This window comes from Tympanuchus pallidicinctus, unplaced genomic scaffold (assembly GCF_026119805.1).
Source record: "Tympanuchus pallidicinctus isolate F22 unplaced genomic scaffold, pur_lepc_1.0 scaffold14, whole genome shotgun sequence".
Classification (NCBI taxonomy): Eukaryota; Metazoa; Chordata; class Aves; order Galliformes; family Phasianidae; genus Tympanuchus; species Tympanuchus pallidicinctus.
This window is the reverse complement of record NW_026294659.1, coordinates 1,514,287-1,759,290: the sequence shown is the minus strand read 5'-3', so window position 1 is coordinate 1,759,290 and position 245,004 is coordinate 1,514,287. Positions and strand designations below refer to the sequence as shown.

The following is a 245,004-nucleotide window of genomic DNA, read 5'->3' as shown; positions in this document are numbered from 1 at the left end:
CAATGGAATCCAGCTCTTGAAGGTTTGACTCATGCTCCAAAAGCACTGGCAGTTTTCCTCTTTCAGCATGTCAGTATCTTACATCTGAAAGATGCCTACAATTCACACGTACACATATAAATGTGCATTTTGTACATTCCCTAGCTATGCTAAGACCAATGTGTGCCAGTCACACACTAGCGCTGAGAAATTGCTTGGTGCATGTGCTTAGATCCCAGACATCTAAATTTGTGTGTGTTGCTCTCATTTACCTGTCTGTCACTCTGACTCTGGGAGAAACACAAAATCACCATGTGAAGCTGTGCTTCCCTCACACATAGGCACCTTCCATTCCGGCCTGCCCTTCAAGGATGTGTGTACACACCACTGCTGGGCCAGGCTTGTCCAGCTCCAGGAGGTCTCTGTGTGTGCTTGGTGCCTTCTGGGAGCTCCTGGAGACACTGCTCTGATGTACTCAGAAGCAGATTCATTGCCCATGAGCTCTGACAAAAGAAAGCTACGAGCAGAAAGTGCAAGCCTGTGTAAGAAGTTGGCATGTTGATCTTCAGATGGTACAGTTGTGATTATACCTGTCAACCAAGCAAAGCAAAGAACAGACTGGAGCACTGGCCTCCAGCCATCTACGCTGCTTAATTCCTAGTAAATTTCTGGTGAGAGTGGGGTGTAGGCCAGCTCCATGCAGCTGGGAAGGATGCATGTCATTCCCAGTTGTTGGTGAACAACCTCTACTCTGCTTCATTCCCCCTGCTACCATCACTTATGTCCTTATGCACCCCTGGAAGTGCAAGCAAAAGCATTTTGATGCTGCAGGTTGGCCTTTGTGTTATTTCAGACAAAATCAAAGAAGAAAGTGTAGCAAAATATCAGAGGGCCACAGATATGCACAGAAATGTTTTAGGGTCAATGGGAAATGAGCGGGACCTGAAATAGAATGTGTAGCCTGAAGACATGCTCAGGCTATCCCTGCTTTTGATTTACATAGCAGCATGGTGTAGTCAGATTATCCTACTTTGGTCTTATTGCACCAGGCACACTTTCATTCTATTATCAAAACCAATGCCAGGCTAAATTTCACACATTAAAAAAAAAAAAAAAAAAAAAGCAAATGTTGTTCTTTCTGGTGCTGTGTTGTGTACTGACTTTAAAATATTTTCTGTGTTCTATACCTGGAAGTATTTGTCTGACTGCTAGGAAAGAACTACATGATTCATTTAGTAAAGCTATCTGTAGTGGAGGTGTTGCCATTTAAGGTTATTAAAAAGAAGCATTATCGACAGCCTTAGACCCGGAGGGTCTGGAGTGCATGATGTTTATACAGAGGCTTCAGTTTTAAAGCTCTCTGACTCATCTTGTGAACGAGTTTGACTTTCTTTTCAATGATTTTTGTTCTGACTGAGCTTGTCTTGATTTGAATAATTTCCAGTGCCTTTGTTTTCACAAGCTCGTTGCATTTTAACAATTAGCTCAAAAGGTGCACGCTTTGACAAGGGTACAGCTGCTCAGTCATTCACCGCTGATCAGAGATGGGCTAGAGTCAACAACGTGTAACTAGAGAGAGTACCAAAGGACAGGGAGACTAATTGTGTTACCCGTTGATTTTGTTTCTTGGTTTTTCGACACAGTTTTGCACAAAGGCTGCCCTGGTGTTCTGTAGGGAGGGAATTTTATAACTGGGGAGTTGCTAGCTTTGAGGCTATCCCTTTGAATGCTATTTCTGAATATCACTCCTGAGCTATTGCATGAAACCAAGACCAATGGCAGGACAGTCTGCTGACTCCTGCTGCACTGAGAGGAGTGCTGAAAATGAGCATAAGACCTCTGAACTGAAAATCAGAGCTGCCCCAACCTTTGGAAAATACCCCCAGAGAGCAGCAGCTCTATCTGCCTAGGATAAGACTCTTAAATTACTGCTGTGCCTCATGGCACTGGGAAGGGGGTGCCGTACAATGTGGGGTGGCAGCAGGGAGTGTGATGCTTCAGGGCCAACCTGTTGAATGAGGCTTGTTTAGGTGAGATTTCATTATAAGAGCATGTGGAGGGAATACAAGAGAGATTGAGTCAGCCTTGTGTCAGCCTATCAAGGTAGGACCAAGTCCATCTCTGTGATCACTGGAGGGGGCCATGGTAAGATGTCTACTAGAATAATAGAATCATAGAATTGCTCAGGTTGGAAAAGACCTTAAAGATCATCAAGTCCAACCACACCCTAACCATCCTACCCTAACTAACATCCCTCCACTAAATCATGTCCCTGAGCACCACATCCAAACGGTTTTTGAACACATCCAGGGATGGTGACTCAACCACCTCCCTCGTTGGGAGCCTATTCCACTGCTTAACAACCCTTTCTGTAAAAAAGTGTTTCCTGATATCCAACCTAAACTTATCCTGGAGAACTTGAGGCCATTTCCCCTCGTCCTGTTACCTGTCACCAGTGAGAAAAGACCAACCCCGCTCTTGCTGTAAGCACCTTTCAGGTATTGGAAGAGAGCAATAAGGTCTCCCCTCAGCCTCCTTTTCTTCTGACTAAACAGCCCCAATTCCTTCAGTCTCTCCTCATAGGGCATATTCTCCAAGCCCTTCACAAGCCTTGTTGCCCTCCTTGTTGGACCTGCTCCAGCACCTCCATCTCCTTTCTGTACTGAGGTGCCCAAAACCAAACACAGTGCTTGAGGTGAGGCCTCACCAGTGCCGAGTACAGGGCCAGGATGACTTCCCTAGTGCTGCTCACCACACCACTCCTGATACAAGCCAGGATGCCATTGGCCTTCTTGGCCACCTGGGCACACTGCTGGCTCATATTCAGCCGACTGCCCATCAGTACACCAAGGTCCCTTTCCATCAGGCAGCTTTCCAGCCACTCCTCCCCAAGCCTGGGGTTGCGTAGGGTTGTTGTGACCAAAGTGCAAGACCCGACACTTGGCCCTATTGAAACTCATGCAGTTAACTTGGCCCATCGATCCAGTCTATCCAGGTTCCTCTGTAGTGCCTTTTTCCCCTCAGGCAGATCAGCACTCCCTCCCAACTTGGTGTCATCTGCGAACTTACTGAGGGTGCACGCAATCCCCTCGTCAAGATCATTAATAAAGATGTTAAATAGAAGCTGCCCCAGCACCGAGCCCTGGGGGGCACAGCTCGCGACCGGCTGCCAACTAGATTTAAGTCCACTGACTACAACACTTTGGGCCCAGTCATCCTGACAGTGTTTCACCCAGCGGAGCGTACGCCCATCCAATCTGTGGGTAGCCATGAGAATGTTGTGGGGGACAGTGTCAAAGGCTTTGCTGAAGTCCAGGTAGACCACTTAACAGCCTTACCTTCATCCACTAAGCCGGTCACCTTGTCAGAGAATGAAATCAGGTTTGTCAAACAGGGTCTACCATTCGTAAACCCATGCTGACTAGGCCTGATCCCCTGGTTGACCTTTAACTGGTCCATGATGGCTCCCAAGATTACCCATTCCATAACCTTCCCTGGCACCAAGGTGAGACTGATAGCTAGAGGATTGGCTTTCCTTTGGATAAATGACCTAAAAAAAATGGCGTGCTCAAGTCTGGGTGTAGACAACTGCAGGCCTCAGCTCATCTCTGCCATGCACCTATGGATTCACTGATGCTTCCCAGTGTCTTGGGGCTATGATAACCCTCATAGCACGATGCTCAGACTGTCCATGTCACATGTCCTGATGTGGCCAGGATGCATCATACAAACAGAATCATTTGAGTTGGAAGAGTCCATTAAAGGTCACCTGGTCACATTCCCCTGCAATGGACAGGGACACCTACAGCTCAATCAGGGTGCTCACAGCCACGTCCAGTCTGACCTTGAATGTCTCCAGGAAATTACAATACAGAGATGCTGGATCTGGCATCCCATGGTGGGGCATCCACAGTCTTTAGGTTTCCAAAGGTAGGCAAGGCAGATCCCACCAAAATATCAGCATCCTTCTTTGTACAGATTTTTCTGAATGGATACAGACCAGGATCTTCATGCACCCACAGCCCACGTGAGTTGTGCTGTGATTTAATCTACTCCCTGCACATGCAATCAGAGATCTTCTGAAACAAAGGAAGCTGCTTCTGAAGCAATAGCTGTCAAAAGCCCCCATTAAAAATTCATTGCTAATTGCACATAATTAACAGAGGTTGGAGAAACAGGAGCAATATTCGCTGGAATCACCAGCAATCTGCTGTAATCTTGAGTCTTTCAGTCACTTTTAAACCTAATTTATAGCTGTCTTTCATGCTGGGTTGACAGCACCATGTAAAGATAGGACATGATAGGTAGAACTGTTAGCAAAGGGAAGTTTATTTTTTTGTTTGTTTGTTTCAAACTTTTATATTTCTGCAAGTAAAAAACAAAAATGCTCTATTTCAGTTTGATCTAGTAATTGCAGTTTTCAGCCCCTTGCAATTAGGTGACTGAAGAGCAGTAAGGCCAGGGAAGATTCCTACACACAGCAATTATTAGGACAGGCATCAGTGATGCAGAGGTAAATAACTGAGGTGGAAGATAATTAATGCATATTACATACAATAGGCAATATGCACTGCATAAAACGGTCTATGATTTGTAAGCATTAGGCACATCCTCTGCCTTTGTATGATGGCTAAATGTGGTTTCTAGTTAGGCGTGTCCTTGTTGGTTCACAGAATCACAGAATCATTAAGACTGGAAGAGACCTCCAAGATTATCTAGAACAACCATCCACCTACTGCCAGTACTGCCCACTAACCCTAAATACCACATCCATAAATGTCTGAATACAGTCATAGTGCCGCACAGTGCCACAGTGCTTCCTACCTTTTAGCTACGCCACATGGAGTTTGACAGTAGTAACTGTGCAGTTACTCCTTGCAGAAGCTCCTTGATAAAATCCCAAGAATGGTGGAGCATAATGTGCTTAGGTGAAGCTTAAGCTAATCTCATGCCTTCCCACAAAGCTGACCAGCAGGCTAAGGAGTTATTTCTGAAAGGGGAAGGAAAAGATGCGGTTCAAGATGGGGAACGTCCTGCTGTCTCTTCTTTTCTGGTACAAAGGTATGCACTTTGCCTCTAGAGATGTGCTTTCAGATGTCCCCCTTTGTATACATTCTTGTTTCATACAAACTCCTTTGGGCTGTGGGGTACTGAGGGAGCTCTTTATGGAAGCAAAACAATCAGGGAAAAATTGTGCAGGAGATGTGTAATTTACGCATGTGAGGGAGCAGCGTTCTTACAGCTCTATGAATATTCAATAGTGCAACTCTGTTTTGCAAAGTAATTGCAGTGAAAAAAGATTGGCATGTAATTTGTCAAAATATGAATTTACACAGAAAATTGTAATGCAGCTGAGCCAGTGAGTAAATAATAATGCTGATTTGAAAAATGAGGTACAGTAGAATATGAGAGACCGGTTCTTCATTAATCAAAACTCTTGGTTAATCAAAAGCCACTAATTTTCTTTAGCAGCAAGACATTGCTGGTAGAGATCTGCTTTTCTTAAAGGCTCTTTCAGATATTTTGTCCTGGGGAAGAATTTCAAAGGCACTCTAAGAATAAAAATCATAAGTAAAAAAAAAAAAAAAAAAGGGGAGGAGGGAGTGTGGGAGTGTTTATCAATTCCATTTTAATTAACCTCACTGTGGCAGAAAGAGATTGCTTTCAGGTTGTGTTTGAACTTCTGACTTTTTCACAGCTGACAGGAAAGCTCTGAATGTCTCAAGGCTGGGGTTGTTCTTGCTGGGTGCTGTGCAGTATCTACCACCATTAGCATGTGGCTGCAGTATGGTGTGTCCATTTGGGACAAAAGTATTGGGCAGATCAGCTTTTCCCCCGCAGGTGTTGAATTCTCCATTTTTACTTTTTTTCTATGTTCTTAAGTCTAGGACTTAAAAGTCCTCCTCTGTGTCTGTCAGTTACTTTGCTTCCTCACGCATATCCAACTCACAGCCTGCAACTCCGTTTTCAGTTGACATAAATAAATGACTGCATATTTTCAAATGGAGTGTGCAGAGTTGCAATCAGACTCAAAAATCTAACCGTGTCTCTTTATTTTTATGAGACTTCTCTTACCAGAGAAAAACATTCCTTGCTTCACAGTCACGCCTTATTCATGTCATCGCTTTTTGGCACTGCCTCCATTTGTGAGCAGCTGTTTTCAAGGATGAAGTACAGGAGGAATAACATTTCATCAAAAGCCTCTGAGGAACCCCATGAGAAGTCACCTAGAATGGCAGCCACTGCCATTGAACCAGGCTGATGCATTAGTTTCATAGAGACAGGGCTGTATATCCCACTAGTTTTGTGGTTTTGTTGTGTTCTTTTCTTGTTTTAATTAAAAATATTGTAGATTAAAATAAGTTTTGTTACTCGTATACATTAACTACATTATCTATTTTATGAGGGCTGCTCCAAAAGTAATTCCTTCCATTTTATGATGTCAGCCCATAACATCGGGGCGGATGGTGGTGGTATGGCAGTAGAGGTTGAACCTTCCCACCAACATCCCATTACATTTTGCTGCTGTGTGACAGATGGCAGCAGAGGGGCACTCTGACATAGGAGTGCGGATGAAGCAGAAGTCTAATTGAATTTCTCCATGCAGAAACAAATGGCACCCATTGACATTTATTAATACTTGCTGAATGTTTGTGGAGAAAACCGGTGGATGTGAGCACAGTGAGGCAGTGGGTGGTGCGTTTCAGTGGTGGTGACAGCCACAGTGGATCATCTCCACTGGAGCAGATTGCTGTGAGTGCAGCACGCAGGCTCTCGTTCACCACTGGTAAAAATGCAGAGCTAATGGCAGTGGCTGTGTTGAAAAAGAGTATTTTGTAGTTGAGATTTTGCTCTACCAGTGTTATTGTGCTCTTTGTATCACTGTAGTTTCCATGGAAATAAATTGGGGGTGTTACTTTAGGAGCAAGCTTTGTGCATGTGGCCCAAGACAATTCCTCTCCAGGCAGTGTGGTACAGGCAAGCCAAAAGGCTGGACGCCCAAGGCCTGCTGAATGTCATGGGTAGGAAGGTGTTCCTCAAGTGGCCATGCCTCTGTTTCATCTTGGTATGCTCAGCTGTACTCTGCACTAATTCATAGGTCTTCCTTTTGATCCGCCAGCAAATACCTGTGCACTGCCTTCGTACCTGAGCTCTGTGCTGCCCTTCATTTGGCCCCTGAGCTTCTTGGAAGGCTGTTTTTACCCAAACTGCCCATTTTTCCCGATGGGTGGTATAACTGCAATTAGCCCTTGGAACAAGCTCACACCTTGCTCTGAAGCCGTGGCACAGCTTGCTGTTAATAGACACCCACACACCAGGATATTTTCAGAGAGCCTGCAGTAAAAAAATCACTTGCAGGATCACTTTCCAGGCATCGCTATTTTGGTGTTTATTTATTTATTTCTTCTTTTACTGCTTTTTTTTAAAACCTACTTGTGTTTTCCATGGCCCAAGCATCCTCTTCTGCCTGCTCAGTGTGCAGCAGCCCTTTGCCCAGGTCCGCTCGGGCCCCCTCCTCTTCCACCATGGGGAAGCACTGGTGGGTCAGCCTTGAGCCGGCTGCTCTGATGACAGCGTAAGCTCCTTAGTGATTCTCTCCTGCAGAGCCACAGCTTAGGGGAGCACCCTGCCCCTGGGCTCTGCTGGGATTTTGCTTGCTGGGAACCCCACAGAGCAGCAGCAACAGCAGCAGCAGATGTGCATCTCAATCCTGCACCAGCCCACAGATCTGGGGGCTGTCACAAACACACAGCACATGGATGTGACGTCCCAGCACCACATCGCTCCATCCCTGCTTGTCATGCATCAGATAAGAAGCACGTCTCAACAGTTAGAAGGAGGGGAGTTTTTTTCCCTCTCTATTTTTTGCAGCTTTGGAGAAAAAAAAAACCCAACACCCAACAACTAAAGGCCCAACCCCGCCTTCAGATCACAGTAAATAACATCTTTAGTGCCACTCTTTGGCACAAGAGGTACATCTAACAAAATCACTAAAATTACTGTGCAGGCAATGTACTGCAGAGCTCCGAGTGGGAAGGAACAAATGTGTCAGTAAGATCAGAAAAGGCCAAAAATTCTCAAGGGAACACTTTAGAAAAAAATATAATTGTTGTTCTCAAGAAAAGAAGAGAGGCAAAGGTTGATTTTTCTTCATTTTTCTTTTTTTTTTTTTCCAAGTATTTTCAAAACATAAAAGATTTGTAGAAGCACTGAGGAGGCAACAGGCATAAAAGAGAAAGGAATTTGGATTAAATAGGTATAATTGTCATTATTTCAATACGGCTTTCATCAATTCCAGGTAAATACTGGCACGTAGTAAGTGGAACACAAAACAGATGAACAAAAAGAGAAGCCAGATTAAACATCATTGAAATAAAGGTGCAATACAAAAGAAAAGTGCCCCCACCAAGGACTCGTCATGCCCCTTTCCGGGCTTCGTTTGTCATCCTAGAAGGAGGCTTCCCACTCTCTGGAAATCAAGGTGCTCATTGCACTGGACGGTTACATGTCTTGGCCCCATGTTTCTTACATACCTCCCACCTAACTGCTCCTCTGTGCTGGGGTGCCCATGGCAAACAGGGAGCTGAAATGCACAGCCTTTCAAAAAAATGTGATAAAGCCATTCATTGCCTTCTCCTTTCTCCTTCCTGAGATGGTTCTTCCAGGGCTACAGTCAAATCTCTCCCTGTTTTAAAATGTTTTCTTTCCTCTTGTGCAATGCCACACTCGTTGCATGGAAGCAGCCACGCTGGGGACATGCAGGCAGTGCTCTGCACTAGGAGAAGCAAAGGGAAAGCAATACTGCTCCTCTCTCTGAGCCCTGTTAAATGCAGAGGCCGCTTGCACAAACAAGAGCTGATGTTTTTTTCCAGCTGAAGATCTAGGCCACCTGAATTGTAAAGTCAATGAACAGTCAATAACGTTTTCCATGACCAGGAAACTTACCAGCTTACTCTGGTAAATCAAGTGACTGATGTTTATTCTGTACTTTAATTCTCCATTTTGCCTTACAGCGTGCCTTCTCATGCTCACACACACACTGTTAATTCTAGCCACTCTAAACACGATGGCTTGCCATTGTGGCTCAGTGGTCAGGATGTCCAACACGATGTCTCAGAGGTGACCTGAAATCCCTCAGCTTTGTCATTGTTCCTTCTGGCTGCACTTCCCTTCCTCCTTTCTTTCTCGTGTTCAGGCACATTCTCCATAAGCAGAGATTTTCTGACACCTGCAGTTATCTGCTCCTGTTGCTAAATACCAGTATTCCATTGCATGGTGCCTCGTTGTGCTCCTGCCTGCCCTTTCTGATGCTTCATGTTTATTGTTTCCAGCCTCAGCTCAGCTCAGAGAAAAGCTTGATTCCAAAAATCCATGGGATGAAGGAGAGCCAAAGAAACCTTGCCCACCCTTTGCAGTGCCCATTGCCCCCCAGCTGAACTTCCTTGCTGTTGCTTGTCCCCTCCTCCATTCTTCACCCACCAGAACCTCATGTAGTTGCTGTTTTGCCCCACCTGCAGCCCAGGGCTGCTACCTCCTCCCCATTCCACTGTCACCATCCCCACATCCAGTGCTGAGAAAAAGCATTCGTGCCCAGCCACGTGTTGGAGGTCTCTCACGGCCTGGTGAATTGGGGGACAGGGAAGAGGCAAGACAAAACACCCTGTCCCTCACAAATACACACAAGTAATGCTTTACTTCAGTGAACTGATGGCTTGCTCAATGTCCTGGGGCACTGCAGGAGCTGTAAATAAGACTCTTTCTGTTTTAATGTTGTTTTTTTTTTCAGTCCTGTACTTTTAAAACAGCCTGCGGCAGTGGTGCAGACTCACGACTCTTCCATGAACTGCAGCAATTCGTTCTGTCTGACCTACAATTACCAATTATCTTTGTAACCTTCCTTGAAGGCAAACATGCTCACTATAAAAGCATGCCGGCCATCACATTTTGAAACTATTGGCAGCTAGCTTTCCTCTTCATTTCCTTTGTAGGACAGGGCCCATCACGGCTGTAAACACACCAATATATCAATTGCTGCTTTTTCCAGCCAACTGCAGACAAGGGCATTGCTTTCTCTCCTTTCTTTCCCAACATCAGGGGACATCAGGAGGATGCTATGGGATGCTTGGTCTGTTCATAGCCACCACTGCCCAAAGCCCAGCACCCCAATGGCCAAGCTACTTGCAGAGTGCTGCCTTTCGCAGCCACTTTAACCCACTTTGGCTCAGAATTGCAAAGTTTGTGCCATACTCTGGATTGGTTGAATAGCTCCCAGCATTCACCCTGAAAATGACTCCTTTTGTTGTTTCACTCACAGCTGCTGGGTTTCCAGCTGTAACCATCAATGAGGGGACAGAGTTTGGTCTTGGCTCTCAAATCAGGGACTCTGAAGGGTCTTCTTAAGGGCTCGTTGCCTACCAGAAGCAACAGCCCTGCAGCAGCCAGTGCCATTAAACAGAGCACCAAGCAGGCAGGAAATGTGCTTCATTGCTGTTACAGGAATGGTCCTAGCCTCTACCATATCAATCTGATGATGAGGAACATTAACTGCTACAACTTTTCATCAGACACTGATGTTAGCTTTTTCAGCCAGGGCAGATGCCTTGGGTTAGCATGGAATATCCCAGAAACCAGAAATGCTTGTTTGGGAACCTGAAGTGAGGGAGACCATCTCTGTGTTCGCAAAACGTTTTTATTTCTTTACCGTTTCATTCCTTGCTGTGGTCTTTCTTTTGGATTCTTGATACATTCAGGCTCACTGTCAAAGCTTAGGAGAAGCTGCATTTCAGTAATAACCAGATCTTTGTGTACAGTTTATATTTCAGCTGATTATAATTGCACAGCATTTGTGAATCTTTTGAGATGAAACTTGCTGTGTAAATGCAAGATGTAAATTGCCAGCATTAGTTGGACCTTCCTAGGCTCAGCAAAGTTAGTGTGTGAATGAATAAATCATAACTAGATTTCAGTGAATAATTCAGAGCCTAATTCATTTGATAGAAAATAAAAAATAATAAAAAAAAATCCTCTTTTCCTGTTAACAACATCACTGTTTGCAGATTGCTGTTTTCTTGTGGTTTCTGTGTGCAAGATTTTACTTGCTCCATACCTCAGCCCTTAATTGGCCACGTTCGTTGTATCTGTTGGAAACGTGAGGGCTGACGTTTGGCTTGTATTGATGATTTATCAACAGTCATGGGAACTTTTGAAAGTATTTTATTTTCATAGTTGTCTGGGCACTATTCTACTTGTCTTAAGTGCTATTAAAACAGCCTGCTCTGGGCTTTGCAGGGAGTTAGGAGAGCTCTTTCAGTAAGGGTAGGGCTTGTAAAATATCATTACTCAGGGACAGGCAGAAGATAAACCAGGTCAGGTGTTACAAAAATAGCAGTGCTTCCTCTTCAGCCACAGTACTTTTTCTTAAAAAAAAAAAAAAAAGAAGAAGGAAAGGGTGTTTTGCATATAAGATTGATTGGGAAGATCCATTTACATTTTGTTTATCCTCCATGTCTCTCAGAGGAAGATTCTCACGAGAGCCACCTCGAGGGGTGCTGTATCTCCTCTGAAGCCACCAGTGATCTGCAATGGCTGTAGGCTGCAATTTCACCTGTCATCAGCTCTTATTTTTACAAGCAAAATGGGAAAGGAAAACTGTAGGGCAGGAAGATGGCAAAAATGAATGGAGGCAACGTCAGTTGGAAAGCAGAGACTGAAACTGACATGAGCTTCTCCTCAGGATGTTTCAGGCATCTCTGATTGGAAAAAGCAAACATCAAAGCCATCACAAAGAAAGCCCAGTGGCAGAGTAGCAATGATATGGGCATATCAGCATCCTGCTCCGGCCCACAGCTGATGCCCATGTCCTCTTGCTTTCCCCCTGGCAATCAGGGGAGATGCTACCTTTCTCCCTTTATTTGAATCAGGCTCAGGAGTAAATACCCATTGCATTTCCTGATATTATCATGTCTGAAATCTCTCTCTTCTTCTTCCCTCCATGCCCGCTACCTGCAGCTGTGCTGGCCCTGTCCCCTGGTGAGGTGAGTCCATACAGCTGGCTGGGATCCTGCAGACAGGAGGAGAAACACAAAGTGCCTAACACCTCTGGGAGTGGGTGGAGGAATGTGGTATGGATGGGAGACCATTCCTGCCATGAGTTTGTTACCAGTTTCAGAGAGCTGGTCTCCTTAGCAGAAGCAACTTTTAAGTCTTTGTATTTTGAAATTCCCCCTATGCCTTCCTCATGCACCAAAAGAGTGAATCTGCATGTGTATCCATGAAAGTCATCTGAGTGTCACAGGCAGAGCACTTAGGAGCAGCCTTTGCACTGGGGACTCTGCCTCACTCCAACAACAGCTTTCATTCAGCACTCATCACATGATATCCTTCTGGGGGGATCCTGGTATGGCAACTCCTCCTGACACAGGAGCATGAGAACATAACACCCTGTGGCATTTCAGCAGTCCCAGCAGGGCTGTAGGACAGCCATGTCTTGTGCAAAAGAAATAGGCTGCACGGTGCAGCCTTCAGCCCTGTGTGCAGGAGGACCAGGCTGCATCCAGCGTGGCTGAGCCAGGAGGTGACCCCTGATACTCGCTGGCGTGGCATGGCCTCAGGGCTGTGGGCTCTGCAGTGACACCATGGTTCAAGAGCAGCCAAGAGGGCTGCAAGATTTAGATGCAGACACCTTTCATTTCTCTGTGGATGTCACTCTATTAGATCGCACTTGTGTTTAGGCTTCTGGACTGGCACTTAGCTTTGTGTCACTATCATCGATTACTAAGTTGATTTTTTTCATTTTTAATTTTCCCTTTAGGATGAGAGATTGGAGCTGTGGCACAGCAAAGCTTGCAAATGCAATTGCCAGGGAGGACCTAATTCGGTGTGGTCCAGTGGAACTAACAGCTTGGAGTGCATGCCAGGTAATGGGTTGCTCTCTTCTAGCAGTGTCTGTGCTATGGTCCTCAGCATCTCCCCTCATTGCACCCTGCACTGCAGCGAGGTGTTGCAGTGGTGCCTGCCCCAAACACTGGGCTGGTGGAGCTGTGCCCATGGGAGGTTCAGGGTGAAAGATAACAGCACCCCTGGCCTGGTGAGGGCGGTTCAGGCTGGCTGATGCCTCTTTCCAGCTCAATAGAAAGCAAACAAAAACATATGCATATGTTGTTGCAAGAGATGACATGGTTAGCAGAGCATGTACAAATGAGAGGGGCAGAAAACAGAAGTTCTGTTCCACAGTAGTGTTGGATGTGAAGGACTCCTGCCTGAGGATGACTCAGCAGGTAAGAACAGAGGCTTCTCAGCCATCCACACCTGGCCCTTTGCTTCCCCTGAGCTCTCCAATAAAACCATTTGAATGCATCCAAAGGAGGGCTAAAAGATATTGAAGGCTCTGCAAAGCAAGACGTATGAGGAGCAGCTGAGCCCCTGTGTTTGCTCAGCGCAGAGCAGAGGAGCTGAGGGGAGGCCTGACGGCGGCTGCAGCTCCTCCCAGGGAGCGGAGGGGCAGCGCTGAGCTCTGCTCTGTGTGACAGCGACAGGGCCCGAGGGAACGGCGTGGAGCTGCGTCAGGGGAGGGCGGCTGGGGGTCAGGGAAAGGGGCTGCACCACAGCGCGGTGGGCGGGGAGTGGCCCTGCGTACCAGAAGGTGACCTGGTAATTTCATTATACTCGTGTGATCTATGGATTAGTGATACTAAAATAAAACTACGCTGCCTTTGAGATAAGCCTGCCGAGTAGTGAACGTGTGGGGCCACCTCAGCTGCTCTGCAGAAGCGGTTTCTTATGCAAAGGGAGACACTTAGGCAGGTCAGGGCCCCAGCCACAAGAAGGACATGGAGTGGGTCCAGAGGAGCAGCTCTCCTATGGAGAGGGGCTGAGGGAGTGTGGACTGTTCCAGCTGGAGAAGGGAAAGCTGCAGGGAGACCCCATTGCCTTTCAGCTCTTAAAGTAGCCCATAGGAGATCCAGAGAGGGATTCTTCATCAGGGAGTGCAGTGACAGGACAAGGGTGATGGCTTTAAACTGGAAGAGGGTTTGGTTTAGGTTTACTGTGGAGAAAATGCTGTTGGTGGTGTGCTGAACCTGCACTAAGAAGGCAGATAGCTATAAACACCAGATGGTTTTACCCCTGCTACCGCATCCCATTCAGCCCTTGTGAAAGCTAATCTCTGTTTCCTTCTGATCTTTTCTTTAGTGTCGTATAAATGCATATAAAGTGTGTGCTGTGGGTGCAGGGGTTTCAAGCAGCTGCTATTGGTTGTTGTTATTGGACTTGATGTTTCCATGCCTGGAGGAAGGCAGGGCAACAGCCGCGTGTTTTTTGGGGGAAAATGCATTAACGTAGCACTGCCTGAACAAGATATCTTAATGAGATATTGACGTGTAAGATACTGACTTGGTGGAATTTGCTGGTGAGACATTGACCATCCCACTGGTGTGCTCAGGCATGGCACAAACCAAAGGGCAACGGCTGGAGAAGGCAGAGGCCACACCGTGCTCTGGGTGCACTCTGGCTCCCTGCACATAGAGCTTATTTGTAATCACAATGCATTGTAGTGGTCTATCAGACATATTTAAGGCCCGGAAATGAAAGATATATACCACTTCACTCACTTGTTTATTGCCCATGAAACAAAGCATGCTAAGATGTAAAACTTGGTAGAGTTCCTCTTTGGGGCACGCACATGCAATGGGAATATCCCTCTCCATAGGCTGCAAAATCACAAAATGCTGTAGGCAAGTATTTGCCCAAGCAGCTCCCACATGAAGCTTGTGAGCATCTTCTTTATCTGCATCTAAATACCTAGCGATAAGCTGCTTGTGTAAAAGATTATCGTAACAAAAAATGCTTGGTCCAAGGAGTGTTCAGCTACTCTGCATGTTGGCAGCCACTGGGAGTCTTGGTGAGCCTCTCAGTGTTGCAGAAAGCTGTTGTGCAATCAGGTTTGGTAACCTGGAGATTGGAAGGCAAAACTCAAATATCTCTAAGCCTTCAGGAAGGCCAGGTAATTGCACCTCGCTCGTGCATAAGTACCTGCACATTTTTCCATAAGGGAAGACTATCTGCAAGCACATTTACAACTCCCAGAGCAGAACACACAGATCTGGTTGGAGAGGCTCAGCAATTCTGCTGTGTAGGCACAGCTGTAAATCGTGATAGTACATGAGGAGGAGCTGAAGGAGATGAGGCAAAAAAAGTGGTGCCAGACATTTCCCAAGGACAGCCTGGAGGCAGGATCCAGGACCATGGATCCAGCTTGGATCTATTTGCTTCTGCTTGCTAGAAAGGGGAGACTGGGAGACTACAACATGCACAAATAAAACCTTTTCCCCCAAAACATCATGAGCAGCAATGATTTAGGAATAACTGTATGTAAGAATAAGAAATTTAGATGCCACGTTCCCTGGACAGCAAATAACTGCAGGGGTTGTGGTCAGGGCTTAAGAGCATCCCCACCATCCTGCACAGAGAGGATAGGGCACAAGGAAACCACAGAGGTTGTTGACAAAAGATTAGGACAAAGGCAACCAGAAGGCAGAGCAGCTCGTGTCACTAATGGTGCCATGTTTTTATCTTGCCCTGCAGAGTGCCCCTACCACAAACCCCTCGGCTTTGAGTCTGGCGCTGTCACCCCTGACCAGATCAGCTGCTCCAACCCCGAGCAGTACACAGGCTGGTACTCCTCATGGACAGCCAATAAGGCCCGCCTCAACGGCCAAGGTTTTGGGTGAGTCGGAAGACCCTGTGGGAAGGCATGAGGTAGATACGAGGGGCGTGGATTAATGAGCACAGTGCTGATGGTTGGTGGTTGGACTAGATGATCTTAAATGTATTTTCCAACCTTAACGATTCTAGAATTCTGTAATTCTATGGAGGCCAAGCCCCCTGGCAGTGTGGGGCAGCAGGGTGGCCTGGGCGGCAGTTTAGGCCGCAGCGGGGCCGACGGTGTACCCCTAGGTGTGCCTGGCTCTCCAAGTACCAGGACAACGGGCAGTGGCTGCAGATCGACCTGAAGGAGGTGAAGGTGATCTCGGGGATCCTCACACAAGGGCGCTGTGATGCTGATGAGTGGATGACCAAATACAGCGTGCAGTACCGCACCGATGACAACCTCAACTGGGTTTACTACAAGGACCAGACCGGAAACAACCGGGTGGGTGGACCTTGTGCTTTGTCTTACAGCGGTGGTTGCAGGGGTGCATTTGATGACGTTGAAGTCTTGGGGGAGGCAGCCTAAGGGAGGGGGGCCTGTATGAAAAGCAGGTGGATGGCGCCTGGTGCTTACCCATGGCACACAGGGGTCCAGCCCCATGGCCATCACGCTGCCATGGTGACAGCGAGTGCAACGCTGATCAGCCCCTGAACTGTGTCTGCCTCTGCCTCTCTTGGCAGGTTTTCTATGGCAACTCGGACCGGTCATCCTCAGTGCAGAACCTGCTGCGGCCGCCCATCGTGGCCCGCTACATCCGCCTCATCCCGCTGGGCTGGCACGTGCGCATTGCCATCCGCATGGAGCTCCTCGAGTGCCTGGGCAAATGTGGCTGAGTGCCCACTGGGTAGAGGTGTGCAGGTGTGTGCCTGTATGGCCGTCCCATCTCACTGCTGATGTGTGCTGCGGCCACGATCCTGCCGACCCTGCAAACAGAAGGGCTTTCTTGAATAAAACACTGCTTTACATGACACCTGGTGATACGGCTGAACCCTATTCCAACAGCTCACTGTTTTTCAGGGGGCACACGCCAGCAAAGCTGGGGTGGTTTGTTACCATGGCTTCAGTCCCGTGAGATACAGTGTTTCTGATTGTGGGAACTAGACATGGGACGCAGTCCTGATCCTGGGTGCTAGATATCATCATGGCACGCTGTGTGCATGGGAGGTAGAGTTGTGCTCCAGTTTCCATGACTGCCTCACCCTCCATGGCCTAGTCCCCAGTGGGTGCTCTGTAGGTGCCGGTGTGGGCTCAATCTTCAGCAGAGGGGGCCCGAGGGCTGGGGCAGGAGCCACGGTGTTTTTGGGGTGAACAGAAGTTCTGCCTTTGCCCTGGCTGGAGTTTTTCCCAGTTCTCTAGGATTTTCCTTTCCTGCAACAGAGGCAAAGCAAATCCACACCAGCAGTGCAAGGTTGGGCTTTCTGGCCATCCATCGCTTCACTCTTTTGACATATTGCTCAGGTAGATTTTGAGAGTAACCAACATCTCGCAAGGAATTTGGGGCATGTGGCATTCTGAAAACTTGTGCTACACTGTCCTAACTAGGAGGTCTGTGAGACCCTATCTACTGAAATTATTATGTCACTGTTGCACTCATGCTTTCATCCACAAAATGAGTTTTGTCTATCCATAAATGAGTTGAGGGGCACATTTTCTTAATAAGAGTGCTCCTGAATAATTTGTTTGAGCTTTCAAGCTTCATCCACAGCCTAAGTGGATGGACCACATGCCCTTATATACCAAGATAATTTATTTAGCATCTCATGACTGATACTATATTTAGATAGACTCAGAGGAAGGAAAGACTGCCCAGGCAGCAAGGGTTTGTGCCATCACTCTCCCTGCTCACAGCTTTGAACAGGATGCTAGATTCCTTTTCCAGGCTGAAGTGTACAGTGATAAATAGGTGGAACTAATTGGCAGACACTAAATTTCACGGTTCGTTTGTGTCCTGCCTCACCCTGTCCTTTGCCTGCACCTCACCTCTCAGCCCGGATGGGGAAGAGCCCTGCTGCCAGCTTTTCCCTTTTATTTTTAATGCTCTAAAGCAGACATTTCTGCTCACATCCAAGCTGTGCCGCTCGCCTGCTAATCGACCTTTGGAAATTCACTTAACCTCTGCCTCTTATCTAAAAAGCGGGGTGCTGAGAGGCTTAATTAATTAAGTGGTCCTAAAATGCTTTTAGAAGTGCGCTTGACTTCCACTTCTGCATAAACACAGCATATTGAAGAAGGGTGCAATTGAGGGCATTATGAAAGCCGTCGAAACACAATTACAAAACTGCAAAGCTTTTCCTCATGAAGTCAAACTTTTCCTTTTTGGGCACAGATAACTCCAATTACCATTATCCAAATGAGAAGCAGTGCCTGAGTCATCAGGAAATGGTACAAAACAGTGCTAAAAAGGCAGTATGTTCTAGGAGGGAAAAATCCTACAGATATTTTACCTGTGGAAGTATGTGCACAGCCCTGCAACTTGTAAAATGCAACAGTTTCGAATTGGGAAGCAGGACTGAGAGCCGCATTCAGCCTCATGACATGAATGAATGCAGTGCTTACAGAGTGCTGAGCTTTGCCTAATCCAAGCGGTGTGACAAGAGACTGCCTCAGGCCCTCCAGTCCTGATCCATCATTTCTAAGTCTGCAGCCCCATTCCCTTAATTATTTCCCACAGAAATAACCCCTGAGCAGCTGTCAGAGTGAGATACCCACACAAACTCTGCTCTCTCTCCCAAGGACGACCAGTGCTGACCACACTGTGGCTACCACAGCGAGGTGAGCCGTGCCCACAGCCCTGTGCATCCCGTTCCCTGTGTGAGGAACTCTCATTCCTCACACACCTTCAACTCCAGTATCTTCGTAGCCCTCCTTTGGACACACTCCAATTGCTTGATGTCCTTCTGACATTGTGGTGCCCAAATCCACACCCAGTGCTGGAGGTAAGCCGCACAGTGCAGAGCACAGCAGGACAACCCCAGCCCTGTCCCACTGGCAGTGCTGGGCCTGGTGCAGCCCAGGTTACAGTTGGCCTTTTTGTCTACCAGGGCACTCTGAAATGCTGAACCATTGATGGGTGGAAGTTAAAGGCATTAGCTTGGGCCAGACCAGTTTTCCTTGTTTGCGATTCAATGCTCAGTGAAGGCAGCAGCAGCAGCAGCATGGTCTCACAGCAGCCGTGGCTGCAGCATAAGCCACGTGGTGGCCATTTCAGAAGGACTTCGGCAAGTAGGGCATGGAGCTCCCTGCTCCTCAGTTTGTTTCCAGTCACCCCAAGGAGTGAGGGACTGGCAGCCAAATATTTGAAGTTTTTTGAAGCTGCACACAGTAATAAACTAAGTCATAACCAGGACACATTAAAGGTGAACCCAACAATATCACTGACACCCTAAACATCTGTCCAGAAGAGTGTCAGTTTGTGTGGGAATGACAAAGTCCCAACAGGTTACTCAGACACAAATCACGGGCTGGAAAGTTGTAGGGCCCATTAATTTCTGGTTAATGATTGATGAGTGCATGAGGGGGGTGATGCTGTTCAAAAGATAAAAAGCAGAGGGAGGAAGGGAGGAAGAGAGAGGGAGGGAGGGAGGGAGGAAGGCAGGAAGGCAGGAAGGAAGGCAGGAAGGCAGGAAGGAGAGAGGGGGATAGGGGGAGAAGGAAGAAAAAGTTCCAGTGTTTGCAGTGAAAGGAATGGTTGGAAATGGAGTGCTTCAGAGCTATCTTGTCTGTGATCCGCAACCTGCTGTAGGGTACCTGCTTTAGCAGGGGGTTGGACTAAATGATCTCCAGAGGTCCCTTCCAGACCCTACAGTTCTATGATTTTGTGATGCTGTGAAAACATCTGCCTTGCAAACAGACACATGCTGGCTTCTCAAACAGGGAGTGCATCAGGACCTGGGCAGAGCAGCTCTGTCACAGCTCTGCCCCATCCAGGGGCACCAGGAGGGCTCTGTAAGCAGCGTGGCACAAATAAGAGCAGCCATCAAGCAGTGCCAATTTTCTAGTGCAAAATCTGCATTTTTATTAAAGACATATTTTGGAAGGCCCATTCAAAAATACATTGTGCTCAGTAAAAATTAACCATTTCCATGCTGATAATTAAGGTTACCACAGGATTTTTTTTTTTCTCTTTTAGAATATTTACAGCAACAATATAAATATTACAGAAGTTAAGAATGGAATACATGCCCAAAAAAAAATTTGGTAAGGTGTACCAACAACATGATACAAAGCGTTGTATACAAACATTTTACAAATGGTTTATTAACTTGCATGAAGTCATCCTTAAATATTCAGCACAATTTAAAATCGATTTGTATTTCCAGGATTAAAAAGATTAACACCACAGCACATTCCTTCCACAACAGAAAGCATGGCAGATCTAAAAATCTGTGCGCTTCGGATTTCTAATAGCTGTTAAAAGTATTGGGGAATCATAACCATAAATGTAGGAAGTTTTGAAAGCCACCTCCCCAGTCGGATATTTCTGGAACAGTGATTGTGAAAAAAGACCCCATTCTTCCTAACTTAGTTTTTCCTTCTTTCTGCCAAATGAAACGAATTCAGAATTCAGTATTTCACAGTGGAGATCTAAGCAGTCCTGGAAGTCCTTATCAGGTTCACCAGATTTAAAAACACCTGCATAGAATTTCCAACAAATTACGTTTTTGTGGAAGATTTCACTCATTGTTCCTTGTAGACCACATACATATGGATGTTACTCTTTTTGATTAGACATATTCTTCAGTAGTCTAAGATGTGCACTAGCTGGAGAAAAAAAAAGTCAGAAAAGGGAAGCCAAGACAGTTCACACACCTAAAGTTTTGCCTTACTAAACAGTTAAAAGCTCTGCCATTGGATTTACAAGTCAAGAATTTACACCAAGAGGTTCATAAGCTACAGGAAACTTGAATAACGTCTTCCATCTTGCGCTATGAACATGCTGTAAGTTTGCTAATGGAAAGCTCTACGAAAGCAGTTACTTCACAAAGCATTTATACGCCTATACAATTAAGATGCCACCTTGCATTTCTCAGAATGGACCCAGAGAAACAGTGCTCTGTGAAAACAGAGACCTGGTGGAACAGAAAGCCTGGAAGGCAGTCTGTTTTGGTGGGGCACAATGAGGTAAGGTATCTCACCCAGATGGAATGGAAAATAAAAGTGAAGAAACTCCTGAGCAAGTCTAAGGATAGCTGTTCGAATAAAACAGCAAACAGGGTGGAGTAGTAGATAAGGCCTCTAACTCCCTGATAAACTGCACTAGAGAAACAACAAAGAACAAGGCAACTGCAATATTTGAGAACCACATGGGGAAGAGCAAGGGAAGACTGCAAAGCAGTGCAAAGGATGGTGTCAGGATTCCAGGAGAGCTGAGATGGCTTGGAGGTTTTAGAAGTGTATTGGATGAAGGCCCATCAAAATTTTATTACTTGGTTGCTAACAGTACCTAGAGGAAGAATCTTTTCATACATTTATTCGAAATTTAGAGTCAGTAATAAACTCAGAATAAACAAACAAAACCTCAACCACATTCTGCAAGAGAGAAGAGGTAGATTGACTTGTAGAGAAGACAAGAGATGCGTAGAGTCACTCTTAGCCTTAGTCCACATTCCAAGTTCAGATTCTTGAGCCACGTTTTAAGAGTCACATTCACAGGTTACATTCTAAAAAGAGCCTGAGAAATGATTTGACTTGCTGGAACAACAGCATCGATGTACAGAGGGCTCTTTCTCTCACACTTCTGTGCATCTTCCGCTTAGGCTGGCAAGAAAGCCAATGTCTGCTCCAAGCAGTTGGCTGCATACGATACTCCTGCTAGCAAGTGAGCATCCCAGCATAACTTGGAGCAAAATTAACTTGACATGTAACCTATCCTGTCTCATGCAGTAGCTGTAACGAAAGACTGCTGAGACAACGGATGATCTATGACAGGATTTACCTTCAAATTAAAAGAGGATCTCCTATAAAATCTGCTTTGCTTAACTACCGTTAACTTTGCTTCATGATTGCAGAGTGAGAGAACAACTGTTTCAGTACAACATCTGAACCCAGTGGTGTGTACAAGCCTTCACCAGCCAAGGGAGCCTGAAGCAACGATGGTGCTGTCTGGCTCAGAAATGAGCCAACAGCTAGAACTACCAAGCTGTGTTGTAGTAAAAGGGTTTACTCAAATTGTTCCCTTTTTAACAAAGGCCAGAAAGTTAAATGGCTTTTCTCCTGATTTACTACAAACCCCATTAATGAATGGTTAATATCATGACACCATTGGGGAAAGCGGTGTGGGGAAAGGCACCTGTTCTTAAATAGTGTCCTGATCTAAAGGTCGTTTAAAAACAGTTTAATAGGGCACATCACCTTTCCAAGCATCTTCTGTGACACTCCTAATCCTATTTCAAATGGTGGGCCTACGTACGTGAACAACAGCCCAAACGTGTGGTTTGTGATATAATCCCATTAATAACCATATTGCGCATGACAGCTGGAATGGATAAAAGAAGCATTCATTGCCACCCCACAATTTGCAGTATATTATATATGGCTATCCTTGTAATACCTTTTGTGTGACTGAGATTCAAATATTCTCCCAGTTCTACTCTGACAGTTTTCAGCACGTACAAAAGTAATTGCATGCAGATATTCTTGAGGCATGTTGCACTACCAAAATGCTTTAAGACAACAACAACAAAAAAACCCCAAAACACGAACAAAAAACCTTCAGTGCTTCTAACACAAAGCTCCCCTCAAAAGTGCCTGTTTTTTGTCTTAGCTAAGTAGATGTTAGCACTGCTTTCAGAGTTCCCTTTATTACAGGGAATCACAGCACTGAACTGTGAAGAACATACAGCTTGTTCTGGGTGAACAGAGGTTGGTATGTGGCTTTTTACACTGTTAAGATTCATCTTTTAGGAGACCTGACTGCAGTACCAAGCACTGGCTGAAGGCCTATCGCAGGACCCTACTGTTGACAGAGCTCTCAGCTTGGCTCCCAGACACGAGCTAGTATAGCAAAAAGGCAACAAGCCTGGAGATGATGTGAAAGTGTATTCTAAGTTTGGAAGTTTGTGGCCTGCTTTAAGACTGGTCTAAGAGAACCATTACCTGTACACAGAGTGGCATCAGGATCCACCCATTTAAGTGGGTCTGGCTTGGTATCAGAAGTGAAGGCTTGGTGTCAGTCCCAAGCCCTGTGGGATGGAGAACGTTTCAGAAAGACTGGACCAGATCTGGAACTACTGACATCCTGACATGAACTTGGCCTGGTGCCTGCTGCTGGAGGCCTCTCAGAGGAGCAATGGATCTTGGACTGTGCTAACAGAGCAAAAAGCATTCGACAGCCCTACGGGACTGCTCTCTGTGGCCAGGTCTGTTAACAACACGTGTTGCTTTAGGTTAATGCATTTTCATGGCAGTTTAAAGGGACGGCTTATTCACATCGTTCCGCACAGTTTCAATTAAGATGAGCTTAAGGTGCTTCATGTCAGTTAACAAGAGCTATAGTAAAACATTATGGACAAGTTTAGGCAGCTTGAGTTCTGCAAAATGACTGTAATTCCTTTCTGAAACTTAGTTTCTTTACTGTTCACATCATTAATGATGCCATAATAAGGCAAAGCAGTTTGCCAAGGAATAAAACGCGGTTTAACTAATATTATCTATAGTCAGTGAATCTATAGAACATGTAACACAAGACCAGTGAAGAGGAAAGCTCACGCTTATAAAACTGTTTGCTCTGTAATTCTCTTCTCCTTTATTGAGGCAGCAAATCTTAGCCATATAATAAGACTCCCTTGGAAGCTTCAGCAGAATTACAGCAGAATTAGTGATATTCTGAATATTTGGAAGTGAGACCAGATTACAAATACAGTTTACCTCAGCGCCAGCTGGTTCATTCATCTGCTGTAAGGTCTTTCTAACAGAACAGAGAAAATACTACGTACATCCAACACAATTTGGTATTAAATCTGTTGTGGTTTGTTGAGAAGAAAAAGCAGTACGAAAGTAGACACAGGATTTTGTAAATATGGGCCACCAAACACTTGAACATTCTTTAGGTCACTCTTGAAGCTTTGCTAACTACTTTAAACAGCTCTATGTACAGTCAAGAGATTATCCTGATTCAACTCAATGGGAACTAAGGGGAAAAAGAAAAAAAGAACCAACCAACCCTTGGGAAATATTTTTCCTTGACAGAAATCAGAATAGCCATGTACAGCCCAGTACAATTATCTCTGGCACAAAGCTCTTACTATCAATATAAAATTCTTGTAGAGGCAAAAGGAAATGTATCCATAAGGTACAGAAGAGCTTGGTATGAATGCTCACTCGGAGGCATTCACATTGTACTGCTTAGAGCCCCACTCTTAGGCAACGCTCTCATGAAGGATTTCAGTGGCATCAGCTCATTTCAAAGCAGGCAACAGGAGCAAACTGCTTGTAATGAACCAGGGAATCCAAGAGACTTCTAAAACACAATGCTATTCCCTTGATTATAAAGACTAGTAAATACCACAATGTCTTTCCTGGATGCCCACTGAACTTATCAGAATCTGAGTATCCTTTCATATCTACTGTATTTATATATGATACATAAATATATTATTTATATACTACAGCATATATAAATATAGTATATACCATAAATATCTATACAAAATCACACACACATTTCTTGCAGGCAATTGACAAAGAATTCTTATTATTTTGTAGTCTTTCTAACTTGCTAGACTTGCTTCTTGCCCTGGACAAACCTGATGTACCATCCGCTCATACTGTACTCTGTACAAAAGATTTTAAAGTGGTGGTGCCAAATTAGTTACTGTTAGAGCTTTGGTATGATTCAAAAGGTACCGAACGTCACGTCCAATTTGCATTGCATCAAAGTAGGAAGTTCAGCTCTTACTGTCTAGCTACTTCTGTTAACATTTATGGCTAAATCATCAAGTTTACATTCAGGTTAATCTCTTTTTGGAACAGACAACATATCTGCAGGTACACGTGTCTTATGAGGACACAATATAGATAAGGAACTATGCTGCAGAGTAACGAGGGAGTTGAATGAATGAGTTTAAAAAGGAAAGATTGTATTGTTCTGACACTACAGGCCTGACTCTCCTCTTATTGCACAAAAGTTTAGACCAGCATAATTCTTTTAACTCCTAATGACTCAACTCTGGTTTATTTTGCCAGTAGCAACAGAGGAATCAGGTTATATATTTGCTACACTTGATGTTCACCAACGTAAAGGCAGTTTTGACAAAGCTGTATAGGAAACTGGAACCCAAGATCTAGTATTTTGCTGAGACTGGTCACTGAACTGAGTATGGGAATATCGGGACAGTAAGATCTAAGGAGAAATTAAGCTGCACGGCAACCTTCTCCCTCAACATCCAAATATCAGATGTGTAGCTTTAAATACATCCTGAAATATAATAAAAAGTGCAAGAGTACTTTTAATTTAAATACAGTGTTTATCTTAGTAGTTAATAGATTGCTAACAAGATGTAAAATACACATATGCATAAAAGCTCATACCATGATCCGCAGTGCCATGCTATGCATTAAATGTGAAAGTGTGGCATTTCACTTGCAATTCATGCTATGTTTCTTTGGTTTTCACCCCTACTATTAAGTGGAGAAGCACCTGCTTTAGCTTGTGATCCTGGGGCACTTTATCTCTTTAGAGAGAAAAAAAAAAAGCAACTACCAACACAAGTCGTTCTGGGGCTCTGGTCTCTTGATGCAGATGCAGAAATCTCATTAGTATTATTAGGAAAGCTAGGGATACAGGGGAGAACATACCACATTTAGATTATTGTACAGTTCTGCAGTCTCTTACATTTAGCCAATACTTCCAACAAAACAGCCCGTAATAATGCCTGGAATTGAATGATGTCTTTTGTTTGTTACCAGTAATTCCTATGATACTGGGCTCTCGTAGCTGAGCAAGATTCATACTGTTACAGTCACATTTATATCGACATTCAACTTCCTTTTATTAGAAGTATAATACTGCACTTTATATCACAAATGTATAAAAATATGGCAGATAGTGTCATAACAATACTTTTTCTTTTAAATGAGTATATTTAAAAAACAGACAGTTATTTCCCATTTATATATATATATTTATATATAGAATAAAATACTCCCGATGCAATATATAAATGTTACTGTTAGTTTTTTTTATAGAAACTACTGTAGCTGTTGCACTGCTTCACAATGTTTCAAACAGCTCAAAATAACTTTACATTATAACATAAAAGATATGATTGTAACAGTACGATATTAGGTCATCATAAATAAATATTACAAATCCTATCAAATATGGAAGTTTAAAAAACAAATTTAAGACACACAATTTAACTTTAAACCCTTAACGGGGATACACTTTTATCACATAAAACCCACTGTTTTAACTAGGCAGCAAAAAATGTGGTAAGGGCACAGGTCTGCACATGAATGTTTTCACCCTTGCAAGTGCCAACACATACCAGAAATCTCCCAGCTTTCCAACAGAGATGTGCTCTAAGCTGGAATGTAACTGAGAGAAAATGGCAATGCATTTTTCTCCCCGAATGGCACACTCTGCCTCTCGTCCAGTGACATTTCTGATGACGAGTGATTCCCAATTCGACTCATTTTACTGTAGAATCCCTGACTCTCAATGTGGTGCCAAACAGCATAGCTCCACATGTACATATTGCACACCTTTATAAAGCTGAAAGTACAGTCTTACCATCACCAGAACTACCACCGCTCCCCCACGTTGACCTCCACGTGAACTGGCCGATTTCCTGGAGCAATTACAAGGCCGTCTCTTTCAGATCATTCAGATTTGGCATTCGTGACCGGTTTGTTCGGTTATACGTGTGCCCGTTCTGTCCACTCTTGGAAGGCTGCTCAGAGTAGGGGGGCCCATCGCTGGCGCTCCTGTTGACGGGGGAGACGTGCCAGGTGGGCTCCAGCTGGCTCGGGATCTGCAGCGTCGGCCGGCTCTTTGGCTGCGGCTCTTGCCGTGCGTTGCTGCTGCCACTGCTGGAGCTTTGACTCATGGGGTGAATTCGCACTTCAGAAAAAGCAGGTTTGGCCGGCTGACTCGGTAAGGGCTGGAAGCGAGGCTCAGCAGGGACAGAATGATTTGAAGAGAGGTGTAACAGCTTTCGCAGGGATTTTAATGGCTGGCTCTGAAAGACACGGGGAAAGCGCTTGACCTTCTGCTTTCTTGTTATGGTATCTATCAGACTTCCCATAACAAAGCCGTCATCTCCTTAAATAAAGCATCTGGAACTTCACAGGACTTCCTCACTTCTAATTGCATTCACATGGAATATTTCCTTCCAAGCTGAGAAAATACACTCAAAAATATTTTCTCATTGTGGTTCAAACCCGAGTAACTATCTGCACTGAAAGACTGGCAGAAATCAGCAGTCTGATATTTTGTTAGCCAGCAGCTCTTAACCCTCATAGCTTCTTTAGCTGATGAGCAGGTGGAAGGAAAAGGGACACGTGGGGCTACTGAAATGGGTAACAAGTGCCAGGGTAAGCCTGAGTACACAAAATGGCAGGATAACGACTCCATTAAATTCCTCAGCTCTCAGAAAACTGTGCTTCTTCAAACACAGCGGCTGCAATGAATCCTCTTTTTCAGTTTTCAGTGTCATAATGGCACAGAAGCTGCCTCCCAACCTCTGCCCCTCAAGCTGGTTTTAGAGATGGAGAAAATAAAGTGGCATTTGTGCAGCGACGCTCCAGCGATCCGGCCGGCGCAGCCAGCAGCCCGTGCCAGCTTAGGCACAGAGGTGTGCTCACAGGCACTGCTGGGGTGCACCACACCTTGCAGAGATCACATACGGGCCTCTCCAAAGCACTGCAGTGTCTGCTGTGGATGTGCACTGAAAGGCTGTCTGCATCTAACACTTAACCAATATCTCTAAAGGCCCAAAGACTGACGTGGGGACACTTAGTCTCTCTTCTTTTCCCTGTCATCTACGTCCAGATTTTCAAAGAAATACGTAAGACTACAGGTACATGTTTTACATTTAGAGAACAGGGACTGGGGGGGATGGGAAATAATGTCAAATGCAATTTTTCTATTCACCAGAGAAAAAGTTCTCCAGGTACCTCAGATGTTCGAATACGGGGAAGTGATAATGCCACTTACATGGGGCTGGATTTCTGTCATCTTCTCAGGATGCCAATCCTTCTGCCTGTTGCTCTGGTGATTAGAAGAATGAATGGCTTTCTGTAACGCCAGGAGATCCTGACCATCAGTGCCAGGCATCTGCAACAAAACGTTAGATAGTGTTGTCTCTCAATATACTCCTCAGAATATCTGCAAATCCTTTTTCCCCAGTTAATTACATTATGCAAGTAAAGCTGATTACTACAGCAGAATTGCAATGTCCTTTCAATATTTTCCCCGTAGGAAGAATAAGAGGCTGCACAGGTCATGCAGATTTGCTATACCCTTAGCCCATAAAGCATTCACATGCTGTTAGTGTTATTTGTTGTAAGAGAGAGCAGTTAAATAAGGCTTCCAAAAAAATCAACCAAAAAAAATTGTGGAGCCTCATCTTCATTTAAAAGCATTCCATACTGCAGTTAAGACCATGGATCAGTTCTATAAATTTGTTCCTGATTGAGGCAGATCAAAATTGTGTCTGAAGTGATGTCTGTCTGATTTTGCCATCACAAAACAAGAGCTTTTCCTTTCCCCATCTTTCTGCTGCTCCACAGATATCCCAAGCCAAAGTACAAATTGAAAAACTCAACAACCCTAAAAAACAAAATGCAAACTCAAGAGAATTTATGGCTTACACAGAGACTTCAAGAGTTTTAAGCAAAAAAAGGACAAAAAGAACAATTCAATTGGACATATTTTGGAATGGAAGCTGTCTTTTTAACATGAACAATCAGGACAAACAAAAATACAGTAAAAACATGAGCTAAAATTGGTGTTTCAGATAATCTGTTACTATTGATGTTAATATTTAATTAAATTCATGTAGAAAGGAGCAGTTGACACAGAAAATGCACTACCAATATAGCTATAAACCAAACCCAGTTAATTTTTTTCCTGATTGAAATGGACAGAATATTTTTAGTTTTAGACACAGGCATTTTCATTTTCTCTGGAACTACATATATACACTGCATTTTCAGTATATCAGATAGTCAAAAACCATTTGTCTTCAGACACAGTCTACTTCAACAGAACTGCCAATTTTACTTCAATTTATCGAACTGGCCCAAGATACTTAACTGGCATGAAGAGAAAGAAAGTGACCCCAGGAAAATAAAACACATGCTGCTGTAGTCAGTAAAACAAGTTTACTGGAGCGTTTTACAGAGCTACTGTACTTAAAAATTAATACCATGGGTAGAGTGACTACAGGAAGCTTTTTCAAAGAAGAACTATGCTTTAAATTATTCTTTGAATTAAAAAGAGGAAAGAGGGATTTCTTGATGCTTGGATTCTCCCCGTTGGTTGAGTCTGTCTGTAATATAAGATACAAAATCTAAATGCATAGCATTTCAACTCAAGAGATCTGTCCTTACCACATTAATTCATTACTTTATTTTTGTAGTTCCAACAGTACATAGTATCAGTCCTACGTATAATCTGCTGCAGGAAAATATAATGATTGAATAAAGAAAAGTGCGTGGAATAAATTCAAGGAGCTCAGTGCATACAAAGCACGGAAAAAGAGATCAGTACGCCCATTCTTATACCCATTTCCCATTAGGAATGCAGAGTGCATTTCAAAGCCTTTTGAAAACTGTAGGTATGTCTTGTTGACATTACTGAGTTTTGGAACAATTCTTCTGTTACCTAAGATAAGGATCTACAATTATATGACATTTCTTATTGTTATATAGGTGAAATATCAAAGATATACTAATAATATTAGCAATCCGTTTTAGCATGAGCAGTTTATATGAGTTTTTATGAGTTTATAATTACCTCTGGAAGAAATACAAGTGTTCTACTTTTAGCTTTTAAAAAAAGCTAGAGCTCCAAGATGAATTATTTCAGTTCTGACCAAAATACCACTTCAACAACTTGATGTACAACTGCAAGAGCACTGTTTAATTTTTACTTCCCTAATACAGTCAAAGAGCATAGCAGTGGATGAAATTAATAATAATAATAATAATAAAATAAACGATCAAGAATTAAAATTATGAACAAGATTTGTCCCCAGCTGAGGTACAAACAAGCATTATTTTGCTTGCTCTACAAGGCAGACTAATGATCTTATGACTAAATAGAACAATGGGTGCATCACCAGAAGAGAAGGGTTTCAAACAACCTTCCCATCTTCTAGGTTCTATGCAAGTTAACAAAAGACAAAGACACTAAATGGCATAGCTTCTTTAGAAACTCTATGGTCAGAAGAATTTCCTGTTTGCAGTACAGTTAATTAGAAAAGAATCAAAGCATCAGTAGAAGAAATGTTCATTTGCATCTGTTTGTTTCCAAAGGATGTAATTTCTTCAGTTCCATTGCTTGCAGCATGTGACAAAGTCTGATTTTGCCTAAAGATAGGGCATGTTGACAACATTGAGAACATTCATTAAAATGCTTGGTAAAAAAAACCCTGAGATTGTAGCAATCTTCAGAACTTTTTGCTACGTTACTGAATGACTCTCAGCAAGATAAAAGGAGAATGATTAAGAGCAGGTCTGCAGAAATAACATTGCAAAGAATTCCCATGGCAGACAATAATGATTATTATCCCATGAAGAACTGCACCTGGAGAACTCTAGGGAGAATGATTAATGGGAACAACTCTGCACCAGGAAGTGTCAGAAAATCCTATCAGTTCTGAGCTATCAGGAATTTTGAGAATGGCATTATTAAGAAGATATCTTCAATTCAATTTCAGTCATCTTTGTGACTCTTATGCTAATCACCAGCAAAATGAGACTTTCCAAAGAATATTAGAAGTAAATAATACTAGTGAATGTGATATTAGCACCCTCTTAGACTCTATAGCATGCTTCTCATTATGTCTATACTCTGTCTAGTTCGTTATTTGCTGCAGAAAATTTTTATCGGAGTACATAGGTAGAATTACATACTTCTAGGAATCTGTAAGAATGATAAACTTCAGAATCAAAACCCCAAAAACTTGCATAGTCACCAGTTCTATGTTAGATTTGTTAACACAAATTCATAGAAAGCATTCACATGGTTGCCAAGAGCTATTACTACAGGTGTAGAAGGTTCTTCTAATGAAGTCAAACTTGGTGTTGAACTGAAGGTATTAATTTTCATTTGCACTGGAAGATCCTAATGAATATCGCAATGTTTGTTAGATAGACTTCCTCAACTAACAGTGTCTGAGGCAGACACTTGTGCATATGGTGGCACGCACAGTCTGCCCCTAGAATCTGTCTTGTAATCAACTGTGAGTAGAAATGAGAATAAGTTTTTTGGATCAAGTTGATGTCAGCAAGTTTGTAGATGAGATGCAGGAGTTTATCACTCTCTCAATTCAGGAATTTTATCTATCTTCCTGTGACATACTAGTTCTAACTAGACACTGCAATTTCCCCTCATGACATAAATCTTCTATCTCTCCCTGTCTCTTTCTTTCCTCATCCTTAAGGATGAGAAGAAGTAGGAGTAAGGATATGTATAAATCAGCCTTGGCTTGTAACCAGGGATGTTTTCAGTAGCTGCAGATCAGGGTTTTGGAAAGTGCTGTATTTTGAGTTGCAAAACAACTCAACTTGGTCTCTCCTTCATTCACATAGCTTAATCTTGCAGTATTTGCTACTTAACATATTTAAAAGCTAGGCTTTTAAAGCGCTCCCTACCACCAAGTCTGAATGGCTGAAATCCAAAAAAGATCAAATTTAACATCACTGGAACAAGTGGTTTCAGGTGTGCTAGCCTTTCCTGGGCATTCTGATATCACATAATCCCAGAGTCTTAATCTAAATATTTTGTTCCATTGTGTAATGTAAATGGTTGTATCTGAACTGAGTACAAATCTCAAGGAGAACAAGTTCAGAAGGAGGAAAAGCCTGGCCAGCAGGAAGACAAGGTGCATCTCGTGTGCCAATTAATACACGCATGCACACGTTTCATGCAGTTCAAAGAAAATTAAACAAACAAAAGTAGATGAACACTCCACTCCCCCAACTTTCAACAGATCTGCCCTCCACCAAAACCCAGATCACACCACCTCAGTCTGACAGAAGATACTTAAATACAGTCACTGCCCTTCACCCTGCAGTACCATTAACATCTTCCAGAGCCTATTTTAACTAGAGTGAGTAAGCATGACTTACTTCATTTCAAGAACCTTCAAAACTGTAACTGCAATTTCACTTACAGAAATACTGCAACTTAATTTTCAGTGTCACTGAGATCTTAAGCAAACCGAAAGCTGAAATGTGGGGAATTCAAGTAAGCTTCTCTGAAAATCACAGCATATCTTACTGCTGGTGATGATGATCTCAATACTAGGTAAAATGATTTGATTTTCAGAATACAAGTAAAGTCTGAAATTTATCCTCTATTTTTACACTGAGAACACCAATATCAGAAAGCTTTGTCATTAACAAATTGAGTCATTTTATCTTAAAAAACATTTTATCCCATTTTATCTTAAAAAAAATAGCAGAATTCTTCATTTTCCTACCCAGAACTCGTTGCGCAGGGAAATGAAAGTGTGAAGTACACCAAAAAGAATAGGCAACAAAGAGACCAAGGTTTTTTTTATGACACTATTTTGTACATGAAATTTAGCAACATACTGCTACACTAATAAAAGTCAGTTATCCTTCTGGTGGCCTGGTTGAGAATTACAAGGCCGCAGTTTCTAGATAAAGTACCTGCAGTTTAATTTACTTTTTTTTTTTTTTTTTTTTGGACTTAATGCAAAGGTAATTTTAAGTGTTTCATTGTTTCCAGAACAGTCATCCAAGAATGAGGTAAGACGATGTTTAGGTTTATTTCATAGGGGTTTTCATTATAAAATTTTGTGAAATGCTAACTCGCTCTGATAAAGTTCTTCTTCCCTTCCAAAACCTAGATGTAAATACGGAAAAGATAAGAGACTTACAGCAGTGACAAAAGCCACAGTCACCAAAAACCATAAAGCATTCGCAATAGTTAAGATGCATCTCCCTTATTCCAGTCACAGGGTACAGCAACACAGAAGCTGTCATCAAGAGAGTGCCATGAAAAAGATCTTAAAGAAATCTCTTTTAAAGCAGTTTGATCACCTAATGGGAGTCTGACATTTTTCAAGCTCAGAGGACAATAATGCATTTCTACTCTTCGAATGGAGTCACCATATGCTGCGAAAGAATTTGCTGCGATACCTGCTTAAAACTTGCATCTAAATTGGATGATGAAGTATCTGAATGAATACAGAGACATATACAGCACGTGGATCTGACTGTATCTGACAGAAAATAAAATAACAACAAATAGATACAGGCAGGTATGACCACAAATAATAGAAACATACTGTACTAGTCTAGCATACTAAAATAGTGCCATTTAAAATTGACAACTACATTTTCTTTTACAAATAATTGTATACTTACGGTTTGAGATTTCTTCTTTTTCTTTTTTATTGCCCTGAAAAAACCTTGCTTTTCTTTCTCCTTAAGCTGTTCAGAGTGACTGTTAAGATTTTCAGGACTTTTCCTAAACATGAGATAAGGTATTGTAAGATAGATTTTATTTTGACACTATGCACATTCTGCAAAATAATGAGGCCCTATGCCAAAGAATGAAAATTAATGATTAAAGCACTAAGATTCTTAGTATTTTAGCATTCATTGGTTCAAAGGTTACTATACAAATAACGGATAAATTACCTTATTAAATGGAGTAGGAAGAACACAGTGTTAGGGTAAAATGATTAGCTCAAACCACTGAATAGTTATTTAGGGGAAAGACAAGCATGCATTTCTATTTTATTTTCTTTTAAGCCAGAATTTAATATTCCAACCAAAGTATTTACACCAAAGGCCTTTTAGAAAAATTAAAATCATAACTTGGAGAACATACAAATGATGAGGAAGTATAAAAGCACCGGTCCAGTTTATCCACTGCTTGGTGGAGAGCCAGGAGTTGCAAAGTTTGCCACACAGAACCAATTTCAACCAAAATTCCTGACCTTTGCTGACATGGTTCCAAACTTATCATCAAGGAAGTCTGGGGATCTATTGCGGTCCATCTCAACTTAAATGCTTCAGTTATTTTGTTACGCACAGGTGAGACAGCGCTGGCAAAAAAAGATGACCCCGGAGTGGAACTTGCCTGAAGTTGGAATTTTATTTATTTCCACCTTAGATCTTGCTTACAGCTGAATTATCCACAGCTGATAAATGGCATGCTACTTACTTAAAGCATATGCAGCAAACTATGTATGTCAAGTCCTGATATAGAGTAGAAAGATGGCTTATGTAGGACAGTGGTGAGTCAGAGCTGAATGCAGTTCTAGTGCCCTTTAAGGTATTATGAAAACTGGAAATGGCGAAGGGAAGTTTCACAGAGGTAGAAAGAACAGCCTGCATTAAAAGAGCCAGAGATTTCCAAGTCTTTAGTATGTTAAAAAACACAAACCCCAGCATTTCTAGTTTCCTTGGTTGCGGTGTGCAGGTACTTATCCAGGAAGAAATTACAGGGTACTCGATGGATCTTTAAAGCAGAGGGCAAAGACATAACAAGTAGATACACGATGAGGCCACAGAAACCATACTGTAAATAAGGCACTGATTTTAATAATTAACTACCAGAAGTAACTCTTTAGTGAAGTAGATTGGCATCTTTTTGATAGTTTTTGAAATCTGACATTTCCAATCAGGACTGCATAAACTCCTGCTGGGTACACTACTGGGCTTCAACCCCAGAGAAACGATGCCATTTAATGGCAACTAACGCAATGGAGGCCATACTTGGTGCCCTAATAGCCCTTTTTAGCCTTGAGGTGTATGGAAACAAAAATGAAATGATTCTGCTGTCTTGCTGCAAAACCTGATGGACAACCACAGGTTCTCAGGGCTCTGGATGACAAGAAAAAGCAGCTTTTCTTGAAGCAACTGTAACGTAGCAATACTTTGCTGTCTGCTATAGTTATCCTTGGATTCTAAATCTGGCTTAAAGCACTACGCTGCAAGCTGGTGATTCAGCTGCTACTACGTGCCAAGCTGACATTATTTTCCAAGCAAATGGGAAACACATAATTGGAGTGGGAATGACTAGAGAAGCCTCTCTAATTGATAAGAGTATCTTCACTCTCAAACAGTGTTTGATCAGTTCCTCGAATTCTTCCCAAAACAGTCAAAATGTAACCTGGTTCTATGGGAATGCACACAGTGTTTAAACACTGTAATAAAGTGCAATTATTGAGTAAGATAAATGTGCGTAGGGGAAAGATTTATAGGCAGAGGAAATTATGGGAATTTTCCTAATTTAGATTTTTGTGACTTAAATCTAGATCCAAAAAACATTCAAGCATTCAATGTGATAGACAAGATGTGAAAATCTGAACTGTGAAAGTTGATGTGGGAAAAGTCTCTACTTCAGTATATAATTATTAGGTTTCTATGACATGTTATAAAGATCCTGCATTGCTCAAGATTCTTGTTTATGTCGTGTTCTTTTATGTCATGTTCCTGGATTTGGTATCATTGCATAACAGCACTAAGTTTTGTATTATTCATCTAAAGCATCAAGGAGAAAGCCCAAAAGTAAACACTACTGAAAGCTTCACAGAATCTGTCAGCTCTCAAGAATGACGTTGCACAGGGAAAATAACTACTGAATTATTTACTAAATGATATTTATTTTGGGGAGTTTCATCTTCTTTAATCTATTAGGAAACCTAGAGGAAACCAAATGCCCCAGATATCTTGCTTATACTCTGAAAGTCATGTGAATGGGGCTGAGAATTGCTCACACCTTTCCCTGAAGGAGCTATTGCACACTGATGTGTGCAGACAGCCCATACCATGGCCCCAGTGAAAATTACCAACCTAGAGACTATGCTGCCTATTGAAGGACCAATATCAGATTTTAAGCCCCAGTGTGGTTACTCAGCATTGTTCTTTAAAATGTCAGTGCCTTGCTATGGCTATTCTGCTCCAACATCCAACCTTCAGTGGAAACACTGTATTTTTAAAGGTGAATTTAGTCTTCAGAATAAAACTTGGGACAACTTTTGCCATGATTTCAGACAGATTCAGTCAAATGTAATTCTTCTATTTGGTCCAATGGTCCTGGACATGAAAAGTGCTCCCAACAGTAGATGAATAGATAGAAGTGAAACTCTGTGCCATAATTCCCTCATTATGACTCCAGTGACCAGGCTGGAGAAAAGTAAGGGGCTGAGAACTCTGCTCATTTTCAATTGCTGCTTACCCAAAAGGCAGTGGGTTTACACCAACGGGTTTATGTCATTAACTCCTATGACTCATATTGCAGTACAGTCGTCTGAAAAAGCACTGACCTTGAAAAGCAACTGCTTCAAAACACATGCTCATTATATCAAGAGAGCGAACATATATAGCATTACAGCAGGAAGTTTCAACACCAGGATTCTGTAAGGAGTAAAAATAGAGCAGAACGTCTGGATCGATGGGATAAAACACTGGGGTATTTTAGGCATCCCAAAAGATGGTTTTCAGACAATGGACAGTACAGGAAAAAAAAGAAAAAGGCTATCAGAAAAAAAATCTCTGGTATAATCACACCGCAGATCTTACAGTGTAACTGCCAAGTCTTGGTATTCTGCATAAAGCTTCAGGTCTGGAGAGCAAGCGGTTTTACCACAGCCTGTCACACAGTGCCTCTTTTACTAGCCAGTAAGACCAGCCCTAGAGAAAAGTCCTCACTGACACAACTTGCCCTCAATCAGAAATTAAAAGCAAAATGGGCTCTTCTCTATTATTTACTCTTTTTTTTGTATGCATCTTTTGCATGCTTAGGACATATAGCATAGATCACAGTGGTTCTTCTGGTCAAAGATACTTGGAAAAAGACATAGAAACAAGAGAAATTCTATGACTATTACTAGTGTTTATCACCCTTTGGGCAGGAATGGCATCCAACCTTGTGCAGGTACATCAAGGTGTAGCAGCAAACATGTAAGGGGCAGGCAAGCTGCTGTGCTTTAATATAAACTTCAAAAAGAAAAGAAAAAAAAAAACAAGAAAAGAAGCGTGCTGCATTCATGCTGCCACAGATACACCCATACCGCACACAGCTCTTTTCTGAAAGCAATCCATCATGCTTCAGCTTAAGTTATTCCTCATTAACCTTAATCTCAGCAGGGAGCTGGGTCAGAATAGTGTCACAGTACTGTTCTCTGGAGAGAACTGCACACAATTACATGAGTAAGATTTGGGTCTAATGGAGGAGTTATTGAAATGTCTGAAGTTTTTGTCAAAATGAATGAACAAAATAAAAAACTGCTGGTAGTTATACAGTAACCATAAACAAAAGCAAGATAATGTCAGAGACCTCAGAAGCACCTTGGATACATAGTTTACAAAGATATCAATCCCGCAACTTGAAGCCCATAGTAGCTTTTAGACTTATTGGTCTAAAAGCCTGGCACTGAAAGCTTGAAAAGCAACGTTCAGATTTGATCTCTGATAAGAGTCTTTTTTTTTTTTTCATGAAAAAGTAGGGTTTATTAGTTAGAATAAAACCCTGATCTACCATCTTATATACAGAATTCAAAGCAGAAGCCACTACTAGGATCCCCATGTTATGGCTTTACAAAAAAATCATACATACTTTGTATGTATATATACATCCTTTACATGTATTTATACACATAGACATCTTATACTCCTCCCATAGCAACCCCTCAACATCAGTAAGAAAAAAATGTGGAAATACTTGGTTTCATAAACTTGTAGTTCATCAGGCTTATTTCTCAGACAGAATATCGATGACTACAAATTGTGGAAGGCTTCCTTGCAAATAACATTACATTTCATTACCCAGTTTTAGTACAAAACAAAACCCACTGATGACCAGGGAAAGGACAGGGAAGAGGCACTGTTCAGTAGAAGAAAGCCTACATGCACTGGCAGGGAGGCTGAGGTGCAGCCAAACGGCTGAAAAAAGCAAACATAGCAGATGACAACGCACGTGCCATAATCTTGGAAAGGAAATGTCAGAAGGAAAGTGACACTGTTTGGAAGGTGAACATCTTCAGGCTATGCTGGGCAGATTCCTAAAGCCTCCACCCACACCAGTGTAACACACTACTGATTTTTAAACTTGCAAACTACAAATTCAGAATTTTTTTCTCTATTTTTAGATGAATTCTAAGGATCTTTAAACGAACTGGAGTGAATTTGCAATGCATGAATATTCATACTGCAGACAGTCAAACTCAGCTGCCTTGTTCAGGTGTTGGTAACCTTCTAGTTTCAGGGAACTCAGTGTGACTGTATTTTCACATTGACACTGAAACAGCAATACTAAAGCCAGCTGGGTCACATCTGTAACATATATATTGTTTTGGAGTCCTGACAACTAACGACAGGTAAGAGTAAGCCGCTGACACTCCTAAGAATAGGATGTTCTTCTCTTTGTTCTTGAGTCACAGAGTGTTTGTGTGCTTATTTGTTTGTACACATCTAGAAAATAATTATATGCATTCCTCATTTTTATTTTCTGCAGGCAGATACGACATATTCTAGCTGTCACAGAACAAATAAGCTTTAATGGACAAAAAAGATCTATGCAAGAAAGCTTTCCAAAAGTTTCCAAATATCTTGCAAGCAATCAAGCATTTCCAGTATGATGTGTGATACTGCACATAGAGTTTATTCCAAAGAGATATTTAGAATGATAATAATGCAAAGCTAAGGGTAACACACGTCAGCATTTTGGTACACTAGCAGAACAAGGTTAAGTATCTTGCCTACTACCTACTAGTTTTGCTCAGCTCAAGATGAAACTTGCACAACTATGTACCACAAAAGGGAATTAGACATCTAAGCTTGTTTCTAAAGATGGAATACTAAGCAAGCTTAAGGTCATTCAGGGGAAACTAAACTCAAGCAAAAAAGATTTTCTAGAAAGATGTAAAATACACCTTTTTCCCCCAAATCAGATTCTCAAAAGTTGCAAAATAGTAATATAATAGTGAAATAGTAATTTAATAGTAAAACCTGATCACAGAAGTAGAGTTTATAACATCTTTATTTTAAAGAGGCAGGATAGCGGGGACAGAGTGAAGAAATGCACACAAAGACAAGGGAACATTTGTGACAATTCAGTCTAGCAAACATTCACAAAATCCTTGACAGAAGAAAGGTAACACAGAGCAATAGTAGGAGAGGAGCAATATTTTACAGCAGTGGCAAGTCTGAGTGGAATACATGTCACTCGTAATCTGAGATGAATCGTCACGTACCAGTTATGCATGTCTTTCAGACATCAAATGTTTACTTCATCATAAAATTGATGTAAGCAAAAATCACAATCCATTAGAGCTTTCAACATTTTCATAAGCATCTGCACAACTTCTATACAGAAAATTAAGTAGAGGAACACAGACTCTACATCACTCAGGAATCTGCATTTACGGCACAAAACAATTCTGCAACAACATTAGACCATTGCCAGGACAGCTTGCACAGAGCAACAGGTAGAGCTGGGCAGGAAACATTTCAGGAAAATTGGGAGTAGGGAAAGGAAAGAGAGAGAGGAATGCATCCCAAAGTTAACTGACTGTTGAGGGCATTGCATTCTTTCCATTTCACAAGACTAAATGATTATTCTGTGGGTTTTTCTCTCAAAGGAGCTGTTCCACTTTGTGGAAATATTTGAGTATATTAAACAAAGCAGGGACTTAAATCTAACTCTCTCAAAGTTAACTCAGGGTCTTTTTCACTAGGCTATACTCTGCATCTCTGTGGCCCTTTTGTTATTTCAACAAGATGAAATTTCCAAAGGAGAACATATTCAGGATAAAAAGAGAATGTGCTTTAACTTCTGTTTCGGGGCATTCACTCGTTAGATCCAAGATCTCGGTTCAAGTCTCTGGTTTAAATAACAAAGAACAAAGACCTTGCACTTGAGTTCTTCACATGCCAAAAAATAACGCTGACCTTACAGTACTCATTATTTTTAGTATTTCTCTGGTTTTGACTGGAAATTAAATCCTGGAACTGAAGGCTCTTTCCAAAAATTTTTAGTTGGTATTAGTCTGTTCCTTTGAAAAGTTTTCATTTTGGTAATTTGTAATTGTAAGGAAAATAAATACTTGGTCAAAAAATTCCCAACCAGCTCTAATAACATACCTTATTATTTCAGTTCAGAGTTGGAATAACATTACATGTTCCTTTGCAATAACCACATAATAAAAGGTAATATATTACTGAATGACACAGAAAGGAAAACAAGATTCCAGTTGTCTTGTTGCATGCAAGGTAAGAAGATTCAAATATGAAGGACAAGAAAAGATGTAAAAAGCTTCAACAGTGAAAACAAAGACCTTATTTAGCAACATAAATTACAACAATGGTACCACCTTCTTACATAAACGACCAGATCCCCAAATTTACTTTCAAACAAAACTGATGTAGGTGGAGCTACTGAAGGACAGGAAGCAGATTCTAGAGAATCAGAGCAGGTGACAAGTGTTCTGGAGTAAACGTCTTCCATTGCTGACATGGGTACAGAACCCGAACAAAAGCTGAGATACCATTTGTTCGTGTCCCTCCTCCTTTCTTTTTTAAGCAGATAATTCACGGATTGTTCACATGAAAATACAGTATGTTAACAAACCACTGAAACAGTTTTTTAGCTAGCATAATTTTATCACACTTTCAGAGAGCAGAGTTTCAGAGAATGGTACAAAGTACACTTTAGACATGAGAATGCATACGGTCCCTCCCAACAATCCTTTGAAACCGTTTGCTTATTTTCATTCACTGTGCTTGATTGTGATTGAACGAAGTAGAACATGGAGACTATTTTAGAACTATATAGCTCTCACAGTAAGAAAATTAAGATGTTTCCCTTTAAGCCCTGCAAAGCTACACATATGCCGCCATTCTATTAGAATAATTAGAGTTAACTGCTCTATGTTATACAATAGCATCATGTGATACTTCCAAATCTTTTAAAACCAATATACACCACTCAGATGTTGCTTTAGCCAATTTCTCATAGAATGTGCTCAATTCCTTCTGTGATGCATAAGCAAAGAAAGCAGCAGTCCCCACTGCAGGGTGAACACTGTATTCTTCATTAACGAAGTCCTATTCTATATATGGAAACATGCATTTTTATATATATGGTTTTTACATTTGTAAATTTGACAATTCATGCTTTTAGAATCCACAGATGAAGCAATGGGTTTGCTATATCAAGCACTTTGTATTATTGTTAACCAAAGGCTGATAATGGAAAAAAACAAGAAAGAGCAGACAAAAGAGCACCCTTTCTCATGCATTCAATGCGATGAAGTATTTCTTGTTGCTCAAAAGGGCACAGCAAACATGCAATGTCATGTCAGTACAGTCAGAGGGAGCACTAAAGAAAGCATGAATATACAATAGCAAATTTTGAAAAGAAATCTTGTAGGCTTTTTTTTTTTCTCCTCTTAAAAATCCTTTTCTTTCCCCCTGCCATTCTCTACACATCTGCGTAAATAACAACTCACCAGGTATCAAAGGTGGTTTGTCTCTTTGAGTGGTTTGCCACCGTGCTGCTGTCTGCTGGTAGTACAGAAGCTCTGTTTGACACATTGTTTTCTATGTACGTGCTGTCCGGACGTGGAGATGGAACTGAACAGAGAAAGAGCAAAAACTGTATACTGAGCTCTGCCAAAAATCACATCTTTGAGTTGTATGATTTCTTTCTACCTCTTCTACAAAAAACAAATGAAGCACAGAAAAGTACTTCTTAACTTTTACAGTTTGGAAAGCCATTGTTTTATAATAATTGCAAGGTAATATTGTAAAATGATGGCATCACTAGAACTTGGTAAGATATTCTAAACATCATCTGCAAGTGTGACTGATAGTTAAAAACAGGAAATAGAATAAAAGGCTGGATTACTGGTATTAAAGACACAAAACACTACAGCTCACCCTTTGTTTTAACACAAGCCTAAGGTACAAAACAAAACATTAGTCTTAAAAAAACATCAGATTTAACATAACTAGGAGTAAGAGATTACTTATAAAAAATGAAGGGATAAAATCAAATATGTTTTTTAAACAAAAATTCTGTACTTTCGAAAACATTCTATACATACCTAAAGTACAAATTTGATATCAGAATTACAAATAACATCAGAAATATATGCAGTGGATTAAAACTGATCAGACACCAGTTGCAGCACTACTGTACTATCAAAGCTGAATTGTTAATTTTTGATTAATTTCTAGTACAAAGACACATGCCAGTAACCTCTATTTGAAGTCAATACTTAATCATTGAGTCAATAGGAAGTCATGGTGTTCCACAGTAAGTTTTTCTTTCAGTAACTTTTACATATACTTTGAATACATGTATACTTTGAATATAATACCACTTCTCCAGTGAAGCAGTTAAGTCTGTGCATTAAAATAAGGTTGTTTGCTATATGTAGTTAAATAATTGCAATGGGACACTGACAAGGATTGGCAGAACTGAACATGGCTAAAGCAGGTCATCTGCCAATTGATCAACCTGAAGAGGATCAGAGAGAGACTGGTAACTCTACTTAAGGTTATTAGGTGACTCATAATCGAATTTTAGCTGATCGTGCCTACTTAAGGTTCAGGGGAGCCCCACAAGCCTCCTAATATTCATAGGACAGTAATTAGCTTGTCATCCTTGTTCTTCTCAAAGGGATTACCCAGGTTTAGCTATGAGACAGCTGCTCACAAATCACTGTTCTTATTGTACCATACCAGAACAGTATCTATTCATGTATGCACATACATGCACATGCACCCACATGTATATATACAGGTACTTATGTACATTAACATGCTCCTGTTTTATTGTTTATTCTCAATTGGGCTTACATAACCACGCTTTTACTTGTTGAAACACTGAATTTTAGTAAACCTGCACAAAAGATACAAATGTAAGTTTCAACGAATGAATGAATAGCACTGGAAGATCCATATACCATATTACCTAAGACAAATCAGCATGTCAGTGTGTCACAAGTAGAAAGGTGTTCAGATTTAATATTAGTAAGAATTAAAAGTACGAATTGATATTTAAAAAAATAAGGAGTTCACTCTAGCAATTTTCATTTATTTTGTTCAACTTTCCCTAATAAATTATCTTCTGGTTTACAAAGAACTACATTGAATATGCTTTTAAATATGCAAAAATACTTCATGCACAAATTGAATACTAATACAATGACTACATACAACTGAGTAGGTCAGTCTAGTATCTGAAAGCGTGGTAACAATTCTTTCTCCAATTGTTTTTTTTTAAATTGTTCACCTTAGTTCTCTGCACCAACTTCCACTACTTCATTTATATTCCATGTTAAAATTCTTGTTTAATTTTTAAAGATGCACCATAAAATTACCTCTGTAAAAACTGCCAACTCTTCTGGGAACAGCTTCATTATACAGAATTCTATTTTCCTTAGTAGATGCTCCATCTTCTGTGTGTGGATCATGATATGCTCCACCCTATAGAAAAGAACAGTCAGCTATTTAAAATGAAATGCTGTGTTTTTAACTAACATAACAAGGAATAAACTCTGAATTTTACTACAGACAGTTTTCATTTCATGCTATGAAAAACTGCCAGTCTCAAACCACATACCCCATAATCAATAATTATTTGGTTTTGTTGTTCCATTCACTTTTTCCAAAATGGCATTAACAAAATTTTGCCTCTTAATTGTAATTTTAAGGACTTTAGCATGATTCAGACCTCAGATTTTCGCCGTGAATGAAATGCAGCTGTAACATCTCTGGAGGAATCTTTTACTGGAGGTCTTGTTAAATTTGTTTCTGATGGAATCTGGTCACTCTGCTAATGGCAAATTTTAAAAAAATAAACAAGAAATGCATGTAATTTGTGATTATTGCAACACCAAAGCACTATCTCTTAACAGCTGTTACAAAGTAGTACCTACAGGAGCCAGCAGTCACAAAATCTACTATTCACAAACTAAGAGGTATCCCGAAACTAAGAAATATATAAGCTGAATAGGTAGGTCAGACAGGATAGCAAAAGCACATCACCAGGATAGCAAAAGTACATCACCATCTCTAATTAATCTATGTTTCTGAATAAAAACTTCCTGGAAGGTACGTCAAATAAAAACTTAAGTACTCCCTCAGAAACGACCATATATGCGTGGAATTGGCCACCAAATATGACTTAATTCCTTTCTTAAATGAACCAGAAGCTGTGACTCTTTCTGCAGTAAGGACCAGATAAAATTCAATACTCTAAGACCTCCCAGGAAACCCGGAAACATTTCCAAAATTTGTTTTGTCTTTCATTAATAAAGATCTGAACTCACTACCATCAATAATATAACTCCTAAAACTGTGCCCAGATGATAAATGCAACTAAAACAATGGTTTAAATCACAGATTGCTTCAGCAAAATTTGAGTTTGATAAATTTGATTAAATTATGACTTAAGGCACTTTTTGTTGGTTAGCATTTAAGTCATAAATACGAGACAATAGTAGCAACTTGTACTTGAATTTATTCTGCCTACCCCTTTGTGTACGTTTAACTTAAAAAGAGCCCTTAAGAAAACACTGTTGAAACTGAGACTTGGAAAGTTTAATGCACCGAATGCAAGTAAGATTTAAACCTAGCGAACAAAGAATGATTTTCTTTAAAATGAATTGTTAGTGGCTTAATGGAATCTACAAACAGGGAACTAAGGACATTTCACAAAATATGAGCCCAGAGAGACAACAGTAGCAGAGAAAACCAGTAGAACTGAATGGAAAAATTTACTAGGAAAATAATACAGATTCTTTGACAACCTTTATATTTTTCCTGAAGTTTTGAGTTCACTATGGCTGAAGAAAGTGAAGTTTTCTCATTTGTAATACAGCATGTGGCAAGAAAAAGGGATAGGAAAGGATTCCTATCTGAAATTCCTATCAGAGTCATACAAATATTGTAATTTTAATTCCGATTTGTGATCGAAAATAGTGAAAAAGAAGGAAAACAGACAAAAACGCTTTGCGAACGTACAGACTTGCCATATATTTCAAAAGAGTATTTTTCCCTTCAGGCTTCTGCTGGTTGAAATATGGCCTCAAAACAATGAATTGAAGACTTAAGTTTAAAAACCACTGACCAAAAAAGATAAAGGTGAATTCTTTACAAATGATTAGACATTCCAAAGCAAACCACAATGAACAAAACTATAAGCATTAGGATGTATAACAATTTTTCTGATTGAAATAAAGTTTTTCAAGTAGCTGTCAAAAGACAAAGAATGATCTGATAATAGGAATTAAAATTAGAATTAATTATCAATTTAATATCTGCTAAATAATTTAGAAAAAGATCCAAATATTAAAGAATACAAGGCAGCGTCAGCTTTTATTATCAAAATGTCAAATGTTGCTATTACTGCCTTTCTACAGTAATACTGTGAAGAAAAGTAACATTTAATTCGACTGAAATGAGAGAGAGAAAAAAATGACTAAGCACAAGAAATAAAATCTTATTTTAAAGTAGAGCTTCTGTAATTCCTTCTAAGTAGCCATTTTTCTTTAAATTCTCTTCTTTTATGAGATTTTTTTCTTCTTATAACAAATAATTCACATAATTCTGAACGGAAGAGACATACTAAATACAAAAATAATGTATTAGTAAAAACGTGCTTTTAAATATATAAAAATGCCTTATCTATGCTTTCTTCTGTTGAAGAGCCATCCAGTATGTGAAAACTCTTTTTTTATGATTGCATACAAGTCTACTATGTGTATTTATTATGTAAACTGAAGAGGCTGAGGTTTTTAGTCTTTTTCACTATCCTTTTATAGACATTCAATAATATATGTAGATCTGACCTTCTGCAGTTTGTCAACAAAACTGAACAAGAATTTTGAAGTCACTTTATGACATAAACGTGTATTAAAAAAACCAAATGCTAATTTTATTTACATTTATGTTTTGGATCAATGGCACAGCAATCTAAGGATATGGGGACATTCATCTTATGCAAAACCTTAAAAAATTCACAACTATGGTATTATGAAAGTAAATCAACACTGAAACTGGCCCTTTCTCCACACTGATGAAGTAATACTCATAACAAAATATCGTAAGATAAGTAATGACAGTCACTATAGCACTGCTAAGGCTTCAGTTCACTGGTGGCTTCTCCCAGAAAAAATCTCTACCCTGTTCCAGTTATTTATCATACTAATCAAGAGGAATAGTGCAGTTTTTATATCCCTCTAGCAAATCACGACATTTCATCAATAATGTCATGCTATGAACAAGTGAAAAAGCTCACTTCAAAATTTAAGATTGCTATTCAAAACAGAAAGGCATACTAGTGAAGTTAAATAAAACACAAATGAGAAGGTTAATTAAGGAAAACCAATACAATAAAAATGACATTAGAAAACATAACAGACTAGGAACTACAAATTAAATGTTAACTTCACAGACATTTTTTCTGTTCTCACATTTCAGTACATTATAAAAATAGCTGTCATAGTTCAATCATTATTAGCTTTAACGTGGTCTCATTTTGCACTCCAACTACTTAGCATCTTTTTGTTTTTTGGTCTCACATTCCTTGCCTTACAGCACCATAGAAGAATAACTAAGCAAACAAAGAAACAGAAGAGAGAAAGCAGGACACTGTCCCCACATGAAATAAGGAGAGGAAGGTAAGTCTTCCGTAACAGGTGATATTTTGAACTAACCCTATTAGTATCTTCTGTACAGTCTTCTCGTGAAGAGCCAACAGACCTTGTGAGTGACTTATGCTGCACCTGTGGAGATAACAGTTGCAGGCTGTTTGCTCTGGCTGCCATCCCTTGCCCTACGCTTAAGCCACCCTCTGAGCCCTTTGACCTCACTCTGTCCCGGCTCACATACATAGAGTGTCTATGAGGGCGCTGTTGTGAAGAGAAAGGACTGGTATAACCTAGGCCATAGGAAAAAGATTCGTGCGGAGCAGAGAGCGAGTGGGAATGGCTTCCATCCATGTGATCTGGCAGTTTCAACTCCTCCATTGTTTTGGAGTGCCTGGTTGAAGGTCTTCGGGTGTCCAGAGTGCCCTCGCTGCGGTTATTCCTCCCAGAAGGGCTGAGCAAAGTTCTGTTATCGCTATGGCGGGGAGCGGTCGGACTGGTAGGAGAGTTCAAGTCCATGCAGCTGGATGGAAAATAGCGACTGCTGTTTGGTTCTGCAGCTTGAGCCCTAGCCTCAGATAGGTTGCCCACGGATTTCGAGTCTGTCAGAACCCCATGGCTCTTTGACTTTGTCCGATACGAAGGACTCTTAGAAGACTGTGGAATGGTATCAATGTAGCTGTGGCGACTATGCTTATCGCCGGGCTGCAGCGTCCCAGTTTTGCTCTGAGACGTTTCCATAAATGAGTGCCGGTTCTGCTGAGATCTGGTGTTAGACTTCAGGTACTTTGTGCCTGGACCTTCAGAACTTTTTGGGTCCACGTTAAAATCAAATTCTGTTTTTGCCTTTGTCTCCTTTGGACTAAGAAGATGTGGCATGTTATTGTTGGCTAGATCTTTATTGCCAGATCCAGGCTGGTTGCTTGATTTCTTCGCGTGCATTGGGCTATGTGCAGCTGCAGAAAGGTTTCCATTTAAAAAGCTTTCATTTGCTGGAAGACCTTCTTCTCTTGGCCCGCCAACCCCTAGTGTCTGTATGTCCTTGCTGTTTGATCTGTGGTGTGACTGCAAAGCAGAACTTTTGCTGGCTTGATTTCTACATTAAAATGCATAAAGAAGCATTAATATACCAGATTACATATTCATGTATTAGTAACTTCAACAAAAGTGCACTCACTTTAAATGGGAGTTGCCACTTTATAACACAAAATTAGTAGTAAGATCAAAAACTTCTGCTCATTGCAGAAACTGTGAACTAGGAACCAGAAGCTCCACTACAATAACAGATTTTCAAGTGTCAGTATATTGTTTTTCATTGGTCATATCCTAAGGGACCAACTCCATTTTAGTTAAAGGATCCTGCTAGTGGAAAAAAAAGAAATATATAGAATCCAATCATAAAAATTCCAACTTTCCAATATATGTATTTAAATATTTACCAATTTGTACTACATTTGTAATCACTGCTCTAAGCACTATTATGAAAATTAGCTGTAGATCCACTGAAGGAATTGTTAAACACATCCAGCATATCAAAGTTAAAGTGGAACAATCAAATATGTCAATGCTGCCAAAAAGCCCCGTACAATCAATGCTGCAAGCTACATAATGTATGTCTGAGGCGAGTGGAGGCAGAAGAGAGAGAACAGAAGCTATTGTGCTGGTCAAAGCCATTTGGATGGACTGATTCCAAGGTCTTTGCAGCCTGGTGAGCTCTGTAACACCAAGTCAGGAATACCACAGGAACACCGACTTCTGCAGAACTCAGATTCTACAGCATAAAAGCAGATCTGCTCATGGGCCTATCTTGGCCCTGAAACAGTGCAGCTGCAACTGAGCAGTGCTGTGGCTATGCTTATTAGCTTTGATGGACATAAGCTGGCTTAAAGCTGAGTAAATGTACTTATTTTTAAATCAGTTCTATCATCATCTAACTCAGATATATTACTGAGGTATAAACTAAGAGCTGACAGGACTGATGAATTTGTACATTTGTGGATCTTATTAGAAACTATTACCGGATAATGCTAGTTATTTCCATATTAAGGATTTCTGTACTACCTACTTCCAGTGATCTAATGATACGCTCAATTACAATTTCAAGAAATTAAGAAATACCAGCACCAGTAAGTATGTATAGCAGCAGCCAAAACATTTCAGAAAACATGCAGGATACAGACGTCACGTTCCCAAATTTTGAAGTGAGGAATGCTGTTTTTTAAATCTCACTGGAAGAACTAAAGAAAAACCTGGCTAGGATTAAAAGACACTGTAGTTCTGCATACTTCAGAGGATGGCCTTTAGGAAAGCTTTTGTCAAAGGAATGCAATGAGTCTCTTTCTACTAAAGTATTTTATCCACCAGAAAACCTGGTTTGTTGATGTACTGAGATCAGGTGGCTTCTCTCAAGCTATGTGGGTCCAACAAAGGAGTTAGTGAGCAAATACATCCTGTTTTAAGTTCAAGCAGACTAGACTCAGCTCATAACCACAAATGCAGACAAAATTCTGTCTATCCTTACTGTGGAGCATGATCAATGCATTTTTGTTTTCTGTAGCAACACCTCCAAACCACAGAATTCTTGCTATTGTTCAGAAAAGAAGCTAACTTTTTTAAGATGAGTAACCCAAATTATTTTCTTATCGTCATGTGAGAAAAAGCTTTTACTTTTTTTTCTTTTTTTAAATCCCAAGATGCATTCAGCCTGATGAATATAGCTAACAAAAAATTTCAGCTTCAATAACTGTAATAATAAAACTACGTCTGCCTTCATTGTTCAGTGAAGCAGCACGAAACAGCATATACATTGCAATGTACTTAAACTACAAAATAACTAATTTTCTTGAAGATAATATTCTGTGTAAGCACTGTTGCAACTTACTCATTAACACAGAAAATATCAGTGTTTAAGGGTCAAACGACTACGTTTACCTGTTAGATAATGTGTTGCTGTCGACGTGGTAAGGCTTTCTTTTAGCTGACCGTGAAGGTGAGCTTCCACAGCGATCCAAGAGTCTTTGTGTTTGAAATGAAGGATGGTTCAAACATTGTTCTGTCAAGTATCTGTCTGCTGGATCTAACTTCAGTAAGTTCTTTGGAAAATAAATCCGAAAGTTTAAATGTTACTATCCATATTTGTGTCAACAACAATAAAGTAAAATAAAGAACGTTAATGGAATAGCTTTTTAATCTCCAGATCGTCTGTGATTACATGCAGGTACCAGAATAATTTCATACTGCATTTAAATACACATGATACAAAATGAAGACTTTCAGAAGTATTATATTCTAAGGAACATACGGGAACATACACGGTTATAGATTTGCGTTTAACATGTTTAAAACAAAAAAAGATGTAAATGGAAAACTATACATGTACCTATATATATATAGATGTTAAAAATATGTGATTTTAAAGATACTTTTCAGGACATGCTGTAAAACATTATTAAAACAAAGAGTATTGAATTACCATTACTATATTACTGCCAACGAAACAGGCTTAACAAAAAGAACATGCATATACAAGCAGTATTAAATGTTCAAAAATTCCTTCACAGTTTATAATTTTTTAAAAACATATACAAATGTGAGTTGGTTTTTATTTCAGTAAAGGTTCAAGTTCATTCATGTTTTTAAACATGAAACTAAACATCTAAACTGTTTACAATGTACTCAGAATAACATGTGCCTTATGATTCCATTAGATCAGCTGTGATTCTGAACATACTGACTTTTCTGACACACAGAGAACACCTAATCACAAAATCAAAAAACAATTTGCTGATTTTGATAACTTTTAATGTTTCCTTGCAGAAATGGGACCACATGTAACACATCTTGGATGCGTGACCGTCAGCAAGGATGAAAGTTTGAATGGCCATTGAATAAAAAGAACAGCTCTTTTTTAAGGGCTGTATTGCTTGAATAGAGAATAACTCTGTGTGCACACACGCGCAATGGCTATCTAAATGCTATCTAGTATATGCACTAATATAATATTCATCCACTTGACCACAAGCTAGTTTTCCCTGCACAGGATCCTGCACACCAAAGTGTTTGGCATTCCTGTGCAGTTCAGTCATACAGTATGCAGTATCTGCCTTTCTCAAGTGACAAGCTGTGTACTGAACGATTCATTTTTTCTTTCCTTACTTCTTTGTGGCACTCATCCCTACTGCGATACAAGTGGCCCATTTATGGATGATCATAGGCTTACTTCAAGTGCCTTGTAAACTAACTTGCAGAAGCTGGAGCACAAGCAAGGAAAACTAAAGCCCATAGGCAGTCATAGGGCTCAGAAACTGACTGGAATCACAGAGAAGTGGTGGCGAACAAGGCTGATGGCTGGGTCATGGTCACTTATGGGTGTGGCTGGCATCAGAAGCTAGGAGGTAGTGAAGAAGAGGAGTGGCACTGCAACTAAACTGGTTCCTAATTTGTACCGAGTGACAGCACGAGACTAAAGGTATACCCACTCAGAATCTGGGTCAGTGTTAGAAGTGAAAACCAATATTTGTGGTGTTACAGCAGGGATTTGCTATCACCTACACATCTAAGATAAAGAGGATCACTCCTCCTACAACAAGAAGCAGAATATAGCTCCTCATCCTCACAGCAGACTTCAACTACTCAGGAGACTTCCAGACTACGTTGGCAGCATTTTCTAATTTAACTGCTGGAGAGGCAAACCAAACAAGAGTTAGTTGGCCTTCACTGTACTTGACTTGCTGTTCACTGACAGTAAAGTACTGGAGGCTAATCTGATCACAGAAGACAGTCTGAGATGTAACAACCCTGAGGGGTTTATCATTAGGATTCAAATGAAGGGTGAGACAGTTAAGCATCAGTGATAGAACCCACAACTTTCAAGATTGCAGACTTTGACTTCTGTAGGGGGATTCCAAGACAATCTCCTGAAAAAGTGCCATCTGAAGACAGCTGTCCAAGAAAACTTCCTGAGTGCAGGAACAAAGCATCTCATTGCAAAATGTCAAGCATGCTCAGCTTGACAAAATAGGGAGTTTTTTAATGAAGAAAAACTCAAAATAGGCGATGTGTAAGAAATTAAGCCAAGGACAACACAGAAAGAGCATAAACACACTGCGTCGGTATAATGGATGACATAAGGAAGGCTGAAGACCAACTACAGTTAAAGCAAGCGTGAAACATATATGCATTATTCAGGTATTCTAGCAGAAAATGGAAGCCCAGAGAGAAAAAAAAAAAGGTCTGCTGATGAACAAAGGAGATAACTGAATGACAGATTATATGAATAAGCATAAAATATTCAACTTCTTTTTCTCCCAAGTCATCATATTCAAATTTCCAAGTGCATGCTTGCAAGAGAACATGATTTGTGAAGAGAGGAGCAGCAAAGCAACAGCAGCAAATGAATGACTCTTCATTAATCTAGTCCAGAAATGCTCTCTAAATGTTGATATATACAGATCTAGAGATACATATGTCAGTGCTAGCTGACATAAATTGGGGCATGGATTATTCAGTAATCTAGTAGTCAGAACTGAGCTCCTTGGGAATGCAGATAACAAGGAACATAGCAACTGTGAATAATTGCCAGACTGTCCAGTGTCTGGGGAAGAGAAAAGCACACAGCAAAAAATGTAGAGCATCTGCAGCATGCAACTTAACCACAGGTGCTTTCTGTGCTTTTATTCTAAGTCTTCTGCTCATTCTTTAACAATGTTTCAACTTCTCAACTGTGTAATGTAGATCAAACAAAATAGCCCCTCTACAGGATCCCTGACCTTTTCTCACCTTATACAGAGTAATTCGGACAAAAAAGTTTAAAAGAATTTCATGAATTTAAAAAAAAAAAAAAAAAAAAAAAAAAGGGATTATTTAGAAATCTGTTTCCTTAACATTTGATGCTTCATTTTGCAATTTCAACTTTTATATCACATCAGAAGAACCCAAAAGACATTGCTATATAACATATAAAATTAGTGTAAAATGAAAAAAAAAAAAAAAAAAAGCAATCCCCAGCATGTGTTATGTTATGAGAAACCATCTTGAAATGGCAGTTGAGCAATATGTGCTACTACAGCTTGAGTTACAGTTAATTATAGTGCTGAGGGGAAAAAAAAAGTTTATGTGAACTAGAAAATATAATACATTTATTCTAAACATAATTTTTGTCACTGTGAATCTCCTTCAGTTTCCTGTGGCTGAAAAAACAGAAGGATTGTACTACAGCTCACCATAGTGAAATTTTGACATTGTTCAGCCATTCTGAGGAAAGCAGGCTTTTCCTGGACCACTGCAAGAAACTCAGAACTATATCCTAGCCTGGCCACGGGGAACTAGCTGGTATGTTTCAAAACAGGACTGAAGAACAACTTAAATAATGTGCTTTGTAGAGGTGAGTGGTAACAACTACATTAAGACCTCAGACAGGCAAAAAGTTTACTGTGCATCTACTGTCCATATCCTCATGCTTATCCAGTAATGAACAATAATAACTCAGGTTAATCTAATCTTCATTCACTGTGGATTTATCTAGATTTATCACAGGTTGAGAGTTCATCCTCCTGCATTAGTAAGGTGACCTGTGCATCTGAATGGTTGTCGGTATGCATGCTGACACAAACGACGGCAGTTCTTTTCTCTGGAATATACATTGCTTTTCAAACCAGACAAGTTTGGACAGATTCTCCTGGCATTTGCAGGGGATATTTTCCTAAGAAGTATCAAGCCTGACTATAGATGGTGGTGATATCAAAACATCTCAAAAGGAAATTCACAAGTACTTCTAAAATGCACTCTGTTAAGGAAGTGACATCTTTCCCTTTATATTACAGAGATAAAATAAATATATTTGTTTACCTTCATAAGATCAAGCAAAACACCACTTAAAATTCCCAAGTATCTTCTCTCTAAAGATTGTGGATGATTGACTGCAGGAAACTGTCAAAGTAATACACCATAAAAATATATTGAGAATGCAAATGAGGTATAGATTAATACATTAATAAAATATAAACTATACAGTGAATAAAGGCATGTAACCTAATTGAAAACAGTTCATAATTTCTGAAACATTACAAAACATGATGAAAGAAATAACTGCTGGTGTATGACACGAATCTAGACAACCAAAGAAAGTATTTTTGATTAGTAGAGCAGCCAAGGAACCTCTCTCAATTGACAAGTCATTAACTTAGATCTATAAATGTATTTGTGGGACTATGATTGACATGAGGTGGGTGCTTTAAGATAGATTCAGAAATAACATAGGTAACATCTACCCAAGAAAAGAATTTAGAAATGGTTATTAGATAATTTTGCTTTTGCGTGAATGTAGTAATAATTAAATACCAAAGATTGAGTGACAATTCCAAAATCTTTGTAAGTGAAAAAACCTCACAAAAATGGAATAACAACTATGCAGAAAGGTTTGGGATTACTCCTGCGATCACGTTGCAGTAGGAATGAATTGGCAACGTCATGAAGTGTGCTCTGCTCAGGGACAGTTTTGGTCAACTACAGACTTGACAAAACCAGGCAGTACTTGAAGCCAGTCCTAAACGTCTAGAAAGAAAAGCAGGAAGAAAAGATTCAAGGAAGAAAAAAAAAAAAAAAAAAAAAAAAAAATACAATGCACAGGATTTTTTTTTTGTTTTGTGCTGTTTGCTTTGTAAACAAGGTCAAATGAAACGAAAACAGCCTTTCTTTTTTTAATCAAATGAAAGAAAATCTACTCAGTATATCTACATTGTAAAATAACATCAAATACGATGAGCTAGAATAAACAGGCATCAGAGATCCAATTCCAGATTATGACATGCATGGAACTGACATCAAACAAACAGGTAAACTGATTTCGGTGAGGTAACTTCAAATTTAACAGCTAAACACAAATATTCCAGTATTTTCAGAATTAGAAATTAAGGCAGGATTTCCAAGATGAGCACCAAAAAAAAAAAACCAAAAACCTTCATTTTTGCAACTTTTGCTGTTTTTAGAGAAAACTGCACATTTGAATGCCAGGGAAACTTCAGGAAAAACTAAGCCAAACAACAGCGAGGCAGCTGATTGGTATTAATTACAGTTCATCCAAAACAATGCAGCTGAGATCCAGATACTTCATTTGCAGTTCCTGCAGTTGTGGTATTTGCCCAATAGTATTCAAGTGCTTCAGTTGCAGCCTGGCTTGATCCCATCCACATCTTAACTATGAGTTTTCTAAAAAGCCCTCTTCAGTTTACACATCAAAGCTAGAGTACTGACAACAGGGAATATGCACTGGCAATCCTATACCCGATACATAAAAAGCCATTGCTTAATGTCCAAATGGACTCAAGTCATACATAAAACATACCCACATAAAATATTGAGGTATATCTACAATCGCTGAAAATGTAAGATAACCACAAAATCTGGGTCAGTGATTAAGACAACAGAAACAACAACAGAAAAACCCCAACAAATATGAAGACTGAAAAAATGTTCTATACAGAAATTTGCCACAGTACAAAAACATACAGCAGCTATACATTTGGTCTGAACTATCAACGAGCAAGAAGTCTTAAACATTTTTATTCCTTTACACCCATTTCTGCATGTTTAAAGGATCCTTACAGCCAGGTGCATATATTTACAGGTACACCTTCCTCAGAGTATGACTTCAAATCCCTTCTTTGAAGAGTAATCCAGCATTACATGTATCCACTTCCAAAAATGTATTTTGTTTGGAAGCAGAATGCATTGTACACGCACTGCAAGTATGTAAATGTTAGACCACTATGAAGTGCAATCCTTTGTTTGTACTGGCATTACTTTTCATAAATTATACTATGTGAGCTTTGAAGGAAAATGAAAGAACATTAGTTTGAATGTGCTTGTTCCTAAACAGGCTCTGTATTTTTCTTTTTACTTTACTTTCTTTTAAAGTGGTTTCTTAATTACAGAAAAGTTTATTTTAATTATTTACTTTTAAGTTCAAGTCTGCCTTGTTGATCTTAGATAGCAGCCTAGGTGAACCAAGCCTTCCATTCTTCCTCCCCTAGTTTACATAAAGAAAATAGATTTTCAGGAGGCACTAACTTGTTTTAAGGCACTATTTTATTTTAAGTGCAGTATTCTTCTAAGTAAAACAAACCCTGTTCTTCAGTCTATCCATATGGGCAAAATATTTCTGTACTCGCATAGAATGAATGTTATAAATCAGATTTTACTTCTGGAATGAACAGAGAAACGTGAAAATGTGCCAAAGACATGCAATGTGTGATTGCCATTCACTGGGTTTGTTCATGTCCTCCATCATATTTGTAACTAACTCGTAGAATAATACTACAGCTCCACATTACCACTCACATTTCCATAAACATATGAGCCTGTAAATTCTTTCCAGTACAAGATTATTTTCTTGGGTCTTCAACATAGCATGGATGTTTGCTTCCTCAAACGGACTGAAGAGATATAACTAACTACTACCTAATCCTCAGAAGTGATGAAAACAGTGTGTATATGCACGACTGGAGGAAATAAGCAGGAAGATGAAGTATGCAAATGTGGCATCTTTACACCTGTGCATGCAGAGCTGGAGTATTTGAGTAAGAATTTTTTAAATCATGTGCTACAATATGGCAGTACTTACAGTTATGAGAGAGATTCATAAAGCTGATAGATAATCACGTGGACAAACATTTCCATTGAAGGACTAGTTTTCATCATGCAAACACCCAGTGCCAGCTTGTAAATAATAATCTGCATGATCACAGCATTGCTTCTATTCGCTACAACTGAGTATCTTCCACTATTAAGTGCTATTATTAAAAAAAAAACTCGTCTGTACTTGAAATGTTGCCTTAAAACATGGAATATTTTTTTCAATTAAGTAACAAAAATCATATTCTGAATCAACTTTTTTGTAGTATTTTTCATATTGAAGTCATTATTCAGACTTCAGTATTCCAAAAGTACTCTTTTAGAAGGCGTACCGTCGCTTCACTGTTGTTATCATTAGGTTACCCTGACTTTGGAGATGGGAATGAAAAGGCAGCGATATGTCTGAGGCCAAGTAATAAAACATTAATCCAGGATATGAACAGACACTCATGACACTCAACCCTGAGCTAATCACATTAGGTCCATGCTGTCTTCTTGAATTACCTTACTATAAAGCTACATAACAAAGATACTTCATTTTCATCCTAAGACATTGCACAGCGTTTAGGCAAGTAAGATTACACTGTACAACTAGAATTCTTATAAAATAATGCTGAAAAGAGAATATTTTATTTAGCTTGCAGCTTGTGAAGCACTGCTTTAGAAGATATAATTTTTTAAAAACAAAATCCTTTACAGCCCTTTTCTAAGCAGGATCAAAAACATACATTACCTTGGCAACAGTTGTGTTACTGTTTTATAAAATCCTGTGATGAAGAGTGTGCAGGCTTCATCAAAGAATCTTAGGAATTAACTATTGTTTTAGCTAAAATAACTCACCAAAAACCTTAATCCAACTATTTGTTTTGCTATTATCACCAGCTAATCATATTAATCATAATTTATGGCAAACTTTAATGCATTATAAGATAGCTAGGTGCACCTCTTTGTCGTTCTCTGTTTTTTCTTTTATGGAGTAAAACTTCAATCTCCAATCTTTACCACAGATCAGGTCTCCTAAGACATTGTTATGTCTCTTTATTGGATTTTATATTAACAATTTCATATAATTCATCAAGATCATAACATTCTGTAAGCAGCATTTGTTAAAGGAAAAAAAAAAAAAGACAAAGAAGAGATAACCAAAATGGAACAAGACAACACAAATACAATCATTGACCAGGCATTGTTAAAGACAACTGAGTTTTTTTGTTTATTTTGTTATTTTTAAGTATACATATTCTGTCTGGCATTTTGCCACTTTAAACAACTTCTCCACACTAGCGAGCTTCTGTTTAATTCATGGCATTGTCAAACTCCTGAAATGGGAACAAGCAACTTTCTTACTTATATGGCTTACATTAATTCTTCAGGAATTCAAGTAAAAAGGCAAAAAGCTCCCCTATCATCATAACAGCATCCGAGGCTCAGGTTTTGCCATCACAGCAGACTTAAGAGAGCTGGCACAAATTTTCCACACTTCAAACATACAAATGTGCCACTAAACTTCACAGTGCACAGTAACTTCAGGCTTGACACATTCGCTAACATTCAAGACAAGAAAAGTTAAAGAAATAGATCTGTTTAAAATCAGCTTTTAACAGCAAAATGAACTTACTTATGCCTCCCAGTACTGGTATAATTAGAATTTAACTTTGAATTATGAACACTCCATGATCTAAATATCCTGTGGTTGCACAAAAATACATGCAACAGAAAACATGGCACACACTCTAAATGAAAATAACCTTTATGACAACAACAGTGTAAATATCGTGTGAGTAAATTAATAAAAAGAAAAGAACAAAGCTATCTCTTACCCTCAGTCCATGGAAGCGTGGGTTGCTGTAGAAGAGCTTCATCTGCTCAGCTGGCAGTGGGCCTAGCACCTTCTGAATGGTAAAGAGCTGGTCAATCTCGCTCTCCCCTGGGAACAAGGGCTGTCCATCACTCAGCTCACCCAGAATGCAGCCCACAGACCACATATCCACAGCCTTCCCATATGGGGCTCTAAAAAGTGAACATAAATTGTTTTTCACTCACTGATACCATCTTCTTACCAAGCTGTTTTAATTTACTGGCTGTTTTCCACGGCCTGCTTCCTTACAGCTCAGAAAAAATAAAACCTGACATTAAAGAAGCAATCTCAAATACCAAGTTCTCTGTTTCTGCACTGGATTGGTTGACATATTGCTGCTTGAAAAGGCAGGACAAGAATTCTTAGGTATCCCCAAGGATTCAGTTACCTTTTTTTAAAACAACAACAACAACAACAGCATACATACAAGAATAACCTTTTTAATAAAGATGTAGTTATGAAAGTTAAACTAGTACTAACTTCTTTTAATCTCCAGAGGTTAATGACTGTGTTGTATTTCTGCACTACATTGCTTTATTCCATTGTTTTTATTAGATTGATAGACACACTGGATCTGGCCTATGAGGGGATAGAAATACAAGCAATCTTTGTTTCACCCTTCCTACAGTGAAGTTTTGATTAGAGAGAAAACAGAAGCCCCTGAAGCTATTCCTGAAACTATTCATGAGTTAAGAAACACAGGTGAAGACAACGAAAACATCACAAAGCAAGGATTTCCTGTTCTGAAGCAAAGCTACATGGATCTGGAGAAAAAAATTCAGGCAGGTGGTCTCTTTGCATGCAGCCAGTGTTGTGTGGTGGGATCAGAAGAAATGATGGGCTTGCAGATGGTTTGTAAGATATACATACACACACATACAGGGTAGAAAATCATAATACAGAGAATAGATGTTTGTGTGAGGAGTAGAGGGTAGTGAACTACTGCAATTTTCAATCAAAGGCATGGATGCTGAAGAAACAGAACCTGAGGCTCCTCAAAGTGAGTCAATTTAGGATATTCTGTGAATAGTCACCTATTTCTTTCCACTTTGAAACTTGAGGTTTATTAAAAAACCAAAAGCATCCCTGTGATACATTTTAAAACTTAAAAAATTAGAAGTATGTTTGATAACAGATAAATGCTTAATAATCTTGGGGACTCTGAAGTATTACATACAGTTATAAAGATTTGGTAAAAAGTAGGGGAAGGAGATTTCCCTCTTTCCCTAAGATGACTGTGAAATAAGAGCAGAATTGCCAAGAAACAGACATCAAGTTGTGCCAGAAAAACTTGGCATTAAAAACACACACAAGCAAAGTTAAAGTCATACTCATGAAATACACGTACCCCTCCCCTTCCTCTGTAAACTAATCAAATCTAGTCCGTTACACACAGAAATGATTCCTGCTACATTTCCTCTGTTAATGAAACAGCTCTGAAAACTGCAGGCCAGACAAATGCCATGTCTGCCAAGCTCTTCATGTCTTTCCTCTAAAACACTAATTTCTAATACAGACAAAGTGTAAAATGCTGCAACAACGTAAAGGCCATGACTGATGTTTCCTTTCCAACTAGTAAGTGTGTGTGTACACATATGTTAGACACACGTTTTGCTGTAAATTTAATCATTCAGTTTTCTGCAAAATATAGAAAACTGAGCCTTGCATTTTCTTTTATTGGCAACTTTAACATACCATTCTGCATATAACAAAACTACATCTCAATTTGATTAAGATTAACACAGCTCTGGGAATAGTTGTAGGACTTCCTTGACAGAATAGTTATTATTCAGTGCCTTACCTATTCAATAAATGTCTATTCCCTGGTTCAGAGTTAATCTAGGGTTCAAACAAAGACTTGTTTCGCAGCAGCACCAAACATTTTGCTTGAAGACTCTTAGTGACTCCTAGCAATCCTTTTCTGATTCCTCCTGTGGCTGCCAATTCCTTACTTATAGGATACGCGTATATAAATACATATATGCTATACATACAAGAATTGTATTTTACTGGAACGCTCACGTATTTAGAAAAAGACGCTGTAAAACTTGACAGTAATGGAAAGATCGCAAACCCTACATTCCAGGTACTTTCGTCTCCTCTTCTACACTTCTGCACCCTGTGAATTTGTTCATGCAGTTCAACCGTGTGAAGTAGTAAAACGCTAATTTTACAGATTAATAAAAGAGTGAAATTAAATTGCTCCTCATGCAACTACTTCTCCAGTAGGCAATGTCACACTAACTTCTGAGTACTTTATTAAAATTGCTCAAAGAGCCTCCTTCAACAAATTCTTCCTGACCAGTTACAGAAACACAGAATATCACGAGGTGGAATCTACCCAATAGGGATCATGGAGTCCAACCCCTGACTCCACTCAGCACTACCCAAAATCAAACTCAATGTCTGAGAGTGCTGAACTCCAGCACTCGGGGCCGTGCCCACCGCCCTGTGGTGCAGACCCTTTCCCTGACCCCCAGCCGCCCCTCCCCTGATGCAGCTCCATGCTGTTCCGTCGGCATTTGTGATAATTCAGTTTTCTCTTAGTCAATTAAATACTGTTCAGCTGAAGATAGATGAATACATATTACTGATTTATGCTGACTTAATAGGAACGAATGAGCAAGTATAAATGAAGATCTAGAATTCTCTTGAAATCTTCCCTTTAAATCAACTACAGTTCTCCATTGACAAATTTTACAAAAAGTGCTTGAGAAAATGCGTAGAATCAAGATTTCTCATGGCTGTTTCACAAACTATACTTACCCAAGCAAGAGTTCAGGTGAGCGGTACCACCTGGTTGCCACATATTCTGTATAATTAGCATTGCTTCCTTCAGAAAGATTACGGGCAAAGCCTGTCAAAGGAACAGTGGGAAAGATTATATTCCATTTTAAATAAAATGTGCATATCATCACTGATTTTGGCGGTAAGAAGTCATACCTACTTAAACAGAAGTAAATTGTTTACAAACCCCAGTGCAGAATGTCTGCAAGGACTGCTCATTTACTGAAATGTAACCTTTCATAGATACAACAGTGAAAGTCAGAACGTCTGCAGTAATGACTACTTCACTTGTATACTGTCCTCAGAAATCTATGGTGTTTTACCATTATCCTTGCTACTTCACCATAATAGAACAGACTAAAGAAAGTACTTGCCAGTATGCCATACAAGCTATTGAACAACTGCCACTAAATTTCACTATGAAAAGCTATTTGCAGAAGAGGATTCATAACAACAGAAACTTAACACACGCATGGAGAGTAGACACTTTAGTCACTGATCTTAACTACTACAGTCTCACTGAATTCCATTTTTTCCAGTTGGTATTATTCTCATGGAAGGACACTCCCTCCCTGACTCAACAAGGAATGGGGCCATCTCTCTAAACTTATAAAAGGCAGCACTCCACCAAAGACCAGCAAAATTGTTATATATATGCATTTGTGGATATAGTCTACTAAGACTTTATTAAAGCCTTTGACACTGCCTACCACAGCATTCTCTTAGAGAAGCTGTTCACAAGTTATGTTCCCCAGTGGTCATTACTGGGGCCAGTCCTGTTTAATATCTTTATTAACTGGACAAGTCAATTGAGTGCACCCCCATTAAGTTTGTAGATGATACCAAGCTAGGAGGAAGTGTCAACCTGCTTGAAGGTAGGAAGGCTTTATACAGGGATATAGATAGGTTGAATTGATGGACCGAGGCTAGTTGTATGACATTCAACAAGACCTATTGCTAGCTCCTGCACTTCAGCCACAACAATCCCATGCAAGCTACAGCCTCAGGGCAGAATGGCTGGAAAGCTGTGAGGAACAAAAGAATCTGGAGGTGTTAGTTGATAGCTGTCTGAACATGAGCACCCAGGTGACCAAGAAGGTCAATGGCATCCTGGCTTGTATCAGGAATAGCGTATTCAGCAGGACTAGGAAAGTGATCATCTTCCTGTACTCAGACCTGGTGAGGCCGCACCTCAAGTACTGTGTTCAGTTCTGGGCCCCTCACTACAAGAAAGACATTGAAGTGTGGGAGTATCTTCAGTGAGGGGCAACAAAGCTGGTAAAGCATCCAGAGCGCAAGTCTTACGAGGAGCAGCTGAGGGAACTGGGATTATTTAGTCTGGAGAACAGGAGATTCAGGGGAGACCTTACCACTATCTACAACTGTCTGAAAGGAAGTTGTAGTGAGGTGGGGTCAGTCTCTTCTTCCAAGTAACAAGCAACCAGATAGGAGTTTATTGCCTCAAACTGCGCTAAGGGAGCTTCAGGTTGGATATTAGGAAAAATTTCTTCCCAGAAAGAGCAGTGAGGCATAGGCTGCTCAGGGAGGTGGTACAGTCACCATCCCTGGAGATGTTCAAGAAACGTGTAGATGTGACACGTAGGGATAGTTTAGCAGGCATGGTGCTGATGGGCTGATAGCTGGACTAGATGACCTTAAGAGACCTTTTCCAGCTTTAATGATTCTATGATTTAAGTCACTCCACAAGTATCAGCTTCCCACCTGTTTTAGCATCATATTCATAACAAACTCCCAGTGAATTAGGATCAGAAAACAAGTCCAAATTAACCTCCTCCACATAATTTTCTTAAGAATCAAAAAACTGCTGAGTTATTTGCAGTTACACCAAAACTTCTGTCTTAAGGAAGGACAATTAGTAAGACCAACAGAGAGAAGAATGCATATACTAGAAAACACAGAAGTAGGAATGCACTGTATTTTGATTTCATTTTTCTCCATTTATCAAAAGCTAACACCAAAGTAACGATACTACTAGATTCTTCATCTAGTTCTTCTAGTACACTAGGGCAGCTGCTAACACCGTTTCAGCAAAGTATCAAGCACCTAACTATCAAATACATAGAGACTGAGGTCCGACAGCTTTCAGCAGCAAGACTCTGCTATAGACCTAGAGCTCAAACTAAGACAAATTTATGGGACTGAAAAGCAGAAGCAACATTTTTCAAAATGCTTCTTTAATTGGAATGTGCCACTAAAAATCAATAGAAAATTCACTTCGGTGAAATCACCAGGAATCTTTCCACTATTGCATGAGCAATGAAGAAAGAATAAAAAGCTCAAGATCTTTCACAGATACAAGGGATGATTTCACTTCCAAAATAAGTGCTACATAAATGCTATATTATTTCTTCTTTATTTTTGAGCTCTCATGCAGAAGCTGCCAAAAAATTATTTTCTCACACAGCTATGCTTGTAAAACTGTCATTTATTTATTGATTTATTTGCAGTATTCCTAAAGTGTCTCACTTGGCAGCATTGGTATGAAAGATCCTAGAGCTCTGTGGTTACACTAATTAACAAAAACTTGCAATAAATGTCTGGGTGCAGAGACCGCTTTTTCAACCTACCAGTGTAATGATAAAGCTGTTACTGATACAGGTTACAGCTGTTACTTCTTTTAATACACCTCTCCCTTTTAAAAGTTAGTAAAACAGAAAGGCATATACAGTGAAGAAGAGATATTTCAAATTTATCCCAAAACATTTTTCATCTGTTCCCATAGTTTTGCCAAAAGTTACGAATGCCACTAAAAAACTTGAAATTATTATTTTTTAATTTACTTAAAGAGGACATTGGGATTGGATACATTTCTAAATATTACTATATTTAGAACTGCTTAGGCAGCCCTGTTTCTGTTTGAAATTATGACATTATTTCATTAATCTTGTCAGTGGAAATTCTCTCATTCGTGATTTTAAACACGAGAAGAAAATCAGGAGCCATCGTGAAGAAATGGGACAGCTAGAACAAACAATGGGAAAGCCCATCCTGAAAGAGAGGAGAAAGATACAAAAGCCACATGATACAAATGATCACATCACACAGTTCATTTGCTAATGTACAGCACAAGTCCACCAGCCCAGGTACACTAAAGGAACCAAGTCAAGGATAGAGCTTTCCTCCAGCCCACTCCATTGGAACCTGGCCACAGTCAGCAGCTGCTGTGTACAGGGAATCAACAGCAGCTAACGTAATCTGAAAAAAAGAATCAGTAGGCCTCAACTTTGATAGATTAAGCGTAGAATGGAGTTATGTCAAGACATAAAAGGAAAAACCACAGGCTTCAGTTGCACCTACATACTGTCATGTGATGTAGGAAACCATTTTATACATACACTACTGCTCTGATTCTGTTATCATGTTGAGAGACGGTAGGTGGAATTGGTAATTCAAGAAAGCATAATGCTTTCTAACAGCAGAATTGCTCATCCTGTGGCCTAGCTAGTACATTGATCCAACCCCCAAATTGTGCTAATTGGAACAATTTTTGACACAAAAATAAGAGAAAGTAATTAGGGAGAAGACTTGACCAAACTTATCAGAGAGAAGGAACAGAGTAGAACGTGAAGATGGAAAGTAACTTGAGTGAGAGCAACAATGAAAGCAACAGAACTTGCAAAATTATTTCAACACAAGAAGGACAAATAAGCAAAAGATGACATTTCACAAAAGGACTTCAAACAACTCAGAAGGGGAGGACAGATTACAAGTCTGAAGGTGTGAGGGGAAAAAGCAGTTCATAAGATTGCCTGTTTCTTATAGAGAAGATAAACTTAATCAGACAACGTAAAGCATTCTAACATTAACAGAATGGTTCAGTTAAAAGGGACCTTCAAAGATCATTTAGTCCAACTAGCCAATGACATGCAAGGTCTGAACTAGGTGTCTAAAGACTGAGATTACTGAGATCGTAAGAGTAAGTTAAGCAAATGCCTGTCAAGAATGACACAGACATACTTAATCATTTCTCTGAGTGGGTGGAAGAACTAGAGAATTTCTTGAGGTCTTTTCCAGTCGCATTTCATGATTTTTATGCTTATGCATCATAGAGAGATAAAGAAATTTTTAAAAGAAGTAATTTTGAAGTCCTGGTTTTGAAAAAGCAAGCACACTAGTCAGAACGCTTAACAATTTCCAACAATTCAGATGCATCTGTTATAACTGGCCTTTTGTGCTGTTCTCTTTTCCCATTTCTATTGGTAGAAATCACGCCCACACAACATGTGTCCAGGCAAGCACCACACAACCTCATTTTTTCTAGTACGATATGTACAGAACATGGCACAAGGATTATGAAGAACTATCTTGTTAAAAACTTACCAAATTTTTCTGTTCAAAATGTTTTGTCCACTGGGATATTCCAAAACACACAATTACTTCAAATCTGCATTGGGATGGATGTATGTATTTTTTATTTGTTGTTGTTGTTATCATGAGGAACGTGGCACTGTAAGCAATTAGTATTTGTGCTCCAAAAAATGAAGCAAGCTAGGTAGGCAGGTAGCATGTTATGTCATATTAAAAGACAAATTTTTCCATCCTCATCTATACACGTGCAAGAAACTCCTGTGGCAAACATATTTTTACAGTAATGACTTAAGCTACTAACTACTAATAATGTCAGTTAGCAGTAAGGCTAAAAGGTAAAATGGATCCCAAGTATTAAGGGTTGCTTTGCATTTTAAATTCAGCTAAGTCTGAAACTATAAGCAAAATTCAAACAAAACCACATGAACAGCAAAACCAGGATGCCTGTGCAGTTGTATTTCTTTTCCAACAGCAGAAATACAATCTGGCTTGAAGATGCGACGTGAGCAAGCCTATGGACTATGCACATCATCTCTACTGGCAGAACTCTATCTTTGGCAAGAACAAACATGATTGTATGGCTTTCAATTTTTCTTTAGAATTCCTGCTGACAGGAGTTCAGGAGCACAAAGGGTTGCTCACAAATGTCAACTCTGCTGGTGAGCCTTACCCTCAGGAGGACAAAGGAGGAAGGGAGCATGCCTATAAGGCGTTCCTATTCATGGCACTGTTAGTCCTGACCAGAGCACATGTTGGTCATGGGGCAGTGCTGTTTGCTGACTGTTTGTTAAGATTTCTGAGAGGCAGAGATGCCCAATGCACACGCTGCCAGCCAGAGCCTGGGACTATGGGGAATGCTGAGAGGAGAGAGTAGTCAGGGGAGGGCAGCCACAGCAGGGCTAGCTGTAGGCTCCTGGCGGGAGATAGGGCCAAGGAGCCACAGGCTCTGGACACCAGCACCGTTATGCACTGTCAGATCTATGCACTTCCTGGGGCTGCAAAATAAATCGCCCTTGATTCAAAGAACTCACATGGACTGGATATTCCAAGGCTTTTCCTGGAATGCTTGCTGGTTCTGAACGTTTAAACAAAAATGCCTTCAGAGGATTGAAAGCAGCACTTTCAGAACAAATGTTTGTTCTGTTTTTCCAAAAACCTACTGCAATTTATTTATTTGTTTTTTGAATGGTTCCTCTTTTCGTTCAAAATTGCAGGGGTATGAAATGACAGCTTTCAAAGTGACCTTGGGCAGCTGTGTGTGGAACTGGAATCCAAACTGTAAGCTACTTAGAGTGTTTTATTCTGTTTCTATGTAGCATATAGAAGAAAAATAGAGATTGTTGGAACAGTATATATGCCACCCTGCTGTCTTCTGGGGATTACTCACATAGGCAATTTTGTCTTGTTCTTGGGTGCTGCTTGTTCGAAGTCTTAAAGCCGACATTAAACACTATTTGATAAGGCATGAAATACCAAAGTTAACAGCACACGTACAGCTCTGACTCTACCCCTTCAACTATTCAGTCACTAATCGTATGTTGACACAATCTTTGATTAGTACAACAGAGGATGATCTATAACTATACACCTAACAATGTAAGAAGTATGTTAACATATAAGAATGGTAAATGCCTTAATGAAACTGGAATCTTTTCTTAAATACGTAAGCTAGATAAATACGCAGTTCTGCCAGCTTTCTAACCAGCTCATCACCTGTGCTGTGCTCACGTGAGAGCCAATAACAGTACTAGTAAATCCTCACACAACACAAGACAACAAATGCAGAATTTCTCTTAATTTAGTAAGATGGTATTTCACAAAGTACACACATTAAGAGCATAGATATTTCAAATTAAAGTGCTAGCCATAAGCCTAAATAAGTAATCAGTTCTGACCATGAGAAAGAGTCTTCAACAGCACGCAACGTAGAAGTTTCATGAGAATGAGGTAATGCTCCATTCCAAGAGATTTTCTTTAAAAAGGCAAGAAGTCTATCTACTGAACTTACCAAAGTCACACAACTTGAGAACATCATTGTGGCTTATTAAGAGATTCTCTGGTTTGATATCTAAAGTATCAAATAACAAAGAAAGAAAAGACAGCTGTTAACTTCTCTATTTAATTTTGAGCTCTGTCAACAATATTATTTCATAGCAATACCTTTAGATACATTCATACAACCATAAGTAAAGCACTACAGGACCAATTGCTCAATAGGCTTCCAGCAGTTCTACTTGTGGATATGCAGAATTTATTTCCTGCCATATGAAGTGTTTCTCAACAAAACATGAAAAGATAAAAGGTATTTAGAGACATACCTAAAGAGCAAAAGAAAACACAGAATAGTGCATGCTGCATGATCATACAATAACCTGTCATTTAATTACCCAGTTAACTGGTAAAATGCGTTGTGCTTTCTTGTCGTTTCTACATAAAGAGTGTGTTTTCTAGTTCTAAGCCTGTTTCTTATTCCTATATGGATACTGTGGTATCTGTGTATGGAATACTTTTTCAAACTGCTTTACAAAATACGTCAGACTCTTGCCTATGTTTTGATCGGTCTCTACTAACATAGCATATTGTAGGAGAATTCTAATTTATTGGGAACATTAGAAATGTTACTTCTGCAAAGCCATAAAGCAAAACACAATTTTATTAAATAAGGATAAAATACATAAAACCAGATAAAAATCAAACAAAGCAAGTACTGTAATTGCTTAAAATTTAGAGGGAGCTGAACTCACAGAAGTTGGGAAGATATGCCTTCAGCAGAAGTAAAACAAAAAAACAAGTTTGTTCTGGGTTATTTTTCTGCTAATATTTTATCAGATTCAGAAGTGAAATAATTGAGTTCTCAGAAATGTTTAAGAATTCCTTTTCCTTTGGCAATGTTTGTACTCCAGTTTTACTTCACTGTGCTTTTAACACAATCTTTACTTGTACGCCAAAGACAGTGGGCAGCAAGTTTATACGTAGATGAATCTAGTTCTACAGAAATTTGAAGTCATGTTGCAGGCTTAATACTCAGCTAAATTTACAGATTGTTTAGTTGTTGACAAAGAGTAATTGCTTATATTTATGTTAAATGCAAATTCCTTCTAGCTGTAACATCTTTCCCTGTAGAAAGTAAACTCTTTCCAGAGCTTATCCCCATGTGCAGAACTACGCACTCACCTCTATGAACGATATCATTCTTATGACACCAATGAATTGCTTTAATTAGCTGGTAGATATAACTTTTCACTTTTTCTGGTGGAACTCCATTTGGCATTTCTTCTAGCAATTCAAGCATATTCTAAATGTTCAAAAGACATTATTTAAAAGTTATATTTTAGTAGCTTGAACATAACCCATTTTCAGCCTTCTGAAGCAACAGAGTTACACCACCAAGTCTGGCTATGAAAAAAAAAAAAAGCTTAACATTTAGGGAGTGTATTTTAATCATAAACATAGTACTAGCTAATTTCATTCTAAAAAAACATTTGTGAAAACAATTACCACAATTCCTTAAAAGGCTGTCATCATTTCCACTTAAAAATTCTAAACAGTCATTTCCATACAAAAAGTTGGTCCAGAAAGTTGCTCCAGCAGTTTACTGGGGTTGTGTGAAAAACTAATTAAATACAACATTTTGTAAATGTCCTACTACACCTTAACATACTGTTTTCTTAATGGTTAAGCTAGTTCTATGTCTTTCACATACTGGGCTGTGACTAATCACAGCCCATGTCTATACATGAATGGGTATACCTAAAGCAACACATTAGTGCTAATGAGGTAACAGGTAAAAATGCCTCATGGGGACATAAATAGTAATCTATGGAATATCCTACAGATACACATCTGCTGTATAAACCTTAGATTATCTTAGTTACTGTAGTTCTATGTCCACATTAACTTTTTATGGATGTACTTAGCTAAAAATTAAATGGATTGTTTTAACTGGTGATGAACAGGAAAAACTGAAAGGATATTTAGATTTCCATTATCTCTGATTTTTTCACACTTGCAAGTAGAATGGAGTTTGTACTCTTAATTGAATGAATAATGGGCAGCAGCAGCCAACTTGAAAACAAAAGGAATCTTATTTACTGAATACTGAAATGGAAATAAGTATTTTGGCTATATCATCTTCCACAACTCATTGTATTAAGAATTTAAGCATTTGAACAGATTTTTTCATCTAAAATAAATTTATCTCTGACAAATGTTTTCTTCAGCCGTGTAATAACATTTGAGATTTTTCTTGGAAGATATTTTAATGAACATAAGTATAAGACAAAACAAGAGGAGACTTTGAAAATATTTGGAAGTATTTCTGAGTTTTGCAATCTATGAATAAATACTGGAACTGATGTGCTTCCAAGCAAGTTTCCTTAGAAATGCAGCTCAGATCTCAGAAAAGAAATTTTCTGTTAAGGAACTGTACTGATTTTAGTTATATTCTCATCTACACAGTGGCCTGTAGTTCTGGATAAATCAATCAAGAAGTCAGTGTTATAAATATGAACGAAAACAGTAGCATCACCACAGTGAGACCCTACATGAAAACACTAAGGGAAATAGATAAAGAAGATTAGACTAAATGTGAATTTCAGTAATCTGGAACTGAGCATTGCAGGGCTAAGGTTCTGTAAATAATACATTTTTTATCACCAGTTAAAACAAAAATAGGCCTATTGTACCAGATTTTATTTAATTTATCTACTCTTGCTCATTTGAAAATACAGAAATCATCCTGGTCCTTAGATTTGAACAACATACATTTAGGAGTGCCTGTGGAAATTACCTGACACATCTGAAAATGCAAAACATTCATGGACCTCAAAGTTGATATGAAAGATCACCTTTATAATGTGGAAAAGGCAGTATAACAGAAATGACGTTAGGCACATGATGTCCGTCTTTATCATTATATTCCTTTACTCCAATTTGATAATGTCAGATATTGCAGCCTGGTGTATCTACCTCTATTAACATTTTTTGAAATATGCTCTTATTATGCATTTAGGTGTCTTTTATTGTTGTGTTCTTTCAATCCACTAGTAGTGTGAGCCTAGTTAATTCAACTACAGCACCAAATTAAATATATATCCTAGTTGGTGAGTGATCAAACACATGCCACGTATCTGGATCACAAGGAATATGGATGAAACAAATCACACTTTGGATGTCATGGCTAAATAAGATTTACCATGTCATGAGTTGCTAATCTGGTGAAACACAAAACTGTCTTCTGCCTGGCTGTGGCCTAAAACAAGTCATCTCACATTACACGATGAAGTTATACCACATAGTAAATTGTAAAGTATTTACAGGAAGGAACCATTTACACAAGACTGAAATGAACTGATTGAAAAGGAATAGCACTCAGCTATACTACAGAATCACACTGGCAGGATATTAAATGAAAATCTGGATCAAGGGAATGATACCTCCTGAAAGCTACATAAATACTTACATTTAAGCCTGTGTTTACTTTTACTTTGTGTATCTAAATATACCATCAAATTATTTCCTTGATAGTTAAGATAGAAGGGTAAGGTCTATCACCATTGCAAAGCTTGCAAAACTAATGTAAGACCAATCTGTTCTAGGTTGTTTCTCCCTAGAAACAGACCAGGATGCTTGGCAATAGTAGGCCAACCCAAGAACATTTTGGGATCATTTCAAATGAGGTCAGGATTGGAAATAATTACAACGATCTTTGCCAAATCCCTCTAAGCAACTATTGATAGTGGACTCGTTACAGAAATATACAAACAGAAATTGTATTTTTAACAGGCAGAGATGGAGAAAGTTGCCACAGATTCCAAGGTCAAAATCCTATGATCTTGTTTTGAAAGACGATGTCTGAATTCATTACCCAACATAACACATGACAGTGAATCAACTTAACAATTAAAATGAAGTATTTGGATGAAACATTTTCTTCACATAAATAACTAAAATTTGGTATTCCAGCTTACACAATTTGTTCATGTTTCTGTTCATACGTGGAATAACTTTTTGTTCTGAAGACTAACAAATGATGTAAAAACAATAATAAAGTTATCAGTACTGTATTGTCACTGTGAATGCCTAATTACAACAATTCAGATTGGATCAGTTTTTCTGCTGTTCCACTCTACAGATGACAACAGTTTCATATTTAAAACTATAGCTGTTTTAAAGACTTTTCCATTAAGCTGATGATTTAATTGTGGTAAAGACAGTACAAACTCAACTCACTTTTTCCACATATTCAAAAACTAAGTATAATTTTCCTCTTCTTCTGAAGGCTTCCTTCAGCTCCACTATGTTCTCCTGTTTTAAAGTGCGAAGCATTTTAAGCTCTCGTAAAGTGGTTTCTTTGACTTCTTCATTTTCTAGAGTGCAAAAGTGAGAAAATTTATTTAAAAAAAAAAAAAGAGTAATAAAACGTTATATTTCTTCTGATTAAAATCTCTGTATCTGGGTAGTATGAAGACTTTTTTTCCCCCCTAAACACTGCAGGCTCTTTGTGTTGCCTGAATGTTTCTGCACCCCAGAAGAGAGGTACCTGATAACTGTTCAGTCATTATATAACCTTCATAGTAACTGCTTCATAACCACTGTGGTTTCAAATGGAAGAAAAAGCTTTTTAATAAGAAGCAATAATTTGCATTTCTCTCTTTTCAAAGAGCACAATGTACACTCAAAAACATGCATGTATAAGTACAGGCGTATCTTCCACCTCATGTATACCTATCACGTGCATGAAGCCCTGGCAAGGTTATGCTTTCAGCAGAAACACTGGAATGATCATTTCTGAACAGCCTTGACTAGATCTGTTTGATTCCTAAGTGATTTTATTCTCTAAAATCGATGAGAAATTAAGACAGAATAATAATTTTAAATGTCTGAACAAAGCTTTTAATGGAAATTCAGTAATGCAGACCACTTTGGTAACCACAGAGGGCAGGCAGTAGAGAAAACACAGATACAATTAATCTATGCATCTTTGATTCGGAGTCAAGAAACTGAACTATTACTCTGATAATTTAGCTGCTAAAAAGTGTTTTACTAAAGCTTTGTGGAGTGCTTATCATGTTTATCATTGAGGATAGCACCAACAAAACGTGAAATATAATAGAATGTATTAGCTTTTGTTCTTCATTTAGTCAAGTGACATCCATTAATGCAATTGCCCATGCACACTTAGAAGCCAAGTTTTTAATCTCTGTGCTGTTATCCACAACAGAAGAATATTAAATGGGATATGATTGCATAAATTCAGAACTAAATCCCACCTGCATGTCACATACTTTAAAGACAGAGAAGTAAGAAACAAGGAAGAGAAATTGCTCTTCCAAAAAGCAAAAGGCAAAAACGGTTTTGCAAAGGATAATATAACACAGGTCATTTCAATGCATACAATCATAATCAGAAAACAGAAAAAATCATGAATTGTAGCAAGTGGAGAGAAGGAAGTAAAACACTATCACCACAAATGTTTTTAGTAAAAATATGTATAATTTAGAGTCATCTGAATCATTTCATTTTAAAACTGAGTGTTCAGTGCTGGCTGGCATCAGCCTGATTGTATTATTTCTTCTATAACCATGCACTTTCTAGAGCATTTAGCATGCATATGTCAAACAGCAGTAATTCAGTGGAAAAAAAAAAAAAGGCAATAGAAATAATTACTGTATATTCAGATTTGTAATGAACTACCATATTAGCAAGACAGATGCGAAATGGGCTGAATTTAATCCATCAAAGGAAGTTCTGTCACATTTCCAGAAACTCGTAAACATCTACAACTCTGAAAAGCAGTCATCAATCACACAAACCAATAGAAAGCAAAAGCTAATGGCAATGTTGCATTTTTTGTTTTCATTTGTATACTGTCTTATCCTGTTTGGGGCTTAATGCTGGAGACTCGTTGCCTTTGATATGTATTGAGTAGACATACTGAGGTCCAGCATGTGATTCCGAAGTACCTTCATGATCTGATCAAGACCACAACAACTAAATACTTATCAACATCTTTTAATAGGGATTTAAAACAGATTTCTGAACAGCAAGGCTAAAAGATCAGCTATATCCTCCAAGCATCTAGCAAAATGACTGCAATGAAAAACTAAAATACAGAGAAATCTGTAAAATACAGATAATCTGAAAATCTGAATTTGCTGTGTCTGACTCCAAAAATTACATTATAATTTTGTAACCAACAACAGCACCAGGGCCTTCCCCAATTCTATAATAATACCAAAAAAAGTGTAGTTCGCTAAAATGAAGTTGCTGCTACTTCTTTAAACATAAACATAATTAGACTGCTCAGCTTTCAGCTACAGCCTCAGTATACGGCAGATCACAGCTACATCATCACCTCAGACCTGGATTACTCTTCTATTAGTTCATACTTGGCCTCTCCTGCTGTTTGTCTCTCACGCGCCTGCAAGGAATTCAGGCTGTTGTGTGCAAGGCAGAGAGTACACACAGGCTGCTGTGAAAGTGGAAAAGAAGCAAGTTCCCTTGTAGAAAGTGAAGCCTACTGAAGGGAGAGCAGAACTGCTGCCTCCTCACTTAGCCAGTTGGCTGAGTTGGTCCCCAACAGCTCCCCAGCTCCTCCACGCAACACAGAGCTTTTAAGTGACCTCTCTCTGTCTCCTTCATTTACCCCTTCAAGACCACTAACATTTCCTTTCACCTAAATCAGGAGTGATAAAGCTCAAGAACTCCACAGCTAGTGCTGCAAGAGAAGTTTTTGCTGTCATCTGATCACATCTAGTCTCCAAGTGAAAGGTCATACCACCATGAACGGCACCACAATTCAAGCAATATCAAGTGGGAAGAACCAAGGAGAAAAGATAGGTCTTCAGTTTGAATGCATAATGCAGTTCCTAAGCAGGTACGTAGTACCTTGAACATTTAGAGAGCTAATAAATCATAACCATTTTAAAACCATGTATTAATATATGAGCCTTCTTATTTTAACTGGAAAGATATTAGCATAGCAGTTGTTGACATGAAAGGCTGTGAGCAGAAAAGGTTACCTTCACTGTCTTTGAATTTCTTGATAGCCACAATTTCATGTGTCTCCTGTAAAACAAAAGAGAAGAAAGTGAAATTAGCAAGATCTGGTTAATCTTTTTTTCCTTCTGGTTTCCCTCTGCTCCCCAAGCATAAGAGGGAAAAAAGAAAAAAAAAAAAAAAGAAGAAAAAAAAAGCATCCTGGGAAACGTGACAATGGAAACCTTCGTTGATTTGGTAAATATCTCAGTGATCAAGCCAAATGCAATGCAAAATTCCATGCAGCAGACATGCTACACTTAGGAATTCCAGTACAAAAAAGAAAAAAAAGAAGTTAGATGTTAGAAATTCATCTTCAAATACCTTGTAGCAGGTATGAATTACATTTTCAAGAGGTGCTCCTGTGACTTTTGTCACTTAGTTATTCTGAAAGCTGAACAATTTTTATCTGTTCAAAGTACGAATGTGAGTGCCCATCCCTGTGAACTGAGTGCATCTATCAGTGGGCCAAAATGATTGTCTGTTCAAATGATCATGCAGCACCTGAATTTTAGTAATATGATGGAGAAGCTTTAAGGTCACAGAGTATGCGAATGTGAAAAGAGAGGCAGTAGACTGCTTCAGCTATTTGATAAGTCAGATCTACATTACACATCTTTTCCAACTTATATCCCACTATTAACAGCATACAGAGGCTGTACTGAAGACAAGCAGTGAAAAAGTTAAGCCCTTTCAGAATGTCTGATGACACACATGGTGAACAAAATAAACATCTATTTCATTTCTAATTTCAAGTTGTCACAACATATGAACCTGTAAAATACCAGATCTCATTTAAAATAACACCTGGAAAAACTATTGTAATTACCAGAGCATCTAGATGAAAATTAATACTAATCCACATTTAAACATCTTGGGGAAAAAAATGGGATTTACCCCTCTCTTAGCCTCAAATGAAAAGTACACTGATAGGAGGTGATCAGATCTCAGAGCTCTTCTGTTCTGCACCCAGAGATCTGGGTTTCCACACAGTGTTGTACTGCCTGATATTTCCTGCTACCAGAAACAAGCTAGAAGAATTCCCTGATTTAGAAGCATTTTGTTTTACTTTATTTATAGGATACACATTCCTATTTTTCCATGGTGTCTACAAAATAAAGAAGACATGACATTGCTTTTCCAAAACAGTAAAGTGATGCATCTTTACTATCTTCTAGAAAATCACTGATGTTAACAGTGGGAGTATTCAAGCCAAAAGATGCTGCTCAACATAACTGGACATCAGAACGAAAAACAGGCTTCTCTGGAAAAAGAAACATCCTACCTAACTACATGCTATTCTTGAAATATGACAGAAAAGAGTCTCCTAACAAGAAAAGTGTTTGTGTCTAATTTATCTCAAAGGTTTTTGTGACTGATTTTTTTTTTCTTTTGTATATCAAGGAAAATTCTGACACAAAGCACAGTTACAAAAAAAGACCACTGAAAAACAGATAAGGTAACGTCCTTCAGAAAGTGACACCACTCAGCTATAATTCTATAACCTCACCCTTCACTGAAAGTATCAATTAGAATCAATGAACGTGAGAATAGACAGTGATAAACTGACTGCATGCTCTGGAGTAGCAGTAAGTTACTGCTATTCCTCAACCAGTGCTGCAAGTGCATCGTATCAGGGCTTTATGCTGACATACCAAAGCAAATGGTGATGCGGCGTGTTCTGTGATTGACTTATGGTTTCAGTCTGCACAGATATGAGGCTCCAAGGCTAAAGTTTTGCTAGAAGAAGTGAAGTCAATCACATTCTCTTCTCATGAATACTGTTTACATTTTGTAAAAACAATTGAGAAGCAAAAAACCCTGTGAACTGATTGGTGAACTGTCACCCAGTCATGACAACATTCAGTGTTACATAATCTTGTATACACCTAAAATACATTGGGAATTTCCCTCAAGAAGCACTGATCAGTTTTTATCTTTCTGCCATTCAACAAGACCTGGACAGGGTGGAAAGCTAGGCAGAGAGAAAAAACCTTATGAGGTTCAACAAGGGCAAGTGCAGAGTCCTACATCTGGAGAGGAATAACTGCACGTATCAGTACAGCTTAAGGGCTGAGCTGCTGGAAAGAAGCACTGCAGAGAAAGACCTGGGTGTCCCTGTAGACAGCAGGGTGACCATGAACCAGCAGTGTGGCCTTGTGGTCAAGAAGGCCAATGGTATCCTGGGGCACATTAAAAAGAATGCGGCCAGCAGAGGTTGAGGGAGGTGATCCTCCTGCTGTACTCTGCTGCCATGAAGTGACATGTGTAGTGCTGTGTCCAGTTCTGGGCTCCTCAGTTCAAGACAGAACTTCTGGAGACAGCGCAGTAGAGGGCCACAGAGATGATGAGGGGCCTGGAGCATCTCCTGTATGAGGAAAGGCTGAGAGACCTGGGGCTGTTCAGTCTGAGGATGAGAAGGTTGAAAGATATTATCAATGCTTATAAATACTGAAAGGGTGGGAGCCAAGCAGACAGGGCCAGGCTCTTGCCTGTGGAGCCCAATGACAGAACAAGGAGCAGTGGACACAAACTGGAATAAATGACATTCCATTTGAACACAAGGAAGAACTTCTTTACTGTGAGGGTGACAGTGCCCAGAGAGGTGGTGGAGTCTCCTTGTCTGGTGACATCCAAAACCCACCTGGATGTTTTCCTGTAACTTACTGTAGGGAACCAACATTATTAGACTCAATGACTTTCAGAGATTCTTTCCAACCACTGGGGCTCCTCCTTGAGAAAATGTCTTTCTCCAATTTTTCAGTTTAAAAGGAAATTACATCCTAATCCAAAAGTATTTTTAGGAAGAGACAGAACTCTTGGTAAATAATGACAGAACAGTCTGTCTGAGCTTTCATAATACCTTTACTGAAAAATTGATTAGAATTTCTCCAACAGATACATGAGAGTTTACTTGATAAGAAACACCTAGAATGACCACAAATCCATTTCATATCTTCTGAAAGCAAAGTATTATTTACTAACCAACTTAGTGCAGAAGAAGACTCTTAACAGAACAAGAATTTATATTAACATGCCCCTTTTGAAGAAAACGGCCACAATGACTCCAAAGTAGAAAAGAGGAAAGTGAGGAATAGAGGATACTTAAACCAGCCTGGATCCACTAGAAAACTTCAAAGTAGAGACAGTTACAAAAGCTCAGCTATTCCATTAAGGGAGCAAGCATAGAAAGAAAGACTGAAGCCTTTAGCTAGCAGTTTGTCAGAAAACAGTCTTAAATATGCACAAGGGTGGAAAGAGACTTCCTATTTCCTTAAATGCAAGCATATTGAAACAGTTTCTTTTGATTTCTGTATCTATGTTTTTCATAAGCAGTTACAAGAACAGTGTTCTCAGATTGGATATTATGAGTAAACGCTTGTGTTGCATTTAAGGAAATAATAAACAGCAACTATTTCTTACCCAAGAATAAGACAAATGTGTAAACTGAACGAGCAGCCCATATATAACCCATAGGCTTGTGGATCCCCTTGACCTGTCTCATACCTCTGAGGAATGCTGACAGATTTTATATTTTGCACTAGGTTGCGTTTTTATATTTTTTAAAATGTTGAAATCTTCTGATTTATGCTTTTTCCCTTTACTTCCCACAAAAGCCAGGACTAATCTCAGCCTTGCAGGCTCAGCAGAGGTGCATGAAGCCATTCAGATTAAAGATGCAGGCACAAATGAAGGAAGCCTGGGGAGTGGAGCTCTATCAACTGATGCCAGCCCTGTGCAAATTCTCCCCGCATTCTGCTGAATACTAGGATTTCATAAACATTAGGAATTAGCAGTTTCTTTAACCCAAGGTTATCATGTTAGAATGTTAAGAGTCCCACAGCCCTAAAATACTGCTTTGAAAATAACACTTGAAGGAAGTGTTTTCTGCTGACTACTAAACTGATGATAATGGTTAGCACTGAAACTTTCATTCTTCCAAATGGTTTTGGTATGGTTTTTCCAAACAAGAAAGTACATATTCATCCCCCCTCCCCCCCCCAAAAAATTGTACAAGAATGTAATGAAACGGATGTGAAAGACAGAACAGCCTTTAAATATTGTAAATACAATATTTAAATATTGTAAATAAAGCTATTTTGGCTTTTCATGGAAAACCAGCATTACCGCCTGTGTTTTTGTTTTAAATAATCTGGGCTTCATTTCATCCTATTGTACTACTATAGTAACATTATAGTAACACAGTAAAATCAATCCCTATTATTTTAGAATTTGACACCAAAGTTTAATTTAAACCACAGATATAAAATGGAACTAAAAACATCATGAAGTAGCTATAATATTTTCTGATACTGAAAAATCAGTACTCTTTTCAGTTTCAGATCACAATCCTCTTCCAATTCTATATCACTTATTTTCCTTACTTTCATTTAAACCTGAAAATTAGGAAAGAAAAATAAAGCTATTTAATAAATGGTACAATAGTGCATTGGACAGCTACCAGCATGCTTAGTTACTTTTTACAACTTAATTTGGATGCCTGAAATACAAGTGACAATGAAGTAGAAAAAAACAGGAAGACAACTTGTGCATTATGATACTGATGGTCCTTTTTTATGAGATTGCTGCTGCCATAGATGCAGAGACTAACAAGATGCACGCAGCTCAACTATTTTCCTAATTGTTTGTATTAATAATGTAATGCTCCTTCCCTGGGTACCCAAGATAGCTAAAGCTTATTGGGAAGTACTTCTGTGTTTTAAACACGCATCAATATTACAGCCTTATCTGACTCTTCCATTTTTTAATTTCAATTCTGAGCATCAAAACAGCATGATTTGCTAAACTTCAGAAAGCACAATCCAAACTTGAACTCAGAAATCTCAACTTTCGCAGCTGATACAATCTATTTTCTTCTCCCAGAAACCTTTAGCACTTTTTTTTTCCCCCCTAATCTGGCACTTTGACAATTTGTTTTTGGCTAGACCTTGTTGTGACTATTCTTATCAACAGACAGGTGCTTTTTTTCTATCGTGTAAGAAAAAAAGAAGAATTAATCATAAAGTCCCTTCCCAAGTTGGACGGGATGCACAAGGATCATGGAGTCCAACCCCTGGCTCCACACAGCACCACCCAAAACCAAACCCAGTGTCTGAGAGTGTTGAACTCTGGCACTTGGGGCAGTGCCCACTGCCCTGGCAGCCTTCTGGGTTGCCCCTCATGGGGTTCCCCGCCCACCGCGCTGTGGTGCAGCCCCTTTCCCTGACCCCCAGCCGCCCTCCCCTGACGCAGCTCCACGCCGTTCCCTCGGGCCCTGTCGCTGTCACACAGAGCAGAGCTCAGCGCTGCCCCTCCGCTCCCTGTGAGGAGCTGCAGCCGCCGTCAGGCCTCCCCTCAGCTCCTCTGCTCTGCGCTGAGCGAACCTCAGCTCCTCCTCCTATGTGTTGACCTCTAAAAAATAAGCCCCACTTTAAACCTGGACAGACTTGTCAAGCAGGTTTCTTCGACCGAAACTCTTCAGTTGGAACTTGGTTTCAGATTAATACATCTAAATTCAGATATCTGCACGTGAGTTAGGAATTCCAGCTACTATTACAGTCAACAGAGCTGGAGATTCCTGAGCTACCATTAGCTCCAGGAATTACTGTGTTCCCCTAACAACAACATTTAAGATCCCCTAGATATCTGCAGCGCTCCCATGGTGTCTGCAGAAATGGCAGAGGATTTATAGAGATGCATACAGAAAGCAGAGCTACGGCACACTACCCCAGGTATCACCAGTAGCAGTAGAAGCTCACGTTTAGGCAACTCAAGTGCACCTTTCACCCCCCACATGAATATTAAACATCAGCATCAGAGCGTCCCTTCTTTTTTTCTTCCTTTCTTTCCTTTTAAATTGTCTTTATCTCAGCCCATAAGATGCATGGATATCACATCTTGATTTTCCAGTCATGAGCAAAAACAGATTTTTAGAAACATTTTTGTGCTGTTGTTTTTGTTTTTAAACTAATTAAAAAAAACTAATTCACAATTGTCTCCATTTATTACTGTTATTCAAGTTTCAAATTGAAATCTGCTTCTTCCCATTCTGGGCACGCAAAGTAGTGTAACACTGTCTTGTTCATGCAATTTAATATGTAAAAAGTAAACGTTTTGCTTGGTAAGCTGGCCACAATTCACTGTATTTTTGGCTATGCAACAACTTGCCTATAGTAACTTTGAGTTTCCCATTCCAAGTCCTTCTCTTTTTTCCCCCAAGTAGCAATGAGGCTCAGAAATACGATTTTCATTTTTCAGAATTCTAGTAACAGTATTTAGACTGTTCCCAAGGGAAGGGATGATTGAACAGGAAACAGCACAACACTTGCATTTCATAGCCTCAGTTGCTTGGTTACTTTTTTAATTAAGATAACTATAATATGGAAGAGGGGGGAGGGGGGGAAGGGGGGCAATAATTCCCCCCCAACAATGTATTTTTGTTAATGCTGTAACATTTTTGCTCTTTCACGTTTTCCTTCCTTCCCTCAGACACATTTTTGCTGACAACCCTGTGCTCACAAAGCCACGTTCTAGGCTAACATTATAACAGGGAAGTTCTCTATAGGTGCCAGTTGCTTCTCTTTTTTTGTCATCAATTTTTAATTAGTTTTAGCATCTAATTTAGCATCTAATAGAGAAGAATTATTTTCCCAACTTGCCACCAACCACTTCTCACTGCTGACGCTACCAAACTGATGGATGTTCTACATAAATCAACACTCTTTCCTTCTTCCCTTTTGATTTAGTTGATTTTTTCTTATCTTAATGTTTGTTTCAGTCTACATATTGAAATAGGTTTTACTGGGCACCTTTACTTCTTCTCAAATTTTCTGCATTCAGGTTTGTAAAGAAAGGCAGACTTTTCTTCTTCAGGATCAGACAGACAGCACGTCCTTTAGCCAACAAATTCTTGTTTCTTAACAATACTGACATTTTGCTCTGCCAAGCATTTAAAACTGCATTCCTTTTAGAGACCGTCTCTTCGTTACAGAACAGTATCAAGGATTAAAATCCAGTTCAAACTTCTTCTGGTGAGATTCAAACCTCAAATATACGCTGTTCTGTTCACTGTTGCAAAAGTTGGAGGAACAGCAGAACTGCCTCTAAACAAGTTGTATGGTCATTTCATAGAATCACAGAATCACCAAGGTTGGAAAGGACCTAAAAGATGATCCAGTCCAACCGTTCACCTATTCCCAATAGCTCCCACTAAACCATGTCCCTCAACACAACATCCAGCCTTTCCTTGAACACCCCCAGGGTTGGTGACTCCACCACCTCCCTGGGCAGTCCATTCCAGTGCCTGACCACCCATTTAAATGTACATGAGGAAATAAAGGAAACTGCACCCAATGAAGACTTCTGTTACTACCAAAGAAATGAAGAAGAAAGTGCTATTTTTGTGAAGATGCGTGGGTAAAATGCATTTCTACCTCTGTGTTACATATCTGAAATTTCAGCTTTGGACCTAAATTGAGAAAACGTTGCAGAAATTACCTGAAATAAGTCCACAAACATCTGAGGACTCACAACTAGATCAGCACGTGTGTTTTCTCAAAAAGGGGAAAAAAAAGTTTATCCATCACATGTGCTCCAAGAACATTCAACAAAAACAGCTGTTCTTAGAAAAGTTACTCATACTGATAAGAGTATCTCATACATCCCTCCTTTAGGTCTCACACAAACACACATTTACTTCTGAGTCAGGGAAAAAAAAGTATAATGTAGACTTAATGTTCACCATGAAAGTTTGCCCAAATTCAACGAAATAACTCTTAGAATCACAGGATCACAAGGTTGGAAACGACCTATAAGATCATCCAGTCCAACCATCTCCTCATCACCATTGCGACCACTAGCTCTAAACCATATCACGCAGCTCCTCATCCAGAGATGCCTCTTGAATACTGCTAGAGGTGGCGACTCCACCACCTCCCTGGGCAGCCATTCCAGTGCCTGACCACTCTCTGAGAGAAGAAGTTCTTCTTTATGTCCAACCTGAACCTCCTCTGATACAACTTGCGGCCATTGCCCCGTGTCCTGCTCATTGCCTGCGAGAAGAGGCCAAATCCCTCTTCACCACAACCTCCCTTCAGGAGGTTGTAGAGTGCAATGAGGTCTCCCCTGAGCCTCCTCTTCTCTGAACAATCCCAGCTCCCTCAGCCGCTCCTCATAAGACTTGTAAAAAGGGAAAGAAATACTGTTGGCATAAGGGAAAGCATCTTGGTCTCTTTATTGCCCCAAAGACTGGAAACAACAGGTGGAGAAAAAAGGGAGGAGAAAAGTAAAGAATTAAGTACTGAGAATCAGAGAATATAGCAACTTAAGAGACTAGGAAGAGAAGGAAGAAAAAATTTAAAACATTAAAAGACAGCACTGGGAAAAGGAAACAGGATTCAGAAATTAGCGTTAAGAACAGCGTAACAAATAAGAAAATGAATCTGTGAATACCTACAGCTTTAGTGGAACCCAACGCTACTGAAAGCAAAGGAATGATGAGAACTTAAGAATAGCTGCAAACTCACTGAAACTATCTATTGAGTCTCATTCCACAGAGCCCTGATATGCACAGCAAATGAAGGCAACAGGCTACCAGCTACACCATATCAAATACTAAAAGCTGACAGCTGTGTGACAATTGCGTGGGTACCCATATGGTGTTAGATGATGAATTTTGTATTTGAGAAATCTAAAAAATTACGTGCAAAAAAAGCCTTATCACAGTAAGCAAGGAAGAATCTGAGGGGAAAGGTAATGTTCTTTTATTAGAACTACCGGTTTAAGAAAAAAAAAATAAAGAAAAAGAACAGCCAAAAACCTGAAGCCTTTCTTCAGGTCCAAAATAGAAGGTGCAATCTCCAAAACTAAATTTAAACTGAGAACATGTGTGTTCTGTATTTAAAGAGACTAAATACATCTAGAGCAAACCTCAAACAATTCCTAAGGTAGAGCTGGTCTTGTTTAGCTTCAGGCAGATAAGAGTTATATATCCAATATGCATTGTCAAAGCTTTCCCCAGAGCTACTAAAAGAGGGAGAGCCAGAAAGATACCAACTTAACCCATTTTCATACAGTATGTGGTGCTTTTTGGAGGTTCATTTGTACAAACTGAAGAGTTGAGTTATGCAAGACTCACACGCTGAAACAATGGGTAGGATTAATTCCACTCAAGTAGAATTTGGATGTCTTTGTCACTTTGTCTTTGGATGCTTTATTTTCCCACACACGCACAAACCGGCATACAAACCAGTTTTTCAAAGATATATTTTAGAAATAAAGAAACAGTGACCAACATTAGGAACCTCAGATATATTACCACCTCCGTGTCAGCATTCTTTGAGTTTCACCACTATGTTGGTAGCATCATAGTCCAACTGGACTGCATTAGCAACACACAAGCAAGATACAAGTATTCCCAACTGTGCTACTGAAGTAAGAACAACTCCATTGCCAATGTAACTGTGCAGCATCAATTCTCACTTCCCACAAAACAATCTGGCACAGCTAGCAGCAAGACTGGGATTTCTGAAGCTCACCCATCTTCTTTAACTTGCACATTTGACAACAAAGTACATGTTCTCCAATGAGTGTATGCATAAAGCTATAAATACCTCCAGCAGAAGCTTTGCATTTCCTTTTCCCACCATAATTGAAGGTACCTGAGATCAATAAAGCCTTAAATAACATTCAGAAAAGGCTCTGTTAGAAGCAGCTGCTTTTCTTATGTTAAGCTGCCAGGAGGATGTTTCAGATAAGATACTTGAATAAAACCTTTAAGATTTATGTGAAACGTTGTCTAAAAAATAAATAAGGATTGAGAATGTATATTATATATTGATGGCCTAGATCTATATTTCTCTGAATACCAAAGCACTTGAATTATTCTAAATGGACAAGAAAGAATAAAGCATAATTGAAAAGCTTTTAGATTCTTCATGGAATAAAATTTTCCAATCTATTACTTAACGAAATTATCTGTTAATATTTAAAAGCAATGCTGATGCTTTAGTTTGAATATGGAGAAACAAATATTGAAAAAAACCAAACATGAGCTGTAAGAAACAAAAAAGTTTGGAGCTTCATTGCAGTACTGGGTCTAACCTGGACACGTAAAACAAAGCTTCTTCACATAAATGTTGCCTTCTGTCCTTTGTACGCTGATATAGTAGCAAGCATTCTGCTGGTACAGAGCACAGGCAACAATCCCAGCAGCAGTTTGCTGACTGCCATTCATGCCAATACTAACTCTGATTTGACTTCATTATACTACAATTCCAGATGTGAGATTTTTATGAAGTTAAAACGACACTACAACAAAAAATTGTAAAAATTTCCAAAGCTCCAGGCATAGTAAATAATATAACAGAACATTATCAACCAACAGAATCACTGCCATTCGTATCTCATTCTGAGACACAGGTGCTTATAGCTGTGAGAATAAAAAGGATCAGCATAACTAACTAGTGCATATAAAAATCTATTCAGGGAGCAACAGAAAGAATGGGTTGGCAATGGTTTCTAAAACTGACCAGAAGAAACTGCTTGCTGTAGCTCATTAACTGAACTGAAATGTGCATGTGTGTGTACGTGCACTTGCATATGGCTCTGTACATGTACATGTGAAACTGAAGGGATGTTGGTTCAGCAACAAAAGAATCTTTGTCAACATAGAAGAAACTCTGCCAACATGAACACGTCAATTTCACTAACATCCACGACAACGCAAAGTAAGAAATATAGGCAGTCCGGTCTCCCCTCATTGATTCTGTGATACTGGATTCACCTGGGACACTTGGTGATCTGAGGGACCGGGATGAAGGATGTTAAGGGATGCTACATCCCAGAATTTCCAAATAGAAATATGGATTTTTATGTAGTTATTTTAAGCCTACTAGAGTCCATGGAATAGATTTTGTTTGGCATCCCTTGAGCCTTCATAACTAGCAAAGCTTCCGCTGATTCTTCCTTACAACGGCAACATTTGTAACACCAGAAACATGACAGACTTAGAAAGTTAGAGCAGGTTCAGAACCCAGGTTGCAGTTCCACTAGATACTATCTTGTGTACATTCCTTAACACCATTCTCCACTAGCTGATGCCTTGAGGAAAAAAAAAAGTACGCATCATTCAGCTGAATCCTTCACACAGTCACAGGAAATTTGATCCTGTAGAAGCCAGTCAGTTGTGCTCTGCAGATGGCACTGCCTGTAACATATTCCTGAGCACAATCATGGCACTGCTCCATCTCTGTTGGAAATGTTAATTGATTTCAATAAGATAGCTTGCCTCTGGATCAAGAAGTATACTGTCAGAAAAGGAGGTGGGTGTATAAGCAAACAACCAAGTTTTTCTTTGATCCTAGAATTTCGCCTTTCTCTATCTCTGCTCATGACCACATTTACAAATCCTCAGTTATATTGGAAAGCTTTACAATTTAAAAAAAAAAAGTCTTTTTACATCCAAAAACTAAGTTGATAATGCCAGTTAACATTGTTCAGTCAAAGTTAAGTACAAAGAAACTGCTTCACAATTTTCAGTACACTGGTATTCACGGTAATCTGTTATTGGAAACGTATACAACAATATCCTTAATGTGTCTTATAAAGAGTATTTGTTGTCTGGAAGACCAGTAGGTACAGAAACATGCAAATGAAGTTTTCTCTCTCAACGCATTTTATGGTCAACTGATTTTATGAACAACTTAGTTCTTCAATAAAGGCAGCACAAGTTCGTGCTTTGAAAATGAGACACCTAAGACAATGACACAAACTAATATTCACATGGAAGAAGAAATGGAAGCTGCTTTATCAGAATTTTTAAGGTACAGGCAACCATAAAACAAGAGCAGTGTTGCTATCTGTTTCCAAGCAAAAGTAACCTGTGCTATTTGGAAACAATTATTCACTTTGCTATACATCTTGACACAATTAAAACAGAACTCCAAAATATAAAAGACATTTCATCAAGTGCGAAGTTAAGCCACCACGTTCTGAGTTATTAAAATACCTTTGTATGAAGATGAGTTTCACTTAGCAGTGCAAGCTACAAGTAATTCAGGACTAATATAATGAAAATACAAAGTCTATAAATCAAAACGTAGTTTTTTTTTTTGTTTTCTTCTCTTATACTAAAAAGAAGCTTCAATATTCACCCTTTAAAACAGAGGAAGCTGGCTTTCGATAAAGAATAGTCCAACTGTATGCAAGAAGCAGAGGCACTGAGCTTTATCATCCACATACAGCTAAACACAATTCACTTTTTGAATGAGAAATTAACAGTGCTGTACCTTAAAAGCATTTCTAGCCAAAGAAAATAATTTTTAGCCAAAAAGAAATGAAAATTTTCTGTAGATTTCAGAAGGGTGTTCCACCAATTAGGAGTTACACAAAACTGAGTAATTATGTAGAACTACTTTAACCAGGACATGCAAAAGGACAGCTTACTATTTAAAAATATACTGTAATCCTTTCTGATGAAAAATAGATGTGCCAAGAAAAGCCTGTAGCAAGATAAAGTGAAATACTAGGCAAGCTTCTGTTTCTGTTAATGTTTTACCTTCACTACCAGGTGTCCCTTTTCCCGGACTCCTAGTCTAAAAAGGAAGCTTTAGATTCACAGGAACAATTAAGAAAACAAGTTAACATAATTGGAATATTCAAGACACTCATTTAGTACTGTGACATTTTAGGTCAACTTGGTTTCCACAAGTGATTTTGAAAGCCAGCTAGATGATCCAAATCCATTCACTTTCACCATGGTACATTTAATAATGATCATCTCAAAAACTGAACTGTGCTCTTATCAGACTTTAAAGTACAGAGACCAGTGATTAACCTAGCATTCGTACAGCTGCTCATACGCACCACAGGATTTTATTTGTAAGTCTGTAAGAGTCCTTCATAAACAAAACAATTGACCTAAAATTTAAACATTCCATTTTCTTTCCAAGAGTTGAGGTATGCAGTACTTTGCAATTTGATGACAAGAATAAAATGTAATCTCATATTCAGGCAATTTCACAGTACTACAGATGTAGCTCTAGAATTAGCCATGTTATTCCTTCTCCTACATATTAATTTTCATTATCAATAAATTACCTAGCCTACAGCACTTGCTTCCTAATAATCCAAGACCCTAAATCAAGTCTGAAATCCACACCAGTTTCAATTTCATATGTAGCTTTGAAGAAATATTTATCAGATTCTTTAGTTTTCAGTGCAACATCTTCAGTTTTTTGCAAAAAAGAATAACTTGCCTTGATAATTTTGCTTTGTGCATTTCATCACATGTACTTAAAATCAAGTTTTTACTTACAAGTGCTTTAAAACTAGATATAATGCTACAAGCTGTTTGCAATGAAAACTACAAGGGAAAGCCACAGAATGCACTGCTGCAGGTCTGAATACAATTCCTGTACTAATGGAAGTGTAACTATATCAACCATTTGCAAATGTGAGTACGCTCTACCAGAAGCTGGTCTATTTATTGGCAATTTTCCAAGGAAAATTGTCACCTGTGGCATCAGTGGTAATTTTTCACTTAAAAAACAGCACCCATAGGAGGAATTCATGCAGCCCATTATACACAAGTCCACCAGAAAGGTGTGCGGCTTCGTTAAAAGAAAAACAGAAGAAAATTCAGAGATGTCAGGTTAATTAATAACCACTAAGATGACAAAAAAGCTGGAACTGAAATAAATAAATAAAACTTCTCTTTTTCATTGTAACAAATCATTTTTCTTTGACTTAAGAGTTACCAGTAACACATTCCATGTACCCTTCCCAAGGTACGATGTACTGTTCATCCTATTTTTAACTCTCGTTTATATGCCACTCGCCCTTCAGTTCTCTGCATAATTAGAGGATGATCACATTCGCTTCCTCCTCTTCCTTCTTGTTTTGATAGTCTTCAGTAGCATCCAATTCCTCTGCACTCAGATTTGCACTTTATGAATGCCACTACCCAGTGTTATCATGTCCAAGCCCACTGAAGCCATCCCAACTTGTGGCACTGATGGCAACACTCTCTCACTGTATTGCTTTCAATTCAACACTCCTGAATAAAAAATAAAAAAAAGAGGGAAAAAAAAAAAAAAGAATCCTAATATCTCCTCCTACACCATGTTAGTATCTCTTCTCCAAAAGCTCTCATCTTTCCCCCACACCTCCCCATGTCTAAATTAGGCTTTGGGGAGGAAAAAAAAATAAAAATAAAAAAAAAAAAAAAGAGAGGGAATGCCAATTGTGAATACTGCCTACTGCCCAACATCTGAGCAGGGCTCAGAACACGACAAGTACAAAGGTGGCAGTAAAGGAATAGAGTATCGTACAAGGGACCTTTCATATGGCAGCCTGGGCTGACTTACAGACACAGAGGAAGAAATTCTTTACTGTGAGGGTGGTGAGACACTGGAACAGGTTGCCTGGTGAGGTTGTGGATGCCCCCTCTCTGGAAGCATTCAAGGCCAGGCTGGATGGCACTTCAAGCAACCTGGTCTAGATGGAGGTGTCCCTGCCTATAGTAGGGGGGTTGGAACTAGATGATCTTAAAGGTCCCTTCCAACCCAAACCATTCTATGATTCTGTCTGAAGGCAGCACCTTCTCATAGGAAAGTCTACAGCCCTTCTCCAGGCTGACCAACAAGCAGTGTGCTGCACTGCTAACATACTCTGCTAACATACTTATCACCCACGGGTGCCACTTCTGCATTCTTTTCCATGCCTGACAGCTGCCTTTTCAAACCAGGGAATCTCAGCAATTTCTACTCTCCGTTCTGAACAGCTGATATCTGTAGTGACAGTATCTACACAAATCTTTCACTTAGTTAAAAAAAAAAAAAAAAAAAGTACCAGTTCATAGCATCAACATTTAAAGTCTACCATATGCTGTTATTTGTTTGTTCTCCCCTGCCACAGAAAACTGACAGGACTATGCAAAAAGCTGAGGTTCACGTATAGATAATGCCACAATGCATCAATTTTCATTACCACATTTACATCCAATTAGCACAGCAAGCAGTTAAAAAAGTGTGCTGTATAACATTCATCTACCAGTACAGGAAATTAATAACTGAAATGAATTAGTGCTTATCAAGCTTGCCTTTCGCTGCATTCACGTGAATGCCTTGGAAGCTGAGAATGGAAGTCCTCAAAAGAAATACTACATGATTAATATTTCAAGACAGAATTCTATATAGGAATTAGGAAGGTTTCTATAGGAATTCTCTATATTCTATAGGAATTCAGAAGGTTTTTCTTACCTAATATTGAAGCTGAAGCAAAGAGATGATATGATTTGCAGCAGTACAGCTTGTCTAATAGTTCTATTTTCCTCACATAGAACTTGAAACAACAGATTTCAACTCTGGCTACTAGCAACAATTACAACAGGCACACACCATTTACTTCAGAAGGCTGATGTTTTCACATTTGCTATGTGTGTTGCAAGCAATTCCCACAAAGAACATCTGATTATGCTCTAGCCTAAGGAACAATATTAAGTGCAATAATCCTCCTCATGCACACTGCCATTACTGAAAGAAACGATACAGTGTACAGAGATTTCTGCTTTACCACAACTGAAACCAATCAGCTTGCTACAGAACCAAAACACATTCGATTAGCAGTGAAAATTAGCAGCGTTCCTTTTAAAGACACAAAAAAAATCAAAGACAAAGATCAGTGTAATTTTTGAGGATTTTACAGAGGCAGAACAAAATATCACATTCTCCCAGTGTTACTGCTGCTACCTCAGACCTAAATCAGTAGGATTTGGCACTGCTCTTTTCACTTGTTGGTAGGTGAAGGACAGCTGTTTGTAAATTGATGGCATGTAAAAAAAGTGTAAGGACAAAATGCTTTATACAGCATTCCAAAATAACAGTTGATATTTTAAACAATACGCATGGTCAAATAGAGGACTTAAACAACAAGTAGGATTTAGGCAAGGGATAAGGCAATGAGAAAATAACACTGCTGGCATAAGCTGTGCTAGAGTATTCCAATAATGACTTCCCAATAGCACGGTACAAATTAAGGCTGTGCATACTGTGGGAGTTATCACAGTACACCTGTCCTGTTCTTATATTCTTCCCCTCAGTATCTGTTGTTTACCTGTAACAAAGTCACTTTTAAAGAAGCTGAGCCAGCGAACACATCCAATTCAAAATGAAAATTCGTGTGCAGATAAGGGTAACGGGTAAGAAAATGCTATGCATTAGTCTGCTTCCAGCTTTACTCTGAAAGAGTAAAACATGTTCAAAAATGCTCCTGACTTAATTCAGACTTTGCTGAAAACATTTTAATTTTGAAAGTCAATTATATACGAAGAAATATTTAAAATGTGCTTTGAATTGATTCATAATTATTAACACATAATGCTAAATGCCCTACAAGGTTAGCTTTTGTTACTTACTACTTCAGTGTGTTTTTCATAATTTTTTAACAGTGGTAATTTCACATTTACCTTCAAATCATTCATAAAAACACTGAATAGCCATTTTTTCCCTGGTATTTTTCTATATCAAAACCAGATATAAATACCTCTCCTTAGCTCACTTACAGTTGCTTTGAAGTCTGTTGATCGGTCAGATCTCAAATCCACGCAACTTAAGAAACCAGAATTCACCCAGAAACTTTGATTAGAGTCTGGTACAGTTCTCACTCACATAAGCAGACTGTCACTACACAATTCCCCCCAACTCTACTTCAATTCAGTATTTTGAAGGAAGAAATCTGGTTCGTCTGACAAGACCCATTTCCCACCATTATACATATGGCTTTTTGTTCTCAACTTGTAAGCAACTTTTCCACAGCTAAGCACTGGAGTGGTATGAACTTGGTATCTGCTGTCTAGATATACTTTCTGAACATGGGTACAGCCTCTTAGAATTATCACAGTATTACAAAATTATGGTGAAATAAGAACACCAAGGACCAGAAGCTTTTTAAATCAGCACAGTTAATATGCTGGAGTTAGAATACCAGACAGCAGTAGAACCTTCTCTAGCTGAGTAGCCGAAACCTGAGCCTTGAAAGATAGATCTAAAGCAAGACAGTCAGTAACATCAACATACTCAAGATAAATGCAGCTTTCCTTCATGAACGCTTATCTTTTAATTCTGACACAAAAAGGGAAACTCATCAACACAAGAACAGTCAGCTGACTTCCAGTAAGAAGAAAGAAAGTTAAAAACATCAGCAGACACATGAATTAGAAAAGGGATTCTAGTACCTAGTTCAGAATGTGACGGTTTATTATAAACATCAGATTGACCCCAACTTTCCTATGAGCAGGAAGCACTCTCTTTCTCTCTGTGAAAATCATCAGATCTCATACCTGCACACAAATGTCAAGGGAAACAAACAGGAGGAACTCCTGTCAACTCCAGTTTCTACCAACTGCGCCCTATCTGAACTGCTAGCCCAGTACCATTACCCTACTGACATCACTCATTAAGATTTCACATTGTGGCAGAACAGCCTGCATAACTGAAATGGTGCCATGAACAGGTACACAGACAACTTCATGAAGGACAACCTTAAAAAGCAAGGAGGTTCTTGGAAAGGAGAGGCTTGAAAGCACAGACATTTGCTTTGAAATGGATAACAAGGAAGCCTAAAGTTTTTGCCTGAGGGCTGGAGGACAGAGCACCAGTGCCATTAGGGTGGACATCTGCTTCAAAACACTCACTCAAAGCAGAACAGACAAAACTTTTTAAAGGAAACCTTACAAAAAAAAAAAAAACTCCAGTTTTCACAGAAGGCAGAGTACTGCAGCATCTGCTGAAAGGGCAAAATATCCTGACAACCAGGAGATTGCTGGAAGATGCAGAAAACAATTTCCTGACATCTGCTCAATGAGCCAATACAAATGTGAAGGCTGATGACAGCTTGAGAAACAGCGACAACATGCAGTCATTCGGCTCAAAGACCACCACACACTGAGGGAACTGGGGATCTGTGTCACAGTTAACCTGAGTGGGTCCATGTCTGTGCTGAGCTGTGTATAACAGGTGCAGCCCAATCTTAAGATCTGTTTATTTGCATAAATTCCATGGTTGAAGGATAAACTCAGCCAGATCTCTGTACCAAAGAAACCTGCAGCTCCAACTCAGTATTACTGACTACAAAATTTGTATGGCTTTGCCTTTACGTAAAAGCACAGCAAGAAGTTGTCACACAGATATCAGTTCTGTTTGACAGTAGAAATTAACAGAGTTGTTTTCTTCTAAGAAAATCCTATAGTAGCTCAAGTTGTGACAATGGCATAACCCCTTCTGTGGGCACAGCGTGCTGCACCCCGATCAGAGGCTCATTGGATGTTGCTGCATTTATACAGTTTGCCTTTCTCACTGAGATTATAATGGATCAGCATCTCTTGATACAAAACCCCATGATCTGAGATGATGAAGAACTAAACAAAACAAACAGTAGAATTACAATCCTGATCCTCCAAAAGAACACATTTACCCTCTGCTTAAAGCCAGCATTAAGGAGCAAAGGAACCTACGAGAGCTGGCTGTTCTTCAAGGAAGGCTTTCTTGTAGTACTGGACCAGCCCATTTCCATGCAAAATGCTGGGAAAATGGTCTGAGTTGGTGGTGTGGTTTAACTCGGCAGGCAGCACTGGTAAGCAGGAAATTAATTCCTGATGGAGCTCAAACACAAAGCAGCAGCACACATAGCATGGAAGTAGAAAGTGGCTACCTGACGAAAAACAAAGAAACTGCTTCACCATGCAGGAGTTATATTTCAAAAGCCAAAGCTCACATCACTTGAAAAACTGTAAATGTAAATGGCAAAGTAAAGGGCTTTATAGTTACACAACAGCAAAAGGGAAAACCAAGGAAACCGTGGCTCTGCTGTTCAGCAGTGGTAAAAGATGTGGAAAAGGTTGAGGTGCTCAAGTGAAATGTAGTGGTTAAAGAAAAAAAACCAACAGCCATGTTTATATGACATAATGAGAATACTGCACTTTTCTTGAAAAGATCTGTGAATATTTCTTTCAGGTACTCAGACACGAAATTTATCTTAAGACAATGAAAGAGTATCAGTGAGGGCTCAAAAAGGACAAAATTAAATATCAGGTTAAGAGGAAAATGCCTTCAAGTATTCAACCTACTGAGAAGGTTATTCATTGTTCTTCATTGCACTGAAGCCAGCTTCATCACATTGAAGTAGCCACATTATTCTATAAACTAAGGTTTCTTTTGTTTTTAAATACAGAAATTCAGTGATGGTTATCTTTAAGAAAAAAATGTCTAAAAATATCTCAAGTACACTAAAGAACACCAAAACCAGGTGTAACGAAGGACCAGGAAAACATCTTATCAGACAGGAGATGTTGTGCATACAAGAACTGGCATAACATTGCTAAATCATTAAACTACATCCCCTCCGGCTCCATAGACTCTGGTAACACAGCACGGGGGAAGAGCATGAACAAACCTGGGAGACTTGATGAAATCTCACTATTATGCTTTCAGAGAAGTCACATCATCTAAAAGCTACATCCAAATGCACAGGGGAATGCAACTTCCCCTTCACATTCTTCCAGCAATTTTTTTCCCCCATTTCTGCAAGCTCCAAAGTAGAAGACCATCAGCAACCATAATTTCTTATTTATATAATGATCAGTTTTAGGTATCTCAGTCATCAAATATTCAAGTGCATATTAATAAAACCTTGGTTAGATAAAACAAAACAGTAGGTATGTTCTGCAGATGGGATGTAAAGCAGAGATGAGAATCAATACCTTCAAACCAGACACACCATATTAATAAAACATCTATGATTTGACTACCTACTACCTACAATTTTGAATCCTTCTTCTCCAGTCTGATCCCGTGGCAAGCTGCCTCATTAATGAAGACCAGTGTTCCCATCCTGTCTATCTAGACTTGTTTCTATTCTTTCCAGCTGTACAGTGATGCATTAACCTCATTTCTACAGATTCCTCCTCACTTGCAGCTCCAGTTTTCAACTTTTCTCCCTACACAGTGCATCTTGCAGTGCATCTACACATTCACTTTTCACACCAACATCTCAATTGTTTTTTTCCCCTTGCTCTCCATTTCTCAGCATGCTCATCTTTGGACACCCCATCGCTGCAAGACTAAGTTGTGAAGTAAATATTTGTTCCATTATTTGCCCATTAAATGAAACCATCTTAAACATGAACCAAGTCTCTTTCTTTTAGCTTTGATCTCTAACATAGCTGAACTGCTAAAATTGCTTTTCTTCTCAGGAAAGACAAGATCTAGCAAATTAGCCAAGACAGCCCACTTTATTATGTCTTGTGAAAATAAAATGTATTTCCAGTGTTTTCAAAAGCAACACCAGTGTACTTCTTTATGAAATAGCCTCTAATGAAAAAAAGCTTCTCAGAACTTCAGATCTCTGCTTTATTCTTAACATTTATATTAGTTTCACATTGAAAAAAAACCAGCAGAAAAACAAGTTAACTTCACAAAGAAGCAGCAGTAAAGAATTTGCAACAGAAATATGCTATATAATAACATAAATGTAGTCATTCTAGAGGAGGTACTCTTGTTTTCCTGACAACATTCTGCTAGCAAAGAAAAAAAATATCATGAAATAATGACAAGGTATTTACCCCTTAGCACATTCCCTCCAATTTAAATCCATATACAAACACCACTGAAATGCACTGGTACAAAAAGCTACCTATTTATTGAAGCACTACTGGATTATACATCACAAAATGTTTCAATTAAGGACCCACTCCTCTTTTGATGCAAATTTTACTTTCTCTCTAATACAGTGGAAATCAGTTGACTTAAAAATCACTGAGAATTTGGTTCTTGCACTTTATCACTGTTTGTAAAGATGAATATAAACAATTTTGAATCGTTACACAGAATTGTTAGCTTTGTGCAAAAAGAAAAGCAGTGCATGCTGAGGGAACATGACCGAAGGTGGCTTGTTTACTGCAGCACCCTCTAGTTTTTACACCATTTCTGGACCTCCCCTGTGGAGCACAAAAAAACACTGCACAATGCACTCAAAGTTCAACTGCACTACATGCAGACATCTAACATGGAAGAATCATTTACTAAAACTCAATATTTCTAGGTACAGCCAGTCAGCCATCAGACAGTGGACACAAAAACCACAGCCTTGCATTTGCAGATAGTTCTGCTAAGGCTGCATGAAAGTCAAAGAAATTCAGTGTCCTTTCACCAGCTGTAGGAAAAAGCACCTTCCACTGCTGAAGGAAAGCCATCCCTCTCCTGTCATTTGTTACACTGCAAGGTATTCTTACAGGAACTCAGACAACTCGGATAAGCCTGCCGTTGCATTACAATCTTAGAGTACCAAGCTCTTTCAGATTAGGACACTGCCAATGGCACAAAGAGCTGGAAATTCACTCACCAGTGCAGCAGATCCTAGAATCTTCCTGTGTCCACTTTCCATAAAGAAGGGGCCTGCCCAGCATAGACTGCATCGTCACCACCCAGATCTTTTACAATACACATCCAGTGTTATTACTCTAATTATCTCAAAATATAAAGTTTAACAAAGCCATTCTTGAAAGGGATCAAGTCTCCCCCAAGGCAGACAGTGCTTCATCCTAGCATAGAATCTCCCCAGATTCTATGCTTTTCCTTTTTTAAGGGGAATCTACATGTGTCTGACCAGTGTTTAACATACTGCAAGAGTAAGAGATAACAAGTAACACGAAATCCAGGAGAGAAAATAATAATGTAGGGAACTACTAACTAGCTTTGTTATAATGCATGTGCACAATATCTCCAAGAGGATGTGCGCTACAGACTCATTTGTATCTTGAAACAATGCATCCAGAGCTAAGGTTTGCAAAAATAAAATACACTATTTAATGTTTTTATCAGTCTTATTTGCCTCACTAGTCCTCATTTTCACCACCCTTTCATTTGTCAAAACAATGCATATTTACCTGCACAGATCATGTGACAAGTTAGAATATATGCAAGAAAGTAAACCAGAGGTTTTTCTGTTGAAATTATTTGAAGTATCATACAGCCGTTTTTCATACTTATTTTCAAGTCACCTGTATCACATCCAAAAGTGAGGGCAACATTTACCATTCAGTTTTATCATGTGTTCGTATTATTTTTGATAACTACATTTAACATATAGCCAGGAAAGAAAGTAACAAGAGATCTACTCTGGTCTTACTAGAGGGTGAGAGATGACTATCTTATGTGGTATTCTGAAAATTTCAGATATTTGTGTTAAAAAACCAAAGCTACAATTACCTCCAAAAAACTGTTCCAACAGTGCTAAATAACAAGGCTTACCTACAAAGTGCAAGCTCCAAATTCTCAGTACAACAGTGTAAGTCATTCCAAATACAGCTATGTGTCCTGTGCAAAAGGACTTCTGTGTATTTGCTAAAAGCCACAACAGGAGCATAAGGTCTTCTTCAGAGCATTGCTATTTGCTAGAACAAGGTATGAACTACATAAAAATAACTTTTACGTATTCTCCAGTCACTACATTCTATGATTCTGAAATGCCTTACTTTCCTGAAATAAAAGATACTTTCTTGAGACTCTATTACAGCTCTGAAAACAGCACGTTAGATCTGTGCTGATGAGTAGAAAGTACAGACATAACCACCCTTCATAACACCATCATGTCCATTAAAAAAAAAAAAAAAAAAGAAAAAGGGAAGTTTGTTTGGTTTTCAGAGGGTTTTCAGGGCAAGGGGTGTTACTTCTTCTCTTCAAGATGGAAAACAATAAGCATAAAGTTAGTGCTTTCTTACTGTATTTTATTTGTCCACCACCACAAGTGGTGGGAATTCCACAAGCATACCTCTTCTTCCCCAAGAAAGATAAATACTTATATAGAGGTATTGGGCAATTCATTTGATATACAAATTGAGACTGATGGAGAGTAAACTGCACTCCAAATTAGCTTATTTATTTTCAAAAAAGGCTTTCTTAGTGGAAATTAGTGAAGAGTTGTTAATACTTCATATTTCAGACAGATATCAAACACTACAAAAAACCCTTGTGTTTTTGCACTAGATGTAGCTGCTTCCTTTGACAGTACTGCAATTAAGCCCGAATAACTGATTGCAAGGAAAAGCCCTGCTCAATTACAACATATCTAAAACATAACAGCTCAGTTGTCAAGATAAGTCATTGTATTACCCAAATACCAACACTTCTCTCTAATTTAAAGCAATTTACTCACCTTGTGTCTGCATTTAAGTACAACACCATAGGCTCCTGAAACAAATCAGAAAGAAAGCATCAAGATAAGAGTACTCCGTTATCTCCAGGTTGCAGAATATTGTTCCCTGTATCATCCTCCACTTGCACATACAGCACCTTACTGAATTTCTGTGCAGTGAAAACTAAAAAGACTTCAAAGTAAACGGGTTTTAAAACACTGAAGTTGTTTTTAAATATACAAACAGAAGTTTGACAGTTGGCATCTATCCTGTATCATTTAAGAAATTAATACAGCCAATTTCAGCAAAACTGGTCCCTCCTTTTCTTACCTCCCCTCCTACCCCTGCCATTTCCTGAATGTTTCCTTTCATCAAAGATTGTGATTGGAAGGAATTAAGGAACAGCAATTTATTCTCTGCAAGATGTGATACAAGCAGCATTCTGTAAATGAAAACTTTTTACCATCAAGAAGACTAAGTAAAATCTAATAAATAAATAAACAGATTATATAAAGTATACTACTTACCTTCACCTACAACCCCAAGGATCTCAAATTTATTCATCACATTACCAATGTTAGGAATCTTCATCAAGACAAATTCTTCCTACAGAGAAAGCCACAAAACATGGCACAACGGGGAGCGTCCGGAGAGCCTGCAAAAGGCAGATGTGGAAAGGCTCTCAGAAAAAAGTTTCTGCCTTGATCAACTGGACTTCTCACGCCCTTCCTAATTCCTAGGCAGTCAGTGGCTTCCTGAGGAGAAAAAGGAGGAAATAGCATAATTAGCAACTTGTTTTATTTTGGTGAAAATAAAAAAGCACAGCAGTTGATATACACACCACGCCAGTATTGTACAACATAATGATAGCAGTCAATGTGCTTCTACTTTTCTCACTCAATACAACCCAGGGCCATGTATATGGATTGAATGTACACCTGAGTACAGCTGCCCTTGTAATCCCATACTGTGTCTATTAATAACTAATGCACATTGCACGCATTTCTACAAGACAGAAGCAAACAAAACATTGATAGGAACTACTTCAGTGAGCAACAATACACCTTTAATTACAGATATTCTCGCTTCAGTTTATGTTGACAGCTCTGTATAAAAACAAGTTGTATTTAGCCACTTTATTATTTGTTCTCTGCAAAAGCAAAAGGATAATGCACAAAGGACCCCACACAGTAAGCATTCTGCAATTACTTCCTACAAGCATTTAAAAAATAAAAAAGGAAAATTGTTAGACTGACTAGTGATCAGCCTTAGAAAACTGTTACTTTTATCAGCTTATTTAATAGAGATGTAATAAATGAAAAACTTTTTCAAAGGTTTCTTTGCCCACACTTTTAAACATGGTAGAAGTAATCTGTTAAACCAAGCAAAATATATACTGGAAAAAGAAAGTTTTTGCTGCCTCCATGTTAGACTCCAACCCCTTTTCCTGTATAACCCCAGAACACTAACACAACTTCTAGGTTTGGTTTTAATAATTCAGACTGCTTTCCCTCTCCTTTATAGTTAAGGCATGCATCCTATGCTCTAAATTAGGGAAAAAAAGCTAAAATAGTTTCACCGTGAAAAGAGAAAATGAGATTTCCGCAGTCCAGTGATCTGAGAACAGGAGTACTCATGTGACGGCACAATAGAGGCAAATTCATCTAATTAACTTACGTGTAATGGGCAAGCATGAACTAATGACACTGGGTTTGGCTCACCCAAACAGGATGTCTCATTGTTATGTTAGCATAAGCTAAGGGTGCTGGCTAGAAGCCCTGCACTAAGTCAATTATAATAAAGGAAGGACAACTCGAGAGCGGAGGGAAATCAGCACTGCTAACCTCAGCAAGTCACAGGGAGATGGTTTTGAAGTTGCTTTTGAAATAATTAAGATCCCCAGAGTTAGCCAAGCCCTAGTACTTTGGGAACAAACTCTGAAAGTAAAGCAGTGACTTCTTAGAGCAAAAGGGACAGCTGTTTGTTTTTAAAAGAAGTTACCCAGTCCTTAATGGATTATTTCAGTGTTTGATTTACCACTTCAATTTTTCTTCTCTTGCATATTCTATAAAAGATCCTTTCCTCTTTAGATGCAAGTTTTCTCCTTCCTCACTCATGATTTCAAAAATGTTCATCAACCACATAAAGCTACAGAAGCCTATAACTTGCGAGCCACATGATTACTTTCTTTTTGAAAATGCTTCAGTAGGGATGCTAGGTTTTGTTTCTTGGGAATAGAGGTTAGATGCACCAGCACCAGCCAGCCTTTCATTCCCAAGCTCAGCAATGCATAACCCTCTTTCCCCACTGATTTCCTCCCAGTCAGTTTCCCCTCAGGGAGAAGCACGGCCCCCTGGAATTAGGCTGCTTCTTACAAGTGCTCCTGGCTTCAGGTCACCTGGGGCACTGTCATGCAGGCCCCTAAAGGTGAGAGCTTGCCAATTTGCTTATCAATGCTCACATGCCATTAATGATGCACTTGGACTGTCCCAGATAAACACACAATCTGGTTTCTCAAATCACACGTCATGACAGACAGCAAAGATGACAAAAATGTACATGGAGGGTAACTCCCAAAAGAAAACCGTGCAGCTCCAGAGGCAGCCCTGTGCACACCTCTGCTGGGAGTGCCTGACCAAAGCCTCATCCTGAGTGACCAGGACAGCCAATGAAAACATGAGACCCAGCAGCAGTGCAAATTCACACCCTAACACCTGATGCCACAGCTTTGTCCCACCTCACCTGAGCACCATTTCTCCTACCTTTCTCCCTCATGGCAGCAGTAGATCCAGACTGGCTGGGCCCACCTGGTCCCAAGTTTGTTCTACAGACCAAAGGCCAGAGCCCACCCGCCATACTCGGCCCATTTTCTCTCACAGAAAGAACTCCAGCTGCTTCGAGACAAGGCTTACACACACTGACTTGCTGGAGATCTTTGTCACCAAAAGCTCTTCAAACACTGAAAAAATAACTGCATCACCCACACTGAATTAAAAGAGCATCTTAGGGAGAGGTGGTCTCAGTGCTACCACAGCATTCTGCAAAACCCAGAGCCAAGTCAGCAAAGCCAAACACTTTGAAATGAATGAGCACAAACCAGTTTTATGTAATGCAGAACTAAATTAAAGCATTAGAAAAAAAAAAAAACAAAACGAGCTCTTCAGTATCTTTTCTCTTCATGACTACTGAAGAATCACGGCAAAGTATTCAGTTTAACCACTCATCTCAGGGCCTCAATTCTAAGAAATGCTACTCATTTCATAATCATCAATAACTAGAAGGAAAAAATGCATTTCAAACAGCTTGATCCTTATAAACTTTGCGAGAAATAAAATCTCTTCAAGAAATACATGGTTAGATTCTCAAGTATTCTTAATATCCTGTACCTAGACCAAAAAGCAGAATTTTCACTTAGTTGAGTCAGATACCTCTAACATCAGATACCTCTAACAGACATCAAGGCCATCCATGAGCTTTTCACAAGCTTCTTGCCAACATGCAAATGCCTCTCTTGCTCTCTTAAAACAAAAAGTAAACTTCATCTTAGTATTTGCTATTTTTACCCACTACGAAGATACAACAAGATTCACCAGCAAAACAAGGGCAGAACAACCCAGAGCAGGGAAGTATCTGCCTCTGACAGTCATGCATTCATCCACACCCTGGCACGTCTTCTGTCAGACTGCGTGCGCACACGAAAGGAAGCACTACCTGCCTCTGTCAGTCACACTGCATCGCTGCCACACCAGCTCTTCCCTCTCCTCCCCATTATAGGTGTAAGTCTATCTTAGGATTTTCAGGAAAATTAAAGTTATAAGCATCGTAACAAGTGGTACAGCAGAATATACAAGGTATGCACTATAGAAAACTCAGCAAAGAGAAACTTTTCTGGAGTTATTAATATAGAATAATGCGTCAGGAGTGCTATAATATATCCACCACAGATTATAAAGAATAAATTCAGCTTAAAAGAAAAAAAAACTGAAGAAGAGATTAAAAGCAACAAGATCCTGTAATTAAGCAAGTGAGATATTCTTAATGCTTTAAGTTTCAACCTATCCTCCTCTGCATGGAAAAGAACAGCTGGTAAAAATAAATGCAAAATTAAGAAGACTGTCAAAGACAGAACAAATTATGTAAAAGCAAAATGCCAGAAGTTGCTTGCACCAGCTTAGAAGTTTCAAAGTTCACCTCCAAGCAAGCTTTTATTGACACTGCTACCACTGTAAGAACTTGACTTCACTGGTGGTGGTTTTAAATGGTTGTTGATATACTGAAAACTACCAACACATCAATGGAAATCATCCTCACATAACTGGCCAGAAAGGCAAACTCTTGACCTCTGTGGCCTTTGACTCAGTCCCCCATAAGATCCTTCTTTCCAAGTTGGAAAGATAAGGATTTGAAGGGTGGACTGTTCAATGGATGAGGAACTGCTCGTGAGATTGTATCCAGAGCGTGATGGTCAATGGCTTTATGTTCAGGAGATTAGTGATAAGTGATGTCCCTCAGGGATCAGTACTGGGACCACTGCTCTTTAACATCCTCACCAGTAACACTGCCAGTGGGGTTGAGTGTACCCTCAGCAAGTTTGCTGAGGGCACCAAGCTGTGGGGTGCAGTCAACACACCTGAGGGATGGGATGTCATCCAGATATACCTAGACAGGCTGAAGCAGTGGGCCCAGGTGAACCTCATGAGGTTAAACACAGCCAAGTGAAAGGTCTTGCACCTGGGTTGCAGCAACCCCAACTATCAATGCAAGCTGCAGGACAATAGGATTGAGCACAGCACTGTCTAAACAGACCTGGGGGAAACTGGAGGAGGGCAATCTGGATACAAGTTGGCAGTGTGCCCTCACAGCCCAGAAAGCCAACTGTATTCTAGAGTGAATCAAAAGAAGTGTGGCCACCCCAGCAGGGCGAGGGAAGTGATCCCTCTACTCTACACTGCTGAGACCTCACCTGGTGTAGTGCATCCAGATGTAGGGTCCTCAGTATAGGACAGACAAAGACCTGTTGGAATGTGTCCAGGGGAGGGCCACAAAAATGATCCAAAGGATGGAATACCTTCCTTATAAGAACAGGCTGAGAGAGCTGGGGCTGCTCAGCCTGGAGAAGTGAAGGCTCCAGGGAGCCTTTTCAGTGTCTAAAAGGGGTCTCTAAGAAAGGAGACAGACTATTCAGGAGGATCTGTTGTGACAAGACAAGGAGAAACAGTTCCACTTACAGGAGAAGAGATTTAGATTGGAGATAAGGAAGAAGTTTCTTGGTGTTGTTTTTTTTTTGTTGTTGTTGTTATTGTTAAATAGTAACAGTGGTGAAGCACTGGCACAGATTGCCCAGAGAGGCTGTGGGTGCCCCATCCCTGGAGACACTCAAGTTCGAGCAGTATGGGGCTCTGAGCACCCATGTAGATGTCCCTGTTCATTGTAGGGGGTTTGGACTAGATGGCCTTCCAACTCAAACCATTCTATGATTCTAAGGCAGAAATTTGGTGAAGATAAATAGTGGGAACCTGGTCACAGTTACCATCCTATAGAAAGCGCTAAACTGGAAAAGAGGTTGAATCTGCTCCAGGCTATTGAAGAGTTGGTTAACTTCCTAAAAGAAAATGGGTTAGAGACCATAGAATACCAATTCTGACAACTGTTTCATCTTGTTCTTCCTTCTGTATGCAAGTACAGATCCAAATACTAGCTCAGCTCATCCTGAGTACGAGTAGAATTCAATTCTGAGTTAAAAATGCAAGATTTACACACTTCTATGGCTAACTTGAAAACAGTGGGTTCTTCACAGAATGCTTCTAGGACTACAGTGACAAACAGAGCAATTGTAAGAGTATTGATCTGAACAGCAGATCCCAAGAATTGTAACAGAAGCATAGGAAAGGATTTGCTTCCACTTTAGGACTCTTACGAGTGGGGAAGAAGTCTAACAAAGACGTATGCTGCGGGTGTGACAACTTTTTACATGTTTTGTTACCTGTCCTTACACATACTGGGCACTTTTCACTCTATCTGTACCATCTCTGAATAGGAAAGACCTGTGTTCAGGTGGTAATGCTCAACAGAAGCTGCTGCAGCTGAAGTCTTCGCTGTTCCATTTGGCACAAGATGTCCAACATGTAAGCATTCACTTCAAACAGAAACATGCAACATTTAGGCAGGGAGCATGGGGAGGTAGGGACAATAAACGTATTTAACAAAGATCTCAGAATATGCTTCTTTGGAAGAAGTTAAAGCTTCTTAATCTAGCACAGTATTTGTAAGTGGTCTCATTCAAAGCTGGGTCTTATATTTTCATCTTTCCTCCTCTCAGCACTCCAGTCTCCAGTAATATTCTACACTCATTCATCACGTTCCTCACTACTCAGCTCTGTAATATCTTTGATGATCTGCCATGGACTTCAAATCCCCAGGCTATAAAACAATATTACTGGCATCACTTTTTCCATCTTTTATAATTACCCAGAAAAGCTACTATTTTTGAAGCGCTACTTCTTAGGACTCACTTTCTGACTCTATTCCTATATTTGCATTTGAAGCTCACGTTTAGGAAAAAAAAAAAAAGAAACAAGTACTGAGTGTAAAAGCCTCACTCCTTTACAAGCATAAAAAAAATTGAGCACCTTCAGACAAAATCTTGAGCAAAGTGAGCTCCTCCCCAAGTACAATATATTACCTTTAAGGAAACATGTTAGAAGCACTGAGCAGCCATTCCACTGAAGAACTGATCTAAAGTTTGAGTTCAGCAGCATATCTGTGGGAGGAAAGGGCCCTGAGCTCTTCCACCACACTGCCTGGTCCCTCGATTCCCTGATAGCCTACTGGTAAGAAGTGCAGTGCCCTACAGGTTCCTCTCTCTGATGGCAGCAATCACCAATCCTGCACCAGCAGTACTACAGCACCATGCTGTCATTAGACAGAAACACCAGATGTAAAAGACCAGGCCACTCCAATTACATCCCCCCAACTTACTGCTGACTGAATCAGCCACCAGATCTCCTACATGCACACGCAGAGCATGCCAGTGATTTAAAGTGGCAGCCTCCTAACATGACAAAACTGAAATTCTTTCAACCTTACCAAATTCCTCCTCCTAACAGCTCCTAATAGCCTGAAGTTTTGTCTTCATTGTTCTCCAAATAACTCCTGCTCACACTCAAAAATGAGATGTTTCCCTCTGTAATGGTTTGGGCTGCGATGGATTTTTTTCCTAAGAGAACAGAAAAGTAAAGGTAGATGTAAAAACACTTACAAATACCAAATGGGTGCTGAAACTAAATTCTGTGGGTTTTCTGATGCAGATCAAAATAACCACCATGACTATACCTCCTTGTAAGTTTCAAAATATATCATTAAACACAAATTACTGGTTCACTATCTAAAGTAAGAAGAAAAACCTTAAGAAGTCATTTTTTCATTGAAAAAGGGATGCCAAGCATATGGAACAAAGAAAGGAATGAGGGGGGAAGCCCCCCAGAATTTCCATTTTGAATTAATAAGAAAAAACCATATAGGCTAAAGAACTGAATTACCCTGTAACTACTGCAAAATCATTCATCATTTCTTCTTAATGTGTTTTCCAGGCAAGTCGGAGGCATTTTATTTAAATAATACTGATCCAACTTTTACAATACTAACCATGCAAAGAATGCCATCAGAAGTTTTCAAGAGGGAACAAAAGGAAGCCACACAATGATTAAGTGTCTAGCACCTACATTCAGGTCACACTGTTAATAAAGTCACATTAGCACCTAGGCACACATGCATGAAACAACTCAAAGGCTTTTCACTATGAATTCTTTTTTAGAAAAGTCATTGTAATGGGTTAAGCTAGCAGTGGGGAAACTATAAAGTGTTTGCTGGTGGTGGTTTGTATCATTGGTTGGTTTTTTGTTGCTGTTTTTTTTTTTCCTCACTCCTCCAAGAAGAAATTTCTGACTGTATCAACCTGAAATGATTTGTTTCAAAGCGGAAAAATCTCAACCAACAACAGAAACGTTTGTCAGAAACTGCACTGAATTTAAAGATATTGCTGCTAATTCAGTACATTTGAAAGGCCATTACAATACATTTGCTCCAAATCTGCAGATTTCAGAGAGAAGAGTACAATATGGGCAAGATTTTATTGTTAGTTTTAACATGAGAGAATTTCTATTACGATGTCTGTTCTCACAGCATAGACCACACTTCCAAAAGAAGAATGAGTCATGTGCCACTCTGAGTTGGAAAATAAGTGCCTGTTAAGTATACGCAGCTGAATAAATCAATTAAGTGAAACCCAAGTCAAGAAAGCTTTACAAAGTGGTTCAGACTGCATTAAGACCTTATGACCAGAGTAACTGCAGAAAATGAAGAAGAAAAAAAAAAACCTCTGTACTCCAGACAAAGTAGAACGCTCCAAATTCCTCTCATAAGCTTCTTTCAGGAAGATAAAAACTTCGGCTCTTCTGGAATACAGCTTCTGAAGGATGTCAAAGAAGCAGAAATGCACCAGATACAAAGGGCAGTTCTAGCTAGGACATCGAGTTTCATCAAACTGAAAACTCAAATAAGCATCCAGCACACATCTACTGCAGAAAATGTACAGTGCCAAACAGCCCAGAGGGCCATTCTGAGAGATGCCTTCATGCTGAGCCACACCAAACACACTCAGGGTCAGGGGATTTTGTTCTGCTCCACAATATTACTGACAGCTGCCCAGAAAACAGATGGTGACCAAGTCAGTTTGCAAAAAAGTACAAACGGCTTTCCAGTGGAACAGAAATACAGATCCAAAACCAAGCTAAATTATGTGATCTCATCTAAAAAGCAGCAAAAAGCAGCTTGGAAATAGGGTAGACAAAAGCATTGAAAACTGTAATATTGCCATGGGCTGCCAACAGAGGTGGTGGAGTCACTGTCCTTGGAGGTGTCCAAAAAATGCATGGATGTGGCACTGAGGGATGTGGTCAGTGGGCACGGAGTGATGGGCTGGTGGTTAGAAAAGATCTCTGAGATCATCTAGTCCCACATTACTGGTTCTGTAATTAACTTGCAGACAAAAATCAAATTCAAAGATCTCCACTGCTCTTACCTGCTATAACTATCCATTAGTTAATGGAGAGTAATGAAGACACATGTACACACATGACAATGTACACACACAAGTTAGTCCTCCTAAGAGGAAGCGAGCAGAAGAACTGCATTGAGTAAAGATGAAAGGCAACTGAGGAACTAGGACCTCAGCACTCAGTACAATTACAAAGGCTGACTGACTGCTGTCCTGGGTGACTTAGAGTTTGAGATGGACCTCATCAAAGCTGAATGCAAACCCAGCAACCAAGCTTGGAGTGCTGGAGGGACTGGCTCCCTTAAGAAAATCATACAAATTCACAGAATACTTCATGCATATGCCTCCTGGGTATTTGAGCTACAGGAGAAAAATTGCTTGCCCTTTCTAATCTCAATACCTCTAATCCTACACCAGCACAAGAAAGATTTTGATTATTATTTTATTTCTCAAACTTAAAGCACTCCAAAACCCCTATTATGAAAATGCGATTACAAGCTTTTGCATTAGAAAGTTCACCTTTCCTCTCCTGTTCTTTTCAGCTCTTAGATGAATTCTTGGATCTTGTCTTTAATTAGATGTTAAGCTCAGATATGTAATTTTTTTTTGGCTACATTGAAGGCCCCTGGGTATTGTTATAAAATAAGTTATAAGAACACCATCTTTGAAACCACACTGCAATATCAGTTCCTTGCATGTAGAGAGCTACTGTGGGAAAATAGGAGCCTTGTGGTAAATGCAATTCTCACCAGATGACTCAGGAAAACTTCTAAAACATTAGGAAGCAATTTGATTCATCTCTAGAAATAGGATGTGGTCATTTTTCTTCTCTTAAGTAATAAACAACACTATTTTGACATCAGCCTACATAATCACTTAAAAAATAATATCAAGTAGTAGCCTTTCTGTAACTTTCAAGTTCAGCATATTGGCTGCCATTTAATAGTTATCATGTAATCTGAGACTTGAAATAACTTTTCATTCTTTTAACTGCTCTCGTAATAAAAGGTAAGAATGTTCACAGAAACTTCCTTAACACAAGTGTAGCTTGCACTTACTCTCCATACCCAACCAGCAGCATCAAAATACTGGCAAAATACATTACTCAAAAGCTGTGCTTGACTAATGTTTTTGTGAAAAAGTCAGGTATTTATAATACAGACCTCATGTAAGAATGGCACAGCCCTAGCTGTTCTGGCTGAAATGTCTCTAAACTACATGCAGGATTTTTCCACTGAAAGTCACAGAATCACAGAACGGCCTGGGTTGAAAAGGACCACAATGATCATCCAGTTTCAACCCTGCTCCTACGTACAGGGTCTCCAACCACCAGACCAGGCTGCCCAGAGCCACATCCAGCCTGGATGAGCTCTTGAGCTACTTCACCACAAAAAAAATGGAAGATTACTATTTACAGATTAGTTACAATAGCTTTTTCAAGTGAAGAATCATCTAGATCAGAAGGTTAAGCATTGATGGAAGACAAAATTTAAACATTATCAGGAAACCGCAGGTGCATGGCCTGTCTCCCAAGCAGGCTGCTTCACACAATGCAACGGAACTTCTCCCTGGTATGCCGATGGCTTCTCGTGTTGGGGATCTCCATGACAGCAAAAACATGTGTGGATATGCTGCTGACCCAAAAGAGCAGCTGCATCTAAACGGTAAGTTGGCAGGCCTACCAAAGGAGAAAAAATAAAATAAAAGCTCATAGTCCTTATTTTCATCCTTGATGCATCTGTCTTTGAGTCTTCCAAGTTTAATTACAGATGAAGGATGGAAGGAAAAAAAAAAAAAAAAAAAAGAGGGAACGTGATGCCTGCAGCAAAGAGCAGGAATGGTGGGTGAAGGAAGGAGGGAAGGGAAACTACTCCAGAGAGTCATGGAAGGCAACAGCAAAAGGCTGCCATACCAGGAAGTTCCTGGATGAAAGAAAAAAAACAAACAAACAAACAAATCAATCTAAGGAAAAGATGCTTCAGGTGTGACCAGAGAGTTCATAATGAGATTTGCATGATCATCCTATAAGAAAAAGTAGACTTTCAGCACCCAAAGTCACTATTTGCATAACTGACTTTTCTGTTTCTTGTGTATCTAGCTTTTGTACAGTTTTGCAACATTAAGGGAAATAGACAAATAATCTCAGAGATCTGGACACAACAATCTACTCTCTGAAAGTCACTGTTATTTATTTTCAGTGAAAGGAAGGGCAAATAAAAAAAGGTAAGAAAACCAAAGTTGAAAATAGTGCAAGGCATGCTGTTTGTCTCAGAGGATTAGGAGGACCTTCCCAAAGCCCAATATGACTCAATGCAGAGTGTTGCAGCTGAGCTTTTGTGGTGCAAGACAACACAACGGCTATTACTTGTGTACAGCAAGCAGCAGGCTGTCAGAGCCAAGGACTATAGTCACCATAACATACGTTGAAAAATTGGTCATCAGGAAACTAAAACTGACTGGTAGTGTATCAGTGTACCTCATTAATTGTTATCGGCAATAATCACAGTGTGCCAGAATGCTGACCCATACATAATGCACAGAACCAAAAAACCACTCCCCGCCAAGTGAGAAAACACAGCACCACAGTGGAAAGAAGTAATATGGCACAGTTAGAACTGTCATTCTCTTTGTGCCTTTCTAACATTGCAAGAGCAACCTCTGGTTTCCCCTGTCGCCCAAACAGACTGTGGGACGTGATATCTACTTGGACAAAAGAATCAGAAATAAGTCTTGTGATGTTGTTTGAATTGTATCACCTGGTGGCTGAAACTGCATACCAACCCTATCAAAATGCATGTTCAACGTCTATGGCTCTTGTGGTGTTGGACACTCATTTCCTATTCCCATCCACTTGCACCTCTAACAAACACACAGACCCCACCAAACGCCAGTTTATGGAGCTCAGCACCTTCTGCTCAATAGATACTTCTCTAATGCACCGGAGATTTTTCCCACACATACACACCAGTGAACAGAACTGAAAGACAATGAAGTAATATAAGAATCTCCACTTCAGCCAGAATTTCAAACGCTGATATTTCAACATTGAGCATTTTATACTCACCTCCATTTTCCAACTGATCAAAGTAAGCAGTTTAGAACAACTCCATCTCCCTGCTCATATGCTCAGATTTGTTAAAAGGCAAAACACACTCAAGCATTTGCACAAGTGTTTTGCAACACACTGTAGCTGAAGCATTTTTTTCACTGCTAGATATTTACTAGACCACAGCAACTCTCTTAGCACTTTTAAAGCTTCAAACACACCTTCTGTTGAACGCTATGAGTCAGTTTTAATGACAGTGTTATGTTCTGCTGCTTTGCAGCTTATGCAAGAGAATGAATTTGCATTAAGTACCCAACTTTAGAAGCCACCCTCTCTTCTCCATTGTTAGTGCTGAATAATAGTAAAAAATAGGCTATATTCCCTGCATGCTTTCTTATTGTTTTACAAGAATAAATCTAACTAGCTGCCTGTGATGCAGGTTGTATATAAAATTTGTTATTGCCACCTTATAGATACATATTAATCTGTTTTTTTTTCCTTCAGAAAGACAGGATGCAGTAAAATATAAATTCATTTTTTATACTTCATAAAATCTCAAAATTGTTAGCTGTTACCTGATGGGTGCTACCCTTCTCCCTCATCCCTTTCACAACAGAATTACAGTTAATTAACACTTAACTACACAAAGGGTGAAATGGTTGAACACATTAATTCAAGGAGAAGAAAAAAAGGAGTAAAAATGACCAGCTAATTTATAGATTAACTTTTGAAGAGACCATCACTGCTCTCATTGGAGGAGTATGTAACTGCGTTGTCTTTCTCAAGACATTCAGCAAGAAAATCCTCATCACAGAATGCCCTGGGTTGAAAAAGACCACTAGGATCACCTAATTTCAACGCCCCTCCTATGTGCAGGGTTGCCAACCACCAGACCAGGCTGCCCAGAGCCACATCCAGCCTGGCCTTGAATGCCATAAAATGTTATGATGTAACAGTTCTTGCCGTCACGAGTCCTACAGTCCAAACAACCGGCCATTCCAAATACACCGTTGTTTCATTTCCTTTAACCCATCATTAAAAACACCAAGTCCCTACCACTCAAGAACAGGGAATTACATTTGTATTAAGGAACCTTCCTGACTGAAAACATGGTTACACTTAGCTCAGCCTGACAGAACAACGTGTTGGCCAGTTTGTTCCTAGAAACACACAACCAGCAGGTTTCATAACTGGTCCGCATGCAAACCATGCCCAAAAGTTCTTACGCAGACAGTCATCAGAAGCTACAAAGACATACAAAGTTAATGGTTGTTTTTTTTCTTTCCCTCTAATTTTTGCATGTACAGACACACACAGTGATACGTGTATGTTAGAACGTCAGGCCTTCAGCTAAACGGTCATCTTTATTTTCTTCTTGGAAATTAGTGTGAATAAATTGGACTCCTTTATTCCCTCCACCTTCTGGGAATGAACACCTAAGCCTCCTCAAATAACAAAACCTTGTTCTATTTTTAATGGTTTTAGTCAGATCCCAAGTTGTTCCAACATTCAGTTCATACGAAGCTGAAAGGAGAAAGGATCTGACGAACTTCTCCATGGCTAGAGCACCTGATATAAAAGGTCAGAGTACATGTTACATGTTCATTGCAGAAAACACATCAAAGCAAAAGCGCAGAGACAACTGGAGGACTGATACAACTACTCTTGAGAGCTGTACATACAAGCCCTGGTAAAACAAAGCAGTGCTCAGACTGAAGGAACTCAAGTGTTTAAAACCTATACCTTCAGCCAACAAAGCAACAAAGGAAATACACCCGCATGAGGGCAGGAGAGGTATGTGGTCATACCACTGTCTGCTAGAACCGGAGTAGCAGGTAGAAGATGCGTACAACTTATCTGAGAACAATATTCACTTTAATGAAGACTAAAGAAAAGTCATGCATCTCTAGAGCTGTAAGAGGCAATTTCTCAAAATACGAAGTCTGTCATTATTGCCTTGAGATGTGAAAGCAGACTACCTTGCCATTTTAATTAATTTGCAATTAAAAACTGACTTTTCAGATGCAAAATCTAATACTGCTCTCATCTTGCTTGGGGGTGTGAGGAGGAGGTATCGGCATTTTTTCTTTCCTTATGTAAAAGCAAGCCTTCTCCTGTCTTGTTCTTCCCTTACAAGAACTTCTCCTTATAGTACTTGAATCTACTCCAATAATAAGATCTTAATTCATTCCAGAAATATAATCTAGTTCTTGAAACTCTATTAATGAGAAGGAAGGCAGAGGTCAGAAATCCGTCAGCACACTTTCCAACTATTAGAGGCTTGTTTCTTTGCCAAGTAAGAACGTAAATAAAATAACTTTGTACCCTTAGCTCCAGTGGAGGTAAAATGCAAGGAGCTTATTTCTAACTCAGCCCAAAAGCGAGCAGCAGATAAGTACTGCTAGAAACAGAGCACGAGCCATGGTTTGTTTCAGCACTCTGAAAGATTCCCATAGCATACATTAACACATACATCACACAAGAAAAAGGTTAGCAAAGCATTTAATCCAAGATTCACAGTACACTGCAGACTAAAGCAAGTATTGCAAGTCTATGGAAAGAAGCATCCTTTTACGTAAGGATATGTTAAGTCACATTCAGTAAGCAGTTTCATTAGTAATGCGAAATATGAAATATCATTATGAGGAAGACAAGTATTTGTACCCAAATCCCAAAGCAATGGGACCTTGAAATGCTCAATTCCAGAAGCATTTGGGAAGTATTTCTCTGCTTCACTCATCACTTTCTACACGTGCTGTGCCATCAAAAACAGTTTGCATCTTTTCCTTCTGTAGAAGACAAAGGAAATCCCCTCCCCAAACACATTACATGCAGGCAATTGTTCAGAAATTTTTCTTTCCTTCCTCAAACATACTGAAATAATATCTACTAAGAACATTTTTAAAAGAGCAGTAGTACATGATTCTGTCTCAGGCATTCAATTACAGCAGCAAACTTGCAAACTTCCAGAATTTGAGACAAATTTTAAATATAATAGAAAGACTATTTTAGTTATTAGAAAAGATACTGTCAAGTGCCCATTAAGCCAATGTAATTCCTACAAAATCCCTGAGCTAATTTAATTGATGCCCTTTTGGCAGCTCTTTGCCCGATTTAAATGTATCCAGCCTAGTTATGTAAACTATTTGATAGTTTTGAAAACAGAGCACGTCAGTTTGAATTTGGAAAGGAAAACATGCTTCTCACATATAAACGCTGATCATTTTCATTTACACTAAACTAAAATGAAGATCTTCCCCCAAAAACATTTATATAATATTTGGTCTGAAGAAGGACAATCTCCTACTAAAAGTCAATTCTGCCCAGTACTGAAAACACTTTCCAGGAAGATTATGTAAACTATGTAGGAGAAGCCCATAAACCAAAGGCACCACAGGCACAGCAGCAGCCAGTGGTGAGCCCTTTCACTTCCAGGCACACAGCTCCAGCATTTCCTACACTCTACAGTGGGCTCCTCGCTGCCATGAACAGGACCCCCCAGCCACACACCCCAGGTCATGCTCATCTCCAGGCACCTTTACTCCTCACTCACAATAAAAGCTCTCAACATGACCTGTTTTTCTTTTGGATTTAACCCATCATTTGGAGGCATAATAAATGCATTTCATTCTCAGAAAGTACCTTCCTGTGAAGCGTGCAATACAAGCTGCATAAGTCACCAGACTGCTGAGAAGGGAAGAACAAGCACAGCCGTGTCACTGGAGACTTGAGCAACTACCAAACACCCCACAGAAATGAAGGCAGAGCCTTGACAAGCCTCAATTAAAACAACCAATTAACTTTGAGAGAAAACTCAAAGCAACAGGAAATAAAGGCACAAGGCTCCAGTCCTCTCCACTGCCTTTCCCCAGGGTTTCAGTGCCAAGCTCCTACTGGAGATCTAACCTCCTTATCAAAAAGATCTGTTACCATGTGGAGAAACAGCTTCAGAAGCCTTGCTCAAGGGTACCATACAATTGCAACTTTTTTGTGTGTGTGTGTGTTTTGCAAAGCTAGACAGTACCTAGGCACTGCTCAGAAAAGGCCATCTTTTTTCCTTCACATGAATATTAACATAGCCCTTTTCAGCTCACAGGTATAAGCACCACACCACTGCCCTGCACAGATGCAGCGTGGAGAATATCTGCATCCAGCCTTGGCACAGATGACAGCAGGCAAAATTCCAGCAAGAGCCTGAGCTTTCAAGACACTGCACAATCTAATCATGTCATCACATGATAGCAATCAGCATTGCAGTAGCACTACAACAAGCATTCTCCCCAACAGTGAACCAGGAACGCCTTTCTGGTTCTGTGTGTATGTAGACACAAGACAAGGTAAACCAACAGTGAGATCACACCAGAGAGACACACAGCAGAGCTCCAACAGGGAGCCTGACCTGAAAATGGGACAGCTATGAATTTTTACATCTGGAAGGAAGGAATCAAAGTTTTCTGGAAGCCAAACCTTTAGCAGAGCTACACCTACGCAGAGCTTTTCTTTCAATGAGTAACTTGGAACAGAGTACTTCTCAACACTCAATTTTTTTGGCCTTGGATTGTAAGCCAGCTACACCCAAACATACAACCTTAATTCAAAATTATCCTGTTTATAGCATATAATTTAATTCATGGTAGAAGCACTCACCAATTTCCTCACCGCCTATAACTGAAGCTGCAAGTATCAACTTCCACGAAATGAACTCTTGACACCACCAAGAGTCTACTGTCAGACAGTAGAAGCAAAAAAGCAAGGAGCTCTACATAGAAACACCACTTGTCTCACATATACATCATGTGTTTACATACATACCCGTGGTATAGCATACACTGTTATTGGAATAATAACCAAAGAAAAAGTACAGAACCATTTGTCTTTGAGAGCATGTGAATGACATACTAACAACCAACATACTAACAACTGGGAAAACAAACCAGTTTCTAGAAACGAGCCACAGAGCTATGAAGACTGGGCTCACTGAATGACCCAGGTTGCAAGGGGCCTAAGGAGATACTTGGTTCCCTTTTGCTCCAAGTACGACAAAGACATTTAACCAGGCTGCTCAGAGCTTTGCTCACGATCAGGACTGCAGAGTACTTCTGTCAAGCAAGACAAGCTGGAACAACCCAATCACAAGGTGCTGTGACTGCACTGTCTCAAGCAGAACAACAACCCTGTGGCACCTTTTAGTGCTAAATGCGTAACAAAAGCAACAACAAAAAAAATCCACACAAAAAACCCAAAATGCATCAACAAATTTAAGAGGGCAAGCAGAAACAGGCAAATTATTTAAGTCTCAAGGGAGACCGTAATGCACACACCAAAGTTTGTGGGTTTTTGCTAGTTTGGGTTTTGCGTGCCTCTTTTTTAATCACTGGAGCGGTCTCCCAGTATAACACAGGCTTATTACAGAATGCCTACGGTAAGTAAACTGAAGTCTAACAAACTACTGCTAAGTTTCATTCCATCTCCTCCTTTTAAAGGATTCTCAAAGGGCATCCAATTACTCTCCAAATATCTCTAGTGGCAAATAAAGGTTTCTTTCTCTGCAGAGGAGTCAAATGGAATCCCATTTATTTCCTCCGGTGTCCTACTGGCTGCTCAGCTTCCTTTTTGCTCTTGGGTAAGAATTCACTGATAGAGCAGGAAACCTTCCAAGCCTGCAAACCAGAATGCAGGAAGGAAAGGCCCTTGACAATCCTCCAAAGCATTGTTTTAAAAACTCTATGCTTACTCGGTTTCTCCTGTTTAAGTGAGTTCCATACCTAAACAGAAGGAGATGCTAGCACCTAGACAAGTTGAGTAATCATAGCTGACCAAATGAGACTGATGAGAATACCTGAGGAAGTCCCTCACATTGCTAGCAAGCTTTCCACAGATGGCTCAGCTCGATCTGTCTGAATAAGCCACAACAGGGAAGGACTACTGGCAATTCTGCAGTCAAGTTTTTAAAGCCCGTGGTTTCTCCAGGTCCAAGAGAAATAACTGCTATTACTATTTTCACATCGTTCACACCAGGAAAACCATTTAAGGTAAAAACATTTGGTCTACTTAAAAAGAAAACTAAGAAATGTGCTCCCAACTAACTTCCTCAGCAGCTGAAGCGATGACTATGAGGAGTGAACACCGCCAGCAAGATTTGATTGGTTTTGCAATAAAGCTACTATAGGGGCTCCAAGTTCCTGTATTTTTATTTTTGTAATCCATGTGATCTTACACAGTGAAGTCAAACAACAGGCTCTCCCTCTCCCCTAATGAAGTATTCCTCCCCTTTAGGCTACCGCCACAGAAGGTCAAGGAAATATTCAGGAATAGCTTCGCCATCTGGATCCCACAGTGCCAGATTAATAATGCTCTTTCCCACAGTGACTCTCATTCAGACAGACCAAAGACTCAGGGAACTCTGCCACCACTTTCTAGTGACAGACGACAGTCTCACCCTCACGTCACCAATGACAACTCACAGATCAAGATACCCAGAACACAAGGGTATTCTCACACATTCCCTTAATCTGAGCTGCATTAGCATTTAGTATTTCAACACCACCAATTTTTACTCAACTTTTCTAACTCTGCAACTAATGGAAGTAACTCCAAGGTTTTACAAGGCTATATGGAGCAGTACCATGACAACTGAAACAGTAAGAACAATACTACTTTGCCATTAAAAAGAAAATAATTAAGAACTGAATGTTTGTGTGACCATACAATATCGATTAGCTTGAACAAAGACCAAGAAAGTCATAAGTACTTCTGAAAAGCAGTAGCTGAGCTACAACGCATGTGCTGGCCATGGCACATACTTAAAGCTGGGTGAATCACACTGTTTAATTGAACGCCTACAGATACCAAACATAGATCATTCAGGTACAGTGATAAGGTAACTGGAGCAAGCAACAAGAAGCCTAACAATTAATCAGCACGCCAGAAAATCTATACAAGAATAGATGTCTAAAATGGATCTATTGTGAAGAGTCTGTATCCACTCTTCCCTTCCTCACATAAGGGAGGACACTTCTCTTGTACAGGAGGCAGAATATTCTTAAGTTCAACATTAAAAGCTTGCTTGAGGATATAAATACACTGAAGCACTGTGATTCACCCAGAGGAAATAGGTACACTTTGTTTTCTTAAAAAGCCTACAGAAGTCAAAAAGTGGAAGCTTATCTTTTCAGCATCCATGGTGAGTCACTCAAGAAGCTGCATTGTGACTCCCACCAATGCACAATTAAAAATAACACTAATAATAATACAAACAAGCTATTAAAGGGGAGCCAAATTTCCTGAAAATCAGCTAAGAAAAACTGGATTGTATTCACCGCCCATTAGTTATCCATCTTCTCTAGTGAACAAACATCACAAATAAGCCAGTTCCACAGCTAGAAAGTTTCTGGAACTGCACCAAGTGCTGACAGTACACAGCCATCCAGACATTGAGTCCATAAGAAAGTGAAGAACTTCAATTTCCAGACAGTGTTTGAATATACCATCAATACCCTGTCTTTACTATTTTCTTCACTCTGCACAACAAGTAGTTATTCAATATTTCATTTTTATTAATTACTGTTGAGGTCAGGTCTATGACAATACCATTACTGAAAAGCAAATAAAGACAACTGCAGATAAAAAAAAGACTACAAACACCTTTTTAGTTTTTCCCCCTCAAATAAATACTCCATTTTCCTACTCTTGTAAGTATATAAGCAGTTTATCTATCCATATCATAGAACCCCCAAGGTTGGAAAAGACCTCCAAGAGAATCTTGTCCAAACATCCACCTCCCTCTACTTCCCCACTAGATCATGTCCCTCAGTACATCTAAACACTTCTTGAACACCTCCAGGGACTCCACCACCCCAATGGGCAGCCTGTTCCAGTGCCACTGCATCACCACTCTTTCCAAGAAGTTGTTTTTCCCAATACTCAGATAGATTCTCCCTCAGTGCAATCTGAAGTCATTCCCTCTCATCCTATGCTGTTACTTGGGAGAAAAGGCCAACCTCCACCTCACCACAACCTCCCTTCAGGCAGTTGTAGAGAGCAGTAAGGTCTCCCCTGAGCCTCCTTTTCTCCAGACAAACAATCCCAGTTCCCTCATCTGTACCCCATAGGACTTGTGCTTCAGATCCCTCACAGCTTCAGTGCCCTTCTCTGGACACGTTCCAGCGTCTCAACATCTTTCTTGCAGTGAGGAGCCCAATACTGAACACAGCACTTGAGGTGCAGCCCCATCAGAGCTGAGTACAAAGGGACAAGCACCTCCGTGCTCCTGCTGGCAACACCAATTCTTATACAAACTATACGCATACTTCCACATAGGTTCCACAGATTGTGGCACAAACTCGAACAGCAGATCTAACCATTTTGCATCATGCCTGCATATACAGTTCAAAGGCAAGTCAAAATCTCAGATTGCACCAGACATCCTCACCATTCATGTAACTATTGCTCCCACTGAAAAGCGAGCTCTAACAAGAAGCTTGTCAGTGGTGCTCTGTACCAGGACAAAAGCCAACTGTGCGAACTGGAACAGAAGGAGACTCCCTCTGAACACCAGGCAGCACTTTGTGAGGATGACAGAACATTGGCCCAGGTTGTCCAGAGGCTGCGGAGTCTCCTCTCTGGAGATGTCCAATAGCTGCTTGGATGTGGCCCGGCACCGTACTCTCTGGGTGTGCTGACCTAATGGACACAGAGGTGCCTGGCAGCCTCAGCCATCCAGAAGTCCTGCAAAGAAAAGGCACTAAAAAAGGAGAAAACAGACTTTGGCGCTGGCTGAACTTCATAGCTGGGGGAGTCTGAACAGCTTCCCTTCTAAATCTGTCATTCCAGACTCCAATGACTACCCTTTTCTCCCAACTTTCTTCTCTTCTATACTGTTCCCAACAATCTGTCTACTTTTTTGTCATCAAATTTCTTCTCCTACCATCCTCACACAGTCATCCTACACCTTGAGCCATCTCCAAATCACGTTACAGCAGTATTCTACTCTCCTCTGGCTTTTTTCTTCCCTGGATTCAGACAACTGCTGAATTCCCAGCAGCAATAAGCACATCCAAACTGACAGGTGTTTTATATTATTTTTTTTTCTTACGAAGAATATATGAAACTTGGTCAGATTTTTAACTATATTTGTGAAAATGAATAAGTGCAGAATCACGAGGTGATCCTTCCATTCCACAGTAAATACTGTAAAAGCACTAAAAGTATTTAAAAGAAACTTGTTAATTTTTTTCTCATGAAGCAGCTTCTTTCTCAGCTCACTGCTTTGGCTTGAATAAAATAAAGGAGCCAGAACTAAACCACATTCAATGTCATAAAATAATCAGGCTGGGGCAGTCATCCAGGGGGGTGGAAGGGAAAACCAAAGAAGTCAGCCAAACACATTTGGCAGAATTTAACAATTTAAAAACTGAGTCTTGAGGGGAAAGCATATCAAACCTTGATTACAGACAGTAGCTACAGACCATTCCACTTACTTCAAAAACAAATGCACAGAACTGGTAAGACTACAACTTTCAGTGCCTTCTTTCATGTTTTTGGCAAAGAAATATCTTTTTTTTTTTTTTTATAAACACTGTTAGAAACTTCCATACATCTTAACACGTATTCTAAAGTAATGAAGCTTTTATTTCATCTGCAGAGCAGTATACAACATGTCACAGGCTATCAGTAGTGTTACCATATCCATTCACCACATCCACAAATCTTACATTGACAAGCATAATACCCATGAAGGCTTTGTTCCATTAACAGCAGAGATCTGAGACAAAGGAAAATGAACAGACTCTGCAAAATGTGCAGTTTGGAACCGGTGGCTCCCTTCCTCCTACAGCATGAGTTTTATTTGTCACTAAGATACAAAGAGAATGCTTTACAGAGTTACAGAATGGCCAGGATTGGAATGGACCTCAAGGATCATGAATCTCCAACCCCCCTGCCACATGCAGGGCCACCAACCTCCACATTTAATGCTAGACCAGGCTGCCCAGGGCCCATCCAATCTGGCCTTGAACACCTCCAGGGACGGGGCATCCACAACCTCTCTGGGCAGCCTGTTCCAGCACCTCTCCACTCCCTCTGTAAAGAACTTCCCCCTGACATCCAACCTAAATCTTCCCTCCCCCAAGTTAAAACCATTTCCCCTCATCCTGCTGTTATCTACCCTTTCAAAGAGTTGATTCCTCTCCTCTTTGTAGGCTTCCTTTAGGTACTGAAAGGCTGCAATGAGGTCACCCTGCAGCCTTCTTTTGTCCAGGCTGAACAAGCCCAGCTCCCTCAGCCTGTGTTCACAGGGGTGTGCTCCGGCCCCTGATCATCTTTGTGGCTCTCCTCTAGATATGCTTTGATCTTTAAAATAAAAGTGCCTTCAGCATGATCACGAGGCCTGCAAATCACAAACATAGTAGCAAGTGGACTTTAAAAAAACACACATCTCTGCACACAGGTTGAAATAGAATGTGTTTGTTTCAGGGGGGTTGCTTTTTAAATTCCTGAAACTGTCTTCTATACTGCCTTAAAACGACATCAGGGAGTATGAGTTACCCACTGCATTTCCTTCCTGCATAACAATGCTTCTGAAGAAGATTGTTAGAGAGATGCATCAAAAGAGGTCAAATCAAGAGAACAGTTGGTACAGCATCATGGCTACATCAGCTTCTGCCAAATCTCATGAAGGAAAAAGACCTGCAGTCAGAAGCAGATGAGTTGCTGCTGGTGCACCAGAAGAGACTAAAATCAAGGAGAATGGGAACAAAACAAGAGCTCAACACAAAAAAAAAAAAAGCAGGGAAGAGGATAACAAATCTTCCATACACGCATACTCTGGCTACTGAAGTAAATGCAATTAAATTATCCAAGGGAAGCATTTCAGATCACACTTACAGGGTGGAGGAACCACTCCCTTCTGAAGTGCCGCAATTTATTACTGCATGGGTATAATTTATTTTTTTAAGACAACCACAAAACTTAGATTGGCAAACTGATACAGACTTCTAATAGATGCAGATGTAATTTAAGTTAAACGCTGCCAGTTACTTACATGCACACAGTAGTACATTCTCAGGACTACATAGGGTGACTACAAGTTTCATTAGTGAAAGCAGCATTTTCTACATTAGTACCCAGCAGAGAAAGCCCCCCAACCCTTGCCTTTTGCATCAGTTTTTATCACAGTTTCTTATTAACTGAGCTCTCTGACAAGGTTCACATGAATGCCTTTTTCCACTACAGGAAGAAGAAAACTTTCTCCTCGGTCTGAAGAGTTGTATAAGGTTCCAATACTGTTTTTATTAATTGGACACTCAGCACAATCTTACCAGAGCCATCAAAACTCATTTCTGGGTGACGCTAAGCTGTCATCTCAATACCACGGACAGCATTAACAAATTTTGCTTCTTGAATTAATCAACTCAAGATTAATAAAAGCTTGACATGAGCCAGCAGTGTGCACTTGCAGCCCAGAAGGCCAACTGCATCCTAGGCTGCATCAGGAGAAAAGCAGCCAGCAGGGAGAGAGGTGACAGCTCCTCTCTGCTCTGCCCTCATGAGGTCCCATCTGAAGTACTATGTCTAGGCCTGGGGCGCCTGGTATAGGAAGAACACAGAGTTGATGTGGTGGGTCCAGAGGAGGGCCACAAAGATGCTCCGAGGGCTGGTGCACCTCGCTTGTGAAGAAAGGCTGAGAGAGCTGTGCTTGTTCTGCTCAGGGACACCTTGCTGTAGCCTCTCAGCCTCTCACTACTCTAAGGGAGCTTATAAACAGGAAGGAGGCTGACTTTTTTACACAGAGACAGAACAAGGAGGAATTATTTTAGTTTAAAAGGTTGGATGGGGCCCTGGGCAGCTGAGCTGGCGGGGGGCAGCCCTGCCCACGGCAGGGGTTGGGCTGGGCGGGCCAAGCTGTCTTATCATTCTATGAATACTGATAATCTGATTTATATATCTGCCAACAAAAATCTGGTTCACTGTCCATTTACCAGATTTATTTCTAATAAGGCTTAACATCAGTCACTGTTTCTACATCAACAGTATGGATCATCCAATAATATTATAGTAAACAATATATTATAATATAGTAAGGTAGTAAATAAATGTATTACAAGAAAAAAAACACATTGTTGTACAAATGATTTCTTAATAACATTTCTAACTTGTGTTTTCAAAATTTGAAATTATCAAATTCAATTTTGGAACTACTTTTGTGTTCTTGTGATTAGGGAAACGTTACACAACCAATTAAAGAATAGTATTTGAGACTAGCAACCTCAGCAGTTTATTTATAGATCATGGAACCTGTTCTGTTGTGCTATAGAACTGCAGGAACAAATGGAAGCCTTGGAGAAAAGGAAAAGATATTTGATGATATACACAGATTAATTAGCAGCAAAACCATTTTTCATACAAATTTCACATAAAATCTCGAGTTTCATCCATATCACAAATGGTACTGCAGTGCATATCTATCAGTTCTCATCTCCTTGGGTCCCTACAGTTTGGTAGGCAAATCATGAGACAGAGCACGCTGAGCCTGCCTTCCACCCAGTTATTTGTTAGCAGAAGACTGCAGCAATCATATATTTCCATATACTGCTTTGCCCCATAAAGCAAAATTAAGAACCACAAACAAAAAACCCACACCAACCAGGGATCCCAATAACCCACTGATGGTTGACAAAAAGAATGCTCAGACATCCTCCTCAGTCATTCATAGCGCTTTCACAAGCACAACAAATAGGGCTCACCTCTCAAGACTGAGATCAGAATTTGTCTCTTATAAATCCGAAAGCCAAAAGAAATGTGACAACCAGTTCAGTGACATCTAGATGCAGATAATTTCAAGGTTATTTGATGAGAGCTATGAGAATTTATGAAATATTAGCATGCTATTTTCACAGATACGATTAAATGAATCTTGAACATCCACTTTTGAAAAGCTCTTCTTCGTAAATACCCATAAACATTCATGAAGTTTTTTAAAAAACACAAAATTGTTCCAAGAAGCCAAAACTGAATCAAAACCCAGAGAAGCAGTAGAAACTGCAGTGCTGTATCACTGTATTGGTACTTGAGGAATGCCAGCTTTCATACAGGTTTCACACACCAACAGGCCTTGCTACCCCCCATATATCCTACATCAGGGTACCAGCAAACCTGGTCACATAAGTTCATGTTAGCCCTTTCTATAGTGTCTCAGTCCATGGTTAACTCCTACATTTTAGCTTCTCCATACTTCCTTCTCCTTCACTCCTGTCCGCACTTGTTTGAGACAGCTGGCAGCTCCCTACAGTTGGCCACTGCCCCTCCTGTCTTGTCTCAGTCAAGAGGGTTCTTAAACACAGCACTGCTTGTCTCATCTCAGACAGCCAAAGGTGAATTAGCTGTTTTTCAATGTAAACATTCTCCAGAATTATCATGTGATGTTTTCAAAGGTAAAAATAAACCACCACCACCACACAACTTTCCTTCTTTACTCCTCACTTCTCCTATATTAAAGAAAACAATTTATGTTGTGCAACACAGAGCAGTTGTTACTGCTGTGCATGCTACAGCAAAAAGTTCTTTTCACAACCTTCACAAATGGCTGGGAATTTCAGGGCTGGAACAGCAATGACAGTTTTTGTCTTGTTCCATCAAAATTCCACAACCAAAATGCTAAGACAACAAAACTTAACAGATTACTCATTTACTGATCATTATTAAAGGAATGGAATCATTTGACTGGGCTAACTTTCTGCACTGGTAGAAGAAACAGGAGCTACACCATCTTCTTTTAGGACTGTTAAAAAAAAAAAAAAAAAAAAAGAGAGATACAAGATGAACTTAGAACAACTGGGGGGGGGGGGGGGGGGGGGGGGAATCTCCAAGATCATCTTGCACAACCATCCACCTCCCCCTACTATTCTACTATTCCCCCACTGACCACGTCCCTCAGTGCCACATTTCCGTGCTTCTTAAACACCTCCAGGGACAGTGACTCCTCCGCCTCCCTGGGCAGCCTGTGCCACTGCCACAACCACCCTTTCCAAGAAGTTGTTCTTCATAATATCCAATCTCAACCTCCCTTGGTGCAACCTGAAGTCATTCCCTCTCCTATCATCCTATCACTGTTACCAATCACTGGGAGAAGAAGCCAGCCCCCCACCTCACCACAACCTCCTTTCAGGAACTGTAGAGAGCAATAAGGTCACCCCTGAGCCTCCCCTTCTGCAGACTCAACAATTCCAGTTCCCTCAGCTGCTCCCCATAAGGCCTGTGTCCCAAGCCCCTCACAGCTTTGTTGCCCTTATCTGGACACACTTCAGGGCCTAGATGTTTTTCTTGCAGTGAGGGGCCCAAAACTGAATGCAGCACTTGAGGTGCAGCCCCATCAGAGCTGAGAACAAAGGGACGAGCACCTCCGTGCTCCTGCTGGCAACGCTATTTCTTATACAAACCATCCTTTTCAACCCAAGCCATTCTATGATTCTATGGAAAAAGCCATGAGAAAACAATATGGAGAAGTCAGAGAACACTGTACCATCATCACCGCAGATGTAACCCATTAGAACAGATTAAAGCAAGACCTCTTTATCTCAGAGTTCCTCAAGTTTAAGTAGCCTCAACCTTTTCCATCTTGCTCACAATAGAATACAATCTACTTATGGCATCAACTGAGCGCTGATGAAAGGATTCTTAAAGAAGTGAAGAAGTGCACAGGTTCTACAGTCCTCTGCCAATAGAAAAACCATGCTAAGGCAGATGCTGTTCCACCAGTAAGAGTATCCACACAAGATCACCTGCCCATAGTTTATTAGTTGTCCAAACCACGTTAGTACTGAAGGTCAATGTAGTATGCAGTATTCTCACAATGCAGCATGTGAGAAACCTCCCATGAGCTAAGCAATTTCAGTTGTGAATCCTTATCTAGAATTGCTCTTTTTTGAAGGCAGATGCAGTACAGGTTAGAGAATAAAGATGACTTTTGCTCAATTTTGAGTTTGTTGCCCTTGCACAGAAGTTGCTGGGTGATACTTTAAAAACTATGAGATTAAGGCTGTCGATTATAGAAGCTACTGCAGGATTTAAGAGCTATTAGCCTAAGCCTGTGGTTAAAAAAAAAAGTATAACTTCATGGAATGTAAGCTAAAAGCCACACTGCCTTAGCTAACCAGTAGTCACAACAGCTAACTCAAAACGATTGAATAACAATTACATGCTCAAAATACCTCTTTCTTAAAATATTGAATTCATTGTCCAGATGCCACAAAACACATTGGCTGTTTCAAGAACCCACAGAGAATTTCACTCTGATGTCAAGAGAAAAGGCCAGGACTCCTAAGAAGGCAGCAAAGAGCTGCAGGATCCCTCACCTGCAGCAGCTTGTGTGAAGCACAGAACTACTGGAGCACTCTGGAGCAACCCAGTTTCAGATTGCTTCCACTGAACACTGAAAATTCTTTCAAGCACTGTCTGCAAGAACACAGGGACCTAGAAATTTCACAAGTTATTAAATTACAGCTATAGTCGTAGTTAATCTGTGTTCTCCTGGCTGCATGGAGTCGTGACTGATTATTCTCATATTACCACAGTCAGCGCTGTTAAGTGCAGCAATTCAGCCACACTGATGAATTAGAACTTTTGCTCCAAAAATGAAGCTGAGCAAGAAGGGTGGAAAGGGAAAACAGCATATTTATCACAATTTATGAACAGAACTCACGTTCTTACTCTCAATTATTCCAAAATTCAACAGATTTCAATGCTGCGAAGCTCTCTGATTTAGGTTTTGTAACAGAAAACTGAACATTCCTCATCCATGTAAGCCTTCAGAGAACCCTTCAGCCACTTCAGTTTTGTTAGATTTATAATATGGACTCAGCACTCTCTTGACCTTTGCCCTGTGAAATAAATTGTTATGCTGATTCTTTAATGTATTTCCATCAGTTATTGCAGGGGCATCACATCTGCAATAGAACTCAACATTCACCACCAAGTAACCTATCCACACCTTGTAAAAAGGACTGATCTGAAATAATGCACACATTTTCCTTGCTCTGCCTTGTATCTGAACAGGTATTAGACAGACCCAGTTGTACCACAGCACTGATAAGAGTAAAATACTGAAGGCAGAAGGCACTGCCATGTGATCTTACGCTGTAAGGCAGACCCTATAAGTAATAACTGAAGTTTTATTCTCAGGTCAGTGACAGACACCAGGAGTTCACACATACCATATCTTAAAGAACTTGCACATTGTAAAAGATTTCTTCTTTTAAGAACGTTGGCTTGCCTTTATAAAACACACAGTATCTTTGTAAGCAGATTCTGTCAGAAAGTGAGCCTCTAACTCAATACTGACTATTACAAAAATTCAGTGCAATTCTATTTATTAAAGGCAGCCATTCAACCTCACATGAAAACAGACAGATTAGATCAGTTTTACTCATGTAATTGTTTGCCCTCCTGACAAAGAATGTACGTACAGCACAGAGCGCCCACCTGGCACCTAAGAATGAAGTTCTTACATTTTATTGCTATAACAAACACAGAAGTGTTGAGTATGAAATTTCAGCTGGATTCTTCCAACTAAAACATTTTCCTCCTGCTTAACTGACCATAACTTTTGCAGAAGTCACAGACGACTGTAAGCTTCTATGGTTTCAAGGAACAGAATAACCCATACTGGAAAATTCGAGACCTAAAGTAAAGCTGTCTGCATAACGGTATAAAGGCAGATCTCACTACAGATCTATTTTCCACTGATGAAAAAGCAAATTAGCTTGCCGTTCCCAATTACAGTATTTGTAGGGCTTTTCATAGATGTATTACAGCACAAGAACTCCCTCCTCTCACCCCCATTCTCATAAGCAATGTTTCCCTCTTGCTGCTTCCACACTGAATTACCTCATTAGTTAATTATTGCTTAAACTCAAACATACACTACCTGCATATGTTATAATGGAGACTTTGTTTTACTTTCCCCATACACAAGAATGCAACTAAACTATAAAGCCAGAAAGATAAAATTTATGCAACTATGACTTAATTAATATCAGGCCCTTAGCCTTCAGGAGAAGTACATCATCAAGAACATAGGAGGTTTTTCTGTGTCCTAATTAGAACAGCACTATTAAATGTATGACAAACAAACGCATCGGGAAGCAGAACAACTCCTACAAGATAACTGACTTTCCTTCTACTTGTACACACCATGGGAAGGACAGCTCAGACTCTGAGGTGCTTACAACAGTCCAAAGCAACACCTTGCTTCTCACAGGAAGAGATGGTGAGCAACTGCTACACATCTGCACGCTGACAAAAGACACGCTCAGCATTCTCACAACATTGCACTGTTGTAACCTAACGTCTGGATGAACATAAAAGCTCCTGACCACTGCATGGACTCAGGATACCAACTGTAATTCAGGGTGCTGTTGGGGCTACTCTTTTGCAAACCAGGAGAATCCAGGTGATAAGTCACCTAATCCTCTCTGCATACAGTGAGCTTTCAAAGTTAAATATTCATCAATACACGTCATAATGTCAAGGGTAAAGTCTTAACAACAACAACAAAAATCTCACATTAAAATTGTTGTTGAAAGATAAATCAACCCCCCATACACTTAGCAGAATCACAGAATGGCCTAGGTTGAAAAGGACCACAATGATCATCCAGTTTCAACCCCCCTGCTATGTGCAGGGTCACCAACCACCAGAGCAGGCTGCCCAGAGCCACATCCAGCCTGGCCTTGAATGCCTCCAGGGCCGGGGCACCCACAACCTCCTTGGGCAACCTGTTCCAGTGCATCACCACCCTCTGTGTGAAAAACTTCCTCCTCACACCTAACTTAAACCTCCCCTGTCTCAGTTTAAAACCATTCCCCCTTGTTGTATCGCTATCCAACCTTGTAATCACCCGTTCCCTCTCCTGTTGCTATGTTCCTTTCAAGTATTGAAAGACCACAATGAGGTCTCCCTGGAGCCTTCTCTTCTCCAAGCTAAACAATCCCAATTCCCTCAACCTTTCCTCATAGGAGAGGTGCTCCAGCCCTCTGATCATCTTAGTGGCCCTCCTCTGGACCCACTAAAAGAGCTCCACATCTTTCTTCTGCTGGGAGCCCCAGGCCTGGATGCAGTACTGCAGATGGGGCCCCACAAGAGCAGAGTAGAGAGGGACAATCAACACTTCCTAGATTTATACAGTTCAACAATTTCCCTGCAATGAAGGAATCCTAAACTAGAATGACACAGAAAAGGGCCAGTTCTACCACTGATTTCCATCACACTCCTGGTGGTTCACCATAAGGCCCACCAAGGTCCTACAAGTACGTACAGTTGCTCCAAGTAAGTCTCAGCATAAAGCAGCAATCTTCATTAAAACCCATCAGTAAGCAACTTGCCATTCATTTGAGCAACATTTTCCAACAAGAAATGAGACCCTGCAAGATCCCACAAAATTGCAAGAGTGAGCAAAAATACAGAACAGCTTCAGAAGTACACTACTCACAGACAAAAACTCTGAAGCACCATCCTAACCTTCCTAACCTTAGATACAAGCAGACAAAACACACTGAAGGGAAATTATGGAAACTTGTAAGGAGAAATGACAACTATCACTGAAAAGTGATCCCAGCAAACTTCAGAAGCTCATCTTAAAAGCAATGTACAATGCAAGGAGCCCTTCTTGCCTTCTGGTTTCTATTCAGTCATCTCAAATGCTCTGAGTCAAGGACTTGACAATCTCTGTAATTTCATTTAAAAATTAGAAGGTAGTTCCAAACAACTTCCCACACACAGAGATGGCAACAAAGACTCTCCTGGGTCTCCTCAGAATACCCAACCTCAGGCCAATGACAAAGCTGCAAAATTTACCTAAAATGCCTTCCCAGTATCATCCACCAGCAAAACTTAAATTTTACTTGAGCTTTACTTTCAGGTTTCTTAAGTAGAATGGGAAAGACTTCTGCTGGTAGCATCTTCCAGCTCTGACTGAGACATTATGTTGTACCTCAACTCCAAGGAACACAGTGCAGGGACAGCTTATAGCATTACCATATAATAAGAGGTATGTGAATCACAGCTGTTTAATTTGCAGAGGAACCACTCTATCACCTAAAATAATCATTACAAGGAAATGTCAAAGAACACCTTGACCATTCTTCCACCTTAAACCGTATAAACAGCAGCATAAGAATAGTGTGCATGAAAGAACAAAGGCAGCACTCTGGCTGTGGTAGAACAGAAGCACCACAAAAGCACGAGGGCAATTTACAAATACATACTATAATCATTCTGCATATAATTTTGGTAGAACTAGTTTTAAACAAAAAGCTCAAACTTCTTGTTTGTAAAAATAGGCTCTCAACAGTGCTGATATAAGAACTTTCATCAGATGGCAAATGCAGTGAACCATTTCCTTACTTTCTTGGCGATTTAACCAACCTGGTTCATGCTATTCAAGGACCAAGTTCTTGACTCTAATCCTTCAGCTCTAAGGCGACTTTCTGGGCCAGAAGGATGTATGGAACAACGCTCTGATTTTACTTCAAGTATAACATGTTGACAGTATTTCATAAGCTCAGCATAAGGCTTAGTCAATGGCTGCACAGTGTCTTACTCTGCTGGAGATTCGTCCAGTTGTTACCTGGGCTCATATTCCACTCTCCTAACACTGCACTCACAGCTGTACCCTCCATCACACCAGCACCGGTGCAGGCACAGCTCACTCTCAGCTCACTGCTCACAGCCTATCTTGAAATCAATTTGCAAATTTATTTTGTGTTTCCCCTTCTGGAGAATGACATTTCTTTCAGCTGCTGTCATGTAATCACACCACACCAACTTCAGTCTTTTCTTCCCCCCAGTGATTTGTTTTAGCTGTTAATGAAACAGCAGCTATTTTTCTCAGGTGGAATTATTATTAACTCATTAAGATGCTTTGTAACAACTGCAAAGCTGACAAGCCCAACATGGATCATTTTGCTCCATACTGTTAAGGAAGAATGTTTGAAAAAGAATATTCACTTCATTTAATTTCATATAGAGGAAGATGACTTACAAAAGACTTACTTCTAACTAACTTCTTCACCTTTCTATATGGTATTGATCTTACTGCAGCAGAAAGCATTCCCCAAAGTGATTTTAAAAGTCTCCTTTCATGCTGTAACATTCCACGCACCATTTAGATCTTTTTTCCCCACTTCATGCATTTTGTTTAAAGAGCAAAAACATCCATAAGATAACGCTTCTGTTGAAAAGCGCTTTCACTTCCCCAGAAAACAACTGAAAGAAAATGAGCTGTTTCCATGATACCTTCATTTCCGTTTCTTAAACATTCCATATGGAAGGCAGAAAAGATTTATTCTTGTATTAAAATTACCCAGCATTTTCCAGCATTAATTCTGGAGACAGTAGCAAAACAATCCTAAAATTGCCTAACTGGATTAAGCATTGTAATTCAATGAGACTACCTCTATATTCCTTTTTAACTAAAGGCCATTTTAATTCATGTTAAGACTACAGTATATTTTCAACTCTGATATTCCATGTTAAAGCAGGCATTAGAGGAAATTCTCAAGCCCAGAACTCTTATTTGCCCAGCACTGTTTGCAGTTCTGCCGTTAGCATCACAGAATGTAAACATTATCACATTCTGCACTAACAGTGAGATTATTTCTGCTTTCATTTGCAAAGTACACCTAGGCGAAAGCATTTGCATGCAACTGATGTTATAGATTAAAATAAATTTTAGCTTTTGACATTTTTCTTCTGGATTTAGCTTCTATGTTAAAGCATATTACGATGCCTCTTCTGCTGTAGCATCACAATGAAAATCTGTTCCACACAACTACAAGGCACTGGCAGACATTAAGCAATTCACATCACATTCAAATGTTGTTTTTTTGTTTGTTTTTGGTTTGGGGTTTTTTTTGGCAAAGAATCTTTACCGTTGATCTGCCATACAATAATATGAAAGCCTTCAGTTTCTTTTAATCTGTCCTGCCATTCCCCAGTAAAACAGTACAGTCTATCAGACAAGGAAAAGCAAGTTAGAAAAAATTCACTATCCATCTCAGACGAATAATTGACTCCAGAGGTCCATTTTCATGTTCATCTATCATTTTGCCTTAAATAAAATCCAATTACTTCAGCTTCACAGGTGGACTGGAAAGGATAAAGAGAGCCCATAAATTAACACCGCCCAAATATATGCGCTACATACAGAGCCGTCAAGTCCCACACGTTGAACACTAAATCCAATCTGCAGCTCCCTAGTTAAAACCTTTATCATGACGCATCCTCTCACGCACTGGCAGAGTGGCACAGGTACTGCTGAGCACCACAGAATCCAATACGTGGGCCTTGCAGCAAGCTGAGGCAGCTTCACGTCCAGCAAGAAGAGACCCGTGCTCAGCGGCAACCACAGCTGTGTGCTGGACTATGTGGCTGAGGAGCCCTGAGCACGAGGCATGGGCTCTTCCATAGAATCCAGTGCACAGTGCTCACACATCAGGACTCCAGAGCTGACGAGACACCTGTAAGCACAGCCAGCAAGAAGAGGCCATTTTTGTCCCTGCTTCCATTCCACCCCTGCAATACAGCCCCCACTATCCAAGGCTCAGCAGCAAATTTTGAACTTTAAAGTCAGGAAAAATACCATTTTTTCTTTTACTGGTTACACTCATAAATCTTCTATTGCTTATATTTGGTAATTTACACATACAGCATGAACACAAATTTGTACAGCTACCTCCACAGGCACCAATTAGGATGCGAGTCCCATTACACTACCTCTACCCTGATGGTTTTACAGTACAAACCTACATTCATTATTTGCAAGCATTACACGCCCTACACCATCCACCTTTATCATGCAAGTCATTCTCCACATCTGGTGATCTCTGTAGTTGTAGAGTGGGTGATAACGGTGTACAGGGCACAACAAAACTGTGCTTTTTAGAGGGGGCTTCTTCTGAAACTATGCTGTCCTTCACAAGGCAGGGAGAGTTCACCAATCAATCAAATGATCAGAACCAGGAAGCAAGCAAAAAGTGCTATTAAATCTCAAGCGCCATCAGACAAACTCTTAAAAAAAACAGGCTGATAGTCACTAAGTGAAAACTGTTCTCATAGTTCTGCAAAAAATTGGAACATTTCAAAGTCTTTGTAAGAACTGCCATTTTAAAAATTACACAGTTGTTGATGTTAAAGTTGGAAAATATGTTCAGAGAAATCATTTATTCATATTTTTTTGGAGTTGAACCATCTTTTTCCACTAGCTTTGGAGCTCCATGTAGTCCAATTATTTAAAAGGACAGCGTGGTTCCTTTTTGCTAATTTCTTTGAAGAGCAAGTTAAGGAGCCTGGTCTGCCATTTCATTTTCATTGAAAACATCCAACAATAGCTCAAACGTTATTTTAAGTGAATATAACTGGAACAGTCACACAAAAGGTCACCCATTTTACTGGTGTGGAAAAATACAGGATAGCCTTCCCAGTCTCCCAGGGTTGTTCAGTTCTTTGTACAATCAGAGTCGAGTAGACTTTGGCCTTAATACAAATACTTTCCTATCTCCCCTCACCCAGACATGTTTGCGACACAATTTTAGTCACTGTTATTTTAGAATGAGTTGTATAACTGAATTTTATTTACTCCACAAGAAAAACAACAACGATACCAAACATCTCTCAGTCTCTGAACTTATAGATAAAGCAATCCTGAATTTCAAATACATTAATTACAAGTATACATGCAGGGTTTTTTTTCCCCCCCTGCGAGTCACAATTTGAGCCAGCAGAAGCAACTAAAAACCAACTATGTTGACAGAAGTAAAGGAAGTAAGGTCATGTTTCTCAAACATGCTTTTCATTCACAGAGCTTCAGGCAATTAAAACATCAATACGTACAGAATTAGTGAAACATTTAATGAGCTCCCAACAATAGGAACAGCTATTTGGTTAGGAAAAGTAAAGCCAAGGTTCGCCTTCTGAAAATACTGCTTTGTTATTATTACTGTGTGCATTCCATGCTGGCATCTTCACACTGAAATTTATTTTTATTTATAACTGTGTTAAAAAATATTTTCTAAAGAAAGTCGAGCAACCAATTTGGTGTCTGTACCACGTCAGCCCTCCAGGTTTTTCAAGGAATAGTTCAGTGATTCCAACTTACGTTGCTGTGCTGTAGGACCTCTCTTACTCACCCCTGTTCTACATATGAGGTTCTAAGTTTGAAGTTCCTCGTGCTTGGCTGCCACTCTTCTACTTGCATCAAGTTCATACCCTACAAAACCAGGGACAGAAATATAACCTCTTACCCACGTACATCACATGACGTTCCACCTACAGTTCTCTCCTTACTCCTTCATGGTAGATTTGAACTAAGCACCCTTCCTACAGTTCCTTTAAACATTAGAAATTCTTTACAGACTTACATTACACTCCTGCATAAGCTACATCAGCGATGTCAAACAGATCTTCCACAGCTTTTAGTCCCACATCCACCCATGAGTATACTCTTGCTTCCCACAATAACATCCCCAAACTATTATCAGCTTCACATCGTTTTCGCTTTCCTTACTACCTTCACCTTGCCCAGCAGTGATCCCCACTTCTTGTCCCATCTCTAACCACCTGCCTCTTCCCATCAGAGCTGCATAGCTCAGCAGAGATGGAGAACACTGCCCCTCTCCCAAAAACTGACCAAGCAGTTCAGAAGCTACGGGCAGGGTGGGAGGATGAGCTGGTGGACAGATGGATGGACAGATGGAGAGATTGTATAAGATGCTCCTCTCAAACCAAATTAAAACTTCCAAGTCCTACCTGTTCCACCGAGCTCTCCATCAACACTGGCCGCTTCCCTCTTCAGGGTTTTCCATTTTATAAAAGGCAATATCCCATAAATTAGTAGCTTCAGTCTATAGGCTTGCCAGATCAATGCTGCACTGAGTGTACATCACGATGTACAGTTATCGTGCTCCATAAATAACTGCCTTGGAACACAAGCTGTACCCAAACAAGATTTCACAGTTAAGTAGAAAAATAATGTCTGCTTAAAAACATTATAGTGGCATGTAATTTAAAACATCCTTTGTACTAATAATGCCAGCAGTAAAAGAGAAAGGAAAAAACCTCAAATCCTGTGTTGTATAAAATACAGAAAACGTACAGTAGAAAGACTACTACCCATTAAAGGAACTGCAAAGGCGGTTTGCATTTCAGCAGCACAGGACTGTGTGAAGAGATGGAGGAGAAGCTATGCTAGATAAGCAGATGGATCAGGAACGTGTGAAAAGGTCCATAAGGTAGGCTCAAGTTTTTAACGTATGAAACTTCTCAAGTGAGCATAGACTCAGAGTAGGTGTTTTCATACTAGGATTAGTTCTGGTGACAGGCTTGTTCAGTGGTGCTTTTTTCTTTTGCAGCTTTTCTCTTTTTTTTAAAGCTTAAAGATGTAGGTAGATAACAGCATTCTGGAACAGGGAATACAGCATGGAATGGTTTGAGCTAGAAGGGACCCTTAAAGACCATCTGGTCCAACTCCCCCGCAATGAACAGGGACACCTACAGTCATATCAGGTGCTCACAGCCCCATCCCGCCGGACCTTGCATGTTCCCAGGGACGGGGCACCCACCACCACCTCTCTGGGCAACCTGTGCCAGTGCTTCACCACCTTTATCACAAAAAAACCTTCTTCCTTACATCAAGTCTACATTTCCCCCCCTTTTAGTTTGGAACTATTTCTCCTTGTTCTATCGCAAGGGGCTCTGCTAAAGCAACTGTCAGTTCCAGGCTCATCTTCCAAGAAGGCCAGAAATACGTTTGCAGAGGTTAAGTAAACAAGCAGTGACAATCTTGTGAATGCTACAGATTAACAGCATGGGAGAAAACAATAGGAGACTGGAATCCAACTCGCCAAGAAAGAAAGATAAAATGCTCGCACCCAATGCCATTGGCTTATTTTGGGCTGAAATTCTCCCTCCAAGCCTCTAAAGCCTGCCTGCCTCCCTCCCTCCCTCTAAACAAGACAGTGCAGCAGTGCCATTAAAGCAAGGAGAGTGGGGTGAAAGAAAAAGTGTCATAAAGAGAAAAGAAAATCCAAATTTTACACCACTTCATCCTAGTGATATCTCAGGAATATATATAGATACATATACATACACACATTTTTATTCATTATTTTTTTTAAAGAGAAAACACCTCTTTGAGCAGGCCTAACTGGACAGCTCTCCGAGTTCCCTTCCAAAGGGAACTCTTTGTGCAGGCACAGTTAGAGACATCTTGAAGGAGAAGCATCTTGCAGCACAGAAGGTATTGCCAAAGAACAGAGTAAGCCACCAGGACTGCCATTCTCTTAACCAACAACAGCTGAAAAAGCATGAAATTGGCTTCTTACAACTTGATGTCAATTCTCACCTCAAAACACACAAAGCAATCAGATTTAAAATGGTTGCAAATGGTTGGGGAGAGGTTTAATTCAATTTTTGTTGTTGATTTTTTTTTTGTTTTATTCAGTTTTTCTCTTAGAGAAGAGAAGGCTCTGGGGAGACCTCATTGTGGCCTTTCAATACTTGAAGGGAGCTTATAAACAGGAGGGGGAATGGCTGTTTACATGGGTGGATAGTGATAGGACAAGGAGGAATAGTTTTAAACTGAGACAGGAGAGGTTTAGGTCAGATATTAGGAGGAAGTTTTACACTCAGAGGGTGGTGATGCACTGGAACAGGTTGCCCAAGGAGGCTGTGGATGCCCCATCCCTGGAGGCATTCAAGGCCAGGCTGGATGTGGCTCTGGCAGCCTGGTCTGGTGGTTGGCGACCCTGCACATAGCAGAGGGTTGAAACTGGATGATCATTGTGGTCCTTTTCAACCCAGGCCATTCTGTGATTCTATGAATATTTGCTAGAGGATGCACTATCACTTCAGTCAACACCCATCCTGCAATCAAGAAGGATAACACTAAAAACAAGTCTACATTCTCAGATTCACATCTCACTGTTACTGCCTACTCTGACTGCTATGACAATTGCTTACTTCTCGATTAATAAACATTTTAACTTTGGAATGAGGAGTATTATACATAAATTAAACTTACTATTATTGCAGTTGATAACTAACATAAAAAGCAAATGTGTACCATCCCCTATATTCACAGAGTATATTCTAACAATACACAACATACTTGAGAGTTGCCAAACACATCTGCCAATTGGTATGAAAAACATGAATTTGAAATATCAATTAATATGCAAGATTAAAAACATCTACCTGCTATATGAGATGTTGTGCATTTTGACAGGCCCAAGATCTCTTCACCTCTAACTGGAGTCACACAGCTGCCCCAACCCTGCGTGCACTTCCACATAAGCAATATCAGTGAAGCTGACCATATGCTTAACCTATGACACGTGCACAAATATTCAGAGAAAGGGCTCAAGTAACTGACAGGAATCAACAAAATGCTGCCAAGTATTAACAACAAAAAACAGAAGAGGAAACTTGCCTTGGAATTTCAGCTACCATCTAGTTTCTACTGAGTGCAGCAGGCTAGCAGGAATTTAAGATGAGCGTAATAGTTCTGACAAGGGCTTCAAAGAAGAGTCAACTTCGTCAAATCCTCATCTTCCAGGCAGTCTGACTTTGCTATTACATTTTCAGATAACAGCCAAGAACATAGCGTATAAAAAATCCCACAGTCTCTATAGAACAATCAGACTTTGGAAGATGCTGAACACACTACATTACATTTACTCGGGGAAGATCGCTGTGATGAACTTGCAATTAACGTGACATGCTACACTACTCTAAATATTCTCACCAGACACGTTGGTTGTAAGAGCTGGCACAGAGCAGTATTCAAATTCCTTCACCAAGCTGCTGAAACTTACCCACTCCAGGACTCACACCAGCACACTGCTTCTTTTTTACCAACATCTTGGAAAAATCCACAAGAAAAGGGAGAGGAGAAAAAAAAAGAACGCACATGCTGGGAGTCTGCAACGTTCAGGGCCTAGCAGGCATTCTGCTGCACTGACACCAGCATAGGGCTGAGGTGCACATGGGCAAATGCAGCGAGTTTGTGAGTTGTCATTCTCATGGAGAATAAAGCTCTTTTTGAGGTTAGGAAATGCAGCAATAAACAGGGAACTTACAAGCAGGAGCATCTCATGTTTAACTCAAAATTTTGTTCCAAAGATAAAGTATTGGAGTATAAAGTTCCACTTGCAAATACCAGGCTTACAAAGCTCCTGGTTAGCAGCTACCTTTGCGGCTTTTAACTGGGTTGCCTCTAAGAAGGTGAAGTGTTGCCCAGCCTACCACAGCCAGGCCAAACAGAACCAACCAGCCCTCCTGAGGTCATTGAAGGGTGAGGCCACGAAGCAGTGCAGCAAGGTGCACTCCAGCAATGATTTCCTACTCCACACATAAGGAACCCCACAGCTGAGTAGCTGCTGTCCTCATAAGCTCACTCCAAGTGAACCAAGTGCTCCGCAGAAGTGCAGGTGATCCTGTGCCAAATGGTTATCCAAGGTAATTACCAGTCTGCTAGCAACTTAGGGGGGGAAAAAAATAATAAATCAATTTCAAGATCACAGAAACTTCCGTGAGTTTGAAAGCCAAACATTCTCACTCAAAAATAAGGGCTGTTGGATGGGGAAATGAAAGAAAACAGTTCAAATGAACCAAGCTGAATAAGAATTCTCTACTATAAAAAAAAACACATTGCCATCAGCTTATCTGAATTCTCTAGGAATGCAGAGTGCCTACAATGCCGCAGGGCATCCAAACACTGACATCCACTTATGAAGAAGAGAAGTGGAAAAAAAATTGTTCATATTCAAGCTCCAAGAAGTTTTTTTGTATTTTGGCTATCTGAACTGATATTTGGTTCCAATGAACCTTACGGCCACATCCTCCCCTTTCCTTCAGCTGCTTGAAGCAGGGTGTTACCATTCACATCTGTATTGCTGTAGTCATCTGTGAGAGAAGATTAACAGAGACAGCAATACAACTCACCAGAATAATGGAGCTTTGTGTGGCTGGCACAACCACGTTCAGCTCAGAACTGATTCACATTCTGTTTTTTCAGAGGGTAAGTTTGGTGGGGTTTTCATTCGTTTATTTTAAATGTTGCCAAGCAACTATTTTTTATGAATGCCATCCTTTTTTTCCCTGAAATGAACATTAGCATAAAGCTATGCTACAGTTGAAAACACACTGGCTGAAGGGTTACATTTCAAGAAGGCTCAGGTAGCTCATGCTTGAAGTCCAAGTCTGAAGCCAAGCTAGAACACACCAACATCTCTTCTGAGGGAATGTTAGAAAAATAAATCTAATTGCAATAATTCTAGAAAGAAATCTTCTGAAAACCTAAAGTCTTCAGGGCCACAAATAAGCACTGCAGAAAATCACATTCCATACACAGTTTCTTTGTTTTAAGAAGAAATGAAAGACTGAAGCAACAGGCTATTTTAACTCCACAGCAACAACACAACTTAAGCATCAGTCCCTGCACGAACACAGAAAGCACAGGAGCACAGCTCTAACTTGAAAGCCCTGATGGATAAGTTGTTTTTTCAGAGTTACTTTGCCCAAAGGCAACAGGCAAGGAAGTTCTCCACAGGCTTATTCCTACAGGACCCTCGTGGTTGTGTCAGAAAATGCACAAAAAACATCTATGTGCTAAATGTACACTGTGTGTGTGTGCGTATGTGTATTCACATACATACACTAAATGTGTATGTGATGTTCCTGTAACACTAAACATTCAACCTTTTCATTTTTTCCATCTTTCACAGTAACATCAAGATATTTAACAATCATTTCTGCTATGCTAAAATATTTTATTTAATACAGTGACAAAGAGATGTATTAATATTGCATTCTAAACAAGCGATTTTAGCTTTACAAGATGGACATACCAGCACTGAACATTCATGAGTTCCATCAAGATTTAATATTATGAAACTGGACAGATTTGGCATGAAGGCTGATGTTCCAACAATGATTTCCTCCTTCATTTGTATCAGGAAATTCTTACTGCTTCTGATGCAGAAGGCTGATCCAACTACTCACAAGGAAACCTCTTTCCACCTCGACACTGAGGAACAACTCCTCAACTGCCTGATAAAACAAACAACTAAGTGTGGAAAAAAGAAGTGGCCTTCTAGTTAGAATACAGAATTTGGAAATGGGGATTAAACTCCTTTCCTCTTCACATCGCCTACATTCCTTAGTGATAGCAAATCACTGATCGTTCTCATGCGTTGATTTCTTGATGTGAATAATAAGTTAAATATTTGAGTCGCTAGGTTTAGCTCATGGGCAGCGCTAAGATTCTTTTCAATTCTCAAATAGCAGCTCTGAGAAATGCACGCCATCCCAGTGCTGCTCACATGGAGAGCACGCAGCTCACAACATCTTTGCTCATCTTCCATGTCAACACACTGCAAGAGCAGACCCACGTTTGTGCTCTGCTCAGAGTAAGCGCGATGCTCAAACAAATGCTCATCCAGAAGAACTTGCAGCATGTCCAGTTCAATATCTAGGAAGACTGTAGGTTTTTTCCATCTTTCTTCCACGGAAGAGTGCTGTGGTTCCAGAAAGAACGTTAATTTTTACACACCAACAGCCTGCGAGCGTGTCCATATATAGTCAGCATTATAAATAGCTGCTTTTATCGTGGAAGTGAACTGGCTTTTTATTATGTATTCGGAGAAAAAGTGTTTTCTACATATAGAAATTATTCCTTTGTTCTACCCTGCACTTACAGCCTTCACTCATCCCCTACTCGCCCATCCTGCCCCACATCACAGGAACAGACACTGCTGGTGTCAGATCTCGCTAATGCTACCAATGAACTACAACTGAGCTCCAATAGGTTTGCAACAGACAAGCTCACATTTTGTATAAATATGCAAAAGATTGCACGGTCCTCAGCAGCCGTGCAATTTCAAATGCTTTCCTGCAGCTATTTCACTAATAAAAAAGACTTATGAAATACTCCAGGGCTTTGTTAGGAATAGAGCTACAGTAAACATTTCTACATTCGAATCTCAAAGTGCATTTTCTCTCCAATGTTCTTAAACTAAACTGGAAAGACCTACGAGGTCGTTAAAATGGAACTGTGATTTCTTTGTTTAAACACTTCAAGGTTTGAAAACCAAGTCACTGACAACATGGTTGACAACAGGGTTAACAACAGGTTTGTTACAACTCTTGGCATGAAGTCAGGCAAAATGAATCAAACCAAATCACTTGGACACTGAAACAACTGAAAAAAAAAATCTGGATCATATCTCAGAGTCACTGAGGCTGTCAACATTCAATAATATCTGAAAATAGATGTAACACTGTGTTTTTGGATGTTGGGGTTTTTTTTTTATGTGTATTTTTATGCTGCTAGCTGCAGGTCTCAGCACTAGCTGACATTAATCGGAAGCTCCAGGTCCAACTCACTGGTGTAGCACTTGTGCCCTGCAGCACTCGATGGCCACTGCTTTACATTCTCTCTTCCTCGCTGCTCTTTCCAGCCACTGTCACACATAACACTGCTTTGCTGCATATCAGAAAGATCTCAAGGGCTAAATATGGCAATGAGCTCTCCCATGCAGTTGTGATTTAACCCCCCCCAAATGCTGCAGCTTCAGGTAAATGCTGACAAATAAGGCTGAGCCACTCCATGCAAAAGCATAGAACAGCAGAATCTCACCGCAAGCACAAAGAGGAGATCGCCAAATGAGCAAAATGAGAGAAATCCTGAACACCCACACAACTCGAGGTAGCGCTTAAGTCCATACAATGAAAAAAGCTCATACTCCTATCACCCAGCCCACCTGTTAAAATGGCGCTTTGTGCTCCTACTCCAGGCAGGTAGATCTTATTAAACGCTTGTCTTTTTCTTTTTCTTTTTTTTTTTTTTTTTTTTTTTTCCTTCAAACTGCAGCTCAGCAAGAAAACGCACGCACCAAGAACACTGTCGTTGTTTTAGGCAAACACAGAAAACTACGCGAAAGGATAAATTCGACGCCCTTAGGCTGAAACGCGATGAGGGAAAAATGATAGTTCCACACCCTCGCGGAGGGCAAAACGCTGTGGGGAGCGGGAATCGCGCTCGCCAAAGCAGCGCCGTCAGGCGGGGCGGCGTGCAGCCGGTGACAGCGGGAGCCGAGGGCGCTCAGCATCCCTCGGCAGCGCGGCGCGGCGACCAACAGGGCACCGCTCACAACTTCCCTCCCGCAGCACCGCAGCACCTCAAGACCGCTCGCGATAACCTCTCCGCACACCAATGGGTTTCCCAACCCTCCTCGGCTTCGCGTCCTCCCACAGCCGAAGCGACAAGTCGTGCGGCTCTGCCCGCGCGCCTCCCCCCGCCCCATGCACAGAGGCAGCGCACGGAGGCGGCCCCCAGCCGCAGCCCCCAGCCGCAGCCCCGCCGCCCCCCCCTCACGCGGCGCCACTCCGGGGTGCCGCCTGCCGCAGCGACGGCGGCGGGGAGCCCTCGCGCCCAGAGGCGGCCTTCCCGGGGTCTGCCCTCTCCGCTCCCCGCCCACCTACCTGAGGGCAGTCGGCATCCGTCCGCGCGGCGGCGCGCAGCCGGGGGCACCGCGCGCAGCCTGCCTGCCGCCCTCCCTCGGACGAGGATCCCCGCAGGACCTCCTCAGACGAAAGCGCAGCCCCAGCCCGGCCGCTACCGCGAGGGACCGCGCCCACGGCCGGAGCCCGACGGCCACGAAGAGTGAGAAGTGAGCGCCCGGCGACAGGTGAGGACGGCCCCCGCGCCGCTCCCTACCTCGCGCCGCTCTCCTCACAGCTGGTGGCGCGCTTACCCTCGACCGCCGCCGCCCCCTTGCTCCGTTCCCCCGCCCTAACGCGGCGCTCTACGCGGCCCCGCTAGCCGTGAGGCCTCGCCCCCCACCCCGCACTGACGGCTCTCTCCTCCAATAGCGAAGAAGACAGCAATCCTCGAGCTCCGCCCTTACCCTCTTCCACCAATAGGAGCTATCCGTGGTGCTGCCCCTCCGCCTTCCCGGCAGGCTCGGTTGGCTCGCAGCTGCCGAGCAACGGGCGCGGGGCTGCGGGTGGGGCCGCTGAGGGCGGTGGCCGGGAGAGGCCGCGCTGCGGGCCGGGTTTAGTGCTGCGGGATTGTGCCCGGGGCTCCTCGTTCGGGATTTTTCACCTCACAGATGGGCGGTTTTTGTTCCCCTCCCCTTTTTCCCTCTCGGCTCAGCCATCGGGAGGATGGAAATGTCTCCCGCACTCACAAAGCGGTAATCTCGACTTGCAGATTGTGCTGCTGGAGCCTGCGGGGCTGTGCTTCCTGCTCTGCTCACGGGAATTAAAAATGTGGGTAAAAAATAAAGCTGCTTTCGGATGCACTGAGTGTCAAATGCATCGCAGCACGGTGCAGCTCTACCATAATGGATGCTCCCATTTTCCGGGGATGCTACAACGGTTGTTTAAATGAGAAAACCCTGTGAAGTCTGCTGGATGCAGTGTGCCATTGGTTGCAAATGGCCAGCCCAGCACTTCGCATAGCATCTCTAGGAGGATACAAACCTCAAAAACATCCACACTGGCTTGGCCACCAAGTTTAGGGCACTGTGGTCCTTAAAGAGCAGGTTCTTCATCTGCCACCTCACACAGAGCTCATCCCCAGAATTGAGTGGTGAGGTGAATGCCATCACCTCTGCTCTCAGAGCATCAACCCACAGCATGGAGTGCTGGAGGGCATGAAGGACGTGGGCATGGTGGTGATGGACTGATGGTTGGATGAGATGATTTTAGAGGTCTTTTCAAACCTTAATGATTCTATGGTTCTATGGCATCCCCTTCAGGTGCAGCTCCATGAGCAGAAGTGTTCAGGAGTGCACCTGATGCCTGCCAGCCAGATGGGTGCTCAGTGGAACCCAACGAGGACAAGTCCAGTGACAGGAATCCCTGAGATGTGATCAACTGGGACATCAGACCCATGGACCATCTAGTGGGTTTTCCAAATCTCCCAACAGGCCTCCTTGTCAAAGCCTCAGAGATTTGTTATTCAGGAGAAGCCCTGCTGTAGCCTCCTAAAGAGATGATTCGTGGTTCATGGCAGGCAGTCAAACCGATCGTCTGAAACACATGCTCACAAGTCTGCCAAAATTCCCAGTTTATGGTTAGATCTTCCCACGGTACTGTGTCAGGAGTGTATCACGTCATCCTTAGCTGGAAGAATAACTTGAAGGGAATTTAAGTAGAGACGTGATGCTGTAGTCCGAAGAGTGGTAAATGTGCCACCAGTGTTTGTACTCCACATACCGTCAATGGCTTTTGCAGTCCTCAGTTGGTCCCTTCTGCCTGTACTGATTCAAAGACAATAGAATCACAGAATCAGAATCATTAAGATTGGAAAAGCCCTCTAAGATCACCTCGTCAAAGCACCAACCCATCACACCACTGACCACGTCCCTCAGTACCACATCCACACATTCCTTGAGCACCTCCAAGGACAGTGACTCCACCACCTCCCTGGGCAGCCTGTGCCACTGCCTCATCACTCTTTCTGAGAAGAAATATTTTCTGATATCCAACATGAACTCTCCCTGGTGGAGTGGCATGATCAGTTAAAAATTAATATAAATGACTGGATAATGCTTAAATGCTTAAAAATAACAAAATGAATATCCGGTAACATATGCTTGCAATTAAAATGATTTTTTTCCTATCAGCATCTCTTGTCATTTTAATATGAGGCCAGATTGTAAATGATGTAGTACATCACTTGAATTCCTGTGAGAACACATAGATAGAAACATTACTGTGACAAAATCTGAGCAGAGCACTGGGGATTTTTGTTATAATTTCACAAAAAATGTTCTTTTCCTACAGTGTTTCTCACAAGTAACCACAGTTTCACACACTAACATGATGCAGTTACTATTTTTACCGAGATCTGCCTTGTTTTGGACGTTTCTCATAATACACAATGTGACAGAGAAAAGAGAACATTTTATAATAAAATTTAATCTTGAGGCTTGGTTTAATAAGGACAGCAGTGCAGAATCTTACCTATCTGATATCAAATATCATAGCCCACTTATCTTCTGGGTTTCTTCAATATTCACAGTAATACTGTTCTCCTTATCTTGTGGTTATAACAGAAATGTCAAAGTACAACAGATCTTTGTTTATTGTCTTCAAAAGTTTAAGGCAAATACCATTCAGCTAAAAAGATGGAATTTTCCAAGATTAACCCTTGGAAAACAGGCATGGTTGTGGAAGCCAACGCCCTCTTCGCCAACACAGGCATCATGTCTAAAACAGAGATTTTGTTCTGGGAAAATAGGCTAGGCTCCACCAAGTCTAAATCTTTAGATTTGCTATTTATATTGGTCTGGTCTTTAGATTAGATGTTGGGGGAAAATTTTCATTCAGAGGTTGGTGAGGCGCTGGCACAGCTGCCCAGAGAAGCTGTGGTGCCCCATCTCTGGAGGCCTCAAGGCCAGGTTGGATGGGGCCCTGGGCAGCTGAGCTGATGGGGGGGAAGCCTGCCCACGGCAGGGGTTGGGGCTGGATAGGCTTTGAGGTCCCTCCCAGTCCAAGCCGTTCTCTGATTCTATGATTCTGAGTAAATAAATTAGGAAAAAGTATGTTTTATCAGATAAGATGAGCATATGTGAGTCTGAATACAAGTAAGAATTCAATCTCATTCAAAACAAGATACCATTTCAGGCCTTTTTCCCATAAAAAGGAATAGCAAATTCCCAGTTTGGGGCCATCTAAGTGTTATTTTTTCAGGGAATCTGAATGGGGTTGTGAAGTGATCCAGGCCAGAGAGAAACACGTGAAGAAGGCAGCCAGATTGTCTTGGCTTCCTTTTTTGGTACCCCAGGCACTAGCTGGCTCTGTGTCAGGTTGGCCCTCCCGTGCAGATGGGAGAAGTCTGATCTGTTCTGCTGGAAACGGCATGAAGTGCCAAGTCTGACATGTGCCTCCTCTAGGAGCCGCATGAGTCAGTCCCAATACAGGCATAGCAGCAGCTACAGGGCTGATGGCTGACCAACGTAACGCAGTCTTGGGAATAACGAGTTGCTCAACCACTGCATCCCTGTAGTGCCACTACAACCAGGTTGGAAAAAATGTGGTGTAAGCATCAGTGGATGTGGAGGGAGCAGCACAAGAATACTGAACATGCACCATTCTCAGCACAGCTTAAATGGGTATAAGTATAAATACACGGAGCAAGATCCTAGCACAGCACTTTAGAAAAGCCTTTAAACAGACAACCATCAATGGGAGTTTCTCCTGGCTGAAAGGTGCAAAAATTAGCACACAGATAGGAGCAGATATTACATTATTCTTGCTTGCAGTGACATTTCATTACATGCAGAAGAAACAAAAACCATGAAGAAGGGAATAGATATTTTTTTCATTCCTAGGGTCTTAAGAGAAAAAAATGCAACAAAAGGGAATGCTGCTGCCTTTGTTATTACTCTCTACAAACCAGCTGTTGCTTTCCCATGCTCTCAGCTGAGCAAGCAGTAACTTAAAAAGAATTTTACCACACATTTTCTATATGGCATTGCATATTTAATATGTGCAATAATAGGCTGACAGCCACAATTCTCAGGTGGCAGAGTTTGGTATAACTGCACTGACATCCTTTCACAAAGATTTCCTTAAAATATATATTTTAAACTGTGTAATTTGCAAGTGCTGCCCTTGAATGGGATAGCATTCATTTTTTAACGTTGGGCTCATGAACAAAGAGCAACAGCTTTATTCCTCTCCGCACAGCCATTGCCATCCAAGTGCTGCACACTAACTGTTTACTCCTCCATTTAGTGGGTGCTGCAGCCATCCTCCATCAGTGTGGCAGGTGGTACACTGCCTGGGATTTGCTTTGGGATTCAGCAGGGATGCTGCCCAGAACTTCCCAGCCAAGCAGAGCCCTTCCAGAAGGCATAAAGTAACACAAGCAATGGTGCTTATCTATAAGAAATAGTTCTAGTGTCTTATTTAACAAGACTTGTTTAGGCTAATGAAAAGTATCAGTGATCTGGAACTTACCTAATCTGCCTTATCGTTTATAAATAGGTTTACAGTGCTGCTCAGCCACCTGCTGTACACTCCTCCTATGCATTACCACTGCCCTTTCTCCTAAGTATATGTGGGTAGATACAGAAGCGAGCTTCTGCTTTTACAGAGACAGGGCTCAGCGTAACTATAACCCACAAGATCAGGATGTGACTGTTTTGACTTGCAGAAGCAAAGAGGAATAAATGTGTTGTTGACATTTAATTTGTTTAGATATTCTGAACTCAGTCCACTTTTTCACTGTGATTTATTGAGTTTATGAAAATTCTGATACCTGATGAAATCCTGTGTTTGCAAACCATCGTCTGCACTGAATTTGCTGATGAAATAAGGTGACCTTTAACGAAGACACTTCCGTTGTTCTTTTCTGATCCTGAAGTCTGTGTATTTTTATAACTTCTCAGTGACAGCAAAATAGTACACAGAATGAAGTTAAATAATATTTCTTTCCAGACTACTGTAATTTAGACAATGTGACATTTCAAAGAACCATGCATATTTATTTCAATAGTAATGACCAGTTACAGTTAATGGGTTCCATTCACCCTATTATGCCTTACTGTGTGTAATAGGCACCTTCAGAATGCATGCAGGTAGCTTTGCCTTTAAGGTGCTTCCTGCCTGAGCATAATGCATAGTTTTATATCAGCATTTGGTTGAAACAGGAAAGGGGAGAGATGGACTGATTGCAGGGTGGCTTTCCCTTGCAGTAGTCTGCGCTTTGAGTTCCGAGGGCAATTTCTGGAAGTCCAGACCCATCGATGGTGCAACTCTTGGCTCATCTTCCAGTAATGGCACACACATACATTATTGCAGCCTCACAAACCACATTATCTTCCCCAGGGCTCTGGTGTCTCTACTGTTGAAAGACTCTTTGCTAGATTAGGTATCATGTAAGGCCAAAATAAGATGGTCGCAGCCCCCAGGCCTTGTACTTAAAGAGGTGCACAGTACCAGAAAAAGACGAGGTAATTCACTTACTAATCTTATCTAGATCTATGGCATGATGGCAGAGGTGAATTTCAAACAGAGATTTTTAAGGAAAATACCACATTTTTAAGGAAAATACTGCAATGGTTTTCTTGATGTTTAAGAGAAACTCAGCAAGAGCACTTGAGTGCAGCATTTAGATAGATAACTTGTGTATGTCTACGTGAAAATTTAATAAGCAGACAAGAGAGGATGTGATGGGGATAGGTCACAAACGGAGTTGAAAAAGAAATCTTCATTTGCGTACTACTGATTCTATGATGACAGGAGGAGACAAAAGAAAGGGCTGTTAGAGGGAGATTTAGAACTTGGGATATCTCTGAATGATAATGCATTATTATTAACGCATTGCATGGCAAGGGTAAAGAAACAGATGTTGCAGTAGTCAGTGTTTGGCTTAATTAAAATTTGGATTTTAGTATGTAGATGAATTCAAAAAACACTTCTCCTAGAAATGTTAATCTTGTTAAGATTATAGTGTGGTTTCGCTATGAGAAAAAAGAAGGAGGTGGAAGGTGCAGATAAGTGGCAGGCCAGATATGATTTGTCACAGTGACTGCAAAGAAGATGCAACCAAAGATGTTGTTTTAAATATGCTCTTCTTAGGGTGATGTCCTGGAAGAGCAAATCTGAGCCAATTTATTTGAGACTTTCATTTGAATAAAAACAGGCAGATCTGGGGTGAGGAGATGAATATTCAAAATAATAACTAAATCATCAGTGGTAAATCATCACAAATGCTGGAGGCAGAACTTGAAAGACCTCCAAATAGTCTGCAGCGGTAATGGACAGATGCACAGGGAAAGAAACAACAACAACAACAACAAAGAAAAGAAAATACAGTCACAGAAACCTAATAAATACGAATGTTCAAAACTGAATTTTTATTTTTGAACTTTTGTTCAGTTCAAAACTGATGAGAGACACAGGTCAGAGCAAATTATGTTGTGTCTAGGAGGAGATGTCTAGTTTATAGTTGTTGATTGAAAGTGGAGATGTAGTAAACTTAGTGAACTTGGATATGAAAATGAGGAGCAGAGCTCCTCCTTTCTCAGTATGTGAGAAAAGGGGATCAGAAAAATAATTTTGGGGCTCTTTTTCTGGGAGCATGAGAACTGAAGGAGAAGTGAAGGGCAGCGTGTTCAGGGTTGAAGAACTGAGGCAAATGGAAGAGTTGGAAATGAGAAAGTCTTAATACATAGAAGGAAAGGACATACAGGAAGGGAAGTGATGGAAAACAGATATTTTCATGTTCAAGACATCAGTTGAGATCCCAACTGGAGAGCAAAGAAGTTGCAGAAGCAGGAGAAGAGGGAGGATGATTCAGGGTAGCAAAAAACCTTCTTGAGATGACAGATGTTCTCAAACTGGAGAATGGGAATTAAGAAACTGAAATAACCAAAGATGGATAAAAAACGTGTGGTGGGGGATATCTTATCTCAGAACTAGCTGTTTTGGAGTAGAAGAGAGGTAAAAGGATAGGGTGAAGCATGAAGAAGGCTGAAAGTGAGCAACAATCCTTGAGATAGAAAGAGACGGGAGAGAAGAAATGCAGGGAACAAAGAGAGACAAATAAATACTCATGGTATGGAAGTTATCAAAAGACTGAGTGACAAAGAGCAAGGAGAAAAAGGCCGTAAGTATGCAGCTGAAAGATATAGGAATGTTTTTAAGAAGGAGGAATACAGAAAACAGAGATCTGAAAATATAGCTGGTGAAATCAGTGCAAGCCAGTAAGCTTTGGTATAGGGTGAGCTGAAGGAAGAAAGCAGCCAGGACACAGATGGGAGACTTGGAGCAATTCAACAAAGGAACTGGATGAATCTACAAAGAGATACGAGGAATATGGTGAAAACAAAAGAATGTTCTGAGCTGAAATCAAAGAACAAGGCTGAAGAGGGTACTGCATGAAGCATGAAAATTATAGGGAGAAATGGAAAAGGGTCATATGTAATGTTGCTGAAAATGGAAGTAGAGGATTTAGGCAGGAGCACAAGCAGAGAGAGAGAAAATGTGTGACCACCGTGAAATGAAGTTGGGGAGAGAAGTGTGTGGAAAAGAGTAACCTCTGAAAGAGAGAGAAGAGAGACAAAAGGATCCAGGCCCTGCTGAGGCTGAAGAAGGCATAGGAAGAAGTCATGGATGACAGGGTAGTTTTACAGAGACAAAGAGAGTGGGAGGAAAGAAGGGTGTGGGTGTGAACCTTGAAGCTATGAAACAAGTCACAGGTAGAGACAGCAAGAAGAGAATGTGTAACATAAGGCATGAACATTTTTCCAACTTAGATGGTAAAAATAATGGTCCTAAATTCTGTTTATCCACCTCAGTAGAATGTGGCTTCTTAGAACAGTCCTTCAAAACATTTTTTTTCTCTTTTCTTTCCAGAGGTCATCTGCAAATAGTTGCTTGGATGTGTGGGCTTTCCTCTGTGGAGGGTGGGGGAAATGAACTGATTCCTGCTTCAGAGTGCTCATTAGGCAGTCAGAGAGGCTGAAAGAAATAATGTTTAATAAAGAGGTAGGTGATTGATTTAGCTGAGGGAAGGCATAGCTGTTAACAATGTCATTCCTGAGCAAAATTAAATCTCCGTTTCATCATGCTAAGCAGATATGGTTGGCTGGTGTATCTACTAATGCTCAACATGGATTTGAACTCAAATGAAACGTGAATGGCTGAGGTGAGGTTTATTTCAGCAGTTTGCACAGAAAGGCTTTGACATTCCATGAGAGTGTTGGTTTCTGTCCCAGGGATTTCCTTCAGCTTCTTCTGCAAAGAGGTAGCAGCTGTGATAACTTGTTTCAGCATGAGCTTTGCTTGGAGTCGGATACCTTTTCCTTCTGGATATTGGCCTTGCCACTTCTCCGTGTCCAACGCTTCTGTCCAACGTGGGGTTTGGGTATCTGTAGAGAACATGGCACAAACCTGTTCCCAGAGCTCAGAAAGAAGCTTCCCCAGGTGCAAGTCCAACACCCACTGGTCCCTTCCTGCCTTCCTGACAGGCAGCCTTGGTCTCTGCATAATTCAAGGCATTTGCTTCTACTCTCACGGCAAGGCTTTGAAAGGGGATCTGTCTCTCTTGGCTGCATCTCTTGCTCCTTGTGTTTAGTTTGCGACCCAGGCACCGCAGATGAGGGCCTTCTCCTACCTTCTATGCCAGAGGAAAGCCCATAGATAGATCCCAGCCACAGTGCTTCTGGCAGGCATCATCTCCATCGTTATCACCACACCAGAGCCTGAGGCCTTGCAGCCTGCATCCAGTATCAACTTTCCCCTTCCTGTTTTTGGGAAAGGGTTTGGCTGTTTGGCTACAGGAGTCCTGAAAGGCCATGGTTCTGGTTTGTTTTCTAGGAATGAGTGAGGGGAGGGCTTTTGTGCCTCCACCTGTGCTCTGGTGCCTCTGCTAGCAGCCATGCCTCTTGCTGAAGGCATGCTTTTCATCCTGTAAAACCCTCCTTGATTTCCCATATTGCTTCTCCTACACATTCTATTATTTTCACTGTTAGGCTTCAGTCCTTCTTTGTCTGACGTACAGCCATTTCCAGGAATATGTCTAAAATGGTAATTTTCAACTCAGTAAACATTTTACTTTCACATTTCTTCATTGTTAGCTAACATCTGAATATTCCTTCTTTTACGCAAAACCCCTACACCCTGCTTAAAAACAGCATTTACTTTTGCTATATGAGCGGACAAGCCATCTTAAAAGAAAAGAGATTGCATCACAAAAATTAAAAGCTAATGTGGCAAACATTTTCCTTTTATGTTAGAGCCAAAAATGCAGAAAGAAGAGTTCAAGTCTTGCTGAGAACGCTTCATGCACAGAGTTGAGGACTTGATGGGAGACTGCAAGAGAAAGAAGGCAATCATTTGGGTCCACCGAAGCAAGACAAATGCGGTGCATATGAATTGGTTTTGATTTAGAATGATGATTGTCCCAGGTTGTCTTTCCTGATATGAATTCAACTGCAAACAGTTTCACATCTTTGGTCCCAGTCAGGAAACAATGGATTTATTTTATTTTATTTTATTTTATTTTATTTTATTTTATTTTATTTCATTTCATTTCATTTCATTTCATTTCATTTCATTTTATGAGAACTGATACTTAGTGCTGCTGAAAATGTGAAGGCGTAAGGCCTCAGTTCTCCATAGCAGACCACTCCCTAGCAAAGCTGGTTATTATCCTTTTCCTCAACTGTGCTAGCGTGTAGCAGGGTATTATCCTATGCTGCAGTGACACCTGCTGAAGGAAAGCATAAAACGCTTCCAGAAAGGAAGTGCTGGCCTTACCGGAGCAGTGCAATCATCAAATCCTGAATGTGTTTTTAAATACGAAGGGGTTCCATCTTTTTCCCCTTCAATACCTCAGTGCTGTTACTAAGTTTGTTACTCCACACCCTCCATTAAAATGTTTCTGGACATTAAGCAAATGCATATGCAACTAATGCATTCTGAGGCTTGTTTTGCATGCAGATATTTAATTCCTGAGAGACTGTGGTTAGGTTTAATTTGCTCTCTATTTGAAAATGGAAGTAAAGGGATTTTCCTTACTGAAGGAGTAGAGAGACTGGTAACTGCACAAGGGGTTTGGGTGGTGCTGGCTTGGCCTTGGCAGGATGGGAAGAGTTGGGAAAGGCAAGCAGCCTTGTCTTCTCTTTTACTGAGATGAACTGCTTGTATTTGTATTATGTAGGCCAGTTTGTCCTCTTCATGCCAGCAAGCACTGTTCTAGACCAGAAATGAAATGAGCACAGTTTTTTGGCCAATGTCTTAGTTTTGCACTTAGCTGTTCATAGAGGAATGTCTGTCTTATTTGCTGGTGACGGTCTATGGCCTGCTCAATCTTGATGCTTTCATCCTTTCTTGCAGGAGATCATATCAAAAAGGAAGGGAACAGACTTTTGGAGGGTCTGTTGCAATAGGACAAAGGGAAATTGTTTCAAACTAAAAGAGAGGAAATTTAGGCTGGATATAAGGAAGAAGCTTTTTACAATAAAGGAGGTGAAGCACTGGCACAGGTTGCCCAGAGAAGTGATGGATGCCCTGTGGAGACATGCAAGATCAGGCTGGATGGGGCTCTGAGCACTGTGATGTAGCTGTAGTGTCCCTGTTCACTGCAGGGGAGTTGGCCTAGATGGCCTTTAAGGGTCCCTTCCAGTTCAAACCATTATTTTTCTATTATGGGCTGTAATCTTTCTGCTACCAGCAGCAGCGGGGACAGGTCTTCGAATCAGGACAGGAGCTGCGATGCCCACATGCAAAGAGCAGCACCTCACAGAAAGAATCCTGCCAGCACATACATGTCCCAAGCAAGCAGGGGGCTAGGAAAAGCATCGTGGTTACTAATCTGAGAATGTTACTGTTTGAAAAAGACTTGAAATACTGATAGAAGGGTTTTATTATTCTGCTCTCTTTGGCTCTTTTTTTCCTTGCCTCCCAGAATGCCACGCTTACAACCTATAATTAAACCAGCTTGCTGCTATTTGCATTTTCATGAAAGGAGCCTCTCTAACGTACCACTCTTAAATCTCCAATTTGATATCTAGTGAAATTTAATTTCAAGGCTTTCCTCTTTGTGGATCATTTAACTCCTAATGGGTTTTAAGCCTAAATCTATCTCTGCTTCTGTCTGAGCCGTCTTTCTCTCTCCCTAGCTCTCTGTCTCTCCTTCTCATTACCGGTTCACCTTTAAGCCATTCCAAAGCTATTGGAAAGACAGATTGCAAAGACAGAAGCCTGAATTTTGCTATTATGCTCAACAATTCTGGCAGGTGTCTCTACACATTCCTATTAAAATAATATGCCTGTAGCTGAAAACCCAGTGAGAGAAAAACGGGCTTTGGGCTGTTAATTAGTTAAATAGTTCTATATAGCACTATCTGCACATGGGAGTCACATTTATAGATTCAGTTAAACAGTGGAAAAACAGTGCTTGGTGCTATATTCTTGGAAGAGCTGAATTTGTGGACAAATATAAATTAAAATGCTGTGCATATGCTAAGTGCTGAGTACTTCGTGCAATACAACCAAGCAAGGGATCTCTTAGCTAAGTACTAGCTATCAGCAAAGGATGTCTAGCAAGTGGAATTTTCTGTTGATTCTCTCATCCCCTTTCCCATCATTCCTATTCCTGACAGAAACAGATGGACTTTTATTTTCTCACAATTGCTATGAACTAACAGCTCCTAAATTGGCAGTGAGGAGGTGGAAAGAGGTGAAAAGAAGTAAAAACATGCGAACTAGCTCCAACAGTCTGAACAGAACAGGAGAATGTCGAAATAAACCCCGTCATATAAAATAGCCGTGACGGCAATGTTTCCTATGGATTCTTTTATTTATATAATGATCCATAAACTCTTCAAATAATGTGTGTATGCTAAACAATAAAACAGTGCAGTGAAGCTTCTATTAGTGGCCAGAACTCTCAAACTATCGTAAGACAGAGCAGTACTATCACGTTATTTATCGAATCTTGAAATATACAAAGTTTTTTGGCTTTGAAATTGTTGAAGCATGATCTGTACATTCGAGTCATCACTTTTTGGCACTTCCTACATTTGTGAACAACTGTTTTCAAGGATGAAAAAACATTTCATCAAAAGCCTCTGAGGAACCCCTTGAGAGCTCACTGAGAATGGCAGCCACTGCCATTGAACCAGGTTGATGCATTAGTTTCATAGAGACAGTGTTGCGTATCCTACTAGTTTTGTGGTTTTGTTGCTCTACATTTTTATCTTTTTTTTTTTTTTTAACGACAGAAATAGTTTTCTCACTTATGTACATTAACTATATTACATATTTTATGAAGGCTACTCTGAAAGTAATGCCTCCTACTTTATGCTGTCAGCCTACAATGTCAGAGGTGGTTGTTGGTAGTATGGCAGTAGAGGTTGAACCTTCCCATCAATATCCCATTACATTTTGTTGCTGTGTGACAGATGGCAGCAGAGAGGCAGTCTGACACAATGACATATGACATGAAAGTATGTCTGAAGCAAAGGTTTATCACTGAATTCCTCCATGTTGAAAAAATGGCACTCACTGACACTCGTCAGCACTTGTGAATGATTTTGGAGACCAACCCATGAATGCGATCACAGTGAGGAGTAGCTGGTGTGTTTCAGCAGTGGTGACAGCACCAATGGGTCACCTCCAATGATGCAGATTGTTATGAGCACAGCATGCAGCCTCTTGTTCACCACTGGCAAAAATGCAGAGTTCATGGTAACGACTGTGTTGAAAAATAGTGTTTCGTAACTGAGAATTTGCTCTACCAAAAGGTGTTCTTGTGCTCTTTGGATCTGTTGTCATTTATGTGGAAATAAATAGTAGCCATTACTTTTTGAACAACCTCTCTATATATGGCCCAAGACTATTGTTATTCAGTTCACGTGGCCCAGGCAAGATAAAAGGTTGAGCACCCATGAACTAGTGTGTGGATGTCAGAGAAGGAAGGCTTGACTTTCTTATAAATAAGTTCTGATGCTAATCTGGATGTGATTGACTGACAAGGAGTCATGAAGATTTTCCCTGCCACACTTATCCCTAGAAAGAAGACTTTTTAAGCTGAATCTGTTAACTCATGTCCTATGCAGGCTATATGGAAAGATGCCCCTCAGCACCACCTCTTTACTGTACTACAACTGAGGAAATGATGTATTCCTACATCAGATAAGCGTGGGGCTAGAGTTGGTGCTTGATCCTACCAGTGGATTGCAGAGCGTGCTGCACTGCAAGAGTGAGCAACAACTGTAATTCAAGAGCCTATGGCAAAGCCTGTGGTTCCACAGTAACCTTGGGGTATTGGAGTGTTACCCAAGTGAAGGCAGTTTTCCCTTGTTCTGTTTGTCCATCTTTTTAGAGGTCTTATTGAAAATAGACTGAGAAAATAGACTCCCTTTTCTTTTGAGATAATTTCAAATTACAGTCACTATGAGCAAACCTACAAACGATTTAAGGCTTGTGTTATAAAACCTGTAGAGATATATTAAAGGAACTATTCTCATAAGTACATTTTCTATTGCTCATATTAGCAGTAATAGAATTTTAAGAGTTTTTCTTCATAAAACTTACAGTCCGGCCCCCAACACTCTTCTTGATATATTCGGAGAACTCACACCAGCTTGAAATTTTCCATGCTATTTCAGTGAACTAAAATATTTAAAACAAAGGAAAAGAGAGTGAAAGGGAAGAACATTTCCTATTTAATATCTCATGAGCCACATAGATCTAACTCAAGGGTCAGAAACATTCAGCCTATTCTTCTGCCAAAGTTTGTTGAAGTCAGCAGAAAGAGCCATACTACATAAAGAGTGTTGGAATATTGAGGTAACTGAACAAGTTTTAAAGTACAAGAAAAGCCTGTAGAACAGTAGCTGGTTGTACTGATTGAAACTGTGTTTAGAATTGATTAGCAATGCCAGGTAATAAGGACTGTTGCCTCTGGTCCAACATACATATTCCTTCCCCTTTGCATCCACACACGAATGATTCTGGCTCTGTCAGCTAGATTAGCCTGCAGTGTAACGTGGTCAGCGATTCCTTCTTCTTACTGAGGAAGATGAAATATGGAGGCTGCTGAAGGTTACACACCTTAAGCTTAAGCAGAGAAGCTTTCTGGGAAGGTGTCTGTGAAGCATGGGATAAGAGATCTTGAGAATACTAAAAATATTCACCGAAGTATTTTATGCCAAGAAGACCCTAAAAGTTCTGGGAGAAATGCCAGAGTGATGCTTGTAGATTGCTTCAGAGCCATCTTGTCCTTGACTGCAGGAAAACAGAAGTCTTGTTGAATCAGGCTATACTTCTAAGGCTAATTTCTCTTTGTTTTGTTTTCTTCCATACTAACAGCCCAATTCACATTACTTACACTGCATCCCCATTCAGTCTGCCTTATTACATACAGATGAAGAATGTTTGGGCCAAGCTATTCTGAAACCTTCCCAAGCACTTGCTCGCATGTATCTGCACTGTATTTTGGACTTTTGCACCTGTGCCAAGAGGCAGTGGCTATTGACATTTCTGCCCTTTTTGCAGAATGGTTCCCTAAAATATAGCTTATTTTATTCTCACAGTTACTGTTCTTTGCCTAAAAAATTAAAAATTACTGCCAAGGTTGTGTTATGGTTTGAATTACAATCTTTGCTCTTGGTAATTTGGATGAAGTAGGAATGTTTCTAGCACTGTACGTTTCTGTTATTACTGCAATTATTATTACAGTGCTAAAGCTTTTTTTTTTTTTTTTTTTTTTTTCTGTTCAGCACAGCCAGGGAAATTTTTATTTTATGCCTGCCTTTTTTTAATTTCGTTCATTGTAACAGGAAGATATCGTGCTGTTGTACTTCGATGTCTTCCACTGACAGATGTTTCTGAGGCTCTTTCATATTTTTAATAATCATAGCTACAAATTCAGTGGGGCTCTCATTTCACATTAGTTTCTTGTGCTCCAGAAAGATATTACAATAATGTGGAAAAATAGTCCCAGTCTTCAAAGAAAGTTTGTCCAAAATAAAAGTGTTTGAGATCATTTTTAAATTTTTTTTTCTGATTTTTAACCCCTGTGAGAACTGAAGTAGCCAAATCAAGGACATGTGAAAACATGAAGTATTTTTATTTTGTAATATAAGCAGTTTTTTTTAATGGATTTGTTTATACTAAGACTGATGCTAAACCAAAGGTGGGGTCATCATGGTCTGTATGTCAAGGCTGATATTACATGGAAGTTCTTTAGGGGAAGGTAATTCAAATGCAGTGTTATTGGAGGCCATGTTACCATGGTCTTGAGAGTGATAAAAAATTGGGTTTGGATCCTATTTTATTCCTATATCTTTGCTGGAATATATGCATCTTTTTATGAAGTTTAGGAGCTGATGTTCAGTGCAAGCTTGGTTAAGTTTAAATAAAAAAAAAAAAGAAAGAAATTTAAGATGTGCAAGGTTAGAATGGTTGCTTCCCAAATCTACAACATAGAAACTTCTACAACATGGAAGCTTCTTCTGCTTCCATTCAGTGTGCTGTTTTCTTCTTTCTGGAACTGCATCGTCCCACAAAAGCATGCAGCCTAGCCTTAATGCAAAGTGCATACATTCCCATTTCTTCTATACCTACTGTAGCTTTTTAAAGAAAGGCATTTAATATGCTCCTGCTGTATTATTTCTAGATCGTTTCCTTAAGCTACTGAAGCACTGAAAACATGCACAAAAGGGTTTTTGATTATTTTAAAGGGAAGTACACAAATGCCAGTACTCATATAACTAAAAGAAGAGAAACACTGTCATTTTTTTTGTGCTATCCCTACGCAGTTCTCATTTCTCCAAATGCCTTGAGCATCCTTGGACATCGGTTTATTAAACATGGCTCAGCCAAGAATTCTAAGGCTCTACTTTGCAAAGCATGTTTTATTGCAGACTTGAAATCAACAGATATTGAAAATAAAGGTTCCTGACTTTGTATATGAAAATAAACTAAGTTTACAATCTCTTTGGCAGTGAAAACTTAGAAAATTTCATCTCTATTCAAAAGAAATTTCCTGTGATCAGGAGAGGACAGAGTAGTGACATTTGGATGGGGATAATGCAAATATGTGATTATTTCCATCTCATGACCTCAAAACCACTATCCCCAGTGCTGCAGCTCTCTGTGCTTCAAGGTACCTCCTTAAGATACCTCCACTGTATCAAAGGAGAAGTCAACCAGATAAATTCTAGCCATCTGCTGTCCTGTGGTTGGCTAGTTCAATCTGGAATCATAAAACATCCTCCAATGTGGGTTCATGCCCACACAGAAAGAAATCCATTACAGTCTACATGATTTCTACGGGTTTATCTCCTGGTACACTCCCTTTGCATGTTGGACTTTACATACGTATCTAAAAGGCAGCTTTCAGCTAGACATTATGAATTAAGAGGTTACTCTAACAGCTGCTGCTATCACTGCATCGCCAAAATTAGCTGGTCATGACTAGAAGAGCAGCAAACAACATGAATATAGCAGTGGTGCCATGACACACAATGTTCAATGTGAACGCAAGCTGAGGCAGAGAAGGAAACACATGGAAATATGACAGTTTCTAGATGGATGCAAAACGGTTTCTATTTATCTCCAAATGATTTAGGTGGCCGTACACATTCAGTTGTTATCACAGAGCTGATGGCAGGGATTGAGGGGGAGTGGAGCGTTTTGTGGTATCTTTTGAAAATCCAAATTAACAAAATTTTTCATTTTGACAAAGTAGTTGTGAGTAAGACATTAGTAATTTGCTGTTTGTTCACAAGAGCAGTCTTGTAGAAAGCTAATTTTTAGCCTGACAGAGTGAGCCAAAAAACATAAAGTCTGTCAGTGCAATGGTATTGCACTAAGCCATCCGTGTCTTGTCAGTGTGTTACCACAACTTGTTCATCACTTGTCACAGTCAGTAGAAAAGATCTTTGTCTCGTGCAAATAAAAAGACATTTGAGTACCTCTAAGTACAGCTTTGAAAGAAAAAAATATTTGCTTGAGACAAACAACTGCTTTGTGACAGAACTATTGCAGGTAAAAAGAATGTAAGAATCTAAGCAATGTGTCTCTGGTATATAAATAAATGCCCTGTAATTGTCTGCTAAAAGTGGAGGTAATGGTGTTGAAACAATAGACTCCGTTGAAAAATGAAATCCTGTAAAGTGATAAATGTGGAAGGTCAGCTGAACTATTTAAAGGTAAATCATTTTTCTTTCCTTAGCTTGTGGCACCTCTAATCTGAGAAAGACGACTTTCAGGAATTAACTCCATGTGTCCCACAGAGGTAGGAAAAGACCCATATCAGGTATAGGATCACACCTTCCACTTCTTTTAGGAGGAACCCCTTCACTATGCTGTCTCTTTGGGGGATTAGACAATTCCTAGCACAAAAACGCCCAAGCTGTGCTCAGACACGCTCAGCTCCGGCTAAGATGGTTTCAAGCAGATGGCTGGCAAGACTGATGAGATTGACACATTTCTGACCAGCCTGCTGCCATGGGGCTAATACTTCACATTCCTTTCAAGAGGTGGGGGTCCTTTAAACAAATAAGCAAAAATCCTCCCCCATACACAAAGAAATGCTGGACAGGTGGGCCCAAATCCCAGCTGGAGCTTGGGATTGCAGAGGGATGACCAGTAGACAGTACATTTTACTTTCCAGCCATTCCCAGCTCTCCCAATTCTCTGTATACTTTACATATATAGCACATTATTTACATTATACAGTATATACATATATCTAATACATACATGTCTACATGCTACTGTTTCAATCCCAGGCAGCAGCAGTTTCTTGGTGAAAGGAGTTCCCCACCTCAAACACATCACTCAGTAGAGGTGCTCAGGATCCCTGCTGCATGTACAGAAATGCTCTGCTTGCGATAGGATCACCAACTCCTGGTTATTAACCAGGTGTGTTTCATTTGAGAAGGGTTTGGCTCAGTCTCTGTGTTCATGGTCTCTTTCACTTGGAAAGCAGGAGAATTTCTCCAATAAAGCTTCATTTGCAAAGTTATTTTCAGAATAACTTCACATGCAACTGTACATGATGTAACATAAGAATAAAAACATAGACAGCAAAAGAATAAAGATGAGGCTGTTAATGCCAAGCATGTCAAGAACTTGTACTCACAAAAAAAAAAGAACAACTAGGAAGAAAAATGTTATGTTTGGATAATTCAGATATTTGATCTCTTATTTTTCATACAACTCATTTTCTTTACTTCGTGGGCTTTTCCTTTAGAAATAGGGCTCTTCATCACTGTCTCCTGTTCAGATGGCATTTTGGTCGTGACAGTGTTTCATCTTCAAGGAACAAGGGAATTTTTGTACTTTACAAGATCAGAGGCTGCTGCAGTCCCACAACTTTTCTCTGACAATGCTAACCCAAATGATTGTTAAAAAAGTGCAAGCAATTGTTGTAGGCAAATAAAAAGAATTTTCCTTCCTCCCTTTAGCAGCTCTCAACTTCAAAAGAAAAACCTGAGGGATGCTCCCTAATTAAAATAATCTCTATTATTATCAGTGTAAGATGCTTAGGCCTATTCCTCTGTGATATCCTCTTAACTCTTGATAGCAATGTTATGTTGTGGTAAGGAGTTTCAAGAATGATTCTATTTTAACTCTTCAAATTTTCTGCTATTCAAGTTCAATCCATGGTTTATGTTTGCATTCTCTGTGTTTCTTTCTTGTTGTTATTGTATTTATATGTTGCTTCTCACTCATATTAAATAGTCCCATGTATAAGATCTTGTCTTGCACAGAAGTCTGTAGAGAATTTCTATATGTTTCATTGTCTGTTTTTGAAATAATTTTCTTTGCACTGTTTTGAGATGGAGAGAATAAAACTAACCAGAACGGAGAATATACTTCTGACTTATATAGTGATTGTGTATCGTTGGTGGCTTTTTTTAATGCATATTTGGTAAGGATCATTTTACTCAGGTATTTTCAAACTGTCACAGAATTTGCCTTAGGGACCACCTAGGGACCATATTTGATCCTTTGTAGGTAAATGTTTTAAGAAAAAACCTTAGGCAGAGAAACTTTTGCTAAAAAGTTTCTGTGAATTCTCTCTTTGCATTGTCTAAGAGTAAATAGACATTATTTCAGCAGTTTCACCATTTCTTTCAAAACCCTCTAAGTATAGCCCCAAGGATTTGTCCTTTGCTTCATCCTGCTGTTTTCAGCATCTCTTCTTTCAACACTTCAGTCTTCTTCACTACTTGAGGAAGAACAAAAGCTGTGTAGGGTTGATCTAATCATTACTTACTCTTTCTACCCTCCCTCACAATTAAGTTTCACTGTTATTCTCTTATTTTTAACAAAGAAAATTTACATTATCTGTTTTATAAAAACGTTTTATTTGATACCAGGAAAAATCTTGTGAAAATTCAAAGCTGGTTAAAGTAGTTGAAATCAGTACTGCATTTTCTTCAGCCAACCACTGAAGAAAATTGAAGGTAAGGAGATATATGTATAAGAATAAAAAAGGCTGTTACTGTTGCTTTTGTAAGAGTACTTGCACTGCAGTAGTTTCATTTCTTATGAGCTAACAAACTAAACATTTTGTCAAAGTAACTAACAGGAATGTTTTGACACTGGTTGGATATCAGGAAAAATTTCTTCTCAAAATGAGTGGTGAGGCAGTGGCACAGGCTGCCCAGGGAGGTGGTGGAGTGGCTGTCCCTGGAGGTGTTCAAGAACTGTGTGGATGTGGCACTGAGGGATGTCGTTAGTGGGCACGGTGTGATAGGCTGCTGGTTGGACTACATGATCTTATTATTTCTTTTTAACCTTAATGATTCTGTGGTTCTATGAAAAGAAAGACCCATTTCCTCTAGGTATTACTGGTCTGAGGTTGTCTATTGTATATGCTAGCAGTTGCTTTGGGAAAAGTAACTGGCTGTTGGCAGGGAGCTGTGCCTGGCACTGACACACATGCTGCCACTCTGGGCACATGTCTATTTCTGGGAAAGCTGGACGAATGCATCACGGGAATGAATAAATGACTGAGATGCTGCAAACATGAAACATCACCTTCCAAGTTCAACACAAGCTATTCTGTTTACAAAGAACAGCCTTTTCGAGAAGCAGAAGGCACTTGCCTTTCTGAGCTACTAGCAATTTGCCTCTGTCATCACTGCAAAACACAGTACTGACAGATCTCTGACTTGATGGTAGCACCACACAGGATGGCCACTTTAGCATCTCAAGTTTCATTGGGCTGACATGGCAATAAGTGCTGTTCACACAAAGCATGGCATTTTACACAAAGCGTAACATTTGTCTCAGTCTCTGTGCCTGCAGCAGCCTCTCAGAACATATGCAGTCTTGCGCATCACACCAAGCTGCATGTGGTTTAAACCAAGCTCTGCAGGTGTTACTACCAGCTAAATCTTTGGGTCTTGATGTACTAATTGAAACATACAGCAATTCAGCACAAACGCCTGCCAGAGAAGCAGAGTTTGGGGTGTATTCCTACAGAAAACATTCTTAAATCTGAGTTTGGGTCAAGTGCATTACTAAAATATTTCTTAGAATCACAGAATCATTAAGGTTGGAAAAAACCCCTAAGATCACCCAGTCCAACCACCAAACCCATCACACCGTGCCCACTGACCACGTCCCTCAGTGCCACATCCACATGGTTCTTGAACACCTCCAGGGACAGTGACTGCACCACCTCCCTGGGCAGCCTGTGCCACTGCCTCACTGCTCTTTTGGAGCTGCTGCACAGGGACTGTTACGTTAGGGCTAGGTAACTGCAACATTTGCATTTGGCTTCCTTACACAAACCACTAATCTCGAGTACTATGGTCCACATGTAAAAGTTGTGTTTCTTGTGCCATTGCTTTGTTTCAAACCGTATATTTACATCCACTCAGTAAAATGGCTTCTCCCATTTTATTCATGTGTTTCAGACTGATTAAATATGCCTTTGTACAGTGAAATTGTCTTTAGTAAAGAGATGGTATTGCTGCTTTTCCTAGATCCAAATAAACAAAAAACAAACAGAAAAAATGGTGATAAGTGGATATATTATTTCTCAAAAGATTCACAAAGTTTCAATTCAAACACGACATAATTTCTATAAAAACATCAAAGAAAGAGAGTCAAAAAGGATACTTAGAACCAGTGAGCCAAACCATTTCCACGTACTGAAATCATTATACTACAGTTTTTCAGTGTCAATCAGGACTGAAGAACAACCTGAAACACAGAAAACTCTTAGGGAAGGAAAAACAATTTTCTGCCTTGCCCTACATAGTGTTTATATCACTGAGAGGTAGCCTGAAGCTCCAGAGGACCTGAGAGATATCAGAAAAAAGAGCCCTTCATCACCTTAAATTTTATCTTTTTCAGTACTACAAACCTATTACAGGTTTTTGCCCCCATCATTTTTGGAGTAGAGCTATTTTGTTTTTTGATGTTGTTGTTGTTTGTTTGTTTTTCTTTCTCTTTGTCTATGTGTGCTAAGCAAGCACCTAATGTAATACATAACCAAAGAAAGCAAATTTGTTTTCCCTTGCTGGAGCAAATTTACTCCCTATCCTTTTGCTGATAAAAGCTCAAGTCTATCTTATCTGAAATCAGTTCTTCACTGCTTATCCCTCTACAAAGCAAATTCTAATTAATATAACAAAAGATTTCTAAAAGCATGATGGCCAAGGTCTTGTTCTCATTTACTTCTGAAAGCTTTTTGCATCTCAGGAAAGTTATTTTCAGGTTTGTAGCCACACAAATGAAAATAACACAGCTCCTTTTCTTTCAGGTAACCAGCTCCCACATGCATATGTAAACACCTAAGCTAAACATCTAAACTGCTTTAGAAGGCTTGAATTTTTTTTACTTATTATAATCATAGTGAGTGTTCTTTACACTTGTCATCTGTAATTATTCCTGTTCTTAATCTACCCCATTTAAATATTGTGAAGGAGGTGATGGCATTTCCTACACGCAAGCAGAAAAGCAAAAACAAAAAAAGATGTTATTAAAAGAATGTGTCATTGTCACACTTGAAAGACTTTTGAAGCAGTTCAGAAAAAGGTAAACTTCAATCTCAGGAAAGAGCAAAACGTTACCGTCCCCTCAGAAAAGCTATCAATAATTTATGCTGAATTCACATAAGCAAGAGAAGAAACCAGACCCGTTTATGTCTAAATGATGGCTTTCTTTAGGCAGGAAAACTGTGCAACCTTTCAAATATCTGTAATACACCTTACAAAGGGCAACCACCCTGTGCCAGCTTGGAGGAGGGAGGACTCAGAAAGCATGAAGACAGTTTCCGATGGATAGAATCACAGATTTGGCTTGGGTTGGACGGGACCTCAACCAACATCCAGTGCTCAGCCCCCTACTGTGGGCAGGGTTGCCAACCACTAAAATTCGCCTTCAAATCTTTGCTTTGGGAAGCACTCTTAAATACTTGTCTTATGTTCTTATCTGTATCTGTAAAGCTGTTTGTGCTATTTTCCCATCTACCTCTTCTCCCCACTGCATAGTGTTGATTTAAGAATCTCCTCGTAGTGCATACTCTATAGTTATCCATTCATCCAAATTGCTCCTTTCTCTCTCTTCTCTGCATACTTTCTGCAGACCATCAGACCACTGCTACCAAGCTTCTCCACAGCTGAGTAGAGACAGCTACTTCATTTGGAGTCTCTTATTCTGTTCTCACATCCTTTTAAGTGGTATGACATTCTCACTGTGGCACTTTGATATTGTCACCTTGTGTACAGTCTGACTGTGACTCATATAACCACAGACTGTTCTCTTCTTCTCTTTTGCACATAATCGCACATCTGTGTTTTTTTTTGTTTGTTTGTTTTGTTTTTGTTTTTGTTTTTTCCCTGCAGAGCACCTCACATTTCTCTGTTTCCTATGTGTTCCTATCTGCCTCTGTGTTACCACCCACCTCAGTGCAGCAGTACCGAATGGCACATTCCTTTTTTCATACCTTTTCCCCAAAGTGTGGAAATCCTGCTATCCCCCATCACAGCATGCCCACTAACCACATTCCTCAATGCCACATCCAAACATTTCTTGAACACCTCCGGGGATGGTGACTCTACCACCTCCCTGGGCAGCCTGTGCCACTGCCTCACCACTCCTTCTGAGAAGAAACGTTACCTAATATCCAACCTGAACCTTCCCTGTGCAGCTTGAAGCCATCACCTCTCACCCTATTGCTGGTTACCTTCACAACTGGTCTGTAGTGTTGTAGTTTTGCAGTTATTCAACCTAACTGCTCCATTCTGCTTGCTTCCCTCCTGCCTGCACTCCTGGAATTGCTCGTGATAGCTAGGCTAGTCTTGTACTACACTCCTTCTCTTTTCTGTGTGGACAGGTAGTTCATTCACAATCTTAAAGCAGTTTCTTTGAGTAACTGCCAGGTTTCAAACATTTTTTTCATCCGTGTCAGCCTTCTGGGACATCATATTGAATAGTTGTAGGGGTTCATTGTAGTCTATCTTCATGAGATATTTTTATTTTGACATCATTGATTCTTTTGAAAATGATGTAATTTCCCTGCATGTATGCAAAGTCATGCATACTGTATGTATGTATCTATATACATATAAAGTATGTATGAAAGCATAAATATAGCGTATATATAAAAACATGTATGCATGCATGCATACGTACTATATACATACATACTGTAGTATAACATACTTAACTCTCTGTTTCTAAAGAATAATGAGAATTTAAATATTTCCTGGCTTTAATGACCAATTAATTCAGATTAAGACCCATAGAAGTACACAAAGGATGATGGGTGCGCCACCAGCAAACAAGCTCATCACATTGCTGGCAAATGGAAGCAGGCATGACTCCTTACTCCTTTTTCTAATAATCATGTGCAGAAATTGTTGGCTTTGCATCCATTGCCGCTAGTTAGGTGAAAGTGCAATGGATCCCTTTAGCTGCCAAATTACAAGAGAGCTTTCAAAGTTTTGTTTTTTTCCACTGTTTTTACTGGTGACAGAGGGTGATCTTCCAGACATTCATTCTCAAGTCTGTTTATTAGCTACTGATATGCCCACATTGCCAAGAAAGCCAGTGGCATCCTGGCTTATATCAGAAATAGTGCAGCCAACAGGAACAGGGAGGTGATCTCTGTGCTCAGCTCTGATGAGTGCACCTCAAGTGCTGAGTTCAGTTTTGAGCCCCTCACTACAAGAAAGACATCGAGGCCCTGGAATGTGTCCAGAGAAGGGTGACAAAGCTATGAGGGGTCTGGAGCACAAGTCTTATGGGGAGCAGCTGAGGGGACTGGGATTGTTCGGTCTGGAGGAGGCTCAGGGGAGACCTCATTGATCTCTACAACTGATTTAATGATTCAGTTAAGTATTGCTCATTTCTGTCACACTGTCTAAGCACTAAGCATTAAAATGGTGAAGAGTCATCTTCCTTGTTTCTGAAGAACCAACTGACTGGTCTGAGGGCGTTACTTTAAGTGCAGTAGCGATGTGCAATGCATGCAGGACACTAGCACTGGCTAGCTGAATTCGACTTCCACACTGAAGAAGTTGGTGCTTTATTTGGTATACATTTGGATTTCTTTTCTTTCCTTCTTCCCTTTCTTTTCCCTTCCCTTCCCCATCAGCATACCCCGAACCCCCAACCATCCTCCCGCAGCCGGCTCCCCGCAGGTAGGGGCGAGGCCAGGCTGAGGAGGGGCGGTGGGGCCGGGCCGGGCCGGGCATGCGCGTTGCCCCCGCAACATGGCGGCGGCGTGAAGCGGCCGGCGGCGGGAGCCGCTCGAGGGAGGCGGGGGTGCCTCTGCCCCCGGCCCGGTGAGTGGGGACGGGCAGGGCCGCGGGGCGGGAGCGGCGGGGCGTGGAGCCGAGCGGGAGCGGCCACGTCCCTGTCACGGTGGCGGCGGCGGCAAGGGTCGGATGACGCCCGTGCCCGGTGTCTGGCCTCCGGGGCGGGCGGTCATTGACAGCGGGGAGCGAGCGGAGGAAGGGAGCGGCTCCCGGGGAGCGGTCCTCAGCGCGGTGGGAACCTGAGCGCGGGCTGAGCTGCGAGGAGCGCTGAGGGGCCGGCCACGAGGGCCGGCTGCGGGACTGAAGAGTTACAGTGGTGTCCGAGCGAGATCTTACACAAGCAGGTACTCCTCGAGAGATGTAAGGACGCTTCACGTGTTTTAGCAAGTGTTTTAAGTAGTGCTTAGTGATGGACGGGGCTGTGAGCATCCCCATGTGGCTGTCCGTGTCCCTGGTCACTGCGGAGGAGTTGGACCAGGTGGTCTGCAAGGGTTCTTTCCAACTCAAAGTGCCGTATGGTTCTGTGCCGTGTAGATACGGCACGAGTCTGACTCGTGAAGAACTCTTCAGTGCAAACTAGGGTATGTTTTTATTATTGTTATTATTAATGTTATTGTTATTCAAAGAACTGCCTTAAATCTTTGGGTGTTTAAAGCTGTTGTGCTGCATCTTGCTCTTTGGAAGCAGCAAGGGAAAGCAGTGTATGGGACAGTGGGTGTTAGACCAGCGGCAGCACTCGGGCAGGTGACAGAGTGACAGCAGGAAGGCATCCAGTGGCAGCTGTATTGCAAGGCAGCAGGTTAGCATTGGGACATAACCGGGAGGTGAACGCCCTGCAGATTGCTATCAGCTCAGGGGCCTGGCAGTGTGTGGGGGAACTGCTGCCTGCCTGGGGCAGGGTGAGCCCTAAGGTCCCCTTAGGGCATAATAAAACCTAAGTGCTGCTTCAGGCTGATGGCACTTGGATTGGTGTAAAGAGGAACTGAGTTAAAGATCTAGTATCATAGAATGGCCTGAGTTGAAAAGGACCACTATGATCATCTAGATTCAAACCCCCTGCTATGTGCTGGGTAACCAACCACCAGACCAGGCTGCCCAGAGCCACATCCAGCCTGGTCTTGAATGCCTCCAGGGATGGGGCATCCACAACCTCCTTGGGCAATCTGTTCCAGTTTGGTTGGTACTTCGTTTACAGGAAATTTCATGGTAATGCAATCAGAAAGTGTATAAAGTTGAAGCTGAAATCTAGGTGTTGAAGTATTTGTAGGGCTGTTAAGTGTAACGAGGTCTGGTTCTGAGTATTGAAGTAATGCTCACCGACTGTGTTTGAGACGTAGCTGAAAAGGTTGATGGCTCAAGTTCTCTCACTGCTGTAAGTAATGCAGTAATGCTTGTGCAGTATCTGCCAGGTTGCTTGGTATTAAATATTTTATTGGAATGTTCAGGTTCTGCAAAGAAATACATGACTCCATGTGATACACTCCTTTCACACTACTTAGAAGTGGCCTAGGTACATAAATGCAGCTCTAGTGAGGCCATTCTTAAAGTTGGGCACTATTGTAAGTGTCAATCTTATTGCAAAGAGGATTGAACAAGAAGCAGCGACAGTATCCTAGAAGGTATTTCCTCAAACTCTGTGTGATGCTGCTTTGAATGCACAGGTGCCTGCTTTCTTTCCACTGGCAGAGTCACTGCTGCTGCCCTTGCTGCCTGCAGTATACTGCTCTGGTAAGGCAGAGAGAGATACTGTATTGCTTTCTGGAGTGCCTGCCTGAGTTCAGAGGAGGCATCAGAGAGGGTTTCCATTATACAACCAAGTGTAATTTATTTTTCACTAGTGTGAAATTTGCAGTACTGAGAATGCATTTGTATCCAATATCTGCCTAAAACTTGCCTATATGAATTGCCAACTCTGCTTTACTTGAGAGAGCATGGAATAGGCTGAAGCAAATGTAGGTAGCAACTTCAGCCCTTTGCATGTGGGTTTCCTTTTCTCACAATTTTGCCTTGTTGCTTTCTTAATATTCAAATTGGATTGTAAGCTGTGAGTGAGCCATGTTTGCTTCCTTTATTGTTGAAGTCTGTATGTGATGGAGTGGAAGTCTGAGGAGAAATGGAGTCTGCAGTAGTTACTGCTTGATATTAAACAGCATCACTGATGGGAAGCGCCCATTGTCATTAGCTGTCCAGGACACTGCAGCTGGCTGTCTGGCTTGTCAGGCTGCCTCAAGCAGGGATGGGCAAAGTGCACGGTTCTTCTTGCACGTGTTCACATAATCTCTGACAGTAACTCAGTGTACTGTCATATTTTCCAAGTGTAACTAAAACAAATGGCAGGTGGGGATGGGGATAGTGCTTCAGCAAGTCTGCACAAGTGAGGCTGTTGACCAACTCATTGACCTCTGCATCTGCTGGGAATGTGAGATTCTGTTTGTTCCCATTTGACAGAAGTAGCCTTGGGCGCATGGTCTTAGTGCTGATTGCTTCTTCCAGAGATTAAAATCTTAAATGTAAAGGATGATGCTGTCACTGTTTTTCAAAATGTAAGACGTGCCGTGTAAGTGTCCCAGGACTCTTGAGACTTCTGGCATGTTGGAAGTGCCAGGAAATCCTCTGTAAAGTTGTTGAGGCTTAATAGAACCATTTGCAATAGTGGAGCAACAGAAATGTTAAAGGTAAAGTTGTTAGTACTTGAACATTACAAGTGCTTTCATTGCATGTCATGATTTTGTTTTTTTTTTTTTGCAAGTATCTTAATTTTAATTTGGCTCTATGTAATTTGAAGTTCCAGAATGTTTGTTAATATTCCAATACAATTTGATGAATGTTTGTTTTTGTACACACGCTGCTGCCGCTTGACTCTCCCTTTGTAGGCCACTGCTGTGGAGCAGTAAGAGATAGGTTGGTGACTGACAGGCTCAGCTTGTTCCTTGCACTGCCCTATGCTTGTGTCCTATCTGCAGTCTCTTCAGGTTGTTTTGCAGAATGAGCGAGGGGCCTTGTGCCTGCTACCACTAGGGCCTGATGCTGCAGTCTTGTCCTGTGGCATCTGCTTGGGGTGTCCCAGCCAGCAGCAGGCATGCTGCCCTGTTATTTGCAGCAGATTTACAAGCAGCAACCAGGGCATGAGCACTGGTGAGGAACCTTGGAGATGCTTGTATCTCTTCCCTGTTAGTCTTTCTGCTTGGTTAGTGAGGAAATGGCCTGGATGGATGGATGGGGCCCTGGGCAGCCTAATTTAGTGGTTCGCAACCCTGCCCATGACAGGGGATTGGAACTGGGTGGGCTTTAATGTCCCTTGCAACCCAAGCCATTTTAAGAATCATTAATTCTATGAAATAAATTCGGAGGAAAGTCAGGAGCTGCATTCACACCGTGGAGCAAGCAGGAAATATCTTTACAAGGCTTCTTATCTCTTTTGGATAGGCTTACTCTGATCCTTTCTCTTGTATGTGGTGGATATGGGGCATGGGTACATGCAATGGTATTGGTTGTTGTGGAGGGGATATGCTGCCTCCTGTACTATCGCAGGGTTGCTGCCACTGAAAGTGATACCTTTACTTTCTATGTCCTAGAATCATAGAATATCAAACGCAGTATTAGCTTAGATATGAATGAAGAAATATGCAGTTCTTTGATGTGGTAGCGTGTGCGTCTCTTATCAGCCCTCTGTGTTTAAGACTGTTTTATGGGTAATATTTGATCGTTTTTGATCCAAATTGGTGAATCACACACTGGAAGTGTGCTTACTGTAGTTCTCCTGTTTGCTCTTTTCCTGCCTTTCTGAATTATTTGCAGGGCCACAAATATCAAATTCTTTATGAAAGAACTAAAGCCTTTAAAGTAACTTTGGTGCTCTTCCATGTGTTCTAGTAAGCCATAGTCTTTCTGCTCTACAGGTGCCTAGATATCTTATGTCCAGACTAATCTCCAAGTACACTTTCTTTGTTAGAATTTGTTAGAATAAAGCTGTGAGCAGCTCAGGTATGAGCAGTGTTTTTGGACTGATTTTTTTTCCCCCTTTATTTTTCCGGTGTATTTTCTACTCAGCTCCACGTTTGGTATGTTGTCATCTAACAACAAGTAAGATGTTACAATGAAGGTAGATATTCTGGTTTAGATCATTTAATTCTATGCTTTGAGCTTTGCAAATCAGATCAATTTCTATTTTAACATACCGAGGAAATCTGGTCCTTTCATGAAAGGGATGAACTCCTTTGATGGCAATCCAAGTTTGTTGTCTTCTCAAAGTAATATGATATACCTTTTTGTACAGGGCAAAGCTGAGGTTGAGCCTTTGGTCATCTGTAGCATGCATTAGTTCAGGGAGTGTCTGAAGTTTATAGAACATAGAAGAGAGTAGCACCATTTTAATGGGGTGCATACATGGAATGAAGCACGCACCATTATTTATGTACTGTATGGAATCTACCGGAGATTAAGGCAGGAAGGTTCAGTGCAAGGAGTGCAATTCCTGGGGCATGTTTAAAAGGCCTCTTGGAAAGAACAGCTCATAAAAGTGAGTCTTGTACATGGAGGAATGTGAAAGGGTATCAGAGAATTTGGTGGAGCTCTTTACTGTCGCTATCATCCTTCTGGGCTCAGATTAAAAGGACTGTGATGTCTGTGGTGGTGTTTGTAGGACCATATCTCTCCTGTCTGTGCCCACTCTGAAAAGGTAGGCAGTGCAGGCACACCTGCCTGGTGGGGCATTGTGTTGTTCGGGTTCTCAAGGAGGGAGGGGGGGACGAGTGTGACCTTGCATAGATTTCTGCATCAAACTAAAGGTGACTGTGCTCTCTAGTTACTCTGCTGGATGAGCACAATTCTGGACCACAGAGATCGTTTTGTAACTCCACGATACATATGGGGTGCTCTTCAGTCCCATCTGCACTGAGCTTCTACGGTCTCTCTAGGTAGCATTTGCAAGCAATGTCGCTGAGAGGAAGCCAGGGCTATCTAAGAGGTTGTAAGGCCCTTTTCTAGCAGCCCTCTGCTTGTCTTTCCACCTCCTGTCTTCCTGTGTACACACATTCTCCCAATGCTGCTTTTGAAACCGCTGCTATTGCTTTCTGTTGAGAGGAGTGCAGAAAGCCATGCAGGGATCTCTGGCATCCCATTGTCCCCTGATCAGGCATCTTTGCTGTGTTTGCAATAGCAATTTCTTTTCTCCTTTTACCTGCTGTGTTTGCTCGGTGCCTCAGAGAGCAAATAGAGCTCTGTGCTGCCTAGGGGCAGGCTGAGCTGGAGGCAGAGGAGGTGCATCTGGGTGTCCTGAGAATTTCATGCAGCTGCTGAGCTCTTTGCCACTGTTGGTCATGTGCGATGCTTAGGTTTTTTTGATGCGTCGTTTAATGAGTTTGCTCCATGAAAGCAATTCGAGTTAGGAATTCAGACAGAGCCAGGTCAAAGAATGAAGATGAATGTTTGCAGGAACAGTACCCCAGGAAATCGGAAGCAGCACAGAAGCTTTAGTGAGTTGAATCCACCAAAATGTTGGTGCTACTGCAAATATGTACCAGCAAACCACTAAAACTGACAGTCTGACTTAGATAGAAATGTAAGCGCTGCAGCTGTATTTTTGATTTATTTGTATATAACATTAGAATGGCCTTTCATGTGGGAAGACGGGCGTTTTAAGAATATTTGAAGCTGTTAATGGGCAGTCAGCCGCTGTGCTGAACTGCTGACTTCACACATACCATTTCCTTTTTCAGGTTTTTACAGCCCCACATCGTCTGACTTTTAAAGCAGGACGGGGGCGAGCGGAGAGAAGGTATTTTTATTTTCCATCAGTAGCCATGGAGTGGCTCTTAACTTTAATACCAATGTCAAATTAGTAAATGTTGAATGTCTGTGATGTGAGATGTTTCTGTTTTCGCTTGATGCTAACTATGTTATTTACCCCTGAGACTTAACTTTTCTGCTGTTCACACTGATAAGTATATATTTCTCATTTCAGGAATTCTGGGGACAAATTTGTGGTCTAAACCTTGTTAACATCGCTTTTTAAGATGTACAATGCCTGATTCTGTGTGCAATAATATATACCTCGTACAGACTGAGAGTTCATGATTTTGTTGTCTTGAAATGCATAATTACAATTGCTCACATCCAAAGCAGATCGTAAACTTACCTGCAAGGAGGCCAGAACGGTTACAAACAATATTTTATTGCTGACAGCTTAGAAGTTTGGTAATGTGATCACTTCATAAATAGTGAGCGGTACGCTGTCGGTCAATTTCCAAGCAGTTTTCGAATCGCAGTAAATTTCTTCTTGATGTTGTTACAAAATGATATTTGTAAAGCAGTAGTACTTACTCCCTTCCTTCACCAGCTTAAGAAATATTCACTCAGTTGTATATGCGGCTGGCTAACATTGGCTCTTTTGGAAGCCTGTGATTTTTTCCAAAGGATGGGTTCTCTGAGCTATGCTAAGAGAGGGTTTCTGGTCTCTCCATTTCTTTAGAAGTTCTGCCATAGGAAAATGTGGAAGTTTAATTTCCTTTCCTGGAAAAATCCTCACTTTTTATTTATTTATTATTGCAGAAAATGTGAAAGAAAGGGGATTCTGAGTTGGATCATGTTTCTTGTCAGAGCACCAACCGGTTATAGATGTGTGTGCATAAATGAAAGGAAACCTCAGCTCTAGGTTTTGTGTTGAACTCTGAAATGTGTGATGCCAAGTCTCACTGATTTACAGCTGCAGAGCTTGTGTTTTGTAATCGTGTGGCTCATTTGTGCCATTGTAAGGTTGTTTTTTCTTTTGTCTTATGAGATGTTGTTTTTCTATAATGGTGCCACAGTGTGTGTTCCTGGAAGTGTTTGTGGATGGCTCCCGTTGCAGAAATGCAGAGGTGTACGCTGTTGAGTCTTGAGGTGTGCGTGAGGCTGTGCACTGGGCAACTTGCCTGGAAGGAGATCTTCCAGGAGATTTGGAAGTATCGAATGTTACAGCAGTATACTTTGTAGCCTTATTCTGTATATTTGACTGTTTGCAGGCCTCTGGGACTTGTGCACATGGTGTGAAGCAGTGCTTGTGTTTAAGAGATGACAGGTGAATAGAGGAGTAGGTGAAATAAAATATTCCCTGTTCAGAAACAATAATTGTGAAGGAGTTTAGCTCCTTGTGAGGAGCCAGAACTGCAGTCCTGCTTTGCCCTTGCATAGTCCTGCTGCTTGGACTCTGCACGCCTCAGAGATCACTGTCTCTGTCTTATCTCCAGGCCGAGCAGCGCGGTCCCTGACACAAGCACCGTAACTCGTTTGGTGATGCTAAGCTCGCTATCCACTGGGCGCTCAGGCTGCTTTCAAATGTTCCCTTTATCTCCGTAATCCCACACTGTGTGCTTTTTATGAGCAGACGTGCTGTCAAGATAAACCTGTGCTAGGAAGCCCTAAATATGCATGACTTCTTTTTTTTCAGGACATTCAGCTCGCTCGAATGCCTGGAAAGATAATGGAGATGTGGTCGGGAGAAAACAGAACAATTTGATGTCTTCTATAAAATACCGGCTTCTTAGAAATGCAGCAATGTGTGTCCTTAGAGTAATTCTTTCAAAATTAGAAGAGCAATGTGAGACACAAAAATGTTTCCCAGCAAACAGGATGACCCCTAGCGCTGTGCAGCAGCAATGTACGGAGGTGAAGGCTGAGATTCATCTGACAGTGCGTCCCACTGACAAAGGGCTGGCGCAGGGGAACTGGCTGCTGGGAGAGACACGGCTATTAGCATAAACACTGCAGTAAGGAATTAAAGGGAGGTGAATGCTTTCCACCTGTTCGTGTTGGTTTGGTTTCCATTTTTTGCTTGCTTGGTTGTTTTTTTTTAAAGTAGCTGATGCTAGGGAAGTTTAATCAGAGAAAGAATAAAACTCAGCTTACAGGATGAATTGAGAAGTAAATGGTGTAAGTGATACAGTTGATCAATATAAATATGGAGATCTTCTCTATATTTTTATGATGAATTTAGTGTTCATGCTTTTTTTTCTTTTTTTTTCTTCTTGAAGCTACTTGATTAATTTCTTAAGCTCAGCTTTCCATTAAGTTTGAAAAAGACCTCTAAGACCATCTAGTCCAACCACCAGCCCACCACACCATGCCCACTGTGCTGGTGAGGGCTGAGGCCCACCTTGGGCAGCAGAGGAGGTGACTGCTAGCTGTTGGCTGCATTATCACTCAAGGTAGTGTCAGGATGCCCCTCAGACTGCCCCGGTGAAGAAGCTCATCCTTCTTTTCAGACTGACCCTACTGTTTTGGAGGTAGCTGGTTTCTTTTGGCTACTGTTCAGCAGTTGTCAGAGACTCAGAAACATCGTGGTCGAATGTCTTCTGCGACCACTGTCTCTGCCTACCAGTTACTGTAGTAGAGACTGCAAGTTGAATGCTGTAGGTGTGATCAGGCTTTAAGCAGCACCTATTCCACACAGCAATACCCCGTATACCCATAGTTCAGCCCACGCTCTCAAAGCTTTCTGTAGCCTTGTATTTTTAACAGGCTGGTGGGCATGCTGTAAAAACGCCTATCTGCTGGAGCAGGGGCTAATGAAACGCTGGAATCCTTTTTATGTCCTGACAGACACTCCGGTTGTGCTAAACTTGATGACTATCACTGCAGGCTTGGAATCTTTATTACTGCACCAAGTGCAATCTGGTGCTTGGAACAAAAAGATAAAAACCATGCGCTGTTTTAAAGTAATCTGTAAAAACAGTTACTTTGACTCCGTATCACCTTTCGCAATTTATTACTCACGGCGGAAAAGCTTTGAATTTTTGGGGGAGTCTATGAAAGCATCAAGTATTTCAAATTTATTTGATGTCTTAAAAGGATTTCTGTTCTTAATCCTGATGATCGCTTATGCCGTGAGTGCCATTGTGTAGCAAAACCAGCTTACTTTATGTCGGTGCTCGGTTTTATTTATAACTGCTTTCAAGTCTCAGTTCCTTGAGTTTTCGTAATGAATATCCAGCACGTTTGTGTACTGCCAACACATGAAACACGTTCTTCAGTCATTGGACTTTCAGAAATCATACTTATTTTTAGCAACACAACCTGCCCTGTGTGAAGTTTTCATCATAGAGTCTACCACCATAGTGTACAAGTTCCTCAGAATTTCACTGAAATTTCACTGTTTCCAGGAATATAATTGTCTGTATAACACGCCTCTTACTGTATGCAGTATTGGTGTCTTTCTTTTTTCGGTAAGTAGATATCTTGCTTTTCAACTATTGTTGTTGTTGTTTTTAATGACACTAGAAAGATATGGTTTCTAAAAATGTGACTTCTGGCAAAATTCATCTTTGAAAAAGTACTGACTTACTTAAATTAAAAAAAAAAAATAATAATCATGAGCTGTTGATGATATAAACTCTGAGCTCATGGAATTTCCTTGAAAGGAAGTGATCAAAGAAGGGAGTTCACAAATGTGAATGTACAAGGTCTGCTGTGAAAGAATGCCTCATGTTTTATGATGTCGGCCTGTGACATCGGAGGTGGATGTTGGTGGTACAGCAGTGCAGTTTAAACCTTCCCGCCAATGCGCCGATGGATGTTGTTGCTGTGTGACAGATGGCGGCAGAGACAAAATGGCGTCTGACATGGAAGTACGTATGGAGCACAGGTGTGTAACTGAATTCCTCCATGCAGAAAAAATGGCACCTATTCACATTTGTGGACGCTTGCTGAACGCTGATGGAGACCGACCAGTGGATGTGAGCACAGTGAGGCAGTGGGTGGTGTGTTCCAGCAGGCCACCTCCACTGGTGCAGATTTTTATGAGCGCAGCACGCAGGCTCTTGTTCATCACTGGTGACAATGGGGGGAACCATTGCAAAAGAGTATTTTGTAGCTGAGAATTTGTTCTATCAAATAGTGTTGTTGTGCTCTTTGTATCAGTTGTAGTTGTCATGGAGATAAATAGGAAGCATTACTTTCAGAGTGATCTACATGTTTTTATGCGCTGTTATTTTGAATAATGTCAAGTGAACTTGCTGATTTTGTTGCTTTAGGGATAAAAAGCTTCAAATGAGTTTGTCTTGGATTGAATGCAGTCAGAATTCCCAAAACTACATTCTGGAGTAGAAGTAACACACACAAATGTTTTTGCTGTGTTAAAATGGTTTCACTGAGTTGTCCCTTGTAGTTTCCAAGAACTGCAAGAGTGTGTGAATCTGCAGTTAGCTTCCTCTAATGGCTTCTCCCAGCTCTGCTGTAAGTGGTTACGACCAGCAAGCAGATGCAGCGAGCAATTGTGCCTTTGTGTAGATTTCTTACATCTATGTTTTGTTCCTCCTTCCCCTGTAGCTCAGAAAGAGCATTTTTTTATCCAGGGCTTTTTAAAGTGGTGGTTGTTAAACTCTCTGCACGTAAGTGGGTGATGCATTAAAGTCTTTCTTCCTGTTTGCAGTAATGTTTGTTGGGGAAAACAGGAAAAAAAAGAATGTTTTATGTCTTTCTTTGTATTAGAAACTCGCTGCGAATGCAAATCATTATACAACAAACCTCCTAAACCAATGAAATAGAAGTTTAGGTTCTTACCTACCCTTGCTGCTTTGACACATCCATTGTTTACATGCTGTTCTTCTACAAATAGCTTGTTAAACTTTTGCAACCTTAAACCGGCAAGATAATTGTAAAACAACACACACACACAAAATCCTTCTTTCCAGAACAAGAAGACCCAAACTCTAACAACCTCCCCCTAACTTGTTGTATTATTACTCCACAGGAAACTGTTGTACTGAAAGGAAGAATTAACTGGTCTTTCAACTTCAGCCTTTTTATTGTGAGAGGGAAGATCACACAAGTGTTACCATGGGGAGAACCACGACTAAAGGTGAGGCCTGATAACTTTTATCCGAGAGGAAACAGGGAACTTCTAAGGTGACGAGTTATTATTTGTCAATTAATATACTGTGAAGTTAAAAAGGAGAGATACTGAACACAGGTAGGTTTAAACTTTACATTTTTTTAGAGTACGTATGCTGAATTCAAGTTATCCTGGAGTTCTGTACTGTTCAACCGAGAGAATTTTGACCTGTGACAGTCTTGAAGTCACTATACTGCTCTAAAATTGAAGAACATGCCTAGATGTGATATTAAGTGAAATGTAGTGCTGTATTCTGTATCTGCACAAAATTAGGAGAGGAACAACTGAGTAGTGCAAGGAATAAATTTTAACTGCAGTTAACAGTGTTAGCTGCTGTTTTCTGCAGGCTTTTGAAGATAAAATGGGCACTTTTAAAATAAATCTGCCCATGATGTGGGCACTGTATTATGAAGGTGTGATTTGTGCTGTATCGTGTCTGCAGAAGTTACTGTGAGTTGAGTGCTAAAATGTGCGAGTGCTAAGAAGTGTGTTTGGGTTGGTGAAGCAAAAAGAATGTAAAGCAAGAAGGCCCACTTGAAACCATGTTGCTGCTGTTTTCCAAACCTTTCAGATGGGTAGCTTTCCGTTATAAAAGATCCCCAACACTTATGAACTTATCTTGAGCTGTCCACCTTCTGCCCAAGCTGCTTTCAGTGCTCATGTGCTCCCTTGGTAAATAATTGTCTTTTGCTAAATAGATTTTCTGTAATGACAGCAGTCATCTCTTTAATTGTTGCACCAAGAGTTTATGGAGGAAGTCTGCCCCCTTCTCTTGTAGCTTTTCTGCATGGCTGTTTTCTAAATGTACTGAAAGAAACACTCTGTTCTGGGCAGATAAGAATCCCAGTGGGAAAGCACAAAAGGAAAAGGAAGGAGGCATATTAGATTTACTCTTTCTTGATAACCTTAGCTGTGTGCACTGAGGTTTGGTGAAGGGTAGGTAAAATATGCTCACATCCCTATATGTTGGGGACTGAAAGCAACTTGCTGATCTGTGGTAAATCCTGGGCTTTTTTTTTTTTTAGCGAACTTCATATAAAGGTGAGCAACTGCTTGGCATAGGCAGAGTAAATGTTTCTGTAACTGTGGGGTGTTTCATGTCCATCTGAAAGAGAAGAAGGATTTTATGTTTTTTAGAAAAGTAGCCTCCTGGTATGTTTTGAACACAAGCTAGAGTTGAAGACTTTAAGATGGCTAAGAAATAGCCGTGCGTATCTTGAAAGCATGACTGTGAACTTTTTTCACCACGTTGGACAGCAAGCAAATATGAGGTCTTAGATGACAAACGCATGCTTCCTCGTGTAGCATGCAACAGTGAAACATAAATGCTAGCAAAAAAGATGATGCTTGCTGGTGTACAGACGAAAAATCATCTTGTTTGCTGAAAGGTTAACTCTTCCCAGAAATAAGTGTTTCGGATTTGTTAAGTATATCAAAGAGGAAGCTAGTGTTCAGCACAGGATTTTGTAAGAGGAAGTGTAAATTGGCCACCAGAGTCATCTTTCCCAGACTTTATATTCTGCAGATACCTTTTCTGATTGTTATTTGTTTGGGTTTTTTTTTTGCCCACATTTACAAGCCAGTAAAGATAACTTTGTCTGATTTCTTCTTTGTCTCTATTTTTTTGCATGATAGATGTGGTTACTCTTGCCTGTCTTTTGTTGAATAATCTTATCAGCAGAAGAATTCTGTGGTTACTGATAGGGTGTAGTAATGTAAACACAGAGTTTTGAATCAGTAAGCAGAAAGCACTATTTTAAATAATTTATTACAAACTTGTTGCATATGTACTGCTGTAGTTTATGATGTGTGCTGTCAAAAAGCTTTTATTTCAGTGAATAACAGAATGTACTTCTTTTTAATTTTAGTAAATGCTACCAAGATGAAAACATTCTTTTGCAAGGTTTTGAAAATTCCTGTTTAGCCTTTATGTATTATAGGCTACCCATATATACGTTGTGAATTATGTATACGGATGTATTATATGCTACCTGTTTGCATAGTGAATGTAACAACTCTCTGTGTTTATATATATATAAATAATAGCATATAAATATACTATTATTATATTATATAAATAGTATATTTATATTTGTATTTATATATTTATATATATAATATATATTTATATTTGTATATATTATGTACTATTTATATAATAGTATATAAAATATACTACGGGGTGTTTAACACTTTGGTTGAAAGTGGTATTTCATTCTTTTCTTTTCTCTTTTTTTTTTTTTTTTTTTTGGAAAACTGAATAGCATATAATTAAATCCACAGTAGCAGCATTTCATTTTTGTTTATTTTTTGACAAAATGATCTGAAATATGCTATAAGACTAAAGTAAACTCAAATAAACTGGAAAAGATAAAAACAAGCTTGTCCTTTGAAAATGGACTTTCTGGACAGAGAAGATAGATAATGAATTAAACTTGCTTTGTTCACCGTGACCTTCAAGACTGTAGAACTAATAAGTCTCTGCTGTCTCTAACATACAAAAAAAGTTCCCATTTTCAAGTACACTTTCCTGCCTTGAAGGGAATAAATCACTGAATGTAGTTAGCTGAAGGAGATGAAAAGAAAATACTCTTTGTGTCTATAGAAATATTAGGGACCTTTGCAACCTCATTTTTGAGGATTGACCTGAAAGTTTTCCCAAACTGAGGCTCATAATGCTGAAGGAATCATATTCCTCAATCCAGGTATTTGACATAATAGTCTTCCATGTCTTAATTTTGTTTTCAATGATCTTTTGAAATTGAATTTTCTAGAATTTGGGTGTCCAAATGATGTATGTACATTGGCACATTTAAAGGCATTTATTTCATAGTTATACATTTAGATTTTAATAGATCTTATATTCCTTAATATTCCTTATAAAAATAGGCCATAAATTCTTATCTGCTCTGGCTAATGACATTGGAAGAGGCACACCAGACCACAGCATCTTAGCATCGGTAAAGCATAGTCTAAGGAAATCCTTTCTGAGTGGGAGGTGGTAGCAGATTCCAGGTATCTCAAGCAAAAACAGGCTAGCAATTCCTTCAGTTAATGGTATTTCATCTGCTTAGATAAAATAGCTCCAACTTTGTAGTGATCTTCTCACCATTAAAAGCTGGGATGCATAAAAGCAAGGGGAGCCTAGAAAAACAATTTTGGTTTTAGTCAGATTTTTTTTTTGGATGCTTCTGCATGTACTAGGTATGTTTTGCCTGAGTGTTTTAAAGAACAGCTTTCTGCCCATCAAAACCAAGTGATAACGATGGTACCTTGAGTTTATTATAAATTAAGATGCTTCTAGCTTGGATTAAAGAGATATTTAAGGAATCCATTTCTTTTCGTTAACATCTTAATCTTGGTTTGTTCTTATAGTTTTTTTTTAATGGCTGATTTTAAGAAGAATGTGTCACTGACAGAGTTCCATTTCAGTGTTCCTATTTGAGATAGGCAGTGACTCAAACTGATACAGGAAATAAATAATTTGTGTGGTAGTTGTCAGTGAAAACTCATCTGGTGTCCAGGCCATGGTTTTTCACATTCTTTCACCTGTTGTTGATTTCTCTTTTCATGAAAGGCTGTCATCTTGTTTGAAATCTGGCGCTGTAGGGGAGATGTTCTTTCATGACTGTCCTTTCAAGTTTTGGTCTTTGCAGGATGCAGTTATTGGTTCTATTCTTCAGTACTCTCATGTGGGACTCCATTGAATTTCCCCTTCAGAAATAAGTGCATCGGGAAGCTTTCTCTTCTGTAAGCTGTCAGCCTGATGTCTCTGACAGTCCCATGATTTTTTGTATTCTTATTTTTTGAAAGCCTGAGTACCAGAAGTTGTAAAACATGGCAAAAAGCTTTTCTAGTGATTACTACCACCCAGTAGAAAACTGGCTGGATTCAGTTCAGTCTCAAAAAGACTGGATAGAATATATATTGAACTGTAGGAAGAAGGCAGTGATGATGTCTTCTTGTAAGTGGTGTGAGTCCCTTCTTGCTTTCTCACTGGTAGCTGTCAGGACATAGAGTGTCCACTGCTGAACAAGAACCTAGGTTAGAGCTCCGTGGGCACCATCCACAGGTACTGCAGCTGGTCCAGCCCTCCGTAAGGATTTTTCTTTGGGACCCTGTCAGGTACTTTTATCCATTTTATATCTGTGAAGTGTCTCACCCCTGAGTGCACTTCAGGGCCCTGACCAACCTCACCTAGGTCCTCTTCCCCACCAGCACACGCCCTGACATCACCCTGGTACTGCCAGCCCCTTCCCCAGCAAGGCCACAGCAGCAGGCTCTGGTGCCCTGCAGCTCTGCCGTGCCATGGTCAATGGCCCTCTGCTGGGCCCGTGGCCCAACTGAGCCTGACTCTGTCCCCAGGGAGGTTTTCATTGCTGGGACTGCCCTGGTGCCTGCTCTGTGCTGGGGTGGTTACGACAAGCCCTGACTGCCACTCCTTCCCTGGGAGTCCATGGACTGTGCTGTGACCTGGCAGGAGAATGCCATGTCCTGTCCTGCATAGAGCCCAGGGCCTAACTTGTCTCCTCACTGAGCTGTGGTGGAGGATTTGTGGACTGATGAAAGAAGACTATTCTTATTCTACTCCTCCTATATCTATATCTTTTCATGCTGTACTTTTCAGTATATTTTGAAAGAAAAATAATGTGGTCACTAAATTTGTATTACAAATACCTTTTTATTATCCCCTGAAATAGATAAAACAAAGTCTTTGGAATGACAGATTCTCTATTGTTTGAAAGTATTCTGTGTTATGATGGATGTTATTATGATGAGAGTATTACGTTTATGAAGTAATGAAATCTTGTCTTTTAGATTCAAAGGAAATTAAAAAAGAGAAAGATGGAAAGAATCAGCAGGCAAACAACCCGTCTTTAAAAAGTGGTAGGTATTGCAGCTGTCAGGTTATTAGTTAAGGTACCTAAAAGGAAAAGTATATTTGGAACGTCTGTCTCTTGAGACTGTTTTTTTCCTTCAGTCTCTTTGGCTGTAACTGATGACTCGTTAAAAACATACAATTGCTTTTGTCTCACTGTTAGCAAAGTATGTTCTGGTGTAGCAAATGACTGTTGAAACTGCTTGGCTTGAATCTGACGATTTTATTAGCTCAGACAAGTACTCATGATATATGTAATCAAAAACTGTGTAAATATAAACACTTTTTAAAGATCATTTACTGATTTCCTTGTTCTTCTGATGATGTATGCTCCTGTTGAATGCCTCTTTTGCCTCAGTTACCTTCTCTTTCATTAATGCTTGCTCTTACCAAAAAAGTTGAATTTCAGTTTTAATAGTTTGAGATCTTAATGTTGCTAACTGGATTAAATTGCCTGAGTTTCTAATTTTACTTTAAATAAATTCTGTTTTCAAATCAACAGTTTATTGATGATGAACTGAAGAAAGCTACACAGTTGTCAAAAACAAGCCAACTTCTTGTAAACTTGTACAATCTCTGTTGTCCTCAGTAGGTGCCATAGGCTGACATATACGTCGGGCTGTTGGGAAATATGTGGAAATGTTGGCAATTTCACTTTTGTGAAGTGCAGTAGGAAGCAGCATCCTTATATGCTCTTCATGCATGTGCTTTGGTTGAGTTTGAGGCAGTGAGAAATGTCATGAGTACTGTTGACTGAAGTAGAATATCTGTTTAAGAATCCTTAGTTGTTAGGAAAATATCACTGGGTTACTTAAACTTTCGCTCTTCTTACATTTCCATACCATCTGACTCCTAGTGGATGGTCTGGGTCGGAGGTTTTACTTCATGCCACCTGAGAAGTTGTGTTATTGACTATGTCAGGAACTATATCTTTGAACATGGTGAGAGACTAACAACATAACTGGGTAGTTGAGGCGATGTCTTTTTGCATAAAGATGTGATATCCTGGTTCTGGAAGCCGTAGTAATGCTTTCTGCAGTTACATTTGTCAGACTTCTTTCTTCCATTTCTTGGGAGCATATCAGTGGTAGTTTCTTCTCTCTTATGAATGCCCTTCTTTGCATGACTTAAAGTGTCTCTCTTCCCCTCTCCAGTTGTGTAAGAGGAGTTTACACAGGAGGACTCGAATGGCATGTCTGTATTTTAAAAAATGTTGTCTGACATGACAGATGGAGCCCCGTGAGACAGCCCCCACCAGCAAAGTGCTGTTCTTGTATGACTAAGATAACTGTATTTCTGAGTCACTATAAAACTTCCTTGTCTTTTTCTGCACTAGAGAACAGTATGTTGAAAAACTTTGGGTAGGAATAGTGCTAAGCAGGCAAGCCTTGTTCTGTTCTCTGAGTTCTTCCACTCGAGACTATGCTTTTCATCTGAGCAGTGAATTTGCTTATGAAATCTGGACTCAACTCTGACAAACACCTACAGAGGAGTGCCTTGCTTAGGATCTCTGATTAGCTATAGATTAGATGATAGTTTTTATCCTGTGTTATTTGTTGTTGGTGGCCAGAAAGAAGAGACCTCTTCTGGCCAGTGAAAAGGATGCATTGGTGTGGGAAGAGAGAAAAAAAAGAAAAAAAAAAAAAAAAAGACTGCAGTTGGTAGGGAAAGGCAAGAGTAGAAAAACTGGCTGAATGATCCCAACATAAGAAAAGAATACAAAGTACAAAGAAGGATATGAAGTACCTTACAGTTACCTGCCAGGTTTGCAGTAGTGTATAAAACAATTAAAAGGAAACTTCATCTTTGTCAAAGAGGGGTGGTGGGAAGAAGAATAGAAAATATGCACATTCGGATCAGAATTCTCAGATACATACTAGGGGAACATAGGGATGAAATGAGAAGGCACAAGGTGCTTCATCTGTTTAAACAGGATTTAGACTGTGATAATACTATATTAAACTAAAAAAAAATAACGCTTGAACTGTACTTATTTACAAGTTACACTTGAGTCTTCAATTTAAAATTTGTCAAACTTTGATGCAAACTAAACTAAAGTAGTGTGTGCAGTAGAAGAAGATACAATTAGGGTACACTCCAAAAAACGGCATTCACACACGTTCATGGGACCAGATGGGATGCCACTGGGGTGCTGCCAGCCTGCAGGCAGAGCATGAACCAGCAGTGTGCTCTTGTGGTTGTAAAATGAACTGCATGCGTGGTCGTGTTAGCAGAGATGTGGGCTGCAGGCTGACAGAAGTTGGCTCCTTTTGGGTGTCTGTGAGACTGTGTCTGGAGAACCCTGTTCAGTTTTGAGCTCCCCAGTGTGAAGAAGACGTTGACATGCTCGATGCCACCAACAGCATGAAAGTGCTGAAGCACAAGATGTAAACAGAAGACTGATGATTTGCACAGCTGAAAGAAGAGGAAGCTTACAGGAGATCACCTTGCTAATTTCAACTGCCTGACAGCTGACTGTGAAGAAAATCTGGCCAGATGCAATTCTGAGACACAATGGAAGGTCATCTTGTCTTCACTCATGGGAACGTGAGACATTCCTGCTTCCTGTGAGGAAAGAAACCTTTGCGTGAAGGATGATCAAACCCAAGAAGAGGAGCCCAGAGAGGTTTCCCTGAGATACTCAGAGCTCAGCAAGCCTTGCTGTGATGGGACCTGCTCTGAGGAGCCAAACTGGAGGCATCCTAGGGTCCCTTCTAGTAGCTTAAGTTAGTTTGTAATGGGCAAAGCCTCTCCAGAAGTGGTAGGGATTTGGCGCAGAATTGAAAAAATAGCAAGACAGCAAGTACTGTTAACCCACAGAGCACTGACTGTAAACCAGTGCTATTGTAGGCAACTGTGGCATAAACTTATTTTCTTTTGTTTTGTTTTTTTTTGTTGTTTGTTAGTTTGTTTGTTTAAATAATGAGGCTGTTTGGGCATGCTGATGGTCTTGGATCACTGTTTAGAATCCCACTCCTGTGCTGGCTATAAACTACCTAATTTTTTTTTACAAAATGTCCTGATTACCTTCAGGCTTTTTTTTGTTTTGTTTTTTGTTTTTTTCTATTTTTTTTTCTTTTCCTCATTCCCAATATATGCTGATTTGTTCTTCAGCATGAAAATTCCTTTTTCTCTCTCATTTTCACTTTGCTCGTGGGTTGCAAGAGTTGTCTGTGTTGTTGCATGACAGTTTTTCTTAAGCTGTTTAATTCAGCCTACAGGTTGAGTGGGAAGGAGAATGCATGTTAAATCATTCAGTGTGAACTAATTTTCTCTTCAATTTCTCAGAAGTTGTGTGTTTTCAGGGGCTTTAGAATTAGAAATATGTAGAAAACAACTCTTTCTTTACTTTTTAGGTAGAGATTTTTGGATAGAGATTTTTTTTTTTCCATGTTACTGTCTTCCTAAGTAACCATCTTACACGTTGAGATATTCTTTCATTTCTCTTTTCTATGACTGCAGCAATTAAATGATAAGTAGCTCTGTATCCGAGACACTTGCTTTTCTGTAGCATATCTTCACAGTTGGAGTGGTCCTAATGTAAACTAGGTCATTTATGCTTGAGGAAAGGGTTTCTAATATCCTGCACTTAAAGCAAGGAGCAAGGCAATATTGTTTTCCTTACGGTTTTAGGTGCAGCTGGCTGTTGTGTTACCTTGTATGGCTTTCTAGCAAATACTCCCTGAAAAGCAAACCCATTTGTTTTCCTCTGTACTTTCTGGACATCCCACCAAATTTAAAGTCCTGTTATAACAACTAAAATCATTTTGGGAAATGCAGCTATGGAGATACAGTATTTTCAGAGGATGTAAATGCTGTCCCTCCTCTTCGAACGTGCTCTCTGAAGTATCTACATTGCCTGGTCCTACCACAACAGCGCTGTGGTTCGTAATTACAATATTGTATCAAGTTAGAGCTGGAATAGCTGGAACATAATTAACATTTTGGTAGGGTTCACAGAATCACAGAATGGCCTGGGTTGAAAAGGACCACAACGATCATCCAGTTTCAACCCCCTGCTGTGTGCAGGGTCACCAACCACCAGACCAGGCTGCCCAGAGCCACATCCAGCCTGGTCTTGAATGCCTCCAGGGATGGGGCATCCACAGCCTCCTTGGGCAACCTGTTCCAGTGCATCACCACCCCCTGTGTGAAATTAACCTCTGGGTTAATTTTATTGAACCGAGTACATTAAAGTTTACTTTGAAAAATAATTTTTTAATCACAAGTCAATCGATAGTGGCAATTTTATTTTTAGATTCAAAGGCTATTTTTATAAGGTGAGGCTTAGAAAGCAGTTAATTATTACTTTTGGTATTTGTGTCCTCCATGGCTTTTCAAAGAAAGGAGCAATGGATCTGGAGGCAGGTTTCTTAGGAATAGTCTGAAGGACCATTTCCAGAACATACCCTCCTAAACATACCCTCCTAAAAGTGTCTTAATGCATTTTTAAAGTTAATACCTTTTGTGAATAATACAAAATCAGTGCAAGTGTATAAATGTGTAAATAAGGTTTTTATGACAAAATATACAGGCTTCCAAGGTGCCCTATGAAAATATCTTTGTTACCAGCCTAACTGCAGTTCAGTTTGCTGAATTATCAAGTTTTGAATTATTTTTTTACTTGTTACTTAGTTAACAACTGCATGCCCTCTGCAGAGTCAAGGACCAATCCTTCATAACCTTTTGAGGCTGCTGTGCCAAAAACTGAAGATCTTAGTGGATCAAGAGGATGGTTCTCTTCTGCTTGAGGCACTGTGTTTGTCCAGTAGTGCTTTTACTGGCAGGCACAATGCAGTTTCTCCACCGCTGTGAAGATTTTGCTCTGTGAAGTTATCGCTGATTGAACCACTGGGTGGCAGCGTTGCACTATTTTGGGGTTCATTTATGATCTGCTTTACAGGAACATCAGATAGATTCCAGCTGCCCAAACAGAAAATAAGCAAAGGAGGTCATCTGGATGATTTACGGACAAAAACATTAGCTGTGCTATGGTAGTTTTTATCTTGTAGTATTCACCTTACAAAGAGGAACCTTTATCAAACTTCTCATGAAAAGAAACAAAGGTGCTGTTGGAACGTAATGCTGATTCTTTTGATTATAGTGGACTGGGGATACTGATTCTCAACGTATATTTCAGTAGATGCTAAGTGTCTGTGGTTTTTACTGTGTATTGTTAAACCAGTCCTTTGAAGTTACTGTAGCAGTGCTGCTGTTCCTCCCACTGCTCAAGTGATGGGGAGCTAAGATGCAAAAGCACTGAAGTGATTTTTACAGGAATGTGCTGAGAATTGAATCTAGGTATCCTGACTTGTATCTGTAAATGTGGGGCACAAAAAGAAGAACTTGTAGATATGCATATTTTCCTGTTGTGTGATTCCCCTGTTGACTCTTAAAGCTACTTCAAAAGCTGTGTAGTTTATTAAGTTTTCATTTTATTGTAATGCTGTTCTTGGGGTAACAAAAATATTCTACAGATATTTGGCTGGGTTTTTTGCTCTCCATTTTCCCAGCTCACCTCTTAATTTATGTTCCCTTTCAAAACTGTCCTTTTTTTTTGGTCTTTATATCTTTCAGAACAGTTTAGTTGGGATGATTATCTGAAGGAGACTGAATCAATAGCTGCCCCTCTACATTGTTTCAAACAGGTATGCCAAATACTATTTTGCAAGTCTGTGTGTGTATGTTTACTCGTTGTGGGGTGATTACATGTCAAGTTTTACATTTGGACTGCTTGCAGACTTTGACTTCTTTTGATCTCTGTTTATCAGTATCTTAAACTTTTGGTAGATACCAGCAACTGAAATTTTCCGTTTTTGGTTTCTGCCTCAAGCCAGATTTTGAGGGTTTCATTAAAGCTGTATCTTTGGACTCACTTTTTCTTTAAAAGAGAACAAAATAGAACCGTCTCATTGGAGTTAAAAAAAATTTCTGGTTGTTTTTTTTTTTATTTTTTTTATTTTTTTTATTTTTTTAGTAATATTAGAGGATTACTGTGGAAATTAAAATTTAGCTGATAATGAAAGGAGCCTTCCACCAATCTGTAACTGTAGGAGTACTTTCAATTCTGGCTAGGTATTAGATGTACAAAATGTATGTATATATACTTTTGTGCATGCTGGAAAAGTTATTTACCACTTATTTTTTGAATCTCCCAAATACTCAAATCATACGGATTGGACTGGAAGGGATTCCAAGGATCATCAAGTTCCAACCCCCCCCCAACCCCTCCCCCCCAAAGGCAGAGTGGGTAGTCAGTAGATCATGTGCTAGATCATCAGGTTGCCCAGGGCCCCATCCAACCTGACCTTGAATGCATCCAGGGGTGGGGTACCCACAACCTCTCTGGGCAGTCTGTACCAGCACCTCACCACCTCTCAGTGAAAAATCATTCTGTGGTTCCATGGAGTATGTTGTGTTTTAACTCTTTCAGATCAGGATGATTCTTACCAAGGTGTAATCATAGAATTGTTTGAGTTGGAAAGGTTCCTTAAGGGTCATCTGGTCCAACTCTCCTGCAGAGAACAGGAACACCTACAGCTAGATCAGTGTGCTCAGAGCCCCATCCAGCTTGACTTTGAATGTCTCCAGGGACAGGGCATCTACCTGCTGTTTGGGCATCCTGTTCCAGAGCTTCAATACCTTTATCATAAAAAAATAACAAAACAAAACTTTCTTCCTTATGCCCAATCTGAATCTCCTGTTTCAGCTTGAAACTGCTTCCCCTTGTTTTGTCACAGCAAACCTTGCTAAAAAGTCTGTCCCCTTCTTGCAGTCCCCCGTTAGATATTGAAAGGCTGCCATCAGGTCACCTCAGAGCCTTCTCTTCTCCAGACCGAACAGGCCCCCTCTCTCTCAGTGTCTCTCTGGACACTCAAACAGGTCCACCTCTCTCCTGTACTGAGGGCTCTACATCAGGATGCAGTACTCCAAGTGAGGTCTCGCCAGCCCAGAATCACCTCCCTCACCCTGCTGGCCACACCTCTTTTGATGCAGCCCAGGATATGGGTGGCTTTCTGGTCTACAAGGGCACATTGCAGGCTCATGTCCAGCTTGCCATCCCTTAGTATCCTCAGGTCCTTTTTGGCAGGGCTATGCTCCATCCTTTTGTCCTTCAGCTTTTATTGGTAGTGGGGGTTGATGTGATCCAGTTGAAAGACCTAGCACTTGGATTTATTGAACCTTATGAGGTTCTCCAGGGCCCACTGCTTGAGCCCAGCTAGGCTCAGCTAGATTGGAAAGGAGTGCAAGAAAGAACAAAATGGCTTCTACATGTGGATCAACCAGAAAAACTCCTGAACAGCTAGTAGTCATTGATGGCCATGCCTACCAGATTTCAGTGATGGCAACTGCATTATGGTTTTCTGGTAGCATGGTGGCTTCAAAAATAGATAGTGATAACAGGTACTGGAGTTTAAAGAATACATTAAAAAATTTATAGGACAGACTTTTTACCAGAACTTGTAGTGGCAGGAGGGACAATGGTTTTAAACTAAAAGACAGTGGATTTAAACTGAATATAAGGAGGAAACACTTCCTTGTGAGGGTGGTGAGACACTGGAATAGGCTGCCCAAAGGAGGTGTGGATGCCCCATTGCTGGAAGAGTTGAGGGTCATGCTGCATGGGGGTTTCGGCAGTCTATTTTAGTGGCATGTGTCTGTGTCCTTGGCAGGAGAGCTGGAACTGGGTGATCTTTAAGGTTTCTTCAACTGAAATCATTCTGTGGTAGAATATAAAGGAAATATTGGATCTATAATAAGGAAAACAATTTGTCCCTGAACTTAGTGTACTTCTGCTGTCAAAAGATGGAGGGTGACTAAAGTTAAGCGTTTCAAATGTAAGAATTAAAAAGATGAGGTCACTGAAGAGTATGCATGTGTAACTACAGTCTCAAGTTACTAGAATTCAGTATTAGTTGTCATTCAGTGAGAGATATTAAGGAGTTTGTACAAAGGGTATTTAGTGTGCTGCTTTACGTTGTGCTCTACAAGTTTCATTTCCCCCTGCGTGATGGTTTTATATGTATTTACTGATGCAGTTTAATTCTACCATCTTGTATGAGCTAATGATCTTCATTTATTCAGCTCTTTGGAGAATGAATCAATCTCTGAAGGCGTTTTTCTTTCTGTAGGAGCAGCTGGGATCCAGTATGCTCCGAAGTTGGATTGTCTGACTTAGCTGTGAAAAATTATGTAGGATGAGTTTCAGTAGGTGCACCTTCCATGAATTGAGTAGATAGGTGCTGAAGGAATTGGGTAGTTCAGGTTGGTAGAACTATAATTTATGTGAGAAGCAGTGTATACATGGTTTACTGGGTTGGAGTGTCCAGAAAGATAACTTCTAGGGTTTGTTGGCAGTCTCGTAGTACTGTGATAGTGGCTTCCAGTGGAGACCAAGCAAAAAGCAACAAAGGAATAATCTGAAGACCTGGACTAATAATATGAGGAGAGGATTCATCATACTGGTTACCTGAAGTAATTTGCAGGAATGGAGAACAGAGAAAAATGAAAGCAGATGGTAGCATTTCTTCATATTATGTCTTGAATTTCAACTTTCGCTTCAGGAGGTGAGGATAAAGGACAAAATACTCTCTTGTGCTGCTTTCAATGAGAGAGGGCTAAGAATAGCAAAGTCTATGGCTATTTTTGGATGACTCACCTATAATTTATCATTCTCAGTATGTGTTTTTTGTGGTAGATACCAGCTCAAGGCGGAGACCCCAAGCCCTGCTTGGGTAGGAATAGGGCAGTGGTCTATTTCTTGGTCATTCTAAGTTAGTGCTGTATTCATACCTTGTAGACCACGATGACCAGAGCATACACTCTTGAGATATGTAGCTGTAGCAGAAAGCTGCTCGGAAGCCTTTCCTTGTCTCTTTTGTGTGTTGACTTCTTTGCAAATGATGCTTGGGAAGCCTTAACCGTACAACAAAACAACATCCCAAATAAAGGTGTTTAAATAACATGGGCTAAGATAGATGTATCTGAGTGACTTGGATTTACTTTACGAGTGTGTGGGTTGGAAAGAAGAGCCTTCACGTCTGTGCATAGCTAATTTCCAAACAATTTGCATATTCAAACTACACTTGTAGGATTTGACCTTTAAGTAGGAAGTAATATGCAGTGTTAATTATTGCAGAGCCAGCTCTTCTTGCTAATTAATGTTTGAGGATTTTAGAAACTAAAGTGCTTGAGCTTCATGTAGGACTAATTTGACTACTGCTGGGTTACACATGAATTGTACATGTTGTTGTCACTCTGTGTAATGAAAGGAAGACACTGCTGTGGCCAGCCAAAAAACAAGCAGAGAGCTTTATTTGACTGTTATATCCAGAAATTGTCACTTGTGGGAATATTACATGTTATAGTAATTAAAAATGACCTGGGGAGCAATAGATTGAAGTCTCTACCATAAGTTAAAGTACAGGCATAGACTGCTAATAGGAATTGATTAAAGTATTTATCTTAATTTAGAATTTTTTTGTCACTCTTCGTTATTTTTAATGACTCCCTGAAATTCTGAAGCATTCTACATCTCATTCTCTTACCCCTAAACTTTTCTTTTCAAGCAGCTGAAAATTTTAAATATTAACAGCTCAGCCCCTTTGGGTTAGGATAGAAGCTTCAAAGAAAGCTCTTAAATAGCTGGTTTTATTATTTTACTACATGATAAGAACTGGTATGGAGGAGTTACCTTTTAGAACTGTGCCTTGAGTTGTTGTTATTTAAACAGGCTCACTTTTCCTTCAAAAAAAACCAAACTCCCTAATTTTTCAATTTCAGTTGTCTTTCATGGTTGTAGAAAATAACAGCTGGACAAGCAATGTCCTGAAATTGAATTGCCCTTTAAATTTAATATGCTCAGTCTCCCCTTTCAGACAGCCTGCTGTCTAAATGCAGCTCTGGCAGATGCTGCCCTCAGTGCTCACTGAGTATTGCTTGTCTCCTTGGTTTTTGAGTTCTGGCTCCTCCAGGGCTCCTGCTGTTGATCTGGGATCTGCTTGGAACACTGCACCTGCACGCCATCGAAAAGACAGAGCAAGATACGTTTTTAATTATTAAGTGCTGTGGAGGCAAAATATCACCAATACTTGTTTAGGTAGCAGAATTCCTCAGCCCTTTTCTGTGTACCCAGGCATACAGGTGCACCCTGCATACTTAGTATAGTTCCCTACCAGACCTGACCAGACAGGTGTGGCAAGGGATGTGTGAATCTTGTGAATGTGAATGCCCATGTTTGTGAGCCCTCTGCCTGCCTCCTGTGTTTCAGGTTGTGTTAGCTGCAGGGGTAAAATGGCAAGTGGAAGGCTGCCATTTTTGGCATCTGCTTTTGGGAGCAGCTTTGACCTAGATGAGGTATAGAGGCAGGCTTCCAGGAGAAGTCTTCCTCTCCTACGAGAAACCTCAGTGTTTGGCTTGTTTAACTTGAGGAAGGATTGATCAGAAGGGATCAGGTTGCTACATGGAAATGCACTGCAGATTTTTTTCGTGTTTTCAAAGATGTAGAGAGAACTGGAAGTACAGTATTGGTAAAAGTTTCTACAAATAAATTCGGGCTGAAAGTGAGGAGATATCTTTCTACTTCCCTTGAGATTGTTCTAGAATCTCACTAGAGCCAAGGTGAGTCATATAATACCAGTTAGTCTTGATACAAGATTGTGATTGTTGTAAGGTAATGTTGTTGCCTACAGGGTTCCATTAGGCAAGCATTTGGACTGTAATCCAGCTGATCTCTGCCTGTGTTTGTTGTTATGTGAACTTCTCTGTGTTCCTCATAATAGCTCACTAAAGAATATTCTCCTTTTTTAACTTTTAATTTGTAACAAAAAAATTCAGCTGAAAGACCAAATTGCATTCATCATCTCTTCCTTGTGCTGGCATCTTTTTTTCCAAGAATCTGATGCCTGTTAATTAAATTGGCATTTCAAGCGTGTGTGTGTGTGTGTGTGTGTGTGTGTGTGTGTGTGTGAATGTACTCAGTTCGCTGTGAATAAGCTCAAGCTGCAGTTCCTGTCTTTGCACAGTTTTATGTGACTGTAGACTGTTTCCTTTCTTTAAAATGCATTTAACATTAATTCCTTTTTCTGTTTCTTTCTTTGTACTGTAAGCTTTTTTTGGTAAAGAAACATTCTTGCCTGAAACCTTCATTGTGCCTAGCACAAGAGCATCCAAGTTTTGTTTTAATTTGCAAAATATTATTGTGTTTCTTGTGAGTTAAAAACTAATAAATATTGTTTGCTCTGGTATTTATTTCTTTATCTATTTTTAAGAGTTGTCATGTTTCCTGATATTCTTGTTTTTGTTTCCCATTCGCTTCGAGTATTATTCATTCCTCCTCCATCTTTGTATTCATATTTTTGCAATATTTCCGTCTTACCCATCCTGGCTCTGCCTATGTTTTAAAAAATCAGTTGTGTTTATGCAGCAGAAGCATCAAATATTTGAAATTATACTGCTGGGAGGTTGTCCAATCTCCTTTTCTGATTTACTGCTAAACGCTGGAAGTTCAAAGGCTTCTTTATATTTACCCACTTCTATGAAATATCTGGATGAATGAAAGCTGTATATTGAACTGGCTGGCAATTTAGCAATGCAAACAACAACAAAAAGTCTTTTATCTCTTACTGTAGTCCAGAATTCCACCTACAAATGATTTCAAAGTTGGCATGAAACTGGAAGCCCGTGATCCTCGCAACGTTACCTCGGTTTGCATAGCTACGATAATTGGAATCACTGGGGCCAGGCTAAGGTTGCGACTCGATGGAAGTGACAACAAAAATGATTTTTGGAGGCTGGTGGACTCCTCAGACATACAGCCCATCGGGACCTGTGAGAAGAAGGGGGGCATGCTGCAGCCTCCACTTGGTAAGAAACAAAGCTTCTGAACTAATGTCTATGGAGCAGAGCTGGTGTTTTTGTCTTGGCAAATTCAGTGGTACTAACATGTCACCAAAGAATTATTTGACTCTAAAGGAGAGGTAAGTGAACTAATTTCGGGTAAGTGGATTGTGACTTTTTCCTTCTTTTTTGATCAGGTTAGTCTTTTGAAATAAGAATGAGCAGAATAATTGCTTTTTGGCTTTAGTTACTTAATTAAGTCTCTTAGTATTAAATTGTAGTGCCTGTCAGTTTTTGTAATACTGAGATACTGTCATGTGCCCATTCTGAAACTGTTCACTGATATACACACCCTACCTTATGAGTGTGTATGGATACAATATTTTATTGCTTGTTGTTGTTGTCCATGTCCCTTTTAGTGGAACTTAATAAGGACTAAATTTTGGGTAAGGCAAAATATCCTTTTTTCCTCTTCAGTAAGGTGGAGTGGCCCAGTAGAAGACACTTGCTATTAAGCCAAGTGTGCAGTGCTCAGCTGGACTGCATGAAGTGTGTACAGTTCAGGACAACCTGAATCAAGCACTCCATTTTCTTGAGTGCTCCAAACAAACTGCAATCTGGGAAAGCGAACAACAATATTGCATCAGGAAAGGGGCGCTCCAGGGCTGTAGCAAACTGCGTGTGTTTCTCATTTCTTCAAGCTGACACAAGAGGGGGATGTTTGATCAATTTGTTGTGAGTGGTTTGCGAGCACGACAAATGCTCATGAGCAAGGATTCAGATGTCCTACGCTGAGAAATAGTCTGCAGATTCATTTTTTTTTTGCCTTCCATGAGCAGTATGAGCCACAACAGTATGCCTCCCCAAACTGAGAAGTAGTGCTTGAGCTTAGTGAAAACTAATTGAGGAAGTTTATTAAACAGGGAGCTATACAAAGGAATTCCTTGCTACACAATGAATACTCAAAATTAATTTTGACCAACTACTGTGAGTAATATAACTGTGGCATCATTTTTCTCTGCTGTGATTAATCTGTATATTTAGATCTACATTTTTCTACTGTGTTTCGTAGAGCTTACACTTCTGGGTACAGAAATCTTTAAATAAAATGATGTTTCTTATTAGTTTGAAAATAGTTCTGCTTTTCAAAAACGGGAAAAATAATGACCAACTTTCATCTTAATTAATCAAAGATCACCTAGTCCTGTCATCAACCTATAACCACCATACCACCAAACCATGTCACTTAGTGTATCAGATACCCTTTTTTTCCACCACCTGCCCTGGGCAGCCTGTGCCACTGCCTCACCGCTCTTTCAGAGAAGAAATTTTTCCAACTTCTTCTGATGGAATTATGGAATCACTGAGGTTGGGAAGGTGGTTGTGCTTTCTCTTACTGACCTGAGGAAACTCTTCTGTTAATAGATTTCAGATCTTCTGTTAGAAAAGTAAAGTGGAAAGTGTAATTTCATTGCAGTGCAAAACTTGATTAGCTTGGAGACAGGCAAACTGATACAGCGGGAGTTCACTTAAGCAGTAAGTTGCTTCATGTAGATTGTGAGGGTAGATATTTTTGTGCTGTTGTGCTGCTTTAGAGAAACGTAAGATAATGCAGCTAGAATACCAGTCCACCAAAGGTATTATTTGAGATAGATACAGTCTCAGCTCAAAAAGGCTTTTTCTTGTGAATGTAGAGGGCTTGAATGAAAACATTGGCATTTCTTGACACTGAAGGGAAAAGATTCTGATTTATTTTTATTTTGTTTTTGAGAAATGACTGTTTAGCCTCTCTGAAGGTTCTTCGTAGAACCTTCTAGAATGAATGCAGCCATACCAACATGAACAAGGGCTGTAAAAGAAAAGAGCGTATCTACTCTTTCAGCTGTATGTATGTGTGACGTATAGCTTTTCTTCAAGAAAAGCTTGTCCTTGAGAGCAGCTCGGCAGAGAAGGACCTGGGGGTCCTGATGGACGAGAGACTGAACATGAGCCAGCAGTGCGCTCTGGCAGCTCGAAATGCAAATGGGATCCTGGGCTCCATCAGGAGAGGGGTGGTCAGCAGGGACAGGGAGGTGATTGTCCCTCTCTACTCGGCTCTTGTGAGGCCCCATCTGGAGTACTGTGTCCAGGTGTGGAGCCCTCAGTACAAGAAAGACATAGAGATCTTGTAAAGGGTCCAGAGGAGGGCGACTAAGATGATCAGGGGGCTGGAACACCTCCCCTATGAGGACAGGCTGAGGGAGTTGGGCTTGTTCAGCCTGGAGAAGAGAAGGCTGCGGGGTGACCTCATTGCAGCCTATCAATACCTGAAGGGAACCTACACCCAGGAGGGGAGTAAACTCTTCAGAAGGGCTGACAACAGCAGGACTAGGGGAAATGGATCCAAGTTGAAGGAGGAAAGATTTAGGTTGGATGTTAGGGGGAAGTTCTTTACAAGGAGAGTGGTTAGGGCCTGGAACGGGCTGCCCAGGGAGGTTGTGGATGCCCCGTCCTTGGACGTGTTCAAGGCCAGGTTGGACGGGGTCCTGGGCAACCTGATCTGAATGTGTACGTTTGGTGGCCCTGCTAGGCAGGGGGGTTGGAACTACGTGATCCTTGAGGTCCCTTCCAACCCGGGTGATTCGGTGATTCTGTGAAGATCGCAGTGCTTTTTTTTTTTTTTTTTTTTTTTTTTAGAAATGTGTTTCTAAACTGGCCCTGATGAATTAAGCAACTCTGGATTCTGAGTAATGAAGAAAGTTGAGCCATTAAGAAGAGAAACTTTCTGAGATCAGTAGTTGAAGGGTTGATGCCTTTTCTTTGGATACTGTTTTTTACTCTGTTGGCGCAGGCTACTTTTAGAGCAGCCCCAAACAAGCAGATGTTTCCCTACATCCAGGAATGTAAGTTTACCTGCCCTCAGAACAATTGCAGTTATTCAGAAAAGAATGCAAATGCCATTATTTTTCCCTCCTGTCTTAGATTTTTCTGGAGATAGGCTGAACTCCAGCGATGAAGCATTCTGGCATACCTAGATAAATTTTTGAAAAAGCCTTCTTGGCAGCTTTACAGCATCCTGTTCCTGGGCAAAGCTGGGAGCTAATTGGGTGTATAATTACCTCCTGTTAGACATTTAAGCAACTGATTTTATTTTATTTTTTTCCTGAGTGGTAGAGAACCTTCTGGATACTAATGTTCTATTTCTCTCATAATAACAAGTTAAAATACTCCCTCCTACCTCATCTTTGCATAGCTTTAATTATGTATGTTACATAAGGTTTTTTAGAAAATGATTAATGTAGGAAAGGGTTCCTGTTTTGTCTTCTGTTTTACATAGGTGATCTTTTATGGTTTTGAGAACTTAATGTTCTCAGCAAATTCTGATAAAGGTAATATTTACTGTGTTTTTACCAGCACAATTCATAGGCCAAGTGAAGTTGATTGAAACTGTTTAGTTTTCATTCCTCTTTCTTTGTGTACGTGTCTTTTCTGTGCTAGCTGGTTAGGAATATTGTATTTCAGTAATCACATGTCTTTAGACTGTGTAAAGACTCTGGTATGAAACCAAGAATGATTATCAGCTCAGTAGTCTTCAAATTATGACACCATTTCTCAGTTGTGAGCTTTTTATTAATTTAGGTGTTGTGTAGGTAGTTCCAGTGCATAAACTTTTATTCGGCTAAAGATAGCTGAAAGCTGTAATTTGAAGAGCAATTACAAAATATAATCCACGTAATTTAATTGTAGATTACTTAATGATTTAACTGATCAAGAATTGTGAATACATTCCACCTTTCTAGTGGCATTCTTCCAAGAGGCTCTTCATGGTTCAGTTGTGAGGGAGCTCATCAGTTCCTGGCAGATTCTGGTAGTAACTGCTTAATGGAGAGATTTCCAATTCTCTCTATGTCTATTTGCCTGTAAAACTGTGCCCAGCATGTACCTGTAAAAGATGGAGTAAAACAGTGTAAAGGGGATATTTTTGGTTTTGGTTTATGCTTTTTTTTTTTTTTTAATTGGAAAGTAGTTGATTCTGAAGGAAGATTATCTGGAATGAGAATATTTTCAGCCAAACATCTGTTCTGCTTGTATCAAGTAGTTCAGCTGAACAAATCTGATTACTGTTTATACTTTTTATTCACTTGTTTAATGAAGGATGCTAGAGTAGAAACATCTAGTTTGTGTTTTTCAATATGATATACACATCTATTGCAGCCATTATATGTTTCTGCTTCACTATTATATGTTCTTTGTTAAGAATATTTATTTATTTTTATGGTTGGGGGAGAAGAAACCAATTGGTCATCATCTTTTCTGATCTGATGAAAGATTTAAAACAGCCTTGAAAATAAGAGTCTCTCTTCAGTAAATGAAGGAATCTGGAGCTGAGGAAGTCATTTGAGAATGAGAAGTGGCCTTGTAAAGTAAGCTGAGTTATTTCTGGTTTCATTCTGCTTGGGAAGTTCCAGTGAGGCAGGGACTGTGGGATGACCTGGTCATCTCCTGTGCTAGAAATCATATGTTGGACAGTCTTAAATGTTTATCTATCAAATCACAAACTAACAGTGACTGATTCTGTAAGCAAACCACTCAAAGTGGGCATGCAGTGCGCAGATTTCTGTACCAACAGCTGCTCTATTTGGGCCTTCTTGGTTACTTCTGTTTTGTCTCTCCAAGTCCAAAATAGAGGGAGTCAGGCAGTAGTAAAGCCAATTTTACATCTTTTTCCTCCCGTATTTTACAAACTGAATGTAGGGATGTTATACACAAGTAATTTATTTGTTACTTAGGATTCCAGATGAATGCATCTTCTTGGCCAATGTTTCTCTTAAGAACTCTAAATGGAGCTGAAATGGCGCCTGCGGCGTTCTTTAAGAAGGTAAGGAGAAAAGGTCTGCTAGTATACGTGCTTATATCCATTGATCTCTGGTTGCATTTTTTAGTGAAAATGCCCAGATATTGCCTATTGGCTGCAGCACAAGAAGGCAACTGTTATTTAAAACTGCTTTGAAATGGATTGGCAAGGTACAAAACTAGAGAAGAAGTGGTCTGCTTCCAGTCCATTGGATGGGTATCTCCTTTTCTGAGTCGAGACTTTTAAAGTTTGCTGTGTTATTTAGAAAAATGTTAGCATGCTTTTTGTGTCATGGATTGAAGACATGATGCCTTGTCTCACATTTCTTAAAAGCATCATACTCGTGTTGTGATTATGCACAAGAGTAAATTTTTTTTTCTTAGAAAAGGAATCGTTGGAATAAAATAGTGCTTGGAAACATTTTGTTAAATGTTTTAATTGGGTGCATTACTCATCATTTGAAATCTAATGAGAAAGTTGTTGACAGTAGAAAAAGCTGTTCTGCCTGTTTTTGTTTTTTTTAAACTATTAAGTAAACTGCACTGAAACACGAAAAAGTACATATAGAACAATAGTAATATTAAAATGACATCTTCATTTTTTTTTGTTACGGTGCTGCCAAAGAGAATGGCTTCATTTCTGATACTGGGAATGACATATAAATGTATGTCAGTAAGAGAGAGTTCATTTCCTGACCTGCCATGTTACTTACGTGATTAACTTTATGTAGTTTTCTGAGGTGTGTTGAACCAAACTTCCCTGTGGTAGCCTATCAGCATGACTGAGATGATTGTTTTTTGGAGGCTGAGGTTCCTAAGGTTGAGGTGGTAGTGCAGGCTCCCTTATGTCACCACCTCTGCACTGTAGGTACATTTTTGCTTGTTATTTTTCTTGTTGACTTGATTTTTGTTTCTCTTTTGTCCACTTGGAATTGGTTTGAGTCAGGCTTGGTTAATAGAGGCCTATAAATAATGTCCAATGCTAATGAATTTTTCATGGACTAATTGAGAGATGAAGCCTTTTACCAGACATTTATCAGCCCCAGAAATACCCATTCCCTGCAAATCTTCTCTTCTTTATTAGCATGTGATAATTTCACGTTAGTGCCTTTGCTGTCCTGCTGCCCAGGCATAATGTATTGGGTGCAACCTATTGCTTATGTAAATACTTTCTGCACAGCCTTGCTGTCATCAGGAATTTTGCTAATTATCCCAACTGTGTTTGTGGGAACAGAATCTAGATTTTTATGAAGCACGAGAGGAAAAGCAAATGTGACACACCAGTGAGTTTCTTTGAATATCCACTGTAACTTTTTGATAGTACTCAGAAATAAGAATGTTGAAGAAAAAATAGAGGTTTTCTGACTTCTGTTTTTAAGGGATCATACGAACACAAATATTCTACCAATCTTACTTTTGTAGGAACCACCCAAACCTGCCACAAACTGCTTTAAAGTTGGAATGAAGCTTGAAGCCATAGACAGAAAGAACCCATACTTGATTTGCCCAGCAACCATTGGAGATGTTAAAGGAGATGAAGTTTTTGTTACTTTTGATGGCTGGAGAGGAGCATTTGACTATTGGTGCAGATGTGATTCTCGTGATATTTTCCCAGTTGGATGGTGTAGCTTGACAGGAGATGCATTACAACCACCAGGGAACAATGGTAAGATGGTTAATAATATTGCTTAATTGTTTTTCCCTCAATTACAGCAGAATTTTAAAAACCAGCTGGCTGTATGCAGATAAGAACGGAGATTTGATTTGTGAGTAGCTGAGCAGGGCGAAATATTGTTAAATTTTCTTTATGTAGTTTAAAGCAAATAGGATAGTTTCTGGGAAGCAAGTTTCTGTGTTTGTAGCAACTCTGGAAATATTTTAGTTAGTATTTTACTGTGAGAAGGGCTTCTGGTAATCTTGTTTGGGTTTTTTTTGTGCACTTGTGAAGAATGTTGGACTTAAGCTAGGTTTGCTGTTGGTTTTACAATAGTTAAATGATCATTTTTAATGACAACAATATATCCTCTCAGCAGCACTTTGTATTAAGCTAACTGCTAAGACTGTTGGTTTAAACTGTGTTTTAGAAGGTTTTTGCTTCATACTCTCGAATTCTGCCTTGAAGCTGCCTGTTCTGAATGTATCATCCTCATTTTTTAATTTATGGTTATGAATATGTTTGGTAATAGAGACCATTTAAATTGTGGCAACCTTGCTTTGTAACATTCAGCCACCTACCCTGGAAAAATGGGAGATTAAACAAAGAGGAATATCCTGAAGGTAATTCCTCTTCTACTCTTGTCTTTCTGTAATGCAAGATTTTTCTGTCAAACTGTTTGGGCTCTGCTACCTTTTCTCTCTTCACATTTGACAGAAATTAAGATTTTTATAGAGAGGGCCATATTTTAGCTCAGTGCTTCAATAGGGTTCATCAGAAAAAGTTGTTCTAATGGCAAACATTTTCACAGCTGGTGTTAGGTAAGGACCAAGCAGACTGGTTCCAGCTCCCACTGAAGTACAAAAGGAATAGAAGCAACGAGACAAGAAATCAGTCATTTCCTCCTACTTTTTCCTCTGTTATTTTTCTCAATCCTTTGCCAATGGATCAAGAGTGTATGGAATATCTAGGTGATAAAGAGTTCCTTTCTTAGCTGCTTGTTTCCTCTGAGACTTTGCCCTCACCTGCCTGTCCATAATTGCTGTCTGCAGTCATGGCCAATAGGTCACAGTAACTGTAATTTAGTTTAGCCCACGCTCCAGATTTCAGCCAGGGAGCAATGATGTATGTAGCAGTGCTGGCAGATCAAAGATGTGCAGGTACAGATCTGTGGTGAGGAGGGAGGGGGAAGTGAGGAGGAAGACAGTATACATTTGATCAAAATAGTGCAGAGTCCCAAAGTGATTACAGCCTCAATGTATCTCTGTTCCCAGTCTGCAAAGTGCATGCCTCAGCTTCTTCAGAAGGCAGGCTTTGTCTTGAGGAGTCATGAATAAAGTCTGTTTTTATGATAAGTTAGTTTGTGTCAACTGAGAGAAATAAAAGGGATATATACAAAAAGGGATGCACAAAAGAGATTGTGTAAATAGGTGATGTACTCTCTTTTTTTTTTTTTTTTTTAAGATACTTTTTTGTGACCATTTAAATTGCTGACTCCAATTGCATCTTCTGAAAAGAAGCATTATGAAATTGTTTAGTCTACTCCAGTTTCAGTGCTGAAAAATGAACAGTGTTTTGAGACAATATGTACAGCACTTCTCTTGCCTGATTAGTGTTTGATAGACATCAAAGAATAGTGTAATAATAAGTTTGATTAAATATTCCAATCGTTCAGATACTAACGTGAACACAATTCTTGAGTATGCTGGACTTTGGTGAAAGGTGAAGGACCTACCCAAGGAACTCTGGATTCTGTTGCTTTTTTTATGAAGAACAGTAATGCTTTAGGCACTGATAAAACCCAAGGTGAGGTTGTTGCAGATGTTTAGTTAAAACTGTAGAATTTTGGAGACATGGTAGAAATGTGTGGCAGGGAGGTGAAGGCTAGGAATTTGGTTCTTTGCAGTCTTAAAAGTGTGTCCAAGGCTGCAGTTGTGTTCCTTTTTTTCCCTGTTTGGAGCAGGAAGTTTGTTCTTTAAATTTTAAATTTTGCTGCATGAGAACGTTGTCTGCGTTTGTCGAATTTGCATCGCTAGGTGTAATATCTTTTGCTCTCTGGTTGTTTTTCAGAGTTATTTGATTGCTTTTGAGCCATTAAAGAACTGTAATAATAGGCCTTTATTAAAATGTAAATAGTAGCTTCAAGGAGATTGTAATCAGGTCATTTCAATTCAGAAATATGATGAAGTTGTCAGGATTCTTCATTAAGTCATATTAACATTGACTACTTCTGTTAAGGAAGAAAGCATGGCAGATAACATATTGTAGGAATTCACTTGAAATGTTACAGTATCGTTCTGGCCCTGACTTTTTTCCTGCTGATTGTTTTAGTGTTTCTGTGTTCAATTACCACAAAAGAAAGTGAAAATAATTGACTGAATGTGGCTTAGATTTCAGAATGGATATAATGGAAAGTATTTTTGTTTATTTTATAATTGTTTTTTCTTTTTTTTTTTCCTAGGAGGCATGTAAACATGATAGATCACAAAAAGAACTGAAAACAAAACAAATTTTAATTATCAAGCAAAAGCAACATTCTGTAATCTGAGTATGAAGGTGATAAGTTAAGCTTTAAGTTTCGTCCATACGTATGACAACAGCTTCCTGCCATGAGTCTTATATTTTTAATGTATGAGAGAGAAAGTGCAATAATGGAGATGATCTGAAAATTAGGGAGCATTTTAATGCAGTTAACTCTCTTAGCCACTTAGGATGCTCTGAGAGAATGTAGGACTTCTGTCATGGGTGGTTTTTAGGAACAGTTTTAACACAGACTTCTTAGGTATGAATTAATTTATTTAAAACTAGATATGTGGTGTATTTAATCTTTTTAGCGTTTTATTCTACTAATTTTCATTGGTATTAGAAAAATAATCTTAGGAGCCTAGACACAATTAATAGAAGGTAAAATGGGGAAGATAAGTAAGAAGTTGTTCTGGATAACTCTTTGCGACATTCAGTCCGTAATCTTCTTGTTGATGTTTTGTCTTTGTCCTTTTCATCAAATGTGATGGAGGAGATGTAGCTTGATGTCAGTGTATGTGCATAGTGGTATGAAATGTAGTTGTTTAGTATTTCTACTAGTAGAAGCTGTACATAGCTAGTATTGTAGTTGGCTATCTAGATCAGTAGTAATTTATCTAATATGTGGTTTGACAGCATTGCTTGATGTCAAGTTGTCCTGCTGGCCCAAGGTTAATATTTTAAGGATGCAGCAACTTGTTTTACTCCATGTTTCTTGGTCAGATAAGTGTTTTTACAATGACCTTTTGCACAGGAACATGAGTGTGAACTGTGGCATGATAGTGTCTGCTGGATGAATGTGAAGGATCTCCTGCTCTCCTGCTTTTTCAGTGGTGGCTCAAAGCAGGCAGTTGAAGAAAAGTTTAAGCACAAAAGCAGGAGAGAGGTTTTCAGATGTGTTCTTAGTATCTGGCAGTCTAGAACTCACTAGGACCCATACCCCAGATAATGCCTTTGTGCTGCGTACCTCTAGGCAGAGTTTGATCATTTTGTTCAGGTGTGTTTTGGAGCCATCTGAACTTTTAGCATCTACTGCATCCTGTAGAAGGGTGTTTCCTGCAAGAGGAGATGACCTTTGCCTTGCTGATAGTCCGGTAGTTTCACTTTTATGTCTTTTAGTTCTTGTACTGGAACAGCTTCTTGTACTTTTAGTTCTTTTACAGGGAAAATCAGTAAATACTCATTCCCTAACTTCTATATAGCCGTCATATTGGGTTTTTTTTGTGTGTTTTTTTTTTTTTTTTCCTGTGTTCCCCCAAAGTGTTTCTACTGCAAACTTATAATATCCTGTTCTGTTTTCTTATACCTTGCTCTAGGATGAATTTAATTCTTCTGGTCACCTTTGTTCTGTACTGTTTCCATTTCAGCTATGCCATTTTGAGCTTCTAGAACCAGAAGTGCACAGGATGTCTAAGACTTAAAGGCACTGTTTCTGTTTTGTTTTCTGTTCCTTTTACGGTTATTCATGAAGTTGCATTTGGGATTCTGGAGCGCTACTGAGCGATGAATTAATACTGCCATAGAAATAATTGTTTTAATTCCAAGATGTTTCTTTTGTAATGCTTTGTAATGCATTTGCAGAAGCTGAATTATTTTTAATTGCTTGAAACTGAATTTCATCTTTTACTTCCACACCTGCTGGGCATCAGCTCAGTTTTGCAAGATCTTTACTCAAAGAACTATTTTACATTTGTTGCCATTTCATGCTTTTCTCTTGCTGTAGATCATATATGGATAAAATGCACAAGTCCAAGTGGGGATCTCATCAGGATTTCTCTAGAAACCTTTTGACTTTGGATATGTCCTTTTGTTCCTGATCACTGCTTAATATTTTCCTTTAAATTCTTTAGAAAGAGCCATGAGGGCCTTCTCTTCTACCCATTGTTAGTTAAGTTTGTTAGTTAAGAGACTGTGGTGTGAGATCTTGTCAAATGCAAATCCACAGACTGCATCAACTGACTTTCAATCATCTGATTGCCTACTGATTACTTAATAATAATAATATTCTAATGGATTTACAATGATGTGACTTTACAAAAGCTGTGTTCGCTTCTCCTTTAACACATTGTGTTTATATTTGTGTTCACTACCTCTGTTCCTGTACAGTAGTTTTTAACAACTTGTCCAGTACACACATCAGGAGGATTGGCATCATGTTAGGTACCTTTATGCCTCTGGACCTGAGGCGATTTTGAAGACAAACTTCACAGCACTATCAGTAGGTTGGACATACTGCTTCTTATCCTTAAACTTCAATGGGCTGCCTGCCCAGCCAGCTCTGCTCTTTGTTTCGTCTCTGATTCCTGACCTCTGCTACTGATACTTCGTGTCATGAGTTTCTTTGAAATCTTGGTAAAGAAGGGTTCTAGTAAAGGAACTGATGTGAGCTTCCTTGGGGTGAACACAAAAGCAAAAAGAACAGCTGATCTTGTTGCACTAGTGTTACCTTCTGCATTTTTTCTGAAATTTGATCATCCATGTAACTTCTCCTTTTTATATACTTTGAAAAGACTTGCAAAAAATATCTTTTGCAAGTTTTTCTACCTACTGTTTTTCTGGGCCAAGCATGTTATGCTTGTATACTTAACTGCTATAGATTGTTATTTATATTCTACTCAGTTGGATAATAGAGAACTATAGAGTTACTATGCCTAAGAAGTAGCTGTTTTTATCTAATGCTTATGATAGACATAGAAGACAGGTGACTGGAGACTGTCTGAGCAGTTTTGGTTTGCTGTTTCTGTATAAATTCATTTTGTTATGTAGTCATTATATATAAATGCCAGTTACTTAGCTAACTTGTCTTCTTATAAGCAAAAACACTTCCATGAAAGAATGAAGAGGAGTATGTGGGCAAAACCATGTGAGAGATAAGCAGGTTTACCTGAGAAGATTGATTTCATAGTAAAGAACTGTGTATTATTTAGATGTGAAATGCATCTGCAGAAAGATCATTTCCCATAGTTTCCTGATCCTCCTCTCTTCTTCCAGTCTTATGAAGTTTGATCTCTGGCAGATCGAGATGTTGCAAGGATCTGCTCACTGCGTCTTGCAGGAGAGAGTTCAGGTGAACAAGGAAAGATGATGCTGTAATCAGGGGAAAAAAACCCAAGCTTTTATCCTTGCTCTCTGTCTCTCCTCCTCCACACAGTGTGCCACCTCATTTCTTTTCTCCCTGTTTTGTGCTTTTATTGTCAGCGAGAGCAATCTTTTTTCCTTACGCTAATCAGGCTATGATTAGTATCTCCTATAGCTGTCTACAGCAATAAGAGAAGGACAGGCCCAAGTGAAAGTAAAGGAATATCTTGTTTGTCTGTGTAATGATTTCTTGGTTTTTGATTTACTTAAATTTCAGACGTGATCTCAATAGTTTGTGCAGATTTTTTCCAAGCTAGCTGCCAGAAATACATCTCTCTGCTGATAATGAAATGACGTCAAGATTACTGTGCTGGGTTTTCAGCTGAGTTGTACACAATTGTGCAACATCATTGTAAACTTCAGTACTGCTCTACAAAGAAAGCATTGAAATGACTTCGAAGAGAGCTACAGTAAGATCTTTGAAAGGACTGCGTTGTTTAAAGTAGCAAAAAAAAATCAGATAAGCACAATAATCCTTAAGTTTCATTATAGATAGAAACATGCTGAATTTGCACAGTCTCATATTGCTGGAGATTTCATTTTACTCTCAGTGCAGCCGACTTCCTTCTCTGAGCAGGACACAGTAGTTAGGCATACAGTAAGCATATATATGCTGTCTTCAGAACTGTGGATAAAGAACTCCTCAGTGCTTCAGGCTAAAATCTGATTTGCCACATTCTCTCGCTTGTTAAGCTTTTTTTTTATTTGGTATTAATGTTTCTTGGCATCATGCAACAGGGCCTGGATGGTGCTGCTACAGGGCAGAAATCACTTACTTAAAAATAAAGGTTTTACCTCTCCCAAAGGTGTGACCTTATTGTAAGGCTGGTTTTGTCACCATCTTAACACGCTTATGAGGTAACTGTAATTCTCTTTCAAACTGCAAGTGCTCCAGGCACATATATTTTTTTCCTGTTACGTGGAATTTTTTTTATTTGCTCTTAGAATAGAACACTTAAGCTGGAAGGAACCTTCAAAGACTACCATGTCCAACTCCTGACCATCTCAGGGCTAACCAGAAGTTAGAGCATGTTACTGAGGGCTTTGTACGAATACCCCATAAACACTGCCAGGCACAGGGCATCAGCTGCTTCTCTAGGAAGCCTCTTCCAGTGTTTAACCACCCTCATGGTAAAGAAAACTTTCCTAATGTCCAGTCCCACCCTTCCATGGCAGCTCTGTGCCATTCCCCTGCTGCTGTCAGCTCCTGGGAGCAGAACCTGGCACCTTCCTCTGCTTCCCTTCATCAGGGCACTGCAGAAAGCACTGAGATGCCTCTCAGCCTTTGATCTCCTTGTGATTAACCTGTGTTGACTATGCCTAATAATGGCTTTTTTCTTTAAATGCCTTTCAGTATCTCCCAGGACAATGTTCTCCATAACTTTTTCAGGTACTGAGGTTAGAATGAGAGGTCTCTAGTTTCCTGAGCCTTTGCTCGTGCCTTTTTTGTAGTGGGGGTAATTTTGGCTAGCTTCTAGTCAGCAGGAACCTCCTCAGCATCCCACAGCTTTTGGTAAAGTGTTGGAGAGGTCAAGCTATAGTGTCTGCAGAGTCCTTCAGTGCTCTGGGCTGAATCTCAGTAGACTCCACAGACTTAGGAACATAGAGCTGGTAGCAGCTGTTCCCTTACCATTTTGGTGACCACAGACTGAAAGTCACTGCTCCCCAAGCCGTGGCCCACAAACACTGTGGACCAGGCACCATAAGATCTGTGATTACTATTAAATACTAAGATTAAAAGAAGTCATTAAATGCCTCTTATCTTTTCCTTATCCCTAGTTATTTATTAGGTGACCTCCTGCTTCAAATATCAGTCCTGTGTTTTCCTTTTCCTCCTGTTGTTGACATACTTTAAAAGGACTTCTTTGTTGTCAAACACCACCCTGGTTGCAATCAAATCAAGTGGAGCCTTAGCTTTTCTTGTTTTCTCACTGCAGATGTGAGCTGCAGCAAACTCCCTGTGAAGTCAGATGTTGCTTCCAGAGGTTGTATATTTTCTTTCTGCCCAGGTTGCAGGATACCTGTTCATCCAGGCCAGTCTTCCACCCTGCTTACTTGACTTGCGGCACAAATGAAGACCTCACACTGAGAGCTTGTGAATACTAATGGCATCAGTGGTTGGTTGTGTTGTCCAGCTAGTGGATGGGATTGGGTGGATTTTTTCTGTATCTGTGTTAGTATATATTAGATGAATTATGAATATCAGTGCTCTCATTCAGATCCCACCCTGAAACATAACAAATCAAGCTTTGCAATAATTGTGCTCTGCATTTGTTTTGCTTCCCCTGAAGCTTATTGCATGTTGTAGTCTCATTTTGGGCCTACTTTGCATCCTGCTGAGACTATTTGGGGAACAATAAAGACAGAAACTGTACAGAATCAGTAACAGCAAGGTCAAAAATCTGAATGTGAAAGCTTACACTTGATGTATAGAGATAGGTTTTGTCAGGCTTAACATATCAGCGGATCTGAACAGTCTCCAGATAATTCAAATTTGTACTGCTTTGAAAGTTAATCAAGTGTTAACTTGGTCTCTTCCACCTGAGTTTATCAACAAAATAGAGCTCAGGGTTTTTGTTTGTTGTTTATTTTTTTACAAGCCTATTTGTTGTTGCTTTGCTGAATGATGAGACCTAGAAGCTGGCTTTTCATGGTTCTTGCTTTGTGGAAATTAGCTGTAGCAATCTTTCTAGGAGTCTTTTTTTTTTTTTTTCTTTTTTTTTTTTCCCGTTTGCCTCATTTCTGCCAGCATCCATGTGAGTTATAAAAAACGTTTGGTTTTTTTGGTTTTTTTTTTGAAAGTGGTGTATCTTTGTTTGGTGAGCAGTGGGATTTGGTGGAGCTTACTTTGTACTTTCATAGGTATCCACATAGATCCCAGATTTGTTCCATAGGTGCTGGCTTCAGTAGTTGTTGAAAACAGGGGAGACCAGGGCTGTGCCTGAGCATGGAGGTGGTGGAGCAAGAGTGCTGAAGTGCTGTTAAGGGAGGTCCGAGGAAAGGAACTTTGCCTCAATTCTATCTCATATTGCTTAGTGTCCTCCATCTCACCTTTCAGGACTGCAGAAGGCAAGGACTGCTCACAGAAGATAGCAAAATAACACTTTTTTTTTTCCTTTTTAAAATATTGGCAGAAATATAAATAATGGATAGAAACAGCATGTATTACAGATACTTTTGTGTGACTCTCTGCTTCTTCAACTGAGATGTGAGCATGTACATTTTAGTAATGCTTAGCAGTAAGCTGTTTTGAAAACCTGCTAATCTTTTCCACCTCCTTTCCCAGTTTGTCAAAACTATCACAATAAATATGTAATGTATTAAAGAATGCTAATTTTATAGTTAAAATTCAGGGCTAGAATTCAAGTAGTGTTTCCATTACTTCTGCTGTGGAATTCTCCCATGGATTTACGGTTAGTTGCTAAATCTCTTTGCCTCAATTTTATTAATCTGCAGATGAGAGTGGGCCAGGCTTTTACATTTTCAGAAGAATGTTCTGCTTCATTCTCAGGGAGGCATGTGAACTACGCTGCATTATGAACAAAATAACTCCTTTTCTTGAAAGAAATGATGATCTAAACCCTGAATTACTGTTTTTACTGTCCTAATAGGCAGCTTCACCTGAGGTAGGAATGCTGTTTTCACATGTGTGGAATAATGGATTCCTACCTTCCTTCATGCAATTTTGCTTCAAATTTCTTATATCATTTCTTCTAATTGCTGCTCTGTGACACTAACTGAGCAGTAGATTTGAAATGTTAATATTACAAATTGGAAGATTTTTTTTTTCCTTGGTGTTAGTTAAAGAGGTAGAAAGAAACTGTTGCTGTGGATTATTTGAGGGAATTTTAATAATTAGAATTGCATGAGAGCTGTCATCTGTTCCATCCCTTCTCAAGTGCTGGAGCTGTTCAGTAGCTTTAGATTTCACACTTGTCTTACATATCTGGCTTATTCCAGCAAGAGGATGTGGGGTTAACATTATAGAGTCCAATTTTGCAGTCCTGCATGTGCCTTGTGAGGTTTTTTTTTTACTTCTACAAGCAGGAATTGGCTCTGGTGTAAAATCTAATCTTTCATATCCATTTCATGGAAGTAAACTTGGTTGACTCCAGTGGATCTACTTGTGCAAATTTGCACTGAATGGCGGTAATGCATCTTAAGGTTGTGGGTTTGGAAGTATTTGGGTTTGCATTTCTCTTAAATAGATAGGATACAAAGTTTATAGGTGCCAGATTCTCACAGGAATTGTTTTGGACAATAGGTTGGTAATGTTTTGAAAGAGCAGTTTCTGAAGGTTTGAAAGTTCTTTGCATACTGCATGAATGTAGCCAACTATAGCCTTTGCTAGCTTGACAAAATAACAAGAACTCTTGTGGCCTTTGAAAACTGTGTTTAGTTGTTAACATTGCTATGGTAAAGGATGTTTATGATCTCTGGTCTTTGGTTATTGAGGACACCAGAATGGTTTCTGGATATAAATAAGAGACTTGGGAAAGAATGCCATGCAATGCATCAAACTCTGGAAACTTGAGCAGTTGATATTTTTGTAGAAGAGCAGCATGAAACAAATGCTTTATTTTGTTTGTGCAAATGAGAAGACCATTGTGATGCAAAACAGTATCCTGAAAAGGCAAATGTGCTTTTTTTCTGTTGTAAATATCCCAGCTAAATAGTGCAGTAATTGCAAGCAGAGCTTGGCACTTTTTCTCTCTATTCTTTTCATTGATATATTTTAACAAGTTCTCATGAGACTATTAAAACATCTTAGTTTTTGGAACATGTGGTCTAGTGGGGATAACTTGGTCTGCAGATGCAGTGAGGTTGGCAACTAGCTTTTACATGTCTTTTCATTTCCCTCTAGATCCTCTGACCCAGCATAACCTTTGGTCTCCCTCTGAAGGCTGGGGTGAAGGAAGCATGAGCAGGTGACTGATGATCACTGTCAATACAGCCTGCAGACAATATGTGAATTACTTTAGCAGTCTCCCACTGCCCCCCTCCTCTCTTAAATCAACAAATGCAAATAGCTGCCTCCTCATTTGCTGCTATCTCAGGGAGGCTGCCCAGGCAGCATGGGCTTTGTTGTAGTCCTGCGTGCTGAAAAAAGCAGCTTCAGCTTTAGTTAGAAGAAAAAATATCAAATGGGACCTGACCCCCCCCCCAGTGGTTAATGCTGCTAATATTTGGTCCTTTGGCGTATGCAGGTAGGAAGATGCTGTACTAAGAATACTTGCTATGTGTATTTCAGGAGGGCGGCCTGAAGTGGTTAAACTGTTTGCATTGTTACTCTTTGTGTGTAAATATCCTTCAGGAGGGGAGTAGGGATTACTCAGGATATCAAAACTCATACCTGTTGACATTGTAATTCGTTCTGTATTTAATGTATGCTGTATTTACTATGAAGGAATAGAAACACACTTGCTAGATTTCAGCAGAGGCACAAAGAATTTGCGAACCAACAATTACAAGTTCACAATGGTTTAACACCTAGTTGTGTAGCATGAATAAATAAAAACAGCTGTATTTTGCATTCCTGTAAACATAACACATGCAATATGTAGCACTGTGTGGTACAGCATGTAGTCGATACTGCTCTGCTCTTCCAGAAGTACTGGTTAATGCAAGTTGTCACTCAGCAATCAGAGACATGAGAGTAGTGCTTTGCCAGCAGTTGAATAAAATTCTCTTCAGCTTATTTTAAACTATCATTGCCTATGAAAATAAGTTTTGGTATAGGAAAGTGATTACATTCCACGTTGAGAAGGTGGTTCTTCTCAGGTACGTAGGGATGTAATGTCTGTATTTAATGTATTAGGATTGCAACCAATCATAGTGAAAAAAATTCTTCTGAACTGCCATTTAGGAGTATTGGATTACTAATCGAATCAGACAAATCACAATGTTTGTGAACAGTCCTACAGCTTTAAAAACGGACGTCAGTACAGCTTGTGTTTCATAAGAGTCTGCTTATAGTATGTAATTCATTCTTAATGTTATATTTGCTACTGCAAATACTTTGTAACAGTTAACTTGAATGAAAATTCAGAGCCAAAATAACAGTTGCAAAGCTACATAGTGAAATGTTCAGGTGACTGTCAGTCAAATAGCTACATGTTAAAACTGTTGCTAAATTGCTAAGTATATTCTCCAGATCTCATTTCAGATGTATCTTTGATTATATTTGCTTACCAGACAGTATCAATTACACTAATATTGTAAAGGAAGAATTACTATAAATTCATGAAAACCCAAGAAATCAACTTTTAGAACCCCCATATGTTCCAATTTTGGACTGCAGAAGTCCTTTGGATCTGGCACTGGTAACTCACACAAAGCCCTCTTGAACCCTAACTTGTAGTCCTTCTGCATCATGTCACATTAAGCTCATGGTAGTTTATAGTTAGTGTGGATCATGGAGTGTATCCTGTATCAGCAAGCTGCAAAAAGCAAGTGTTAAAGACAGTATGATTCTGGAAAACCGACTAAGTTTAATGCCAAGACTTCAAATGATTTCATAGATGCTGTATTTTCTCTTCTTCCTTTCCCATGCTTCTCATGACAAGGGTGGTTTATCATCACAAAAATTCCCATTTTCATCCTCTTCTTCCCTCTCCTTTAGCTGCTTCTGCATCTGCCTGTCCATCATCACACAGTCCAAGAAACAGAACGTAGTTCTTTGTGGACTTGGTCATTGCTTTGTGTTGGCCACAAGGAGTGTGGTATGGGATGTCTTCTCACTGAGGATATCTTCCATTTGACATCCTCCTCTTGTTTTAATCAGTCTGTTGCTAGGGAATCATTACAGTAAAATCATCATTAGTGCTTTAGAGAAGGGAGATGGGTGGAAATGATAGCAGACTAAGAAGTTTTGTTCCATGAAATCTGATTACAATTTGCAGCTTCTCATCAGATTATAATGCAGACGCATCTTGTATGTAGTGGATCCGATTTCTATTGGGATGGAAGAATCAACAGAGAATGTTAAGATGAAATAAAAATGACATTTTATTTTGGCTTCCATAACTAAAACATAATAAAAACAAAAAAAATCAAATCTGTTCCAAGTATAAAAATCCGAGTAGTTATGTGAACTTTCTAAACCGACGTCTCAGACAAATACTGATGAACGATACTTTGCCTGTCATCAATTTCTTTTCTTAATTGGATGACTTCTTCACTGCTCAGGATTGGTTTGTAGCTTGCTAGAAGTAGTTGGCATATCTTGTAATTGTGGGAACTGCTCTGAAAGGAGAGTGGAAGTATTATGGGCTGTATACCTTGTGAAGTATTATGAAGGCCTTCTTGATGAATGGTACTTTATCTTGTGATGATGAAAATCATGGGAAGCACATATAAGGTGAGTGAATTAAATCTTTTTTATTTTTATTTGAATGGTTTCTTTTCTTCTTTTTTTTTTTTTTTTTTTTTCCTCCTTAGGAAGGTCCCTTTAAAATAATGGGTATAAAGAATTCTCTCTTTGGCTTTAATGAAATTACGTAGCTTCATGCCAACCACTGGGGTTCAAAATATCCAAATATATTTACTTTACAATGTAAATTGTGCACTACACTTTTTTTTTTTTTTTAAAGCCTTTATTAGAAAAGTTGCTTTCCATCGTTCATTTTGAGGTTTTCCCCCCCTTCCCTTTTGTTTTTGTTTTTCCTCAGTTTCCATTACAAAGAGCAGTGCAAAAATCCAATCTTCCCCTTCCAAAGTGACCCGGCGTTCAATGCAGTCTCCACAGAAATCTGCTCCAGTACCAGCGCAGCGGGGCAGGAAACCAGGTCGGGGCAAACCCCCTGGACAGTCTACAGTTCCCAAGAAGGGCAGGTCTCCTAAAAATATTCCCCTGACCAAAAGCACCTCTCATACTGAGAATCTTAAAACAAGGAAAAAAAGTTTAAAACCTGGAAAAAAGGTTAGTCCTTATCTACTATTTTACTTTATATTGCAAAATTTTGTAGTGAGATTATTATTTTTTTTTTCATTAATTTTCTGGCTTCTCTTCAGCCTTCAGGGCTTTACTGTGTTCGGAAGTTGATTAAGACAAAACGTCTAGAATAGCTATTCTAGAATATCTCAGGATAAACTTCTGGGATTTTCTTATTCCAGTATGGGAGTACTGATTTAGATTAATTCATGGATGTGTTGTTGGTATTGAAAAATACTATTTTGGAATAGCCATTTCCAGTAACATCCCAAGAACCACGGGGAAGTCTTGAGGCTTTTTAGTCTGAGTTATTTTACTACTGTAGCATACGCATGTTTTTCATTTTTTTTCTCTCATGTTGAACAAGAAAAAAAGATTAGGAACAGTGAGGATTTTGGTGAAAAGTTTAGGCATTTTAAGCATGCAGCGGGATTTGCCAAGTTAATCTCTTGAATATCCCATCATCCTGGAGATCCTGCATGAACCAGGACACTTCCTTTCAGGCAGTGCATCAATGCATTTCCTCAGGTGTGAGCCTGAAAGGTATGATGCCTTGCTCCCTTCAGAGCTGAGTCCAAGACATGGGCAGTGGTCAGCCACCCACACATACTCTCATTTCCAAAAGTTGAAGTTTTGCTTTTTCCTTTCCTCCAGCCTGGGTTACTGTGGGCTAGTAAGAAATTGCTGGTGGTGCATGGGAAGGGATGAAGTAATGGCATGAGTATGACTTTGCCCTTCAGTGTGAAGCACTAGTGAAGTGTGGTATTAGAGCGCACCTAAAAGGCTTTAGGATAAAACTGGAGGTGATTACTTTGGTTGCAACGTTGGCTGCAGGGCAAGGAACAGTTCTGCAGATTGAAAGTAGAAACCCTGCTGTCTTCTGCCACCTGTCCCTCCCATTTAGGCATGCAGACCAGTAGGCTGCTGGGGCACCTGGGCTCCAGCTTTATCTCCTTCTTGTTTCCACACAGAGGTGCAGGTTGCAGAGGAGAAAGCTGCTCCCACACAGACTGAGCTAGTGGGTTGGCTGTTTGCCATAAGCCTAAAGGGCTTTAAAGGAGATAACTGAACACATTATCTTATATTTAGGAGATACTCGGGTATGGCAGGATGTGCACTTTGTGTAGGGGTTTTGTGCTCCTCTGTCTCTTGGAAAAAAAAAAAAAAAAAAAAAAAGTTGGAAGATAGTTGCAGGCATCTCACCTTTAAAGAGGCTTCTGAGCTTCAAATGCTGGGTAATGGGAAGTGTCTTCTTGGAGCCCTGCACTTGGCACCTGGTCTGTGTGAAGTATAGGGCTTTGCTTGGGATTGGAAGTTACTTTGAGCAGTTCTTGCGATCAGAAAGGGATCTGAGAAAACTTCACGTGCATCTGATTTCCTCTGGTGGGACCAGTCAACTAAGCATTAGACTTTGTAGTATCTTGAATTTGAGGCACCTATCTAACATGGCACGTTACTATTGTAACTTTTGCACTGAGAACTTAACAACTGGGTTCCTTTAGAGAAGCCATGGAAAGTTTTTATTGCTACGGTATGTGGTAAGTATGTGGTAAGGTTGCCAAGACATTACACATATTTGCACTCTTCTTTGCAGTGTTTTACTTAATACTGTAAGAGTGGAGAGAGGAGAAATTACTAAATGGGAGTTCTGTATGTACGGGGTATATGTGATATAGAGTGACAGCTCAGTCCCAGTATGCACACAAATATAATATTAGTGATATGTGCTTAGATATTTGAATGCAGTTGTTTGTTTGTTTGTTTGTTTTAAGACAAATCCAAAATAACCCTCCACCTTTTCAGCCTGTGCAGTTGTTCTCCAGATGTGAACTGACTGTGCTAATTCAAAACCTGTGTATTTCGGGAGATCAGTCTGGTGCTTGATGAAGTAGAGATTTGTTTGACTTCTTAAATCTCACAGTGAAGAGGCAGGCTGGGACTCCTTGCCTTTTTAAGCTTGTTATTCTGCAATGTTTATCATTGTGCATGTATTAATTTTTATTGTACAGCTAGGAATGTTAAGCTGTTGTCATTTTCTCGCCTAAACGTTTCTTAAGCTTCTCCATGAGGATAAAAAGCATGTCAAGTCTTATTCCCCATTCCTACCCCCCAGTGTGCGCTGCTTTTTTTTTCTTTTTACTGTCATATTGAAAAAAATCTCTTTACATTTCTCCCGTCACCTTTGAAAGTACACTTTGCAGAGCAATGCAAAGAATTCCTTCCAGACCAACTGGTTTATATGCATCTCTTGAGAAAGGGCCTTGGTCTGACTGTAGTTTGCAGCCTTAGATGTGACCCCACGAAAGCAGCGTCAGTGAAGGGTGGTGAGGTGCCAGCCTGTGTGCTGAGCTCTATGCAGACACTCGGTGCTGGTGTGCCCTCCTAGCTGGCAGGTAGGTAAGGGTGAGTAGGGGCAAATGTGGTGAGCCCAGCTGGAAGCACGGCCTGCTTCCTGACACAGCCTGGCTGTTGGACTGTGGTGTGCTGCTCATCATTTTGGGATTACAGGTTACTCAGCTGAGCAAGCATAACAGGCTGTATTCCCAAAATATGCTCTTTCCTCATTCTGGAGATGGTAAGAAATGGCTGGCTAGCCTCACCACACTTAAGCATTCGTGTGGAGGGTAGACAATTCTTCTGGCTTACAGCTTAGTGTTTACATTTTGTTTTCATGCTACATTTCTCTTGTTCCCTCCTTTTTCCTCTCAACTCCACTGCTGGCATTTTGCAGCATGACAACAGACAACTGGTCCCCTGGGGAGTCCCTTCTGCATAGAGGCTTCAGGAATGCCAGGCTTCAGATCAAAAGCTCTAACTTCCTAACTGCATTGTTTTTCTCTGTGTTAAGGATGGAAACCTTTCTGTTTCCCAGTGTTAAGATGCATAGTCAGTCTCTGACAAGTAATACATCACTGCTTCAGTGTTTGACCCTTTCCACCTCGTCTCATTCACAGCAGTGCCAAACCTTGGCTGTCTCTCTCACGTTTGTGGTGATTCCATCCAGTACTGTGTTGTCAAATAATTTCTCTTTCCAAATCTATTTTCTCAGATCTATAAAGAGCACAGAAATTTTCTCTACCATGCCATAGACTTTAGAAGAAAAGAACTACAATTCTTAGTAGGTGTTGTGGAGAAGTTAGGCACTACTGTTCTTTGGAAGGTGATTTGCTTGCTATGTGATTTGTTAATGTACTATTTAGTAAATATCCTCCTTATCCATCCATTACACTTCTATTACATTGCACTTCTAAACTGAAGCTTTCCCTGACAGCTTGGCACATTTTTATCTTTGCTGTAGATCAGTGTTAGATATAAACTCTTTCCACATGAGTATCCGGGTCTCTGCCACCTTGACCACCTTGGCTAATCTCTTATATTCCTAATTTTTTTTTATTCAGGGTAGAAAATGAGGATGTAATATGTTCTTGTGCAAGAATAACTGGCGAAGGAAGAGGTGAAGAATTTTTTGCCAATTAATTGCTTCTTTTATTTCCATGTATTTTTATAACACATCGGAAGTGCCTTTCTAGCATACGCCTCTTTTCTAAGCCCCAGCCCAAACTAAATTGCAACATTTTCTTTTTTCTCAGCTGGGAGACACTGACTGATTTCTACATCCTTGTGCTACAAAATCTGTCTGTCTGGTATATAATAGGCTGCAAATAAGGTTGGTTTGGGAAAGAAGAAAGTTTTGCAAACTCAAGTGACTGAATTATAACTATATTAGTATATTTGATACCTTGCATAGAGCACCAGTTTCTGAAAGTGTTATGTAAGAATTTCAACCTCTTTGAAACAAGCTGGGAGAAAATCTAGATGCTCTGTAAAGTTGACAGCTAAATTTGAATCAGAATTCAAATGACAATGACAATATATGACAATGTGTGCACAGCCCAAATAATTTATTGGAATTGTGATAAACCCAGGCGATGGAAAGAGTGTATGTGGGAAAGTAATCCAAATCTTCTGTGATTCCTAAAATTTAGAAGGACCGTGAATTGATTATATATAGCTCATTGCTCTCCTGCTCCTTTTCAACCATAATTGAGTTCCTTTTCAACCATAAGTGGGCTCCTTTTCAAGTCATTTGTCTTCCCCTGCGTTACTGAAGTAGCTGTAAACGCAGGCAGTTCCTGATCATCCCTTCCCAGACTTCATCATCTTTGCAATGTAGTACTTCTGTAATAAGGAACTACATGCACTCAATAGTATGATAAATGATAGTGGAAAGGTTTGGCATACTACTTAAAAAACATTAAATACTTTGGTATTTTTTTCTCAAAACAGAAAAAAGTCTTACCAGAGCAACTGACTCCTGCACCACCTTCTCCTCTTTCTTCTCCTGATGGGGACAGTGGCACTACACAGATGCTGAAAGATGGAATTAGTTTGTCTGGTGCAGCTGCAGCAGTTATATCCACAGGTAAAAGAAAAAAATAATGACATTTTTAGTGTGAAATGACTTCAATTTCAAGAAAACTAGTCGTGTCTTCTTATGGAAATGTGCTGCAAACTTACTCCTGTAAATCATTACTCACCTACTACGTTTCTTTAAAAAGATGTTTGTAGGTGCCAGTGTTACTTTGTAGAACTGGTATTTTGATGCCTGCATTATAACAAGAAGTGCTGGAGCCCGGAGACTTTGAACATATCTGCTAAACCTGTCAGTTTCGCTCTGTCTGAAGGAGGAAACTGTACAATTGTCTGTCTCATTCTCTGATGTATGAAATGGGATTAGATGTAGCTAAAAGCTCATATGATATTTTGCTTTCATGCACACTTGACTTTAATACCACAAAATGGAGATTGTCTCTCTTCAGTGTTCTATTAAAAAAGCAAGTCCATTTAAACCAAGTAAAAGCAATCAAGGGAAATATCTCCCTTACTTTTAAACAAGCAAAGTTAAGAGAAAATGTAATGAAATGTATCTTAAAAAGCGTTGGCAAAACAAAAATAAGCTACTTAACGAGCTAGCTTGTTGAGGGGCTTGTAACTCTGTAATGAGACACTTTGTAGGTTGTCAACTGAAATCTCAGATCTTTCTAAAAAAGCCCATAACTTATGTTAATGCTGTTTGGGATACTTTTGACATTTAAAAACTGTTTTTACAATAGAAGTTGTCAGGCTCTTCTCCATCCCAAATTCAATGATGGATGAGGGGAAAATACCTATGTGTTTCCTAGGAAAATAAACCTTTCAGGAGTCAGCTGTTACTGAAGTCAGACGAAGATGTCATGAAAGCTCTTTTTGCTGATGTGTATCTTTGTTTATTCATACAAGTGGCTTCCTCCAATCTGCAGACATCAGAGACTAAGCAGATAGGCATGAAGATACAAGATCACTGAAGCACTTCATAGAAACGTTTCATTTTTAAAATCTATGTTTCTAACTAAGCCAGAATGGTACTACAGCTGAGAAAATGCAGCAGTCTTTTCTATTACATATCACTTCGATTGTCTGCTTAATCACAAAAGATTTAAGCTATACTAATGTCTTCCTGCGTTCCTGGTCATGTGACAGTCAAGAACAAAAAGAAGAAAGAAAAACCCTTCAATTACAGCTTTTCTCCATATTTTTCTGCCTTGTTGTTCCTTTTGAAAGGCAATTTTTCATTGTCTCTGTAAAAAGTGCTTTCAATAGTCCTATTTGATTACTTTCATGATAAGCTTTAAACCACTTTGCACAGTTTCCAGGTAAGTATTGTTCTTTTGTTTAGCAGCGAAAGCCAGGCTGTGGTGTGGAAATCATACTTGGGTGGTTGCTGAAGATAGCAGGTACTGACCATTGTGCATAGACATTGTTAATGCTGTGTGGGTGCTTCAGAATGGGCACCCATAGCAGGCCTATACTATAGGGTTTGGTTTGTTGTATCTTCTCAAATATGAGAAAAAATAGGGCAGCAAGGACAGCTTTTAAGAATAGATTTTTTTGGTAGTTTAGAGCATGTACTGGTAGTTCTTGCTTTCCTGGGACAACTATGTGAGTAGAGATGAGTTGAAAGAAGAATGCAGTGTGATGGCTTTGTACGTTAGCAGGGTACAGAAAGGCTTTAGAGGTCAGATGGAAGTGAATTTGGGACTTCAGAAACAATGCAATTGTAGCACGTGAAATGTGTCTCTATTCTGTGTGCACTGGGTACAAAGAAAGTAGAAATACTTTGGCTTGTTCTTTTTCAGTGTGTGTTTATGTCAACAAGCATGGGAATTCTGGGCCTCACCTGGATAAGAAGAAGGTTCAGCAGCTTCCAGATCACTTTGGACCAGGTCCTGTCAACGTGGTACTTCAACAGGCTGTACAAGCTTGTGTGGATTGTGCCTATCAATCCAAAACAGTCTTTGGATTTCTGAAATCTGGCCATCATGGAGGGGAAATGATAACTGGTATGTGAAGATGTTTCTAATTTTTTTTGTTTCTTCACTTGTTTCTGAACCTAGAGTAGGGAGAAAGAACTGAACTAACTGCAATGAGATTCTATCACTTTTGTAACTCCTTAAGCATAGTCAAGAATGTATGTTTATGAACTACTTTATTAAGAGAGTCCTGGGGGAGCATGCTTTGTATCAGTCAGAGTCCAGGATTTTCTGAACAGTTCTTCAATCAGAATCTAGCAATAGCGAAGTTGAATTACGTGTACACTGTACAGTTAGGTGGTTGGTAATAAGTAGAGCTTGTGCACCAACAGCTGCAGCTATACATTTGTCAAGTAAGCTCAGTATGAGTGGAGTATCAGCTTTATTAATTCAAATCATTCTCATAATCTTTTCCTACATAATGTTTGTGTTCTTAATACCTTACCCAAGTGAGTGAAAAGTTTCCAGCTAATCTGTTTAGCTTCCAGGCAAGTGATTCCACATGTTAAATTTGCTGCTTCCTCCTTTCCCCCGTTCCCCGGTCTCTTAGGTCAGTGTTCATTCTCCTGTGTCCTCTACTAAGGAATAGGTTTGGTTCTGCTACATATTAATGCTATGTCTACAAATAAATTATCCTTACATCTCAAACTGAGTAGCTGCTGCTTGACATTTTTTTTTCCTTCTAGGCTAGAAAGTACTTTGTATGGCAGTTAGCACATCAATTCATAATTCTATCACTGGCAGTAAAAAGACTTGGTGTAACTTTAATCTCCTTACATTATCACCAGGTGTGAAAGATGATTAGTGGAATACAGGTTTAATTAAATCCTCGTAAAAGACTTTGCTATCTAACAGTATCTACAACCCAGTACCCTGACTCGCATATAGCAGAATTTCAGTAGTCCTTGCTTATGTGTCTGCATGAGTTTGTTCGTACGATAGATGCTTCTTTTCTACTTTGCAATAAAAGTTTATTGGAACTGTGTAAGCTTGGGTGTGAAACTTGTATTACTTTATTTTTTGCAAAACGTATGAAATTTTATTATATTATTAATATAATAATATAATTGTGCCTCATTCCAAAAAGTCATTTTTTAATGGAACAAAATACACTCAGATGTGCTTTGCCAGTATTCTGATTGTTATTGTTCTTGAAGAAGGACTAAACTGTAGGCCAGTGGTGAATCTGGGCTATGATGGAATAGTTGAAAGTAATTATTTTACAAAGCAGAAAAAAAAAAAAAAAAAAATCTAGTTCTGATATATTTTCATTCAAAAATCCTGTAGGAACAGGAATTACTATTGTAATTACTGCTAGATTCAAAGTAGCCAGCTCAGTGGTCCTGAGCTCAAGAAGCCTGGCTCTGTAGGCTGCTAATGAAGCAGAGTGCTGGAGCACTCTCAGGTGCATTTTCTGTTTTTTAGTTCTTGTCTGCTCATCAGCTTGTTAGATAGGTTGCTAGAGGCTCACTGAGTGATCAGTCAAATCTTGAGTCATTTTATTAAAAAAAAAAATTGTCGGATATATTTTGAGAAGAACAGAATGTGGCTTAGGTTAATGTAATACATTAAAACTCTTTGAACGGGTAGATAACAGCAGGACAGGGGGAAATAGTTTTAAGTTGAGGAAGGGAAGATTTAGGCTGGATATCAGGGGAAACTTCTTTACAGAGGGAGTGGTGAGGTGCTGGAACAGGCTGCCCAGAGAGGTTGTGGATGCCCCGTCCCTGGAGGTGTTCAAGGCCAGGTTGGCTGGGGCCCTGGGCAGCCTGGTCTGGTATGAAATGGGGAGGTTGGTGGCCCTGCATGTGGTGGGGGGTTGGAGATCCATGATCCTTGAGGTCCCTTCCAACCCTGGCCGTTCTGTGATTCTATGAAAACCAACTGTGCAGTTGGATAGGAAGGTAGGCTACATACAGTAGAATAAAATGAGAAACTGCAGAATGAAATTGTGAGAATATTTTCTCGTAGAGTTTTTGCTTGAAAGTTTTGTGTTTGTTTTTTTTTTTTTTTTTTTTTTGTATAGTTGGTTTTTCTTTAAGACTGGCAAGAAAAACAATTGTCTGCATCAGAGATTAAGGAAAGAAATCTAAATCTTTTGTGATGAACTTTCATGGCAAGTATTGTATTTGGTATAGTAGAAAACTGCATGCTGGGACTTGGATGAAATAATCTTGCTACAATATGTGTGAATAATTAGTGGGTTCTTTTGGTTCAGCTGCCAGAGAAAATAATTGTTTTGAATGGAGTTGAATTTAGGATTTTTTTCTTACTCAAAACAAAAGCACAAACCGTTTTAATTTTGCTTGATGCATAAGGTTTCAATTCAAGCAAATGTAACCAAAGGGAAATTAAAGGCTTGATTAGCAAGCCCACTCATGGTGGTGGTGTCAGCCCCTCTTTTCTGCTTGTAGCTCTGAGTCTGTGTCATTTAGTGGGATGAAACAGTGAGGTTCAGATAAATCTTCTCAAGCAGAGAATTAAATCAGTCTCTTGGGTGATTTTCTTCACTATCAGACAGACGCATTTGTCTGATAGTTTAGCTCTCAGCCTTTCTCCTGGCTCGAGCTTGTTGTTTGAAACATACCTACACAATGAAAAGTAAAGAAATGAGAATGTCTCTTCATCCCAAGGGCTGGGATTGCACAAACAAGCTCAATTCCCTGTTTATTTGTCATTAGAGGTTGAGGTTGTTGCACCTCAGAAGTACTCCTTTTTATTTTCAGCCCTAGCATTTATCTTGGAAGTAAGAAGCTTTTGTTGTCCCCAGGCAGAGCAGAGAGTTGTTGAGCCTGTAGATCTGGATCCCACTCCTTTGCTTGGAGTTCCTATGGTTGCCCTCAGACATTTGGAGTACAAGAGAGCTGTGTTTGCACTGAATCTTTTTTTTTTTTTTTTTTTTTTTGTGGATTTTTCTCATGGTATTTCTTGGGGAATTCAGATAGCCTCAGATGTTTCTTGCTTTATCCTCCTGACAACTCTAAGATAATATTATTCTTTTCAATGCTTCTTTTCAAAATTAAGATGTGAATGAGAAATTAAGATGTGGAGAACAAGTAATTTCCCTTGGGCCATGTAAGACTACCTGTGAGGCTACTATGAAGTTATTTGAATGTTTGCTGCAGCTGATAGTGCTACCTTGCAGTAAATATCAGGAGATCAGGCTCTGCTGGGTCTCATAGCCCATTTGCTCTCCAGAACTGGTTGAGCTCCTAGCAGAAATATGCCTCCCAAGACCTCTTCCCCAAACAGGAGGTAGAGAGCCTTGTGTCTGAGCCACATGTGAATCATTAGGTTTTCATTTAAACATTGGAGACAGGAAAAAAGGTGAATGGGCCGTGGAAACCCGTGGGTCCAGGATTTGTCCCTGTAGTGCTGACTCTTAAACTTTAGGCACCTGCATTGGGTCACTACACAATGAAAGCAAATGAGAGGTAGTGTGTTATTGTTGATGCTAGCCCGTGCACTTGCATTAACCCTAATCATAGGCTCACTTAACAGTATAAGTCAGTCGTGCCTTTGATTTCCTAAGGAAGCATAAAATATGCTAGTGCTAGGGCGTTTTCTTTGTTTTTGTATATAATATCTGTCTTCTTCTGTAACACAATATGGATATGCTCCTTATTTCAGACTTGTGAATAAAGGCTTTCTTGTAATTTTTGTGGGTTTTTTTTTGTTGTTGTTTTTGTTGTTGTTGTTTGAAAATGCATCTGCCACTAACCAAATGTGATCCTTTAAAGCTCTGCTTAGCGTTTGGAATCTCAAAAACAGAAAGCTGCTGAGAAGACAAATTGATGCATAAACCTGATGTTCACACTGATTCTTTCCAACCCTAAGCATAATTTACAAGTTCGTTCCTGTTCTGTTGTAGTGTCTTTCTAATTAGAAATAACCAAAAGATTCAGCTAACATAATTGTAATTATTTACCTACATACTGGTGGCGTTTGCAATAGAAGTTTTTTCAGAATCTCAATAAGTATCACAAAAAGGGGAAATTATCATTAACTACATCATTCTAAGTATTTAGGGAGCAAGGAAAGAGGTCAGCAAGTAAAAGATGTTGGCCCATGTTCAGTCTCTTTGTAATCACTCATTCAAGTCCATTCTTGTGGTATCTCTGCCACCTAGATTTTTTAGAATTAAGTTGCAGCTTCATCACTGTAGCGTTGACAGCAGGATGGATTTCTCTAATGGTAAAATATCAAATGACAAAATGAGTTTCGGTAGTCAGAATTTCAGTGGTGATGCATGCCTGCACACTACTGCTTGTAAGCTCAGTTCAGTTACAAACTAAAAAAAAAAAAGTTTATTTTTTTTCTCTCTAGCAAGTGCTGTAATGGATCTTTTCTTGGTTATCTCCTGCAAATAGGTGGTATAGAGGTACTGTTTTAAAAGCAAACAACTGAAATTGCCCGTAAGATTTTGATGTTGAGAGAATAGATCTGTTACACTCGTTTAAAGCCAGTGTTATTTTCTTAAAATAAGTTCTCATAGAGCAAATTTAAAGTGGCATGGATCCAATGGAAGGTACAACCAGTTCTTTGAATATAAATGTGTGAAACACCAGAAAGATTGTTTATTCCTCTCACGTCTTGCATGTTTTAAATCAAAGCTGAACGTTCTTTACTTGTTAGTGTTTTGCTATACTTCGTGATGCTCAGGGGCTGTTTGACATCATCTTCTTATTCGCAGCTTCCTTTGATGGGGAGAAGCATGCCATCAATCTTCCTTCTGTAAACAGTGCATCGTTTGTGCTACGTTTCTTGGAGAAACTCTGCCACAGTCTTCAATGCGATAATCTTTTCAGTAGCCAGCCTTTCAGCCCTTACATGGGGTGTGCACATAGTCCCACGGAGTACGATAGGAACAAACCAGGTACTATTAAACAACTCTTGTTTACAAGTACTGTTATTTTTGAGAAGTGTGGTTACTTTATGAAATTTAACGTTTTGGTCTGCTTTGCTGTAACTTAAATTGACTGAAATGGTTCAGTTCTTAGTAGATTCGTTCCAGAGCACAAGTGCTGTGGCAGGTTGGGATGGCTCATAGCACATGTGCAGAAATCATTTTGTTCTGCTAACTCTTTCTTGTGGTCAACTAGGAAACATATGTATTGTACCACTGGGTTACTAAAAGAACAGACTCAAAACTTCACATTTTGCCTGTTCAATTTATGTTTGAATCATAAAATAACCTTGGATAAAGATGCTTACTAACTTATAAGAGGGGCTTGCTCTGAGAGGTGATTCAGTTCAGCCTATCCTACAACACTGAATAGTCTTTTCTTCCTTTGTTCATCTTGCTCAGTGATGGCTCCAAAATTTTAGATCTGCAGCATACAGTCTAGCAAAGAAGGTGGGTTTTGCAGCTGGCTGCTTGTGACATTTTATGTGAGTTTTGGTACTCTGGGGGTATATAGAGTGAGAGGAAAATAACATGCTCAAGGTCTCCCATCAAATGGTTTGCAGTGCTGGTATTACGAGTCCCAGTCCAAGAGTTATCAGGAGCCATAGCTGAGAAAACTTTGACATCAGTGCAGTTTCAGTCTTACAGGTGCTGCTTTAGAAAATAAAGTATTGTGGTTTTGGTATTTCGTTTTTTATTTGTTTTGTTTTGGGTTTTTTTCCAGTAAAGAAGTTGTACTTGTTTCATTTCATGAGATAAAAGTCATTTGCTTTAATACTTTTCAGGAAAGTAGACTAAGTTTGGAAATTTGGGTGATGACAGTATAAACTAAGTTGTTACTTCAGCTTTTGAAGTTCATATTGAAATGATGGATTCTGTGTGAAATGAGTTTGTTACCTGGTGAATGACTTGATGTATGTTTTTGCTTTTGTACTTTGACTTTCCCTGTGAGCATTTTTATACCATAATAAATAGGTGATGACTTTCCTCTTCACAGCAAAAGAAGAAATACATGAAAACGGAAGTGTTAAACGATACTCTCAGGACTCTCCACCATACACCGCTCCCCTTTCCCCTAAGCTTCCGAGGAGTGATGCTCATCCATCTGAAGGTGATTACATTGTGTTGGTGTTACATACGAGGACTACATATGATTTTGGTATTTCTACTCAAAAGGAGTGAGTACAGTGTATGTCTCTGGTTTGCCTATAGTCCTTGACAGCTCAGAATGGAGATATTTATTGATCAGTGGCATGGATTTTGTGCTTACGGACGATCTACTGCAAGTTCAAGAAGTCTTTCTCCTAAACATGTCAGTCTTTTTTGTGAAATCACTCAGGAAGATAGGTGACATTTGAAGCTTCCTGCTTCATGTATGGCTATTTAGTACAAAAATAATTCCCTTGAAATGGATTAGGAGATAAATTGGAAGCAACTCTAATAACTCTTGGCTTGGGCCAATGATTGTAAGAGCAAGGATGTGTTTTGATGGTACAATTTAACTGAATGTATGACTAGCTGCCCCTACAAGTTGCTCTGCTCCTGCTCTCCTTGCCTCCTTGTCTCTGTAGTGCATCTCATGCCTCCCTGCTGATGGGGTGACGAACTGACCCAGTGAAGCACAGAAAACATTTTGGCAAAGCTAGGAGATATTTGCAGCTTACTTCTCTGCACTGACTCATCATGCACTCAGATGAGCGCAGGAATGGGTTGGATAAAATGCAGCCACGGCAGGGACCAGAGCAGAGGAGCCTCTCTGTGCAGCTGACTCCAGGAAAAGGAAAGCTTTTGTCTGTGCTGTGGCAGAGGTGCAGTAGCTCGTTGTGCCGATTTGTAGTCAGCCTCAGAATGTAAGTGAAGCGTGTCAGCTTAAACCTCACAGAGAGACTTAGGAAAGAGTGGTTTTACTCTGCTTTTGCTACTTGTCAAACCGTGGTAACTTGTTGATGTGACTCATCCCATCTGATAGATACTTTCTATTGCTGCAGTATATTTGCATAATGTTTCCAAAGGCTTTTGAGATGAGTCATTTGTTTCTCTTTTTTCTCTTTTTTTTTTTTTTTTCTTCTTTTTTGAGTTACTGGTGTTTTGTCATTTAGCTTCAGTGTGGGCAGAATAATCTCTTTTTCTATGTAACGTCATGGGGCCACACTTAAATCAGAAGAGGATATCAAATTAAAATGTTAAAGCTTATTAAAAATGTTTCTTCTTACAATTTAATATAAATACAATGTATTAACTTCAGTGATGTAACCACAGTAGAAATATAAAAATTGTCAATGCAGACCTTTCTCTGTCTTAAATAGACCCTGGTTTAGGTCTAGAACATCTGTGCAATTAAATCATATATTTCTAGTAAGCAACTGTGTGAATAACTGTAAAATACTTAATTTTACTGAAATTAAGTTGTTTACATTGGAGATAAACAGATGTCTTAGACCAGCATTCTCTTATAAGAAATCTCCCTGTAAGTAAGTTGGCATGCGTGTAATAACCTGATGAGCATTTTGATACGGGAACGGAACCCTTTTATAGATGAAGTCAATGTATTTCTTCAAATTCATTTTACTATCAATAGTTTATTGTAAAGTGCCGTTACTTGGATTGAAAAAAAAGGAGGTCTGAGTTTGTACTATGTGTATTTTGAGAGACAAAGTATTCTCCAGTGTTGTGTGTTTCCCATTAGAGCAATGTCCTCTGAGGAAAATCTGGAGGTAATTTCATAGCGGTCAGTCATGGGCTGGTTAGCAAGAAAGATCTGCCCCTGAAATGTTCTGGCTCCATTGAGACACAGTTGTCTTGAAAGAGTTGTTTTGAAATACCATTTGAACGCAAAATGGAATAATTGTGGGAAAGGGTCTTTCAAACTGTTCATTTTCCTTCTGATCTACTCGTAGATATGTTTTGCAGATTTTGCTGTCATTTCTGTTCCATTACAGTTTCTTCTTAAAGTTCTGAAAGATAAGAGAAGGAAAAGAGAAACAACTCTGTCTCCTTCCCCTTGAAAACAGAGTGTTCTTTACTACTGCAGCCAGTTACATCATGCAGTTATGTATGAAGCAAAACAACTAGCTTATTCCCAGAGGAGCTTCAAGAAAACAAAACGTCCAATTCCTTCTAAGGCCTTCAGTCTTTAGCAGTCTGTTTTTACCCTTACATTTGAAACATAAGGCATTTTACTGGCCTTTTATACATCTACCCAGATTTCAGGTATTCTGCAGAGGAACCTCCTGAGTAACAGAAAAAAACTTGTTCTCATTCCATCCCTCTACTGCTCACATCTGCTCCAAATGTCGAGGTAGGAAAAGAGTCATTTATTGCTCCACTGATTGCAAAGCTGTATTTGTCACACACCAATTCTGAATCAGCTCTCATACCTGTTGACCGTGCCCTCTACAAGACTGCAGTTGGGGTTGGTTTGTAGAGAAGCTAGATGGATTGAAAGGGGGTGGACTGGGACAGTAGAGCTGCTGAGCAGAAACACCTTTTTTAAAAGATGATCACCCTGTGAAGTATGCCAGGGTTCCCACCTTGTATATGCGACCTGAAGAGTTAAGATAAGTTTAAGATAATGGCAGGACAAGGGGAAATGGCTTTAACTTGAGGGAGGGAAGATTTAGGTTGAATATCAAAGGGAAGTTCTTTACAGAGAGAGTGGTGAGGTGCTGGAACAGGCTGCCCAGAGAGGTTGTGGATGCCCCATCCCTGGAGGTGTTCAAGGCCAGTTGGATGAGGTCCTGGGCAGCCTGGTCTAGCATTAAATGAGGAGGTTGGCGGCCCTGTCTGTGGTGGGGGGTTGGAGCTTCATGATCCTTGAGGGTCCCTTCCAACACTGGCCATTCTATGATTTTCTGATTCTAAGCTCAAATGCTAGCGTCTTGGGATACAAAGCACAGTTTCTCTTTGCCATCCCTATTTACTGTTGCTTAATTAGGATCAATAGCATTAGAAAGAAACCAGGACATAGTTGGAGAAAATGCAATTAAATTCTTTTGTAATATAGTGAATTTAAAACCCTTTATGTCCTGCGAGATCATGGAAAGAATTGCATAAAATGATTATTTAAAAGGCATATTTGGGATCTCCGCTTGATTACTATAAAAAGATTCCTTCATAAGACATTGCATGGAGTTGGCTGATATTTGCTGAAATACTCCTGTTGAAACTTTCTGGTGTGGAATATTGCTTCCAGTATTTCATCATGCCTTTAAAAACTTATGAAGTGTTAATCTACAAGTTTTGGGCTCCTTCATAGTGCTTTTCTGTAGCCATTTGAAGTATTACTTCTGCCTTTCAGTCTTGCATCAAGACTTCACTTGGTGGTCTCATTCTCTACTGAATCCAACTTTCTCATTTGTTTCCTTTAATATTACAGTGCTTATCAATGATGAGTTAGTATATTTGAAATACTATAGAAAGATGGCTTTTGCTTTCATTTTAGCAAGTTGCTGCAGCTACTTCAAGCCAACAAATAAAAGTTTGCTTTCTCCAAAAACCTCAGTAGCTACTGCTTTGCTTTTTTGATACAGATCAAACTAGAAAGTTTATCACTATTGTCTTGGGGGTTGTACTCGAAAGGGAAGGGCTTGTGGACTCTAAAGCTTCTTTTTGCCACGAGTGTCGTGTTTAATAGAAGATGTTAGGCTGGTTTGCATGTCTCGCTTTACTGAATTCACTAAGTAGGGAACCGGTTCTCTGGGTGTCTTTGTTCCACTTTGGGATAATGTTGCCTGAAGATCGTAACTGTGAAATACACTCCAAGTTCTTCACTAAACTCCAGTGTTATACAGACTTCAGGAGAGAGAACCTAATTGCTAATGGAACAAGTTAAACGTGCTTAAAAAGCTCTCTGTGGGTTGTTGTTGTTGTTTGTTTGTTTGAGGAAAATACTCTTTATTTAATTCTGGAAGTTTCCCAAGAAATTATTGGAAGTTGTCATATAAGAAGGGTAATAAAGAGCATATTCTAGGAATTTGTTTCACAGATTGTACCAGTTACCCCAAAGAATATGCTGCTCCGCTAGCATATGTTTTATTACTTTCATAGAGTAATTTTCAAGATGGTAATGTGTAGTTTACACTTCTGTGAACCTGTTAGCTATATTTTCCAGCTCTTAACTCTCTTGCCAAAGCAGCATTTGTTTCATGCAGATTTTTGCATCAGGCTTCCAGCTTCTTCCTCAGGGTAGATATTGGCCTAGTGCAAGTGGAGCTGAGAACATACAATGATGAGAGAATGGAGTGGTGTTCCCATTGATGTTTAACTATGCGTAGATGCAGCACTGTGATCAGAGTGTATTGTGTTAGTGTGCATGTGAGTCTAGGATTTACAGCCTTCTGCAGCTCTGCATGTAGTCTCTTCAGTTTTTTGTGATGGCTATTGTCTCCGAACATATGGAGATCTACAGATGATAATTGTCCTCTTGCTTATGAAGTTAGAGATTCCCTTTACTGTGTAGAACAAATTAAACAATTGCTAGTTACCATGAGAGGTTTTTTTGTTAAAAAATTCTTTTTATAATTCTTTTTATATTTATAAAAATTATAAACATAATGCATTCGTAAACAGATTCTCAGAAAGTAACCATTAAGAAAGATGATGAAAATGCTTGACTGAGATCGCATGTGTTAATACTAGTATCAGACAATGAAAAAAAATCAAACAAACCTTATGTCCACATCCTGCTCGTGATATTTAACACGTACAGCTGAGATGATTTATGGAAGACTGTCTCAAACTTGTCTATGAGACATTTTACTGGAAATTTTTTAATGTAGTAAAGGAGCAGTGATTACTTGAGAATGACTGTTCTGCAGTAAGTCTTGTCTCACAGGAGATTTGTTAACAGGCTTGGAGCTCGTTATTATCTTCAAGAAAACATAGCAAGGAATTAAATAACAAAGCTACAAAGTCCATCGTTTTGAACAGATCGATGCTTTTGTTTTCTGTAGCAGAAACATTACGTATAGAAGAAAACAGCACTTCCAAAGAGCATCGCTTTTCTGAGGACTCTATGGATTCTGCACTTAATTCAGTAAATCTGTCAAGCCCGGCCCGTCGAAATTCCACCGAATATCGTACTTCAGGGAGTGCAGCGTATTACAGGAATTCCTTTCAGCCAGTGACTGCTACCTCAAATTCAGCCCCAGTCCTGCGCCGGCTGTCATTGAGCTCTGCTGGGAACAGCAGTTACTACGAAGTCAGTAGGAATCGAATACAGAGGAGGATTGAAGGTATGCTATATGCCTAAACTTTCCAAAGTATGTAACAGCTTTTATGAACATGCAAAGTCCGTGAGTTATGAACAAAGAAGTTCTTTGCCACAGAAAATACGTTACATATGGAGTGAGATGTTGTGCTGTTGCCAAGCACGTCAGGCTTGCTAATGTAACTTCAAATGCAGAACTTAAGCCTGCTAGAACTAATACCATGGAGCAAACCAGAGGAGTCTTGTCTGCTGCACTTTCCTCTCACTACTGTCAGGGACGACCCTGCAACAGGCTGGATTGGGCAGTGCTAGTTAAACACAGCTTGCTTTCTGAGCATTTTATCAATTATTTCTGTATTGCTGATATACAGATATAGGGTTTCTTCCTGTTCCTCTGCACAGTTGAATTTCCATTTGCCACTTTCCCGGATACTGGCATCTTGGGACCCGGGAACCAAACACAAGTCAAACTAATCCCTCTAGGTATGTCATAGAGTTGGTTTTTATGTTGTTGTAATTATCTGCAGTTGTAGAGAGTACTTAAGACAAATGGAACTGTTTGGTATTATGGTTTGATACATGAAGGAAAATAAAACATCCTTTATTTTAATACATGACAAAGAATGAATAATAAAAGCCTATTGTTAAGAATGTCATATGTCAAATGAAATGTGTTAGTCCTGTACAGACTAGTGATACTTCTTCTTTTCACAATATTCTTACGCTGAAAGCTGCAAGTTCCACAACTGGACCAGATCTGAATTCACTTAAGAGGGAACCTTCAAGAATATCGAATAAGGATCCGTCCACCTGGTCAATAGAGGAAGTAATGTGTTTTGTGAAAGAAGCTGATCCACAGGCACTAGCTCCACATGCTGAACTCTTCAGGAGACATGTATGATGCATATCCATTCTGCTCTACTAGATGTCATGTATTGCATTAATCTTCTAGAATACAATTTCGATGTCTGTCAGTGTATTTCCAATTAAAGGTAGACTGCTCACTTGTGTAATACAGGGAGGTTGAAAAATTATTTTTCCACCTGAAAATCCTCCTGCAGTATGTTTTCTCTGTGTTCCAACCTCATTAGACTTAAGATAATATGCATTGTTTTCCAGCTGGTACGAGGTAGTGTGATACTGGAACTCTTACATTGTAGTGGCCAGCTTCCAAGGCGCCCTGTTGCTGTGGTACGTCTTGAGAAGCTGACATTCTCACCTGCAATATGGGGTGCTTGTCTTTTGTTGGTGACACTTCTCTAAGGCCGTCTGTTTTGTAGATGGATTATCCCAAAGCAGAGAAGCTGCTGTGCCTTGTTACCTTTGCACTTGGTCATCAATACTAAAATTCAGAGGTTGAGCTGAAATATTTGTCTGTTTTGACAAAGAATATGGAGTTTTGTAGGATCTAACTAGATATTGTACTCAGGGAGTAAATGTTGGCTTCCTCGCGTTGTTTTTGATCTCCCTTTTCACTGCGCTTTTGTATGGCAAGGTGTTAAGCAAAGAGCTGTGTCATTATTTCATTTTATATTTGGCTCTCCAAAAAGAGGTTGACTTTCTCTTTAGTAGCATTTTGCCCCCACTCTGCACCAGCTCTTACTAACAGTTAAACTCTTTCACAGTAAGCTGGATTAGAAGCAAGTTTCAAAGTAACTTTTAACAAAACTTCCTGTCTTATGTGTTATTCTTAGTTGTGTAACAAGACTAAATGTCGCTTGTTTTGTCAGGTTTATGTTTAAAAAAACTAAGACAGAATAATTCTCTTTATGGTGTTTTAGGGAACTAATTGCCTGTCTGCAGTATGTAACGCTACTAAGAGCTTTGGACTGTCACATTTCAGCAACTTTTCAACCAGGCAGTTGAAATCTGACTAAGTTGTCTTCAGTCTTGATCCTAACAATCTGTCTGCTTTAACCTGGCTGTAGATCTGTCTTATTTCACAGCTTCAGATGGTCTGTAACCCCTTCCTCTGAGTGACTGTTTGCATGCGCATGCCAGAATCCTCCCACAGCTGTGTTCAAGGTTCAGTGCAAGGCCTCCGTGCTTGCATCATTTAATCTCTAACTGCACAGACCTTCCTTTGCAGCCTTTTTTCTCTCCTTGACCCATTCACTTTTTTTCTCAGCTGGTACCTATTTTGGGGGGCTGTTTGATCAGTTTCCTTTACTTACTGTAATTTCATTTAGTATCTCACAGACCTTAACCATACAGTAAAAATACTACAATAAATTCACTTTCGGGGCTGTGGGTAAATATCACATTGCAATAAGTTACTGCCTCGTATATGGTAAATGCTTTTTTTACTGCATTCTCAACAAATATAGTTTTCAGTGTTAGCCTGCAGATTGTTAAAATAGTCGTGTTGTGTTTGTTCTCTTCCTTCTGCAGGAAATCGATGGAAAGGCACTACTGTTACTGAGGAGTGATATGATCATGAAATACATGGGACTGAAGCTGGGGCCTGCCCTGAAGTTGTGCTACCACATTGAAAGACTTAAACAAGGAAAGTACTAGCTGAACGGGGACACTGCAGTGTGTGTGCGTGTGCGTGTACCACACTGAGCTCTCAGGTTAACTGCCATCACCTTTATTTAAAAGTCTTTTGCTGGTGTAAGTTATCTGTATTTTTTGGAAGTTCTGTCAAAATGTGAAAAAAGACACCTTAGGAGAAAGTAGAGGGAAAAGATGTATTCCATTCTAGTGTTTTAGTGAACTGTTTCAGCCAGTTTGCAGGGAGAGACAGTTGGTAACGGGCAGGTTGGGTAACAGTGCCAAAAGGCACATTCTCTGTTGCAGACTTCAGCAAACATGTTCATATTCAGAACCAAAACAGCTGAATCCCAAAGGGAAAAACAGAAACAGCATCAGATGTTAATAATTATTACAGGGATGGCTGTGAACTTTTACGTTGCAAGGAAAATAGAAGATCTAATCTCAGCAGTGAGTGCCTGTTTCTCCAGAAGAGTAATACTCAGATTATTCTTCATAGATTTCCATAAAGGGAATAGCTGTATGAGCAGTTCAGGGGGGAGGGAGGTGTAGGGAGGGAAGGGTTACGGAGGAGAGGGCTTCAAACAATTCTAAGCTTTTATAAAGTGTGATTATCAGTCCTTTCGTGAGTTACGAGGACAAATGTAGGGTATGTTGTCAATTTATGGTGGCAATAATAGTTCTGTTTCATGGAAGAGCACATTGGCTGTATAAACAGCCTGTTCTGGAACAGACAGATTTCACTGTAACAACGCATCCACATTTTAAAACATTCCATCTTTTTGCTAAGTTTGTCATGGATACACGTCCTCATGCTTTTTATAGATACACGTGTACGTGTTGGGGAAATGCACGTTACATGTATTTGAAAATGCACATACACCCTGTACATATGTATTCAGTTTTTAATGTGTACTTTGCACTGTGCCAGAGAGAACTGTACAATTTCCTGGGTTTTGTTTTCTTTTTTTACCAGTGATTTTAGTCACGTGCTACTTTCATTTCCATTAGCGCCTGTTTAATTTGTTGTCCATTCTTGGAGTCAGAAGGTGACAAACAATCAAAGGGTAGATTTACTCCTACAGGCAAAATCCCTGTACTATGCAATCCTCGTGGTTATTCATCACTTAACTGAGCCATGTATTCTGGTATATTTCTGGAAATACGTGGTTGGTTCTGATGTTTAAGACTTGTGTTTCCTTTAAGGAAGTGCCACTGTGTAATGGATAAGCCTGTTTAGGGTAAAATTGGTGCTGTTTATATAAGCTACAACAACCAGCAGTGATAATAAACCAGTTTGTTTTCACTGCCAATTGTAATATACATCAGGGACAAGAAAATATACTTCTGTGTAGGAAACTGAATGTACTGTATGTAATAGTGCAAGTGACGAAAACTATTTGGTAGGGAAGGTGTAGTCCTTAAACGGTAGGTTTTATTATATTTCTTATTGCCTTTTTATATGAAGCTATATAGTAAAAATGTATTTTTTACAAATTCCTTTTCTGAAACTGCCTTGCTGTACCAATACTCTGATACTGCTCAGGTTTCAGCAGAGATACTGCTGCAAAATAACGTGTTTTGTGGCTCACCGGCGTCCAAGAGCTTTGTTAGTTTAAGTGACTGCAATGCAATTTTAATTTGGGCTTTGAGGATTGTTTTTATTACTCCATTGCTAGACATTGGACACAAAAGGTTATCTATATTGATTTGTTTTGCATATCTTTTGTGGTGCGTGTGTGCTTAGATGAATAATACAAGCATGTTCTGAATATTAGGAAGAGGTCAGAGCATTGATTGGAAAAGCAGAATATTTTCTCTTTGTGTTTGGAAAATACTGACTTGATCATTGATAAAAACCATATGAAAGTCCCAGTTATATATTAAGAAAAACATCATGCCCCGCATGTTGAGTATGTTGTTTAAACCTTACTTCCACCATGATTTATTATGCTGAAGTTCAGAGTTCTTCAGTGTAAAAAGAAGTACTGCTCATACAATTAACTAAACAGTTTTCATTTTTCACATTGCCATTGGCAGAGGAGAAACAAAGATGTTTAAAATTTCAGTTTGGCCTCTATGGAATGAACTTTTTATACATGGCACTATTATGGGTATAAATATTTGTTCAAGGCTTTGCGGGCACCCGTGTGCTTGGGGGGTGGGGGGGTTACAATACCAGAATTTCACCACGTGCTGTAGTATGAGATTCAAGCGTTCCATGTGCTCTAGCAGAATATATTTTTTATTCTTTCTTTTCAATGGGATGCTCTTTCCCATCATCAAAAATAAAATGGCTTGTTCATTGTTGCACGTTTCGTTTTGACACTGTGTAAGCAGTGCCTGCGTAGGCAGGGGTAGCTCCCTTATCTGGCACTGGGCAGGTCTGGACAGCTCGTGTAAACATCTGACGTGAGGAAGTTTCACTCCGAAGGATAACATGGTTCCAACATTGTTTATGCCAAGCAGTTCATATTTGAACTTTGGTTGGTCTGTGCTTTCAAAATAACGATTTAGGAATATATTCATCTCTTCAGTTTTGAATACAGCATGCCGCTGCTTACAGTTTACAGAATTCCCATATAAATCACCAAGGGGGGGAGACGGCTAAAAACTAAAACACTGTGCTGCGTTCAGATGGAGCGATTTAAAATAAAGCAGTCAGTGCCAGTGGGTTTGAACTTCATGTACTTTAGGTTTTATTGTTTGTGTTACAGAGAAGTCTGTTATTCTGATGCCCGTTTGCAGTGATCCGCCTGCATTTGAAAAGTAATGTGAATTGGGCTAATGGTAACACAAACAATTTGCAGGCGAATCGTGGAACATGGAAGCAACGACAGTCTGGAGGCATTTTGCGACTGATCTCGCTCAAGGGATAGCGAATATCTTTTTGGTGCCTATTCAATACAAAACAATGTGTGGTGCGTTCTCTGAGGTACTTTTCTATCAGTGGGGATTCACCAGTTTACCAGCTGAATCTGCAACTTTTAGACTCTTGCGAGACTGTGCTATGACTTGTCAGTGTGCGGTAAGGTCTCTTCTATCTGAAATTAAAGTGCTCCTTCTCCAGGAGGAGCAGCATCTCTCACAACTCACGAAGAACAGTAAAAGACACGAATGTTGTGTTGAAAGTATTGGCTCAAAGGATGGAATGTTTCCCCCATTTTTGTTGCTTTAATAAAGGCACATCATTTTTTATGTCGGCTGGTAGTTACAGGGGAAGATGTTCTTCTGCCTGCTCATAGTGTTTGTAGAAACTCTGCTTCCTTTTCGGTTGCCCAGGGAGAGTTTGCCCAAAAGCTGCACTAACCTTCTCTGTTATTCTAATGGCAGTTTTATGGGAGTCTGCAGACGTCATCATGCATGTCCTGCACGCGATGCAGAAAACTCTACTTTTGAATAGCTCAAATATTCCTTTATCTAGGGTAACGATGATCCCTCAAGTAAGGATGGCTACAGTCCTGAACCCTGAACCTGGACAAATGAAGCACTATGGTTATTCATGCCTGTCTTTTCTTTAATTGGAGGTAAAATGGAGAGAGTTGAAGCACGGTACACTGTGGAATTAATAGGTTATCTTCCTGCTTAACTCAGAGGGTCACTTTTTCCTGTTCACATAACTTTCCAGTGGGCGAGCTTGGGATCATGTTTTCCACTAAAAATGAGGTAATAATGCAAGTTTATTCATATATTTGTATATATGAATCTGTACTATAAGTGGTTTTTAATTTAAATGGCCCAACATCCACAAGTAGGGGAGCAGCCTGTGTCTAGCCAACTTGAAGCAGAGATACTCACTGCTTTAGGATGATTTGTGTTATATTATTTTTCCATTCTTTTTCCAGTTGGAGCTGGTTTTCTTTCTGTTCTTCATTATCACAAATTATCTTAAGCCTGCTCAGTGATTTTTGTCTACACCACTGCGTGTAACTTTTATGCCGCTTGCTCTGAACCTATTTGATTTCTAAAAGCTTTTTTTCCCATAGACTTAAAATAGTGACTAGAAGTAATAACTTCATAAAAGCTGTAGAGCAAGTGGTGCTATAGGGAAAAACAGAAATACCACTCGGCATAGGCCTGAGGTTTTTTGTGTAAGTACAGTGGGATTTGTACTAACAGCTTTAAGTGCTTCTAGTTTTCTTTTGTCTCTGCCCTGTTCTGAATAAGAGTGGAGCACTGTAGTTGGTTCTAATGCAGTGTCACGTGGCTAAACAGATTTGAAAGTGGATAACAATATTTTGTTCTTTGATTGCCAAGCTGTTATGTAATAGTTACATGAATGTTTAATTCCAACATCAGATGTGTGAGCTTCTGCTGCTGAATTGAAGCTACGTAAAGATAGGCTTAGGTTTAAAAAAAAAATAATAAAATAAAGGGCAAAAACACCCCTTGAGATCAATTTTGGAGGTCATATATTCCTCCCCTCTTTTTTTTATTGCTTGTAAAACTATTGGAGTGAGTAGAAAGTGCTTGCTTGGAATTGCCTAAAAGTGACGCAGAAACATTCGCATCTATTCCTCTGGTGAAATGGTTGCTGCTTTTTGCTCAATCCTTGATTATAATCTTGCGCTCTGCAAAGCTCGGTAACCAGTCCATAGTCCTGGGATCTTGTTCCCAAACTGGCAGTGCTCCTGCTGCTCAAAAGACTACGCAGAGCCATTTTGAGCCTTTATCTTAAAATCTGAAGTCTGTTGTAAGCTCTCTGTGTTTTGAGTCAGCAAGCAGAAGGCATTTTATATTGTGATTTATTTATTTTTTTACAGCGGCAACCCCAGAAATTCTTCTTTGAAAACAACAAACACATAAATTTTAAAACTTTCTCCTCTGACCGTGGCTGCGTAGATGATGGGAGTTCAGCATGTCCTTAAAATATGCCGTTACAGCGGTCCAGCAGGCTTTTAACTCCCTCACTTACATGAATCATCCATCCCTGTCCTAGCAGATCATTTTGATTAGCTGTAATTTGTCCCATCTGAATCAGAATTAGCTTCCACCAGCTCCATAATCTCCCAGCTCTGCAGTACAAGCAAGGAGCCTTGCCTGAGCTGCTGCTACTCTGAGCTGTACCTCAGACCTCTGCTACTTTTATTTCAGCTTTCCCCATCTGTGGTGGAGCTGCTTAGTGCTGATAGTGAACGCTGCACATCTCTACTTCTTTTCTTGTTAAAATACATGAAGACATTCTCATCTACTGAGATTGACTTTTTAGCCTCCGAAATCAAAGCCCTTCCAGGATAAATCGTATGAGCAAACAGATGCCAGCACAAGAGGAAAGGGAGATCACATCCCATATTGTGTGAACAGACAAATGTGAACAGATGTACAGCTCGATGCTGGCAGAAACGCACTCCTGCCAATGACTCCTTTCTAGTTATGACAGCTGGAAGGAAATGAATGCACCACAAAACCACCATGGTAATTGCCATTACCCTGTGCTGGCAGCCTCAGCAGTGAGGTCAGGAATGGGAAAGACAAGTACTCGGCTCCCCTCCCAGGTGGAAGCTGAGGCAAGTCAGCGAGGCAGTTGGAAAACCTCAACAAATGGTGGTGCACCTCAGAAAGTCTGGTGTTTGAATGGCATCTTCCTAGATTTCCCCTTTTCTCATGTGGAGAGTATTTGGTGGTTTTTGTTGTTTGCATTTTTTTTTCCTCATGGTTATGTAAGCACTCTGTTCTTTCAAGCACTTGTGTTAATGTTAAGGGGAATTTCAGACAGCTCTGAACACTTCTTCCCTCAATTTCCACCTCTTCAAACCAGAGCTGCCAAGCAGGTCTTCCTACCAACTGGAGAGCCTCTGTTTTTGAGGGAAGGATCTTTACATGTACTTGTTACTCTGTGTGTTTTGAAAAGTAAGAAAAGGACTCAGCAGTTTCCTTGCTGATCCCTGCATAATGTGTTACTGCTACTGATTTCTTTCCTTGCCTGGGAATGCTGGTGGTACTGTGTTGTGAACAGAGGGCTGAGGCTGAATTACCCAAGGTGCAATCCACAGAGTTCTTTCTTGTCTGTCTGTCTGCCTTAAGTTCCTGTGCTCGCATGAACAAAGTAGTGGGGAGGGCACAATTAATAAATCAAGGTTCCGTTCAAGCCTGGCCCTGGTTTATGCTGGTTCACTAGGAGTGAGCTACAATCTAGGTCATCCTAACAAGACTTGGGATGTTTACCAACACAACTTCTTTTCCATATCAGGCTGATGGACAGTGGTGGCTTTTTAGGTGTGTGTTGGTTTTTTTGCTTGTTTTGTTTTCAGTTGAATGTTGCCAGCTGTTTTCAAAGGGCCAGGGCTCTCAGCTCAGTCAAAGGGAGAGTATTGCTTCCGTGCATTCACCGTAATGAACTGTAAACTGTCTCAGGGTTTGGCAGCTGGAAATGAGCAGGTTGGAGAAAGTTTAAATGTTTTGAAAGAAAACAGAAATGGAAGGCAGGGATGAGTGATAGGGCTTTTGTGCAATAATCATGGGAAGGAAAATATATGAAGAATGAAGTAATGGAAAACTGAGGAAAAGGAGAAACCAGGTGGAATACAAAGTTAAACCGTTTTGGATTTAGATGCACTGATTGCTGAGTCATAACTGATGACTTTGGGCATTGGTATTGAGCTGAGATTTTAAGGAGGAAAGTTTAAAGATTAATGTTTTATGTCAGGGGTGTAAAATAGTTTATCGTGTGTGAAAATGGACTGTTTTCCCCCTTCGTTTTGCTGGTCACCAGTTGTAAAAAATCAAAACTTGTCTTTTAAATGTAGAGCCATGTTTGATTGAAGGTAAACCAATGAGCCTGTCCGTAACTTCAGATACCAAAGACTTCTTGATATGATTTCATCTGAGAACAAGGGCTGAGTCATTCCCTGCCTGATCCTTTGGGCATCCTCTCTCTGTCCTTTAATTGTTTCTTCCTAATTGAATGAGCTGATGCCACCAATTCCCTCCTGATGTGATTTCTTTTAAAGTTTCACCTGACAAAGAATACAGCATTGGGTTTAACTTCATATAGCTTCCCATCTTTGTACCATAGCCGTTTCTCATTGTAGACCATGTAAGCGTAGTTGACTGACCCAGAGGCAGCATTGGCTTTACACAGAGAAATAGCTTTCTGGACTCCTTGGCTTTTGTTGTCTAGTTTGCCAGTATCTGTCATGGGAGCCTCAGACCCTCTCTCTCTTCACTTCAGGATGTTAACTAATTCATCATCAAAAGTGCTGTTTGTTGTGAGAAGGATGGAACAATCCCTTTACCTGAACCCCTGGTGAAAGACCTGCCTGGCATTTAGGAGGACTTGGGTTTTACGAAATGAAAGAGCACTGGCAAAGTCCCATGGTCTACCACATAAGGTGTCTTGCTCAAAAGTCCAGATGTCCATAGTATGTGATCTCAAAAGTCTATCCCTTGAAAATATTTCTGAGCCCAGATCCCAGTGTGTTGCACACTCTCAGCGCTGTTGTTTCTCTTTTGAAGTGGCGAAACGTAGATGACAGCATTTTAAATATTTCCTTTTTCAGTCCTGCTGGGACCCCCTGTACATGAGTATTGGGATACTTGGCCAGTGAGGCGTATGGTCCTCAGGCTTTGGGACCAGTGGGGCAGCTCAGTGCCTGCATGGCTGAGCTGTGCAGGGTCTCTAAGGGCACGCCATCGTGCCACGTTTTCCTGTTACACACTTCAATTAAAGCATGACAAATTCACCTGAAATCATTGTAACTTTGGATGCAGGTGAGGTGTTATTCTTTTCCCCTTGAGGTCTTAGTAGGCAACTAAACGACTGGTGAAGCAGAATCCTCGGCAATTAATAACTTTCCCATACCTACTGATGGGATTTATGGGTTGTTGTTTTTGTTGTTGCTGGTTTCTTTAATAGTACATAGGTCCTGGGGAGAAGGACCTCCTTGTTTTGTGTTGCAGTGACGCACTCTTTTGTGGTTTGGTTGAGATGCCAAGATGCCAGACTTGGACAGAACATTGCCTATCATCTCTGTTTCTTAAGCAGAAAAGGATGGGAATGCTGTTGATGAGGAGATTGTGGGAAGGATGATATTAAAACAATGCAGAAAATGTGGCCATTTTGAGACAGCTGTGGGCTAAGGAACATTAGTAATCCCGGGAGCAAAGGGGGGCTTGGCACGGGTTGGCACGGCGTTGGGTTCCCAGCACTTCCATACAAACCTGAACTTCATTACAGTGAAAACTTTTTGCCTGGAGAACAGTACTCCATTCCAGGCACTTCTATTAGATGCCATCCTGCCTGATGCTCTTTTCATTTCCCCCACTTCATTTGAAAGTATCCTAATAATTTCGGTACCAGGATCTTACACTATTACTGAAGGAGAGCTTGGGATATGTGGGCACAAAGCAGTGCTAAATACTTCAGTGGTTAGTAATTTTTCTCCCCAAACATGCAGAAATGATTCAGGTGGTTAAACAACAAGATGGATTTTCCTAGCAGGGAGGCAATACTGGGAATTTAACAACTGTGGAAAACACATTTTCCACACTGAAATTAGGGGATTTGCTTGTGCGTGGAAACTGTCCTGAATTGCAGACTTCAGAACTGATGAGTACGTAACGTTGTCTCAGAGAAATGAAACTGTAAAGAGTAGGGGGGAGAAGGTGAGTATAGAAGCAAATGGAAATGAGTGAAGAGGCAGGTGTGTACAGAAGCAAGTGGCACAGATACGCACCATTACTGTTGCAGTGGCAGGCTGACGTGCAGGAACGGAGGAGCCTGTCCCAGCCAGATGAAAGTGAGGCCTTTGCCCAAGCATTTCAGCGTGTTCTCATAAACTTGAGCACAAAAAGAAACCCAAATGTCTGGCACTAGGATATTACGTAATATTCTACATTCTCATTGTCGGAGATCCTTGGTCAGGGCTGCTGCTGGGCCGAGCATTGCTGCTGGATCCCTGTCCTGAGGTGCCTCTGCACAAGTGGAGGAGAGGACTCCTGGCACTGCTCCCTTTGGTGTTCAGCCGCCACTTCTGTGGGACGTACAAGGCAGTGCTGTGTGTGCATCTGTGATAGAAGTTGATACATTTGCTACTCTCTTTCCCCTCTCTTTCCAGTTTAATTGGGTTCGCTGCTAAGTCCCACTCTTCCCCACCACTGGCTGTGTCATAGGAGAGGCAGAACAAGAGGGGGAAGGACGTGTTCCCTGTGCTGTGACGTAGTGTGGTGTGATGTTTGTGTCTCTGCTGCCTTCATCCCAGGCAGGCGCACCCTGTACTCGTTGCCCTGTTGCTCACGATGCTGCAGTTCCCTGGGGTGCATTGTGTGAAGCTGACAGCTTCCTCTGCTCTGCTCATTGTCTGTTCATGGCCAAGGGCTGCCGCATTGCTTCTTCCTTTCATTCTGTGGCTGGATTCTTGCTAGCTTTAATATAGGTGTCATGTTATGACAGATCTGGAGGTGGCTTTTGGCTTCCACTACCTGTTTCCATCTTCCCCTGTTCCACCACCTTCTAGAACTCATACTTGCCTTGCTTGCTTCTCTCCTGGCTGTGTGTCTCTTCTGTCAGTCTAAATATCACCTGTTTTCATCAGGCTTAGAAATGTCATTGCTCTTTTCGCCTCAGTGCCAGGGAATGGGCCAGCTCTGCCCCTGGGGCTGCTTTCCCTGAGCTCGAAGTTGGGGTCCATGGCTTCCTGCAAAGCCTCTCCTTGAGAGCAAACAGATGGGAAGGGATTCCACTCTGCTCTTTCCTCACCTCCTAATAAAACCCACCCCCCAAGTCACTGGGAGCTTGGAGCCAACACGGGTTGCCCTTGAGGGTCAGTGCTGCTCCTTTCTGTCTCTACTTTGCACGTGCCCATTGTTGTAAAACATCCTCCTCCTGCCATTATGGCTTAATGACTTTCCCTTCAACTTCTCAAGAGGTATTAATGTCTCCATTAACAGCCACCAGAAATGGAGGCTCCATATATCACATAGCAGCTCCCCATCCTTCTCCTGCAGAAGTTTCAGAAGCAGTTAAAATGTAGCCGTGGAGAAAATTAATGGCCCAATGTACAAAATCTGTAATTGCTGCTAGCAGCGAGGAGGAGGTGGAAGTGCTCAGTCTTCGTGTAATTAAGTGCCTTGTTCTGTGCCCATGTGCTTCACACACAAGCAGTGGTAGGAGGAAGATGGCACTTAGGTAGGGGCCTTTGCCCAGCGCTGCGTAAGGGGAGGTGTTGTGGCATGGCTGTTCAGTGCCCACTGCCCCCAGCTGCCTCGGGCCCTGTTGCTGTCACAGAGAGCAGAGCTCAGCGCTGCTCTTCCGCTCCCTGTGAGGAGCTGCAGCTGCCATCAGGCCTCCCCTCAGCTCCTCGGGGCCTCGGCTGCTCCTCACACACCTTGCCCTCAGCTCCATTTCAGAGAGGGAGGGCTGCAATACTCTGGGGCGCCTGCTGGCTGCTGCCTGTCTGTCCTCACACCTGAGTCAGCCACCCACAGCAGTTGGGTGTTCTCACAGCTTTGTGTGCGCTTAAAAAGGCTGCTAAGAGCAGCTGACTGCCATGGTATCAGGGCTTTTGGGCTCGGGGTCTTGTTCCCTCAGGGCAAACCAGCAGGTCATGTCACCCTGCGCCTGGCCTGGCCACAGCTGTGGGGAAGTGACAATGGGAACTGGAGTCCTGAGGGACCTCCTCAGCCCCAGCGCTGCAGCTACTGAGAAGTGGAACATCAGCGCAGCTTTTTGGGAGGAACAAAACAAAGCAGCAGAACGCTTTTCACCTAAGAACAAGATTATTTTAAGAAGACAAAAGCCTGTCAGATGACAAAACATTAATGAATCCATCAGTGCTACGAGCTATCTGAGCATTTGCAGTTCTGCCAGCTTTGGGAAAAATAAAAACATTTAAAAAGAGGAATTTGGCAGGATACGATGGTAGGGGTGCACAACACCCACTCATTCTATATACTGAGTAGTCCTTCAGCCCAAAAGAGTAGCAGAACGCCCTTCCCACTCCCTGGGCAGTTGGTGGGGGCACTCAGTAGTGCCCTGCTCTCTGCAGTGGGAGTGTCAGTGGAGCTCATGTTGAGGCCCATAGCTGGAGATGGCGTTTTGAACCTGGAAGTTGCCTCTCTGGCCGGTTTCCTGCAAGAACTACTGCTGCACTCTCTGCCCATGGGGGAGACCTGGGAGTTGTTTGGCTACAGAGGGAGGAAGCGTGGCGCAGTCAGAGCACTGCGTTACCTGCATGACGGGTTCAGAGCTACGCCACAGTGGGTGCCTGGCCCTGCAGACACTCGAGGTCAGGCTGGAGGGGGCTCTGAACACCCTGATGGAGCTGTAGTTGTCCCTGTTCATTGCAGGGGGTTGGACTAGATGGTCTTTAAAGCCAACGTGCAGTAGCGCATCTCCAGCTGTCATACACAAGTGCAAAACCATCACTTACCAGAACGTTTATTGTAATGGTACATTCACATTTCTCCATGGACGTGTGCGGCTTGTACACCGTCAGGTAATGAAGTTACATAGTTCTGCTCTTTCATGTGCATTGACTTCAGCCATCAAAGACAATTATAAAACTAACAATAAACAATGCCTCCATATATCTACAGCCAGGTGGGAAAAAATTAGGCGACTTTTCTTTATCACCCCTCTGCAACCGAATTCCCCCAGTTTTTAAGACTTTCTTGTTTAAATAACTGCTGCTATTGCTTT

At 40.3% G+C, this 245,004-nt stretch overlaps 3 protein-coding genes across 16 annotated transcripts; 2 read left to right on the top strand and 1 right to left on the bottom strand.

The window, feature by feature from the left end:
• The first annotated feature begins 4,988 nt into the window (after positions 1-4,988).
• On the top strand, positions 4,989-16,702 carry RS1 (retinoschisin 1). The gene is made up of 6 exons (XM_052674015.1): positions 4,989-5,040; positions 11,989-12,014; positions 12,791-12,896; positions 15,562-15,703; positions 15,934-16,129; positions 16,369-16,702. The coding sequence occupies exons 1-6, from the start codon at positions 4,989-4,991 to the stop codon at positions 16,519-16,521; spliced, it is 675 nt and encodes a 224-aa protein (XP_052529975.1). The 3' UTR covers positions 16,522-16,702.
• Positions 16,703-19,675: 2,973 nt separating this feature from the next.
• Positions 19,676-141,318, bottom strand: CDKL5 (cyclin dependent kinase like 5). 12 transcript variants are annotated; one of them, XM_052673988.1, is made up of 19 exons: positions 141,235-141,318; positions 97,856-98,083; positions 97,349-97,383; positions 74,125-74,170; positions 71,333-71,469; positions 68,276-68,396; positions 67,110-67,169; positions 60,752-60,842; positions 57,948-58,137; positions 53,344-53,424; positions 49,429-49,589; positions 46,567-47,593; positions 43,581-43,682; positions 43,228-43,333; positions 41,350-41,473; positions 33,254-33,356; positions 29,059-29,181; positions 27,846-27,965; positions 19,676-26,868 (listed from the first exon to the last, which is right to left on the bottom strand). In XM_052673988.1, the coding sequence occupies exons 2-19, from the start codon at positions 97,917-97,919 to the stop codon at positions 26,488-26,490; spliced, it is 3,072 nt and encodes a 1,023-aa protein (XP_052529948.1). In that variant the 5' UTR covers positions 97,920-98,083; positions 141,235-141,318; the 3' UTR covers positions 19,676-26,487. The 12 variants fall into 12 exon arrangements, with proteins under 12 accessions (XP_052529948.1, XP_052529952.1, XP_052529947.1 ...); XM_052673992.1 differs by having other exon boundaries at positions 97,856-97,983; positions 141,235-141,315; XM_052673987.1 differs by having other exon boundaries at positions 141,198-141,306.
• A 24,363-nt stretch (positions 141,319-165,681) lies between these two features.
• On the top strand, positions 165,682-235,676 carry SCML2 (Scm polycomb group protein like 2). 3 transcript variants are annotated; one of them, XM_052674001.1, is made up of 15 exons: positions 165,682-165,771; positions 176,471-176,578; positions 181,430-181,498; positions 187,068-187,138; positions 193,121-193,355; positions 198,098-198,186; positions 199,584-199,827; positions 213,147-213,397; positions 217,697-217,832; positions 219,586-219,789; positions 224,453-224,635; positions 225,663-225,776; positions 230,620-230,898; positions 231,605-231,768; positions 233,265-235,676. In XM_052674001.1, the coding sequence occupies exons 2-15, from the start codon at positions 176,557-176,559 to the stop codon at positions 233,388-233,390; spliced, it is 2,187 nt and encodes a 728-aa protein (XP_052529961.1). In that variant the 5' UTR covers positions 165,682-165,771; positions 176,471-176,556; the 3' UTR covers positions 233,391-235,676. The 3 variants fall into 3 exon arrangements, with proteins under 3 accessions (XP_052529961.1, XP_052529960.1, XP_052529962.1); XM_052674000.1 differs by having other exon boundaries at positions 230,617-230,898; XM_052674002.1 differs by lacking the exon at positions 181,430-181,498 and having other exon boundaries at positions 230,617-230,898.
• Positions 235,677-245,004: the final 9,328 nt, after the last annotated feature.

What these genes read in the sequence shown, in the direction of transcription:
- RS1 (XM_052674015.1), top strand. Translation starts at nt 4,989, where the DNA reads ATGCGGTTCAAGATGGGGAACGTCCTGCTGTCTCTTCTTTTCTGGTAC. An exon ending in CAGCTTGGAGTGCATGCCAG is followed by an intron (nt 12,897 to 15,561) that starts GTAATGGGTTGC and finishes CTTGCCCTGCAG; the next exon opens with AGTGCCCCTACCACAAACCC. An exon ending in CTCAACGGCCAAGGTTTTGG is followed by an intron (nt 15,704 to 15,933) that starts GTGAGTCGGAAG and finishes GTGTACCCCTAG; the next exon opens with GTGTGCCTGGCTCTCCAAGT.
- CDKL5 (XM_052673988.1), bottom strand. Translation starts at nt 97,919, where the DNA reads ATGAAGATTCCTAACATTGGTAATGTGATGAATAAATTTGAGATCCTT. An exon ending in GAAATTCAAAGACAGTGAAG is followed by an intron (nt 71,470 to 74,124) that starts GTAACCTTTTCT and finishes TTTGCACTCTAG; the next exon opens with AAAATGAAGAAGTCAAAGAA. An exon ending in GAATGATATCGTTCATAGAG is followed by an intron (nt 67,170 to 68,275) that starts GTGAGTGCGTAG and finishes TTGATACTTTAG; the next exon opens with ATATCAAACCAGAGAATCTC.
- SCML2 (XM_052674000.1), top strand. Translation starts at nt 176,557, where the DNA reads ATGGGGAGAACCACGACTAAAG. An exon ending in TGGAGGGGAAATGATAACTG is followed by an intron (nt 219,790 to 224,452) that starts GTATGTGAAGAT and finishes TCTTATTCGCAG; the next exon opens with CTTCCTTTGATGGGGAGAAG. An exon ending in GTACGATAGGAACAAACCAG is followed by an intron (nt 224,636 to 225,662) that starts GTACTATTAAAC and finishes TCCTCTTCACAG; the next exon opens with CAAAAGAAGAAATACATGAA.